Raw genomic sequence first — 288,358 nt, forward strand, 5'->3', positions numbered from 1 at the left:
GCCCCTGAGCTCAGCTGATGAGGTTTGATTAAAGCGGCTGTAACCCCAAACCTGCTCCGTGTGTGTTCGCTTTCAATCACTCGGGCTTGTGCACAAAAGGTCAGATAGTACACCAGTTTACATACACATGTACTACATTGTCTCTCCTGTGTGTGTCGTCTCTAAATCATCTCTGCAAAACAAGGGAGCATCTTTGACCTTGTGACCTTTCCGATTTACCAGCCTGAGCCAAGCACACAGGATGAAGCTTAACATTAGGACGCACTTGTAACATCTGGAAAACCTTAACATTAACTTAGTGAATGGGTGGAAGTAGATGCTTGGTTTCTGTAGTCATTTTGTCATCATGTGACACTTGAAAACGTGACAGAGCCACAATACATATTTTGTGGACTGATGTCAAATTAACAAGACAACGTCACAGACACTATACATTAAAGATGGATGACATATTCTCCAACCTTGCTTCAGGATTTGTTTAACAGATGGAGCTCAGTTTGTTAATGTTAACGATGAATCCTCGAGGCACGCTAAAGTTAGCCATGGTGTTCCACAAGGCTCAGTGCTTGGACCAATTCTATTCACCTTATATCTGTTTTCTCTAGGCAATATTATAAGGAAACACACATTAAAGTTCTCTGTTATGCAGATGATACCCAATTATACCTATCAATCAAGCCAGATGAAACCAGTCAGTTAATTAAACTTTAAGGATGCATTAAGGACATAAATTCATGGATGACCTACAATTTCCTGATGTTAAACTCAGACAAAACCAAGGTTATTGTGCTGGGCCCTAAACACCTCCGAACCTCATTATCCAACGCTATAGCTACTCTGGATGGCATTGCCTTGGCCTCCAGCATTACTGTCATCTTGGAGTTATTTTTGATCAGGATATATCCTTTAACGCCCTCTTAAAGCAAAAAAACTTTTAGGCACATCCTGTCTCAAAATGATGCTGAAAAACTAGTCCATGCATTTGTTACTTTAAGGCTGGACTATTTTAATTCCTTACTATCAGGTTGCTCAATAAGTCCCTTAATACTCTCCAGCTGATACAGAATGCTGCAGCGTGTGTGCTGACCAGAACTAAGAAAAGTACTGTACTGTATTAGCTTCTCTGCATTCGCTTCCTGTAAAATCCAGTATTGAATTTAAAATCCTTCTCCTGACCTACAAAGCTCGTCAGGCACTATCATATCTTAAAGAGCTCATAGTACCTTATTGTCCCACTAGAACACTGTGCTCCCAGAATGCAGAGTTACTTGTGGTTCCTAGAGTCTCTAAAAGTAGTATGGGAGCCAAAGCCTTTAGCTATCAGGCTCCTCTCCTGTGGAACCAGCTCCCAGTCATTTAAGAGTAAACTTAAAACTCTCCTCTTTGATAAAGCTTATAGTTAGGGAGTGAGGAGTTGCAGTGTTCACCTTGACTGGCGGGGGACGGTGTATAGCCACAGACACGGCACCCCTTCTCTTCTCTGCTTCTCTTCATAGGCGTCAGATTCATCTACCAACCCTTATAGAGCTGGCTCAGGTTTGCCTTGGACCAGCTCTTAGTTATATTGTTATAGTTTTAGACTGCCGGGGGACTTCCTTTGACACACTGAGCTCCTCTCTCCTCTCTCTTTCCATCTGTGTGCATCCATGTCCCAGAAATGCTAGGCACTGCTACACCCTGCAGTGCCCTGCTACGTCCTGCTATGCAATGCAGTAACCTGCTATGCCCTGCTACACCCTGCAGTGCCCTGCTATGCCCTGCTACACCCTGTAACACCCTGCATTGCCCTGCTATGCCATGAACTACTACAACTACTATTTCTAGTCATAGTTCCATTATCTTTATTGTAACTATAATTGGCACTGTTTATCACACCCCCAACTGGCACCGTCAGACACCGCCTACCAAGAGCCTGGGTCTGTCCGAGGTTTTTCCCTAAAAGGAAGTTTTCCTCACCACTCGGGTTTCTGCCTAAAAGGGGGTTTTAAGTCTCTTGAGATAACTCTTGTTAGGATTTGATACTATAAATAAAATTGAATTGAATTTTCTAATCTCTAATTGGTTTCTGTGAGTCAGGTTGCGTGACATGCCAGACATTCAGTTCTCTATGTTTAATTTCTTAATCGCAGTTTCACAGCCTTTTTATAAGCTCTGCTCAGGTGTGAAAATTACCCGGTGGCTTGTGTGTTATTCCTCAACCTTGACAGTATGGCAAGCAGAATAACTTTGTGTTTAGCTGAGAACAGAGACGCCCTGTTGTGTCAACAAAGCCTGATTTATGATAGGATTCATTATTTGGCTTCATTGTGGTATGTGTGGGAAATGTGGCTTTCTATAACTGCAGATATGCTACAAGCAAACCTGTTTTATCTGTATTGTATTGGATGTAATGCATTAAATGTGATAAGGTTTTTGATAGCATTCAATCTACTAGTAACCGTCACAGTGTGCATCACACATGTGCAATGGACAAAGAGTGACACCTGGTGACTAAAGCAAAAAACGCATGAAAACTGTTTGTGGGTAACTATATCTTGTTAGCCAGGGGTTTCCCAAACTTTTTGGCTTTTGACTCTCTAAAAAGCAAAGCTGAGTAAATAAAATGATCCAGTAATTAAAAAGAAAAAAAAAAGCAAAGATCAAAAGAGAGTGTGAAACATAAGTAAAGGTTTAATGCCGCAGAAATTTTTTTTTCTTTTCTTTTTCTGTTTTCAACACTGTCCAGAAAGTCTATTAAATGTAAATATGAAAACACTTTTAAAATGTCTTGATTTATGTCTGGAATCATTTCTTCAATTATCTGATCAATCAAACTGGCATTTTCTTTTCAGTCTCACGTTTGTTCCATGTAATGTATAATCCATGGGATACATATTACAATATATACATTAGTAAGAAGCAAGAACATTCAGGCTCTCTGAGAAATGAATTGTAAGAAAGTGATTGTAACTTGACATTATTGAAGGGTCAGTTTAAGTGCTAATTTATAAAGATTGGAGATCAGAGAGAGATGATGTTAATGCTTCTCTGTATAGATGCTGGTTTATCTTGTGTTGACCCACAGCGACACCTGCTGGTCAAACTCCAGGTGTGCACAATATTTTCGGCAATATAAATCTATGGATTACATTGCTAATCAGAAATCACATAAATAAACCTTATAGACCTACATTATATAATAGTAGGCATACACTACTTTTTATGTTTTTAAATCTCGAATATAAAGTATAATGTCTCACAAATGTGCACTAATATGCTTATAATGACATACTCTAATAATAGCAATCTCTCCCTGATGAAAAATTAATTTTTCTTTCAAAGAAAACAAACTAAACTGTTGTTTTCCCCAATATTATCAGCTAAAATATACTATGTTACTTGTTGTTAAAATTACATAGGCTATACATGTGTGCTCCATGTACAAAGTGTTTCATCAGATGTGCGATATGCCACATGTGTAGTAAATAGTCCTTCCAAAACAAAGGCATGTGATCTCATTACAATCCTACTATCTTTAATTACGGTGTCCTCAATCGTATTCGGTGTTAATAAATTCCTATTATGGTCCCAATTGCACATAATAGAGAAACATCAGAGACAGCTAGGGGAGACACAGACACATAACACAGAAACTTCAAGAACAGGAGATAATTGAACAGCTTTGTCCAAATGTTTTTTTTTTCTCCAGATGGTGTTCAGCACATCCAGAAAACAAGCCCAGATCCAAACTGTAAACGTGACGGATTGCATGGATTACATTACCGTAATTATCCTAAAAGATGGAATTGTAGCCTACTCACAGATTGTACTGTATATGCACAAATGCTTTCGAATGTCCTCTTACCATTCTTTTGTTTTCTGAATTCTATTTCTTCAGAATTGTGTTGCTATGGTCTTTGTCAGTCCATAAATACTTTTGGAGCCTGAATGATGATTGGCCTACCTACCTTATATACAAGTTTAAAAAGTTCCCTATATATCAGAGGGAAATATGTTTTACCTTTTACTCCACTATTTATGTGACAGCTTTATTTACTAGCTCTTTTGCAGGTGCAAAACTGCAAAACAAATCAAATAGTGTGCATTTTAATATAATGAACTGCCCAATAGTATACTAAGTAGTTCAAATTAGCCCCACCACAACCAGGTAAAACATTAAAAATAATCCAGTAATATATGTAATATAGCCTTACACTCTGAAAGGGGTAATTCTGTGTAATGAGTACTTTTACTTTTGATTCTACTTCCAATAGCTTGATGCTGTAGTCCTACTGTTGCTTAAGTAACATTTTGAATGCAGGACTTGAAATGGATTTTTACACTGTGGCATTTTTAAAGGTTGCGAGTAGCCTACTTCTTTCACCACTGGCTTGTAAAACCGTAACGGGTCTGGTATCCTGTTGTTGTGAATTCTTAATTACAGCATAGCGCAAACCTAATTGAACTTTAACCCCCTACTTTGTAAAAAAAAAGAAGCTTAGAAATCAGATTTTACGAGGCGTTCGTGAGGGCAACGCAATAGCACTCGAAGAAGAATGTCCCTGCGCGTCTAATCGCAGTATTAAGGTCAACCCCTCCAGGAGGTTCTGTACGTGGCAGGGGCTCTCTGTAGCTACCCCTCACTGTATGTACTACTCATAACCCCGGGGTGCCAAGTGAAATTGCGTCCACATACCAAAGAAGTGTGACGTTACTCTTTTAAGACCTTAGAGAATAAAGGTAAGATAACGTTAAATATTGTATCTTAGCCCTTCTTTACATCATTGGAATTGGGCTGATCGTTTAACTCGCGTGCCTACCGAACATGCTGGGATGGTTGTCAATAACTGGGTCCAACAGGTTTTTTCGTGATACCAGACACTTCAGACCTTGTGGTACCGACAAGGTAAAGTAACAACGGCTCGTTCGTTTCTTTAGGTCTGTGTTTATTCCCGACATGTTTGTTACATTGTAACGACGAGTCGTGTTACAATGTTAACAAGGAAAAGGGGAGAACGTTTTGAAACTTTGCGCGTACTTTGTGGCGGAGCATCTCGTTGTTTGTTACGCACACTTTAAAGCAGACAGCAGACACGAGGTTTTGAACGTTGGCGCAGTAAACATGAATGTCTGCACATGTAGCCTACTTCACAGGCTGCAAGGACATTCACGGACCCGAAAGAGCTCAAGTATTGGGAATTTCTAGAAACAACTGGTTGACGTCACATGGACGGCTAGCATCCAGTTGAAGATGATGAGCAGACCCGGGGTCTGAAGGCGAGATGCAGCTGGAAAAAGTCATTTTCGACAACTAGAACCCAACTACAATTCACAAAAAGTCAGGTGTAGTCTGTATTCTTTTTCCTAAAGAGTCGGTTCACTCATAGCAAAAATAAAAATTAGTATTTTTTTTTTTTATTGGAACTACTTTCTACAAAATAAATAGTCCCAATTAAAAAGGGTGTCAACAGTGAGAACTGTGTATTATCCATAGTTAATGGGGGTCTTTGGAAAGAGATGTTGCTGATGATATTGAGTACACTAAGATAAGTATGTGGATTAAAAAAAAATGCTCCAAAAGGAAAGACATTGGCTGAGAGGCCTTGTCCACCCTTGGCCGCAAAGTACCACTGTTCAAAGTCCCAGGATAAAGGGTTATATATGTTCCACGTTGATGATGCGGATGATGCCCTGTAGTGCTTTATTTATAGCCTAGTACAATGGCAAAACTTGGATGTTGCAGCCATTAGATTTGGTATAAATGGAAGGCAACAAATGGAAGGAGGCCATTCATCTGTCAGCAGTAATTGGGCTGAAAGCCAAGGTTGGAAAGGCAGGTGACATGTACATGTATGATGATGTCTTGCTAGATACAGCTGAAACAAGAGAACTGTTTTATTAAGTTATTTGAGTCTCGGTCTGATGGTCTCCCCTTTTCTAGTATGTCTGTTTTCTTTTACTTAAGTAAGCAGCATACAGTGTCCAAGTCTGGTTGTGTCTTTGTAAGTACTGAAGCAATGCTTATCTAAATGCCTGGGTGATTTATATTTATTACAACATTGGTGTCTTTGTTTATTAAACATTAGTTATATGAGCGTTCAGTGTTTTCATACCAGAAAAAGCTTTTAAAGGTGAACAGTGTTTTAGTGTACTCTTGCACATAAAAAAAATGTGTGTGTTGCTTATGTAAACTGACATATTCCATATGCTAATATGTGACTCTGTAAACCGTAAACAACACAGCATCTGGAAATAGATTACTGGTGCTGCACCATCTAGCTGCCACGTTGGGGTGTTTAGTCACATTCCGGCGCGCGGAAGAACATTATGAAATGGTTGTCCCTTTAAAGTAAAATAGATCTAGCCTGTTTTTAGTTGCAATATGGCTGCAGATGTTGTTTTTGTCAGCTCTCATTGCATCTGAAACAAATTTGCTTTAAAGTAAACCACATATGGTTAGCAGCAGTCTTGGACATGCATGAGGAAAACCTTTTAACCCTTTGCTTTATTCAGAGATTGTCTACATTCCCCTGATATTGCATTACATTACATTCATTTGGCAGATGCTTTGATGCTTTTTTCCAAATCGAAAATAGATGTCAACTAAACTATGTTGGAAATGCTCACTTCCATCGTCTCTGAGACTAAAATGCCAATGTAAGCAGCCTTTCTTTTGGCTGGCTGTGTAAAGTTGCGAAATTGCTATTTAGTGGGAGTTGTGCACTTAGTTTGACTCTGCCTAATAGAATGCATCTGGTGGTTAATACTGATACTCAGCAGAGACCAACCAACCATTCATGACAACTGTTGTCTTATCAAATTACATTACATTACATGTCATTTAGCTGACACTTTTATCCAAAGCGACTTACAATTGCTATATATGTCTGAGCAACTAGGGGTGTCTTGCTCAGGGACACGTTGGTTGATGCATCGCAGTGGGAATTGAACCCGGATCTCCCAAGGCATGTGTCATATCCACTGCGCCATCAACCCCTGATAAATAAGATCTTGAATATCACATTATCTGTAACAGATTTATGTTCATCTAAGTTAAGTATAGTCTAATTGAAGAGGCGCTATTCTTGTTCTACCCACTGTATATTGAAATGCCCGGAGCAACACCAATGACAAGCAAGTTAAATCTCCCTGAGTCTGACAGGCAAGGATTGTTTGAGCATGTTCACAGCCTGTGGATACTGTGTGTGCACATGTATGTGGCATATTATATAATATGCATCTTTCAGTAGTCTGCACGTGTGCTAGCATGCCCGTCTTTTGTCTATGCCTTTGAGTGCCAGTTCTGTTTACTGATTAACAACAGTCAGAAAAATGCCTGTTTAGCATCTACCATTTGCTGTTTATCTCAGTACACCATTTTCAGCCTACATGGTGGGGAGAGTTGGCAAGCATCTTGTCTAGCCAGCAGTTTTCCGGCATGCAACTCCCATTCTTTAGTCACATAGATGACTGCTCCCGACTAGTTTTATCAAAATACTGGAATTTGGTCTTCACTGCCAAAATGTAATGTAGTGAAGATGGGAACTGCTGTGATACCTCTGCAAGCAAATATATTCTGTAGATATGACTTTGAAAGCCAAGTAATGTTTGTAGAACACATTTCCTACAATTATTCAAGGCTTTAAAAAGTCGTAAATAGGTATTTTGCAACCATATTCAACAATGTTCCTCAGTTGTCATGACAACACTCTCTCACTCACATCAGCCCCAGTACTTTCTGCTTTTTGGCTTCGCTTTTGTTTGCATTTGTTATGAAATTATATGTTTTATACTCTTATATGTTTGAGACCTCTTGACCTATGTAATGCTTTAATGTGCTTCCCCTCAAAACGGAATAAGAGTATTTTTATAACTTCCTCAGTTGGCACTTGTGTGACCCAAGACAGCTGCTGCTCGTACCAGCCAGGTTTTTTCTCCGTGGATTTGATGTCAAGTAAGAAATGAAGCAGGAAAGAAGAACAGAACAACTACAGCTGTTGGGAGTGTTACTGTCTACTAGAAACATTTCCTCCTAAGTAACCCCTGCCCCGTTGCAGACCTTGAATCCTCCTGCCTGCTTTGCCAGAGAAAGTGTAACTGTGGTTTCTTATCTCTCCTCTGGAGCCACACCTCCTTGTAAAAACAGCAGAAGTTTGATTTCCTGCGTGTCATTACGCACCAGGATTGGCGATTGAATGAGCAAGAGCACAGTTTTTCATCCAGCAGTTTGTGTTATCTTAAATTTTGACACTTTTTGCTGACCATTGTTTTATTTTTAGGAAAGGGTCGATGGATTATTGTAGCCTGTCATCTTTATACAATACATAGAACACAGGTCTGCAGCAGAGCAAGACATGGTGCACTGTGGGTCTATATTCAAAACACAGCGCCTGGTCCTGTCCTCTCATGACCTGTCGTATCATATCCTGTCCTGTCCTCAGTGCTAGTCCCTACATTTGCCAGAAATGCCAGGCGAGGGGTAATGAATCTAACAGGCCTCTTTCCAGGAATGTGACATGGGTGTTACAGCCTGCAACAACAGGCAAGGCTGTGTTTGGACTGAGCAATGGCACAGGCTGTAGATTACAAGGAGAGAGATTTTGTCCTTTTCATTTGTAGTTTAGGTCTGTAGTAATAAGCATCACTCATCACGCATACAGGTGAAGGCTGAAAACAGTGTTTTTGCAGCCCAAATAATTAGGGCAATGCTTCTGCACTGATGTTGGTGTGTGTTTTATGGTCCAGGACCGTGCATTCACCATGTGCACCCAAGCAGTGGTGGAAGAAGTATTCTGATCTTTTACTTAAGTAAAAGTACTAATACCACACTGTAAAAATACTCTGTTACAAGTAAAAGTCCTGCATTGAAAATGTGACTTAAGTAAAAGAATGTATCACCAGGAAAATGTACTTAAAGTATTAAAAGTAAAAGTACTCAATGCATAAAAATCCTCACATTTTAGAAACTGGAAACGATCCAAACAGTTGTGTGTTTAACCGGCTAATCATTTAAGCTGCACTTGTAGGCCGTTATATTGTTGGGTAGTTTAATTTATAATAAAACCTTGTATTTTATAAACTACATGTTTTTTGTGTGCAAAAATCTTAATGTGTAAAGTAACTAGTAACTAAAGCTGTCCGATTATTGTAGTGGAGTAAAAAGTACAATATTTCTCTCTGAAATGTAGCGGAGTAGAAGTAGAAAGTGGCATGAAAAGAAAATACTCAAGTCAAGTACGAGTACCTCAAATGTGTAGTTAAGTACAGTACTTATACTTAGATTTTGCCTAATGTATTAACTTTGTCATGACTTTATTTGGCAACAGTAGAAAGTCGACTTGCATTTTGTCAAAAGGTGTCATGTAAGTGAAATGATTTCTTTTTCACCTGGAGGAGATTTCTCTTCAAGTTATCCACATAATAACTATTAAGGTGCCATGCTTCAGAACCTTTGTCTCTCTAAGCCTTTGATTAGATAGTAGTGCAGGCAGAAATGTGTGTGTGTGTGTGTGTGTGTGTGTGTGTGTGTGTGTGTGTGTGTGTGTGTGTGTGTGTGTGTGTGTGTGTGTGTGTGTGTTGTGTGTGTATGTGGTTTGTGCCTGGGCTATGTCATAGAAGTAGAAGTAGAAGTATGTGCATGTTTTACACAGACAACAGTAAACAGTCATCACTGAGAAGTGAAGTGGTAAAGCCGAATTAGACTAAATCCATGAGGAGAAAGTGGAGCAGTGTCACTTTTCACCTCAGATCGCAAACAAGCATCTCGGTGCTGGACTGTGAACAGAGACTTTCTGCTAGGCGTAGAGCTGTAACAATTCCATATTTTGCTGTACAATTAATTGTGTCAGAAATAATTGCGATCAACAACAATATAATCGTCTATTTCAGTCAAATTAAAAAAAATATTTATCTATGTATTACTTTTGCAAACACATTTTGAATGAATTCCAGGATACATCTTTTGGTTATATCATTGTTATGTGACCCAGATATTTTTTTTCTTAAATGAACATAAAACTGACAAATACCATCAGCAGTCATACCCCTTAGGACCTTAGCTAATGTAAGCAATTAATATAAGAAAATAAAAATAAAGAAACAACGATTATGTAAAAGAAATATTGATTAGACAAGTATTACATAATTGTTACAGGCCTAGCTAGGTGATACATCATTGTTTAGTTCTGCTTGTCAATTCAGCTCTGTTGTTGGCTCTACAGCAGCTGAAAGTCCACATAGCTCATGTTGCTTGCTTTGGCCCAAGATATCACTACTATATATTTTCAAATAATACTGAAGGAAATGTGGCAACTTCTGACAAGAAAACCATAATAAACCTTGAAACAATAGGCTTCACACAGCTGTTTGTACTGGAACTGTCTGCTTTCAAAAACAACAATCTAACTTAACCGTTAGTGTTGGCTTGGTATTTTACACTACCTGCCCAGCACCAAACAGCAGACAGACACAGTTAGTGACTACCTGGTTAACATAGTGGAGCACTTTAGCAGCTAAAGAGACAAATATTTCCCCCAGGAGTTTGTAGAGACCAAAAACAGAGCTAAAAGAAGAGTGAATATTGGACTTAGATTTGTCAGGTGGCCAGAAACACGACTCCAGTTAAACGATAATGTTGCCCCGTAAATACTGGATGTGTAAATAGGTAACTAACAGATTTGCTATATCAACTTAAAAAGTGACAATATGTCAGTGTTGTATTCCCACTTGTTTCCACTGCCCCATCATGTAGCCCAAAAAATATTTATTGGCAATTTATTCATTGTAGCAAAATAAATCTTAAAATTCCTGTTAAGCATGTGAAGGACATAACATGTTATACTTGATTTGATGTCACCATTTTGAAAGTGAGTTACTTGTGAGTTTCTGCAGTGCACGCTTTGGTTTATAATTCTATTACAAAGGACATTGTCTGAGCTTTATGTAATCATGGCCTTAGTCATCAACATTTTTCATTAGCCATCGGGTGGCCAATGGCCATGCTGAACAGACTAAAACATACACAAGACCTTACCTGGACTTTATATAATAGTAATTTAGTTCCTATGGTGTCTGCTTATTTTGTAGAAACAATGTTAGAACACTATTCGTTTTCCAAATTGTCCTTCCTTATTCTCTCCTAATGAGAACTGGGCATAGAGGCTATTATGTCATGATGCCTCCCAGCACGATTAGTGACTCATTTATAGGAAACATACTGGAAACTTTGAATATTGTTAGACCATCATCTAATTAAGTACGGAAACACACCATCACTGCATAAACTGTTGACTAAGGGTAATGCAAACTGCAAGGATATTTATATGTGTGGTTCAAGAATAACAAGGTCATTTTGTAATCAAAATACAGTTTGTCAGTTTTTCATGGCCAATATGAAAACAAAGCACATTGGCAATTATATGGATGGATGGAATATTAAAGAGTGGAACAGCTGGATTTTCCACAGCTTGTGTTAAATGGTGATGGAGAATCGTAGGATAACATGCAAAACTTTATCCATAGATTTATACAGACAGCAAAGGGTAAAAAAAAATGTTTTGCAGGCATTGCATGAAAATAGGCTTAGATTTTGTAAATCTAATGTGACATGATGTGATTCTGTTTGTCCTTGCAGGTTATTGAAAGAGACAGAATGAGGAAGATCCTGGCTTTCATCCTCTGGGCTCTGCTCTGCTGCTGCTGCTGCTGGAAAACACAGGCAGAGATCTTCACTTCCATAAGTAGGTTGAAAGAGCTAGGTGAACGTTTTTTCCATCAACGCGAAACTTGAGATCCCTTAGGGGTCGCTGTAATCAAGGTAGTCACATTTTGGCCTATAACTGAATGAATATAAATGGGGAATTTGCAATTGCAATTTACTGCAGACCTTGCAGCTCACGCGTTGCAGTATTTCCTGACGTTTGCCTCGATGCCGTCACGCTTCGGGTTCCACTTTCGCGGACTCCGCTGGTCGTCGGGCTACTAGTGGTCTTAAACTCCACAGGGTACCTTTAACTAGGCTTTCTAATATTCATAATCAGAAAATTAAAGATATTTTTACTGTTACAATCTGTGGTAATTCCCCTAAATAGGAACATCAGCGGAGTGCCACATATAGAAGGGAGCAGAGTTTGCGCTCAGGAATGCTTTTCTTTGCCATAAAAAAAGGTTTTAGATGGAGGAAGTGGTTAAATCAGGCCAGTTAAATCTGTTTTTTTTGAGGCAACTTTTTCCTTTGTGCAATTACCTTTCTTCATCTAATATGTGAGAAGAAGATCACTTGTTTACAGAACTTCTTTTGATACAGTATGCACTCGGGAGGAGTTAAACAGTCACTTAAATCCTCTCGATTTACTGCACTTGGCTGGTCAGTTGTGCTTATTGCACGCAGAAACAATGAAAGTGTTGTGATTATTCATCTTCCCTGGAAACCAGTGTGATTTGTATCATGGCTGAATGTTTCCATGGAATATTTTAAGATGCACACTACACCCCAACTATCCTCTCAAAGACTCATGGATGAACGCCACCCTGTAGTTTGCTGAGTAATTCTACACAATCAAAGCCCCACCGTTTGTGGCTGAGGACTCTTTTTACCTCAGTGTGAGTCTGAGCAGTGTTCTTTTATCGGTCCACCAGAAAATCACAACAGACCGAAAAGTTCTCAGTGGGATTGTTAGTAGAACCAACTCTCTCACATTACAAGACGTTTTTTGATTAAATGTTATTAAATGTTAAATGATATTAAATATTGCTTGATGGAGTTTTGAAATTAGAAATGGAGAACATTCCTCCAGGAAATACTAAATAAATACAATTAAATACATACATTTTTGACACTTTAACTTAGGAAATTAATAGGCGACACATCTTTTAAGGAAGAAAGGTGATGCTGATTTGATCTTTAAGGCTCTGACACACCAACCCGATTATCAGCCGTCGGACAGTCTGGCGAGGTCGGTGACTCGAGTCTGTTCGGTGTGTTCCGTGCCGTTGTCTGCCGGAGGAGCCATCGGCATCCATTTTGGCCGATTTGACATGTTGAATTGGCCAGTGGGCAGTCGGACTCAATGACCAATCTGATTGGTGGAGTGCTAGCACTTGACTAGCGAATCAGTGCTTCTTCCACAAGAAGAAGCCTGAGAGCTGACAACGCCAGTATCTTCTTATTACTAGCCATCCTATTTTCTTCTGTTCAGCGGGTAATGACAACAATGATCCTTCTTGACTACTATCAACACTCTCTGATGAAACAATGACTGACGACAGTGTGCGCTGTGTTTACTAGGTCTAGAGAGATGTTCTGTCATTTTCCATTTTCAATTTTTGGGCGACAATACAGATTAGTGCCGCTGCCTGTGTGTTCCGAGGCACTTTTTTGAGAGACGGGAGCCGACTGATCAGTCCGACTGCCTTTTCTGCCGACGGTCGGCCGTCTGGTTGGCGTGTCGGAGCCTTTAGAGACACCTCTCACTTATATTCAGCATCCATCTCTCTCTCTGCAGGCCAAATGACGGACCTGATCTACACAGAAAAAGAGTTGGTCCAGTCTCTGAGGGAATACATTCAAGCAGAAGAATCCAAGCTTGCTGCTGTCAAAAGGTACATTCCAACCTTGTGACTTAATAACAATCCAACTGTGTAATAAGTACTTCTACTTGTACTTTTTTTAAATTGTATTATCATTGTATGCTCTTTTATGCTTCTACATCACATTTCAGAGGGAAATATTGTACTTTTTACTGTACTACAGTTATCTTACGATACAATAACTAGTTACTTTTCATATTACGATTTCATGTAAAAAAAAATATGATAAACACAATACAATACTTTTCGTTTGTGACCCATTACAAAAAATTAGTTGTTAGCAGTTCCGCCAAAGAGACCTTTCCCTAGTAGACTTCTCAGATTGCTTAATTTAAAGCTATAGTGCACAACTATTTTATATTAATGAATGTTACATGTAAGCCATGTGAATTGATACAAAGCTAATTAAGCCTGTCAGCTCCACAAAACTCTCTCTGTATTTCTCAGTATGGCTAGGTTTACAAAATAGTGCCGTCCTTTGAGTTTTGCGCGCAGAAGCTGCATTTTATGTCACTGCTGAAAAAGGACAACAGCAGCGTTCATGTATGGAGACAAAGAGGACATACAAATTATATGATAATTACCTCTTCTGAAGAGTTTTTTAATCCTCCGTGTTAGCAACTGCGTGGAGTGCAATCACCGAAGGCTTGCATGGATGCTGCGACAGTGTTGTTGCCATTACTTACAATTCCCATTGGGGGCGACAGAAACTATGAAGGTAAATATGGTGCAAAACGTGAGAGCTTGTAGAATACAATGTGAGAACTTGCAGAACAAAAAAATTTAACTTGTATGTTAAAATGTGCACTTGTAAAATAAAAATTTGCACTTGTAAAATAAAATGTGCACTTGTAAAATAAAAATTTGCACTTGTAAAATAAAAATTTGCACTTGTAAAATTATTAACCCATTTGAAGTCACAAAAGAAAAAAAACATGAGAGCTTGTTAAAAAATCTGAACTTGTAAATTGAAATTTGCACTTGTAGAAAAATATATCACAAATGTGTAGATTGATATTTGCATGAACACAATGACAGCTGCAAACTTGTAATGCAACATTTACTCATGTACTTTTTTTTTACTCAGGTTGATTTTCCATCACAACCACAACTCAGTGATTACAACCTCTCGAATCTGTCACTGTATGCGCTCTCACCGATCACAAAGAGGCGAATCTGCGCCTCGACTTTGCAACACTTGTTGCGATACATTTGGTGCAAAACTAATTTGTACCTGTGGACTTAGGCTGTGGAGCTCTGATCCAACAGAACGGGGAAAGCAGGGTTTCTATCGCCAGATGAGGGACAACTCTGTCCGGCTTATTTAGCTATGTCGACGGAAGCCTGGTTGAATAGCAAGCTAAGCGTTAAGCTAATACCAACCAGCCTGATTCTAAATAAATACCTTTTAATTATCTTAACACTTTTTAACAGTCAAACTGAAACACTGGCGGTGAGCTCCAGGTCCTGCAGACGGACCGTCACCAGCGGGTATCGCCGAGCGGAGCAACATCGCTATTATTGCCAGAAAGCTTCGCTGCCGACCTCGACCTGCAGTCGAGCTCCAGCGGGACACAGAGAGCCCCGCACCCGGTAGCATCGGCGCATCCCCGGCCATGACCACAGCTTGCTTTGCTGATGTTGTGCCTCACTGCCAATCATTGCACCGGCAGGCAGCAACAATCTGTAGCTTTGCAGAATACATCCACCTCGCGGGCAGCAGCAATCATTTTTGCCGAATGCGTCATCTCTTAACCCTCGTTGCTGCCGGGATTTGCACCCAGGTAGCAAGGAAATGATAGTCTGATAAAACATTGATGTCTCTAAACGTTGTAAAATTATAATCATCATTGATGAACATGACAAAGGAATGTATATAGCCTACATTTTAATTAAACAGTAGCTACTTTGCCTTATAAAATCAATATTTCCCCTTATGGATGGAAGTCTTGGCAGGGATGCAGAACTGGCTTAGCGATGTTACCCGCTGATGACGGTCCGTCGCCGGCTGCAGGACCTGGAGCTCACCGCCAGTGTTTCAGTTTGACTGTTAAAGTGTTTAGATAACTAAAAGGTATTTATTTAGAAGCTGGTTAGTTAGCTAACGCTAGCTTGCTATTCCACCAACACTAGCGGTGAGCTGCTACCGGGTGCGGGGCTCTCTGTGTCCCGCTGGAGCTCCGACTGCAGGTCGAGTCGGCAGCGAAGCTTTCTGGCAATAATAGCGATGTTGCTCCGCTGGCCGATACCCGCTGGTGACGGTCCGTCTGCAGGACCTGGAGCTCACCGCCAGTGTTTCAGTTTGACTGTTAAAAAGTGTTAAGATAATAAAAAGGTATTTATTTAGAATCAGGCTGGTTGGTTAGTTAGCTAACGCTAGCTTGCTATTCAACCAGGCTTCCATGCCATCCATCCATCCATCCAGGCTTCCATGCGACATAGCTAAATAAGCCGGACAGAGTTGTCCCTCATCTGGCGATAGAAACCCTGCTTTCCCCGTTCTGTTGGATCAGAGCTCCACAGCCTAAGTCCACAGGTACAAATTAGTTTTGCACCAAATGTATCGCAACAAGTGTTGCAAAAGTCGAGGCGCAGATTCGCCTCTTTGTGATGCGAGAGAGCGCATACAGTGACAGATTCGTGAGGTTGTAATCACTGAGTTGTGGTTGTGATGGAAAATCAACCTGAGTAAAAAAAAAAGTACATGAGTAAATGTTGCATTACAAGTTTGCAGCTGTCATTGTGTTCATGCAAATATCAATCTACACATTTGTGAATATTTTTTCTACAAGTGCAAATTTCAATTTACAAGTTCAGATTTTTTTTTACAAGCTCTCATGTTTTTTTTCTTTTTGTGACTTCAAAAGTGCAAATTTTTATTTTACAAGTGCAAATTTTTATTTTACAAGTGCACATTTTTATTTTACAAGTGCAAATTTTTATTTTACAAGTGCAAATTTTTATTTTACAAGTGCAAATTTTAACATACAAGTTACATTTTTTTGTTCTGCAAGTTCTCACATTGTATTCTACAAGCTCTCACGTTTTGCACCATATTTACCTTCATAAGAAACTACGCACTATAGCTTGAAGTAACTGTTTGAAGCCCAAAGAGGTAAAAGTATAGCCTGGCTCCGCCCTCCTACGTACTTCCACTCAATTTTAATTTCCCTTCAGTACTCCGTCTGGGTTTGCGGTATATTCTTGGGTTTTCTCCGACCAAATATTTGGTGGTCCAATCAGTGAACAGAGGGAGTGGCTGAGAATGATGACGTTGAGGTCGTGACGTGCACTAGTTTGAGTTGTAGTTCCGTAATGGCAGCAGAGAAAGATGCGGTCCGTTGTGGCAACGCTGCAGAATATCCAGAAGTTTAAGCCCGAGCAAGAACAACCTTTGCTGAGTTTTGTTGGTGGCCATGATGTTGTGGCCCTCCTCCCCACGGAGTTCAGGAAAAGTTTGATTTTCCAGCTCGCTCCGTTAGTGGTGAAGGAGTTGGCTAAGGCGAACGCTAGCGATGATAAGCCGATAGTTGTCGTCGTCTCCCCTCTTGTTAGCCTGGTCCTACCAGACAATACGTAGGAGGGCGGAGCCAGGCTACCAGAGTGGCTCTGGGCAGATCCAATAGTTTTAAACTTCAACAAAGTACCCTCCTTCAAGGAAGTTAACACTTGTCAATGGAGAGAGGCCAGACTCTGTACACATGAAATGTACGAGAGTCTGGTAGGACCAGGCTAGTAAAAGTATCCATTATATCACAAAAAAGCAAAGATTAGAGAAAAGTCAGAAAAAGTCAAATGCAGCTAATAAGCTTCTTCTTTCTCAATCCATTACTTATCTACAGACCCCTCAGATTTGTCTTGTGTCCTTCAGGAGGGGCCTGACCCCACGATTGGGAACCACTGGACTAAACTACCCTACTGTGTGTAAATGTCAATTTAGACTTGGAATGAAGAACCTTTAGAATGGAGTATTTTTTTAATCCTGGAGGAACTGAGTACTTCTTCCACCACTGACCATAATAATGACTTGTTAGTGTCTCTGTGGCGTTGACGGACTGAGACTTGTGCTCCTCACTGCTGTCCATTTCAGGCTTCATTTGTGTTATGTCTTTAAACAGAGATACCATGGTAATGATCTTGAAAAATATCCCTCCTTGTGGATTAATGTGTCAAAATCATCTTAATAGCACTGACACATGTTATAAATATTAATAATATCTGTTTCATCAACCGTCAACAGCACTAAAAAGTAAAGAAAACATTTATATCTGTTCTATCAACAAAGAGATTTGTTAATATTAACAGTCCTTTAACCATGTAGTGGTTAGAACTGTGGAGGCTGTGCTCAGTGTTTTCTAGCACATATTACCCTACCGTGTTCATAATGTTTTTGTTTAATTTGTACAGTACATTGAAAACATAGTGTAACACAACTTTAGTCTTTTTTTGTCAATACATTTTCACCAGAGTTTTCCATGTGACTGAAAAAGAGCAACAGAACAGAAAAGAACATTGGCACTCGCTTTTGCAGGTTAAGTCAATATGAGATAATGTGTAGAATGAATACAATGTATTTTAAAATGTAGCTGTATTGGAGCTTTTAGAGAAGTAACACTTTGTCTGTCTGTCTGTCTGTCTCTCTCTTAGCTGGGCCAACAAACTTGATGCTCTGACCAAAGTGTCCACCTCTGACCCAGAGGGCTACCTGGCCCACCCAGTAAACGCCTACAAACTGATGAAGAGACTCAACACGGAGTGGACTGAACTGGAGACTCTGGTGCTTCAGAATCCCTCTGATGGTAAGGAAGGAAGATGGAAGAAAGGAAGGGAGGAGGAGTTGAGCTGGGCAAGTGTGGTGTGACTGTGGAGCATTGATGTTCTCTGTGCGATTGGTTATAAATACCATTCCATCTGGAGTCTGTTTTTTGGCCACACATAACTATGGGCCTGTTGCCTGACCACGAGTATACAGACATTCACTGCGATAACAAGCTGTTGTGCTGTGTGTGACAGCTCAGACCAAAACGTACCAAGAAAGTTATATTATTTGCATCCAGACAAGTTCCTGTTTCTCCTTTTTGTCTGCAATAACTAGTGATACATCTGGAAATGACTGTAGATTTTCTTTAAGTAAAAACTATTTTAAACAGATCAGAAATGTCTTTTATGCTGCCTTGGCCAAATCTGCATTTGTTCATTCCTGCCTTTTACATTGACATTATAGGCATTGCGTTCATACACGTATCTCTACCTGGAGGGCAGCATTTACCACTTTTCTATGGGGCTTCTCTCAGCACTTGCAGAGAGCAAGCAGCAAATATAAAATCAAGAGCGGATGTGAGCAGAGTGATTACAGCTTGGACTGCAGTGTGGAAATTTCTGCTTAACTGCTCTGGTCAACTACTCTGCTCCTCCAATGAACAGAGAGAGAGAGAGAGAGAGAGCAGAGACTGTCATGTTTTGCTATGTACAGCTGTTCCTCATCTCTGCGTATTTTGGCCATGTTCTCCCTTTGTGTGGGTGTGTGTCTGGACCTGAAAGTCTGTGCGTGTGTGAGGCAGATAGCAGGAGCATGAATTGTGTGTCATACTTGTGAATCTGTATATGTGGCCATTAGTCAGTAAGAGATAGAAGACATACAGTATTTTGATTTAGTTTTTAATGTTTGTACTTTTATTCTTTATGCTTTGGCAACACAGATGTATTCACATGCAATGCCAATAAAGCATGTTAAAAGAAATATTGACACTGAAAAAGAAAGAAATACCATAGATGATATACAGTATAGGCTCACAAATTTAGATTAGGGATGCACCGAATCCAGATGTTTGGGTTTCGGCCGAATACCGAATCCACTGGTTAAGATTCTGCCAAATCTGAAAACAAATACCGAATCCTGAAACACAGTAAACACATTAATGAAGTTAACAACATCCACAGCCTTTAAAATAAAACAACTTAATGTTGAATTCACACGCTCTTTTCACATTTTTCAATACATAGTACTTGTTAATAGTCGTCATTAGCCCCACACAAGACAGTGAAGACACTAAACTAAATTTGGTTGACTGGTATAGGCAGTATGCGAAGGATAATATTAGAGCTGCAACGATTAATCGAGAAAATAATCAACAGATTAATCGACTATGAAAATAATTGTTAGTTGCAGCCCTAGATAATATTGGGGAATCTGAGTGAAGACAGAGGCTCTGATTGACAGAAAGTATTTACAGAAAGTCAGGAATGTTTGAACTGACTGTGGATTATAAGCCTGAATACATCAAAGACATTGGCAATAGCCACTGTTACTTTTGTTTTCATTACTAACTTTTGCTGCTAACACATTGACTACGTTTACAAGCTGTCAATTTTCGGGTTATGGTCGGGTTAAGGGCACTATTCGGGTTTCTGAAACATTCGGAATAACCCGTTTACATGCGTGAGCAGAGAGAGTTACTCCTGTATACATGGCATTTGTAATCAATTGGCAATATCCCGACGTAAACGGCGACGCACGGATAGCGTCTGGACGTAGCCTACGGACAACCTTAAGACGCAATAACTTTTCGGTCCCCTTCTTATAAATCTCACTATCTCGGTACTTTCTGCCTTCAACAAAAGACATTATATTCATGGTTTTCACCACACTAATAAAGAAATTGGTTTCCTCCTCGCTCCCAAAAGTGTGGTGCTGTCGCGGTCTGCGCCATGTTTACCTCTACTTCTTGTTTACTTCCGGTATACTGCGCGCAGGTTTTCTGCATTGACATATATATAACTATATTATTATAGTATATAATTATTATTATAACTATGTTTTCTGGCGCATACAAGAAGTTCCTCTACTCAAAAGACCAAGATTCCTTGCGAATAGAACATGCGCAGAACACAAATCAATGTTCCTTTTGATTGGGATATGCCGATACGCGTTTACAAAATTTCGGGTTAGAAAAGGGGTAATCCAGGTAGCATATTCGGGTTTATAAAAACCGGAATATGAGCATATTCGGGTTTTTGCCGGTGTTTACATGGCCGTGCGCGACCGGGTTATTGCTAATATTCCGGTTTTGAATGGGTTATTGGCTGCTTGTAAATGTAGTCATTGAGACAGAAAGAGAGAGAGAGGGAGAGGAGGAAAAGAAAGATAAAAAAAACGCAAAAGCCGTTCAGAAGAAGGGGGTGATTTGCAGTTTTATTGTAAATCAATACTATTTATGTTTCACTTTTGACGTAAAAGGAAAATTAACTCAATTGACAGCTAACGGTTTTAAATAAAATCCGTCAAAGGAGTTTAATGTTGGTGTGCATGGTCGCACATCATGTTTCCATTAAGAACAATCACGCCTTCCAAGACCCTTTTGGGTGCGTGCATTATATTTAAACGTGTCTTTGGGTGCTTAACTCAAGATTGAACTGGCTGTGCATGTAATCACTGTTTTTTTGTATCAGTGGGTGATATAAAGTAGCAAAACTGACTTTTGATGATTTAAAAAGTATGAACATTTGAGTGTTTTGTATTTAGGGCCAATAGTTTACTATACTGTAAATAGTTTTAGCTTTACGTTGCTAAGGTATTGCAAAGTAGATCATTAACATTATGGGTGTCATCCTTGGATTCATTTGTTCATTAATTGACTTCCATCCTGACCTTCCCAACATAACTATTTCTTACTTTCTTTCCAGGATTCATTTCCAACATGTCCGTACACAGACAGTACTTCCCAGATGCAGAGGATGAGACGGGTGCAGCCAAGGCATTGATGCGTCTTCAGGACACGTACCAACTGGATTCCGAGGCCTTCTCCAAAGGAAAGCTGCCAGGTAAACAAGGAGTAAACATGAATATATTAAAGTGCTCATATTGGGCTATTTGGCTTTTTTTCCCCTTTCCTTTATTGTGCACATTATAGTTTTACAAAGTAAAAAAGACCAAAGTCCATCCCAAAGGGACTTACCATGTCCAACAGAAAACACTGTTCACTAACTGCTCCAAACAGCTCTATTGTAGTCCAGCCTTTACTTCAGTGACAAACGTGCGTCACTTTGTAACACGTTATAATGCTCGCCTAGCTGCTAGTGTGGCACGCCCTCATACTCTGCTTCTGACTAGCTAGCAGTGCTTACCTAGGTACTGCGCATCTGCGACTCCCAACAAAGATTGAACAGAAGCGCGATGCCTCACTCTGTAGCTCAAACCGAGAGCTCAACACACAGGGTGAATAAAACTATTCTGGTACAACCTCTAAATACAATTATGACCCTGAAAATGAGCATAATATGAGCATTTTAAGAGGGGTAGAGTATTATGTACCTTTTTACGAAAGAAAGAGAGGAAGGCAAAATGTACCCACCCAAAAGTTTGTGTGTGTTTATACTACTGTCTTTGTGAAAAGCAGTGTGAATTTTGGACCTACTGACAAGGTAAGTTTTTGTGAAATTAGGTCATGTTGACCAGCCCTCACTTCTTTAAGGGTTAGGGCTTTAGGTAAAGTTACTGTTAGTTAAAGGTGGGGTTTTGTTAAGTGTAAGGTTATTTTATCATTAATACATTGGTTCTGGGTCATGATTGGGTAAGGAAACGAATGACACAATCAAAGTTGCATCGATCATACACAGACAGATGATGAATCCCTTGTCCCGCAGATCAGCTTTGTTGGTTATAAAGCCCTTCATTACACTAACAATTCAAAGGACTTCCCAGTTGCATAGTCACCCAGACCTAGCATAATGCACTGCTGTCTGCACCATAATTCAGAATCAGAATACTTTATTGATCCCCTCAGGGAAATTATTTAGTTGCAGTTGCTCACAGTCAAATTCAAGGTCAAAAATAAGAGTAAGAAAAGTGTTTTATACAACTACCAGGAGTTGCAAAAAGTCAGAAATCCTCAAATTGTACACATATTTGCTTTTAAAATCTTAACTGATCATAAGTGTTTGCTTGAGATGCACTTGAAACTTAGTTGCTAGGTTTTGAACTGCAGTCTCATTTCACTGGCATTCTGGCCGCAATTTGGAAACAACTTGGGTATGAAAGGGTGTACTTGTGTGTACTTGTGCATACTTCTGCAGGTATGTATTGGTGTTTATTAAGAAGGCACACACCTTTTGAATGTGTATGTGCTAGTTGACTGCGTTTTATGCTGAGCAAGGATCCGGTAAACTTAGTTGACAGACTCTGCATATCTCAACCTGCCTGCCAGCAAACCACTTAAAACTAATTTATAATGGAAACGTGTCAAAAAAGTGATGAATCAAATGCCTACTAAGGTAGAAATAGTTTTGCATATTCACATTTTGTATGATGCTCAATTCTACAGAAACTTAAAAAGCTGAAGCAGGTGCAAAAAATGCACTTTGTTTCATACGTTGATCATAAAAAAACGAGAAGAATTTGCTATATTTCTTATCCCATGCAGGGAAAATGTAAGCGTAAACATACGTGTATATACAGATAGGTATATTAGGTAAATAACCTTAACTAAAATACTAAATATATTATTAGCATCCAAATTATATCCAGAACGAATCTTTAAAAAACAAGAATAAAAAGGTACATCATAAAAAAATAGTAACTACAAAGTGGATTGAGACCCAGAATACAGCAAATACGAAAAAACAAAACAAACACACTGCGTCCTCAAACATGATCCAGCAGTGATGAATCAAATGCCATAAATAATTGAAGAACATGTTTTTTTGTTGGTAAAGTCCCTGTACAATATGGTCAGTATTTACGTCTATTGAATCCTGCCCCAGGTATACACTCCAATGCCATACTGACGGTGGACGACTGCTTCGATATGGGAAAGACGGCTTACAATGATGCAGACTATTACCACGCTGTGCTGTGGATGCAGCAGTCCTTGAAGCAGCTGGATAGCGGGGAGGAAAGTGTGGTTTCCAAGGAGGATATTTTGGACTACCTCAGCTACTCAGTTTACCAAATGGGAGACCTACCTCGGGCCATTGAGCTTACACGCCGGCTGGTGGCTATTGGTAAGGTGCAATATACACAAGTGTACAGACAAAAGATATGAGCTCAAAGTACACTAATACACAGTACACAAACTCTCTCATTCATTTATCCTCGCCTGAGTCAGTCTTTCTTGCGAGCATAAAGGATAGGTGAATGGGTTCGTGGTCTAAAATTTTAGAAATCTAAAATAGCACTTCTGCTATGAGGTAATTGATGGGTTGTCTTGCTGTTTCACTAATCATCACAGTACACACCTCCTCTCTCACTGCAGTGGTGCTCTGTGCTTGCCAGAGCAGGGTGTTGTCCATCCAAAGTAAGAGCCTGTGGTTTCTAACTGTTATTTTAGTCTCTGCATCAAGGGCTGTGTTGACAGCTGCAGGCCATCTTTTTACAGCTGTGGTATGCTTGTTTACATGTCAAGTGAAAAGAATTGAGGTAGAGCAGATGTAGCATAGTTAGACCTACTTTATGCCATCAAGTGCAACAAAAGTAACAATGAACATTTAAAATGTACATATAATAGCTCATACACAAACCAAAAAAGAAAACTGTGAAGGATATAGAAAAGAAACAATATATATTCCAACATTACACAAATCAAATCTAACTTGAAATGCAGGACCAAGGAAGAGCAAAGCAAGCAATCAACTTATTCTGTTTTCATAGGGAAATGTGTTACATTGAATTGCATTTGTTTAAAAGAGCTACAATAGTAATAGTCAAATAAATAGCAACACAGAGCATACAAAGACAGAGGTAAAACAAATACATGTAAAAGGCATACGTATAAACACATCAATGGGACAGTACTGTACTTAGCAAAAAGCTAGGGTAGATGATGGCACTGTTGGAAAAGAGCATACGTACTCATTTATGTTTATTGTGACCCGTCTCAGCAGTCTGACCCCCTGTTAAGGAGTTTTAATCCCTCCAGCGAACTGCACATTTTCTCCCTGCAAGAAGAACCTTAACTAAGTCAATACTTAGGATACACTTTGTTTACTCTTGACGTTCCTGTAATCTTGGGACACGTGGCAGCTTTGCTCCCACATGAAAATGACCAAGAGGCCCGGCATGTTGCTGTAATGCCTCCGCTTACTGGGGATTCAGTGTATTGCCTCAAAACTCCACAAGGGTGTGTGCTCGTTCAACTATCTGCTTTGTAAAGCATGCTGCTGTAAATTAAAAAGATGAAATTGTACTGGTAGTGCAGAACTTAAGTAAATGTACTAAGTTACCACCACTGTGGAGTTATTTGAAGCGTTGAAGAGTTCAAAGGTGAAGTCCACAATGACCGTTTACTGTAATTGGCAGCTGCCATTGCAGTTAATGTTTTTTTCTTGAAATAAACCATACAGTTCTTGGTTAAAGTAAATATGTGACTTAAGCTTTGAAAAAAGGTAAGACACATCAAGATCACTGAAAAAAACTTTTCTTTTTCATTAATTTATGTTGACGAGGAGTAATGACTTCTTTGCACATGTGATGTCAACAGATATTAAAGGGACAAAACTTTTTTAAATGAAACCGTACTCGACAACTCTACAGGTTATTCCACTTCTCCACAAACAGTCATTATTTTCTTATACTGACAGACCCCAGCCACCAGAGGGCAGGCGGAAACCTGCGGTATTTTGAGCGGTTACTGCTCAAGCAGCTCAATGAGCTGAACCAGGACTACCAGCCTGCCTCTGAGGAGCCCATCAAGCTGGGAACCTACATCAGACCTAAAGACCATCTCCCAGAGAGAGAGGCCTATGAGGCTCTCTGCAGAGGGGAGGGGCTCCAAATGGTGAGACATGAAGGAGAAAAATAAAGGCATATTGACAAATCTTTTGGTATGTAATGTAAAGACCTGTAGCAGAAATGCAGTCAAAAAACTTTTAACTTTTTTAAACCTCTCTTTATATGATATTATTATTTTCTGTTTATCTTGTATGTTTAACCAGAACGACGTGAGGCGCAGCCGGTTGTTCTGTCGCTACCAGGATGGTAAGAGGAACCCTCGTCTCCTGCTGAAGCCCATGAAAGAGGAAGATGAATGGGACAGCCCCCACATTGTACGCTACCTGGACGTGCTGTCACACAAGGAGATTGAGAAGATTAAGGAGCTGGCTAAACCCAGGGTGAGACAAGCAGCAGTAAATAAGAAATAATACATCTAAAAATTCTGCACTCAACACAAAACCAAACAAAATCAGAGACAGTGACGATAGTGCTGATAAAGTTTATCATTACCGATACTATGCTTATTGATGACGTTTTTTTCTTTACAGTGATAACATAAAGGGTCATTATTAATCTGTAGTACTGCGACAAACCTACAAACCTAATAGTCTACCTTCAACAAGTGGACTTGACAGTTCAGTTACAAATGAATACTCTCTCTTCTTTTTTCACCATACATTTTGGGACTCTTTTACCTCTAGGTTTTCTGTGTTTGTGAAGGTGGCTGATTGGCTTTAAAATGTATCTTCTGGAATCTGCAAATAAAATAGGAAAACGATATTCACTATATAATATTTATAGTAAAATATATAATGGGTAAGACTAAATGAAAAGACTTTTGTGGCAATACATAGATATACTGTATGTGCATGTTAAACAGTGGAATAAGTGGACAAACTCTGATCTGTCATGTTTAAGATGGCAAACACTTATTTCTGTGTGTTGTTTTTTGCTTTTTAAGCTTGCCAGAGCTACTGTCCGTGACCCCAAAACGGGCGTCTTGACCACAGCCAACTACAGAGTATCAAAAAGGTAACTAGGATATGATGGGTGCCATCTTGTGGATTTCAGTCAATAATACATGGTTAGACCTCATTATTATAAGGTTTTATTATTTATTATTGACATAATTTGCAGTGTTAACCAAGGTACTCCAATCATTGTTTAAGGATTCAGCCTTTTCCTTGTTATCCAATTATTTCTAAACTCTTTCATACCAGAACCATTTTCTGAGCTGACACCCTGTTTACTGTAAACTGCTGTGTAACTTGTGTTGTTGGAGTAGAAAATGTTACCATTTTGTGTGTGCATTTTTGGTGTGTTTTCAGCTTATCTAGTTATTTCAAAAAAAGTATTTTTCGTTAAAAAATTGTCAACATTGGAAATGATGGGGCTTATGTAGCACATAGACCTCTTATCAAATTACAGTAGGACATTAACAGTAGGACATGAACAAGTTGGCTATGAGTGGCAACAGGCTTCTGACAATCAATTGCACCACTAAGACAGTAAAGCAAGGAGACAATCTGGCCAAAACATGTTATACTAGGACTGATTGCTGATGAGGAGCAGTTGAGGACTGACAGAAACTAGAAGGGTGTGTGTGTGTGTGTGTGTGTGTGTGTGTGTGTGTGTGTGTGTGTGTGTGTGTGTGTGTGTGTGTGTGTGTGTGTGTGTGTGTGTGTGTGTGTGCGTGCGTGCACTGTAATATGTGCTTATACATGTACACTTTTTTGTTTTTCCAGTGCATGGTTGGATAAAGAGGATGACTCTGTCATTGACATAGTCAACCAGAGAATAGAAGCCATCACAGGCCTTACAGTAGACACTGCAGAGTTACTACAGGTAATGTTATGCATACTACAGAATTACATTAATTACTACATCTTCATGTAATGTCATATCACACAGAAATCTGCTATCCGTTCTTCTATTTTTACTAAATATAATACTATTCACACTAGTAATGATTATATATAAGTGATATACAGTGGCAATCATAAGTTGATGAACCCATGCTAAATTTGACTAAAAAGAAAAAAAAATCATCTTTTGGAAATTGATATTAATGCCTTAATTAAAAAAATGAGGACAAATCCAACCTTTAATGTATCGTAAATAAATAAATAAATATTCTTCCTTAAAATACAGGGGGCATAAGTAAGTACACCTCTATGTTAAATTCCCATAGAGGCAGGCAGGTTTTTATTTTTAAAGATCAGTTTAATACCCTTCACCATACCTACAGATTGGCATGGGGTACTTTACATAAAATCATCTTTGAAAGCAAATCAAACTGGCTATTAGGCTAACTGAAATAAAACCATGCCAATCTCTAGGTATGTGATGATGTGGGGCTATTTTAATGCCAAAGGCCAAGGGAACTTTATCAGGATGCATGAAATGAAATAACCTCTAAAAATTAAAGGCCTTTAAAAATTAAAATCTGCCCGTCTCTATGGGAATTTAACATAGGGGTGTACTTACTTATGGCCCCTGTATTTTAAGGAAGAACATTTATTTTTCCTATTTTTTTTAATTAAGACATTAAGATACATTTTTAACTTTAGCTTATGAGTGCCACTGTATACAGTGTATCTAAGAACAGTGTGTTAAATACAGTAAACTATTGCTTAATTAAATTAACCACATGAAAAATATTATTATCTTAAAGGTAAACGATGCAGTTTTTAGCTTAATTTACCTTAACTGAACAGCTTCAGTGGAATGATTACATGACTTTTTTCGAGTTGAATGGTGGTCGTCTCGCTTCCCCCTAGCGCCAGTGAGCGGAAAAACCACCCTTGCAACTTTCGGCCGACAAGCCACCGTCAGCGTCAGGAAGTATCGCGTGATATCAGGTCTTGCAATGTAGCAAATTGCTTCACGGCACTGCACACATACACGCCCATTCAGGAACTGGCTGACAAGGTAGCGATGCAGTTTTTCACACTATCGTCATGGCTGAGCCGGCAAAAAAGAAGCAGAAAGCTAGGAAAGCATTGTCGGAAGAACAGAGAAAGAGGAAACGGCTGACTGACCAAGCGAGGACTCAGACACAAGTAAACATATACAAAGATCTATTCTGAAGCTGTACGGGGAGTGCTATAGAGAAACCTGCAAGAAAACAGCGAAGAAATGGCCAAAACTGCATAGCGCCCCTTTAACTAATTATTTTGCCTAATTTTGAGATCTATAAAAAAATATATTAAATATTCACATTATCAAAGATAGGCCTACATGCACATGCATTGTTTGCCAATGATTTTAAATAAATATAAATAACCTTTGTCAATGGCTCACCAGGTCGCTAACTATGGAGTTGGAGGACAGTACGAGCCACATTATGACTTCTCAAGGGTGAGTTGATTTGTGGTTGAAAATGAGTTTGTAAGTTGATGTGGAAATTTTAGGAGGTCATACATTGTCAATTTTATCAAGATCACTGTAAATGAATGCTAGCTTTTGTTTAAGTTCAAGTACAGTTTCTAGTACTCTTTACATTATGATTATTTAATCTCACTGTAACTCAAAATACATGCCCACTCTCTTTTAATTCTATAAAACCATCGCCTAGCTCCCAGTACTTCTGCCACCTTTGAATTAATCTGTGCTTGATAGACTCTTCATTTCTGTGTTACTAAAGTTAACGGTTATATATGTGTGGCTTTGTTTTTTTGTGTGGCTGCTTTTGAAAATGTATACGCTGAATAGTGTCCTTTGATTCTAATACTGCTGCTATCCATAGAAATATCATACTCGGTTCATTTGAATTCTGTAAAATGTCTGTTTTACAATACAATAATCACAATATCTGGTCTGCTTGCTGAACAGCTGTATCTCTTGCTTGCATTTCTCTGCTGTAAATCTCCCTGACCTTTATATTCTGGAGATGTGAGCTATGTTCCCTCTGTGTGTTAATCTCTGAATTTCACATGATCTCTAGCTGTATGTACTATGTTAATCTGTGCAGCTCTCTTTGCTACAGAATGACAGATTTGGTTATATACACAATACAAATGGTCATTGCAAACAAACAAATCTTTTGTTACTGCATGATGTTAAAGGGGCTGTACTCGTTAATAAGCACATTAATATAGCGGCAAACACAATTTTTATGATGTATGGTGGAATTGTTATAAACAAGCTCTACTTTGATGCTCTTTTTATGCACTCTGGCACCTTACTTACATACAAAGTACAAAACAAATTTCCCAGTGTGAATCAATTTTTTTTCATGGTGAATAAGAAAATGGTGTGCGGGCTACCCGGCACCCTATCATGGGCCAGATCTGGCCCAAAGCCATAAATTGAGTATCACTGATCCATGTTATTTATATATTCTTATGTGCATTATGTTCTTTTGAGCATATCATTTTAAAAAAAAAATGTTTTTACTAGTGCTGTCAATTAAACGCGTTATTAACGGCGTTAACGCAAACCCATTTTAACGGCGTAAATTTTTTTAATCGCGAGATTAACATTATTTTTGGCCCAGCAAACTTTGTAGTTTTTTTCACATGCTGTTGCAACAACTAGTAACGTTAGAAAAACTATAACACCACACCGGATCTAGCTAGACCGGAAACAAAACAACATGCATGCTGCACACACTTGTTTGCACTTGCTTGCGAGCCGGCCGAAGAGTAGTACATACCTGCAAACTAGTCGCTTTTCGACGAAAATCAACGTTTTGAATGGCGTCCGAGACCCGGTGCTAATACGGCACCGGTGCCTTAACAACCGTTATCTACCGGACCAAATAGCAACGCAGATTTCGGTGCCTTATTTAGGTGCCACTTAGATGCCTGCGCTTCTTACTGATGCTCCAAAAACGGACGTTAGAGGGAACTGAAACATTGCCGCACAGGAGGCCAGTCAACACTACACTTAGCAGCAGGTAACGTTAGCCTACCGTTAGCTAGCAGCTGGATTAAACAGGTTAAAATGTTTACAGCTAAACGGTGTAAAGTGTGTCTGTATTTCACTGGAGAGGACTCCAACACCGGACTGTAGCTGCCGTTGTCTGAAAAACACAGTCATGATGTTATGTTGCTCGCCTCGCCAGCCTTGTGGTGCATTCACTGTAATTGTAAAATACCCTTTTCCCATCCAGTGGTTGTTTTCCCCGTTTTTTTTTTTTAGATCAACTTTTTACTGTTTTATATTTTTGAACATACAGACAAATACAATTGAACAAGGTGCTCCTTTTTTAAATATATATATATCTTTCGGTTCAGGCACCATTTTAAAAGTATCGTATCATGTTGATAAAAGCATTAAAATGAGAAAAAATAATGGGACAAAAAGAAATCAAGGGACATTTAAAATAGATAAAAATGTGCGATTAATTGCGAGTTAACTATGACATTAATGCGATTAATCGCGATTAAATATTTTAATCATTTGACAGCACTAGTTTTTACCTTAGGTGAGAAATGTAATTCAGTTGTGATTCTGTTATGTTTGTGACAGATAATAGAGTAGATTGTATTTGATATGAGTGTAGTTAGTGCCCTTGGTGGCGGGGCTCCTACTGCGAGTCTGTTTGGTGATGGGTTAAATGTTCTAACAATCTGTTGCAGCGTCCTTTTGACAGCAACTACAATGGCGACGGAAATAGACTTGCCACCTTCCTAAACTACGTAAGTACACGTGCGTGCTAGTGAGCAGCGTTTTCATCATGTATTTTCACTCTTGAATTTTATCTTTGTAGAAAGATGAGCCTGATGCTTTCAAAAGATTAGGCACTGGAAATCGTGTGGCAACTTTTTTGAACTACGTAAGTATGTGCATTCAGTCGCTGGTAATTGAAGGGCGGTCGTGGCAGTCCCCTGAAATCTACATTCCGTCGTTTTGTTTTTAGCTTCATGAGCATATGCATAAGCTCTGGTTCAATCTTGGACTTGGAATTGATTGACTTTCACTTGGCCTGTAGTGTGGTATTACAGGGATATAGTTCAAAATCTAGAGTTACTTGATGTCATGGGGAAAGATTCTGTAATAGTTCTACAGATTCTGGGGATATAATACTAAAAATGGTGCTGGATAAATATCCTATCGCCGCGATGACTGAGAAACTTTGTAGACAAATATCTAAGAATCAAGTTTTTCTGTCAATCAGTTCCAGTACATATTGTGAGAGTTTTGTTGGCTATCCCCTATTAACACACTGATGTAGAAGCCACTCTTTATTTAACTCTTGCTAACACTGGGTTGCACAAAATACAATTATACCCAAAAATAGAAAAATATTTATTTTTTGAATGAGGTATGCATGTGAATTGTTTTTATTTTCTATATAACCAGTGACTGGTTGAAGTTCACTGTTCACCTTGATACATGATGTGGAAGTGCTTTTATTAATATATTATTATTGATCTATTATATCGTAAAATGTAACTTCTCTAAACATACATGTTGATTATAAGATATGGACAGAAAACAATGAAACAAATTGATGACTGCAGATTAAATTATAGCCAGGTATTGTAGCAGCAAATGCTACAGAAATAAAATAAAGTGGTTAAAGTCTTGTATCGAAGAATTAGAAACCAGTTCAATTGTTTTAACTGTTCACAAATGATCCAAAGAACATTTTGTATGACACTGAAACATATGGTACAAGGAGAGCATCTCACAAAGTTACAGTACATATTTTAGATAATAGATCAAGCATGTTTGACTCGTGAAGAAATAGATGCATTGTGGGACACTACTGATCATCACAGCTAGGTAGCATGATGTAGATTTTCTTATCAAACAATTGGATGAAATTAGTGATGAAACAGTTGGGTAGTTTACAGGAAGACCATATTCCCTTTCCTTTGCTCTGTAACAAGTATTTCTTTAGTCTTTCTACTCTTCCCTCACTGTAGTGCATATAACAACTCTCTTACACTCCACTGTTATGTAAAGATTTGTGACTTGTTATTTTGTGCACCTTATTTCTTGCAAGACCTTCGAAGGACCTTGTTTTTTTTATCACATACCATTCAAGCAATAATTTTTACATGTATTTCTAATGTGATGACATACAATAAAAACTTAACATTTCATTTGTCAGTTAATTATGATCCAGATTTCTGGACAGATACTCAAAAAGGATATTATTTGAATCATTATCAACTTTGTGTTACTGAAAAGCAAAATATAACTTAATAGCAACATGTGCTTAGTATGTTGACATGTTATAAGTTGCTCTGAAAAGTAAAACAAATGTTTGCAGTATTATTATTATCTAGTATTATTCTTTAAAGGGAGACACTACAGGCATAAATGTAATTTTTATATTTGAAGTGTTTTGGGCTACTTTGCGTCCATGACATGTCTACCTTTAGACTAGTGGGCAACAAAACAACATCCAAAATACACATTTACAGTAGGGGTTTAATATATTACACTTTGTGTATTAGCCCCTATAGATTTCTCATTTACATATTTAAAAAATAACAATTTCATGGTGATATCCATAGGTTGTTCTATAAATGTTAACCCTATTCACCTGTATTGTCTTGCAAAATGTATGGAATTTTACAATACATATCTTTAAAGGCTGTTTTCTCGAAATTAGTTGTTTTCTTGCACTTACTGTACATACACTGAATTTTCCAGTTTTATTCCAGTCCATTTTCTGAAGGTTTTTCCAGAGATGTCATTTGTGAGAGATTTGTTCATATGTCATTCATTGCCTGATTTATATTGGGGAAATTGATTGAGTTATGGCTGTTGACAGTATTTTCTTATTTATGGAGTGAGAAAAAGAGATATCCAAAGTTGACTCTGTAAAAACCTTGGACTCTAATCTGTCAACAAAATGAAACAATAATTTAGAATCCAGGCTTTATCCCATGTTTAGATTTCAGTTCTGCAAATAAGTGCATATTTAATGAGATAATGAATCATTTGCATATTAAAACCTACAAGTTTAGAATACTTGTAATACAAAACAACTGAGTGTCTTAATGTAAATAATCAAGTAAGTCTAAGTCTCAAAGTCTCAACTAAAGCTAGTCTCATGGTGATATCCATTAGTTCCATTGTTTTCACCCAATTCCCCCGTAGTGTCGTAGAGTAAAATACAGAGAACGTTTTGATTTGACGTTTGACGAGATTTTTGTCTTTTCTCAGATGAGTGACGTTGAGGCGGGAGGTGCCACGGTCTTCCCTGACTTTGGAGCAGCAATCTGGCCTAGAAAGGTGATGACAACAGACTCAGAGTGCGTTTCTGTGTGTGTTGAGTGTGTTTACTCTATACTGCTTGTGTCCCCAGTGGGAAACCGATCCAGTGTTTCTGTCAGTTTAATGATGGATGTGTCGAGACTCAGTCCCTGTAACTCCTAACTGAATGATTGAGGATCTCACAGGAGGGTCCCTGTATTATAGAGGCAATCAATTACATTGTCAAGCAACCAAAAGTCTGCTTGAGGAACCTTTTCATATATTGGTCAAATGAACCACACTCAGTAAAAAGCCACTTGTGTGGCAGGTCTTCTTTAAACCAAGCATCGGTCTTTTTACTTTTTTACAATTTCCTTCTCTCTTGTGCACATTGGATGTTACCATAATTTCTTCATTTGTTCTATTTCCTTACAGGGGACGGCAGTATTCTGGTACAACCTGTTCAAGAGCGGGGAGGGAGACTACAGGACCAGGCATGCAGCCTGTCCTGTCTTAGTAGGAAGTAAATGGGGTGAGTCAGATTTATCACAACCAAGTATTAATACATTGAATAGGATTAGAAAACATTCCGACTAAAATTGAATAATATAAAATGTGTTATTTGGTAAGTAGATGGCTGAAAAGTTATGATAATGTGTTCCACTGTTATCATGTGTTACATCAGACAAAGACGTCTGGTAATGTTTACACATGAATGAGTTCAGCTTAACTTGTTAGCTTGTTGCAGATATAAGAGAAAACATTTAAAACAGAATGGGGAGGCAAACTTCTGCTTAAGTTGCCGTCATTATCCGTCTTGCCAGCCCAGCCCAGACAGGACGTTGTTGTTTATCGGGGTTTTTCCCTGCGTTGCAAGATATAAATGCTCCCAGTAGAGCTGGGCAATATATCAATATTATATCGATATCGTGATATGAGACTAGATACGGTCTTAGATTTTAGATATTGTAATATCGTAATATGGAATAAGTGTTGTCTTTTCCTGGTTTTAAAGGCTGCATTACAGTAAAGTGATGTCATTTTCTGAACTTACCAGATTGTTGTAACTGTTCTATTATTTGCCTTTACCCAGTTAGTCATTATATCCACATTACTGATGATTATTTATCAAAAATCTCATTGTGTAAATATTTTGTGAATGCACCAATAGTCAACACTACAATATCTTCTCTGTATCGATATCGAGATATTTGGTCAAAAATATCATGATATTTGATTTTCTCCATATCGCCCAGCCCTAGCTCCCAGTATGATTAGGTTATGGTATGGAAATGGCGTCACATATCTGGTATCCATGGTGTCCCTCTTCATCTTTTGATCTTTGATGCAGAGAGGATATTTGAACAAAAATACATTTACACAAAGCAAAATGATCTTAGCACCTTTAGAATGACCTTAGATATATTTGGTTGTTACAAGGGACGATTAGCTCAAACTGCAGTTTGTGTGTGCATTTTGGTCAGCTTTCAGCATATCTAGTTGTTTCAAAAACAATGTTTTTTGTAAAAAATGTATAACAAAAAGTATGTTCAGCCCCTGAGATCCCGCCACCACAAAATACCTGTTAATCCCAGATACTGGGCCTACTAGTCTCGCTTTGCCAGACCTTCCTCCACAGCGCTGCGGAGGAGGATCTGGCTAGTCCACAGAATTCCGGGATGGGAGAAAAATGTGCTCTGGTTTATTGACATTTCTTTAAACCAATTACAATTGTAATGGGCGGTGAAAGTCCCTCACAGAGCAATTACAAAGGCATATTTTTGGTCCTCACATGTTTATTTTTTTCTGTTTTGTCAGTGTCAAACAAGTGGTTTCACGAGCGAGGACAAGAGTTCAGGAGACCCTGTGGTCTGACAGAAGTGGACTGAAGTTTGACCCTCACCTAAGGAACATGCAAAAGACACACACCTTCAGTAGTGCCTTCATTCTGGCAATGATGCAACTCGGAGACAAATTATTCAACACTTAGTCTCCCTCAGCATGATAATGAAATGTTTTAGGAGTAAATTGTGATACTGTTATGTGAGATTTGGCTAGATAATTTCTTTGCTCTTTCACCAGAAGATACAGAACTCAGTTCTCTATCATGCATCCACATACTGCCCCCACTTAATTAAGAAAAAAATTTGATAAAAATGTGTACTGTTTTTAGACATTAAACACACACACAAAGCTATATCAGTACAATATTGGTTTGGCAATGTACATCCATTTTACAGTCAACTCTATCTGTTTTTTCTCCAACTAATACCAGAAACTAAAACTTGTGTTTTTGTTCTCAGTCCCCCAGACTGCTCCACTAAGCTTTTTATCTGCACAGTTAGAAGCAACTTTTAACTTTTCAAAGTAAAGAATAGGCATCGGTGGTGATACAAAGAAGCCCTTATTCATTTTGTTTATATTTTAGCTGTTGAAAACACCAAAACGTACAGGAGGTGTCCAAAAACCTTGCAACCTTTTGTCAGAGCTGGTCATTCAGAGTTATTTTGATGTCATAGGCAGGTTTCTTAAAGAGAAAAAAACACACATTTAACATATTTCTGAATAAGACACATTTAACATCTTTCTGAATAAGAAACATTTAACATATTTCTGAATAAGAAGCAGCAAATAAGTTGGGAAAAGTTGTATCAGTTTTTGATAATGAAAAATTACTTTTGACTTTTCTTTTGGTACTGACTCAGACTTGTAGGCCCAACTGTAGACTCGGTATCACGTTCAGATATTACACATTACAAAAACACCTGGGATGCAAAGTTAAGACTATGGGCTTGTATTGGCTCTATTTAGAGGTTAATTTTGGAAAACCAACTTTATTCTGTTGGTTACCATCAGTCGTTTGACACAAATTGGCTTCAATGTATCTTCATTGTAAACACCTTTGCTTGATTAATCAATACTCCTGTCACTCCATGCTTTATCATTTGCACCCACAGGGTTTTATTTTCCTTCAAACCTAACAAAGAAATGTCCTTGATGTTTTTATTTATATCTAGTTTTTAAATTATTACACTGTTAACATGTTGTGCTCTTTCTACAAGACGGCAAACAAGCAAGTCAATAAACAGTGTCTTTTATTAAAATGTTTTGTGTCTTCACCAGTTTACATGGTTTCTTACAGTAAAACGGAGAAAATAGATTAACATTTCACTGGAATTGTACATGTACGATTGATTGATTGATTGATTAATTGATAGAGTATGGGTCTAGAATCTCCAGTGTGATTTGCTAGAAGCCATTACACACTCTTTAAGGATTATTTATGCGCTTGCTGGGGAGACCACCAGGGACTGACCCATCCAGACGTGTTATTTTTAACTTTGTCTGACACAACTAACTGAGCACGAGTTGTATAAACTGACCTGCTGTACAGCTGCAATAAAATAAACTTTGCGACCTGTCCAATTTCCCGCTAACCTGACCCATGCTATGGTGACACCTCTAATCTACTTTATTAAATGTATTACATCTTACTATCTTGTATACAGATGCATCATATGCAGTGGTGGAATGTATTTAAGTACATTTACCAAAGTACTGTACTTATGCTACTTTGTACTTCTACTCCACTCCACATTAGAGTGAAATATTGTACTTTGGACTCCACTACATTTATTTTACTATGCAGATCTACCAGCTGCAACATTAAAGTTATGTACACATTAATGCATCAATACTTTAACTTTACTTAACTCTAAAATGCATTTCATGAAGAAGGCCTATTAGGCTGTTGTCACACATTTTTTGAATAGCAGTCACTTGTGGCTCAACGGTGTTTTAAGCCCCCAACGTCGACTTCAAGGCAGTGCTGCGACTGTTGACTTCAAGGCACCTAACCCTAAGGTTTAAAACACCAAACACCTCTTGTGAATCGGTAAGGTCACGAATGATCCTGACATCTAAATGGAGAACTGGACTCTGAAATTTTAGAGGAACATGGGGGAGTCAGACCTGAAAATTGCAGGATTCTTAGAAGTCAACAGGGGTCTGAACATGCCTGTGATTACGCTGAGATCAGGAGATTACCTCTTGTTGTCGGGTTGCCCAAAATTCCTAGGGGCATTATACATCTTAACAAAATTCCCACAAATAGTTCTGATTCACATATTACGACTTGACACTTGAACTCTGTGATGCGCGGTTACAGTAAGTAAATCAGACTTGCATACTTGTAACTTAATATTAAGATGGGTTAGGGTATAATACAAAATATTACATGTATAATAAACTTTGTGCTGTTTGTGAGCTGTAAAACGCCTCTACACTTCACAAATATTTTTCTTTTTTGAGTGCTTCATGGCTACAAATCAGGAATAAACTGTGTAGCAAAATCTAAAAGATCAGCTGGGAAGAGTTTGCCAATTTGCTTGCTGGGAAACCGTATTTGCACTAACTAAGCCATTGTCAGTGTTGGCTCTCATCCTCACGTCCTCGGGCTGTTGAGCGATCACAACCTCCTCCTCCTGTCGTTCTATTTCCAAAGCACGCAGCTCCTCTTCTGAAAACTCTGGTTCGTAGAGGTATGCTTCTGGATCTTGACTGTCTGAGAAGTCATCCTCTTCGTCTCTCACAAAATCTGCCATGTTCATTGCCATTCACTGTCTACTGTAGGAAAAATAGCCAGCTAATATTCACGCCGGTACGTTGACAGAAGTTGGGGGTTTTCAGGTGATGCGTGATATCTCTGTGCCCGAGTAGCAGTGCTTCGGCTGTAGCCTACTTCCACCCAATATAGTCCCAAGTCAATATCTGCCTAGGAAATTGTCTAGTCTTAATCTGCATTGCTATTTGTACTTGTTGTGAATACGCAGGCCACAAGAAGTAATTAGGTTTTGTTTTTGTTGTTGTTGGGTCACTTTTACTCACGACGTGCTAACCGGCAACAAAGGATTCCATTCACTACGCTAAGCTAAGGTAGCGGCGGCGCCGGACTAAGACTAAGCGTGAATAACCCTATTTCAACAAACGGTGGCGTATTCCTTTAAAGATGAATTCACAAAGAAGGAGCTTGCCTTTTTAGAGACAGAGAGTGCTTCACAAACGTCCTTGTTTCTCACACTTGGGTGTCTTTGAGTAAACACAGTATTTCATCTGTCTAGGCTATCTCTATTTACTGTCCCACAGCTCCATTTTTAACAACATTTTGGCCTTACTCTTTCACCCAGAAGCTGAGGCAGTGTGTAAGGCCAAATGGTTCAAACCTGGTTGCATGAACCTTTTATGTGACACCTGATAATTTTCACCATCTGCCATCCCTTTTTATTTGTTTATCCCTAGTTTACATACAGAGGATAGCCTAGCCAAAATACATTATAACACTTGAAAAACAAATGACAAAGTACCAGGTTCCTGTGTAAATGTTGATGGATTATATATAATTATAAATGGCTAAACATGGGTTGAACCTGTGCTGTATATGTACAAAGCCACAGTTACAGTACTGTACATCAAGGTGAAATAACCTAAATATGTTGTCATAAAGCACTTACAGGTTATATAAAGATGTACATTTAGCACTGTATAGGGTGCATACATTCCATACATAATATTTAGTACAAATATAATGCCGCGCTACGCATGGTTGCAAATGTCACTGAGTGAATGCTTAAAATATGAGCAATTAAGGTTCTAAAACACAAATGGGCAAATGTACCAGTGCAGTACAATAAAACAGCATAATGCTATTTTCATTTTTTTTTGCTCATGCTACAAAAAACATAGAAAGACACGTGAGAGAGTGATGTTAGCATATGTGTACGCTTTAAATTGTGAATATACTGTATCCCCAGTTTACATTTAAGCTGTAAATCCTTACACAAACCAAGCCCATATTCATATTCTTTAGAAACAAATCCATCTTTACCAAATGAGACAGTAACATTATCACTGCAAAATTATATGTTTTATTAAAAGTTAAAGTGCCCATATTATGAAAAAATCACTTTTTCTGGGATTTGGGGTGTTCTTTTGTGTCTCTGGTGCTTCCACACACATACAAACTTTGAAAAAAATCCATCCATGCTGTTTTGAGTGAGATACAGTTTCTGAATGTGTCCTGCTTTCAGTCTCCTAGTGAGCTGTTCAAAATCGGCTCGGACTGGGACGTTACAGTCCGAAATGAGCTGGCTAACCACAACCGTTAGCTCGTTAGCATGCTAACCGTTAGCATTAGCATGCTAACCGTTAGCATTAGCATGCTAACGCTAGCATGCCACGTCGTTCTCAATAGCAAAGCACTGCAACAACACACACAAGTTCACCATAATCTACAAAAGAACTACTTACATGTGCGCCCTCATTTAGAAGTCTCCCAGCTAATCCTGCCTTGTAACTAACCAAAGTTGGAGAAACAGGCTTTCTTTTACTGTCTCTAGAGTTAGCTAGCTGACATGATCTACATCTGAACTACTGAGCATGTGCGAGTGCAATCAAAGATAGTACAGAAGAAGAAGATGAAAAGAGGTCTCACTCTGTAGCTAAAACAGAAACCAGGTGAAAAGAGGATCTGCAGCAGTGAGAGAGAGCTGTGCAGTACAACAAAAACATGGTGTTTTTTGAAAATTAAACCATGTAAACCTATTCTGGTACAACCTTAAAATACAGTTATGAACCTGAAAATGAGCATAATATGGGCGCTTTAAAGTGCCCATATTATGAAAACAAATCACTTTTTCTGGGATTTGGGGTGTTATTTTGTGTCTCTGGTGCTTCCACGCGCATACAAACTTTGAAAAAAAACCATCCATGCTGTTTTGAGTGAGATACAGTTTCTGAATGTGTCCTGCCTTCAGTCTCCGGGTGAGCTGGTCAAAATCTGCACAGCTTTCTACATCAGGAGCCGAGACGAGGTGGCTAACCGCTAGCATGCTACCTCGTTCTCAATGGCAAATCACTGCTACAACACACACAAGTTCACCATAATCTACAAAAGAACTACTTACATGTCCCTCGTCTGCAAGTATTCCACGCAAAGTTGGAAGTGCACCCTCATTTAGAAGAAGTCTCCCGGCTAATCCTGCCTTCTAACTGACCTGACTAGCTGATGTGATCCTTACCTAGCTACTGCACATGTGCGACTCCCAACAAAGATTGAACAGAAGTGTGATGCCTCACTCTGTAGCTAAAACAGAGACCTGAACACACAGGGGGAAAAGAGGAGCTGCAGCAATGTGCAGTACAAAAAAAATATGATGTTTTTTGAAAATTAAACCATGTAAACCTATTCTGGTACAACCTCTAAATACAATTATGAACCTGAAAATGAGCATAATATGGGCGCTTTAAAGTTAAACCAACAACTGTGTTGTGGTGATGAGGCCAGGACCCATAGCTATCGAGCTGCTTACAGTGACATTTTTGAGTAAAATAAAAGGAACTTATTCAACTTTACTCCTACTCTCAAACTTAAGAATTAAAGCTATTTGTCAAATGTATTCTGAAAAAGTTAGCCTGTAACCTATCACAGTCTTAGACGGCTACAGTACAGAAACAAAAGCAAGAACCCAACATCTGAGATATGTGTTGGAATGACTTCACCCACCCCATAAAAACTACAAATTGATGTTTTTACACTAAATTGTTTACAGATTAGATTTGGTAGGTGTATTTGTTGTTACTGTCAGACAGAGCCAGGCTAAGCTGTTTTTCCTGTGTCCAGTCTTTATTTTTAATCATTTGATTGACTTACTTTGTTAGTTTTTACTCACTTTTATACACTGCTTTCTCTGCTTTTATTCAATGTTAGATACAATGTTTTACCAGTATCTAAAGCATATTAAGTGTAACATAAATAATATGGTAGAAAACATCGAGGAAGTGTTTTGCTAACTGTCTGTCTACCTCAGAACACTGTACTGGGACTGTACCAACCTCAGTGACCAGGCCCAGGGAGAGACCCAGCAAACAGCAGGTAGTGAGAGGAATCTGAGCTCAGCCACAGAGCGGACAATCACTCGCAATGCTGTGACCGACCGTCGGGTGGCGCTGCCTCTCACTCGGTTTGTCCTGCATCAACCACACAGGTCACTGCTTTGTATGAAGCCCATATTAACAGTTGTTAATAGTTTTATTTTATTTTTTCAGATGAACTTTTTAAACAAATGGCATATAATCAATTCAATTAAACGGTTTTGTTATTATGTTGAAAATGATGTTGCAATAAGCAATGGGAAAAGATTTTAATTCCACAGAAGTATTTGAAATGGTGTGTATTTGGAGGTTTATCTCTGGAAGCTATTGATTACGTATACTGACTTTCCTACATAGTAGGCTACACAGCAAAATGGCATCACTTGAAATTGTTTTTTCTTTATCTAGCTCAAGGTTTGCGCTTTTACACATGGTAACAAACACTATAGACATTGTGATCAGGTATAGTCATTGAAACCAATTGTAAAAAATAAATAAATTAATTAAAAAAGGTATACTTTTGTAAGTTTTTTAATATACGCTGCAGAAACAGTTTGAGAATATTACAGTAACAATCCTCTACGTGTTGACAAATTTGCTTTATTGACATATGACCATAATATATTGGCAAAGCATAAGGGTTAGAGTGCCATTATAGCCATTAATAAAGGAACGACAAAATGAACATGCCCTTAATAGGTGATAACAAACTGTTGAATGGTTGTGTACGCCTGTGTGGAAAATAATTGTTGCAATCATATCATTAGAAAATTAAACGTTGCAGCACTGTATAAATGTTGACAACACAACATAGGCCTACAGCCTATACAACCCCCCCACACACACACACACACACACACTCGAAACCATCAGTTGCAAGCACCTCTGAGCCCAAAGTCTATCAGTTTTTAGTTTTTTTTGGTCCATATGCAGTTAGTGACCTGCATATTCCGCAAAGTAGAGGAAGAGAATACCATTGCAATATTGAATAATTTGCCGCAATTTTGTAATTTTCTAAATTTCTGATCCTCTGAATTAAAACAGAAAATTGGAAAAACAGGTTAAAGATCCAATTTTTTTATTTGTCAAGGTGGAAAAAAAATTAAAAATTGGATATTTGAACCCATTTTTCTGTTTTTCCAAATGTCCGTTTGTGCTTAGAAAATTGAACTGATAAGCGTTACACTGACCACGTTTCCCCAACCTTTGCAGAACTTCTAAGGGACGTTATGTGGACTGTTATGGACAGTTTAGGCCAAAAGAGCGTTTCCAGTGGGTCTGTGCTGTGTGCTGGCGGACTGCGGAGACACCGGAGCCGGTGGCTGAGCTGGAAACCAGTGAGCTCATTGTGGCTGCATGGGGAGGAGGGCGGGGCTCCCAGCATCATCACCACCGGCCATCTCTGCTTCATTGTACGGGCTGCTGCTGATGCTGAGACCATAGCAGACGGGGCGATTTCCCCCCACCCCCCCAAAAAAGTAGCATGTCCTGGGCACGGTTTCATGCAGATTAAGACTCCACGCATGATGTGAATCGATTACGAGGTAAGGTAAGGAAAGCTGTGTGTAAATACAGCCGTCGTTCGGTTTAACATCGTCTGAATGAGTTACTGGGACGGACTAGCGGGCCTGTTGGTTTGAGTCAGGTTGGTCATCTCAGCTGCGGTGCGAGATACATATTGGACTCGTTTTGATTGCACTGAAGCGAAGAGGTAACAATGCAGTAATAAATACCAGCATCGTGTAAAATAACAGGAAACACGGGAAACGTTTGAGCGTGTATAGCATCGGCTCAGCAGGCTGTCGGAAGTGGCAGAGCTTGGCCTACAGTAGCAAGCCCTTCGAAGATGACGAGAATAGGAGATGTGGGGATTTTCATCGCCATGCAGGGCCCTCTTACACACGACGGATGCTCACGCTGCATCGAACATCTTCTGTGTTGTGTGTGTGTGTGTGTGTGTGTGTGTGTGTGTGTGTGTGTGTGTGTGTGTTTCTGCGACTGGTAGGCTATTGGTAGCCGTACTTGTTGTGCAGTGAAGCTCCCAGCTGTTCGTGATTGTACCTCAAATAGCCAGCCAGATGCGCATTGGCTTCCATGGGCTACATAATTACACACACGGTTTGCAGTATGTGCATTTTTGTGCTTGACAGGTCATCACACGTTACTGGCTATGTTTTGGAAGGATGCTGCAGTGATGTTGCAAGAGGATGCTAGTCCACAGTGGGCTGGCAGGGCCTTCAGAGCGAGGCACAGGGTCTGCAGCCTGTAACTGCCTGAGGGAGTTACACTGGCCTGATTTAACACACATCACCCCTGCTGGGAAGGCATTTGTCACACTGTTGTTTTTAGGGTCAGCACAGATGTGTAGGCCAGTGCTAGTGACTGCCCCACAAGTTAATAGTTTATGGATTGACTTGCAAAAGAAGGGGCCGTTCGATAGCACACATTGATGAAGCAAAATGAAGCAAGAAGATAAAATAAAAATGAGCAAAATAAAGTTTGATGAATCCCTTTTTGAAGGAAATGTGAGCTCAGTTTTCACAATAATAAACTTGACAGCGTCAGGCAGTATGATTCATAAGTGGCAATGATGTTTCTCGGCCTTTTGGTTGGAGCTGTCATATTAATATTGCTCTACAAATTTGTCACAATCTGATTAGATTTCTGTATATTGTCACATTATTTCAGCGATATATTGCCCTCCACGTGTTACTGCTCATCTACCATTAGTGGTCAGTCTTATTCGTGTAACCAGCTGTTACATGATTTACATTTGATGCACTTTCCTGTATTCCCCCAGCATTATGAGAGCTCTGTTTATACACTGTGTTGGTATTTTGACCTCAGGCAGCTATATTAGAAGTCTGTTTTGGCTTGAACTAAGAAGCAGACCAACATATTTAAAAAACAAACAAGCAGGAGAGTGATGAATGACTCCAGCCGATGCATTGACACTTTGAACCAACTTACATCACAGCAGACCCCTGACTGATTAAACTAAAAGATTCTTATTGGCATTGGGGCAGTGCTGGTATCAGCCTGACTAACGTTTGCCATCTTGCATAACCTGGATTAGTAAAAAGTAAAATAGCCTGGAAATGTAAGATTTTCTTTTCATGTAATCTATCATCTAACATCATTTAAAGTCCTCTTCAAAAACAGTATAATGTATTATTTTGATGTATTATCTGTCAGTTTTCCGTTGTTATGTAATAAATCAAATGCATCAATCATAACCAGATTACATATTAAGGGAGGCTTTGCCTTTGGGCTTTTGTTTCCTCAACATTTGGAATTTGACCAGGTAGAAACCAATCCTCACTTTCCTAAAAATGTTTTGCACATTTGTTGAAGTCAAAATGACTTTAAATGAACAATAGATTGCCTTCGGTAAACATTATCTCAATATTAAGAAATCAGAGTCAGAATAGGATTCATTGCCACGTAAATAGCACTTACAAAGGATTGGCCTTGGTGATTGGTGCATACATAAACATATTTAAAGGAAATAAACAATAAAGTATTGTACTGCAACAGACAAGAACATTAATAACGAATAGAAATATTACAATACAAAAGTATGTAAAAGGCACAATAACCTACAATATTACTGGTTTAGAATAAGAAAAGAAGGCTGTATGTTTTTTTTGCAGGATGTGCAAAAATGTTGATCAGCAGTTTGCAAAAGTTCAGGATATATAATATGTGCAATGCCAAGTCAAAAATACTACATGGAAGATGCAGGTTTCCTTTATGTTTACCACCAGTAGCTGTAGCTCAATTCCGACCAGCATTTTGTCAACTGCTTCACTACAGAGCTCCTTAGGCTATGTCTTGCCTGGCTGGTATCCTCAACACACTAAGAAGGCTTATGGAAGCTCCAAATATGATCCCCTAAAGCAACCAAAGCTTATCTTATTATTTAGTACTAACAGTAACCCAAGGCAAACTATGGCTTGTACAATAGTTTGAGTGGAAGGGGATGACAGATGGTAGGTCCTGATATAGAAAATGTTGGCAAAAGGTAGAAAGATTTATTTTGGAAATGAAAAACTACACAACCCACAGCCTCTTGTTTATGAGCAGCAAGGAAGATGCCTATTTATGTCTAATCTCAGCTCTTACACGCTTAAGTGGTCATTTCTAAATGTTACTTGCCTAATATTGATGGACATTGCAACTTTGCACAACACTGGCTCTTTCATTGGCAAAACTGATTTAGCTAAATGCAGCATTAGCATGCAGGCCAAATTATCATGAAAATGATTAGAAGACTTAAAAAAAAAATCTGTCCTTAAAACCCAACATAAATGTCTACATGGCTTTTACCATAAGACCCCAGAGGGCCTTCAGACTCAAGCTGACAGGCAGCAGCAAGACTTGCGTTTCTGTGAGTATCCTGGTACACTCCGTCTGGAAAACCCAGCGCCAACACCCAAAATTGATGTCTGAGCAGTTAAAAGTGGGTCATGGTGCCAGTGTGCTTCATGTGAAAGAGAATTATTATTCGACTCTGCAGCTCCATTGTGCGTTTGAACATCTTTCTAGCTAATTGTTTTGATTTTACAGATCGCACTGTATGGTTCGGTCTCACTGCTCTAATCCACCTGCTTTCCAGCAGCAGGCGAATGTTTTCAGTGAAAACATTGTGATAAACCCACTGTACGCTACCTCCTCAGCACCAAGATGGACAGAGTTAGCGAGATCTTTTCCCCAGGAGTTGGTTGAAACTAGGGCTGCAACTAACGAGTACCTTTCATCATAGTTGATTAATCTATTCATGTTCATTTTCTCGATTATTCTTTTAGTTGTTTGGTCTATAAAATGTCAGAAAATGGTGAGAAATGTGGATCAGTGTTTCCCAAAAGCCCAAGATGACGTCCTCAAATGTCTTGTTTTGTCCACAACTCAAAGATATTCAGTTTACTGTCACAGAGGAGAGACAAAACTAGAAATTATTCACATTTAAGAAGCTGGAATCAAAGTACTTTTTACTTTTGTCTTAAAAAATTACTCAAACCGACTAACGGGTTATTAAAATAGTTGGCGATTCATTTAAGAGTTGACAACTAATCGATTAATCAATTAATCTTTGAAGCTCTCGTTGAAACCAAAACAGAACTCAAAGGCCTTGTTAATATTGGACTTTTATTTGGTGTACAGCAGTAACATAACTCCAAATGTATGCTAATGCTGCGACGTGTCTGAATTATGTACTATTTCTGACACATTTGTCAATCATAGCAGATTATAATATATCAACGTTGTGTTAAAAGCATGTTCCCAGTGACCACAGTAAAATAATAAATGTGGTTTAATTTTTTTTATAGATTTGATTTGATCCAGTGTTCTGTTCAGATAAAGTGGTGCTTGGAAAGTAAGCAGCATGTTTTGTACCGGTAAGCCCTTTGTTGGACTGCTTTTTCAGCATAACTGGAAAGACACATTTTTTTAACTGTATGTTTTTGACCACTTGTGTGACACAAAACAAATACCATTGAGCTCTGGCAGATGATAACAGGTATCTCCACGGCTCAGACTGCTTACTTAATAAGCTAAGTTCTACCAAGCAATAAAGCCACTGCTGCATAGATAACATTATAGGAAAATAAGTGTACACAAATACACCATGTGCACAGTCTGTTCTTTAGCCCTATAGTAAAATCATCCTGCTTTACCCTCTCTGTGTAGCCTACTTGTTGTAGGGATGATTACAGTTCATATCCAGTGTGTAAATCATAACAGTTACGCCACTACATGATTTCTGAAAATTACGTACTGTATGAATGCATTATTTAGCACATCTTTCCATTTTAGGGTAATTTAAATAATACTTTAAGGGATGACTGTGTGATGTATTGTCTGCTCGACCTGCACACTACATCTTATAGTGATATCCTAACCAGCTTTTGCAAGATCCAGTTCTTTAAACCCTTTCTGATATGACCATAGCGATTTCCTTGACTCGTGTCAGTCTCTGAGATTTCTGCAGAGTCCGTATAAATTGGTCTTCAGTTTTGTCAGTTGCCATTTCTTGTCTGAGAACCTAGTAATGCACATTAGCTGTTGCATATTCTCGTCTGTTATGACACCCATCGGGAGTAAAAGGTACTATGTTTCTTATTTCTTGAATCCTGCATTGATGTTGACTCATGATGTGTCTTTTGGAGAGATGCTTTATAAGGTGATTATTGTTGTGTCAACTGTTGAGTACTATAATGCCAGCCTGTCTTCATTGCTTAGTTGGGAATATGGCATTTTTTTCAAAAGTCATTGTCTTTTAGTCCAGATGTTTTCTGTTAAGGTGAAGTTGCTAAATGGTTTGCAACCACAAGTCTATTTCTAAACTTTAGAGGAAGATGATGTATATAAAAAATACTGAATATTATTGGGAGTTTGTATGAGAACCATGGTGTCTGCGAGATGAAGATTGAGATGCCTCTAAGGTTGATCAAGCTTAGTTGAAATGATGAGGATCCCTGCTGTTTGTTAAACTCAACAATGAAGGGACAACACAGTGAAACTAACTTTTATCCCGACCCCTTCAATCAGTCATGTCCACAGAGCAGAGTGATACACAGTGAAAGTAATACATTCAAAAATAAAAATAAGAGGTTAGACCGCTGAGGCAACATGCTGTGCATGGCCCAGTATTGCTGCCTGTCTGTGGCTGTGTTATGTTTATTTGACTAGCCAGCAGATTATTTCTCAGTGCAGTCTGAAAATGCAATATGACAGTAATCAGATTGACTTGATCTAGTCTCCCCCCAAACATTACCTGGCTGCTGTGGATGGTTTGTAGGTTAATACAGTATTAGTAATATGGTGAGTTGTGGGTTTTTTTTATCAAACAGTTAATCGACTGATCATTGCAGCTCTAAAATATATTGTACCATTTTTTTGATAAGGCACCAATGTAGTGGTTTAATACGTTGTAAGTATTGGCTTTATTAAAGCTTTATTAACAAGTACAACATTTGGGTTGCTTTGTCCTTCTGACTGATTGTATCTACCACAAACCCTCACGTAAAGTGCTGTAGAAAACCTCAAAGCCATTAGTTACATATTTTATACTCTTTATAAAAGGAGCCTTACATTAAAAAGTTGTACCAATATCATAATAATATGTAAAAACTAATCAGATGTATTTGTAGAATTAAAATTAGTATAATTAGTTAGTTTTGTGTATAAAAATGAGATACAATAGGAAGAACTAAAACATTTTGTTTATTGTATTATTATACTATATATTATACATTATTGTATATTGATTATGGTACTACATCAGCACCAGTAGGCTATATTGATTGGAACAATAACCTAACTGAAATAACTATCCTGTATAGGAAAGCCAGCAGTAGCAGGATCTTGACATATTTGATGAGTGCTGCCTATTGACAGTTTGATCGGAGCAGTGATTGACACTGCATCACAGACTCTTTGGCTCTGATTGGTTGTTTTCCTTCGGCCGTGGTGGAAGCTTGAAAATGCCTTTAGGAGCACCAGAAGGATGCAGAGGAACATTTTTTTTTTTTTTACCACGGATCATCTGGCTCATGTACTTCTGTCAGAATATGATAATTATATTTTGCTTACATAGTGACTGTTTCAGCAAATATGACAAAATGTTTTTATTTATTTCTAAAAGTTACCTACTGAACCTTTATTCAAGGACACCTATTATAATATCAACTGGTAAAAGCTGTTCAAACTCAAACTTTCTTGCTCTTTAATCTTTTTTTCGACGTTTAGCAAGTTTAGCCTAACACTTCACTTTGGGCTCTGGAAACTCACAGTCACTTATATGACTGACAGTTTATACAGTGGAGTAAGTATTATACAGTGGAGTAAGTAAGTAAGTAAGTAAGTAAGTAACATTTATTTGTATAGCACTTTTCACAGACAAAGTCACAAAGTGCTTCACAGGCCAAATAAATAAATACATTAAAATCAATAGTCATAGTCATAAAAGCACAATAAACCACAATAAATCTTAGTAAAACACAAAATCTTAAATACAAAATAATACAGGCTGCAATTTGGCTAGATAAATATATTTGGCCTGACTAAAAAGATGCGTCTTGAGCTTTTTTTTTTTAAGATTTCAACAGATGCAGTCATTCTTCAAAATATGTGGTAAAGTGGAGCGATTGTTTAAAAAGCTCTGTCACCTTTTGTTTCCAGCCTAGTACAGGGAACTGCCAGTAAGCCCTGATCAGAGGACCTCAAAGATCTGCTGACAGTATAAGTGTGCAGCAGGGTAGATCATTAATTAATTATTTGAAAGACTATAAATTATTGCCTGGAAAAACATCAAAAAATACATCATGATATATCTTGTCAAAATCCAAGATATATCATGCCTTGTTATGTTTTATATGTGAAAAAAATGGAAATTTTTAATGACACTAAATCAAGTTAACCTGAAGTTCCCTCAAAACATTGCATATTCATCATGTAGCTATGGATTACAAGCATAGGTTTTCGCCTGTTACATTACCAAAGTGTTTGAACCTCTTTCACAGTGTAAATCATGTCCGACAATGGTTGCTTTGTTTTTTTTCCGTCCAATGTGCTGACATATATATTAATCTGTGTGCAGTTACTTGTCCAGTGATTATCGTCAATGTTTCCTTGGTCAACGTCCGTAAGTGATACTTACAGTAAAAAGAGTAGCAGCACTTTTAAAAAGGCACCATAACCCTGCAGCGTGATGAGCCCATGTTGACCTAATGTGACGATCACGACTGCTTCATCTCTAATCTGCATCTCAAAATCTTCTAAGCGATGTTATGTCATCCCTCCTCTGATTATGACGGACACCATCCAACTCCTACTGAGTCATCATGGCTGTGCAGGATGGTGTGCACGTTCATTTGCACATGCACTTTTGTGGAAAGTCATTAAGAAGTGTACAGTAAGGAAACCCATCAACATACTTGAGATTCTGATAAAAGAACCAAATTTTGGCAAAACTCTATATACTACACTATGAGATAATCATGGGCAATCATTTCTGTACCGCAAAATAACATCTTATTTTAAATAATACAGCAGTTTTAAGTTGGGACTTAAGAAGGGCATATTATACAGACAATTAAGTAAGCAGCTTAAACAAAATGTTTCTGTAGATTCTTTAAACAAATGTGCTGAACTAGTGTTCTTTTCACAGTGCTTCAAGTGGTTGAATGTTGACAGTTTTACTACAAAAAAAGTAATTTAGAAATGACATAAGAGTCTGCCAGCCGCACTTACAGCATCACAGTCAATAATCCCTAAACTTAATGCATGTCATAATGTGCAAAATATGTGGTGTGCAATGGCCATATGCACAGTTTTATATTACAGTATTTCTTTAAGCAATATGATGTGCAGCCATGGTAATGTTTTTTTTAACCATTGAATTTGGGAGGTTATATACTGTAGAGACGGTGCACATAGTAAGTATCCACTCATTAATTTGAGTTTTTAAGAATTAATAAAGAAATATGTTATAGTAGTTCCATAGCTGGATAGAGTCCATAAGCAGTTGCTAATTTCCAGAAGAATTCCTCACTATTTGGGAAACACATTTTTCCAAATAGAAGGTATCAAATTACACAGTCCTTTCCAGGAATCCTTTCCTAGACATTACAGTTTCATATCAGTTCCTTTCTTGGAAACTTTGAAGGATACTATGCAACATGTAAAATAGTTTTACTATAAACACATTTATTGTAATAAGTTGTAAGTTGCTCCCGTGTATGTTCTGTAAATCTGTTCACAAACGGAGCCACAAGTTGTAATTCAGAGATGATTACAATTCATGCAGATATTAACAATGTGCTGATTGGTACCATACTGTAGGCTGTGGTAAAGCACAACTCTGATGCCAAGTATCAGTAGAGACTGATTCGTCATTTTGTAATTAATCAATAGTAATGTCACACTGTGTCTAACCACATTAGTTTAGCCAACCAGTAACTACAGGATATCTTGTTCGATCCATGACACTGATAGCAAAGTGTAGTACTGCAGTAGTGTATCTGCAATAACATCTATTTCTCTGTCAAGTGCCCTTGAGTGATTTCATATGTTTGTGTGTGCAGTACACACATTGTCTTTGGAAAAGCCAAAAGCCAAAGAAAAGCTTGTACTGCACATAGGGACTGCTCTGTGTATGTGTAGGTAGGGAGGACTATGCAAAAACAGACTCAGTTCAGTTCCCTGTGCACACACTTGATAAAGGTCTTAACCCTTCTTCCTATCAGCCTTTGTCATCTGAAGCAACAGGTCTGACAAATTGTGTGTTCTGTGTATTTCTGTGGCACACCACAATGTTCTTTCTGCCGATATTGCACATCTTAAATTCACATTTGAAGTATATAGAGGACACTAACCTGGTGAGTCATGTCATAATGTTGCAGTAATGCTTGCAATATACATTGAGAGATACAAACAACTTGTCATGATGTGTCACCACCAGCAAGTTCAAGTTTAACACACACACTGTGGGGATGCAGTCTTAATTTGAAAGCATGGCGGCAGGCACTTGCACTGACCTGCCCTTTTTCTTCCTGGAGAGAAAGTGCCCTTTTTTCTGAATGTATAATTATTTTTTAATAATAAATATACACTATATATATATTCCTGTTTGCACACTGTACTGTACTTAATGGAGACACTCCAGGTGAACAACTACAGTAAAATCTGTGTCTAATAAAGTCATCACAATCACTACATTGATATGCAAATTAGGCATTACCTAATTAAAATGTGCTAATTTGCATTCGTTTGACAAGGCGAACAAGACAAAAACTAAAACATATAAGCACAGAACTTCCCCAATTAATGAGTTAAGAGTCTTTCCCCCTTAAATGTAATGTTTAAATCTGTAGATTTATTTAGAAGAAATCTACAGATTCAGCCTAAAACAAATACCATCTAAATGTAATTTAAAAAAAGGAAAAGTTTTATTTCCATTATAGTAAAAGAAGACATGGAAGCAAAATAGACCAAAATCTCTAAATTGACCACAACATGAAAAACATGTCCTGCTTTAAACAGTAACTTCATCATTTTGAGCGTAGGCTCCTCATCTAATAATAACAATGTTTTTTCATTATTGGCGCTGTGTTTTTTCCTGTAAAAGGAAGATTTTTGCTGTCACTTATTCTTAATAAATACTTGAAACTAGTAGCATAGAAAACATGCACATTGTGGCAGTTTCCTTTGCTGTTTGTGATTAACTACTAATACTAAAACATCTCTGTTTTAACTGATTGTTGTGTTGAGTATTTATTCAATCTATCAAACAATTGCGTAAGGTAAATAAGAAAAATTGGTAAGGTAGGTCAGAGTTGTGTTACTATAGTTAACGTTTTGTTTAAATTTAAAATAGTTAATTATTTATTAACTGTTAGGCCTTCTTTCTTCCTTGAGCCCCTGCCCCCCACAATGTCTGTGCACGTCCCTGCATGGTGGAGAATGTGTTGGAAAATTAAAAGTTTCAGTGACCCCACCAAGGGCCCCTCACCCTTTCTCATCATGTGATTGTAGTTTAAGCCCTGCTGCTTTAGTATACGCCCTATAACCATGTCTGTCTGCGGGACTCAGCTGGTCATTGGCTGTCAGCTGACCTCAAACAGTGCAGAAAGAAAAGGCAAATAGTAGGGCAGGAAGGATTACCGCAGACTCTGCGTACCCAGACAACCGTTTCTTCTGGTATGTGAAGAACAGCCTTCCGGAGCCAGCTCTTTGTTTTGTTTACATATAAATATGAAAATGAGAACCAGCCATCCTCTTGTCATTGGCCTGCATCTACAATCCTTCACTATCGCCACTTCTCAACTCACACTGCTCGCACAAACAAGCGCAGGCTAGTCCGCACAAACACAAAGTCTCAATTATGTCAATCTGCTACTATGTCTCATTCTCTCTGTCTTTGTCTCTCCTCCACACCCAAGCCCTTTTTCTGATAGGATAATGAGAAAGAGGAGGAACTGGAAACCTTCGGAGTGCCTTGGAAAGTTTCTGTGAAGTCTCAATGAATGCATTAGAAGAGCCTCTCTAGTATTTGACTCAATGGCCAAGAAAGGGCGTACGAAGAGCGAGAAGCCCGAAGCGCTCATCTCTGCCCTACAGGCAGCCAATGAAGAACTCAGGTCCAAGCTGACTGACATTCAGATAGAGCTACACCAAGAAAAATGCAAGGTACTGTAAAACATCAAAATATATGCATTTCCTCTGAATATTTCAAATATTGTAGCTGACATTCAAGGCATGCTTAGTAAATGTAGCGCGACAGTGTGAAAGCCCCTTTAGGCTGGATCCAAATATTTGGACCTGGCGGCACTGGGAAGTCTGCGAGTGCTCAGAGGCCCCAAGCGAACTTCCTGCAGAACTTCCTACAGCCTTCTAGAGAGACCCCTTGGAGTGCAGACTTTACTAGACCTTGCTTGGAAGATTAGCCATAGTTCCTACCAGTATGTATGTCACGATGCAAAAGAGAGGAATAATAACATTAATAATTTATACTGTGCATCAATAGCAACAATTGATTTCTGAAGTCCTGTCTTAGCCCAATGCTGTCACAGACTTAACGTGACGCCGGTAAGATATTACGGTGCGTATACTGTACAGAAGTCTGGATGGTTGACATTTGGATTCAGCCTCACTTGTGAAGGTTGTTGAATCACTACACAGCCTGAGAGGAAAACAGCAGAATGTGTTTTGTGTAAAAAAAAAATCATTTGGTCTGTGTTTTAGTTGCAGTCAATGTCCTAAAAATTACAATTACAATTGAACATCACTCAAAGATATGGTAGTAAAGGGCAGTGCTCTTTGTAGTAAAGGTACCATATACCCATATAACCTTTTAACCTTAACAAAATCCACTAAAATTGAATCAAGTAAGATACAAAATAAACCAGAGAGTCAAATGTTAAGAAACAATGACTGGTGCCCACTTGGAGTATAACAGTAGGAATGCCCGCTATGTAAAATAACCTAATTTCTCTCTCCTCTTCTTCTCACAGGTGAGCAAACTGGAGCGCGACAAGCTTCAGGAGGTGAAGCGGGTGCGAGAGCAGGAGCAGCACCGTCACACTGCCATGTTGACGGAACAGCGGGCCAAGTGGCACGAGGAAAAGCAAAAGGAGCTCCAGGCTCTAAGGGAAAACCTGACACGGCAGCATGAGCAGGAGCTGGCCCGCCACGCCAAAATCAAAGACCAGGAGAACCAGAGGCTCAAAGCGGCACTGAGCGCCATGCGCGACGGCAGCGGAGAGAAGGTGAGGTCAAGCAAGGGCAGTGAAGCTATTGTGTGATTTTGCAGTTGTGAAACAGATAAAAACAGATACATTTCACCCAAAACAAAAATCCACAAAGCAGCGGCGGTGGAACTAAACCAGGACAGAGGGGCTTGGCACAGGACAATCACTTTCACTTCTGAGAAATATGCTCCAGATGCGGGAAGCACTCGAAATAAATACTCATTACTCACTTTCGTTTTCCCCAGATAATCTAAAAAAAAACTCCCGATAAGTGTTCTGTGTAAATCCTGCCAAGCCACATCAAAACCCTCCCTCTTCCTCCCCCTGCTTCTTCAGGTGCGCACGGCACTGACCCTGGAAGCCAAGGAGGATGCACGTCGCTTCTTTGACCAGGAGAGAGTGAAGCTCCTGCAGGAGATAGTGGAGCTGAAGTCTGCTAAGAAGCAGACCGACGAGGCTCTCAGCAACATGATCCAGTCCGACAAGATGAAGGCTGGCGACCTGCGGGTGGAGCACCAGCAGCACCAGGAGCAGATCTCCAAGATCAAGTGGGACTGTGAGAAGGACATCCGCAGACTGGTAGGCACAGTCACTGCTACAAAACACTCAACAACCGACGTGATTAAGATATTATCTATGCAGCATGGGAAGAGGGACAAAGCATAGTGCAGTAGATCGTTGTTCCCATTACATCTGTTACATTTCTGTTTCATGTGAACTGTGTGAAAGGGTTTGTTGTAGAGCTACAGGATAACCTTTTCAAATGTAACATATTAAATGGCAGTGGTGACTTTGTTGGGTTCCTGAGGTATCATTTCGAAGCTCGAAATGTCTGCTTGTGAAGTACTTTACAATAACAAACAAAAAAACTGAAAAAGGCAGTGCAGGAACCAGAAAATGTTTCTTATTTTTACTGTCTTGAGTCACTTGATTTTCAACATAACTGTCCTTTTTTTTTTTACAAGGCGAATGACAAAAGTTAGCTACAGCAGGGTGACACTGGAAATAAATAGAAGCGTGTAATATCCTTTCAGCAATTTCTGAAAAACACTATTATTTCCTTCTCCTTCACTATAGGTGGATGAAATCAAATCTAAAGACCGGACCATCTTTGGTCTGGAGAAGGAACTGGAGTCAACGGTGGGTTTCTTACAGAAGCTGCAGCTTCAGAAGGACGCCCTGGACGAACAACTGTTCCTCGTCAAGGAGGCGGAGTGCGGCCTGGGAAGTCCGAAAAGAGAGATTCCAGGCAGGGCTGGAGATGGAGCAGAGCACTGTGGTAGCCCCGTAAGTAGAGAGGAATGGCAAGGAGAAGTCCCATGCTCCACTCATTCATATCAAACATAATATCAACTTATCCATGGGAGCCTTCCTGTCTCTTGAACCCCATTTGTTCCTCTTTGCTTTAGCCCTTCAATACCACTTTGTGGTGCCAATGTGCCATGCCCGGTTTTGTAACACATGATTTGAGCATGCACAAGGACTTGTGTAACTACATGTGAGCCAGCAATAGGGATTCTCATGCTCGTAATGATCAAAGTTGCTCGCGCTCACTTTTTACAGTCTTAAACTCAAACTGAGAGCATAGCGTCAACCGCTCCGTAGAGAGGAGCAATATATTTTTCCTTGTGCAGACTTTAACTTTAGGGTTACGATCTCAAGTGCTCAAACAGCTGGAGATAATGGAAAGAGGAGACTGCAGCGCACGCATGATCGGGATTGCACGCTCAAATCTGATTCTGCTGATCAAATGTTGTCTTGCAGGCCGAGTGGCGCTCAGAATTTTTGTGCACCCTCAAACTTGCCAGAAATTTTTCTGTCCCATGACCAGCTCAAAGTAACAAAAAAAAGCAGAAACCAATCAATCGTCATAATTCAAACGTGTCAACTCATGAGCTGACCCACTGTTAACATGTTAATGTGAATTCATGAGATTTACATTTAATGTCAATGAGATGCGAGCACATTAGAATTTAAAGTATAACAATTATAACCTCCTGGTGTTATACTAAAATAATTCAAAGTTTTTTCTCTACACCTGGCTAGTGATTGGATTAGTGCCATGATAGATTGTTGTTTTTTTTGTGTTTCAGGACTTGAGGAGAAACCAGAGGCGCATTGCTGACCTTAACTCGACTATCCGCAAATTAGAAGACCGGAACTCACTACTGGTCGATGAGAGGAATGAACTGGTAGGACCAAAATGATTTAGTTAAAGAAAAGCCCTGCTCTCTCTTCCGTCTTATCACTTATCTTCATGTTTTTGCCTTTCCTTCACATCTCCCAGCTTCTGTCTCTCACTGTACACCTTCCTCACAGTTGAATATATCCTTGTGTCACTTTCTCCCCACCAGCTGAAGCGAGTTCGAGAGTCAGAGAAGCAGTGTAAGCCACTGCTGGACAAGAACAAGCTGCTGAGTAAGAGGAATGATGATTTGACTCAGACTATCCAGAAGCTGGAGGAGAAACTCAAGATCCTGGCCAAGGAGAACCACGAGATGGTCAGCACAAAGTCACATTCGCATCAGATATACGCACATTTAGTACTTATTTGAAGAAGGGACAGACTGATTTACAGATGATAGTTTGACCCTAGATTAACCTAGATGAACTCTGTGTGTGCTGTGTGTCTGCAGAAGGAGAAGATCAGCTCTCATCCTCCGCTGAAGAAGCTGAAGTCTCTGAACGACCTGGACCAAGCACATGATGACCAGGAAATAGCCTTTCTCAAGCTTCAAGTCCTGGAGCAACAAACCATGATCGATGAGCTGACAAGAGTATGTCTTTTTCTATTTCTTAAGGGTGCAAATGAGCAGGATTTTGCTCTTCTCAGTAATTGTGCACAGTAGGCAATCGGGGTCATGGGGGTTGATCCTGTGCTCTGCATGTGGAAGCTGGATGCTCCCGTTATTCTAAAAAACCCTAGTAAAACATACACAGTATAGTGTACACCTTCCTTTTTGCATCTTTTGTGTTTGATAAATATATTAAAAAATTTAAGAATTTAAGATTTTCAGATCATTAATAGTCATATTATAATTAATGTCATTACAGTCATTCATGTGGTTATTTGCATAACAGCAATATTCTTCAGTCAAGGATACCTGCAGTATAAAGTTCCACCACTGTCGCTGCACCAACTTAATGTACATTGTATCTGTAACCAGGCACTCTGTGCAGCTTATTTTATAAAATTAATATAAGTGTGTCCTTAATAAGCAGACTGATCACCACAAGACAATTAACAAGTGAAACTCTATCAACATCCTATGATTCCTGACATCTTCGGTGAACTGTGTGAAAGAGCTGGTTTCAGTGTTGTGTTGTCAATAATTTTGTTTTCTTTTATTTAACTTGAAAAGAGAAGAAAGAAAAATGGATCATCTTACAATGGTGTGTTATTTTCTTTCCATTTGTCTGTTTTTTTTTTTCCAGGACCGGGAAAAACTATTACGAAAGAAAAGGCATAAAAGAAGTTCGAGGCCAATAAAGGTAGAGATAATTATGTTTTTTTCTAGCTATTTATCTTAACGTGTACTTGGTTTGGTTACTGGTATATAAAACCGGTAAACAGTTTTTAACAGTGTAAATAAATAAATATTTCATCACTTTTAACAAATTTGTATTATTGAAAAGCTAAGGGGCATCTTTTGTAAAAATCCTTTCCAACAATATTTTATAACTTAATTCCAAACTTTGTTAAATGTTGATGTGACGTCTAGGCTCTGTATATAGTAAAGTGAGTCTTGTGGAAGCAAAACCTTTAGAGAGTCATGTAATAACACAAAAATCTAAATTCAAACATTCAACTTCACCCTCTGATACTCAGGTATGTCAAAACTGCCAGATGGTTTAAACCTGCATTCACATTTGTTGCTGGCGTAAATGATACTACCATAGAGGCATATTTAGCTGAATGCAGCAATGTCAATGGAAAGGAAAAAGCTTTCAGGGACACAGATGAGTGGTGATTTTCATCTGAGGCCATGTTAAAAAGGCATATTAATTGTTAGAAATCAGAGTTTTTTAGGTCTGTACAGTAACTCTTTTTGTTGTCTTCCTCCTCTGCAGAGACACATCGTAGTAGACACGTATTTTGGGTACGATGAGGAGTCTATGGACTCTGAGACATCTTCAGTGGCTTCCTTCCGGATGGACAGAACTCCTGCTACTCCAGATGAAGACCTAGAGGAGGTGAGATCAGTCACAATGACTGCATTTACAATCACACCAATATCCTGAATTTATTCAGTTTTAGACCATTCTGTTTTAATTTGTCATTTGTCTATCAAATCCATTCAGTTACATCTGAAAAGAGATATACTGTAAGCCCAATTCAGCCAAAGACTTAAGCCTCTAACCTGTGTGTGTCAAACAAGGGTCTAGCCAACGAGGAGTCGGAGCTGCGTTTCCGGCAGCTGACCAGGGAGTATCAGGCCTTACAGCGAGCCTATGCCCTGCTGCAGGAACAGAAAGGAGGCATTCTGGACGCTGAGATGGAAGCCAAGGTAAATACACAGTGAGAAAATCACTGTTTATTTTATGTTAACCCTATTCAATCTCTTTGTGCACCCAAGTATTCTTACCTTGTGTTTTGTTCTTAGATATAGTTGTGAAATGATTAAGTAAACTTGATTGAAATTGGATCTATGGTTTTCCAATCTTCAGTTTCTTAAGAAACTGTTATGTTACCATCACAAACACATTCAAAATAGCCACTCACTGAGGCATTTGATCACATTCAGTAAAAGCAAATGTACAAAAAAGTACTTCTGTTTTTGGTAGGTTGATTCATGGTTGTGTCATGCCGCCAGAGTGGATTATTATATTAAAAAACATTACCAAGGGTCAATAGTACTGTAAGTTGTTCAGTGATTCTCAACCATTTTTGAGTACTGAACCCTTTGTGATTAACTGACATGCCTCAAGGACCCCCCTCACCAAGGGAAACTACTCGCAACCCCCTGCTGTTCATTTGGGGCTCCATCTGTACATCAAAAGTATATAATACAAAGCCTCATTCAAGTCAAGCCAGTTTTGGTTTTTCCTGTAAGAGAATGGAAGTGCTGAGAGAGGGAAGAGGATGCAAACTCTGTTCATTGACAAGCTACTTCCTAATCCTATTTACACATTCCACTAAATTCACACAATACTTTTTTGGATAGTCTATTATGCTCCTTAATAATGATACTAAAAGGGCAGTAGGATCCCATGACTCTGATGTGAATGATGTCTTTAAAAACGTTTTATACTTTTAGTTCAAGTTTTGTTGTAATTTTGCAACTGAGGGTCTTACAGGGCCTAGTTTAGAAGTAAATTATTGAAGAGAGAGAGATGCAGTTCAGTAAAAAGGTACATTTGTAGCCCAAAAATAATTATCAAAATACTACAAGAGCTGCAAGCTGACTGTGCACTTTGGGACCGTGAAGAGGCGTGACAGAGTTACGGCACAGCCCAAACATAATGTAGCTGCATACATGTATACAATGGTCAGGTAACGGCCCACACTTTACAAAGCATCCTTTCAGGCTTTGCAGAAGAGACAAATTATCACAGGTCCATTTTGAAGAAAATGATTTTTAGCAACAAGGCTGGATTGTAACAAAAGTTTGTGGGCTGGGCTAATCAAGGGGTTCTTGTGAAAAAAAGGTGAAGTGATAGGCTATTTAACAATACAAACTGATTGAATCTGCTGGTGGCCTATTTGGCTAGTCCCAGCGGCACCCAAGACAATGCAATATCTCTGTCTGCCTTAAAGCCTTTTTACAGTCGAGCTGACACGCGCCAATGTGACGTCAAAATGACATAGATCTCGCTGGCGCACCACTCTATTTTTTTCAGTGGCACGCAACAAAGAGGAAACAGGAAGCATGGACGAGTTCGAGGACAAGACAAACCAATGCAACCGAAAACATTACCTTCTAGGCAGAGGAAAAAAATCGTCCATGTACTCCCGGCAATACCAGCACAGACGCCCACTTGAAAAAACAGTGTTCTAATGGCTAATGCATGTCCGTTTTGCTCATGTTTCAGGCCCAGGAGCAGCTCCAAGCAGACGTTCTCAGGTATAAGGCCAAAATAGAGGACTTGGAGAAGGAAGTGACCCTGAAGGGACAGGTAGGACACACAAATTGTTTTTTTTTGCATAACAGGGGATACCTTTTGAAATGAAATGTGTTAAATCATATTTTTATTTACTTTAGCTTTGATTTAATGCATTAACCGTCTATGTCCTCTATTAGGACTCCAAATGGGTTGAGGAGAAGCAGCTCTTCCTACGAAGGAATCAGGAGCTCTATAATAAGGTTGGACTTCAACTTTGTTTTACAATAATTAAGAGGTTAAGGTGATTGTGTGGATTGCGCTGTTGAGTGTGTTTAGTGTTATTCAAGGAATCTGATTTGTCAAAACGTACGTTGTGCCGATAGTCAATGTTTTGTTGTGTGATTAAGTTACCTTCTTCTATGCACAGCACTGGTTTGATTTAAAAAATATGATTATAATTGTTTGAATCTTTTTAATTTTTTTTAAATCAGTTTGATGGCGCCTGTTACAGATGGTACATTTGGTAATTAGCTTTGTTTAAAGCCTTGAGGTCCTACAGTTATGACTTACCTACTTGCCACTTTATCTCCATCATATTACATAGCATATTGTAGCTCTAGTCGACATTATTGGACAATTACCTCTCCCTGTCTCCTTATTTATTCTAACTCTCTATGGTGTCTAGGTGGAAAAGTTGGATTCAGACTGCAGTCGGCTGCAGCAGGAGCTACAAGACTCCAAAGACCAAAATGAACTGTTAGAGTTTAGGATACTGGAGCTAGAGGTGAGTCACAAAGAATTTCCTACCATGAATATGCTATGTTGAAATCCTGTCAAGATAGCAATTCAGCCACGTGGACAAGCTGATAACTAGCTGACAGCGGCCTCTGTGTTCCTTCTGTGCTGCAGTGCAGACACTGACGGCAGCTTGTGAGGGCCTAAGCTGCCACCTAGTGAGCAGAGAGGAGAACAGATCGCTCAGACGTGCTTAGTACAGTGTTGCAATGAACTGATCACAGTGATTTAACCTTGATTTTAGTTAAAGGCTTATATAATTGCGATAAGGCGTTTTGTCTGATGCTTCTTCAGATGGAAGCGGCAGTAGCAGTTTGTCTCAAATATAGGTAGTCAGCATTTTCATGGCTAAACAAAGCAAAGAGCACCACCTACTGAAACTTAAACGTCATCATTGGAAATAAAAAGTCACATAAGGATTGATTCAGGGAATTTTGTTTGGCTCTGAATGTCAGCATCTGTGTTCTGTTTGAAACGGACAGTCTAAAACAAGCCAGTAAGATTGAAAATACTGTTTCATCCAGGTCTAATATGGACTCCTGATGAGAGTTTTGGTTACAGTAAATCCTCTCTATAATAATATGCATGTTCTCTTGTCGAAGGAGCGTGAGAGGAAGTCCCCTCCATTCAACCACCTGAGGATGCATCCCTTCTCTGAGGGAGTCAGTGCACTGCAGATCTACTGTATGAAGGAGGGGGTCAAGGTACGCAATGAGAAGGACTCCTCTGCTTTTATTATAGCAATTCATCATAAAGTATAAAAGCAGCAGATCCCAGTGACAGGAGCTGTGAAGATCAATGCTTTTGAATTCCCTTGTTGTAAGAGCATCTTTTAAGGACTGTTTTTAGTTTTACAAGCAAATATCAATTGACTGAACATTTTATAGTGTAAAGAAATCTTGATTTAAGGTTTTACAAAAACAATTAAAGGAAAATGCATTTGTTGTATGCTCCTTTGTGCTCGATTGAAGAAATTCTTAGTCAACTAACACTCATTCAATTGAATCGACTAATCGATTAGTTGATTTAATTGAAAGATCTGTAAATCTGAGTTTCTCCGCAAAGAGTCATGCAAAAGCACCACTTTAATTCTTGTGTTTACCAGAGATGTGCTCGTATGTTTCTTGGAAATAAGTCATTCAGCATGAAAAAAGCATAAAACATGACTAATCGACTAAAGAAAAGAGGGAGCAGCCCTAGAAAATACTTCAAACGTCAACAAGAAGTGCCGTCACCCAACATCGCTTAGAGCACCTTTAAAGAGAGATAATTAATTTTGCTACATGTATGTGTATGTGACAATAAAAGTACCTTTCTTCTTTTTTCCTTACAGGACGTGTGCATACCAGATCTCATCAAACTTTTAGATATCCTGGGAGACAACGGGGTAATTCATATGGAATTCAACACATCAGCATATGATGCTAAATGAAACACATTATTAATACAAGTTTTATTTTTCCTCCTGTACAGAACTTAAGAAATGAAGAGCAAGTGGCCATTATTCAGGCTAGCACTGTTTTGTCACTTGCAGAAAAGGTAAGTTTGGATACCACATCGTGGTCCCTTCTGATAACATGAAAAAAACAATGCACAGAATCGTTTGTGCTGTGCTGGCTCATGTTTTGCCGTTTGTTGCCCTCTAGTGGATTCAACAGATTGAGGGGACGGAGGCAGCGCTGCACCAGAAGATGGTGGACCTGGAGATAGAGATGGTGAGTCAAAGCAATCCTGTACAGGACAATCATTTGTATGTCTTTACCTCTCTGATTCCCTCAGTGACCTTCTGCTTGAATATACATGCTTTCTTACTTTTAATGGCTCACACAGCAGCTCTAGTCCTGTGTAATGTGATTGAAGCTGCCAGTAAGCCATAACACTTAGACCCTGGTCGCAAAATATTGGTTTAAATAAAGAATTATGTTATAATTGAGTTGCAAAAAAAATAAATTATAACCCCTAATTACTGTCTCTGACCTGCTTATTCTGTACAGGATATGTTCTGTAAACAGAAAGGATATCTAGAAGAGGAGCTGGACTACAGAAAACAAGCCTTGGACCAGGCTTACTTGGTACGTGTGTGTGTGTGTGTGTGTGTGTGTGTGTGTGTGTGTGTGTGTGTGTGTGTGTGTGTGTGTGTGTGTGTGTGTGTGTGTGTGTGTGTGTGTGTGTGTGTGTGTGTGTGTGTGTGTGTGTGTGTGTGTGTGTGTGTGTGTGTGCGTGCGTGCGTTCACAGTCTCAGACTCTTGGGACTCAATTCCCATATGGGGACAAATATTCAGGTCCCCACAAGGTTTATAATTTATTTTCCAGGTTAGGACTTGGCTTCAGGGTTAGCTAGAGGGTTGGGGTTATGCATGTAGTAGTTATGGTCAGGGTAAAGCCTGCAGTGAATGTAGGTACATTAATACAGCATTGTACACATTTTTGTGTGTATGACATCTAAAGTAACAACAGCCATGTTTTCTCCTCCCGACAGCAAATCCAAGAGTTGGAAGCAACATTATACAACGCCCTGCAGCAGGACAAGGTGCTTCATGTCTCAACATATTACAGACTTATTGTTATGACAATTACTGTACATTTCACCAAAAGAAAAATCAGTTGTTATAATATGTCAACCTCTTGTAAAACATCCGATACATTTATGTCATCTGAGATACTGGAGGGGCAAGGTTTATCAAATTAAAATGTCAAGAAATGCGTCACAAAAGATTATTATTGATGGGCTTTTGACATACATCCTTGTGATCCTGCACATCCCGCTAATCTGGAACATCTGTGCTATGAACATGGAGACCACATGACCAATTTACAAGGTTTATTGCAAATAAATTGACTAATGACTATGACTTCGGCAATTGTGAACACAACAATTAGGAAAACAGGGGCTTCCAGGAATCATAAGATTATATGTTATATGGCTTCTAGAAATCTTCCAGGAATCATATTTCCTTGAAGCATCTGATCTTGTTACAAGAATTATACACCCCAACATTTATACACTTACTCACTACATATACATACAAACTCCATTCTCACTCACCATTCTCTCTGCCTCTTACCACATCATTATAACTGTGGTATGCTGTATGTTATTGTCTTCACTGTTTTTCATTGTCTATACATATGTTTTAGGGGTGGGAATCACCAGAGGCCTCACGATACGATATCATCACGATACTTATGTCACGATACGATATTGTTGCGATTTTAAATATTCTGCGATATATTGCAATGTATTACCTTTTTTCCAACTTCAGATTTTTCCCAATTTCAAATGATGTTCCCAAATGACAATTTTGTCAACATCTGTTTTATCTAAAAAGATAAATTTCTCTGTCTGTTCATCTCACTTCCATTTTATTGCTGCAAAATGGGATTGTCAAGCAGACAAACTGACCAACACATATATCGTAAAAGATCGATACTTGGCGTCTGTGTATCGATACAGTATTGCCACGAAAAATATCGCGATACTATGCTGTATCGATTTTTTTCCCCACCCCTAATATGTTTATGTATTGTCTATGTATTGTATGTGTCATTTACCTTGTATGTCACTGTTGTTTCACTAATAATAATAAAAATCGATCATGGTATCCACTGTGCCTGATGCCTGTCTTCTTCCTCCAGGTGATAAAGTATGGCGAGCCTCTGGATGAGCATCAGAAGGACGAGCTGCGGACGGCGGTGGAGAAGCTGAGGAGGCAGATGCTGAGGAAGAGTCGAGAGTACGACTGCCAGATCCTCCAGGAGAGGATGGAGCTGCTGCACCAGGCACACCAGGTCCGTCTATGCTGTACCTGTGTGTGTGTCTGTGTCTGTCTGTGTCTCTGTGCATATCTGTGTGTGTGTGTGTGTGTGTGTGTGTGTGTGTGTGTCTTGTGTTGTGTTGTGTGTGTGTGTGTGTGTGTGTGTGTGTGTGTGTGTGTGTGTGTGTGTGTGTGTGTGTGTGTGTGTGTGTGTGTGTGTGTGTGTGTGTGTGTGTGTGTGTGTGATAATAGAGCCCTGTGTAGAAATAGGTTTTTATGTTTCATTTGTACGTTTGGAATCTCTCTTGGCTAGAGATAATTGACCGCTCACTACTGTTTTTTTCTCTGAATATTTGCAGAGAATTCGTGACCTTGAAGACAAGACAGAAATCCAGAGGAGGCAGATTAAAGACCTGGAGGAAAAGGTAGGCCATGTTTTATGTCTTTCTGTAAAAAAAGAAAAGAAAAAAAAGGCAATGCATACATTACAGGCAGACAAGATTATGGGATTTTTCGTCCTAAAGCTTGTGGAATCTAAAATAAATTGAATTTTCAGTGTATTTATATTCTCTCCCTTTTCACATTGAGACCACTTTCATGAAAGCTCAAAAAGATACAGTAAAATATCACATTAGATTCTTACATAAGTAATATTCAGAAGTGTGAATAGTTTTAATAAATGTTACGATCTAGTTTCCCTGTACAGTGAACCTCTGTCTCTGTCTCTGCTGTTACTAACATATCTTGAGTGTTCCTCTAATTCTCTCACTTTCTTTGTCCCTTCTTCATCTATTTCTTTCTTTCTTTCTTTCTTTCTTTCTTTCTTTCTTTCTTTCTTTCTTTCTTTCTTTCTTTCTTTCTTTCTTTCCCCAGTTTTTGTTTCTGTTCTTGTTCTTTTCTCTTGCCTTCATCCTTTGGCCTTGAAGTCTTTGGCGTGTCCTGTAGCAGAGGTGAGTCCTAAGGGCTTTGAGTAGAAAGTTCAGACCACGGCTGTCTTTCTTCTGGACCTCGGTCAAATACTTTTCCATTAAAGCAGAACCTGCACAGCAAGTGTCTTGGCTTTGTGTAGCCTCCAAAGTAAAAGCTGCGAATACTCGGGCCACAGAGCCGGAATTGGCCTTGACAAGCGCTCAGTCAAGATGCATTTCTGTATTATTATTGAAACTTCCTGATAGGGGCTTCTGACCTTCAGAATAAAAGCAGAGGATTTATTATTATTAAAAAAAAAGGTTTTTAAGTTATCTAAATTGGTATTTACCCATAACCCTATTAAATGAAATTGATAATTGAACTGCAGATACTGCAAATCAGCCAGTGAGATCAAAGTGTAAATTGTACAATCAAATCTACACAAATACTCTTGGCCTGTACATAATCTTCACGGTAGCATTTAATGTTTCAAAAAGAAAACTACAGACCAACTACAAACTGTACAGTGGTCACATTTTGAAACAGTATGTGTTTTCCCCCACAATGTGACCACTGGGAGGCTCAGTACTCTCCAGAAGCTAAACGTGTTTGACCGTGGTCTGCTCACTGTCCGTCTTACACATTTACTTGCTTCACCTTGCCTTCACACAGAAATATTCACTTTTTATTCCATCTTTCTCTTTGCACTCTTGACCTCTTTCCACTTAGCCATTTCAGTAACACTTAACTTGAAGTTTTCTACATAAAAGTGACATGACACTGTCATGACACAGTCATGACACATGAACCCTAACCATAAAGTTCCCTAACCATAACCATAACTTGTCATGACAACATTTTATGACACTTACTAAAAGAAGCGTTATGTCATAAACGTTTATGACTTGTTTATAATGTTTATGACACATTCATGACAGTGTCATGTCACTCTTCTGTAGATACCTTCAAGTAAAGTGTAACCGGCATTTCTAATGTACATGTTTACCCCCCCACACACACACACACACACAAACACACACACACACACACACACACACACACACACACAAATTACAACAGCATATCAGTTTTACTTATTGAAAGGTCTCAATAACTCAGAAAGCCAACAGTGCCATCTCTCCCTGTCATGTGTATTTATTTGTAACCTCTTGGCTTTTAACCTATGTTTCTATAAGTGTTTTAAAATTATGCAAACAGTTTTTGGGGTCTGTAAATGTAAAATAAAATAAAACGTGCAGTGTGTATCAAATCTGCTTGACACAGTGCTTTTGACTCCTCTAATTCCATGTTACTCCTCTCTCTCCCTGTCTGTCTCTCAGGTGGTGTCTCAGCTTGAAGATATTGTTTGTGACTACGGTGTTATTTATTTTCTGGACAAGTGTGGAACAATGTGCGCAGCAGTGGCTGCTAGTGTCATACCATCAGTAACTGCTGTCAGTATAGGTGAATGTGTTGTGTTGGCCATGGACACTTAAGATTTTCTTCTTCTTTTTTTTTTAAGTGGGGTAGGGTTCTCAGGATACTGCCCAGGAAGACGTTTTTTTTTGTGTTTTTTTTACAGCGGTGTTAAACGTCTCTCCAAACAGCTGGGATTACTGTAAAAGGCTGCAAGAATGACACACAATTAGGGAGACACTTACAGTAGAAGCAGACACACACACATACACCTATATACACACAGTTTACGGACACGCATGCATATACAGACGCATGCAGATGCAAACACGCGCATACACACACACACGTGCTTTGACAAATCCAAACCAAAGCCTGGGAAATGTTCTCTCTGCCATGCAGGGTAATAATATGTCTTTCATCAATATTTAGCCACAGTGGAAATATAAACAGATAGAGACACTCATAGACAATGAGGCAAACAAACCGCCGGACCACAACTTCTCTTCTTTTTCTCTTCTTTCCTTTCCTCTCCAAACCAGAAAGGACGTTCTTCACGAATGCAACCTCTTGGTGATATAGAAGCGAGCTAACTCAGGGCCCATGAGTGCAGAGGCCATTAACTGGTCTCAGGTCAGATTATATATAAGGAACACTATAGGACATGGTGCGACACTGGCTGGCATGTCCTCGGTTATACCTGGAAAAAAAGACAGAACTGCACTGCAGAGACTGGTGTGTACAGACACTAAAAGTGGGGATACAGGACACTAAGGTTGACACGTCTTCACCGGACACACACAACAGCAAAGAGATGTAAAAAGAGAAAGAAAAGCAGATCACAGCGGATATGACACTCTGATCCAGCTCCACTCAACCTGGATCTCCACAGAAACTGCTTCTTAATTTTTTTCCCCAAAAACCAGCAGACTGTAAGAGCTTTACTCTCTGGTTGTCTTTCTTTTTTACAGCTCCTACCACTCGGATACTGTGTCCCAAGATACCAACTGAGAAAACATCCTTATTCTGTACTGTAATATATACATTTGTTGATATGTACATGTGTCTGAATTATTTAATGTAGTATCCCCTTTTATTTCTGTGAATAGATGCACTTTTATTTTACTCTCTGAAGCAGCTTGAACAGTTGATGTAGTTTATAAATGACTCATAAGGGTATACGATGCTCTGTTTTATTGTGGTGACGGCTGCAAAGATGAACTTTATTGCCCTGAAAATTATAACTGAAAAATCGTTGGAATATGAATGTGGTATAATGAAATACTTGCCTCCCTTTTTAATTTTCCTCCCTCTGTCACACATACTGTATTTATTTATCTACTGTCTAAACATGAGTTGCTCTGGTTGACCAGCGGTGGGTGCTGGTTTCACCTGAGCAACGTTCAGTTCGCCCTTTAAAGTAACATCTTGATCTTTTAACAAACTTGTAAATATTTTCGGACTACTTTGCAAAATATCTTTATCAACTCTGGTCATAGGATTGGTCGGTTAAAATTCAAATCTAATAGTCATGTCATCAGTACTTCCTTCTTCTCTGTCCCAAGATCACTGCAGGTTCTCTCTCTACTGCTGTTTTTTACTAACAATAACGTCTTTGATACTAACAACCCTCTTTTAAGAAACAATTCTTGCCACTTCCCCAAATTGAAACAGGAGAAAGTGAATGCAACACGACACCTGCTCCACTTTTCTCCTGTCAAGTGAACTGCCCAGTCCCTGCAATATTTACTAGTTGACTGTGCTTGTTCCCTATGTACCTGAGCTAGTGTATCTGCCATCATATCGCCCCTCTGGCTCCATTCACAGGTGTAGGGTATCTTGGCATCTCATTACATAGCGGACATTAACTATGACCCCCCCCTCCATTCACTTTACCAAGGGGAATGACTGAGACTATTTTTGTGCAAACTCAGCTAACTAGCAGTTGCCTTAAATGCACTTTCCCCTTTCTTCCCCCCCGTGTATGTTCTTTTTAACTTTTTTTTTTATCAGGCGGTTGATATTATGTAATATGTATATATTTTGTCTTTATTTCACAGAGGATTTTTTTTAATCTTTACCCTGTCTGTCTTCCAACGAGAATTTAACCCCTCCTACTTGCGTCTAGATTATTACAGAAACCGAAAAAGGAGTAATGCTGTAAAAAATAAAAAAACATGGCCTTTGACCTTAAAGAATGAATTGTCTTCTTGTCACATCATTATTACAGGCATGTTGAAGGTGAGCATTGAAGCATTGCTGGGAAGAAACTCATTTTTAACATTCTGTTTGAAATGATTAGATTACAGTATGAAGATTTTTATTTTTTTATTTATACATGTACTTATGATCTGTGCCGTATTTGTTATCCACGTCTCAGTATATTACTTTTTGGCATTCATTAGTTAGCAAGTGGAATAATCATAATCTTGATTGACAAAACAGACTGACCGCAAAGTCCTTAGTAACTTTTCTGGAGCTTTCAATTGTATCACACAATCATCTGCCGCAAAAGATCCATTTAATAGGAGGCTTTGTATTGCTTTAATATGTTCAGAGACATGGATTTGTTTTGTCATCCACTGTATCAAAGGTCTAGGATGAATGTTCAACGCTCATCATTTATCAATCTTGATATTCTGTGGTATCATTGATTATTTATTGCTGACTCCAAGTCAGGAATTGGGAAATAGGCTATGAGCTGTGGATGGTTCTTCCATTTGATGTGCGCTGACAGAAATAGCAAACGGCATAGCTACTGCTAGTACATCCTTCGCTGATACAGGTCCACGCAAATGTCATTATTTTCTGTGATATTTGATATTCTATATTATATAAAGGTTTTTCTAAATTCATTCATAAAACAGCTCAAACATACAAGTGCTCAGTGTAATGAGACAGTTTTATGACTTGTGGTATATTATGAGAATCATAAAACCTTCCTACACTGAAGCAGTAAAGGATTCAGTAGTCTCACAAGCTCTGTTTTTTTTTTTTTTTTGTTGTGGTAATGCTGGATACAGAGCAGGGTCAATCCAGGATAACAGTCTGTCTTTTCACTTTAGTCCTGACTGTCCTTGCCAAGCCGGAAGAGAACAGAGGTCGAGCCAGTTTTTGCGTTGTTACACCAGTCATGCCAAGGGATGTCTGTCATAAAAGCACTTCTATCTGTCCTCCTTTCAGCACCCACACAGAGGTCACTCTCAGAAGTTATAGTATGCACTGACTGAATAACTGCCTTCTAAAACCGTTTTTTTTTTTTTATGAACATGAAGTCTTAAATGAAAAAAACGTCCAGTGAAAAGAGTTAGCGTGCCATTTGTTTCTGCGATCTATATTAAATCATGCATTTTCTCAGTTACTGAACACATTCGAAAAGACATTTTTTCCTTTGCAAATAAATGTGCTTCCTTGTCAGAACATCTACTGTAGATGCTGTTTCAGCACAGAGCTTCAGCTAAAACCATTTGACACAACTCTGAAAGGCGGGGGACGGTTTCAAACTTCGATTCTAATTACGAGCCATGATGTGAAACCCCCTGTGTCATTGTGTGTTAGAAAGCCCGCCTTGCTGTAAGAGATACAAGATTCAAATGCCTGGCAGTACATCCTTGGCGGCTCTTTAACCTCATTTCAGCAGCAGCTGGTCAGCAGCCAAACCATCCCAGGCGGATGCAGCTGCCCAGTCTGCTCTGTTCAGCTGCTTAGCAACACTGACTTCATGGCTCATACACCGATTAAACATGTGAGACTGGCGACTCGCTTGCTTTTTCATCTTATAGTGAGAGTAAGGATAAACTTCCAGCATTAGGTTATGAAGAACAAAGCAAAGTTGTGTTTTTTTCTCCCACAGCATTGACCTAAGTTTGCCATTTCTTTCTCATTTGGCTTCATCCAAGCATCCAAAATAAGAGTCTTGAGTGTAAGCCTTTGTCTTTGCTCTCTCCTGATCATCTTGTGCATGTTGCCAAAGGTTCACTGCTGCTGGTGACTGTGTGCTAATACGCTTCCACTGCTCTGTGCTGATTTGAAATATAAACGGAAAAGTGTACAGTTGCTGTTTCTCAGTTTCTAAAAAGTATACAGTGATAAATTAGTGTCATGCAGAGGCCAGAAAGAAAGTTCAAATGAAGATGAGCCAACCAAAGCCACCAAAGATACAGTGGGTGTGATGCATATACGTAGTTGTATGCTATAATTCAACTGGTAGACTGGCTTAGATGGCACATAACTCCTATTGACTTGCCTGTAGAACAGTGGCCCACTTACCCACTTCTCGAAAGGTCTCACTAGCCGTTAGGCCTTTTGTGCCAAATCCATGAAGACCACTAAGTGTGCATTTGCCAAACTCTGTCCTATCTACTGTCATTCCATCATGCCTGGATGAACATGCACTAAAGCTGGTGGCAATATTAGAGCTGTTTTCTTATGGGGGACATTCACTTTACTAGCTGACCTACCTTACATCAATTTTTAATATGAAGATGGGGGACAGTCTCCTGCTTTTTCCAGCATTGCTGCCGTCATTGTTTTAAAAGCATCATTAAGTCTAGGTAATATCCTTTTAGTGAGCTTCTTCACAGCAGCCTTGTCACAGGATGTCATTCAAAAGGTGCAATGCCAAATCTTTGGTCATTATTAGCTGGAAAATACCAGCCAACCCATTATGAACTCTGAATGAATGTCTTTCTTTACGATCAGAGGGGATTAACTTTAACAGTGAACCACAGAAAAATCCTCCCAAATGAAATAAACAACTGACTAATGTTTTGTTTTTATTGTTTGCAGCTATCATGACATCACCGACATTGAAAGCCAGACAGTGTGAGCTGATGGCTCCACTGCCTCCCAGTCAGCCTTCTCTGTCCAGACCACAGTCAAAAACAAGGGTGCAGTTTTAAAAACAAACATCTGCACTAGCCTTTAAGCACTGTCCTTGTTCTCTCACATCATATTCAATTATTTTAAAGTCATCTGAACTGGTCGGTGTTAGTGTGTGAATGTGTAGCCAGCCAAAACACAAAGAGACAGCATGGGTGAAAATTTAAAGAACGCTGTCAATTGTTTTGTTTCGTCCCCTTTCTTTCAGCATTATTTACTGTATAAACACACACACACACACACACACACACAGATACACAGACACACACACATGCTGTAGGAAAAGGGGACAGGACAGCCATGAAACAAAGACTCAGTAAGTCACCATAGAATTACAGAGGCCGGAAATTTTAGTGGGATCTTGGCATCTCCACAGACCTTGATGCTTTAATCACATTCATGTGAGGGAAGGTTTCTGCTGGCCTGGAAAGTTGCTGCGCTAGATGCCAACAGAGCCACAGGATCTGCGACAGTGATATTCAGCAAATAATTTGTGGAAATAGAGTTACTTATCATATTTTACTCAGCTTTAGTCCCCTGAAAAATACTCCACTAAGCCATCTTTTCAAAATATATATATATAGTTTCTCCCATGTATTTTAACTCATAGGCTTTCTATGAATGTCAGTGAAAGAAAATCTGTCAAACAGGTAATGCCAGCTGCTATGAAACAAAATAACAACACATGTAATGCACATGTTACTATCAGAAGAACAATGACATCTTGAGAGCAACAAGCATTTGAACTAGAGGGGAAATGTTGCCCGATACTATATTTATTTCTTGCAATAATTTCCTCACTGCAGCCAGACATTTTGCCAGTGAGATGTAGATGTTCTCCTCTGGCTTACAAATATACCAATACTTTTTTTTGAAAGTTCAAGTTTGGTTGCCATGTCTGAATGAGTTTGTTCTGCAGGAGCACCGTAGGAAATACTGAATGCTGGCTCGACTGCCGTACCCCATGAAGTGGCTCCCTGTCTGAAAAACATCCAAGGCTTCATGTCAGTTGATGACAACCTGTTAGGTGAGACCTGAGGATGTGGCCTCCTTGATTTCACTATAGCCGACTGACCTTGAAACTCTTTCACATCTCTGTGGACTCACACAGGCACACACACTTAGCACTTCAATGGGATCTGGGAGGCAGTGGGCTTGCTGTTTCTAATCCAGCTGATGAAAATGTCCACCAAGCCCCAACCTTCACCAGTGAAACCAAAGCCATCCTCATACTGCACCAGACAGAACTGCCATTATTCTTTCAACTTTCAATCCATTTCAACAGTTCTAAGTGGAATTTTAACAGTACAAAAGGCGATGAATTCGAAGTGTAATGTGATTCTGCTGACAGCAAATCAGTGTTCCTTTAGTAACATGAGGCACATAACATACAGTATATATGTATTATGTAGTTGTTTTTATTTTTAAGTGGTTAGTACAGGAGCAAAATCCTTGTTCTTAACTTTATAGGCTATTTGGAAAGAGTTTCTGGAGGGAAAATGACAAACAAAAAGACCCAGTGAGACTACTTTGACCCCACTCAAACTTGTGAAACTTGTGCTGATATACAGCCATTATATAATTGCATCCCTGGTAACTGAGTGACGGTGTTGACTCCTGTTGCCCTCTCGACTCAGCAGTCTCTCAGTTTGAGACCTGCTGCCTGAAAGATGCTTGTCTCTCTGCGCTGCTGACACGATCCTGCCTCATTTGTGCTGGCGTGAGTACTCACCACGGAGGTGTCGCCGTTGAAGGCCCAGAGACAAGCACTAGAAAGAAACACCAGCTCTAGCCTACTTTGAGTTGGTTCCTCTTTAACCAGGAGGTTTACACGGAGAGCGCAGGTGTAGCTATAGTTACATATCAAATGTCTTAAGTGGTGCTGAAAGGACAGCGACAAAGTGGAAAGCTCCGCCCGCACCTTGCACTCCAGAGTGCACACGTGTGTCCAATTAGTTCTTTTCGATATTTAAGCTCGCAGACTTTTGGAACGGCTGAACATTGGCGACCTACGAATATAATATGTTGACTCTTGTATACGGCTAAATTAAACTACATCAGATAAGAAAATTGGGTGCTATTTGTCTCGGTATTCGCAATAAAGGTAGGGTTCCAATACTATTCCAATAAACTCATTCTAAACTCTGACAGAAACCATGTACTAGCTATGCATTAGGGCCACCTCTGGCTTTAACTCAACTCCTGTGTGCCTGTCTGCTCAGGCTACCTCACAGCACCACCACACACACACACACACACACACACACACACACACACACACACACACACACACACACACACACACACACACACACACACACACACACACCCCACTTCAGCACTAGTTTATCCGTATTTCTTGGTCACTTGTGCAGGCTCCACCATGGCAGAGCGCAGGGGAAACTGGGACAAGGCAGAGGACGACCTGCCGGTTTATCTCGCCCGACCCGGCACGGCTGACCAGGTGCCCCGGCAGAAATCCGGCGGCTTGTTTAGCAGCGTCGAGGGCGCATTTGAGAGTAAATCCATAGACTTTGATGCCCTGAGCGTCGGCCAGAGGGGTTCCCGCACCCCGAGGACCGCCAAACGAGAGACCGGTCAGCAGGCGAAGAGCCCGGCGAGTGACAACAAGATGTCCCCCGGTGTGGAAAGTCCCGCAGCAAACAGGCGAGGAGGGAAAGACTCAGCTCGGGTTGAGATCACAACCAGCGGCGGTAAAGAAGTGTTGCAGAACCTGGAACATGAAAAGGTAAGAAGAAGACGGTAACTTTTGCGTGAATGGCAGCAGCATGTGGAAATGACAGGAGTGTTTTCTACAGTGTGTGTCACCGCTGACTGTTAGTTTGAGCTTTTCTCTTCTGGTAGCAACCTTTTTTTTCTTTTTTTTTAAAGAGTGATGTTTAATGATGCTTCAATGCTGAGCAAAATATCCCATTAGTATTATTAGACAATACTATGGAAGTGAATGAACTATGTAGAGGTACACTATACAGGCTTACAACCTTTGAAATTGCAAAAAACTAGCACGATTATCTGACTCACAAATTGACCCTGATGCTGTGAAGCTGTGGGCTACACCTAAATAATTTAAAATCTCTCCATCGTCCACCTATTCAAAGCATATAAACTTATGCCCAATGCATTTTTGAACTAAAATAGGGATGAGACCCTTAATTGTTGATTGGATGTGTCACACTGCCACATCACTATATGACATATCAAATTATTCACTAAAGAATATCAATCTACCAAAATAAATTATACAGATTATTTAACAGTATTGCAGAATAGATACAGCACATTAACATGTAATCAGTGTATAATGCATGTCATAGAACCCCATACAGCATGAAAGAAATGGTCAAACAGCCACAGAGTTGGAGTTGGAGTGGAGAACATATTGTATCTCAGCTAACAAAATTTGTTTTTAAGGTATATGTGTGGGGGGGATACATAGTGCTTGCCAAAATAACTGGGAAATGAGACAGACTTACCATCCACTGCCAACATTCATCAGCAGAATTCTGCAGGAAAATCCATCCAATGTGTCAAGACAATACAATTAAGAAGAAAAAAAGACTCAAGCAACCAAAGCCACACTGAGTATGACTGGAAAGCCTCAAGGCTGTACAAATGAAAATGTCTGTCATGGCTACAAGTCTGGTCCACTGCAGACATCAGTTCTGTTTTACTGAAACCATGGAGTTGGCGACCATGATGCAAAATATTATACTGGGGGGGGGGGGGGTAATGCAACAAGTGTTGCCCACACATGCTGACCTGCTATTTATTTGTGACACCTGTAGGTCCATTAGATCAATTACAATGTAAGCCAGTGACATAACAAGACATGGTACTGAGAGAAATCACATTAGTATGACAACTACATCCAGGTTTGTAGTTTTTTGCAACGTGCATGCATAGACAAGGTGATTCACACAGGTTAGAAATGTAACACCAAATGCAACTGAAAAATTTTAGCATGGTCCTTTCTACAGTACGTGTGCAGTAAAAAAAGAACAAAACCACTTCTATTGTATAGTGCGTGCATCTTATATTCACAGCTTATATTCACCTAGTGCATCCGGCTGCCGAATAATCTAATTAAACTTGACATATTGCATGTCATTAACACAGCAGATAGGCACACTAGATACAGGTTAAAACAATGAAGCTGCAGGATTGTTGTACTGACTGTGGAATCATTAAGTGTATTATTTACATTAGTTTCCTACTGTGACATGTCAAAATGTCGTCTTATAGAGGCAGGGTTTGGATTTTTCAGCACCATAGAGTGCAAGTCTAGGTCTGTCTTTTGCATTATTCCTGCAGAAAACATATTTTTCAATCCTTTCTTGATGACATCAAGAGTGCATTTGTTTTAAAAATGTTCAAGTTCAAAATGTTGTTGAAAGTACCACAAAACAATACCACATAACCTCATCATCATGCCACCTGTTTTGAAGAATTATATTTGTATCTGACTACAAAAGTATGTGCAGATATTTTTTTTTGGCAAAAAGGTGTATGGAAGAAAAAGAAGAATTGGCTGATAATATTTGCATGTGCCATCAAGCAGGCACACAAAAAAAAATGATGATTCATGTATCTCTCTTTCTCGCTGGCTCTGGCTCTGGCTCTGGCTCTCTCTCTCTCTCTCACACACACACACACACACACACACACACACACACACACACACACACACACACACACACACACACACACACACACACACACACTTACAATTTTGGCTCAGAGAGAGAAGATGGCATTAGACAAAGTGAGGATGATTACTAGTTAGTCATTGCAGGGCTGGCCACATACACATCATATAACCCATGAATGGGGCAAATTGATTTTTATAAGAAGCAGGAAAGAGTAGAATCTATTAAATGTAATTGTCTGCTTAAATGCATAAAGGTTTCATCAGCCTGACATCAACTCCGGTCTGAAATCATCATCATCCTCAGCAGCAGCTGCAGCAGCAGCAGTGATTGTGTTTGATGTAATCATGTTTAGAATGCCACTACAGTACATGGTGTGTATTGCTTTAGAGCAGGGCCACCAAATTATTGTTAATTTCTTAAAAGTCTTTTCAAAATTCAAAATGTCTTAATATGAATCCACCATATTATTAGCAAATGTATAAATCAGCTTATTTGTGAAAAAAATGATGATGATGATCTTACTGGCCTACAGTTAAGGTACTGTAGTCACTAATATAGCCATCCACAGATACAGTTAATCCTAAGGATTCACTGTGCCACATGTATTTTTAACATTAAAAGAGTATTTATAAAATCATGGCAACAAATATTTTAATAGCTTAGTGTTCTATGCACTAACAAGGTATGTATAAAGGCCTTAGGCCGCCCTACACGTTATTGTAGGCCCTGTTTAATATGCAACTTCATTTTATACAATATGTGTAGTAGGGGGGTCCCTGATCCGTCTTTCTCTCTCTCAGTTAAGGGGTCCTTGGCTTAAAAAGGGTTGAAGACCCTTGAGGATAACAATGACAACGCAGCGTTATGTATTTAAAGAGGCAATCCGTGAAGTGTTTGCACTATGTACTTTTCTAATTAGCAGACAGCATGTCCAGTACTGCAACTTCTTGTTCTTTTAATATTGTCTTTGGAAATCAACGCTACCTGTGTGCGAATTTCGCTACAGCAGAAATCTTCAACAGGAGGTCCGGGACCACTAGGGGGTCCTCAGAGTTGCTGCAGGGGGGCCTCCAAATTATTGTTTTTGAAAGATTTTTGTCAAAAAATTTAAATCTCTTAACATGAATCCAACATATTATTAGCAAATATAAATCCCCACTGATGATAGGCATACTGGCCTATAGGTCACTAAAATAGCCATCCACAGATACAGTTAATCCTAAAGATTCACTGTGCCACATGTATGTGTAACATTAAAAGATAAGTTATAAAATCATGCCAACAATTATTATTTTAAAAGCTTAGTATTCTATGCACTAAAAAGGTATGTATAAAGGTTATAAAAGTTTAATTTGCAACTTAATTTTATACAATATTAGTAGTAGGGGGTCCCTGATCCATCTCTCTTTCAGTTAAGGGGTCCTTGGTTTAAAAATTGTTGAAGACCCCTGCTCTAGAGAAACACCTAATCAGCGCTGATCATGTGGAGCATTTATGAATTTGGCAGCAGAATCCTGACAATTAGAAAAGCATTAGCACTTAAAGTCTACTTAATAACTTGTTGTGTCTGGCATTGTGTTGCCATTTCAAGCAAGTCCCACCTATTGTCTCTACAACGTCAATACTGCGTGATCCAAGTCTAACCACATTGTTAAAACAAGACTGCTGTTTCTGCCATGGTGGCAGATCTCTTATTGCCCTCTGTTGTCTCCCAACGTTGATTCATTGGAGACTCAGCAGCAAGCAGAAGAGTGACAGACCTGTTGTGAGACAACAAGACTAATGCTAGGGGACTGTTGCGGCTGTAAGCAGTCCAACAAAGTGCTGCCGCGAGGGACTAAACACTGAGAGATGCATAAACACTGTGACGCGCTCGAGATTGTATTGCAGTGATTTATTCCTCCACACGTAAAATACAACTAGCACTGCAGTTAGCCAGTTACCAAATGTAAAGTTACTTTGTGAGTCGAAATAAGTGCGTTAGTGCAGCGGTCAACAGAAAGTGTTCGCTCCCAGGCTCACCTCCTCTCTGTCAAAGCCCAAAAAAAAACAGGTGAAGCAAACAAATATGTTATCACTTCCGCTCAAACCGCGATGAAAACTCCCACCACCTACAATATAAGTGCACAATATAATAATCAATAAATAAAATATATATATATATATATATGCTCATAACATATGATTGTTGATTATTCTTTAAATGCTATAATTTGTGCTGGGAGCGTTTGTCTGTTTGTAGTACTTGTCTGTGTTAGTCTAAGTATGTCTAAGTCTGGTCTAAGTATCTGTATTTTGCTGATTTTGTATTGTCTATTTTGTGTCTATGGTACATTGAGTTTTTGGTTTGTATATTATCTGTTGTTGTTTATTGTTATCTGGCCCCCTCCGAAAAGCTTTTAGTAGTTTATTTGGGGTTCCCCATTTCACGCAGCTTATATATGATCATTGTACCTTATGAAATTGTGTTTAATGATACATTGATGACATGTGAAATAAGCATGTGTGTGTGTGTGTGTGTGTGTGTGTGTGTGTGTGTGTGTGTGTATGTGTGTGTGTGTGTGTGTGTGTGTGTGTGTGTGTGTGTGTGTGTGTGTGTGTGTGTGTGTAAACTTGCATCCATCACAAAATTTGCTCATTTGCTCAGACCATAAACAACATTTAATATGTGGCTCCTACAGGGACTGATTGAAGACACCAATATTGATAAACTATCGTAAGTAGATTTTTTTGCTTGAAAGGTTTATCCTTATCAATAATACCTCAGTGATTCCTGTGCTATTAATGATTCACAGCCTGACAGCAGACAGTTTGGGACTTGGCCGGTGCACACACCCTTACTTACCTTCTTGAATCTTCCCATTATCCTAATAATATATTTACTTACTCTCTCTCTCTCCTGAATTCTAAATGTAACTACAGAATTTACTACCACAGTACATCATGATGGATGATCATGTTCAAATACAATTATCTTTTTCCTTTAAGTGTTTATGTACAGTAGACATCCAACCCCTCCCCCCTCTCCTTGTGGCCTCATACTGAACTGCAGTATTGCACCTCCTGAGGGACAATATGATTCAGCAGAAATCAACAGACAGTGAGTAAGGCTGAGTGAATTTTTTTGCTTTGTTTGAGAACTGTTTTAGGACATCAGACTGACAACAGAGTCAGGACACGCTTACTCCTCTGACATCCTCAAGTACTGTCTGGCCTAACGTGAACATTTTCATGCAAACTAATGACAAGCAGAAATGACTGATCATGAGGTCTGACATCTTTTTTCAAGTGCATCAGTTTCACGTTGAAGTATAGTCACGTTATAGTCTGTTAATTGTTAGGGTTTGTGTGTGGTTATTTTTTTTGGCTTTGGTGAAATATTTTTGATATTTAATAATCTTGTATTGATGTTGTAGTAGTAAACAATAATGATCATAATTAGAGATTTGATTGGTTTTCTCCTGTCTGGTGAGCTAATTAATGCAATCAGCTGCAGTAATGGAGTGAATAATGGGGAGTGGTTGGCCAGATGTCCCCCACCCCCCTCATTGTTATCCTGCATGGTGGCAGTCAGACAGGAAGTAGCTCTTTATACATACATTCACTCTGACTCACGCACGCACGCACACACGCACGCACGCGCACACAGTAAACATACAGGCCCATATACACATTGAAACATTTGAAAACAAGTATAATTATTAAATTATGAAGACATCCTTTTGGGCTAGTTATTGAAGCTGCAGTATGTTAAAGATTTTCTTATAATCCTGATTCAAAGAAAGTCTGCAAAGAGAGCATCAGTGCCCAGTAGTTAAAGGGGTACTCCACCAATTTTACCATTAATGGTCAGAGTCATGGGGAGTACTACTCAGCCTGTAAAAGAGTTGTTATTATTATGTCTTCTGTAGTCTTGCTTTGCCAGACCCTCCTCCACAGCATTCCGGGATGGGAGAAAAACGTGCTCTGGTTTAGTTTTAGCAGTTTTGGCTAAGTGCTAAGTGCTTGTACTGTTTGTTCAGGTTGTTTTTTCTCCACAGGAGTAAAAACCTTTAATTGATTTGATTTCATTCCCGTTTGCTCGCTGTCCACAGTGAGTGGGGTTTAACTACCCCCCATCCCCCCCTCGTGCGTTCGTGCACATTGTATGGGGGAGGTGTGTTTTTTTGCTTTTTCTGTTACAATTAAAGCTGTTGACCTGTGAGCCCCGTTTTCCCTGTGGGTGCCTCGGGTCGACTTGTTTGAGTTTTTTCTTTCCCTGATTGTAAGATACATTGGGAATTAGAATTTATCATTTAATGAGACTGCTTAGTTAGCAGCTAGCCTACTTTAAAACATACTGTTTGTATTGCCCTTAGCCCTTGTTTGCAGTGTCTGGATACCTGATTTCCTCCCCCCTTTTTTGCCATTGAGTGTATACGGTGGGTGCTTTTCAAGTGTCTGCTATACTTAGCCGTTGGGCTTTGATTTGTTTGTTCGCAAAAACTACAAATAACAAAGTGATGGCGTTACACTCCGTTTTTGCGGAGTCATGGATACCCGCGATGGTCATCGTGAATGCCCCTCTTGTTTGGGTGTGGCACATTTATTGGAGGACATTGAGAATCTGTGTGCAGCTGCGCTGGAGCTGCCTGTGGAGGAGCGCATCCTGAGAGCCAGATGTGCGGGTACACAACATGTTGCCCTGACCTTCTCATAGCCCGGTTCAGTCCACAAGGGTTCTGGGACTCTCAGTCACGGATCCTGGCTGCCATACGTGGTTTGTCTGATAGGTTAGGTAAAATTGAGCCTCAGCGTTCTGTGGCAAGAACCGCGTCGGAGCCGGGACCCTCGAGGGATTCCTCCCCTGACTGGTTGCCTTCCTATCAGTGGGATGATGGTGATCACCCTGACGCCCTCTCCCTTTATGCCCCAGCCTCCCCTTTTGGGAGTGGCGGGCAGGCTGAGGATGCAGCTGAGTCTGATCAGTTTGACTCCTTGCGGTTTGGTGGGTTGTCCACTGTGACCAACATGGGTGACAGTGAGCCCTCACCCATGGATATTATCTCCAAGGTCATGAGTGCGGCAAAAATTGTGGGTCTTGATGTCCCGACCGTGCACCCTTCTCCGGTGGATGGAGTGTGGGCAGGCATCTCCCAGTCTCAGCAATCGGTGTCGGTTCCTGTGCGTGGAGCACCCCTAGTGGGGCTTCTCTATTCAATGCAGACTGCCAGAGATTGGCTAAAGTACAATAATAATAATAATAATAATAATAATAATAATAATAATAATAATAATGCATTTTATTTATAGGTGCCTTTCTAAACACTCATGGTCACCTTACAAAATCAGCAATAAAACACTCAATCCATTAAACAAGCAATCAGAGAAACAGGCAATAAAATATCATGATAATACTATTAATAAAAGAACAAGAAAAAGGGTGGGGTCATTACAGTCAAAGCAAAAAAAAGAAGAAAAAAAAGAAAAGGAATTAAAGAGAGTAAGCCTGTCTGAAAAGATGAGTTTTTAGGTGAGATTTGAAAGTGGTTATGGACGTGGAGTGTTGAATGTAGTGGGGCAGAGAGTTCCAGAGGTGGGGGGCTGAATGACTGAAAGCTCTAGACACCATGGTAACCAGACGAGCAGGTGGGAGGATGAGCTGGATGGAGGAAGATGACCTGAGAGAACGGGTGGGTGTCTTGATATGGAGGAGCTCGGTGAGATACTGAGGGGCAAGATTGTTGATAGCTTTAAATGTAAGGAGGAGGATCTTGTAAATGATGCGGTATTTCAAGACACCATAGAGGAGAGAGTTGCAATAGTCTAGTCGGGAGGTGACCAGGGTGTTAACCAGAATTTCAGCACTGTTGGGGGAGAGAGATGGGCGCAGCGAGAGATGTTACGTAAATGGAAATATGCTGACCGAGTGATGTTATTGATGTGGGACTGGAATGACAGAGTGCTATCTAGGATGACACCCAGACTCTTAACCAGGGGGGAGGGGGACACAGATGAATTGTCGATGGACAATATGCTCCCAGCACTGGTATGGGGGATATGCCTCCCGTTGAACGGGAAATGGCGGCTTTGATGTCTCTGGGTCCGGAGTGTGTGACGGCTACTCCGCACTGTCCGGTTAAAGAGTGCAATAAGACTGTGTGTCGGACCTACAATGCAGCCACATGAGCAGCTCGTTCTGGTAATGCGCTAGCCATTTTATTGGCGGCCCTTAGGAAGACTGCCAATCCCTGTGACAGGGATACCATGAATCTCATAGATTCCGCCCTTGTTACCCATTCTCAGCTAATGAGAGACATTGGGTCTACTATGTTGTCGGCCATGATATCACGGCGGCAGGTTTGGTTAGAGCAAACGTCTCTGCCGGAGAATATCCGGAAAAAGCTTGTGAATATGCCGATTGTTCCAGGGCAGGCTTTTCATACTGACTCCCAGGGTTTGTTGGATAGGGCTAAACCGTCTCGGCGAACTAGGGCTTGTGTCCAACGCACATTAGGCAGAGCTGCTGTTGCCAGATATAAGCTCAGGGGCTCCCAGCCTCCGCACCAACCCGCTTGGGGGTATGGCAGGCAGCAGAATGTGGCCTTCTCTCCCCCTGGTGGTGGTAACAGACAGCCATCCCAACGCTGGCAAGGGTTTCGGCCCCACCCCCGGCCAGAGGTACACCTCAGAGGAAACGTCCCCCCCCCCCAGAGGTTCAGGGCCTCATGTTGGTAACCCTTAGCGGTATGGGGGCGGCCGCCGGGAACTCATCCCCAGCAATGCGACCGCCGGAACTCATCCCCAGCTATGCCTGGACATCTGGGTGAGAAAAATTTCAGATCCGTGGGTACTGGCTACGGTATCAAACGGGAACAGAATTCAGTTTCGGCGCCGTCCCCCTCCTTTCTCGCGGGTCCGCATGACCATCGCCAGAGACCCGGTCCAGGCTTGGTTTTTAACAGAAGAGATTTTGAAGGATGCAATCATGAAAGTCGATCCCAGCAAACAGCTCGCTGGCTTTTATTCCACGTATTTCCTTTTTCCGAAGAATGATGGTGGATTGCGCCCCATCTGGGACATAAGGCGGTTAAACGCCTTCATAAAGGTTCTGCCTTTCAAAATGCTGAACACAAATCAGGTCTTGGAATCCATAGAAAAAGGAGAGTGGTTCAGCTCCATAGCTCTGAAAGATGCGTACTTTCACGTGCCCATCTGCCCAGACCACGGGCCTTTCCTTCGGTTTGCCTTCCAGGGACAAGCGTACCAGTTCAAGGTCCTGCCATTTGGCCTGTCCCTCTCACCAAGGGTGTTTACCCGGGTGGTAGGGGCCGCCTTGTCTTCTCTTCTACTGTCAGGGATGAAAGTCCTTCCTTATTTGGACAACTGGCTGATTTGTGTATGGATGCATGTATGGATCTATGAGACCGAACGATGACCGTCGCCATTTCTTGTCGCTCAGAACGAACTCAGGCGTTCCAGGCAAGAGGAAGAGGCGTGGCCACCTGGATGCTCTTATGGACGGCGGCCAAGCCTCCTAAGGTCAGTCACAGGACTTTGTTGACATAATGTCTCGAGGATAGGTTGAGGGATTGTATCATTCAAGGTAAGACCGTGGTGACGGTCATCGTTCGGTCTCATAGAACCATAGTTATAGTCATAACTTACATTAATGTGGTCTGCAGAGGTAGCAGGCCTGCAAACTGGAAGTGTGTTGTTAATGCGTTCTCCAAGGCCTGGGAATGCTGAGGTAATGCCTTACTGCCTCCCTGCCATGAAAGGACATGTCAGCATGTAGGCGCTGCATCCTCTTGCAGCCAAAGGCAGGAAGAAAACAATCAGTGGCTATTGATTTACTTGAAAAATTATATAAAATTTTAAAGCACATCTCCTCTCCTCTCTAATGCTTTTTCAATATAGCTCACACATTAAACAAAACTAAACCTTAAACTAAAACTGTATCTTTTATGTTGTAATAAACTATTTCTTAAAAACAAAGAAATTGAATTAAAAAATGTGTATACACGCACACACACACACACACACACACACACACACACACACACACACACACACACACACACACACACACACACACACACAGGCACGCCCTCAGTCATGTGCATGTCCCAGAACCTCTTTATGGGTGCAGTTGTGCTAAGAACGGGAGTGGTGGAGAAAATGACCGGTGGAGTGAAGGGGGATCCACTTTAGGTTCAAACAATAGAGAGACACATGGCTGGTGGGGGTTTTGTGTGTTTTTTTTTTGTGTGTGTGTGTGTGTGTGTGTGTGTGTGTGTGTTTTGTAAACACAAAGTGTAGGTAATTATTGGTAAAGATGTACATTCTTAACCTACTTCAATCTTATATACTGTTTAAGCATGTGCTCCTGAGTTTATTTATTAAAATTCCCTAAAAAAACATACATTTGGTCATATCCTATCCTTTTCTATCAACAGCCCAATTAATTAATTAATGTATTTGAATAGTCTATTAATTCAGTGTATGTCTATATAGTGAACAGTATTGCAAACGTGTTATAGGATTTTAAAGTAGCCACATCATTTTACTACCTAATGTTGATAGTGAGGACGACAAGTTTGAGTATGATAGTAATTTATACCCTGCAGGGATTATGTCCTGCTGTTGGTGCTTAACTATTATACAGTGCCACACATTCTCTTCTAATAAACCAACTAGTTCAGAATGATTTGCTGTTTTTGAGGCAAGAACAATCTCTCAGTAATCCATAATGACTAATGTCACATGTGTGCTGTGCAAGAAAAATGTGCGACAGGCAGCCCAGTAATGCGGACAACTGGATGCAGGCAGCTGCTCCACTGCGCCCTCCGGTGGGAAGATTATGACACCGCTTCTTTCCAATTGAGCCGATTGAGGGAGGGGCCGGGTGACTGAACCACAGGCGCTCCGCGAAGCACTTTACATCGCACTGACAGAGTGGCGACCATTCCCTGAAGCTCCCATCCAGGCGAGGGCCGCTGCAGCATCCGTAAAGAGGGAATACCGTATTTCAAAGCTTGCTTTTTAAAGGTGGAATCGAACGAAAAATGTCTTACCAAGGAAAAAAGAACATCCCAAAGATCACAGTAAGTAAAAGAGTTATTTATGCTTCATTGGCTGTGGTAACTTTGATGCCTGCTGTTGCAGATCACTGCGTTAGTGTGTCGCGCTGCCGTTTCACAGCGATGCATTATAAACATAAATGCGGCCAACCACCACGACTCGCGGCGTGCGAATGTTTCTTTTTATTGTCAGACTTAACCGCAGGAAGCCGCTGGAAAAAAAATACGAGCTATGAAATGGCATGACTGGCTGCCATAGTGACAGCCAGGCAGAGAGATGAGGCGTTTTCTTAAAGGTGTCCTGCATCTTCTTTGTTGAGGGTGTTTCTGCATGCTCGAGTGGCACTTATTAAATTTTATTAAAATTTTTTTTTAACATTTTAAAATGTTTATTGGTATTATACTATTATAAATATATACAGTATGGCATTAATGTGCTTTAGATGCTACCTATTCCCCCCTACACCCCCTTTACATTTTGCAAACAATGAATACATATTTTGTTTCCATGCGCATGAAGCGATTAAAATCACATTTTAGCCATTTTGACAAGAATGTGTCCGGCCCTTTCTCTCTTAATGAGATTATTTCGGCCTTAATTGATTATTTTCAATCAGTTTCTCTCGCCATTTTGATACACAGTGTTTTAAGTGACATAGGCCTACTTCAAAGTATCCTGATACCATAGCCTAATTATATTGTCCTTCTGTAGTTATGTGGTTGGCAATCATTGAACAAAAGTGAGTAGTGTAAAATAATTTGCAATCCTTGTGCATCAGCTCATTATTCCCACACAGGGGCTTTTTTATTTAAACTAATAAGAATTAAATGTGTCCCCTGCAGACTGCAGACATGATCTAGTACTGTTCATGTTGCAGGCTGGTGCAGAGGAGAGTGAGAGGAGGAAAAAAAGAGAGATGGGGGGGAAATACACGCCCATTTCTGATGAGCTGTGATAAGCTGGCCTTGAAATGGGGCACTTGTATTCCTGCATCATGGGAAGGAGAAAGAATCAGACTCCAGTCAAAGCATTGAGTGGTGGAGGTTGAATTCAGGGCAGGCTGGTGTTACACAGCCAGCTGGGTGCTGGTGTTTGTTACAACTGCAGAGAAAGCTCTCCGTGTGTGTGTGTGTGAGAAATGCCTGCCTTCCAGTTTTCATTGTTGCAGCTCAGGCTGCAGTCAGGGGTGTGTTGCTTGGCTGTGGGTGACAGCCTTTGTTTCGTCTCCTTAGCTGATATTACACCAAAGGGGGGTGGGGGGGGCTGGGGGTTAGGAAGACTGGAGTAGCTTTGGCCTGTATCCGTAGAGGTCTTGTATTCTGTATCTGAGCACATTCTCTTGATGTCATTACTCTTAAAGTAGGGCATGTCTTTAATGCTAAAGTGGGCTAGAATTTTCCATGGCATGTTTTACACAGTCATTATAGAGATGGAAATTTCAATGATACCAACCCCCCAAAGAGACATTGGGTGTGTTCCTTTCTTTAGCCTTTCTTTATGGTAAAATGTTGGTGTTTAACCTGAAAAAGGTGTACTTTTTATGTCAAAACACACACTTATCAAACCAGTAAGTGATGCTGCATCAAACCGTACAAGCTCACCAAGATAAGATCTGTCTCCTCTCTGCATAGTTTGGTACTGAGGCAAGAAATCACAGACTGGAAAGAATCGTAACATGAGTGTGTTTAGTGCAGTTTGATGGCCTCAAGATACATGCTATCTGGGTACTGAAGTTAAAGTTTTCACTTGGGAGATTGTTGTTATCCTCAAAGACAAGCTCCATTCAGTTATAACCAACATGTTAACTAGACTGACATTCAGCTTTTACAACGCAGTACAAAGTATCTCATTGATGTCTTTGACCAAGAGCAGAGATAATGTAGTTTCACACCATTTCAGTTCACAGGGGACTTATTCATTGGCTTTCTACCATGATGTATTAAAGAAGCACCGTTTTCACACTGCTTTACTGCTTAAATTAGTACTTGCTCTTATGGTAGTCCAGTCTTTTTCCATCAGATTGAAGTAATTCTCCTGTTTCCGTTGATCTTGTTGATTTGGTGACACCTGTGGTAACTGGTGGTAATGGCAAGTGTGTTTTTAATAATACAGGTCCCAGTATTCAGTTCAAAATGATACCTATATGAACCACCGGGGGCAGCAAACACACTTTGAGTGGCTACCTGGCTACTCAGGAATACAACAGAACAATGCATATAATGCACATATTTGTTTAAACTTACCCCCAGGATAAACAACAGCATCAGTCTTTTCAGAAAATGTCTCTGAACGAAATCTGTTTAGTGGTCGACCAATATAGGTTTTTCAATGGCCCGATGCTGATATTTAGACAGCAGGGCGACTGATGGCCGATATATAGCCTAATGCCAGCATAGTTTTTTTTTTGCATCCAACATGTTTATATCTGTCAGCAACTCAGACACACTGCTGTCCACGCTGACGTACCATCACCTGTTGGGACACAGATGTTGTCCGTACAGTCTCTGGTTCTGGCTCTGACCACGGGAACAGTGACGGGACAGTTTGCTTCAACGCAGCGTAATAACTCCTGAATTATAAAATCATGCCAAAAATGATTATTTTGATAGCTTAGTATTCCATGCAAAAAAAAAGGTATGTATAAAGGCCTTAGTCCACCCTTTACATTACTGTAGGCCCAGTTTAAAATGCAACATCATTTTATACCATATGTAGTAGGGGGTCCCTGCTCCATCTTACTCTGTTAAAGCTTTAGTGCGTAACTTTTTGATATTAATAAACCTCTGTTACATTCAAGCCATTGCCAAATGAGTTGCTACAAAGGTAATTAAGACTTTGACTCTGAATTAATCAGCTGTCTGTATTTCTCAGTATGACTATGTTCAGAAGATTGTGTCGTCCGGTGACTATCTCTTCTGAAGAGTCCATCATGCTTTTTTAATCCTCCTGTCCTCCTTAGCTGCTAGCAACTGCGTGGAGGAGGGGTGGGGGCGCATGCACAATCACGTAAGGCTTGTGTCATGTGGACACGCGGACAGTGTTATTGTCATTACTTAGAATTCCTCATGGGAGGCGCCCGTATAGCTCAGTCTGTGGATATATAGAGGTTTACTCCTTGACACAGTGGGCCCGGGTTCAACTCCGACCTGCGGCCCTTTGCTGCATGTCATTCCCCCTCTCTCCCCTTTCATGTCTTCAGCTTTCCTGTCAAAATAAAGGCTGAAAATGCCCCAAAAAATGATCTTAAAAAAAGAAGAAAAAAAAAGAATTCCTCATGGGGGCGACAGAAACTTTGCACTATAGCTTTAAGGGGTCCTTGGTTTAAAAAACGTTGAAGACCCCTGATCTATATCCCTCCCAGCACGTGCATTAAATGTTCATGTGATCCTTGTGCGTCAACTACTATATAAAGAGGCAATATCAGAATGGCAAAAAGGCTGGACATAATAATATCCAAAAATGGGGTTTGATATGAACATTTTAAAGTAATGGTTCGGAGTAATTTACCCTAGGGTCCTTTGCACCATGACCTCGAGCCAAACAGCCCCCCAGAAGCTTTTTTCACCTGGGTCGAACATTGGGAGAGTTAGCGTAGAGTAGCGTTATCAGCTGAATAGCTTAGCGCAGAAGCTAATGGACCCACGTTTGTATCTCGTAAATGACCCCACTAATAATGCCCGAAATGATACCAAACTTCTACAGTAGTACAAATAGAATATGTATATATAGACGATGGATTGAAAGTTTGTGAGTACACCAGAAAGTTATGAACACTTGCCTGCTCTCAGCTCTCTGTTGCTGCTGCGCTACCTGCAGTTAGATAAGAAACTTAGGGCCGCTCACAAATTACTAAACCGAAAAGAGATACAACAAAAATATTTATTAATTCAATGATTAAATAAGGTAATGCTCTCCAAACTTACCTCAATTATTAATTGTCTCCTGCTAGTTATACTACAGCACTTACTTAAAAAAAAAAGTTAAATAAAAAAATATTTTTGTTGCATGTCTTTTCGGTGTTGTAATTTGTAGACGGCCCTAAGCACTCGTCTTACAGCAGCAACAACAACAGCAGAGAGCAGAAGCCAGCAGGCAAGTGTTATTTACATAAACTTCTGGTGTACTTACAAACTTTCCAATCCATCGTTTTATGAGTGTGACGTTTGGTATCATTTTGGGCATTATTAGTGGGGTCATTTACGAGATACAAACGTGGGTCCATTAGCCCCTGCGCTAAGCTATTCAGCTGATAACGCTACTTTACGCTAACACTCCCAATGTTAGACCCAGGTGAAAAAAGCTTCTGGGGGGGTGTTTGGCTCGAGGTCATGGTGCAAAGGACCCTAGGGTGAAATTACTCCGAACCATCACTTTAAGTATTAGAACTTAAACTGATTAGTAACTGCAATCCTGAAAACATTACCACTGATGGTATAATATTGGTACATTGGCCTGAGATAAAACGATCATCAGTTAGAGCAGGTAATACTTTACTGGTCTTTTGACCATAAAATGCGCAACACATAAAAAATTAAAGGTGGTTCTGAAAAAGCTGCAGCTTGCTCCATCTCTGGACAGCAACTATAATATTTATTTAACTTAGTGAAAATCAACACTATACCAGTAAATTTAAAAAAATCCATACTCAATTAATTTAGGACAATATCAGCTCTGCGAGTGGACAAACAACTCCCCCAGTAAGTGCTGATGTCGTAAATCATTCAGAGTCTACGGGCACATAGTACCACCAACAACCTTATATCTGCTTAATGTATAACCCTCCTCGCGCCCAGACTTTCCTTCTGTATTTCCATGCCTGCCCATTCTATTCCAGCTGTTTCCTTGCGTCTGCTCTCAGCCACAGTGGCTCTGTCAGATTTCTAGGTGTGGTTCTTCCCTTCCTTCATACACAGCAGCCCCAGTGTTGTTCCAGGCTGGTGCATGTCATCAGTAATCCTCTCCAGCTGGAATGAGCATCTGTGGGCATGAAACAGGGGCCGCTACACGGCGTCTCTGCCCGGGGAACGAAACCCGTTCCCCCTGTTGACGCACCGCACCTAACAGGGCTCCGCCACACCAGAGTGTGCCATCACCACGCAGCCTGCAGCAAAGTGGGCTTGAGTGCAAAAAAAATACCCTGTGGCTGGCCAGGTGTTGCTGTGCGACTCACCATGGCGACCAATATACAGTTGTGATGGCAGGGAAATACAACCCCTGTTTGGTTTGTCGTGTGGAGATGTGATTTGACACACACTTCAGTCACACACTAACACTTCTCAGACTTCTTGACTAAGAGGGTTTATAATTCAACCTGTCTGGATTAATCAGATCCATGTTGAGTTTCTTTTTTATTTTTTTTTATTTATTTCTTTTGTCGCCATGGTTACAATACATTACACTACTCCAGCCTATCACAAAATCAACATTCCAGACGAGCAGGATCTTTCTATGATTGATATGTCTCATTGTTTTCACTTCTCCAGAATGTGAAAAAAATCCGGTGCAGTTTTGGGTAAAGAGTAAATATTTTTGCTTGCTAGGCAACAGGGCTGAAGCAGAGGAACTGGTGCACATTCAGGATGACTTCCCTCTTCCACTGGTCCCTGCCTGCCTCCCTGCTGCTCTCTCCGCCCACACAAGGGTCTTTGTCACAGCTAATGGAGGCCTCCTCAAATGTCCTCTCAGCCCCTTTGGCCTGTTTCGTATAGACATGGAGTTTTCCACGACCATTCCCACTTATTAAGCACGGAGAAGTGGCTACTAGTAATTTGCATCCCAGTTTATGAGCTTCTCCCTCCAGTCTGGTGGAAGTGGAAAAAAGCTGTCATTGCAAATCAGCGTAGTAGTACAAGAATAACATCCTGTCGTCTATTTTTGATTACTGCTGCTGACTTGTGGAGGAGAAAATGGCTTTTTCCTGTGCAGCGAGAGGTGCTTCATGTTTGGTTATTTGTTTCTCTTAAGAGTTAAATGACAAGATATTTCTTCCACCTGAACTTCACTCTATGTCGTTGCCAGACATTGAATAGATGAGCCTGTCAGCACTAGAGGGAGGATGCAGTTGTGTGAGGTAAAAATAGCTTAATTGTTTTTTTTCCCAATGACTTCAAATTTTAAAATGCAAGAGTAAAGCAGCTGGAAGCACACAGTTTCCCAAACCATGCAGATGTTTAGTTTCAGTTTAGATTAATGACAGACTTAGTATACATTTGTTTGATTTCAGCAACTTGGAACAGACCTTTTTGTTATGCACATTTCTGGTCGACCTCAGTTGTGATGATTGCGTGATGTGTGTGTTAAAGCTAATCCTCCTCCAACTCTCCGAATTTGTCGAAACACCAAAGCCTCTACTGTTTACCCAGCGCAGAGAGTAGGTCACAGTCACACACACACATAAACAAGTACACTTACACAAATAAAGATGAGTAAGAAACATTTGTGGTGGTTAGAGCAGTAAAAGTCTCTGCTAATAGTTATTTGTTTATATTGTTTGCCCTAAACACACATACTAGTCAGATTAGTATTTATTATCCATAAAACAATTCAAAAAACACCTTTCTAAACTGTCAAGCTTTCTCAACGCTCCATTTTCTGTCCATGTTTCCACCATTCAGGGTTTATGCTTCATTGGATATTTGGTGAAACATCACTTTATCTTGTTAAAATTAGATTCATTCTAATAGATTTATTCATTTCACTCTCCAGCAGTGTAGGTTGTGTAGTTTTAGCACCTCAATTTGTACTGCAGACTTTGTTCTGTTTTTTTATAGGCCAGTAACAGCTAAGCTTAGTGCACTAATCTTAGTGAACTCATCCTTGCTTTGTGTTATTTCAACAGGGGGCACAAGGTGAGGTTGCATTCAAAGTCAACGGAAAGATGCAAACAAAATGCTACATAAGCATACAGAGACTAGAAGAAAACTAGAAGAGAGAGATTGGAGGAAAATAAAATAAAGAACTGGAGTTCCTTGTGAGTTCTGAGAGTCTGCTATCACACAAACACCCAACAACACACTTCCACATGGTGGTGTGTACGTTGCTACTTAGCCACCCAGCTAGTTACCTACAGCTGATGTCTGTGTAGTCGGTATATTGGCAGTTTATGGCAAATAAAGACGGACTGAACAAACGACAATGACTACAGTGAGCAGCTCATCCAGTGAGATTATTTTTCCTTTCCAAAATCTGGGCGCTGGAACAGTGACATAATTGACAAACGAGGACATGGTCAGTGACCCTGGAAGGTCACAGCAAATTAAGATCAACATCGCAACATCAACACACCATCATTGTTGTCTTGTGTCAATATATTTTAACCCTTTAAGATAATATGAATATTTGTGATCTAAGATTAAATGTGAGACATGTTTAAAGTAGATTAAAAATGTCTCAAGAGACTCTGAGGAAACCCAGTTGGGTATAAAATAAGATGGGGAAAAAGGGGCGATTTAAGCATGTTTTTTTAACAGAATATAACCTTTGAACAAAACAAATTGTAGCAAATACTTTCTTTTGTTGGATTGTCATGTACATTTAGTCATAATGCCTGAAATTAAAGAATGCTACACAGTGTACAAGCTATTTAAATGAATCTCTTTAGAAAGAGACATGCTTTTTAGTCTGGTTGTACCTCGCCTTGCTCTGCGGCTGCTCTAGCTGCTTATTCTGGGATGCTCAGAACATCACTATTTTTGGTCAATGTCTGGTGAATGGGTTCATGCCAGTTTAAAAGTTGCCCCTTCCAGTCCAAACCAGAATGATTCAATCTCTGAATGCATCAAGATATTTTTCACAATCTCATCCTATTGCTCAGGTAGGTTAGGGCAGAGCTGTGTATTTTCACAGGATCGAATGCTCCAAAGTACAAGAACAGAGATGGATTGTTATCTAAAGTTCTATTCAAATATCCAACCAGTGATTGGCATAAGCTGGGCACCTTATGAAATTCTGATCAGTGGCATATGAAATACTATGTCTCGAACAGGCAGACAGTGACCAATGCATATCCCTTTTCCTGACTTTATTGTGGGAGTTTTAAAATAAGGTAGGTTATATGAACAGGTTAAAATCAATGTCCAACAAGGATTCAGGAGGGAAGTGTGGGCAAGAATCAACTGAATTCAATATCCATTACGGTGGAAACGGCATCGATAGAGAAAGCAGTGGTCATCTATAGTCAGATCATACGTTTGCCACAACATGCATGAATTTCATGCTTGCCATTTAACCATCCTTGCCAAAGTCAGGGCTGCAACAAAAATTCACAGCATTATGACTGCGGTATCCGTTCATTACGTTTGTGTTACAAATGATTAGGTTTAGTCCCATAACAACATAATGGAACAGATGGTTTAACTCCAGCAAAGTCACAAAAGTTTGAGTTCTGTTACACAGTGAAGACATTTACTGCAAATGGAAATCGTAAAACCGTAATTAACTAAGTTCCTTTTATTTATAGTTAAAATAATGCAGAAAAGCTGAGAAATAATTTTTTCGAAAAATGACAGAATCCTGGAAACATTCTGAAACAATAAACAGTCTTATGACACACATTAACCACATAATCGTGGCAACATTGGGAATCAGCATTCTGTCACTTTTTAGTAAAGTTTGTCATAGATTCCAGGAAAAAGCCACAATAAATGACCAGTCTGCATTTAGATTTATAATGTCAGATTAAAAAGTGTTAAAGACAAAAATCCCCATTAAAATAATGTGTCTTTGACAAAGCTATGGGTGAAAGTTTGGCCACCCGTATGGCCTTGCCAAACAGTCCTGCCATTTAGATTTATGTCTTCTTGAAATTGTTTGACTGTTAATATCTAGTTTTCCACTGACTGGATATAACTCAAGTCTTGTATCAAATACAGTCCACAGGCAGGCATGCATTATGTATGTCACAGGCAGCTGCACTAACTGAGGAATACTGAAATCAGCAGACTGATAGTTGCTGGGTTGTAATGGAAATGGAAAGCTATTGATTGTCAAATGATTGTAGTCTCTTGCATGCTGCTATAGGCCAGTGGGGAGAGTGGGCAAAAACCAACAAAGGGGTGGGTGTGTGTGTGTGTGTGTGTGTGTGTGTGTGTGTGTGTGTGTGTGTGTGTGTGCCTGCTGAAGCACTTGAGTAAAGCACCCATGCATGAGGACACACCCCTCGCTGCAGTATTATAAATCAGATAAAAAATCTTTACTCGTCTGATGCAGTCTTTTATAAGTGTTGTCAGTGCTGGCAGTTTATGGATTTTAAAGTGCTGACTTTGATTATATCTAAAGCATCCATTTTATCCTTATCAGACTTAGAATCATATTAGAGAATAAGATGAAATGAAGTCAGGAGTATGCACTCTTTCAAGTTCATAACTAGGAGAATGAAGGAATAGTCTCTGAGCTAATGAGCGACAGTGTTATTTTGCTCTACAGAATGATCTATGCCGGTGCTGTTCTCCAGCCACTGATGACTGTGTGTTGTAATAGGTTGCTTAGGGTGTGGTTTCCAGGGAAAGCTCTCTGGGCTCTGTTTTACACTACTCCATCACCATCTGCATCACATACACACAAAGACACAAAAAAACACACATTGCGTGTGATTATGAGCTCAGCAGAAAGAACTTGTATCATTTGAGCTACACTATACAAAACCATACTGTGCTTTTCCTCTTTTTTTTCTGTTGTGGGAGGGTGTGGCCGCAGTTCATTATAATGATGAAACACTGGGTCTAAAGTAAATCACTGCACACATGTGCTGTTGGGAAAATATGGAAGTATGTCCCTCTTAGCAGGGCGAAGAACTGAGTCCGGCCATAGAGTGCGAATGTATTACTGAATCTGCACTTGTTAAGGATACAACTATATTGTCGTTTTTCATAAGTCATAAAGGTTGACTTTAACTACAAACACACATTTGTTTCTCCAGAAATTCAAGAACTTTTTTCTTTTTCCCACACAGAAGATAAATACTCTTCATGATGGGCTGTAACTATTGATTATTCATTTACTATATTTGATATATATGTATTGGTTGTTTTGTCCCAACAGCCAGACCCCCAAAACATTCAACTTGAAATGCCGTAGCAGAGAACTGCTGCATATCAGACTATGTTTCATCCATTCGTCATCATGTGGCCAGTCGATTAACCACCATCTTAACCAGTTCGCCCAACCACCTGCACAGTTGCCCATTTACCAACTAGCAACTCCCCTCTTTCCATGTAGCCCACCACCGTGTTCGCCAGCCAGTTGTTCACTGAGGTAGCTATCCAACAAGTCAGCAAAACCAGGCGCCCAGTCTCCTCTCCTCTCTAGTCTGTCTCCCTGCAGTCAACGTGTCGCCATGGCAACGCCCTGCTAGAGTCAGTCCGTGGTGCAGCAGCAGATTTGATGTCTTACTGTGTGGCGTCTTGGCAACGCCCAGATCAGACCACATTACGGAATGCAAGGTTGAAGGGTTCCTCAGATGTGACAATCCTTTATAGTTTCATTTTAGAGCACCAATCACATTTAGTGATAGGGATTGCTGTTTTCTCATGCAGATTAAAAAATATCCTGCCTCGTGAATATTGCCGATGGTGTTCGGTCTTTTAGATAAATGGATTGTATTGAGAAAATAACATCTACAGTTGTTGCAAAACAAAATCTGGATAATGGGGTTAAGATGTTAATCCGTGATCAGTCAAAAGCAGCTTCAGTTCTGCTTTCAACAGCAAAATGTCATCCTCCCAAAGGTTATCACCATGCCCGGTCCAGGTTATCTTAATGCCAGGGGATATAAGTTACAGTGAAAGCTGAACGTCTATCTCTGTGAATACCTTCTTCTGAAATTAGAATTATTATTCATAATCGTATCATCATTACTTGAGAAATGTGAACCTCAGAAGTAGTTGCTGATTTTGTGAAGCATACATGTGATCAAACCGGCACTCCCAGATTTACCCGGTCAGTATTATGCCTTTTGCCGATACCATAATGCTGCTGACCGTGATGATGATTAGTCACTGTATTAGGTCAGATTTAAATGCGCAGACTGACCACAGAGCAGTCGAGCAATACAGAAAAGTAGCACATCAGTTTCAAATTCAAAAAATTCTTGTTGAGTGCTACAAGAACACCATCCTAACATTTGGTGTGGTCTCTCGGGGACACATGTATGACAAAAGCTAAACTGTATGTGGTGTGTTTACATGAAACAAGACCTAGTCATGAATGAATGAATAAATGAGACATTGTTCATCTCCTCTGGGTGAAAAAAGAAGGACATATTCTAACCACAGAGGAGTAAAAAAGCTCTAAATATACAACAGAAATGATCTGGCTCAGTAGATTGTCCTCGAATTAAGCTTGCTTACTTGACAGTGTTTCAAGCCAAAGTGGGTCTTTGTTGGGAGCAAATTACATTGAATCATAACATTTTTCTTGGCCCTCCCCTCTTCCCATCCCTTTCTCTACAGAGCGACAGGCTTCTGATCAAAGGCGGGAGGATTGTGAATGATGACCAGTCCTTCCATGCTGATATCTACATGGAGGATGGCCTCATTAAGTAAGTCCTCCGCTGTCCTTCTTTCTGCTCTGCTTTTATTCATTCCTGTTGGCTTTCATCCCCCCACTCGCTCTCAGGCTCATCATCCATTTGCTGTCTTTCAGTTGTTTGTATATCATCTGTTCCCACTCCCTCATGTTAAACTGCATCTTTCTTATGAGAGTGCAGATCCTGTTGCAGAAACTTACATATTTTTCATGATATGTGCAAAATGTTAAGTCAGACATCTTGATCATTCCATCAGATGGGTTGGCCAGGTGAATTGGTGTAAATGTTAATGGAAAATTTGGGTTCCTTATTATCATATGTTTATCCATTTGGACTTTTCGACCAATCGTTGTTGTAGAGATTTGGGACACCTGCAAGAATTACATCAATCGGGGCAAGGAGCACGAGCCTACAGCTTTCCATAAGCTTCAACGTCACAGAGATAATCTTAATCTGTCTGACTGAAAGTAAAATGAAATGCACAAAGTAGTCCCCTTGAAATTGCTACTGTATATAGTCCATGTTTCTCAAATAGGATTATTTTTATCATGACCAGTAGTTGCAATAGACAGAACTAGGAGACTAACACTTAGGTTAACAAATCTTAATGACCTCAAATGTGAAGATTCGATTTATTATTAATATATGCATGTATCTAATTCTGATAAGAATGTGTAGAAGAAGGGTCATGCGACAGGTTAAAGAAAACGTTTTGACTTGAGACAGGTGACACAAGCTTGGTTGCATCACTCTCAGTTACGCGGGGAAACTTTAAGTCAAATATTGCATAGTCTTTATTAAACCAAACTAAATATATCGGTCTAATTGACTCCCCCCAGAATGAGTGATATGGAAACTTCAATGAATAAATGCATAAGCACAAGCTGCTTGATCATGCACAGTTTGTCCTGCCAGCTGACCTGAGGCAAAAACAAATTAATTGTTCCATTGGGTCAAAGACAAGGTATGGTATGGTCTAGGCCCCAATTTAATGTGCCAGTATAAGCATGTCTTTGTCCCAACAGACAAGGTGAGGGTAGTTTGGGTGAGTTACTCTCTCTGTGTCTTCCTGAATCACTCTGTCTTCTCTGTCACTCTCTTTTCCCCCTGTTCTGTTCTCACTTGCTTTTCCAGTTATAGGCCCTTTGTCCCCACTGCCCCTTAGTGAGGCACTTCAGAGAGAGGCACCCATGAAAAGCCTGGTGTTGCATAATAAACACCCAGATGCCTGCTGGACCATTGGGCTGCTGGCAAACTCACAGAGACACTGGCTTCTGCCGGCCTTTCTGTCTGTCTGGCTGGCTTGTCTCCTCTATAAAGTCTGAACAACAGGATTTTGTTTCAGGGTTGAAATGTTGATGTGTTGGCATGGTGACATTGGGCTGCTTCAAGTGTGGCTGATGTTGATTTGGGCTCAGTCTAAAGTTAAAACCATTTGCTTATGATTTAAATGTATTAGAAAGATGTCTGCTGATATCAGATTGTGACAACCACATATATAGAAATCAGCAATGTTCTGCACATCAGTGTTTAGGAATTGCTTGCTTTAATCATTTGTTGTGATCTTAATTTACTTGAAATTATATCAGCGTATTTTGAATGTAGGGACATCCAAGATTCAGATTCAATTCATTGTCATTGCATAGCACAAATAGTAATACAATTTTCTTTTTTTCTGCTGTCCAAACATCTTTGTGGATGCAACATCACATCATCATACAATTATAACAATAACCTCTTCCCTCAACAGGCAGATCGGCGACAACCTGATCGTTCCCGGTGGGGTGAAGACCATCGAGGCCAACGGGAAGATGGTGATCCCCGGTGGCATTGACATCCACACCCACTTCCAGATGCCGTACCGTGGAACCACAACCGTGGACGACTTTGCTCAGGGATCAAAGGCTGCTCTTGCCGGAGGCACGACCATGATCGGTAAGGGCTGTAGGAAAGGTCGTCCACACAGTAAAGTTGAATTTCAGATGGAGACTGAAGCTAAAAAGAGAGGGGGGGGAGAGGAGGGGAAGGAGGGCTGAGACCCAAACAAAGGAAACGAGAAAGAGATGGGAAACGGTTTTGGTCTGTTTTGGGGCAGCTCTCCAAAAGAGGGCCATACAAAAGACTGAGTGTAAGGGGGGAGGATTGAAAGGGGTTGGGGGGGTGGGGGACGGGGGGGAGGCATAGCGTGAAACACTGCTCCCAGGGAAATAAAGCACCAGTGTCTGTCTTCATGCTCCTTGTCTATGTACAGCATGTGTGCTTCATGTAGCTGACAGACCAGGCCCTATCACAGCTAACAGCTGGTAGGCACCACAGTCTCATTAATACCATTTTTTAGGCTGGGTGCTGCTGTCTTGCACTGTGTTTAACCCGACACATTCACTAATAGATGTCCTACTGTAGTAAGCTCTATTCATGGGCTCCATTCATAGAGGGATTATATTCCAGTGGGTGATGAGTGAGAGAGAAAGTGAAAACATACTGTGTTTTGTATCTGCCTCTGTGTATGGTATACTATATGTCTGTCTTTGCTAACAGATGATGTTGTGTTTGTGTGGCGGTGGACAGAAAAGTAGTTCCGATGGTTGACATAGTAAACAACAGTGTTGTTTTTGGTGGCTGCCATTTTCAGCTCTATCCTATTAACATGCAGAGACCAGATAAGCAGATTGGCTCATCTTTAATGAGATAAAGATGCCTGTCAGCTGCTGCGCCAGCAGGCGGTCTTATTTTATTACAGCTGAGTAAGATAAAGCGGGATATTTTGTGCATGGTGATACTATTGTGTACTGTCTCTCCATGAATAATTTCAGTGAAAACAGAAACAAAAGATATTCCCAAAATATTCTTACAAGCATCCACAAATGCAAACACTGTTTTTTTTTTATTAAACAGTAAATGAATAATGCAAATTCATACATTAGAAACCTTGTCTATGTATTTTGTTATATTCATATTTTGATGTGCTTAAGCGTAATTGTTTTTTGCTTATTTTCATATTTGTTTGAGCTAATGGTGACCATAGTTTTTGGACAACTAAGTTCTTGGTCTATTAATTATATATTGAATATATTGAATTGATATATGTTTCAATTTACCTCAAATCTTGCTGGCAATACACTAAATGCTGTAATACAAGAACTTCCAATTGTTTCAGTCACTAAAAGTGTGGGTGATCCCATCAGAAACAATCCACTGACCTTGTGTGCCAAACTTTAATCCAAATAATTGATCGTGGTTACATAACCAAAAGCAAAAGTGACTCGGAAAATATCCACAGTTGAAGTGGCCCCATATTCATCACCGGCTCCTGGACAAAGATGTTCAAAATGTAATGTGACATCTGACAAGGTTGGTCCCCACTGGCTGAGCACTGCAGGCACTCAGACAGACAGCTGATCATGCAAGATAAACAATACAGGGAGAACACAGAAACACCAGCAGACAAATCCTGATATGACCCTGTCTTCTTCTCCCTACGTGTGACTATCCCCAAGCCACTCTGTCACTTCTTTGTCTGTCTATTTATTTCACCTGCCACCTTTCCTGTCTGCATCCATCACCTTCTTCCTCTCCTAAAACCCTTTTCTCCCTACAAACTTCTCTTCTCCTCCCCTCCTCCCTTCATGTCCCTTCATTGGCAGTGGTGGCCTAAGCCTAAAGGTTAGAGAAGAGAGCTTGTGACCGGGAGGTCGTCGGTTCAATCCCCAGACCCACAGGATAAAATCTGGGTGGGGAAAGTGAAAGAGTAGCGCTTGTCCCTCCCTCATTACCACCACTGAGCCCTTGAGCAAGGCCCTTAACCTCCAACCGCTCTAGTGGAGCTGCTCAGTGGCCAGCAGATCAGACTGTGGTTGTACTGGGCAGCTTCCAGGTATGAATGTGTGCAACTGTGTGAATGTGATCAGGGCGTTCCTGCAAAATAGAGGCTTCTTCTCAGTGAACTTTCCCTGAATAAATAAAGAAAATGTCTCTGTCCTCTCTCCTCTACCATCCATCTCCTCCAGTGGACCATGTGATCCCAGATCCCGGCTGCAGCCTGATGGCGGCCTATGACCAGTGGAGGCAGTGGGCCGATGAGAAGAGCTGCTGCGACTACTCCCTCCACGTGGACATTACCCACTGGAACGACAGCGTAAAGCAGGAGGTGGAAAACCTCATCAAGGAGAAAGGTAGGCTGTGATGGCGTAACATAGCATCTACTTACCATTTTTATATCCACTTTTGACCTTTTTAGGGGGGTTTAAGTAGCATTTTTCAAATGGTTTCTTCTGATTGTTGTATTTCTTTGTTACAGGTGTAAACTCTTTCCAGGTGTACATGGCTTACAAGGACTACTACCAGATGAGTAACAGTGAGGTACAATAACTTCAACTTGGTGTACACTTTAAAGGATGTCGTTTTTCTTTGTCTCCATACTGGCAGTAAATAGATGGAAGGCAAAATCCACAGTTCTCCCTTTGTGAATAAAGGCACAAGCTAATATGAGGTTTCTGCAGTCTAACTTTGTGTTCCCTTTTATCCTTCCACTGCAGCTCAGAAAGTAGAATTGTGTCACAAAGCCTGAATTTTTGTACTAAAACACTGTAACTTTGGATGATTTCTGCTTGATTTTGCTATGTCACACTAGTGAATACCTAATATTAGCTTTACATGGAACGAGCACTGGCATTTTACCCCCATCCCTTTAAATGTAATCTTTTTATCTACACCCTGTCCTCATGTAACTTGTAGCCTGTGATGCATAGTGTAATTCTTGCTTGTAAATGTAGAAAAGTGTAAGTCCAGACGGTGTGAGGCATGCCTTTGTGTTTCTCATGCAGCCATAGCTAATTTGGTTGCTCAGGGGAGCACATGAGGCAACTGAAATAGTCCAGCTTGAAAAACTGATGTCATGCAGCTCACCAAGGAACTGTGGTGCAGCAACATAACAGCAACTGCAGCTCATCCCACAAGAGTTTAACCTTTTCTGGAGACCACACACAATAATTGCAGCGTGTCATGGTAGACATCATGTAAATTGTGGGCTTATTTTAAATTGTGGCTTGAGGGTGACCCCCAGAATAAAGAGGAGTGTCTTGATTCTTGTGTCAACAGCCCGGCAGGGTTTTAAATATAAAAACAGTGCCACTGTAATTGTTCACTGTTTCTGTGCCTTTTTTTTTCTCCAGCTCTATGATATATTTACCTTCTTGGCGGAGAGGGGAGGCATCGCTGAGGTCCATGCTGAAAATGGCGAGATCATCGCTGAGGTAAAGATAAAGATAGATAAACTGACAGATACAGCTTTTCTTCCCATTTCTCCCCCACCTCATACCCTCTCTTTAATGACTTGTCTTGTGTCCAACTCTGTGATCTGTTTTGGTTTAATGTGATTTATGTCAGTTTAGTTCACCTTTCTGGTCGAGCCTTATCACAGTGCATCTCCACAACCTACAGACTATACACACTGTCACCGATGAGAGGGTGGATGTGTTTCCTGTAGGACACTAATGTGTGGGTGTAGTTTACCCAAATGAAAGTGAATGTGAACTGTAATAGTCGGTGGATTGAGAGGGTTGGTATTAATCAAAGCTCCAGACCATGCCTGGATCCTGTCACTGGGTGTGTATGTGCATTCGCAAATCCCAGCTCTCCTGTCTAGTCTTAAACTAGGACTTTGAGGGAGTCTGATTTCCATCAACTTTAAGACCAAAAACGTCTAAACCGCCAGATTATGTCATGCCCTTATTTTACTTTAGAGCTCCTGAGATAGAGAGTTCTTGTTTAGACCTGTTTGTGATACACATTGTTAGTGCTGGTACAGAGGACAACAAGTGACAAACCATGGCTATGCGCTGAAACCATTGCCAAAGTGTGTAAAGCTGCTGTAGCGCTTTTGACCACTAGATGCTTGCTTGAAGAAAATTCTGTCTTCAACTTTAATTTCCCTTTCAGAAATATAAATACAAAATTCAATAAATAGAATTTCGCCACAGAATTTAAATCTCATTAGTGGAAAAAAAAACAGTCAGTGGGGGCAAAGAGCGCAACCTCCTCAAGATTTTCAAATAAACGCTTGTCTCTAAGTCCAACCTAAAAGTAAACAGAAATGAACCCCATGGATTAACTACGGTAGCATAGGCATCTACTTGCGGGAAAACCTTCAGGCTAACATAACCAAAAAAGTTTTACTAAATGTTTCATAAATTGCACATGATTCATTTCAACAGAGGCCATCATAGGTAATACAAAATCTCCTTAAACGACCCTTAATGCTGCTTAAGTGTTGTAATTTATGTTGCTTACCATATGGAGAGCAGACTGTCCTGTCAAGCAGCAGTGGCCGCATGCACACCACCAGTTTCTTGAGTTACAAGTTGACATGACATACGCTAAGTCTATGTGTCTCCATGCATGGGTAACTTCCACCTACTATGACACAAAAGAGCAGCCAGATTTGGGAGATAGGTCTACACGTATACAAAGACCCTCAACATTCCGAACAGATTCCCACAGTCCTCTGTGTGTGGCCTGACCCAGAAGACAAAACTTCTGCTCATATACTCCGCACAGGCAGAGAGAAGCAGAAACAGAATATCATGTTGGAGTGTGACCAAAACTTTACATCAGCCCGAGCACTCAAACCACTGAACACTAAAAAATAGTCCCACATACAGTATACCTATGAGCTAAGCAGTCTGCTTTCCGCGTGTCTGTTCAACAGGAGCAGACCCGCATGCTACAGATGGGTATCACTGGACCGGAGGGACACGTGCTGAGCAGGCCAGAAGAGGTATAACACACACACACACACACCTATACAATATATTATATATAGCTATACTATGCACCTATACTCTAATCACATTCAATTATTATAAACATGTAGGTATGAACATTTTGAAGACTGAAATAGCCACGTCTATTTGTTTTGATACTTTTTATTGAGATATTGAGTGTTTTAATGTTTTTTGATACCTTTTATGTTTTTCCAAAGATCGTACGCACTCACATTGTCCGCGATGACGTTCTTGGACTGGTCTTCACACACATTGTTCTTGTTACACACATGTGGTTTCAGACACATTAGAGGCGTTTGGTAAAAATGCTCTGGTTCCCTCAATTGTTGCCGCTAATGTTCCTTCAACAAACATTGAAATGAAAGCCACGCTCTCAGCTCAGCATCTTGTCTGCCTTTAGCTTGACTGGAATTTTCCACTCTGTGGTTCAGCGGGGTGAACTTGTCCCACCAGTCTCATAGTGTCATGCAGTTATTGTAAGTGGAGTCTTAAGAATCAAAAGCCAGTAACATACTTTAATTGAGCAGAGACCTAGTTAGATTAGTGGTTTATTAGTGTCTGCTGTCCTGTTTGGTTTTAAGTTCTTGGTTATTCGACCCATGTTAGACTTGTGGACTACAACACAATAATCAAGTGTTTGTGCATAAAGCTGCAGACACACTGAACAGACGGCCGACCCTTGGCAGAAAAGGCAGTTGGAGTGATCAGAGTTGATCTCCCAGAGTTGGTCAAAAAAGTCCCTCGGAACACACCAAAGCGACTCCATAACAACAGATGGCGCTAATCTGTATTGTCGCCCAAAAATGAAAACCGGCAGCTGATTGGACGAACGCGTCACGCGGGTCTGGTTTCTCCGGAAATTCAAAGACAGACCGTCATGGCGGCTTGTTCAGAAAACGATCCCATATTGTACTAAAATAGTTCACCGAAACGTGTTTCTGAAGACATTTTAAGCGAGAAATAAAGTTTATTTTAACATTTGTTTGCTCTCATGAATTTTCATAAATTTACTCTCATGAATTAATCTCATGAATTTACTTTTAACTACTCAATATAACTGAATAAATCCCTAACCTTTCCAGTTTGTTATGTTAAAATTACAAGCTTCCACTTGTTATTTTGGATAAAAATGAATTATTCAAATAAGACGGCTCCATAAATACATAGTTTGCTGTGGTTAACATATTTGAAGTTTATTTGAGAAAATCCTAATGGGAAAAACATGTCCAAGTCAACCACAATGTGCTGTCCCTTCTGTAGCTGGAGGCAGAGGCAGTGTTTCGTGCCATCACCATCGCCAGCCAAACCAACTGTCCTCTCTATGTGACCCGGGTCATGAGCAAGAGTGCTGCTGATATCATCTCACAGGCCCGGAAAAAAGGTAAAAACCTGCATTTGGATTTCACTGCACAAGGCAGAATCTTTTAAAGGGGCGCTATGCAGTTTTGGCAATTTCTTCGCTGTTTTCTCTCTTTTTGCTCGCAGGTTTCTCTATAGAGCTCCCCCTACAGCTTAGGAATAGATATTTGGCAACTCTGTGTAAAAAAACCCACTCAGTCAGTCTGCCGTTTCCTCTTTCTCTGTTCTTCCGACAATGCTTTCCTAGCTTTCTGCTTCTTTTTTGCCAGCTCAGCCATGAAGATAGTGTGAAAAACTCTTTCACTACCATGTTCTTGCTAGCCGGTTTCTGGATGGAGGCGTGTATGTGTGCAGTGCCTAAAGCAATTCGTTACATCGCGAGACCTGATATCACCCAATACTTCCTAAGTCTGAAACTGCCGGCTCGAAAAAAGTCATGTAACCATTCCAATGACTCAGAAGCTGTTTAGTTAAGGTAAATGAAGCTAAAAAAAACATCCATCTTCGTCCGCTTATCCGGTGTCGGGTCGCGGGGAGCAGCTCCAGCAGGGGACCCCAAACTTCCCTTTCCCGAGCAACATTAACCAGCTCCGACTGGGGGATCCCGAGGCGTTCCCAGGCCAGGTTGGAGATATAATCCCTCCACCTAGTCCTGGGTCTTCCCCGAGGCCTCCTCCCAGCTGGACGTGCCTGGAACACCTCCCTAGGGAGGCGGCCAGGGGCATCCTCACCAGATGCCCGAACCACCTCAACTGGCTCCTTTTTTGGGGCAGCGAGCAGTGGCCTTACTCCGAGCTCCTCACGGATGACTGAGCTTCTCACCCTATCTCTAAGGGAGACGCCAGCCACCCTCCTGAGGAAACCCATTTCGCCGCTTGCACCCTGGATCTTCGTTCTTTCGGTCATGACCCAGCCTTCATGACCATAGGTGAGGGTAGGAACGAAACTGACCGGTAGATCGAGAGTTTTGCCTTCTGGCTCAGCTCTCTCTTTCGTCACAAAGGTGCGATAGATGGAATGTAATACCGCACTCCGCCGACGATTCTCCGACCAATCTCCCGCTCCATTGTCCCCTCACTTCGCGAACAAACCCCCAAGGTACTTGAACTCCTACACTTGGGGTAAGGACTCATTCCCTACCTGGAGAAGGCATTCCATCGGTTTCCTGCTGAGAACCATGGCCTCCGATTTAGAGGTGCTGATCCCCATCCCAACCGCTTCACACTTTTCGGCGCCGAACCGATCCAGTGAGTGCTGAAGGTCGCAGGCCGATGATGCCATCAGGACCACATCATCTGCAAAAAGCAGCGATGAGATCCCCAGCCCAACCGAACGCCCCTCCCCACCCGACTACGCGATATCCTGTCCATAAATATTACAAACAGGATTGGTGACAAAGCGCAGCCCTGGCGGAGGCCAACCCTCACCTGAAACGAATCCGACTTACTGCCGAGAACCCGGACACAGCTCTCACTTTGGTCGTCATAGATTGGATGGCCCTGAGTAGAGACCCCCTCACCCCATACTCCCGCAGCACCTCCCACAGTATCTCCCGGGGGACCCGGCCATACGCCTTCTCCAAATCCACAAAACACATGTGAGACCGGTTGGGCATACTCCCAGGCCCCTCCAGGATCCTTGCGAGAGTGAAGAGCTGGTCCGTTGTTCCACGCACCAGGACGGAATCCGCATTGTTCCTCCTCAACCTGAGGTTCGACTATCGGCTGAACCCTCCTTTCCAGCACCTTGGAGTAGACTTTACCAGGGAGGCTGAGAAGTGTGATACCCCTGTAATTGGCACACACCCTCTGGTCCCCTTTTTTAAAAGGGGAACCACCACCCCAGTCTGCCACTCCTTTGGCACTGTTCCAGACTTCCACGCAATGTTGAAGAGACGTGTCAACCAGGACAGCCCCTCCACACCCAGAGCCTTGAGCATTTCTGGACCGGATCTCATCAATCCCCGGGGCTTTGCCACTGTGGAGTTGTTTGACTACATCAGTGACTTCCCGCCGGAAATCGACGACAACACCCCGTCATCCTCCAGCTCTGCCCTCTAACATAGAGGGCGTATTAGTCGGATTCAGGAGTTCCTCAAAATGCTCCTTCCACCGCCCTATTACCTCCTCAGTTGAGGTCAACAGTGTCCCATCCTTACTGTACACAGCTTGGATGGTTCCCGCTTCCCCTCCTGAGGTGGCGAACAGTTTTCCAGAAGCACTTTGGTGCCGACCAAAGTCCTTCTCCATGTCTTCTAAAACTTCTCCCACACCCGCTGCTTTGCCTCTTTCACGGCAGAGGCTGCAGCCCTTCCGGCCCTTCGGTACCCTGCAACTGCCTCCGGAGTCCTCTGGGATAACATATCCCGGAAGACTCCTTCTTCAGTCGGACGGCTTCCCTGACCACCGGTGTCCACCACGGTGTTCGTGGGTTACCGCCCCTTGAGGCACCTAAGACCCTAAGACCACAGCTCCTGCGCGGCAGCTTCAGCAATGAAAACTTTGAACATTGTCCACTTCGGGTTCAATGCCCCCAGCCTCCACATGGATGCACAAAAGCTCCGCCCGGAGGTGTGAGTTGAAAATCTGTCGGACAGGGGCCTCCTCCAGACGTTCCCAATTTACCCCCTACGACGTTTGGGCTTACCAGGTCTGTCCAGAGTCTTCCCCCACCCCTGACCCAACTCACCACCAGATGGTGATCGGTTGACAGCTCTGCCCCTCTCTTCACCCGATGTGTCCAAAACATGCGGCCTCAGATCAGATGAAACGATTATAAAATCGATCATTGACCGTTCGCCGGTGCTCTGGTACCAGGTACACTTACGAGCATCCCTATGTTCGAACATGGTGTTCGTTATAGACAATCCATGACTAGCACAGAAGTCCAACAACAAACAACCACTCTGGTTTAGATCAGGAGGCCGTTCCTCCCAATCACGCCTCTCCAGGTGTCTCCATCATTGCCCGCGTGCGTTGAAGTCCCCCAGCAGAACAATGGAGTCCCCCACATGGCGCCCATGCAGGACTCCACTCAAGGTCTCCAAGAAGGCCGAATACTCCAACTCCTGTTTGGTGCATATGCACAAACAACAGTCAGGGTTTTCCCCCACAACCCGCGGCGTAGGAGGCGACCCTCTCGTCCACCGGGGTAAACTCCAACGCAGCGGCGCTCAGCCGGGGGGCTGTGTTAGTATCCCCCACACCCGCCCGGCCGCACACCCTGAGCAACTCCGGAGAGAAAAGAGTCCAACCCTTATCCAGGAGTACAGTTCCAGAACCGGACTGTGCGTGAGGTAAGCCCCACCAGATCTAAACCGGTAGCGCTCCACCTCCCGCACCAGTTCCGGCTCTTCCCCACCAGAGAGGTGACGTTCCACGTCCCCAGAGCAGCGTCTGCTGCCCGGGTCTGGTCCGTCGAGGCCCCTGACCTTCACTGCCACCCATGTGGCAGCACACGACCCAGCGGTTCCTCCCACAGGTGGTGGGCCCATGGGCTGGAGAGATGGGAGCCACGTAGCTTGTTCGGGCTGTGCCCGGCCGGGCTCCGTGGCAAACCCGGCCACCAGGCGCTCGCCGACGAGCCCGCCGTCTGGGCCTGGCTCCAGACGGGGGCCCCGGGCTTCCTCCGGGCAGGGTCACTCCATTTCTACCTTGTTTTTCCATTGGGGTTTTTGAACCAATCCAGCATTAAGTTCATTAAAAAAAAAAAACTGATTGTATGAAATGAAACTGCCTGCACACCTACAGGTACATGATGGTATGTTGTATATTCTACAGGTTTTTATTTTACATGATATTTACATAAAGGTCAGAAAGAAATTGGAAATTTGATTAAAAGACACACTAAAATAAGACAAAACATGGTGTTGATTTCATCTATTGTTTACAACATTTACATGTTCTTCTCGTTAAGCTTATTTTGTGAAATCATGGTGCTCAAATCATTACAAACAAGAAATGTGTCATTAAAACAATGTACTGTCTAGGAAAAGAACATGGTGATTCATTATGTCAATTTAAGAAATTTGCATTCCATTTTTTTCTCTGAATATTGTACTTTGGTATTTCCCTTCTACTCATTGGTTGCCATCTTTCTCTCGGATTTCGGGGGCATTTGGAATGCACATACCAGCATCACTGCACCTATGCCCTTATAAGATGATTTTACTGTCTTTCCTGAAGCTGCTGATGTACACAGACCTTGGCTGTGCTTGACATTATGAAAAAAGATGCTATTCTCAGAGGAATTTTAAGATTTGTCATTCGGCCCTTTTTCTGTGGTTTAGCTGTCACACAACCATTCCTCACAGTCCCAGGAAAGAGCAGAGGTGAACCGAGGGGCTGCCTGGCTGTTATGGATTGGGAAATATAAAATTTTTGAGAATGGAATAGGAAAATGGGTGAGGGCAGAGAAGAAGAATGTGTGTTTGGATGTCTTCGGCGAAAGGCCACATGAGATTTTAACATGCTTCTTGCAGTCATGTACACCTTTTAGGGGGCTTTTTGGACTTTACACATTTGTTTGGAACTATTCCCAAACTCTTACATTTAAACCAGACAGGACATTAAACAGTGATGTGTAAGAGCAAAGGAACATGCAGGAACACAAGAGCAGACAAGTGTTAGTGACAGGAATCAAATATTATCATGCATGAAAGAACAAGCTAAACTGCTATAAAGCCAAAGTGAAATTTGAAGGGTTTTGCCAAGGGTTTGGCTTTTCAGAGACTAGGCATGGTTCATTTTCTGCAAAGACTCAGATGAATTACAAAAGCTTTTAGTGAGATTAAACTGCTGACAAATTAATCAGGATTCATTGATCTGCAACTCGTGATTTTGAAATGGCCAAGAATCACTAAAATAAATCAGTTTGATACGCTGTACATTTTAGACTTTTTATTGTTATTTCTTTCGCAGGACATGTTGTGTTTGGGGAGCCAATCACGGCCAGCCTGGGGACTGATGGGACACATTACTGGAGCAAGAATTGGGCCAAGGCGGCTTCTTTTGTAACATCCCCTCCTCTTAGCCCAGATCCCACCACTCCCGATTATCTGAACACACTGCTGTCCAGGTATCTATCACAACACCTCCCTCTGGTTAGGTTGTTGGTCAATTTATCATCTCGGCTGAGATATGATGCGACCAATTTTTATTAAGTATTTCACATGATATGATATCATCTGGTATTAATATAGTGTGCATAGATAGCATAATATGAGGCAAAGCAGGATACAGTACATTTGAAGGGTGTACTGTAGCTACTTGTTTCATATTCACAAATTCCTATTCAGATCTCACACTGGTCGTTAGTGAACTACATTTAAACATTCAATTAGATAGAACACTGCTTAGCGCCATGGTTACCATATGTAGTGGTATAGCAGCAGATAAAGCAGGACACTTTCCAACCCTTCGCTTCTCAGAAGGCAGTTATTGTTGGGAATCTTAAGGAAGAAGAAAGAAGTCACAAATAAGCTCCCACACACTACGCACGCACTATGCACGCACTATGACTGATGACGTTGCTGGAATTGAAATGTAGCTTGTTAGAAATGGACCATAAATGTTGACAGTGTATAGGAGCACATTTTTGACTTTGTAACTATGCATGTGTCCTATGCACCTGTTGCCTAGTGTCTTATTTCCACTGCATGGTTTGGCTCAACTCAACTCGACTCAACTCACTTTTGGTACCTGTACTTTTCTCTATTTCGTTTTCCACTGCAGAGTACCCCTCAGTGTAGGCAGGATTTTCATCTTATCGCCATAGCAACACCGCGTGAAACTGCCGTGACTTCATATCTTCAATGCGACACTCGCTGTATCCGTTCAAGCAAACAGAGGAACGTCTGCACTTTGTCAGTTGTACAGCGTAGTGTGCAACATAGTGTGCAGCATAGTGTGCGGCGTATTGTGGTCGCTATTGACTTGGCTATTTAAAAAATGTTTTGGTTTGTGCAGTAAGTCCTGTTTTGCACCACCAATCAGTGGTCTGCAGTGTTTTATCTCCACCTTTTAGTATAGGTTTAGCTTGATTGGAACTTCGACCGAGGTGGTAGCAAAAAAGGTACTATCCACAACATTTGCTAATAGAAAACCAAAAAAGAAATGTTCCAAGTTCCAAGCGAGTCGAGTTGAGAAGAGCCCTGCCGTACCATGCAGTGAAAATGTGGCATATATATATAGGTGTGAAAAGTTTATCTTTGCTGAAAATAAGAATTCTGCATTTAGTATGAGTTAAATCAATCCATTCTGGCGGGCTTTGTCTGGCAAGTGAGCTAGAGCGTCATATGGAAACAGGAAACATTAGTAACGGTTTGTGCTCAAAGAACAAACTTTGGCACGAGGCATATTTGAATAACTCACCGTCCTTGTTCTGTTTTGTTGCGCCTTTCCAGCTAAAGTGAATAAACAGATGCAGTGAAAAAGATGCTGTGCTGGTATAATTCCATCTTAACTCTGTTTCTTTGTCCTGTAGTGGGGACCTGAGCGTGACTGGCAGTGCTCACTGTACCTTCAGTGTGGCCCAGAAGGCCATTGGCAAGGATGACTTTACTCAGATCCCAGAAGGTGTTAACGGAGTGGAGGAGAGGATGACCCTCATCTGGGATAAAGCTGTGGTGAGAACTAGTTTTCTTCAATAGCTTTTTTCGTTTTCCCTTTTAAACTTCAGAAAAAAAAAGAAAAAAAAAAAAAAAAAAAAAAAAAAAAAAACAAGTTTTTTTTTTTTTTTTTTTTTTTTTTTTTTTTTTTTTTTTTTTTTTTTTTTTTTTTTTTTTTTTTTTTTTTTTTTTTTTTTTTTTTTTTTTTTTTTTTTTTTTTTTTTTTTTATTTCACTGTATTGTTGTCACTTTCTCTGCCTTGCTTTATCATTTCCTTTTCTATCTCCACATCTGTCCTTTCCTTCACCCTTCCTTGCACCACACTGCCCTCATTTTTTCTCTTCCTTCTTCCTTATTTTTTTTTTTTTTTTTCTTAAAAAAAACATTTCTTGTTTTTTTTTTTTTTTTTGTGTTTTTTTTTTTTTTTTTTTTCCTTTTTTTTTTTTTTTTTTTTTTTTAAAATAGGAATAGGATTTTAAAATGTAAGACTGAACCTATTTCATGGATGTAGTAAAGCAACCTTTTGAGCTGCTGGTCGGCATGTTTAAAATGTACAGAGCCAGGGTAGCTATTTGCTATCTGTTTCCAGTCTTTATGCTAAGCTAAGCTAATTACCCCTGATGACAGCTCCATACATAACACAAAGACTATGAAAATGGTATGGATCTTCTTGGCAAGACACTAAAGATAAAATATTCCTTTAATATCTTGCTCATAGTATCTGTTTAGTTATTTACAGTTGAAAATTCTATCAATGGGATTACTGTAAGAAAACCTAAAGACAGCAACATGTTGAAAGGGAATGTAATCCAGCTAGAACTACATATATTCATATATCTAATCCATTTACATCTAGAAGCTAAATGCAATTTTACCCATGCAAGATAAAAGGGGTACCATTGTATCCAGTAACCAAATGATAAATGTTAACTATTCCCTGTTTTTGCTTGTTTCCCTCCCAGACTACAGGTAAGATGGACGAGAACATGTTTGTGGCAGTCACCAGCACCAACGCAGCTAAGATCCTGAACCTGTACCCTCGTAAGGGTCGGATTGCCGTGGGCTCTGATGCCGACCTGGTAATCTGGGACACAGACTCCATCCGCACCATCACTGCCAAGACACACAACTCGGTACGTACGGAGTGCACCGGTCAGAGGTCGTACTTTGTATTTATTTATTATTTTATTTATACTTTAACAGAAATCTCAGCATTTGAACTAGTGAAACTATGTGGTCTCACACCCTCTCAGTCAATCTTACTTGGCTAGAGTGGATGAATGCAGAGGGTAGTACACCAACATTGAGGGGACTTTTTATTGAGTAATGTCAATGCTGTTATTATTACAGCAACCCGGGTGGCATCAATAGCATATGTTCTCTAGTGCAGACATGTTATCGGCTATGTATGCATGGGTGGAAAAAAACATTATGAGACAGATGGGAAAAAAAAGGGCGAAATCAAAAAAATGCTGTTTGTGTGTGTGTGTGAGAGAGGTAGAGAGAGGTAGAGAGAGAGAGAGAGAGAGAGAGAGAGAGAGAGAGAGAGAGAGAGAGAGAGAGAGAGAGAGCGCACATTTTTGAACAGTTTCCAGAGAGCTCGCAGATCCTCTGAACGGAAATGAAGTCTCAGAGGATGTTCACTACTAATACAGCTCGCACTGCATTGCCACATGACCAGCTACCAATGTAAAGTTGAGCCTCACTAAATCCATAAACCCTCAGCAATGACCAAAGTAATGATTAGGAAAAAATATGGATTATTTAAATGCATGGGTTTATCCAAATATGACAAACATTATGTCAGTGATGCAAACATTGTCCAAAATGCCCTGTACAGTCTAACTCCAGTAAATCAACAGGGAATCTATGTGCTGTATAATCATGAGTTATTTCCTTCCTCTACATATCATTCGCTTGAACAGATCATCCAAAATATTTTCATGATTGGACAGCCATAGAGTGGGTTTAAAGAATGTCATTCATTGCAAAGGATTATGTAGGCCAACACTGATATTTCAAATACTGTTACAAACCACAGAGATTTGGAACATCTGTACACATTGCTCATAAGTAGAAATCAGCTCTGGTCATGAGAAATTTGATGTCATGGGAAATCTCTCATGCAGTCTGAATCAGAACTGGTAGTGTAGCGTGACCCCCCAATTACTCCATCCACCGCTTTTTCAATCCACTTTGCTTTTCTTTGACTCAGATTGGAGTCCTCCGGTGACATAGGCATTTAAGGTGCAGACTATGAATCACAGCTGAAAGACTACCTCATTTTTATATATTTTTTGGAAAAATATATTTACCTAGCAGCGATTTAACATTAGTAACAGACAATCTATTGCCTGATAGTGCTGCTTTCCTTTAACAAAATACATCATAAAATAAATGAATCCTCCTGTAGTGCAATTTCTGAAACGAGAGAAACTACATTAGAAACGTGAAACTGTATTATGCAGATATTGTTTGTACTCACTCTGAGGGTCTAAGACAAACCTTACAAAGACACACACACACACACACACACACACATACATTCTCTCTTACACACATTTTACACAATTACATAATGAGGTTTCAACCATTACAAAGACATCAGAGGATCCCAGACAGGCCACTCAGCAGCAGAGGAAGTGTCCGCACAGGAAATTAAGGCTTTGCCAGCCTAGCACAAATCCTGCTTTTACAGAAATACAGTGAGTGAGGAAAAGAGAGTGAGGAAAGAATGCACATATTAACAATGTGTGTGCGTTGGTTTTAGGAATGATGAAGTGAAGTTTGTAGATTTGCTTTGCTTAAAGGCCTGATGGCGGCTGTTTAGTAGGAGAGAAAGAACATTGTTCTGTCTCCAGATGGAGGAATTGAAAGAGAGAGAGAGAGAGAGAGAGAGAGAGAGAGAGAGAGAACTGGATTAATAATACGCCTTCTCCAAATGTGGAGTACATCCACTGAGGATCCGTGGGTTCTTACATAATGATGTCACTCTTTCATTTCCCGCTGGTCGTCCTTCCAGATAAGAAAGAAGAGAGCAGAAGAGCAGAGCACGGCAGCTCCCAGTTCCAATAAATCTACCTTAATGGATAGTCTGACGACAGGCCAAACAGGAGCGGCTCTGTTTACCAGCACACAGTGTTGGGGAATGCTTTGCCCTGTAGAGTAAATGTGACTTAGACTGTGCTGTGTCTTAGTTTGTTATCAGTAAGTCCATATTTGGTCTGGATTGGTTAAAGGTAAAAGGTAAAGGTACTTTATTTGTCACATACATATACATGTAGTGAAATTCATTCTCTGCATTTAACCCATCCCTCAAGGGAGCAGTTGTCATAAGAAGACATACTGTAGATGCATATAAGTATATTCTGACACATAGACAAGAACAGGCAGCAACACACACTCTGAGACACACTCTGCTCAGTCATGACATAATGTTTGGCATGCAGTAAGTCTTAGTTATGTCCTGTTCTGGCCTGAATTTGGACGGCAATAGAAAACAGGGCCGTGCGCAGAGGAAATAAGCAACAATGGAATCAGGGGAGTAGACCATCACAGATCACAAACATGTCGACAAAAGAAAGTTGGCACAAGGAAAATTGGACAAGGATGAATACTGCACAAGGTTTAAAAAACCCTAAATCAAGCAAAAATGGGTGAGGGAGAGAAAGACAACGGGTAAAAAAACAGACAGAAAGAGGGATAAATGAATAAGGGGGGACAGACAACTGGAAAGAGAGAAAGACAGAGGGTAAAAAACATACAGAGATAAATGAATAAGGGGGGGAATGACAACTGGAAAGAGAGTAGTGAGAGAATGAGGTAGAGAGTGAGAGGAAGGGAGAGAGAGTGAGGCATTAAACACCAGCTGGAAGATGGCAGCTGTTTTTACATGCCAAACAGACAAGTGTAAGATCAAGGTGATGAATGATAAAGAATGGGGGGGGGGAAGCGAGTGTGGGATTAAGAGAGAGTAGAGGAGAAAGATAGTTTACAGTATGCTTCCACTTCCTGTCTCTTCATCCATCCTGTCACAGCTCCCCCTGTTGTTGTCTTTCTCATCTCCTTAATCCCTTCATCAGTCCTTCAACAGAAGGTTACAGAAGGTTTTATTGTTTTGTTTTGTTTTCTTCTCAAAATTCAATTAGATTAGTGGAATTTAATTTGATTTCATTTTCAAAACTGAAATGATCCTAAAGCCCCATGACAGATTAATTGAAAACGCCTCCCTGTTTATTCTAACTATCAATGGAGTTATTTGTCTAAACTTCTCGTCCTGTTCATTTTAAACCGTATGTTGACCTTTTATTTTTTTTTAGATGACTGATGATAATTTGATTCAAAAAGTCAGGTTTGTTTGACAGAAGCTCTATTGAGGGCTTAACATGATTTGGTTTTTTTTTCGCTCTTCATCTTCCTCTTCTTCTTATCTTTATGTGTTTGTATGGATTTGTGAGGGCATACAGTGTATGAATATGTCTCTTACTAAATTATAAATATGGTTCACATTTACACAACATATATTTATTACTGTCAATGTATCTGCTTTTGTAGTTTTTGCATGATCATTTTACATATTTATATAACTGTAAATTTAGACATTATGTATAATATATTTTGCATAATTTCTCCTAAGTTACAGTGGGTACTGCTATGTGATTAATATATTTATTGACATCACACTTGTTTCTATTCTGTTTCATAGCTTTTGTTTCAAGTATCTCATACTTTTATATGTGTGCTTTAGGCTACTGAGTACAATGTCTTTGAGGGCATGGAGCTGCGTGGAGCCCCACAAGTGGTGATTTGCCAGGGGAAGATTGTTCTGGAAGATGGGAACCTGCATGTCACCTCCGGCGTGGGTCGCTTCATTCCCTGCTCTCCCTTCCCTGACTTTGCTTACAAGCGTATTAAAGCCAGGAAGCAGGTAAATCCAGGTTCACCTTCTGTCCAGCTGACTATTTACACGCGATACAGCAATCATTTTGTCACGGCAGTTGTCATACCACGGTATGTCCTTTGTGAAAGAAAACTCTGTAAATTGCACAATATGAACCGTACAATGTTTAGAGAAAGAATGTTTGTTGCACAAGGCAGTAAGAGGAGAGTCAAGATCGTATCGGATTGTAAGTGAGGAAGTATGGGAGTGTGGGCTGAAATATAAGTTACAATGGTGGAGAGAAAAAAAAAAAGGGCGGGAAGGATGAAGGAGGATGAAGGCAGTGAAGTGGGATGTGGGGGAGATACAGTAAGTCTGACATCAGCCTCCAAGGTTCAGCCACAGGACGCTGGCTGCGCTTTTACACCGTAGTGCAAAATGTCCATGCAGTGAGGGTGGTCGAGGCTTCGTCATCATGGTTTTAAAAAGGATACAGTGAGTTTGGATTTGGATGACCTTCCAGAGAGATCTCCCACATACAGTTAAGGTCTACAGTTAAAATAAGTCCCAGATTTACAATTTACTGTAGTCTCACAAGAATGATATGATTCAATAAAGCTATTTAGGAATGTTGCCTCTATAACAGGAAAAGCCACAATGTAGCCAAAGGGTTGAGAAAGACTCTCCTGCAGTAGAAAGGTATAGTAAGTTATATTATGAAAAGAGAAATAACATTGTAAATGTGACATGTGCCATTACAATATGAGTGTACATATTCATTGCACTCATATTCCTGTTAACCACAAACGCCTCTTTAAAACACTTTTTAGAGTACATACTGGTGGGCCGCCAACAAAGAGATCTAGACTCCAGTAGCTGTACCTGATCTGAATAAAGCAATACAAAATGACAATCCTATTCTCCTTCAAAGCATTAAGAGTTAACCAGATTTAACTTTTTGGTAACAACTGAAACTCAAAGCAGACTCTGCTGTCTGCTCTCTTGCCTTATCTTATGGGCCAAAAATCTCATTGTTTAACAATTTCCTAATTTGCAGCTGGCTGGTGATGAGAACATGGAGCTGTAGTAACAGTGTGCTGTTGATCTTGGTAGCAGTCACTGTTTTGCTTTCTCCATTTACAGATGTCTCTTTTTAACTCTTGACAGAGCTTTCAAGTTCCAACCTCTGAGTCACGCCACTAAAAGACAGACTGACAGACAATGGCTTGTTCACTACCAGCATAGAGTTTGAACTTGCTTTGAAAAGATACAAATACTGTATGCTGCGCTTACTTGTGTTTGTCTGTGTAAATCTGGAACTGGTTCTCGGCAGGAAGGGGGCTCTTTGAAAAATGCATATATAATTCAGACACAACTACACAAACAACCATATAATGCAAAACAGGTGTGGACTTGGTTACATTCAATCTTTCGTGATACCAAACACCATAATGTCTCTCTGTGTTCTTACCCGTCCCTGCCTTCTTATTTCTCTCCTCCATCTCTGCTCTTATTGTTTATCCTATAGCTGGCGGTCCTGAGGGCTGTACCAAGGGGAATGTACGACGGCCCGGTGTCTGAATTCTCCATGTCCCGTGGTGGCACCCCCTCGGCCTCTGCACGTAACTCTCCCACCAAACAGCCCGTCAGAAACCTGCACCAGTCTGCATTTAGTCTAGCAGGTAACCCTGCTCCATGTGGTGAGCCCAGCTTCTTATTACGAACCCCTCCCCTGTATCACCCAGTCCTTCCTTTCATCTGTTCATAGTCTGTGTTGATTCATGCTGTATGTAGAAACATCAAAGTGACATTCATGTGCATCAGTCGATCCACCATCACGCCGCACTATTATCTCAACTCAGCTACTACTTCATGCTGTGAAGTTAAGTCATGTGATTTTTAGCATGTTGTTGCTCTAAATGATGCATTCACATCCCTTGGTGATAAGCCACAAACCTACAGAGTAACCTCATAATTATTATCCTGTTTCATACTTTATGATGTGCAAAATATATCACCGTGGTTAGATGGCAATTTGTCTGTTAATGCATGATGTTAGGCTGCCCGCTTTAGCTCCTTTTAGTTTCAATGACTCATCTCTAAAAAAGGTGTCTCTTTAATCCCCTTCTCCCGCTGAATCCCTCTCTTACAGTATCTCACGCCTCTCAAATAGAATGCTTTTTTATTGCTCTTTAGGACAATGTGACCTCTAACTGCTGCCTTTTTGTAATGTCAAGCTACATTCAGAAATTAAGTGTTTTCTACAGTTATAATTCCTGTAAGTCATGCTGGATATGAATTTTGGCTCAAGGCCTAAAACAATATTTCATTCCAGACATCTGGACATGGTCTATTAAGAAAGCCTATCTAATGTGAGAGATCACAACACTATGTATTCACATTAAACATCTGTTCCATTATGCAGTATCAGGATCAGAGTTGACCGTCTGATTGTGCCCATATGTAAAGTCAGCATAGGATTAGCTCTGATTCAGAAAACAAATGGTGAGAAATTGTTTTTGTCAGACTATCAAACAGTGACATATTCTACACATGGCCAAATTGTGCACCACATCGTCAGTGTTTCCACTGTTTTATAATCAAACCGAGCAACCGTAGCTATTATTGTAGTCAGTCATTCTGTCCTCCCTGACAGACGGAATGTGCCCACGTACAGTAAATCAATGAGAGCAACCCCTTTTCACCTGGACAGAACACAGCTGGACTCACCGTGGTATTGGCTGTCTTTGGGAATGCATGTAGAATTTTTAATGGTGGATTACTCATTTTGAAAGTCCACATACTGATGTTTAGCCTTTGGCTGTATTGAGGAACCTTTACAAGCTATGTATGATACCTCATCGATGAAAAAAAGACGATGACCTCCGCTGGAAAGAATTTCCACATTTGAGTACATGAATTTAGAGGGGAGTAAGGCTGCTCCTGGTTTCCCAGGCTTTGTTTTCTTGTATGTGTGCATACGTGTGTGTCCTATTAGAATGAGCCAGTCTATTTTAGTTTTTCCAGGGCCACCACCTGCAGAGCTGATTTACTTGTCTGGAATGAGATTGGAAGGATTGTTGGCTTAAATACAATGTATCATAGTCTGACATCATTGTACTTTCCATCTATAGTATATACTTGCTGATAATTTGTTGCAGCAGACACCCTGGCTCATCCTTTGGAAACACCATGTTTTATGTCAAACTTTAGCTTCTTTTGTTAACGTTTCAGCAGTGCTCATCCAGACCATGGTCTGCTGAAATTTGAATTCCCCTGTCATCTCAGTGACACATACCATACATCATAGACAATAATAATGTGTCTTGAGAAACCTCTAGTGCCTGGAAAGTAATAATGTGAGTGTATGACAACAATTATTTGTGTGCGATGACAGCATAAAAGCTGTTCTGTGTAAAGTAAGTCTAAAAAGATTGACCGATGGGACAGATTCTGGTTTTAGGAGCAGGGATAACTTAAAGTAAAGTAAATGCCAAACCATGTTTTAAGCTCAACACTTTTATGCATGTGCTTCACACATTGTAATAAACATTACATTCACTTAATTTGTCCAGCGGAGGGTTCACACATGGAGTGTGCTGCACTGCACTATTAGCATTTATTTATTTGAATTTACTTGCATTTTAAATCATATTGTTACATCTGAGGACATTTTTTACAGATTTTCTTTGTGTTCATTTGTCCTCAGACCAGCGTGAGTATAAACCAGTCATTTAAACGTCTCTATAATTCTCTTTTTGCCCTGGTTTTCAATTTGCCCTTCTTTTCCTTTCCCCCCACTTGTTCTTTCTCCCTACTGCCTTACAGTACATGCTATTTGCTCTTTTTCATGTACCTTGCTTTATCGTTCTCGCCTTTTCTCTCTGTTCAGGTCCCCCCACCCCAGATGACATCCCCATCAGGCCTGCTGGCCGGCGTATTGTAGTGCCCCCTGGTGGTCGTTCCAACATCACAACCCTCAGTTAAACAGCAGGAAGACGAGGGGATGCGACCAGAAAACGACAGCAGCCAGAGTGCAGGATAGGGGGGGGGGAGGGAGGGAGGAGCAGATGCAGAGGACCATGATTAGTTAAAAGTTAAAAGAGCAAAACACTGAATCCTCATGCCTTACCTGTCACAATGCTACCTTGCTCAGATGAGAACAGTATCCATTTTCCTGTTGAAGTTGTATTGAAGTGGTTTGGAATTGCTACTAGAAGATAAAGTTACCACCCAAGCACAATACACATGACCAGTTTTTAGCCTCACTTCATCTCAGTATAGAATACACCACAAATACAGTGAAAACATGTTCACTTTGTGCTTTGGAGTAAAACGGCATACCATCACATTCACCCAAGAAAGTAAACAAACCGTGTTCTCAAAGGAAAATGGAGTCTGCTTTTCTCAGTATGATGCAGTGGTTCTTTCATCCTGTTTGGCTTTCAATGTCACCCCCTTTTCAGTAGCCTGCTTTCTCCATAGTCAGCAAAACATAACACTAGATCCCACACTAGCCACGTATTATCATGCAGTACCGTTGATTAGCTCTAGGTGGCATTGTATATAAGTTAGATGTAATGTAGCTTTGTGAATGATGTTGCAGCGTGTTTGGGTTTACTGGACCAAGTAAAAGGTATTCATCAAGTCTCCGAGCAGGAGTGCTGTTGGACATGGAGCTGCATGGGCCACAAGAACATGGGTGATGTGATCCATGATCCCCTTGCCCACCCTCCTCTAAAGTGCTTGATGAATACCATCCGTCGTGATGTATTGACTGGATAATTGCTGATGTTAAAAAAAACAGGAAGACTGACACACCTGCTTAAGAAACGTTTTTGCGAAGACAAAAGAATAAATCATTTTAATTTTAGAAAGGGTTTTTACAATTCTATCACCAAAAGGTTTATATGAGTTTTTATTTCCTGCACTCCATCTTGTCTGTATAAAAAAAAAAAAAAACATTTTAAAAGAAACCTTTGAAAAAATGTCCTTTGCATTTGCTTCTAGCTTATTGGCTGCTTCTGTCACCCTGAAATAATCTTGAAAAGGAAAAAGATTTAAAAAAAATGTAATCCTGTTCACAAGAAGTACTACAAATACACTTAACTGTCCCTTGTAGCTCAACCATAACTTGTAATGATGCTCTTTGCAATTGGGGGCAACAAAGAAAACCAGATGCAATTAAATGAATAAGTAACAAACACCTGCTTTCAGATAACAGCACTTCACCTCCTGCTTTACTTTTTCATTCCTGACAAACTACGCTCTCATTTTAGGACAAGAGGAATACCATCATTCTCTTGTCATTTTAACATAGCCCTCTAATGCAATCCTGACCAATACTAATTCAACATAAGCCTGAATATAACTATGGGCCTTAGTTAGTTTACCTGAGACACTCTGATAGAACTGATTGTGTTGGGGCACCTTTGAGCACTTTTTTTTATGTCTCTGCTGTTTTCTGATAAGGCAGAGGATTGTGGTGCAGTAAGGGAAGCTTTTATTTTGTCACTGTCCCACTGTGGGGGAGGATGGGAAGGAGATGTGTTTTTTTATTTGGCAGTGGTGGGGCAGACGCTGAGGCAGGCACAAGTGGTGGTTTGTTGTATTTATGTTACGGTAGTTTGACAACCTTTGGTATTGTTTTTATGTTGTTTCTTTTTTACTGTTGTATCAAAACCCAGAAATGGCAGGTCAAAAATAAGGTGTGTTGTGGAGGTATGATTTGTTTCCTGAATAAACATGAGTTGCAACTGACTGCCTGAGCTCTCTTATTTACATTATTCAATGTATGCACTCAGGGTGGACATAAGAAAAATACGGTTTATATGAATAGTCTGTATCAATGAATAGAAAGAGAACTAAACTTACGGGCATTAGCATTACATTTAAGAATTTGCACCGTAAACTAAAGTGCATACACCATGTATTTTTGACAACATTAACGTTGATGAACTTTACATGCTGAGTCTCCTATAATTTTTATAAAAATAATTACTACTGATTTCTCTATAGACCAAAATTACTTAAAACCATGGGGCACTATATACTGTATCTGTATCAGCATATTTTATGTTCTTATGAGCCTACATTTTTCACTTTATTGGGCACTATATCTCCTTTTATAGTGTATATGCTGCCATGACAGTGAGTAATGGCTGTGACTGAATGTGTGAACAATTCAAACAGCGTTAAGAGGTTTAAGTTAAATAAGGAACACGCATAATATAAGCAACATTGGATTTACGTTTGATTGCCACCAGCATCAACACTTTAACCTCCTGTCACAGCCACAAAGCACATTGTTTCCCAATTAGGGTGACTCCCTCAGACATATCAGATATCAGAACTGTAACAATTCTAATAGCCTAGTAGAAAATAAAATATGTCATGCTAAGACAAATATTGAGTCTTTAGGCCTATGGAAAATAAACAGTTTCTTATCACTGGATTAACAACTCAAGACCCATGACAAGTCGTGAATGCTCCTATTTTGATGCAATCCATACTGTGGCCACCAGGGGCAGCACTGAGCAGCCTAAACTGCTCTAGAGTGTAGAAGTAGAGCATCTGCACTCAAGTTACCGGCGAAAATGCTCCTAACTGATGCTGACATTTTCACCTTCCCGACTGTTTGTTCAATAAGCAACTTAATTAGCGCCATGGGGGCTTCTCCTAGGGTTAGTCCTCCAGGATTGTGATACATAGCCTAGGACAATCCTGATAAAAAGCTAACACATTAGCTTTTATTTTTTGTTGTTGCAAGTGTTAGCTAGCTAGCTAATATAATCATAGATATATACACATAATTAGTTATGGCAACATGGTGGCACCAGACTGTATGGGTGGCACCACTGACATTAAGCTAGCAGACACACCTGCTTATAAATGAACCAACGGAATTTTCCACCAATAGAAGAGTTCCATTTTAAGGTAATTTGTCATTCATATTGCGATATTATTATTGTTTTTAGTTGGCGATGGAAACATTCAATCAAACAATCATAGATATATGACTATATATCATATATTATATATGATTGACACATGCCTTTGGTGTGGGAGATCTGGGTTCAATTCCCACTGCATACTTCAACCAATGTGTCCCTGAGCAAGACACTTAACCCATATGCTCCAGAGGAGTGTTACCTCTGACATATAGCCATTGTAAGTCGCTTTGTATAAAAGCGTCAGCTAAATGACATGTAATAATAATAATGTAATAATAATAATAGAGACTGTCAGTATAGTAGCCTATATATGGCAAACAATGACGAAACCTTTAATAACTGCTTCATTAGTGGGCGACAGAGGGAGATAGTTTGGCTGGCTGCTGAAGTTAGTTTTAAGTTGGATATTCGACAGTCATTCACGGTTAATATGCTATAATATTTGATTGCTGTAGTTCTAACTAGCTGAACAGTAATTGTACATAATCAATGTTTTTTTTTAATCAACTCTAAATATCGAATTATAGCAGTTAAGTGTGTGGTTAATGCATGAACTGGCTTTGTAAGGCTTATTGTGAAGCAGCTAGCTTACTGTAGCCTTAGTTAACAACAGTATCATGCTAATTTCCTTGGGGCGTAAAAGTACAGTAGGTTTACATAAACATACTGACATTTAGGTGTTTTTGTCAATATTGCAGGGAGGAATTGTAAAAGAAGAAACTGTAAAAAGAAGTTACAGTGAACTTAACCTACAAGATGAGCCTGTGTTTGCCTCACATTCTGGGGCAACATTCTCTGATCATATTTGTAATTGGAAGCTATGATGTATCCAAACTGTGCACATCATGATGGACATGATTTAACAAAACCACACCATTATGACTCTCTCACTGTGTGGTCTAACTGACAGGATGACTAAAGTATCCACTCAGACCATTGTGTTTCCTAGTAGGGGTTACATAGGCCTGCACTCGCCATCACTGTGAGGTCAAGCAATAAAACTGCTTCAAACTCCCTCATGCATTGTTTAATGTTGAGTCAATGTCTCATGACATCATAGTAACATGTCAGATGACAGAGATGACGAGCATATAATGCAGAGGCCTGGAACAAGAGATGACTCAGCAACCTCAATCTAAACAGGGTTTGACTGTGTGGTGGTTGCTTGTTGGTGTTGTTGTAGCTTACAAAATGAGAAAGTGTATGACTGTAACACAAAGACATTTCTGGAGAGGATAATGTAGATAGTTGTTTTCCAGTCCTTTCCTTTTTTAAATAAGACAGAGTTAGTGTGTTTGTGTGTGTGTGTGTGGGTGTGTACAGCGAATAGGTAACAGTATATTTTCAACATTTATTTATTATACAGAGGTTCGCTGCTTCTATCTGTGGTGATTCCGAGCAGATTGGTGAAGCCTTTATCAACTGAAAATCCCTCTCAGATCAGCCTTTAGTGTGGGGATGTGCTGCCTCAGCTCAGCCCACTGTGGGGGAGAGAAGGAATGGTGCTTTCTAGATGACCTAAGAGAGTGGTCAACACAAATCTGTTAACTGTGGATGTGTGTGGGTGAGAGAGAGAATAGGGAAAGCAAATGGTGCATGTCTGATGATGATGGTGCATTATCAAGGAAAGCCGAGAGAGAGATAGAGAGAGAGAGAGAGAATTCTAACACTTTTCCAAATTAGACCCGGTTCATGTGAAGATAAACAGCAGCCACTGAAGTTAGAGATAAAGAATACTTTTTGTTTCCATTTCTTCTCTTGTATTTAAAATGTCTTCAATACTTGTCCTTGTGGCTCAGTTATATCTTTACATATTAAAGTCCCTCCACCCTTCCAGGTTAGTAACTGTACCACTCGTCAGTTAACATTGGGGGGCAGCATTACTGTATATTTAGAATAGTGGAGAGCAACCTACACACATATATCTACATCCAAAGACCTTTTAGCATGATTAACGCCATGTCCCCCTTTAAATCCCTTCACTATTCTTGATTTTGAAAAAAAAGCTTTTATTACCAATGTCATTCTCTGTCCCATTTTACTTACAGTCCTTATTCAATGAAATATGACAATTCAGAAAGACACAAAGTGAAATAAAGCACAAGGCATAGTCAGATTGGTTCAGAAAAAGAAAGTAATTTAAGGCACACCTTAATAGTTTGCAACTCCATCACATTTAAATACAATATACACACAGTGACTACTGAAGGACAACAAAACCTTAACATTAATGAAATTAACAGCTGTGGAACAAATCTGTTTCCAGACTACAGTGTTTCCTCTGTTGATTTGACTGTGGCGGCCCCCCACGGCAACATTTCTGCCCCCCACGGTATCGGAAATAGGGCTGTATTGTTAGAGTGCATGTCGGAGAATAGCGCGGTCACTCGGTAGTAAAGGGGGGTTGAGGGGGGTGTTCGGACCTGCCCCCACTGCTAAAAAAAATTCTAAAGGAAACACTGGACTAAATAATTTCTTTTAGGCAAGTAAGTTTTGTTGAAAAGTGGTGTTACCTGGGTCAAATATTATTCGTCAATTATTATTTTATGCTAACGTTTTGGAATGGTTGAATCTGCCACAACAGATAATTATCGCATTTAACCCAACCTATCTGGTGCTCCTATTGTATGAACAAAGTAAGATAATCATACACAACTATAATTCACCCTGGCTATACCCAGGATCACTCCATCTGTTTAACTATCCCACTATATCTTACAACTTATACAGGAAACCACTTTTGGATCTGTAAAATTACATCATAACAACAACAATAACAACAACAACACAAAGTTGAGTCAAAATATTGTACCAATTTTCAATAGAAAAGTGCTAACAGTAATGAATTGAATAGAGTGAAATCTGTTTTATATAATGTATAATAACAAGTATCATAGACTTGAAAGGATTGAGTCGTATTGCAGATACATAAGATCAAGGTCAATAGAATGACTACACATTTACTTAATGATTTTGAAAAAAAGCTTAGGTTTGTACTACCTACATTTATAGTTTAAATGAACCAGCTGTGTGCCATAATTATGGTGTAAGGCAGGGGTCGGCATACCTTTTTTATTATGAAGTGTCATTTTAAAATGTTCTTGTTAATCAGTGTGCCATATCAGCAATAAGCCTGCCGTCATTTACGGAGCTCGCTCAGGCATTTTTTTTTTTTTCTTTGTGCCGTATGGACCTTTTTCACAGTAGACATTTAGACTTTTCATAGTAGGAAAAGCACATCTGAAATTGATAACCTTAACGATGGCTCAATTCCATCAAGTGTCCCAGTAAGTTTCAGTGAGTCAGCATGCACAATACCAGGGCCTCTCCTAAGTGGAATGCAGCCATCAGTAATGGTTTTGAATACACCTGTGCTTTTCCTACTATGACATGTCAACATGTCTGCCATGAAAAAGGTCTAAGAAGGCGATGATTACTAGCCAATCAGAGGCAGAGTGGGGCGGGTCTTTGCGGAATGAGGATGGGGAAAACGTTAATTAAACTACTGTAAATACCAGGATGTGCTCCTGCATGCCAATGGCTGTGATGGTCATTTAGGATGTGGATTGGAACATTTCCAAAACACTCTCTTGCACACTTATTGCAAGTGTGCCATTGCGGTAGCTCGACCAATGGCACACTTGCAATAAGTGTGCCATTGGTTGAGCTGCCACATGCTAATGGTGGCATGTCTAAGGTTGCTGACCCCTGGTGTAAGGCATCCCTCTGCATCTTCAGAGGCAGGTGTGGTTTCTTACAGTAAATCTTAAATTGAATGAACAAGGAGTATTGCATGGCCTGTGGTTGTTTGTTTCTGTCATTGTTTTCTTGTTAACAACTTTGAATGTAAAAATCAATATTAATATTTTTTTCCCAATGTGTTATCCAGCTGGTGCCGAATTACTTTTGAATACCATCTGTACAAGATTTTTGTTGCAGAATGTATTCTTCTATGGGAGCAATTAATTGCGAATTGAAATTGACAGACTTATCTGGTGCCACATGTAATTGGTTGTATTCACCACAATAGAGGAAGGACATAACATATTTGACAAAAACAAGTTCCAATGCAGACAGTAACTGAAAAAGAAATCATATATAGGACTCAGCCTATTAATCCTTGTCTATTAAACCATCCCTAAGGGAATAAGTAGTCACTCACAGCTTTAGATTTTTTATGTCTCTCTGTGCATAAATGCTACAGTTGATGAAGAAGCATGTGCAAAGCAAGGTTCAGTGCAAAACATATAACATCTACCCTTTTCTAAGTTTTCATAGCTATAAACCTTTTTTTAAGATGCTGTAGGTCATTTGCAGATTCAGTGAAAGGTTAGTCCAAATCAGTGTCAGTGTTTTAAAGGAAAACTTGTTTGACAAAAAAACTTTCATCAGAAGGTCCACTTACTTGTTGTGCCCGGAGCTTTCAACCGCTCCCGTTGGCCTTAACTAAGCAACTTCATATAAGCTTCCACTGTCATGAATGGACATTAAAGGTTAACCTTAAAACAATTGTTTAAGTGCATTTCAAATTTTCAATAGTTTTTATATTCAATAGTAACTTAAAGCATACGCAAGTGAAGAAAACACGTTTTGCCTATATCTGCAGCTGATGGAGCTGGGGCATTGTACCAAATGTTGCAATCCTACCATCTTTGTAGCTTGTTGCAAAGCTAAGCATAATGACCACTACAACAATGTTTTTGCTGCTATGATAAAGGGACCCATTCACGGTCAAGCCTACAGTTCAGCTCTTCATATTCTATCTTAGAGGAATCTGTGGTTGCTGTCTTAAAAACAAAGGCCTCATTTAGCCTTACTAACCTCTCCATTTTAATGTGTTGTACTCTTAGTGTCATGCTCGAATCTCAAGCCGTCCACCCAAGTGTTTGTATTTCTATATGTGTCGCTAACCCAACTTCTTATGCCAATTCTTGTTAAGTCCATTCCCATGTAGCACTGTTGAACCATTGTTATATTTAAATAACTAATCAACCAGAAAATGCATCGCTGAGATTAAAAATCTGAGTGTCCTGCCCAAAACAGCAGCAGTACATAAAGCTTTGAGCCATAGCTGACCACGTCACTTTATTTCCTATTACAGCTGAGCAGGTGTGGCATTGTCTCCTTTTTGGCAGACTTCCTTTTCACTTCAGCATGCTGCCCAGAGTAGAGGTTGAGCAGACCTTAGAGCACCAGAGTGATGTAAGGGAGCACGATATGAATAACTCTCTGCTGAGAGTCCTTCTTCTTGTGACAAGAAAGCGAAAAGCCTCAGTCTGGCATGGCTGCTGCTCTCAGAGTCGATTTCACTCAGTGAAGCACAAGTGCATACTGCTTTTGTGTTTGTATAGGCGATGTAGTGGTGCAGGAACATTGAAGAACGGATCTGAGTGCCTGTGCTGATAGAACAATAGGTGTCTGGGTGTAAATTGCTGATCTACAAGCTGTGGGCAGGGGCAAGTGATAAGGGACTAGGTAAGGATCTGCGGTCATGAGACCTATCCTGATAAGTAGGCCGCCGGTTCAACATTGTTGTTCTGTCCATCCTCTATTGCCTTGTTCTTCTCACTCATGGACAGCTCAGAGGACTCCACCACTTCTTTCTTTGACCTGTTGAGTAAAGAACATCATCATTAGAACACGTTATTGACAATTTATCAGCTTACCTTAACCTTTGGCCTGTGATGATCAAAGATAGTGGCTAAAATTAAATTTTATTATTTTGCCTTTGCCATAGACTTGTGATGGCCAAAGTTAGCCATTTTTACTGACGTTTTATCAATTTACCATGACATTTAGCCTATCTGTGTATTGTTAAAAACGTATTTCACCGCTGGGGAGGGTCTTTTTTCATAAATCTGTGCTGTCTATGCAGTAGAATGGTGCAAACATTTAAAGAATTGAGAACAGAGAAAAGAAGATGTGATATCCCTTTTGCTCAAAAGGTAGAAAACCAACTACCAGAATGCACTGCGCCACAATGGACCAATGTCCGTTTTTAGATTTACTTCAAGAAACATCAAATTTTCATCATGGGGGACCCAACTGTCTACCAGTTGCTGTGTTTCTGATTCACACACCCACATACATGGGCCAGATCTTCTGCCACAATTAGCCTCATTATTGTACTTTTAGACCATTTAACATGCTTGAGCCAGCAAGCAAAACCTGTTTTTTGTCCTTTAAATCTAGGCCTGGCTACAGTCTAAAAACTACAGAACATTTATTAACCATACCAAACAAAGTATTCATTAAATATTTATTTTATATAGTCTGTAATTTGAAAAATAAACTTTATTTCTAGTTCTTTAAACAATGACAGTTGTGATGTTTCCTGAAAGTAATGGAGGTTCCTTACTTTTCTCGGTTAAAGACAATGAAGTCTCTCTGGACGTTATCCAGTCTCTGCTGCAACTGACCGTTCTGGAGGAGAGACAAACACAGAACATCAGCAACTCAATGATCACTGCTGCAATTCTGAAAAAGTATTAACTAAATCTGTGCCGATCATTAGTCATTATTGGTCCCAGCCACAGAGTCTGAATCTATTACATTGAATGCACATATATTTGTTTTGGTGGGACTGGTCAGAGACATAAACACATAGTTTTGTCGTACCTGCTGGCTCACACCCTAACACACAGTCTAGTTGAACAGGCAGTAGACTGTACACACTACTTTCCTCATATCAGTTTCTTGATTCTAAGACAGATTCTAAGATTCTAAGATACCAAAAGGGGAAATTGACTTTAGAGGACACTTGTACTCTGTTGTCCTCAACTGCTCCATGCACTTATACAAGTGTGGCCCACTTAATCATGCAAGAACATCCGGCTCTATCATGCCAGGCTCTCCTCACACTCCTGCACTGCCAAGACAAGTAGGCAGGTGCTTTCTCCCTCTCCCAAGGAGGCAGTGAGGAGAGAAATTATGTGTGCGTGTGTGTGTGTGTGTGTGTGTGTGTGTGTGTGTGTGTGTGAGACACAAAAACACGAGAGGGAAAATGAACAAATGCAGACAAGTTTTTTCATTTGATTTTCTAAGACCTACCAATATCACTTCTTTGTGTACATACCTTAACCTAACCTGAATGAAATACAAATTCCATTTGGGACATCCAAAATGTCTTCACTTTGGGGGGGGATTTCCTCAACCTTTTTAAGGTTCGTTATCCTCAAGAAAAAGATCACACGCAAAACTGATACACAAGTGTGATTACATGCTGCTTCCCTACATATCCATCCCGTCAGAGCGGCCCTTTAGAACTTCCAAATTCCTGGATACCTCTTCAGGAAAAAAAGCTGAGCAGTCAGTCACACAGTCAATGAGCCCAGCAGAGAGGCTCTATACAGGTGCTGTCACAGTGGGGAAGCAGCCACTGGCAGACCAAAAGTCATCAACTAAATTAGGGCAGGAAAATAGAGCGGAGAGGGAGCTGTGTACGTACGTAAGTGAAAGAAAAGAACAGGTGGTGTAGAGTATGCGTTGTGTAATACTTTTTCATGCGTGCCGTGACAGTCGGTGTCTTTTCCTGTGGGTTTCTGGTCAAGAGACCCTTTCCCAGCAGTATCTCAGAGGAAAATGGCAAATTCACGTGGCCACAGAACCCCCAAACATCCAGCCAGAGACAGGGTGTGCTTGTGTGCGGCTGACGCAGACAACAATGAAAAGGACAACGAAACAAATAGGCAGACAGAGGAGAAATACTGTATATAATTTGTCAAACATCAGTGATAGATGTGATACACAAGAGAGCGATATGACCGATGTGACGCAAGGTATGTTGTAGTGTCTCTCTGATGTGGTCACAATGACATATTCTTGGATCTAAAGGCATGACAGAACCTAACAATAAAACCACCACCTTTGTATAACCTTTCTCTGTATACCGGTTATTTTACAAAGCAGATCTCTGGTGTCTCTTGTCACTCTTTTTTTTTTTTTTACTTGAGTCAAATAACTAGGAAAATACTTTAGAGCTATTTACAGCAATGACAGTTGCAGGAGGAGGTTGAACACAAGCTGCACTGCTGAAATGCTTGCAATGGAGCTAGAGATTAAAACCCTCATGCAAGCTAAACTTTTGAGGTACTTTTGCTGTGATTTACTGGCATTTTTTGTAGTAAGGAAGGGCATAAGGAAGAAAATGAAGGAAGGAAGGAAAGAAGGAAAAAAGCCCTATGGCCTTGCAGAGAGAACAGTTAACTGAAGGCAATTTGCTGCTTGTTTCACTCTCTCAGTCTCTTCCTCTCTCTCTTTATTTATTTTTTATTTTTTTAAAAGGCAGTTCAGAAGCTAATTGCTTCATCTGCTAGATTAAACTTTCCATTTAATGAGACAAACCAACAGGGAGTGCTCTGCTGGACGAGAGCCTTAAAGTACATTTCTCAACGTCCTCATCTGGGCGTACTATATTTCTGTCTGAAGCTGGGGCCAGCGTTTGTTTGTAATGTGACTGCTAATATGCACTGTGAAGTAAGGATTATGTCTTGTTTAAACACTCTGTTATGCATTCATTTAATATCCCAATAATTTAAAGAATCCCTGATAAAAAGCTGAATGTGCATGCAAAATAATGGATTACTGTCAGTGATTTTCATTGAGTTAATTATATGCTACATTATGAGCGTAGCGGTGACAGGAAGGCAGGGAGAAAAAAAAAAGAGGCGTACTGAACTGTATGGGGGGGCAGGCATTAGGGAACTAGCTTACTTTATTCTATGTTGATCTGCTATGCTTCAGAAATGCTGCACAGACTACCCCCTCTCTCTTTCAAACAAATGCATACAGACACACGCACATTCACACACATTCACTCACTTCACTCATTCACACTCACTTTCCCTCTTCTCTCTGATTCAAAAAGCATTGCACAAATACAAACTGCCTACAAATTGCCAAACTGATGTTTAGACAGTAAAGCAAATATTCTCCCTGATTGACGACAGACTACACACTGCAAAATATGACTACTTGAAATTAATAATATGCATGTTAAACAAATAATTTAGAAAGAAAGGTGAGAAGTTTCAGTATTGCATTTTACACAGTAGAATATAATCGAGTTCATGGTCCCTCTTAAAAGCGAAGGGGTGGTATTTAGCTGATTAGCTGGGCGTCATTCACTGTTGTTAACAGTGATTCAATCAAGCATACCAATGCAGCAAATGTCTTAGCAAAACAGTGGGATACGAAAAGAACAACAAGATCAGAGAAACAATCCGAAGCTTTCTCCATTTTCATGTGAAATATCTGTCAAGCAAATACAGCTGAATGTTATTAACCCTGGTTTCAGTCGAGCTGTATAGTCAAATATTGCCTATATGATACCACAATGACTAAGGTGATTCAATTAGGAAATGCAAGCCACAAGAGTACAAAACCATTTCATTGACTTAATGTTGGATTCCCTTAGTCCGACCATACGCTATTACTTCATCTGTGTCCATAAACATAACAAATGTTTCCCTGTGAACGGCTACTATCATTATTTCGTTAGAATAGGAGACTTTCTCTTTGTCTGAATGGGCCAAGGGATAACGAATATTGCCCGGCTGCACAGTGAGATATCACTAATGTATACACATAGGCAGGTCTCCACAAGCAGCTGTCAGCTTTCATAAAACATGGCGCACTTTGGGCCAGTGCTGACTTCTCATTGCAAGCTGGCAAGGTATGTGCTCTAGAGCCTAGACCACACAAATTGCTTCGCTTCTATTAAAAAAACAGTCCCATAAACTGCTCTAATGTGCAAAAAGTGGGAGAGGGTCCAAACATATTGACTTTGTAATGACATTGTGTGTGTGTGTGTGTGTGTGTGTGAAGGCAAGTTTCAATGATGTCGCAAATGACATAAATTGTATGCGTGTGTGTGCATACTGAGTGTGAAGGCAAGTTTTATTGAGGTGGGAAATGACCCAACACACCTTACTGCACTATTACTGGTGAAATCACACAATGGAACCATGACCTATTCTTATTCTAGTTACTGCTGGATCTCTCTGAGCTTTTACTGTCTCAATGGAAAAAAAATCTAAAGATTAAAAATTGGACAAAAGCCTGGAATTCAGTGTGGCACTTCCCTATTGTACCAATCGATTGACTCCTGTACTGTAAATACATTTCTTTTGATAAACAGACCTGGCCATCTGTTTTAAAGGTGCATTGCTAAAATCTCTCTTGTGGCAGGGAAACTGGCTGGTGTTCAATGTAGGAATAGTAATGCTACCTTTTTAGTGTATCTCGTACACACTGATATGAATCAGTGGATAGGCCTGGGCGATAATTCAATATGATAGTTTATTCTCTTTCAGTGGAATCATATATGGAGATATCATGATATACATTTACGTCATCTAAATTGATATTAACAAGCACATACTAAGTCATTTTTTTGAGGAAAGCTGATGTGAAATATTTTGAGGGGAATATCATTTGAATATTGCTGTTTTGTTTTTACATCACACTCACACTTTACATTACCACTTAGTTCAGTGCAATTAACAAAATGGACTCCAACTGGCAACTTTCCAGTCACAAACTTCTCCAACCTTTAAGCTCCATTACCCCAGAATACAATAGTGCACACAGTTCAGAACTGGGTTCTCTCTGCATAGTAATGGTGTTGAATAAAGTGTAATGGTCCATTTGGAACCCAAATGTTGGTTAAAATAAATTGTGGCCGAATTTTCTTCATTAATTAATTCAGATTTACCAGAAAACATGCTATATCGTGATATATATTGTTATTGAGATATAAAATTACCTATTGAAGATTTTGGTATAGCCAAGCCCTATCAGTGGAGAATGACCATGGATACAGGACAGATAATGACACACCTCGTTGTACTAGTTCTTCGACCTCTAGGGGCACATATAGCAACATATTTATTGAATACTATGTGACAAAGTCATGTCCCATTAGAATACGTTCAAAAGTATATGCATAGAAGTTTTCCATTTTTCCAAATGATATCAACCTCAAACTAAGGCATACATTAAACATACACAAACATTACATTAAGTTGTGCAACTTAACTTTCAGAACTACAAGTTTCAACCTGATACTGATCTGTATATACAGTAGGCCTATATGTAAATATTAGTTATACTCAACCTATTTTCATTTATATATTTGATTATAATGTCACACAGCTGTTACACGTATGCTATTAGGTCGTTGATCAGCTGTTTCTCCGTATAGAGAGAGAGAAAGAGAGAGAGAGCAAGAGAGAGAGAGAGAGAGAGATGCACAACAATCAGCTGTTTTTCCAAAGGGATAGTCAACGCGTCAGCTCTTTAGATCAGATCGTGGTCACCACTATGTATTTTCTTGTCTTTGATTTTGGTAGTTGTTGTGTTTGGTGTAGTTTCATCGTCCATACGACTGTGATTTACTTTTGTCGGGTCCGCTTCATGGAATGGATGATTAAGTTAGACTCCATGTTTTCTGTTGAGATGCTAAAGCACTGACGTCATGCTATTATCGTGGTAAGCTAGTTTGATTTTGCAGTAGACATACTGTACAGAGTTTTAGTTTTAATTACGTTTGAACTGATTCCAAACTTTGGACACTTTCTGTCGTTTTCTCCAGCCTGTCTCTTCTCTTAGCCCCTCGCTATTTACGCTCTGGCATGTGTCGCCAGCATGGATGTATTAAGAGAACGGTCACCAGCAGCAGTCATCTGTGCGACAGTAATAATGCTCCGTGCAGAAACACGTGCGGTCAGCGATACAACGTTGGTAACATTGATTTAACGAAGCTTCGAGGCAAGTCATTTTGCATCGAGGATTTTTTGTAATTGAATTATTCGAGTTATTCGAGGATTCGTTTCAGCCCTACATCAGATATTGAAAGAAAATATTAACCACAAAATCTGCCAACTAAAAGGTTTCTTTTTAGAATACCGGTTTTGTATATAGCCCCAGAAGAAGCCCTTGCATAATAACATGTCAACCCGACATTTCTTGACACACACAACGTTTTTAGGGTATCCTCCAAGCTTTTCAACACTGTACTGTAGGTCCTATTCGGAATGTAAACACAAATGACTTGAGGTCTTTTAAGCTGCAGTTATCCTTGAAACAAAAAGTACAGCACTGATCAGGTCCCAATGCTGCACTAGGCCAAACAATGCAATAACTGCTGCCTAACCGCATTCACTAGCACAGTGTTTATGAGTGTGTGTGTGTATGTGTTCCTCCCACGTTTCACTTGACCGGGTGATCAAATTAACCTTTCAGTGATTTCCTCTCTGTTTTGTATAAACACCCAGAGGACAGCCACTGATTTATGTGGATGGAGTGAAAGACTAAAAGACTAGAGTGAAGTGATTGCATTCGTTGCCTTCCCCATACACACATCATGCAGGTGGCCCATTTATTCTGATAGAGGTGAGGGAGGACAAAGCTCTAAAATGGGTCGTCAACATTCTTAATAGCACTCCAGACACATTTAAAAGACAAACTAAGGAGCAACTTATCACCTGCTGTAACTGGGCCAAATGGAACCAGCGGTCAGCTTTCTTTAAAGAATAATGATGAGCACTGAGAGGCAGAGACACCTTTCAGAGGTATGTGTGATCCACGGAGGACAGGATAAACCAACCTAAAATTTAGTTTAAATTTATATTTAACTAGTGCAGTGCCCGTTGAAAATGTGCCTGTTTGGAACGGGCCGATTGCTTGGCCTGTGGTATTGCTGCATGTAGAATTCTTCAAAACCAAATTGTACTCCAAAATTACTTACAGAAGGACCCCAAATCACTTCATATGCAACTCCACTGTATAGCCTACTACTGACATACAGTGTAGGCTACTTCTACATCAGAGGAAGACATTGTACTTCTGTATTTACCTGACAGAATCAGAATGTAATCACAAAATATCACAATGACAATGTGGAGTAATCAGACCTTAGCCTCATGGACTCATGGCAATGCATTACCCACCTTGCCCGTTATGAGAGGTAATCAACACATATCTGTGTTCATCAACCACCAGAACCGGACCGTGTGTGTGTGTGTGTGTGTGTGTGTGGTTAGAGAGATATGCGCTACACACACACACACACACACACACACACACACACACACACACACACACACACACACACACACACACAGACAGACATTCCTGCAATTTATAGATAGATAGATAGATTACCTTATATAGGCTAAACAAAGTTTTTCGCTGTCTCTTGAACAGTATTTCTTTGCTAATGCTTTCAAGTGGTAGATGTCTCATTTTGGAACAAACTTTTTTCAGCTGTATTTCTATATTTAGTGTTTCTAGTTGAAAGCCTTACCTGTGGGGAGCCATCAGATCCCTGGTCCTTGGTTTTTCTAGCAAGCCTTTTCTTCTTCTTGTGAAGCGGTTTGGACTCCAGGATCATTTCCTCCAGCTCAAATGTAGGATCACAGTTTAGTCTCCGCCTCTATAGAGACACAGACACATGCAGCAGGCACACATTGAAAACAAACAAACCAAGAACAGATCCATGAGTTCAAATATTGAATCGTATTAATATTTAAACTCTTGAGACATAACCTAAATGCCAAATATAGTAATGTAGTTATAGCAGTTTGTGTGATTCTAATGGTTTGATTTTACTGACTGGTGTTTCTGCACTGTACTTGAGATTACTTGTAAATGAGACAGTATGGACTATAGGTTACAGTAATGTGTATTTCTGTTGAAGCAAGATGGTCTTTAGGTGTCACTTTTCTCTTTGATTATGTATTTATTTCAAACCAACTTTGTCATTGCTTCAGAAAATACAAACATTGAATATTGTGCTCCACAGAACTTTTGCCTATGACAACAGCAAATGCTTTCATGAACTGTGTATCGCTTCCTTTTGTCTTACAGTGGTAGTATGCTTAAGAATGTGTCTTTGCCAATAGTAGATCAAAACATAAAGAGGGGGGGAAAAAAATAAAAAATCCCCCAAAATAAGGTTAAATTTGATATGTTACAATACACATCAAATACAATATAATATTGTACCATGTGGATGTGATACAATACATAATAATGCAATGCACACTTCTACAGAAAAGATCAAGGCTCAAACAGCAGCAAGCCAATAAAGACAAAGCAGACTGAATGCTGGGAAGTTAGGATACAAAACAAGGGCTAAGTTCTCCCTTCCTGTTTGGACGTTAATAGTCTATAAGGGACTAAAGACAGAGGATAGGCCTATAATTAGATAGAGAGACACTATCAATTCCCCATCGATCCTCTGTGTTTTTCCTCTGGTGTTCCAGCCTGGCCTCTGGGAATACCTGCTGCTCTGCAGTCGCAACAGACTTAGAATTAGATAAAGTCATTTAGTCATCCATTCACTTGCAGCAGTCATTATTCTGCATGTATTCAGCACTGGCACTAAGGCCCGGCAGTTATTGTCACCTTACTGCTTCATTAAAACAATACAGGGTAGGTTTTGTATTACTTGATCATTGCATCGGTTTGGCTTAAGGAAATTGTGATTGGCACTTTTCACGGTTATTGGAGTTTAATTAATCAACAATCGGATTAGTCATAAATAATTAGCAGATTATAAGTACAACCTTCAGTTGAAGCCGTAATTATAGCTGTCACTAGTGTAGCTATATCTGTGCCCATTAAAACATAAAAACAGGTTAGCTCCGTGGTTATAGTATTTTCAAAGGAGTTTTAGATGCAGTTTGATTACAGTACTCCAGTGACAGCTATTGGTCTTTTTTTTTCTAATGGCAGTTGTATGAGACTGAGTCAAATAAAATGTACTCTTGACTGTTGTAGGCTCTCATTTAGATGTTGTGTCACACCGTCGGACCCTGCACAGTTACCAGCTTTGGAACTGGGCACAGTAAATCAGCGCAGCTTACTGCTAAAACCTGACAGAGAAAGCACAGCGTATTAGTTTGCCAGCCAAGCAGCTACACTTCTTGCCTACTGATAGAATAACATGCAAGCACTGTCTTCACCTAAGTTGTTTTAATGATCCGGAGACCAGCTGTAGACATGCGGAGCTTTTCTCTGAGGCATGTATACACTTGTGCTGCTTTGTCTTTGTCTCTGCGTCTGGGTGTCTAAACCATAGACTGTATATTATTAGTCTATGGTCTAAACACGCAGTGGGAGATCCAGCTCAGCCCAGCAGGGGGTGCTGTCTACAGCCCGACTAGAAAGGATTAGGTGAAGAGTGGGTAGTTCTGGCTACCGGTACATGTTTTTGTTCCCCTGCATCTCTGTCCCCTTCGGGAGAAATACTGGTGTGGGAATAGGTATGAGAGAACAGTAGAAGGAAGTGGATGGCATTTTCTTCTGAAATGTTAAAAAAAGTGCAAAATCATGCTATCATACTTAAAGAGAGAGAGTATAGTTTGGATTAAGGCATCCACAGATGGCATATTCCTCATATGGTATTTTTTCATTTTTTTGTGACTCGTTTTGAAAGCATTGGGCCATGCTGTATATTCCCATGTCAGAAAAACACTCTCTTCTACTTAGATGTGAGCATGTAGTTGTTTAGCATACTGAAGCAGCGCTCAGTTTATTTCTGATACTCACATTAGGAATAAAGCCTGGAGGAATCTGTTTGCTGAGTACAGCGTCCACGTTGACATCTGACATGTAGTCCAGATCCTGTAGCTCTGCTAGACAGGAAATGCGCTGCTTGACATCTATGCACAACAGCTGAGGGAGACAAACGGATTAAAATAAGAACGATTGTCCATGGGGAGGCATGGCTGAGAAGTTGGAGGCTTAGTCCCACTGAGACAAGAGCACATGTTTGCCCTTAAGGATGTGTCTCTGTGAATGAGGATATAGGGACAAAGGGGTTAGAGGGTGGAAGATATTGAGGAAAGGACAGGAGAAAATGGATAGAGTGGAAGGGGACCGAAAAAGGGAAAAAAAATTAGAGAGGCTACATATGAAGCAAATTGTAATGAGGAAGATTCAAAGGGTTGTTAAGGATCAAGGTAAAAAATATATTGAGCATGGAATTTCCCCCTTACATTCTTACTTTCTTTACATATCTTTCTCTCTCGCTCACACACACACACGCACACACACACACGCGCACACTCTCCCTTTCACTCCCACATACACACACATTTACACATGCGACTGGAATGCCAATGAAGTACGAGGATTCTGAGCACGAAGCAATGCAACAGTTTAACCGCAGTGGATTGCTGCCAAGACAAAACCCAAATGCTACAGCATCAATGTATCTGTTAGCTTCGCAAGTGGCTTAATTGCAACAAGAAGAATAGACTTTTGACAGCTAATTATGGGTAGACTGTTAAGATCCAGGAATATGCTAATTCAATTAAATTGATTGTAATTCCCCAATTGTAATTAGGGATTGACATAAATAGTCGTATTTTTCCAGTGCCAAGGTATGTGCTGCCCTGTGTGTTTGTGAGCTTGTGTTGACTTTGTGCTGTACCTTAGATTTATTACCTACAGTAAGTACTATGCACTTCAATGCTGTGAGTCACCGTTCTTCACCAGCAATTCCTGTTTTTGAATTTTGATTGATGATTGGAATTCTAAACCCACCCTGCACGCTGCAAGACTTGCATGTGCAAATAAACTGCTAGTATACAAAGTAGGGCTGCAACAATGAAAGATAATTAATTAATTAATTAATTAAGATTCTGTACATGCACCTTGTGTTCCCAAATTAAGTGCTGGTGTCAGGTATGGATAATAGTCTTCCCACAAGAAATGATGAATTCAGACCAAGGAGCAAGATCTCCTACAAAGTAGCAACGGGGCCACCCAGAAAAGCTACACTTAACATAAAATTTCTTCCCCTCTTGTCTGTTAAGTCTTTATGACAAGACCACACCAGTCAAATTGGTCATGTTTACAGTTTACTGGTCCTATCACTCTGTAGTATTGGAGTTTTGCCAACAGGCATCCTCAATGTAAGAAGTTGACAAGTGCAGGTTTAAATAAATGACCACAGTGGATTCTAGAGGTGTGGTGGACCTAATTTAAAGAACCATTTGTTGTACCTTGTGACACTCGGACCCACCCCATTTGAGAGAGGTTTGGCATACACTACAAGTTCACAGCAGTTACAGTACTGCAGGTCCTGATTCTCAGACGCAATGCACATATCACTGTACACCTTAGTCTCGCTTTGCCAGACCATCCTGGCAGCGCTGCGGAGGAGGGTCTGGCTAGTCCACACAGCATTCCGGGATGGGAGAAAAACGTGCTCTGGTTTATTGGCATTTCTTTAAACCAATTACAATTGTCTTGGGCGGCACTAAGCACCGGGGAGAGCCACGGTGCCGCTGCAAAATAGCCTCGGGAAGGAACTTGCTTCGGTGGAACGTGTGTACGTTCAAAAGTTGTTTTAGTCGTGCAACAGAAAACTCAGATTGGACAGATAGTCTAGCCAGCTGTCTCGAATTCACCCTGCACCCGGCATCTGAGGAGCAATTAACCATAGTCCTCATAAATCCACTGGAGTTTAAAATTCCAACACAAAGAAAGCGGAAGGTAACGGACATTGGGCCGAAAAGAGTGAAATCCGGCGGCAACGGAGCAATCCCAGAAGTGGAACGTTGTGGATATAGACTACTGTACACCGAAGATGCCGCGTTCATTATGGAATAGTGGCATAGAAGAAACATTCAGCATTTGCCATTGTTAGTTAACATGGGGAAAACATATTAACAACGGCACGAAAAGGCAGACGTGTTTACAGTCTTTTGGTTTGTTTTTTAACAGAGTAGTGGTGAGGGAGTTTCTAGTATCATGTTTACAGGTGAGATAAATGCATACCCTGTACACCTAGCTCCGCAGTATACTATGCATTATACATATGTGCCACTCATTTACCTTTCTGAGTAGAGACTTCATCTCCAGAGACCAGGCTGCTGGGTAGCTGGGATGGACCTTGTGGAAGGTCTGAAGGATCTCATTAGCCGGTGTACTGGATCTCATTACATATGGTCTCTGAAAGAGGAGAGGAGACAATCTGTTACAGACAACTTGTATTCATAGTCATGCACTGCCTGGAGGACTTTCTTTGATAAAGTATGTGTCTCAAAGTTTGTTCTGCACTTGGCTCTCTCTACACTCTCATCCTCTCCTCCTTGTTCTCACCTTCTGTGAACCCATTTCCTGCACTGATGAGAAGAGATTATAGAAGGAAACAGAGAATAAGGGGACTATTCTGAAAACACAACTGCAACTCTCTGCCTTTCAGTATGACAGGGCTTTCTGTGGGTCAGAAAACAAAGAAAAGCCTGTTGAGAGTTCTTCACACTAGTCCGTCTCCGCCTTCTGGTCTTCGTCTGGGACAGAGAGACTCCTTTCACTCGAGTTGGATGATGACAAGGTAACAAGACACACAGGCTCAAGCTAGATCAGGCTGGTTGGAGTTGGGACAATCCTTCCCCTTGGCCTGTGTCTCCCACAGTGTTAGTTTGTAAAAGAGCAAATGCACACACTTTTTTTTATGGCATTTTGACTTTGTCAGATGGTTCAGAGTGAAGAGAAATATTACAAATAAAAGAGAAATAGAAGCAACATGCAGACCAGCTGGATGCTTGGATATTCTTCATTTTATTACAGTCTCTTTTAGATTCATGATATCAGTTATATTCTAATTCTGCAGATGCCCCCTCCCCCCCCTCCATACAGGTCACACATAAGGTGCCAGAACCCCTGTAATATATTCTTTTAGAATCAGATGTTCAGATGTCAAAAGGTAAAGATTGGCTCATGTATTACAATATATTTGCATTCTTTTTGAAATGTACCATCTCTGTGTTCCCTATCTCTGGGGTTGATAAAACAAAAACAAGGCTGGAGGTGGAGAAACTAAGTGACAGTGATTGATTTGCTGTTCGGAAGAGATGCTGAGTTCCTTTTGATCAACCGGTGGTCAGGCCCAGCATGGGAGCCCGGTTAGAGAGAGAGCAGTGACATGGTCTGAGCGGAGCATGAATGAAGGAAGATGTGGTTGGAGAGAGATAAGATGCAGTCAAGGCTGAGAAGGGATCGAAAGGTGCCTGGAGCCGGATAAAAGTGAGCTAGCTCTCCATTTTCATCACCTAAATAATTCTGCACATCCAACAGGACGGTTTTTAACGCCCTGAGACTGATTTTCGCTTTATAGGTGTTGAAATGTGGCAGTCGAGAGAAAGGTGTCAAAGAAAGTTCCTTGGGATGAAGTGAAAATGAATTCTCTGGGAGAATGTGTGCAGAGAGAGGGGTGAAAAACGTTTTTGGAGAGGTGTTATGTTCTGTAGATGATGCAGATTATACAGACTTTCAAAAACGTCTAAGTCACTATGTAATTTCTGGGTGTGTAAGTGTGTGCCCAGCAATTCTCTTCTGAATAAGTGGCAGTTCAAATCACAGGACACAGCTTTGAGTTTAGAGAGAAGACCTGAGGTAAATGGAGCAGGTAAAATGTAGCTTTGAGGTCAGAAAGAGGACGGAACGTATTCTATCGGTAATCGGAAAGTTATTTGGTAAAATAACTGCCAATAGTTTAATGGAGAACGGTGAAAGGGAGAGCACTGAGATGTCTAAATGGAGGACTTGATTTCAGGAACACCTAATGACCGGTCCAGATCAGTTTCAGGTGTTCTGGCTCCTTGTCAGTGTGGACAGAGGTTACTGTAGTTTGTGTAATCATCACCCTGAAATATGAGAGAAAAACCTGCAGCTGCAGTCTGAGCCGAGTCCACAACGAACAGACTGCCGTCGGCTCTAAGACGCTGAGTGAAAGCATTATGTTCTGTGTTTATTTCCATGGTCACCATTCCATCAGAGCTAAACTTTGTCAGATGGGACCAGCATAAAATGAAATAAATAATATTTAAAAAAAATCAATTCCAATTATATGGCTCTTGAAATAACTCAAATTAAATTTTCTCATTCACCTGCTGCGATTCGCCTCACACCGTGACTAAAACATTTAAACATCGCCCTTAGTAAGGTCAGCTTAAATGTAAAATGAAATTATAACACACACACCCTCCCACACTTTTTGTTTTGTCAAGGCTGAGGACTCGCTGTATTTCTGCTTTCCCACTGCCAGGAATCTTCTAGCACACTCTTGTAAGTGTCAAATGTATTATTTACTGCAGTAAAAAATTGTGACAGGCCACACTGAAGTGAGTCGACATGGTGACGGTACTGTGTCTGTGTGTGTGTGTGTGTGTGTGTGTGTGTGTGTGTGTGTGTGTGTGTTTGTGTGTGTTTAACTTACCTGTCCTCTTAGTAGCTCATAGGCTGTGATGCCCAGCGACCACCAGTCGACCGAGAAGGAGTAGCCAGGGTGGAACCCCTCGAAGGTTTGGAACAGCTCAGGAGCTGATGGACAGAAAATGTTGTACAACAAAATTAAATGGAAGTATGGTGCGTGTGATGACAAAGGATCTTTCCTAGGTTAGAAATCAATTGTGTGTTTGTGTATTTTGATATTTTTTTGGAGATATTTTAGTCAGGGACAGTTTATTTTGACGATAGCCCTTTTTAGACATGGAATACATAACATAACTTGCTTCATCTAGCTATTAAAGTAATGTCTTTTTTTATGTAATTCAGACATAGGTCGTACATGTTCCATAACGACTTTATGGAGACATAGACAGCTGCAGAAAGAGCTGAATTGTGATGGATCTTAAATAAAACCCAATTTGCACTTAAAGCCTTAATTAATGACCATCGTCCCTGCACGGGACACTCGTTCCCTCTTCTCACAGAGAATCCCCTTATGAATTTTCTCATCATCTCATCTCACTTAATCAAAGCAAATGGCGTGGGTAAAAACTGAAATAATGGCGAGGCAGTACTGTGGATGTTGGAAGTGTTACAGAAATGTTACCAGGTCTGAGCCAGTCAGACTGCAGTCGCAACTTTTATATAAGAAGTTACTTGGGATGCTTATTCAGACAAGAGACCAACATGTAAAATTGCAGTCACATTTACGCAACAAGTTGCGTGTCTGAAAGGGAACAGCACATGCTGTACAGTAAAGGTTGCTTATACACGTAAGATTTGTTGTAACTTCTGAACTGCCAGAAACTGCCAGAAGAGAGAGTGTTATGACTCTGGTTATAGAACAGAAAACATCTGGCATGAAGAGCCACAAGCAAGCATTCATTATTGGGATCTAATTTGGCGCCAATATTGCATCACAATGTACTTGTACCGTAATGAACAAAAATGTTATAAACGTGCTTTCTGGGTGGGGACGAGCTTTCAACACCCTTAAATCGGTTAGTTAGGTTTTTTTCCCCCCCTCCTGCGGAAGTGAATCATCTATTCTAGGGAAAAGGTTGTTCAGCTGTAATCTTGTTTTCAAATGGTCAAGATGAATTTCCATCACTCATCACTTCTTTGTTCTTTATCTGAATTACACTGTCAAAATCTGGACTGTGAGAAACATACTGTACACACACACACACACACACACACACACACACGCGCGCGCGCGCGCCGTCATGGCAGGTTTTCTCTGCTCTCTTGCTGAAGAGGAGAAAGTGTAGTTTGTCTACTGAAGCCTGTGAAATAGACAAGATTTTCTTCTTTCCAGCGTACCCATGAATTATCTATTACACCACAGAGTATTCGCCTGAAATCACACATGGTTACAAGATCGGTCTCCATTATGAGCACACACTTTATTAAGGATAAACACAGGCGCACGCACACACACAAACGCGCTGTCTCGTCATTCATGTTCCCCAGAAATCCAGTTAAGCTCCTATCTGATCTCTCAGGAGCTGAATCCACCCCGGCCTGATCACTACTGTAGAGTCATGAGGAGGGCGATTGCAGCGGTGCTGAAAACGATACATGCTGGTTTCTAAAGGCAAAGGCTGGTTTCAAATGTTAACACTACTCCCAGGCTTTGGACTCACGCAACAAAATCAAACAAAGAAGAATAGGTTTTCTTTTTTATTCAGACACAAAAGTGGGGGGAATGTCTCCACATGTATGCTAACTATTTGTAACTTAACATGCTTCCTGAACTTAAATTATTCATTGAGCTCCCTATGCTTCACTATGTACCTCACAACAAAGTACTAACATTTATTGATCAAGAAAAGATGTAATGCTTAATTGTTCATCATTTGTTTGGTTTGTTTGGTTGGCCCTCGTCTCCTCACATCGAGTGATGACTCAACTAAAATGGAGAAGAGTCGAACTGCCTTCTAAACAGCAAAGGGAGGATGCTTCCTCTTCGTCCAAAATTGGTCTCTAACATCCCTTCGGTGTCATTGGGAATTTGGATTAGCATGCTCTGTGTTTAATAATATAAATAACATTCCATTATTTCTGTAGATTAAAGATCATAGTTTCAGTCTGTTTCCTTTAACTTCTGTTTGATGTACCTAGTTTCAACGTGATATCATGACTTCACGTTATCATACACGCCACTTTGGCGTGTTATCTGTATGTATTTTGAGCTATCCACGTATAGGTCTGCGCTCTATACAGCGGACGAAAGTCTGCAACGTCACAGAGTAAACATACACGCCACGTGGCACTTTCTAAAGCCACGTGGCGTGTTATCGTGAGCCTATGTGTTATCGCGAGCCTATGTGTTATCGCGAGCCTATGTGTTATCGCGAGCCTATGTGTTATCGCGAGCCTATGTGTTATCGCGAGCCTATGTGTTATCGCGAGCCTATGTGTTATCGCGAGCCTATGTGTTATCGCGAGCCTATGTGTTATCGCGAGCCTAAGTGTTATCGCGAGCCTATGTGTTATCGCGAGCCTATGTGTTATCGCGAGCTTATGTGTTATCGTGAGCCTACCTGTTATCGCGAGGCTACGGTTTAGGAAAAGAAGAAACGGTTGGGATTAGGAAAAGAAGAACTGGTTGGGATTAGGAAAACAAAAAACGTGGAAGGGAAACATCAAACGCGGGACACAAAGTCACACGCGGGACGCGATCGCGCTCTCCTGGGTGAAAGTCCTGTGTTTGACCCATCCTCCACCCTGACCATCCTCCCTATGCAGATTTTCGCCCTTTCATACTACTCGCTACGGCGTCAATTTAAACGCAATCGCAAGGTAATGCAAGTCAACGGAGGCCAAACGGCGCTGAAAAAACACACTACAAAAACAGTATGCGTCTTGACAACACGCCAATAATGGCATACAAATTGTCGTGTCATACATGCGCCACTTCATGAGATCACTCTGCTAGTTTTAAAAGTTCCCTTGTGAGGCATTGTTGATGAATGTGTTTTCTTACCCATGTACGGCTTGGTCCCAGCAATGGACGTTGCTTTAAGGTCTTCTTTTACAATGGCTGCGATGTTGAAGTCTGTTAGATGGACGTGCCCTGTAGAACAGAGGTTATTTTACTTCAAAGGGACAGAGAGCACGCTCAGTTGTGTGAACCTTTAAATCCTAAAGTGACACTAAGCTATAAGAGCACAGAGCATCAACTGTGTTTCCTCTTAACGTTTAAGCTTTATCTTTTGGAATTATCTTTAAATGTAACCACAGCTTACACATATCCCACGTAGTATGCTGCTTAATGTGAGTGTTAGATATGCAAAAAATGAGGATCAAAGGAATTCTAATACGCAACATAACATAAGAATCATAATGTTCTTAACATTGATATCATTAAAAGGCATCAAATGCAGCTTTATTGATGGAATAAATTATATTGCGACTGAGCTAAAAGAATGTCCAGAGTGTTTAAGCGGCAACCTCAGTGATTTTCAAAGTCAAATCATTGACCTATGTCTCACTGTGCTGCAAGATGGCCCAGAGTCTGACATGCACACACACTAATGAGCTGAATCTTGTGTGTGTGTGTGTGTGTGTGTGTGTGTGTGTGTGTCATACTGAGTGAGACAGAGCCACGGAGTTTTTGCCGCAGAGTGAATGTTCGGATGAATGGATGTCCCCAAATAACCCCACAAACACATACAGTAAGTCCACGCACAAAATCTGCATAGCCATACTGTTGCACTTTTCTTTTTTTTATGACAGAATATTTTGTCACACACAAATGAATAACTGTGTGGATATAATGCAGACACAAGCTGGCCAGCTATAGTGTTTATTTACACGAAGACCCTGAGCTTTAGAGATAAGAGAACTGCACATAAATCTCTTCTTGTCTTTTTCCCCCCTTTCATTCCCTCCTCCCTCAATCAATCTCCATCATCACACCTTTTCTTTCTGTGTACCTTTTTTATTTCATATGACCTCTTCAGTATTAGGTTTTCATTTTTTGTTCCTCTATAACCCCCCTTTTTTTCTTCTTTATGCTCATACTTCACCCCCTCTATGTCCTTTTATCGGTAGACTTATGCGTACATGCTGTATTTAAAGCTGGGGTGTGTGAGTGTAGCTGTGTAGTGATGCACAGAGGGCAGATGGGGTGGTGCTTTGCAGATAGAAAAGGACAAATGTTAATGCAGTCTGATGATTGTGACAAAGGTGCAGCAGGACCGAAACGTCAGACTTTTAAGTGGAGCTTGGGCAAGAGTAGAGCTTCTTTCATGTTTTCGTAATGATGTCTACTGTGTCTGTCCCATACGTATCTCCCTTTTATCCCTTTTTATGTTTTCATCTTTCTTAGTTTAGCAGAAGACTGATTTAGGACGGGAGTTTTACACAGTAGCCAGCGAGGAGAAATGGACAACCATAATAAAAATGTTGGGCTGCTTCGCCAAAAGTATCTAGTAGCAAAATATGTTGAAAGTTTTAAGTGTCATTCTAAAATCAGTCCTAACCTCTTTGTTCCAGGTACGTGTGGAGTCTTACAGCCTCCGGTGACCAATAACCGAGGCTTTTAGACTCATAGGTTTACTCTTGTATAATTTATTGTTCTTGTTTCAATATTAACATTAATATGGTGGTAAAACTAACCGGACACAAACATGGCATAGTAGAGCTTGGCAATATATTGATGTCGTGATATGAGACTAGATATCGTCATATCGTCATATCGTAATATGACATAAGTGTTGTCTTTTACTGGTTTTAAAGGCTGCATTACAGTAAATGTACTTTTCTGAACTGACCAAACTGTAACTGTTCTATGATTTGCCTTTACCCCACTTAGTCATTATATCCACATTACTGGTGATTATTTATCTCATTGTGTAAATATTTTGTGAATGCACCAATAGTCAACACTACAATATTGTTGCGTTATCGATATCGAGGTATTTGGTCAAAAATATTGTGATATTTGATTTTGTCCATATCGCCCAGCCCTATGGCATAGTCAGAGAGAAATTGCATTAGGAGGATAGATATTAAGAGATGAGCTATGACATAGTTTTCAAATCTGCATTATGGAAAATGTACAGTGTATTGCTTTTAGGTAACTGAGCTTCGTCTGTGGAATAGGCTACTTGCTGGGTACATTGGATGGATGTAATAGACAGTATTTCCTGACTGGTGGGGCCCATTGTCAGTGAATCAAAAGTGGATTCCAGGGAGAGAAAGAAGTGAACTTATTTCTGGCAGAGGGCTTTTATTTTAAAGTACCATCTTCTGCTGTAAAGTGACTAGCAGAGGTCTGCCTGTTGCAGACACATAGAGGAAGCTAATCAGCCTCTGTGACGTAATATATTAAATCTAAGGCTAGCTTGAAATTACTTTTTCCTTTTTTTTTTTTTTTTCTCAACAAAGTAATTGTTTTCATGCCCTGTTTCTGTTACGGTCTAGCACATTGACATGTTATGCTGGAGGTGGCCTGGATATGACTGAATTAACTATGCTTTTAATGTTATTGTTTTTAATCCTTAATTACAGTTCTTTGTTGCATTTTTTCCTTTGGATTTTAAGCCGCTATGCACTATTTCTAACTAGGCCAGTAGCATTCCCTTAAATAATAATAAAAAAAAAATCTTGCTCTAATATCTAGTCAGTATATGAGTTTAACCCCTGTTTGTCTCCAGTCAAACTGTTCCCTGCCTGTGAGTGTTGAACTGTGTGCTGGCTATGCCGGCAGGTTTATATAAGCAGGTGTCCTGGTGGCTTAGTTATCTAATGTCTTTTACTGGGATTACCTCCACAACTGTCGGGGTTTGATCCCTAGGTTATGTCACGCTGCTGCATGCAGCATGTTTCTTCTATTTTTAATAAATTTATAGCGCTACCTTAAAACACCCCCTCCACTGATGACAACTACGTAACATACACTGTTACACATAGAGCTTCATGTAACATGACTCAAATAGCCAGTTTTATGAATTTCCAATATGAATGTACTGATTTTGTTCCTGAAAACTTTACCTGGTATTTCTAATTAAGAAAGCTCATATACTGTTCTTTTCTTTAAAGTCCCAGCGGTGTTCATGTGGCTTCTTTGTATTCTTTAGGAGGAGAGAACTTAATGTAGAGTCTGCTTTTGAAGCCTGCGTACGTGCTCACAGTTGACAACCTAGACAACAGCCCTCTTGGAGCTTCTCTAAGCATCCTGGTGCTATGTCATGTACCAAAGCGACATTGCATGTGCGTGAGTAAATATTTTTTCTCTCTATGAAGCAGCTCCCAGGGAAACACATGAGGAACGGGTCGATTCCAGCTTGCAGAATTGACGTGGTGTGCAGAAGCAAACAGCCTGCCCCCCATTGTTTTAGATTTGCGTGCAGAAATAAACTGCACAGGAAAACAGAGTGTGGGTAGAATGCATGGGGAGCAGGGAAGTGCTTATTGAGTTTGAAAGGACACACACTCATACACAGAGAGAGCGAAAGCACAGGTGAACGCCTGTTGTCCCGTGGGAATCAGGATGAGGCTGACAAAGCTGCCTTTCTCTTTCATCTCCCTCGGTCTCTCATCTTCGCATATCTCCTCTCTTTGTCTTAACAGTTTTTTTTCTTCCTTTGACAAATCTTTCTTTCCAGAAATGTTTGCTCATCACTTTCCTCTTTCTTGTCGTATCCTTGCGGCTCCCTGTTTGTCTTGCTCCATCTTCCATCTCTCTCTCTCTCTTTCTCTCTCTCTCTCTCGCGCTCTCTGTCTGCTTCCAGTATGTAGTGACAGCAGGGCTGCCATCCCATATATCCATTGAGCAGCTGCCCAGTGCCCTCCAAGATCTGAGGACTTGTGTGGTTGTGTGCCTTTGTACAGTATGTGTGTACACTTATATGGCCAAAAGATTCTGAACACTTTTGGTCTCGGGCTGTTTTTCATGGTTAGGTCTAAAGTGCTTTGTTCCAACTGAATCTGAGTGAAAGTATAGTTATTTAGACAGTTAATTATTCATGGACCTAAATGTCACAGTGTTGTATATACATTACAATTTCATCAGCTCATAAATAATATTACTACACAACAATGATCATGTTCCAACATTTTCAGGAAAGTTTGCAACATAACCGAGTCTCTCTTGTCTGTGCCTGCAAATATAGATTTGTGATCATTTCCATTATGCTCATATTATACTCAAATCTCTTGAGTCTGAGGACAAAGTGTCTTTCATTCTAAATGCTAGTGCCATGAGGATACTGGTGTTGTTCAGGTGGTGTGGCATATCCTCCTAGTTCAATGTGCAACATGTATAGCAAATAAACAAATAACTTAATTTCTCAGATAATCTTTTGCAAAGGGTCCTGACTGTTTACAGCAGATGAACAGTTGATTGAGGGTTTGGGACACAATCGGACTGTATTACTGACTGTTATAATCTGTCATCTCCATCACTTGAACCAGGTGTGAGTTCATGACATGATTCTCATGTTCGGCAATTTGAGTACATAAACTGTGGGAGACAATGACTGAAATGTAAATTGCTGAATCACTGTTAAACCATCTGTTGAGTGACTCAAAGGGGGAATTGCTACCTTTTGACGTGAGAGAAGGTTTAGGCTGTCCAGTCGTAAAGCGAGAAGCCCTTGGGGTGTTTCAATTTCTTGAGATGCGTTTGTTGGCAACTGATTCTGGCTGGATTTTGGTGTGTGGAGAAGAAGACAAGATAGCTGAGCTATAGCTGATAGAAGAGCCATACACACTTCTCTTTTTGACCTTGGCAGAGTGGGTATAACAGAGCTATTGGTAGTGTTATACTTGATGTGCGATATTTTGATGTGTGGAGTCAGCTTCCTGGTGCCGGTACAGTACCTTCTTGCGATATAACTGAGACAGCCCAGAGTGTTTTTTTATTCATAACCCAATAGATTATCAGGCATGTAAAGGTGATGCTATGTAAGAACTTTTTGTTCTTAGTAGAGTATGTAGTTATGGGAATAGTTATGAAATACGGTTATTCGCTTTCTTGTAAGGTGAAAAGATTGTCACGACTCTCGCTCTGTCCAAAGGTAACAAAATCTGCCTACCAGCACCTAAAGCTCACTAATTCACATGTTATGTATTGTGCAAAAACTGACGGAATTGTGGTTTTATGGGTGGGGGGGGGGGGACTATTTCTTAGCCAGGCGCAGTGACTTTTCGTCTCTGTGAGGTTGCCAGGCAATCAACAACTCCTTTTAATTAACAGGTCAAGTTGTGTGTGGAGGTCCTCACTCCGAGCCATAGAAAGAGTTTTATACATACTTGTGGGTATACACATGCATACTGTATCTTCTCGTCTATGTCTAGGATGTGTTTCTCGAGGATGGATCATAACATGAAGTACTTTAATATTCCTCTTGATTAACATATTGATGAAGGAATTAACGGTCTCTCTTTATGCCGCCTTGATTTGATTGAATTGTACCCCTCCCTCTGACATGTGTACATACACACACACACACACACACACACACACATACACACACACACACACACTGCTCTATCTGTCTTTTTTGTCATAGTGTGTGTGTGTGTGTGTGTGTATTTCTCTGAAACTGACACTAAAGCCTATGATGAGACTTAATCAATCATTCAGAATGGGATTTTCTCTCACAGCAGACAAAGAGCCATCATTAATATTAGCCTGTTCTACGCACTTATATGACATCATTCCGTCTTATTTCATCCCATATTTCAGAGAAAAAGATGTACCATGTAAATGTCACAGTGCTTTAGCCAACAAAGACTGACAATGGGGACTTCATCTCTATGTTGCATTTGTGAAAATAAGGTTTTTGGTGAGGTGTTTTCCTTCTTTATGCTGCAAGGCCTATCTAAGCAAAGACTGTGAAACCTGCCTCTGAGCACTGCAACTCGTTTTGATAAGAAGTGATCCCAGAGGTTGGAGGTTTGGTAAACTCCTGAGTCAGAAGCTGTTCAGTCTTGAATTTGGGACGCTAAGTCAAGTCAGGTCACCATGTGAGTCACTCAAATGTGACCTCAGCCAAGGAGGTCAAGTTTTAGTTTGTTTGTCTGTTTGTCTGTCAGCAGTATTACAGACAAACTACTGGCCAGATTTACTTGAAACTTGGTGGAAGGGTGTAGCATGGGCCAAGGAAGAACCCATTACATTATGGAGTGTAATCATGGGGCAGATACACAAATTATGACATACTGTATAGGGCATTTGTGCTGCATTCATGTGGTGTCAGAATAATTGGTAAACATTTGCTTCCGACTGGGAAAATTCACACTGCATTAACATTGTAAGATAGGGCGTGCCTTGGCGGAGGTCTGCACTCTCCGAGTGCAAATCTTACTGTGCTTACCATTTTCATCCAGTAGTATGTTGTCAGGTTTGATGTCTCTGGAAGGGAAAACACAAACAGTACAGTGGGATTAGTATGTGTTCTTGTGTAGTGAGTAAAATCAGGATCAGATTGTATTTGCGTGTACATTTCTGTGCAAATATTTAAAATTGTAATTTGCAGTATTGTTTGGAGAATAAGCAGTAGTGGGATTTGCAAAATCTGGCTTTAAGGAGGATACAGTCAGTGCCAGAGTATTTAGACAACAATAGTTAAATCAAATATGTAAAGTAAGAATATGAAAAGGTCCGTTTATTTGTTTATACCTTAAACACCTAAGCGTTCCTGATATATATCCAGTTTTAACTTTGGTAATCCAAAGCGAAGAAGCCCAGTGTAATCTTTTATACATTTTTTTCATCACCCAAAAGAGATTATTGACTATTTAGTACGAGGCTACATTGCAGGGCCTGTGGGCATGAAATAATGAGATTGGTTATTTACAAAATTGTTTTGACATTGGAGACCATGCGTGGCAGCCCCAGGAGTTTTTTGAATACTTTGAATGCTCTGACAAACAACCTGCTTGGCTGCTTAGTTATGATAACGTATAGTGACCCAATTAGACCAGTCAGAGGAATTATTTAACACAGCAACAAAATGTATCAAAATCAGACCAGATTAGTCTCTGCAGTCTCATCACATCATCACACATTTGGTCCCATGATATACATTATTAAACATGTGCTTTAAAGTAGTAAGGTACAAGATCCTTGATTTTGGTTTATTGTAGTCTATATCCACGACGTTCCACTTCCGGGATTGTTCGGGTGTCGCCGGAAATTCCGCCAGATGGCTTTAATTTCGGCCGGATGTCTGATACCTTCCGCTTTCTTTGTGTTGCCACTTTAAACTCCGGTGGATTTATGAGGACTATGGTTAACTGCTCCTCAGATCTCTGCAGGGTAAATCCAGACAGCTAGCTGTCCAATCTGAGTTTTCTGTTGCACGGCTAAAACAACCTTTGAACGTACACATTGATTGGAATTGGTTTAAAGACATGCCAATAAACCGGGACACATTTTTCCCATCCCGGAATGCTGTGTGGACTCGTCAGACCCTTCTCCGCAGCGCCGTGGAGGAAGGTCTGGCAATGCAAGACTAGGTTTCTAAATACAAACGTGTGGGTGGTACTCTGTCCTATTGACTGCTGATTACGCTTTAGTTTCTGTAGGTGGCACTCTCCTCTTTGTCTGTCCTGCCAGGGAGGTTACATAGCTCATATCACGTACCCAGGTCTTCTTCTATTTATTCTAAACAAACCACTTATTTTTTTTCTGCTGCTAAAGTGTTAAAACAAAACACTTCCTTTGTGTCACAGTAACAGTACACAAAACTGAATGCACAGATCATCAAATATAAAAGCTTCCAGGAGGTGAAGTACTAGGCTGACTCACTATTGTGCTGAGCCATTTCACTTCAGTAAATGGCAAAAATTGACATATAATACCCCAGATCGAAACTTTAAAATGGCACTCCATTGCACCGCCGTGTACCAGGTGTGTGACGGAAACAGATGGAAAATAAGATTGAACAGCAGGCTAAGCTGTGGGAGTAGCTGAGACACCCGAGAAAGAGGAACAGGTGTAGACTGACGCTCGTACTAAAGTCACAGATTCTGCTTGTTTCTCATCAGCTTTTTTTTCTGTTTTTCTCCAATTTTCAAGCAGATGTTTCTTTCTCGGCACTTAACTTTCTTTTGTTGCTTTGACACCACATACATCACTGTAATACTGTGTACAGTGAATGCAGGCTATATTGTCCTGTGACTGCAATTTTATACTTTCATACACATGGCATTCATTTGCTTTCCTAGAAAAGAGTTTCTTACACTTGCCAAATCAGTGTCTTTTCAAGTCGTTTTAGCCAGGAGAATGAGCCATTCGTAAGCCCAGATTGTGTTTTGATGCACCGCATACCTGTATTTTTTTTGCATAACGTTTTACATATTGCTACTTGTGTCTTTTTTTTTTCGATGACTCATAATTGCTCTCCTTTCTGAATCACCCTTTCTTCTCATACTTAGATACTTTATTACACAACAGTGTTGGTGTTAATTGGTTTTAAATTGTATAAAAGAAATGTTCTAGCGACGGTTTATTAAATATTCTGCTTTGTACCGGATCCATAGAAAGGGAATTAAAAGAGAGAATACATTTTAACAACAGATGTCAGAGCAACACACACTGTGGATTCCCAAATTGTTACACAGTGACCTAAAGGCACCAGTAATAATACCAAGGTCCCTGATGACAATTAGCAACTTAAAAGAACAGTGAGAATGATATCCCTCCTGGGCATTTATGTTAATTCAAAGCAAACATATTATCTTCTTTCTTCTCATTGTCACTGACCTTTATCTATAACCTAACAGTGTCTTGCCACTCAGACTATTCCAAATAACATATATGTGCTTACATGTGCTTATATTGTTTTTGCATTGTTTTTGGTCCCATCCACTGCCCACTCACACACCCCTATTTTCCAACAGGCGCGTCTGCGCTGCGTTCCAGGCACGCCGCAACCCCCACGAGTCAATGCTTAATCATTTACCAGCCGCGTCCCAGAAGCGCGCGTGAAGCAGCTCTCCGCTCTGCTAAAGATATGCACCAGGTCTATTTTCACTTAAGCCGCGGGGGTGATCGGACAGCTGGGCAGGAAGTGAAACAGCGAAAGTATCCAGTCAATTTACAAAATGTCTCCTCTACAACACCACCACACATGACGAGACATTCATCTTGGAGGCGGAAAAACATGATAAGACATCACAGATCTTTTTATAAGTTTAATTGCAAGAGTGCTAGAGGTGAAGGTAGATACTACTAGCTTAATAAACGTGATTGTTCTGTAAAGTACTTGTAGAGACAATAAAATCTGTCAGTCAGGCAGCAAGACGGCCCGCTTCTGAGATGCTCCCGGTGTGGTATGGCGCGTGGCGGAGGACGGAACAAAACCGCGGTGCAGACGAACAAATCGGGGGAACAGCCGGAACGCAGCAGAGACCTGCCCGCTGGAAAAACGGGGTCACACACATGCATATACACACACACTTGAAGTATTGGACACTTTCAGATTCTGAAAATGACCATCCTCTCCTAAGATGCGTATGAGTTTCCTGATGCATGTGTGTAGCTGCAGACTGACTGACTGAGAGTGGAAGGGCACCGCGTGTTCTCAGCTGTTCTCTCGTCTGTGGAACGTGTCCCACAGCTCTAATGATGCTTTGAACTGGAAAGATGATATTCGATATTCAGCGCCCTTCTTAATTGTTGCCTCTGTGCATGATGGTCAATTGCAGTACTCATTTTGAGAATCACCACACATTGAAATTGACATCAACTTTACAGAATTTAGACATTTGAGAAGTACCTATTGTGAGTGCATTAGCAGGGATTGTCAAGTCAATGTGCTATTCTCAAGTTTGTGTTTTTAATATGACTTGATTCAAGGCAGATTTTAAAGGGAACAAAATGAGCAAAAGTAGCAGCAATAGGAACATTGGGACATTCAGGAGGACCTTCATAGTGAATCACAGCAGTACGGAGACGGTAGCACCGTCAACAGAGACACATCTTTTTGGCAGACTCATTGTGCATTCTTACTGTTAGACAGCGAGTGTCTCCTCTAATTGAGTCCACTGCCCTGTAGGAGCCCAGCAGTATTTAGCATATCAAAGGCCACGCTGACCTGAGTTCTGTGTGTTCCTATGTGTGTGCACGTGTGTGTGTTTCTGCGGCGCACTCCTGGAGACAACCTGTAGCGTGGAGCTCGGCTCTGGGCTGCTCTGGCAGATCAAGTGGCGTGGGCCCAGGTGGGGGCGAGAAAGGTCGACCATGTAACCCTTAATTAGCTGACATTTGCCTCATAGCTGGCGCGAGGGACGGGAGGAGGGGCACATGTCGCTGCTAAAGAAGCAGAACAAGGAAGCCTCTTTTATAACTAAAGGCCATGCTGCCATTGTGAAGCCGCAGGACAAGGAGGGGCTGAGACAACTGGCTCAAGAGATAAAGCAAAGCAGCAAGGCTCAGCAGGAAGTGGTAAAAGCCAAGCTGCTGAGGTAGAGGTGATGATGATGGCCATGGCCGGTTCTTCTAACTAGGGATCGACCTATACTGGTTTTTCAAGGCCGATACCGATTATTAGTAGCTAATGAAACCGATAACCCATATATGGAACCAATATGCATTTGCAGTGAAAATGAAAATCTTTAAGTCAAAATTAAGATTTTTGAGTGTTACAAACTCCAACACAAAACTTTGTTTTAAATGCTTTAAGCAATTATTTTTACAAACATAACACACAGTAAAAGAGAGTCAGATAGTGTTGTGGACGGGACATTAAGTCAGACTCAGTGGTGAGTGAAACCGAAGCAGAGGGACAGACGCAGAGCTGTAGCCGAGCTAAAGTAGCGCAATTCCTTTTTATTTCAACCTGGCTTATTTACCAAAAATGCGGATATTGTGGCTCTATAGCTTGTGCTAACTTTGCACATGTCATCTCCATTGGGATTCGGGTTTTAGGAAAATGAGGACTAGGCAAAACAACATATATCAGGACAAATTTCTAAATTGCTTTCTAAATAAACATGTTTTTTGACATGAATCATTCCACAAGTCTGACTGTGAGTAAACACAGAAATAAGCTGCCTAAAACGACCATCATTGCTATCTGCATAGGGATGCAGGATCTGTTACAAGATACAAAATAATTGAGATATATTTCAAACAAAACAGAACATCAACAGAAAAGTCTCAGACACACTCATTGTGCTCAGCCTTGTTTGAATAGTGGTTTTGCACTCAAATAGTCAATATTTTATAAACGTCCGATACTTATGAAGCCTGTCACAATCAATACTCCAATTGCACACTCTCAGTTGCATTCAGTTTAATGATCCATTAATTTAAATTCCATTTTCCTTTCATAGAAGCTGACATAAAAGAATTACCCATGAATTACTAAACGAATGTCTTTCTACTGTATCAAAACTTAAGTCCTAATGAAAAGTAGGTCAGACGGCTCTGTAATGATGCTGTCTAGGGTAAGAGCAGTGCTAATAGTCATGTGATATTTGTCGTGCCATGATATTGATAATAGTTAACCTGTTCCTAGTCCCATTGTGCATTTTCCCATTGATATAATTTCAATTGTGTCCCATGCAGACCCTATTGGACACAATACTACTGATTTGAATGTTTTTAAATTAAAGCACTTGAAGCTGTCACCTGCTCATTTCAGCTGGCAGTTTTGTCCTGTGTTTATTTGCCTGGATAACTGCTACGCAGCATCTATTAGTGCTGAGAAACAGATGGGTCTGTCGCAGCCCGGGTCACAACTGTGCTCTGTGCGAAGACGGGGCTGCCTCAAACATCTGCAAGCGTTTACCACTTTGATCGGGATGCTTTCAGAGGTGACACATCAAAAAGGCGTATGAAATGAAAGTGTTACAATGTTGTATCAGAGGAAATGTGATGAAAAAAATTAATTGGGGAAATACTTTAATTTAGCTTCTCAAACTGAGATCCTGCACCGTGTACTGACAATCTCCAAACTATGAGGTAGCAATTTCTAATCATCATTCTTTGTCACTGCAGTGAAACTCGAAATTGTCTGATTTTCTGTTTTCTGTTTCAGAATAACAAGAAAATATTAGGATAATCAAAAGCACTTCACATTTGAATTGACAGCTGTGTATGAATCACTGTGCCACAAATAAATAGAATAGAAACAGAAAGGAGGACAAGAAAGGAGATATAAAGTAGATGTATAAAATATATAAGGATACTGATAAACTGAGATAGGGGGAAAGGTAAAAAGGATGGAATGGGAGAAAATACTTTGTAACATACAGGGCAGAGTGAGAGTGAGTAGGTGGACTGAGTAAGTATGTCGGACAGCTATACGTGTAATGGGTGAGAGAGATAAAGAGCTGTAGGAATTCAGTGGGAGATAAAGGATGAATAGTGACGATTTGAGAGAAAACCGAATGTATAGTGCTCTTCTGTTTGGATAAATTGAAAGAATGAAGTGGAGAGGAAGAGAGACGACTTGTACTAGAAAGAGAGAGAGGGGTGGAGATATAGAGAGCTAAGGGTGAATTAAGAGAGAAAGGCAGAGAGTAGAAATTGAGCAAATTCGGTAAAAGGAATGAAGTGAAAAACAGAAAATGGGAATAACCGAGGTAGACACGTGGGGCTCTTCTGAGTGAGGAGTGAGGCGAAAGGCCAGAAGAGCTTGGTGCAAGCTGATCCCCTCGGCTGTGCTCTCGGATGACTGACCTTACAAGCTATTAGCAGGATCTAATGGCCTCATTACAGCCTTCTATCAGAGGTAGAGGGGAAAAGAGGGGGACCAAACTGTACCTGGTCATATAATTACAAACCTGAGAACCAGGCTAAACGACACACTGAAAACACACACACACACACACACACACAACACACACACACACACACACACACACACACACACACACACACACACACACACACACACACACACACACACACACACAGGTCATGCAACCACACCCTCTGATCATTCAAAGAGCTGACGAAGGCATGCACATGTCCACCCACTTATGCCGAGGCCAAATAAAAACACACACAAACACACAGAAAACACACACATACACCTGTAAAGTAGTCTCGCATTGCCAGACCTATCTCCACAGCGCTGCAGAGGAAGGTCTGGAGCTTCCACACAACATTCCCTGGATAGGAGAAATACGTGCTCTGGTTTATTGGCATTTCTTTTAAGCAATCACAATCATCTTGGGCGGCGCTAAGCTCCGGACGCAGCGAGCGTGGCTCTTCAAATTGGTCTTGGGAAGGAACTTTTTACATTTGCACCCCGCAAAAAAACCCAGCAACATACAATATTAGGTTAACTGTTCACACAATACAGTAACGTGAGCTATAAAAATTAGCTGTACATGGTGAAACGTAATTTGCTCATACCAGTGTATCGCCGTGTGTATTTTGTCCATAGCAAATCCCCGCCAATAGGACCCAAAATGTCCCAGTTAGAGAGTGAAAGCCGTAAACATATTCTTCCGGTGGCACCGGAATCCTCCTGTAATATCCTGAATATCCTGTAAATAAACCGTTCTCCATATAGACTACCTGTGAAGTATGTTCTCAAATGTCAGGAGCAATCTGATAAAAAAAAAAATATTCATACAAGATGAAAGAGTTTACCAGACATTTAATGCCAGCTTTTGGTTCGTGATTGTAGAGTCGCAATACTTATTTTCTTCATTGATTAATCTGCCTATTATTTTAAAATCCAAGGTTTCTTCAAATTTTTTAAGTCAGACAAAATCACCAAAAAGATTCATTTTACTAACAAAGATGACTGCATAAGCCAGCAAATATTCACATTTGCAGGCATTTCTGCTTATAAAATGACAAACAATTTATCAATTATCAAAATAGTTGCAATCACTATTAGTAATTATAATAATAATAATAATAATAATAATAATAATAGAGGTAAACTTTATTTGTATAGACCGAATCACCGGACGTCGCGCTGACACAAAAATCACGTCTGGGTAGACAACTGGCTGTTGTTGAACTGCGGAGATATGTGACATCAGCAAACTTGTTTATTTCTGTTGTCATTTCCAACTGTAACGTTTAAAGATATATAGTTAAACACAGTGGCCCGGCCTATCTGCATTTCTGCTGTGCTTATTTTCTGTACTGTGTTGCTTTGCTTGCATCTTTGATAAACCAAATCTAGTGTTACAAAGAGCAACATCTCACCCCGGTCGGTCTGACTGCTAGTGTGGGTGGTGTCATTTCCTTTAGTCTGTGGCCCGACAGGTAAGTAAGGTCTCCAGCCTAATTTTAGTGAAGTTGTTGAAATATGAAAGCATCAAACATATATTTTCGATTAATAAGATGAGCGTATATCATGTTGTTCTTGGACCCCGTTTGTAAACAAGCATTGTGATTGGGTCTATAGCACGTTTCAGTGCTTTATATAATAAGATATTAAAACAATAGATTGATTATTAGACAGACACCGCAAGGAATAATTAGGTTAAAATGAGTGGATGAAGGTGTTTTTTATGCTCTGTGCTACAGACCTAGGTAATTTATGTTTGGTATTCGTTTTTTTGTCTGAGCAAAATGACAAATTATTGAGACATATTGTTCTCTGCCATATCAAAAAATATTTTGTGGATTTTCACTTTAATTCCATTTTTGTCTTTTTTTAATCCATGGCTGCTGCGGTGTAATTGGTGTTAGTGGTTTTCTGGGCGTAGATTGCAGGCAGTTCAATCAGAGGCTCTTTCATGGCTCTGCTGCTTTAGAAGCTCTCTTCTACCCTTTCAGAATAAAAGCAGGGAGCTGCAGGATAGTGCCTCTCCCACTATTTTACAAAGGAGTGTGGAGGAGCTCTGGAAGCCCACAGCTTAGCTACGGTACATCACACACATTTAAAACAATACGCACATAAATACACAGGAACACAGTAATACACAGTTTGTGCATAGACATATGTACACACTCATAGATACACACAGTGCCAGAATCCCTCAGTTCTAAGTACCCACACACCCACCAGCCAGTCAGACAGCCGCTGCCTTTGAACGTGAATTGAAAGCCCAACCAGACCCACAGAGGCTACCAGCTCCAACCCAGCAAACTGCTGCGTCTCTCGCTCGGCCTTTCTTCTTTCTGTTAAAGTTAAGCAGCTCTGACAAGTGTGACAACGGCACAGGTGTGCATGCACGTGTGTCTGTTGCCGTGTTTACGCACATGGGTAAACATTGCATGTGTGCGTATGACGGAAGCAACTCTTGAGCTGAGAGATGTTCATTCCTTATTCAGTACCAGATACTAAGTGCATCTGGTTGACGAAAGTCGCGCTTGACAAGTCCCCCCGTCTAATTTGGAGCTGTTTTTTTGGGGGGGGACACTGAAAGCGCCGAGCAGATATTGAAATCAGCCAGTCGGTGCTAAAAAGCCAAGGCCGAAACTCCCATCACAATTACCAGTGATGAATAATTCACAGAGTCAGAAACATTCAGGGAGTGTTACAAAAAGTGTCAGGTCTCTCCACCCTCTTTGACTCTGTCTGTAGCTCTGTCTCCATGTCTGCCTTTCTGACTGCCAAAAATCTCTCTGCTTCTTTCTTCTGCAGGCAGACACGTGAGTAAGATGCACAAGCAGGCAATTTGTGATCTTTTTTTGGAGCAGACTAGCTAGTAAACATTCTATCATGTTCCGAGCGCAAACCTTTTCCCAATCGGCTAATCTGCTGTTGTGAGCCAGGTTGAGCTGAGGGAGATTTTTCGACAACGATAACGCTTAATTCAACATTTTGTGGTGAAAATTGGAGAGCTGGCACCAGCTGGCACCTTAATCTGCATTTATGAAATATGAGTGTATAATTTCTTTCCCTACCATCCCTCCTGGTTCTTTTTTGTTCCCCCTCTCTGCTGGGAAATGAAACATTAACACACTCCATGAATAAAGAATACTTCACTTGAAGACATGACAAACGCTCCCCATTTTGAGCAGCTGATGGAGAATAAGAGTAAGAGTAATGTCTTAGTATGCCTCTATGCAATCTGCAGTGCTGTATATTGTCTTTTAAGAACCATCCATGAAAGACCCACTGAGACTGTTTTTTTTTTTCTCCCTTTCACCTTCAATTAACCAGATAGGTGAATTAAGACCATATTCCCTTTTGGCAGCTGGGCAATAGGCCTCAGATGAGAAGTGGATAGAGGAGCAAATGATGAATGATGACTATTTGAAGCAGAGTTTTCTTTGTGCCACTCTCTCCGAGAGAAAAAAAAAGGGGCACAACTGGGACGAAGAAATGAGGATGAGAGAGAGAAGAGCATGGAAAAGAAATAAAAGTAGGTAGAGAAAATGGCACAATAGGGGGAAAAGGGGGAGTGATACTGGGAGAGATTAGCCGCTTTCCGACCGACGGGATTTTTGCAGTTCTTATGGTGCGTTCTATTATTCTCAACGAACCGACTCGGATATGACGTCATTTCCACACTTCAAGTGTTCTGGTATGTTTTGCGCGTCCAAGTCAGAGAAAAAACATGGACACCACCTGGAAAGCTGTTGCTATGGTAGCACTGGCCGAGTAGTAACGCTAGCCACGTTAGCAAACAAGGCTTCATTCAATATTGCACTCACAACAAGACCGATTCCCATACCAACAGGCAGAGAAACGGATGCAGTAAGGTATTGCAGTAATACGAGTGATTAAAATCTTTATTTAAACAGCCAAAGCGGTACAAAAACAATGACAACAATTCATACTACAGTCTTGCGAAAATTGATGCCGAATTGACAATTTGCTTAAAAGTTTTCGGTGTTGAGAAGCTCCATGAAGTGACGCGACAGCCAGCTAGCGCCTGCCGGGGCCGCTACCTCGTCACTTGGCCAGTCATGCTCAGAGACCCCGCTGTAAGCTGGAGGTGTCTCAGACCACTCTCGTAAATAAGAGGCTTTTATTTCGCCATTGACGGTTCGTTTGTTTAAATATCACAACGCATGTCCATCATAAGATTAACGGGAACCTGTGGTTAACTGCCTTTTTGGAGTTAAACTCCCTGCGGGCTTGACAACCTTGCTGCCCGACGTTCTCACACACTCACACACATACACAAACACACACACACACACACACAAACACACACGTCCACAGCGCAGCACGCAGAGGCGGGGGAGAGAGAGATACCCGTTTCTCTTTGGGAGACTTGTTTAAATTATGACAAATATGCTATATACATTAGATTTAGTATTTAGTTCATATTTTTTTTGGTGTATTTGTTTTCTGATTTTAACGTTATAGATAGACCATTGCCGTGCTTGCATCACTCCCTTACCCCTCCTATAGTCCCTATGGCCACTTGGCCAGTGCAAATGCAAATGGTAAAAAACATTTTGGGGGAGAGTAGTTAGTAGATCTGCTTAGAAGTGGACTTTTCCTATAACTACGTTCCTGTAACTACTTGGTCGGAAAGCGGCTATTATAGAGAGAGAAAGAAAAAGTGAGAGATGGGGGAAAAAGAGATCATTGCTTGCAAAAAACAATCTTCCTTGGCTGAGACCATTGCTGCTGTAACAGATGGGTCTCAGATGGCTTCAGGAATATGAATAAATAGATTGGGCAATTTCCATGGACCAACCAAAACCAACAATGTCTTAGTCCGTCTCTCAACACTTTGCAACTTCCAGTGGCGCTCAGCCCCAAGCCTATTTGTTCCTGCTACAGATACAAATATTTAAAAATGTGTCACAAGCATAGTCTTATCTTTAAGGGCCTAATAGATTCAGCTGGGACCTGTAGACTTTAGAAAACTTTACTCCAACAGGAGTAAACAGCACATTTGATGGGAACTGTTTTTTTTAGCTGTGGATTAATACAGATTTAGCACACTATTTAGTATTCACAGCAGCAAGACGGTGCATGTGGGATTAAGTCAAAATAAACTACATTGCCCATCATTATGGTCATGAAAGAACATGTCACCCAGGGCAAAGGTGTAGCTCATTGATGTATTTCTTTTTTTTTTGACACCAGTCGATGTTTCTGGGGACAAACAAAGTTCTAATTGACTATCGCACAGAGAAAAAAACTACTCTATATCAGGCTTTCGCTACACAGACAGTACTTTTATTACGGTTTCAGTCTTTTCATGGGATTTGTTGACAATCAGAGAAATGTGAAACATTGATGTTATTTTTTAGAATTCAACAAATACTTGAAATAGTCAAAGCCACCTATCCACACATTATGAAAAATAAAAGATCATTGTAAAAATGACTGCTACTCCCCTTTGAACCAATAAAACGGCAAATGCAAAATGCATGGCACAGACAAAGCTACTGTATAAAATAATTCATAAAAGAGCACACTTTGCAATAACAACCAAGTGTAATACCTAGCTTCATGAAGAATTATGACCAAAGAAGTCATAAAACATTAAGTCCAGGCACTCAAGGTTGGTTACAAAAGGTGATAAAAGGCCTTTAATAAATAGGTCAAGACATTAAAAATACACCAGCGCGTGTCGGCTTGATTCTTCCTCAGGGTATCGTCAAGACAGTTTAACCTTTATGTGACACGTTGATGTTTAAACCAGTGTACTACTATATCAATGTTTGTAGATATTTCACTGTGAGATTTACAAAATGAACTTTCATCTTTAACTGTCTACACTGAGGTCTGTCTGCAGGATCTCTATCCATCGCTGTCAGTTTGATAAGACCCATGGATACCGTCCACGGCATTAACCTAAAAAAAACAACTTAATGGGCGGTGTGTTTTAAATTGTTGGGGGGTTTTGGGTCTAGTGGCTGATATCACCCAAACAAAATAAACATTAGAAAATTTAAAAAAAAAAAAAAATCTTTCCATTATGAGCAATCCAGGAGGCAATAAAATGCACCTGAGGATTCAGCCTGAGATAGTTGTTGTTGATGTCAAAGAGGCGGGGGGGAAGACCCCCCCCCCCCCCCCCCCCCCCCCCCCCTACACACACACACACACACACACACACACACACACACACACACACACACACACACACACACACACACACACACACAGTACATCCCTTCCCCTGTCAAACACTTTCCATGTATCCTTTCCACTTGTTTGGAGAGTCTCATGAATGTCATCTAATGAGACTCGTTCTGTTGTAAATAATTCAAACTCCTCCGAGAGTTTAGGGTTAAAACCACTGATTAACCAACCCTGGTTTTAGCTCACCCTATGTATATATATATATGACAACCATGAGATTGATCATATTTTGGGCATGATGTCTCAAAAATGCAACCACATGTTTTCCATCAAAAAATTATTATGTAGACAAGAAGACTGTAGTATGACACATAAATTTGAATGAATGTGATTAATGTATGCATCTATAAAAAACAGGGTTCAGTTTTCAATTTATAGTAAGAAGTTTAACACTGAGTGAACTTTTTTTTCTTTCTTATTTAATCATGATGGGTTGGTTATTCCAACAGTTTTTTCCTTCATTTTAAATGCTTGATAATGAAAGTTTAATTTTCAGGATGAGTATTATAAAAGCTTCCAAGATTTCTCCTCCTTTTTAGGCTTCAAGTAAAATCTGTTTCCACTTAAAGGGATACTTCACCAATTAGCATTAAGCTTTGTATCAGTAGAAACCCGGTAGTATTTTCAAATGACCGTGCTTCCCTCCCTCAGAGCCTCTGTATTGTGGGTCTGGAAAAAAGCCTCCGATGATGCAAAAATCGTCATTTAGCGTCATCGGAGGCTTTTTTGCCCAGAGGCTGTGGACTACAAGCCAGTTAGTTCCGCATGTTTTCAACCCGGGCATAGGGGGAGGGACTGTCACTGGCCGATGCGAGCCGAGACGAGTGTCAGCCATCTTGGAGCTAAGCTACAGCTCTCTTTTCAGCAGCAAACTTTTACAACAATTATGTGCATTCAAACTACCGTACCATCAGGATGTGTACCATCAGGATACATTGTTACAGATCGGAGAATATGCAGGAAACTTTATTACAGACGGAATAATCGACACACTACTCAAGCTCCGCCTGCTACGGAGACCAGCACCTCAGCCTACGGTGTCGCTCGATGCCGCTAGCCGGGTAAAGGCACGTTGAAAGCAGTGTGCATGAAAGCAGAAGCGCAGGAGTTCCAGCTAGGTGGAAAGCTAACGCTAGACAGCCACCTGTCTGATCCATCCTGCTTGCAAGTGTCCACTAATTAGACAACAAACTGGACTACATCCAACTTCAACGAAACTCCCAACGCGAATTCAGAGACTGCTGTGTTTTTGTTTTTGTGGAAACATGGCTGAACAACAGTGTACCGGACTCCGCTATCTAGCTACCAGGCCTGCTAGCCTTCCGGGCACATGCTGCTGTCGGGTAAGACTCGTAAAGGTGGGCTGTGTTAACACGGACACTGACTGGTGCAGAAATGGGTTGCTTTTATCCAACTACTGCTAACCGCTGGTGGAGTTTGTGACTGTTAAATGCCGACCATTCTACATTCCACGCAAATTCACGGCTGTGTTTACAGCCCACCAAGTGCTAATGCTACCAATGTGTTAGCTGAACTTTACGGAGCCTATAATGTGTGTGCACTAAATGTAGCCTGTTTTGTATGTCGTTTTTATACAATGTCGTTTTTATATATTTGAAATGTGTAACACCACTTGAGCCATGGTGAAACGTTGTTTCGTGTATATGGTTGAAATGACAATAAAACACATTTGCTTTGTTTTCGTTAGGCGTCGCTTGGGAGTGAAGCGAAGCAAGTGCATTCTGGGAGTTGTTGTCTTTCATCCACATGAGTCAAAAATAAATTTTCTGGCTTTTCTCGGTCTGGAAGGCACCAACTTCTAAAAAAAAAATCACATTTTTACTACATAAATGACCCATTTTGATACATATTCATCTTTCCAGTGGTGAAATATCCCTTTAATAACACAGTGGAATTAAATTTCCAACCGTGCATCATACTTAATGCTCAGAGGCTCCTGTATGTCCCATGATGACGCTGACGTCTCTTTGATTTTCCATCCAGGCTCTGTCAAGATGAGCTGAATTGCTGTTGTTAACCTCATTGCTGCTTTGTCCCCTCTCTCTTGAGATTTGCCAGACAGTGGCATACAGTGCAGTAGCTTATTATTGAAAATAATTGGCAATACCTAACACAGAGATAGACAAAGAGCCTGTTGCTTTCACTGCTGAAGCAATCTCAGAACCCACCGGCTATCAGTCTGATGAGGATTTAGCCTCTGGGGGCAACGGAAATATTTTGGGGGTTCAGGTGTAGCCAGCGGATATCCGGGCCAAGACCTGTGCGCTGCGTCCGATTAGCAACTCGAGACGTGAGAATGAAGTTGGAGTTGTGAGAAAACGTCTCAATGAACATTCTTTTAATGTTCCTGGAAACCTAATCCTTGACCTCAATGGAAATCTAATCAATTCAGTACTGCATTATAAAACACTTATTTTGTAATGGTGCCGATTGTGCTACAAAGCTCAGGTTGAACAGCTTGCTAAAAAACCTAAAATTCAAATTTGATTCTTATACTGGAACCAAACTTTTCCAATTTAAAAAGAAGGACATTCTATAATCTATGCAATCTACCCTGGATTATGAAGATATTCTGTGTGCTCATGCTGCTGGCCCTCCCCTTAAACCACTGGATGCCATTTAATTTGTTCCTCAAGACAGCCATCACACTGAAAGTCGTCATCTAGAAGGCATTAGAATACCTGTGTTTAAATTTAAGACCATGCTATTTTAAGTTTCCAAGGATATTTAACAGTGACACAAATTTAAGTTGGATACACTCTCTGAGAGACTAACTACGTTTTCTGGGTTAGAGGTATTTACTGTTTGTGTGTGTGTGTGTGTGTGTGTGTGCGTGTGTGTGTGAGACACACTACTTGTGTAACGTTAATCCACGCAGCGGTCATGGAGCCGTTCGTAATTTGGTCATAAACAACCGAGGCTCTTGCCGTTCCTTGAATTTGTCCGAAGATATTGGTGTCGGCTCTTACCAAACAGAAATTTCTTGTTGTCTCTGCAGTTAAAGATTTACGTTAGCGTCTTTGTGCCGTCTTCTTCTTCGCCCTCATTGTTTGTTTACTTCCGGTACCGGCAGCCGCATGATAGAACGCCATTAACGCGCCATCTCACGGAGGCAGATAGCCGTGGTAGTGCCGTTATTTACTCTCTCATAATATTTTCGGATATACATTTTCATATTCGAATGTCTGTTTCTTTTTAGTATTCAAATATATATTTGAATTTAGAATATATGTTGACAGCCCTAGTCATGATCAAACTTGAAAATAACATAATTACTGTATCGTCATATTATTATATGATTATTGTCATTTTCATCATTACTCCCCTCATTATCATCAAAGACCAATGGAAGGAGGATTTGTACATCCTGCAATTACACAGATATACACAAGTGCACACACAAGTGCACACACAAGTGCACACACACACACACACACACACACACACACACACACACACACACACATTCTGAAGGCTTTAAGTGCATTCACTTGCCAAAGTCAGCACGTCCACATCTGAGGGAGGGAGTTATATATTCAATTTCCATGGAGATGAGCTGAAAGTTACTTTCAGCTCCTCTTCCTATTTGAAGCTAATGAATGCAGATTGAAAAGATATTGATTCCGTCTAAACAAATACGCCCCCAACACCTGCACATCAAGTCTGCCCTCTCCAGCACTAAAATAGAAAACATAATTTAAATATTCATATCCCTCAATGGACTCAATGAATAAGCAAATTAATAATCTGTCCCATTTATTTCTCTCTCCTTTTTTCCTGTGGAAGTTTAAGAGCGTGGACAAGAGCAAGTGGTCCGCATTACGTTATAAATGGCGTAATTTGTTATCTGGGGGTGTTGATAAATTAGTGTTCTCTGTTGCAGTGATGTTTCCTATTAGTCATGATCTGAGAAGGCGCCTCTCTCTCTATGTTTACCTCTTTGCTCAGTCCCCAGAGTGGAGGTGTAAGTCAAAGGAGTGGATGGAATACTGTATGGATGATGGTCACAGTGATTGTAGCAAAGCACTACTTGTGCGCTACTCAGGTCGTCGATTCTAAAAATGTATGCACTTACGATGCACGTAAGAGTCATTAAAAGGCAGAAAGTATACATTATGTTGTGCTTTGGTAACCTGCAGTAGTCTATGTATGTCAATTATTATGTACTTTTCCACTGCCAGAATTCCATCAGCATATTATACCAATAAATACAGTTATACTCATCAAATACTACCAATAAAAGGAGGTCTGAAAGACTTTTACTGTGAACAATCTGCAGAAATTGTCGACTTACGACTTGGAAGTTTTTCTCAATGTTAAGCTACTGTCAAGTAAAAAAACTTCCAAGTGGGAAGACTGAAATTAATGAGATCAACAAGGTGGTGAGAATGAAATAACTGAAAAAACAGCTGGAATTAGTTTTGTGGAATGTACATTATGCTGAATTCATAAAGGTAAACATGGAAATGGTTTTGAGTTTGCGTTAACAGAGGGACAGAGGAAATTAGGAATAAAAGACTCTGACAAAAGCCTGTTTCAAATAAAGACCTAGTTTTCTCCACTGCCATTGAGCTACATGAATCCACTGTAATCATCAGTCGACTAAGATTCTTTAAGTCAAATAGTCGTTTTTTTTTCTGTTGGAACATTTGCACCCCACAAAATAAAAGAAAACGCCACATAAAATATAAAAAAGAAGTTAACTGTTCACACAATACTGTAACGTGAGCTATTTAAATTAGCTGGATACATGATTAAGCGTAATTTGCTCTTATCGCCGTTTGTATTTTGTTCATAGCAAATCACCCAGTTAAATGTGAAATGCCATAAACATATTCTTTTTCAGTTTTTACAATCATTGCCCAAAAAATCATCAGGCCTGCCTTGTTTGCCTTGCCTTGTTGTTGTTTCCTGAAGAGAACGGAGTTAGACAATGCTCTGAGTGAATTTGAGATAGTCTTTTATTGTCCAGGGTAATAGCGGAAGACGTTTAGCTGCCGTTGTCAATATGGGAGTTTATAAAAGTCAGATTAAACTGACAAAATTCAAGAGAGTCGAAGAGTCGGGTACAGCTCTACTTTGTGCAACCACCTAAGTGTGCAATTTAACAATGACACCCAAAAAACAGCAGCAAACATGTTTCCTCGAAATAAAATTGCCAAAGCAAATTAAGAAAATGGTAGTATGAGACTGTTGCTGTAGTTTATTTTATTTTATTTTTTTAATCTTATCTGCATTGGGAAAGTTTCTAACTTTTCATTAATGTACTTAATAGAAGTATTTTGGCTGTAACAGGATATCCCAATCTCTTGAGTCACTTCAACAACTTAAGATAATAATATTGGGCTGTAGCCATGTCTTTCTTGGCCTTGCGAGTCGGTGGCTCTGCCATAGCAGCAGATATTTCTGCCTAAAAAGCACTTAACTTGCATTTTACAAATTAAATACGGCATTGACACAGCAGCAGGGACAGAACTGGTGCATTTCATGATGGGTATATAGTCTGCAGCTCAGGCTAAACTGTTGTGTCACACGTGACCTCCATGTCAAGACAGCTTGACCTTTCTGCACAGTGGTGGAGCAGTCATATCAGAAAATAATATGGAAGTGGACAGCCAGCGAGCTAAGAACACCAGGGTAGATAAGGCTCAAACTGGGTAGGGAAAAACAAGGGAGAGAGACAGAAGGGGGGCATGTACTGTAGCAGGAGGAGAAATAATGGGGCAACCAGTCAAAGACTAGTTCCCTAATGTTATTTGTATAGAGGGTGCAAACCGTTCTCTGCATTATTAAAGGTTATTGACTGAACTGCAATGTAAGAAACTACAAAAAAAAAGGAAATTAAGAGAAAACATCTCACCTGTGTATGATGCGCTTGGTACGGAGGTATCCCAGGGCCAGGGCCAGTTCACAGATGTAGAGTTTGACCGTGCTCTCTGAGAAGTGGACGTTCTGCTGGAGGTGATAGCGCAGGTCTCCTCCCAAGAGCAAGTCCACCACCATAAACATGTCCTCCTCATCCTGGAAGGAATACCTGCAGGGCAAGGCAGGCGGTCAGGTGTGGAAAAAAAAAAACCCAGAGGGACGCCATGTAGCGTCAAGAACAAGGGGTGGAGACAAGATTTGGAAAAGAGGATGAAATGGGAAGATGCATAGCAGGGTGGGTTAAAAGGAAGAGAGACATGCATTCAGAGGGGAAGTGAAAATAACAGTGGTGACAGAAATAATGGGAAATGAGGAAAGATATTGTCAGCAGAGAGAGGTTTGAAGGGAAGGTAAATATGGAGATGTTGCAGGGGGAAAGAGAAGGAGAGAAATAAGGGGTGGGAAGTGAAAAAAAATGGTGTCATATATTTACCTTAAAACTGCACAAGAAGTTTCCAAAAGATAAAAATAGCATAAACCCTTTTTACTTTTAGAAGGGGGAACCCATACTGGAAGAATGTCTAACTGAGCAGAAGGCTGACTTTCTGACTTTCTGTCATTGAAGATGCAACACTTATGCTCAGGCAGATCAACCTTTATTATTTAATATTAACCATTATTTTTACCTTTTAAGACAGTGTGTCAGACCTCAGCACAAAAGGTTTGACGGGGGGGATGAAGACTTTTTTTATTCTTCTTTGTCTTCTTTTTCTTCCCTCTCCTTTATTAATTCTAACTATAAATATTTGTATTATATGTTTATGTTATCATTTTTATTGTATTATATTTTGTAGTATTTAGGCCTGCTAAGACATTTTTTTAATTACTTACTGAAAGTAAGGTGTTGGGCTCACATTTATTGCCAGTAATATACCTGACATTCCTTTTTAACAATATTTATTTCAGCGATGCAAATTATTTAGGAAAGAAGATCAAAACTGCACTCCAAAAATATTCCACATAGCCTTAAACAGTAAGCAAAATTTATGAAAAATAAAATCCTATACATAATCTGCATAACTAAAAAAAATACATTCAAGAGACATTCATCATCAAAGTTGCATCCTCTGGTTTAGTTGCTTTCTGGTTTCTACAGCAAAAAGCAAATGAAGACAGTTAACATAGAGAAAACATAATCTCTGTTGTGATTACATTAGTGATCCGCAAACAGATTATCCTGGCTTTTTTTTTCTTCTCTCTTTTTTTTTTTTTTTACATGAAGTGATGTGCACAGTGTTATTGAGAATTTACTTCCTTTTCTATTCTATCAACATTGGCTGTATTGGAATTTTAAAGTTCATTTCTTCAGCAAAATTCTGCATCCACTCAGCAAAATTGTTTGCTCAAATGGCTCCCTGCCCTGCTTCTTTATCTATTTAGGGTTAACAGGCTTTTCGTCAGTGTCTTGCCATTTCATTAAAGCAGAACACTACATATTCCTTATGTCAGCTTGTGGTGTAAAAATTTGGCAGGGGAAACTGAACTGTCTGTTTAGACCGGGAAAGTGGCAAAGTGACACAAAATGTCACTTCCTTTATTCATGAATGAAATAACATCCAATTTAAATGGTACAATTCATTTTATGGGGTTACTTTCTCTCTGCTGAAACAGTTTTTTTTTTAAACATATTTTTAGTACATACTGTACGTAATAATTGCTTGCATATGCCTCAGTTCTCTACAGTATTAGTGTGTGAGGGATGTTCTCGATGGTAATGCTACTTGTGGTCATCCATCTATTCACCCATCCATCAAGCACTGTCATGCACAGCAAGCCTTTATCAGCATGCGGCCCATTCCCTCGTCATTTGAGAAGCTGTTGCACAAATCATCATTGATTTTTACATGCTGAGCGTCCCACTGGGGCCATACGTTTTTTTGTCCCCTCTAAACGACGAGCTAATTAGTTTCCTTTCCCCAAGAAACTAATCCATGCAAAAATAATATTTTGAATAAATTGCAGCAGCCAACATTTCCTGGCTGGCCTAAAGCGTTGTGTCTGTTTGCTACATCTGCAAAGTTCAGATCTTCCATAAGATACTACACTACCGCCCCTCTCGTGCTCTTCAACATGTTCCTAATCTGAAATAAATAGGCTACACTTTCACTGAAAACGTTCAACGTTGAGTAGGGCATTTTTTACCTCCCAGAATCAAGATTCTTTGCTGTAAGGGCCATCATCTTGGCTCAAACTCTTAGTGCTTAATGAGCGAGGGTAGTTTTTTTGCCATGTTGGTGAACTACCTTCCTCAGGGATCTTCTCCAATAAACTGGAGGTGGTGGTTTTCTCTACACTGGATGGATGGGGATTGATTGAGCTGACTCAAAACTGTCTGCTAAGGCTCAAATAATGCTGAGACCACTTAACATCTGATTGCCAATGGCCTCGGCGTGTGGAAAGACTATCTGTTAGATAGCCGACCTGAAAATACACACATTTGGCAAAGTGCGCACACACATACAGTACTGTCCTTCTCAACTCCGTTTCAGTTAAAACATGCATTAAATATTTGAATGATGTATTATAATATATAATATAATACTGTGCAATTCCATTACTGTTCAATATCTGTATACTGTTGTCCAGTATCTATTACTCATTGAATATGATCATCACTATTGGGCAATATTCAAATAATGTGCAATAACCCACACTGCATATCACACTGTATATAAAACTGTATATAAAACCATATATGTATATATATATATATATATATATATATATTTTTTTTTTTTTTTTTTTTTTTCTTTTTTATATACAGCACTGTGCACCTTACCCCCCTTTTTTGCACTACTTATTTTATTCAATGTTGTTATATTTATTTTACGTACATGTTGGCACTGGAAAAGGAGTTGCTTTTAATCTCATTGTACATGTGTATAGTGACAATAAAAGGCATTCTATTCTATTATTATAAAATAAACTGGCAAAAATCAACATGACATGTTGAATTTGAATGAGTCACTCCATCTGAAACGCACAAATGCACAATCAACAAACAGTTCTCTACTGATGAATATCAGTTTAAGGGCATTTATGATGTAGTACAGCTGAATGGATGGGACCAGCTACAATGCTATCAATCACGCAGACAAGCAGAAATGACTTAGCCACGCCTGTGAAAACCAACGTTCTCCAAACATTTTTAGTTTATGTGTGTGTGACAGAATAATGGGATGATACTTCTTTTTTTTATGGTGAGAATTTAAATAGTGTTCTGAGTATATTGAGGCTACAAAGTGTGTTATATAATCTGTAGTGCAAGATATGGAGGAATGCATACACAAACTCAAACAAACCCAGTATGCAACAGCTTATAACTTATCGGGCATTTCTGTTTTCAATTTTTATTCAATTTTATAAAATTTTTATTCAAAAGAACAAAGTCAATGTGAGATGGATGAGGAATCGTTTTGCTCTGTGGTGTGATTGGTTTTGAAGTTTTTGCATCCTAGATAGCAAAACTCATGTAAAGCCACATTTTCTTTAATTTATTTATTTTTTGTTCAAAATGACAGGCCCCTATTTTAAATGTAAGAAAATCCTATAAATCAGCAAAAAAGACACCTGCAGCCTTATAATTAAGGAGACAAAATTACTTAAAAGCGAATGGGGAGTCTACAAAGATTTGAATCTAAAAGAAAATCAGAGTTCCAGCTGCTGACTTTAGATTCAAGGAAGAGACAACTGAAGTGAAGCACAGACTGTGGATCAATGTGTGTGTGCATTGATATGAGAGAGAGTTTGTTGGAAAACGATGTGACACTGGAGTCTGGCACGCAGAGAGGAAGCACAGATATCAAGCCGGCCTCATATTAACATCACATTCTCTTAAATATCAAAGCAATGCTCCACTTTGATGCAGGATTTGTAGTTTTTGGGACTAACACAACTCTGACTCTGACTGAGTTCATAGATGCTCAAAACATTCCTTCCTGATTATCCACAGTGCCCCTGCTCTGGTTCATTCTCCCTCTTCTCTCTGACACAACCACACACACACACACACACACACACACACACACACACACACACACACACACACACACACACACACACACACACACACACACACACACACTGTAACCCAGCAAAGTAGTTAAGGTGGTAAGTAATTCAAGAAGCACTTGTCACAAGCATTTAGTGGACACAAAGTGGACTTTAATTGCTCTTTTCTTGGTAGATAAACACTGGCTTCTTCCAGGAAAACTGCTGTTTGTTTATTCAATTACTACAGTTTGTAATATGGGATACAATGAGACAATTTATGCTAGTGTAGTGAGTTCAGTGATCTTTAATTTTATCATGTTCAACCTAATCTTCCTAATCATTACTTACTTATTTTGATTAGTGAAATATTATGTTAATCATTAGTATTACCTATGTGTGTGTGTGTGTGTGTGTGTCTACAAAACTTTCTTCTTCCTCTTCAAACAAACTTCTTTTTGATCATTTTTATAATATATTGTGCCAGATGCTTATTGTTGCTCTGCACTGATGAATAATCACTTCCAAATGTAATGTAACAGCTTTTTATCAAATGCTTAGTGTGATATTCACTTACAGAAAAAGCCAAAATAGATATTAATCTAAAAATGCAATGTATTATTACTTTATCGTGCAGCCTACTGGGTAATTGGTTGGGTCAGTGTTATAGGAGGGACTGCAAGTCCATCAAGTCAATCGATAGCATACTTCATTCCTCCGTGAAACCAGTTTAATCGAGTAGAAAACCAGCTCTCATGCTTGGCTGAGGTTTCCGTGTTTTCTGTCCCACAAGACTTTCCATCGGGAAGCCAAGGTGGTAAAAACTGAAAGGGCTTCATTGTCGGGGGAAGTTGTTCTGTCTACTGAGCAAACAAGACTGACTGACTCACCGCAATCTCTCACACGGTTGCTCAGGAGCAGAGCTGCCATACAGAGGGTCAACAGCCTGGCATGGTGAGGCATGTACAGTATACTCTGATTAATGTTATGTGCACACACAGGAACGCAAGCATGTGTACCCAGACGTACTTACTGCTCTGCCATCCAACTGCCTGTTGTTTTAAGCCAGCTGCCTTTTTCTTAAGATCCGATAAAACTTAGTTTCAGAAGTCGTAAAAAGTCCCTAGGCCTACGCACATGCAAGCAGACATCTACACAAGTAGAACACACACACACACACACACACACACACACCACACACACAGCCCCCTTCCTCTAAAGTACAGTTGGAATTTGTCCCCGGTAGATACCTACACAAATCAACAATTCTTACGTGTTTTTTGTTACTACTTCAGCACTATCTGCATTATTGCACATTATTGCACATTTTAATCATTTATCGTGCAATACATACTGTTTTTTAGATATTATAGCTGCAAATCAACATCATCCTTCTGGGACCTACTGACCTGGTGCTAATTCAGCTTTCTATTCTATGCTATTTCAGCAATATCTCCACTCTACTTAGAGTGTAAATTGGTCTCCCATGACAATAAAAGCTCCATTTCTTCTCAAAACAAGTGTGCTCTCTATCTCTCCCTCTCTTTCTTTCTGACATGGCGACAGTATTTAGACGGTGTTTGAATATGAATGAAGTCTCCGTTGGCCTGCTGCCACTGCTGTCAAATTGATTTAGAAATCACATAAGTTACAGTACCTAAGTTACCATTAATATGACGTGTACGTGTATGGCTAATGTGATATGAAAGAGCCTGTTTCATGTTGAAGCTGTGCATTAACCTACACTCAATACTGTGCCTTAATGCATATTGTGTAGACACAGACAGAGCACTGAAGCTGCTGCTGCTCAGGCTACACGTCCTCTGTAGATGGTGGTGTTAAAACTAATAAGTTGACTGTCTTTATTTGTATTTTTGCAGCTGCAATGGGTTGAAAAAGACAGACAGCGACAGAACAAGTTCTCAAGCATCATTAACAGCTGATGCCTCAACGAGCGTTTTGGGTAGAGAGTAGAGAGCAGCAGTCAGACTGCAGATTAGCACCTGTACATTATGTTGAAATGGTGCAGACTTTTTATTAGCCTTGCTGGCATCTGGTTTCCCTTTAGCCGGCTTGTTCTCTTTTGTCCTTTCTCTCTGCCTCTCTCGTCCTCTACTTGTTCCCCTTTTTGTCCCCTTTCTCGCTCTGTCTCGTTCTGTCGTTCCTTCAGTGTGTGTATCTGCTGCGCCACACGTGCATTTCAATGTGACCTCTTGGTGGCCTCCAGGCAGTCAGTCTGATGGGAGAGCATCCTGTTTGGAGCTTTTAGAGGCAAAGGCACCCCAGGCCATTTCAGTAATGGAAGTCTCCAGAAACTACAGGGGGCTCAGAAAACATGCCCTTACAGAAAAACTGTCTCTCTTTCAAAGGTAAAAGTTGTGACATGTACAGTAAGGCCACAGTTAATTCAAATGAATTGCTGCAATTTCAAAGTATAAGAATTTATATAAAACATAAGGAGTTCCTCTTTTTCAGATACACAAATTATTCTATTTTGTCCATAAATCAGGAAAGAAATGTCTTCATACTATAAGCAGATTTTTCATTAAGTGTCTGAATAAAGAAGTTTCCCTTCTTTAAAAGTAATAGTACTATTGGCAATATTCCTAGACGTATCCCCTCTCTGAAAGGAGAATATTGCTTGCCCCCATTCATTAAACCTAAATACCTATATAAGGTAAATGAACTAAACCTCCTCAGTATAAGCTGTAGGTTTTTTTTGTTAATTACCATCGACCTATTGAGCAGAAACTCCACATCAGTAAATCTTAGTACGGTAATAAAACTAAACTAATCAAGACTTTGTTGTTCATCACAAGGTATTGCAATTACAGTGATAAGACATGCATACTATCCATACGTGCACACACACGTTTCCACACACATGCACGCGCGCGCGCACACACACACACACACACACACACACACACACACACACGCTCCGACCAAAGCCCCTTGCTGAAACGGACACAGCCTGCCAAGCGCTCAGACTATGACATGTTGGATCAATGCCGACAGCCTTCTGACCTTCCTCCCACCCCATCTTCCAACAACTCGCTTGACTGACAGCTCCCATCAGTCCGTGTCTAAAGCTCCTTGACAACACACACTCTCATCCAAAAATACATACACACATCCCTTACAGAAAAATTGGGAAATTAATGATCTTGCATGTGAAATACAATACTGTACATGAAAACTCCGCCTATAGTTAACAAGTGAGGCTTATTTTTGCTATGTTTTTACTTTAATCAAGGCAACATTTAGGCTTAGTAACAGTAATTAATCGGGAAGTTTTCTTATTATTTATACCACCACTGATTCTATGATCTTCCATTTCACCAGCAGCCGGTCACCTTGACATCAGGCCAAATACTTGACATGCTGACATTCTGCTTTCTAGTGTTCGGTAATGCCTGCAGCGTTTAATGTAAAATGAAGCTGTGATGTGCACATTTTGCAGGTACACACGGATACAGTTTGTACCTTAGGTACAAGCACATCTTACCATTGCTTGTAATATTGGAATCTGAAATTATCCTAGCTCACACCATTCATTCAAAATGTACCCTATACCTAAGTCGACTGTAGGGCCTGTATACCATACAACATATCTGGTGTACTAGACCTTTTATGTCAGGATGCTTGGAGGGATTCTTTTCTTAGTTGCTTTTGTTAGACATTATGTCATTTCTGTTTGGTTTTCTGAGGAAAAAATGCACATGAATGGGGAATAACTGAATGATGTCTTGCTATGCATAGAAATGAACATCATTAGTGCAATTGCATAATAACAAATGAGGGACTCCCTGAAGCAAGAGAAGCTTTTACTCCACAAGGTTTCAGACTTTTGTTAATGTACTTCTTTTTTTCCCTTTGACAGTTACGCAATTACTTTTTTTCTTTACAATAGCATGTTGCATCATAGCAGTATTTTTTACAGAGGGTTAGACGTGGAAGATGTCATGGAATGAAGTGTAGACTTTGTTAAAAGCATGTTTAGTTGTGAATTCTTAGCCATAAATTGACAAAAGTTGGCAGATAATATTATGCTGTGGCATAGTTTGTGGAAGAGAACAAAGATGATATTGAAGATCTAGCCAATCTTTTTGGTTGTTATTATGTTAGCATGAAATTATTCTAACATTAATCTGCCCTTTTGAACATTCACTGTTTTAAATCTCTACAGGTTTGGATAAATCCCATCTGTTTTTATTAAAACTAGCTTAACGGGCAAATTCATGGAAAGAGTAACAGTAAAAGTTCTTTATTTGTTAACAGTATGACAATGTATAAAACTGTAGTTGCTCTCAAGATTCAACAGTTTTACCAGATGGCATTTCTGGAATAGAAAAATAATTCAAGAACTTAACATAACTGTTAAATATTACTGCACTACTCTTTTCCTTCTCCTTGAAAACAAATGTGCTACTCGATAGAACACATTACACAGCCTGAGCTCAACACATCCATCACAACAAACAGCAAGCAGGTAGTTTCAAGAAGTTCCTCCTCCATGACATTTCCTCCATCAACAAAAAAAATGAACTGCAAAATCCGCAGTTAAAGAGGCAGCAAGACTGGAAGCTGAATACGGCAGCATCTGATGCTGGTTGGCATATCTCACTCTCTGTGTCCATCTCTGATATAGTGCGAGTGTATCTCTGGCAGTGCCCATAAGCGCTCCCCTTACACAGTGGGACTTAGTGCTGCGCAGGCACAAAGGGCTGCCCCACCACTGCTGGCACATCAATACATTGACCGTACCACACACTTAATGCTAGTATAGGGATCGACCGATACTGGTTTTTCAAGGCCGATACCAATTATTAGTAGTCAATGAAACCAATAACCGATTTTTTGGAACCAATATGCATTTACAGTGAAAATTAAAATCTTTAGGGTCAAAATTAAGATTGTGGAGTTTTACAAACTCCAACACAAAACTTAATACATTAGAAACTTTCAACCTAACACACAGTAAAAGAGAGTCAGATAGTGTTGTGGGCGGGACCTTAAGTCAGACTCAGTGGTGAGTGAAACCGAAGCAGAGGGACAGACGCAGTGCTGTAGCCGAGCCAAAGTAGCGCACTTTTTAATTCATTAGCTTTATCGGTTATCAGGCAAATAAAACGGCGATACAGATAATCTATGCCTATGCCAGAGGTTAAGATTCTTTAAAATCAGTATTCCATATCATACTTAATAGTTTGCATGGAGGGAAAATAACTTGTTTGGATCTTCTTAGGTTTGTGTTTTGGTCCTGTCTTTGAAGTGCACTGTTGCTTGGCTACACACAGTGCACAGACACCGAGGTCATGCCCAGTCGCAAGTGCAGTGACAGCAAGAGGAGAAAAAAGGAAGAGAAGCAGATGGCGAAGGAGGAAAATAGGAGAGGAGGAGGAAGGTGAGTGAAGAGAGGAAGAGGAGAAAGAAATAAGGACATAGAACAGAAGAGAAATAAAGATTTATTTATTTTTTGCATGTATCTGGCTCAGTGTGGTTCATACGCTGCCTGCAGGTAATCTCTCCCTGTCTCTGACCTTGAGCGCTTACCTCAGGCCAATCATAACGTACGCCAACTCAACACAGTGAGAGAGACAGGAAGAGAGGGAGAGAGAGAGTGGGCACAGCGCTGACCCAAGCACATCTCTGGAGGAAATCACCTCCACCCAGGGGGGTTTACGCTGCCAAAAGCATTAACTTCCAACAGTTTTTTTGTCCAACGCAGCATGCAATCAAGCAAGAAAGCAAGCCGTGGCAGTGTTTGTCTGATGAGTCTGTACACCACATATCTCTATCCTTTGTTCACCTCCTCTCTCTGCTCTGTGGCTAGTCTCCCTTTTCCTGCATCTTGTTGCTGTCTTTTCCTCCTCTTTTTACTGTGATTTTATAGTCTCTTCTCATTCATTCCTTCCGTGGGAGGGTTTAGTTTTTTTTCCCCCTCAAATTAATAATTAAAAGATAGCTATTTAATTCTGTCCGAGTAGCTTTTAAAAAAAGATATGGAATTAACATGGAAGAAAAGGCAAGTAGGTGAAGAGAGGATAGAAAAGTGGGACAGAGGACAAAGGGTAGACAGGGGGAGGGGGGGAATCTACTTGGAGAGCATTGGTGCCACAAGTCACTTTTTTAGTATTTTCATCATTTAATTGTTAACATTTCCAGAGTTTATTTTTAAAGGCAGCTGCCTATCCCCCAAAAGGGCAACTAGTGGACCTATAAATCAAAAGGAGGAAAGTATAAAATAATACTACAAATAAATAAGTTCTTAAAAACTGGACTGCATGGACTGCAAGGCAGATATTCATCATCCTTGCACATACATTCCCTCCTCTCTGCCTTGCTGCTTGACAGAAAGAAAACCAGTGTGGCTTCCTCTCAAAACATTACAGAGTGGGAGTGCTTATCAAGAATTAATGACGCCTTTCAAACAGAAACTTAACAAGCCATACTTATCAGGCATCGCAAAAGTACGATTCCTGGTGCTCAATGAGCACGGGGCTTTCAAATTATGATGAATAAGTTGCTGAAAGTACCTGATGAGTCATCTTAGATTAGCTTTCGCAGTTTGAGTGAGCTTTTACAGTGTTAAGGCAAACACTTCCTCGACCCCCAAATGTGGTGAGGCAAACGAGAAGCTGCCAAGAAACGAGAGTTGTGCCTATAAAAGTTGAGCTCGGATCAGTGAGCAAACTACGTTTTCCTTTTAACAACTTCAAAGGGGGAGATGATGCAGATGGAGGCTTGAGAGTGTTCTTCAGTAGGCAACACCCTTTCTGAATGCATCTACAGACTCAATCCAGACCGATCTTTAATGGCTCATGGTCCCTCTGTGTGTCTGTGCAGTCACTGATTTAATGGAGAGGATACAATCACCATAAAAATCAAATGGGTGACAAAGAGTGCACTGCAAAATCATTCAAATGACTGCTATGGCTGATGGTAATAACCAGTGTGAAACACAAGCCTTTGTGGAGACAATCTGCTGAAGTGGAAATAATTCATAGTGTGCTTAAAGTTTTAAAGAGCACCATTCTCTATACATATTTAAAGGATGGAGGAGTATATTCTGTCAAAGTCACTCAATGCTAAATTCATGGCAGTCAGAAGTCAGTTTGAATCCAAAAAGTAGCTACAGCAATTACATAAACAGTCTGTAAGAAGTGATCCAGGGTTATTTGCCATTCACAGGACGTAGGCCTAATTGATACACAATGACTGTACTATACTAATGACTGTGCACACATTTAAATACGTATTCACTAAAGCACATTTGCTTACCAGAAGTTGACCAGGAAAGGATGTTCAAGGTTCTGCATGATCTGCAGCTCTTTCAGGACATTCCTCACTTCGTTCCGCTCCACGCATTTCAGCTTGTTCATGTACTTCATGGCGTACATCTTCTTAGTGTCCTTCTTCTGTACAATGCAGACCTGGTGAAAAGATCACATAAAGGTTGATTATTTCGCTGAAGTGGAAAAAAAGAATGTTCTGAATACTTCATTGGTGTTCTGCTTGTACATCTCTGTCTTTTGCTTCAGCACTTTCAAGGCTGTTAAAAGTGACTCGTATATTGCTTTCTGCAAACTCTAAACAGCTAACATATTCATAGAAAATGATAATGCAGTCCTCACTGCCAATATGGTAACATGTTAAACATTGCCATTCCTCTTGGGCAAAATTATATTATTTAAAAAATGTAGCCACAAAGTAAAGCATCATTCCTCTGTTTTGTCAGTATATGATCAGTGGTTAGTTATGTTGCATGACACATAGAAAACAGTTTGCTATTCAGCATCCCTTTAAAATGCCTCAACAGATTTGTGAGATGTATCATTTCGCCAGATTTAATAAAATAAACATTATAAAATGCTGAAATTTCATTTAGCACATTGGAAAAAACGATGTACTTTTGAAGGATGTTGCAATACAATAGTGTGTTTTCCATCATTGCCCCATATTTGTCTAAAGCGTTATTGCTTGTGACACATGAAGCGTTATATAGTGCAATAACCAGAAATGTTGTCCATCCAACAGGGCTGGATGGAAACTTAAGGATTTCTCTATAATCTCTGTGATCATGCATTTAATCCTCACTTAAGACGTTACACTTTTCACACCAGCATGTTTTGCATTTCAGAGATGGGAAACTTAGCGTTGCCATTCATTAGAATTGCTGGGTGCGTGTCAGCTAGGAAGCTGGAAATTTCTTTCAAAATTGCATACAAATGCTTTCCAACAGCACTCAGTGCATTTATGTATCGGTGGAAATAAATAGCATGCCTTGGATGTGAGGCAGCAAAAAGCTGAATATATCACCTGGTGCAATCTGGGTAGCTGTCGTTGCATGTATATATATATATATATATCAAAATGTAGCCTACGTAATACACACTTTTGACAATGTGTCTGAGAATTGACACGATTTTCAATATGCAGAGGAGATAATACCCCGGCCCGTATGTATTTGTAGTGGTCCTTGTCTGTATCGAAGCATCAATAAGCCAGTGATTACTGCTATCTAAGAGAGTGATCTGTGGACCAGCTGGCACAGTTAATCAGCCAAACCCTGATCACATCACTCCTCCCATTGAACAGCTTGCCATCTACTGTGATTAGACCGCTTATCTGTTGTTGGACAGAGTGCTAGATAGATGCTTTGCGAGTCTGTATTCAGTATACATGTGCATGTGAGTGTGCATGTGCGTCGCTATATGTGCTCACACGTACTGTAAGTGCCGATGTGAATTACTCTGCACTATTAAGCCTAACAACAACAGGAAACATGGCTGCTATCACCTCAGATTTATGTCCGTACAAGCTGTTGGTTGGTTTCAAGCAAATTGAACCGTAAGGCTTTACGAGACAATGATAATATTGTACTGACAGAGAGGGTCATTATATATTGTTGGTAACGTTGCGCCTCATGTGCATATATTTGTTAGCATGTATTATGTGATATACATTTGATATATATATATTTTAAGGTTTTGTTTCATATTTATTGCATATTTGCATTTGTCTTGTTTTTAAGTGCATCTCTTGTAATGTTCCTTTTGTTATTGGATTAGTTGTGCATATAGTGTTTTGTGTTTTAATTTATTGGATAGGCAGGCTCCTGAGCAACACTAATGTCCTCCTGGAATGTGGGTTAGTTTCTTAGTGTCAGTGCTGTCTTTCATATGTCCTTTGGCTAGTTTGTTTGTACTTTTCTAAATTGTTTAGCATAGGATACTAAGCTATATTCCCATTTTGATATTAATAAACATATGTATCATTAAGCTGATTCCAACTAAACTCATTTCTGAGCAACATGGGTACACTTTGGCAAACGTGTACTTACTTTTCCGAAGCTTCCTTTTCCTATTGCCCTCAGGATCTGGAAGTGGTCGAAATTCACTGTGAGAAAGAAGAGTGGAACATATCTGTTAATTTATATTAAATACAAAACAGAATTTTTAATTTCTTTAAATCTTTAAATTACAGTATTATTTCTCCACTTTTACAATAAGTTGATACCACTTTGCAAGAACAACTCTAGATACACATATTTGCTGTAGTTTCAACTTTTGACTTTTGGATTTCAGCTTTAAATACAAAAACTGTGTATGCTAGCTGAAATTACACTTCAATCTCATTAAAATGAAAACTAGGTCATTTGATCACTATAAATGGAAATAGATGAATGTTAACAGTAGGTTCACTGTAAGGTTTGCTTTGAGCTCATTTCATTTCATTTCATTCAAACTGAAGCAGGTGGAGGTCTCCAGAGCAACCACAGGTCAATGACATCATAGCTGAGAATTAAAATAAGCTTCTGCACAAAGACGCCTTCAGGATGGTTGCATGTTTACCCACTGAACAAAAGACCGCTTTTTAGCTCTCTTTTTGCATAACTCGATATACTCTCAGTCTTTGCATTATTCTCTCCTCTGCACACTTATTTAAACATTATATCACTCACACACACAGACACACACAACCTAAACCAGAGCTTAACTCCCTCTCACTCTCCTCCATCTATCGGCATCATTTATCGCCAATTGAAACCGGATGGGGCTGTTTGTTTCATGCTTCCATGACAACCAGGACAGAAGGTTTTCCCTCCATGCCGTTTCCCAGAGGATGAAACAGCTGCTGCCCACTCTCTGCACTCATCTGATCACACACACACAGCACACACTTGTGTTCACAAACATTCCCAAAAACACACACTTATATTGGACATAAACATTGATGGCTAATATACACACACACACACACACACACACACACACACACTCATTCTGCCTGCAGTCACTCAATCTATTGGATGTGACAGTTAATGTTATGCTCTGTTAGTCACGTATCATTGGCACCTCCTCCTCTCACACTATCTGTGTTGAAGTGTTTACACAAGCAACTCTGCAATGGACCATATGAGGCCCGCTTTATAACATGCATAGACTTACATATGATGTATACCAAACACACACACATACATACTAGGGATGGTACGGTTCATGAAAAAACACCCGAACCGCTCGGTTCGGAGCATGTGTGTACCGCACGGTTCGTCAGTACACTGTTAATGTGCACTAACCTCTTACTGCCGTAGTGCCCACTTTATACAACTATGTTAAAACACTAACTGGAAATGACGAGCGGGATGGGCGTGACAAACGCAACCCATGGCAGCTGATTGGACGATCGCGTCACATGGGTCTGGCTGGTCCCTAATTTCAAAACAGAGATGGCGGCTCGTTCAGAGTACAGTCTCATATTGTAATAAAATAGTTCACCGAAACGTGTTTCTGAAAACATTTTAAGCGAGAAATAGGCCATGCAGTTGCTGAATCTGTCTTCATTTCAGATCGACAAAGGTCAGTTTAAAAGATTTTCGTCAGATTTTGAGAGACACCGAGCCGACCGCTCCTCAAGTGGAGTGGGGGTCCGCACGCCCGTCACCTGCAGAAATGTCCAGTGGGAGAGAGGCTGCCCAGAGCTGGAGGATGCGCCAGCGTCGTTTATAGTCTGGTGTGTGGGAACATTTTGGATTTCATGGTACCTATGATGAAATAAAACAATATATAGAACTGCCACTGTGTGCATGTTTTGTGCAACATGCATTCAATATGCTAATTTTAGCTATATATCATATGCTGAAGTATATTCTGGAGTGTTAAAGATTAAAAGAAAAAATAACAAGAACCGTACAGAACCGAAAACCGTGACCCTAAAACCGTGATACGAACCGAACCGTGGGTTTTGTGAACCGTACCACCCCTAATACATACAGACACACACTCCAGATAAGCATGGTCATTTTCCTGCTGAGCTACTTGGAGATTCTGCTCTGATGGGTTTTTCAGAGAGACAGCTGTGGTCGTGGATGAGAGGGCAGTGATCGCAGAGAGAGAGAGAGAGAGAAAGAAAAAGTGGGAGGCAGTGAGATGGAGACTGTCATATTTTACATGCAGAACTCTGAATGGTTTAATGTGCGGTATAGATGATGGACACATGAGTAACAGAGCGTGTAATGATTGAAATCTGCACATGAGTGGAATTGACACATTGACAGCCTTTCCATGGCCTAAACTAACTGAGGAAGCTATCTGACCGAGGAACTCATCTGCTAGTCAATTTATATTTGACTGACACGTGCTAATCAGTTTTGGATTGAAGTAATCACGCTTGTTCAGTTTGAGTCTAACACAGTCTCTCGCGCCCTCTGTATTACTGCGCTGTACAGTATGTCTATGCCTTTCTTTCTCTGTCTGTCAGCAGTCTCTGAATGTCCACGCTAAGCCAACAACGTTTAATAAATGCTGTTCGTTTTGGCTCTCCGTCCACACTAAAGGCTCTCAAAAACACTTAGGTGGTTTTCTTTATACTCATACTGCTCATTTTGAGGCGCATGTAAGTCTCTGCAGAGACATCCACACTGGTGCTTGTGTGCAAAATTGACGTCTACTCAGACACAACATTTCTAATTTGAGCTTAAGCCCGTGTTTTTGAAACCCGGAAATGGTCTGCAGAGTGGATGAATCAGAAAGTTGCAAGTTTTCATGTGGACAAGGAAAGCTGTTCTTTTGGAAAATGGTGGCTTGAGCCAGGTTTAGGTTTGTGTGGCAGTAAAGTTAAGAAGACAACTTTCTGTCACCTCTGACAGAAGTATGAGGCTGGTGTCATTCTTTATTTTTCTCACTGTCAACCAATGAAAAACAACAGCAATGTGTTCGCTCAACACTTTCCAACTTCCCTACACTGTTGCACTCAGCCCCAAGCACATTCACACCTACTGAGGGCAAAAAACATGCAGGGTGTATAGCATAAAAATAATATACTCCTGTACCAATGACATCTATTTTTGAAAAGGTCAGTAATTTCCTAAATGGCGGCACTTTAGTTTTTAGTAAACCTATCTCAAACAGGAGTAAATTGTTCTTTTGTTGGGGGACTATTTTCCTTGGTGGATTAACACACATTTGGTGCTCTTGGGAGTTTTTGCAGCAGCGGGATGGGGTATGTGGGATTGAATTTATATATATATTACAGTGTTTATCTTCATCATAATGAAGGAATGTGTCAGCCAGTGCAATACTGTGGCTCATTGGTGTGTTATTTTTCTGTCACAACCATAAAATAGTTATTTGATTGACGTCTCACTCAATGCAGCAATGTGTTCGCCTGCTCAACAGGTAGCATTTATGACCCTCTAATTACATGTTTATCATTCAGTTGTACATGAACAGAACAATAATGTAAATGAATGGGCAAATAAATCACAAGTTTGGTTGTATAAAAAGGTGATTACAGTAAGCAGACGGTATCTAAGCACAGTTTAACCATCTTCTGTTGAATAGAAAAAAGAAAAACAGATTTGTTTCTGTGTGGGAAAACCTTTTTGACATTTTCAAAATTAGCCGTCTCATTGTGGACGCACTGTCTCACTCTGTCTCCCTCTCTCTCGCCGCCTCTCACAGAAGCATGTAAATCAATTAAGGACCCACCAAGGTGGGAACATCCGAGCTCGGGCTGTTGCTCTGACAACTGAAACAGAACCCATGGGTCCATGTGCCACTGTGATATGATGAATAAAGCACGATCAGCAGTAAACAGGGTCTGTCCATTAACCAGAGTCTCCTGGCTACGCAAGGTGGAAAACACGTGACACATAAGGGAGCACATGTGGTGCGCACATCATTCTCAGAGGAGAAAAACATGTCTTGACAGAGTCCACCTTCATGCACACGCCTTTCTGTAAATCAACTAATATGTAGTATGTATGTAGTATGAGTTACAAAATATGCTTCTGTCTCTGCATTGACGCCACCAAGGAAAGCAGTCTAAATTTGTTTAGAAAATAGATAAATGCAACATTTAAGTTTAATTACAGGAATATCTTTTTTTGCTGCTGCTTTTAATGTGAAATAATGTATTTATGTCTAGGTTGTTTTGTATATATGGGTGAATTTGCCTTTTTTTTAACATGCATTTACAATAAAGACTACAAAAATAAACAGTGAGGTCTAAAAATGGAAACTAAAATGTAGCTATAACTATACAAAATCAGTCTTTGACACAGCAAATTACAATATGCCACAAGAGTGGCATTAAATATTTAGGGGCATCCCCAATCTTACATTCATTTGTGTCTAAATATGTTCTAATATTAATATTTTGTGTGTAAAATATGGGAGAGACACATTTTGCAAAAATTTTTGCCTGATGGTGGTGCTACTCTGTGCAACGACGATCTAAACCGAAAAGGGTTCGAACATTTATTTATAATAACCTGTTCTTCATAACTGTATTCACAGTTTTCAGCTGCACAGGAACTATAGATAAAAATCACCATTAGCTAACCTCAGAGCATTTAGGCCGTTTTATGGTTGTGCGTAAAATCGCCGGCGTACCCCCGCAGACCCCAATGCGTCTACGCGGGACCCTACCCCGTAGCCTGACGTGCACATCTCGAATGTAAAAAATGTAACTACGCTTGGTAGCGTTGCATTTCCCCCGAATCATTTCATGGTTCTCCTTCTCCATAAACAACATGAAATCAAGGAGAGGGTTAACTCTTCCTGCTAAAGATGTCTCACTTTGTTTCTCTCACTAGGACTCTAGAGTCAGTACTCGCTCCGAAGCTAATCACCGTCACTCTCTCACTTCTCCCTCTACCACCCCCCCCCCACACACACACACACACACACACACACACACACACACATGCCGGCTCGATGCACACACCAGCGCACAAGTATAAACACCAGGCCACTTACGTAGGCTACGGCGAATGCTCTGCGTGGAGCCGCGGCAGAAGCATAAAAAGGCCTACTAATAATATATATTTTTAAATGTCAGCATTTATTAATGTTTACCGTTGAATTAACAGACAAACACGAATTCCACCTCTGTGGCCAATATCACCTTGAAGCAACCTTTAACGTTTCTGAAGTGTAAAGTGAAAACTCAATTTGCATCATTATTGCTACGACTCCGACGGGAGAGTGCACGGTGTATACTCTGCATGCAGTGACCCGCCTGGTTCCTCCGACCTCAACAGGAGAACCCTGCCTGTGTCTGACGGGAGTCTCATCAGTGAGGGGATTACTTTGTTTCCAGTGAGCGGGTCTTTTTCTAATTCCGAACGATGTGTGTCTCTGTTTATTATTCTCCTGCCCTCGGTGAACTCGCCCACGCTGTTTGCGAGAGAGGAGTCAGGACGGCGCACTGTTGCATTAACTCAGAGTTCAGAGACTCTCTGTTATGAGTGACATTTCCAGAACAGCACGCTAGATGACTAAGCAGCAAGGTTAACTGTGAATACTGATTTCCTCTTTGATAGAGGTCGCCTCCAGTGAAAAAGAGAAAGCCACAGATTTCATTAGGGTGCGATGCAGTCATTTGACAGCCTTAGGGTGAAAAGAAAAAAAAAAGTTGATTCGTCGCACAATAATGAAATATGTATTTCAGCAGACAAACAAATTAATGGAAATATGAACCCGTCAAAGGGGTTAAACTGAAAACAGATATTACAGTTTACAACTTTATAAAAAACAAACCCACGTATCATCATTTTCATCTAGGATACGACACAGAAAAAAAAAACTACAGTAAGGAAACACCTGGGGAAGCCACCTCACTTCTGACTAAATCACTGACTCATGGAACACTGACTTATCTGAGTTCCTTGGAGTGAAGCCAGAATGGAATTCATTTCAGAGACTGCTTTAAACCGATACATTCACATTGTATTATCTACTCGGGTCACAAAGAAAAAGGAAATAAATTTGAAAACCAAGAGCTTTGCCGATCCAAGTTATAACTCCTTTTTGATGGCGAAGAAATTTACGACAATAGCCTGGCCAGACTCAAGCAATTTTGAATAATCATGAATATGAAGACATCCAAACCAAAGGCAACATTAGAGAAAAATGTCCAAGAGTTGCATGGACATCTTTAACAACCTTTTATTCTATTCTATGTGCGCTATATGTATATTTGCATAAATGTACAATGCTGTGACCATATAAAGGCAAATCAAACTACAGCAACAAGGGGTAATCACTCTTTTCCGTTTGCTGAGGAAGACTAGTGTGGCAGACCTAATCAGCAGTACATCCGTCACAACCATTTACTATAAGTGCACTTAATTTTGTTAGCTAATAGGAATAGCTTAACACATTGATAAGGCTGCAGAAAAGATGGACACCCTGGGATAAGGCACACAGTGAGTCCTACTCACAACCTTTGTCATTTTGTTTACCCACCTTCCCTTTTTATCGTCACTCTAATTGAGCCCACAAAAGTAGAGAAACTAAAAGGGGAAAAGTCATATAAGAAGGTTGGATGTTTTATTACTCACCCTCGTCTGTGTCCTCGGTGACTGGAGCCTTGCTGGACTGTCCGAGCCCCATGGCTGCTCCTCTTACAGATTCTCCTGTTCTGCTCCCTTAGCTCGACTCAGCATCAAACAGCCTCTCCCTCTGAGACGCACTCATAGCCTGGTCAACCCTAGCCCCTCACACAAATACACACACACACACACACACACACTGTCTCACGTGCTGGACTGCTCAACCCTAACACACACACATACGCAGCAGCTGGCTTGGTTTTGCGGACTTGAACAGGTCCTGTTTTCCTCTTAACTCTCCACCTTGACACAACCACACATCATTGCACACACACAGAGTGGAGGGCTTGGGGAACACTAAAGGCACTGAAGTGCGCGCACACACACACACACACACACACACACACACACACACACTCAAGGCAGTACTGTACTACTACAGTGTAAGTTTGCTGTCAGTCTTCACTTCTGTTTAGATGAATGCAGGCAGCAGACGTACGACTTTCGCCAGGCAGGAGGAAGAGGGTGGGTGATGTGTTTGTAGCTGTGACCCTCTGTTGACTGAGAGTCTAACCTGTGAGGGGAGGCAGAAAAACATGACACCGCCAGCATGATGAGGAAGGAAGGGAGGGAGGGAGGAAAAAAGTAAAGGTAGAGCCTCTGAGACATGAACGGCTCGACACAGCATCTAATGATGAATGGAAAGACTGACACTGGATTTTCTTAGATCTTAAGATACAAAAAGAAAAAACCTTGCTGAAAAAAGTTAAATATGTCCTATCATAGCAGGTCAGCAGTAACATTAATGTTAAGGACTTGATTAGAAATTAACTTGATTGGCGGACAGTGAAACAGGGAAAATGACTTTCAATGCTATTTGCGGGTCTCCTTCGTAGTTCCTTTCCTCCTTCTTTCCTTCATCCGTCATTTATCAATTATTTCATTTTTATATTTTACTCAGAAACTCATCTCAGTGGAGCACCATCTGCAGTGCATGCGTGATGAATGGTATGATCGTTTTTCGCATTAAGTGCACAAAATTGGAGGCTTTTGATTTATAGTTTGCTGGTGTTGTGAGCTGTAAATGGAATCGCTCAGGCTGCCCTCTTCAGGACAGGAGATTTTATGAGTTACTACATTTTGTTCCACAAGTAGACAAAAAAAAAACTCTGCTGCCTCATGAAACATGTAGGCTAAGCTGAGAAATGAACTCATGAAATAAATTCACATCAAAAAATAAATAAATCATGTGTGCATCTTACAATGTTCTATTCCTGTAGCCTCATCCTTTAAGGAGTTGGACTGCCATTAAGTAAGTTTATTTTTAATGTTTTAATGGCTTTAGAATCTCCTGTGATATTAATATAGGCTACAACATTCTTATCACAGCTGCATTATGTGGTTTGCTATGGTATTATTATGACAGCTTGTCCCATTACAGTATATCAAAGGAAAATGTATAAGTAACCTGAGTAACTGAGATGCATTTTAGGGTTAAATAGACAAACTTCAAGTCATCGTGGCAACATTCAACCCGCTAGGGGAAACCCTTTCATGAATGTCATTCCCACACTATGACAGTGCCACCACAGCATATCTGAGTATCTCTTTTGGGTTGAATGAAATATAAAAAATAAAAAAACTAGTGCGGAGAGCTGCAGTGCTAAACTCCCCGCAGAGGACATTGTGCTCAGAGCTCCTTATCTGATCAAATGGGCCAAACATGCGCTGAATAGAAAGTACCCCCCGCATCCATGCAGGGCAGCTGTGGGCACCTACCTCTGAACGCCGCCGGTTAGTTGAGCTTGGGACCATTTCCAGCCCGGTTTGCTGCAGAGATGTGAGGCGACAGGGGAGCAACAGTACAGCTCAGAGCATCACTTGTCCGGTGTTAGGACGTCGACGCACCGGGACACCTGCCACCCAAAGAATGGAATCGCACAGCGAGACAGAGACGTGACTTGCGGGAATGAGCCGACCGAGTGCAATGCGAAATCCCTTGTTTCTGCAGGACAGAAGAGGACAAAGGCAGGAGAGATGTGGTTTAGGGGGGGGGAACTGCTCGGTGCGTTGCACTGATGAGAGACTGACCTCCACATCGCCGCCTGTGTAATGCGCTGGCCACCACCGTGCGTCTGGAGAGGCACGTTTCATACGCTGGTCAGGCTGATCTGCTGTAGCTGCGGGACTGAGGTTTCCCCTGTCGTTAACATTCACTCATTAATCTCGCTTTATAAATAAATAAAAAAAAGTTGTATACACTGATGCATTTCTTAGAAATATACCAAATAGATTACAATTATATTTTCAAAAATATTACAAAGAAACCATTGTGCCTGTCATAGTTACAAACTACATTTTACAGGCTAAAAATAGACTACAATCATCAATCATTATTCATCGCAGAGTCACCATAGCCCCTGTAGTGATTTTCTTCTGGATTGTATCTTCTTAGGATGTGATTGTCAGAATATCAACAGCCAATCACATTAGTTTCCTATTCCTATGCGAATGTATGTGTCTAAATAAAAAAATAATAATAATAATAAAACTAAAACAAAACAAAAAATATATATATATATATCAGTATCACGTTAAATTTCGCATTGCCTCATAAAACTGTACTTTATTTACATATGCAGGGGATTATTGTGTCTCATGTTGCCACCATGGAGCCAGATGTCATGATCAGCTTTAACACAGCGCCCCCAAGAGCTGATACTGCTCTGCTTGGCACTTGAGCAAGGCAGATTGTCGACAATGCTGTTTCAACCTCGTGCCCCCCCAGGCGAGAGGCAGTCTCTTTATAGAGGAGCTGAGATTGCTGTCTCATAATAGCCTTTAAACTCATATGGAAATAGTAATTATACAAGGGGAACAACGGACACTAATGTCTCTCTGGTGTTCGATTGGGAGTCTGTACTGACCTTATTGTGCGTTATGGTATTTCTTTTTTTTGTATGTCCTTTGGCTTCAATGTAATATTATGTATACTCTGTTTAGGCCTGTGAGCACAGATATATAGTGACTGTTACTTCCCTTATCTTGTCATAAAGGTCTGGAGTATATCATTATGACCTTCACTTCTATAAAGTTGTTTTTACAGTGGCCTTCACATTATTCACATTATGTGTGCCAGCTCTATGATTCATATGCAATGAATATCCAGGGCTTTAAAACCAGAATATGTGATTGCCGCATTGGAATTTGCTGTCTTTTTGGCAGATTTCTGTGGTCCAATTTCGCATCATGCATTAACTTCTGTGGTCATTAACTACAAACTGTAAAACACATCCGTCCATTTTAAGGACTATCACCAGTGGTTCCTGTTGATTGAGCAGGCCAAGGTCGAGAGGAGAATGGCTGAGTGATGGGGCTGTGGGAACAGAGATATAGCGCACACTGCAGTTTTTCTTTATGCCTCTTCGTCATGCCAAGACACACACTCAGTGTGGGCCATCCATCTTCATACAGAGGTATAGGGGACAGCTTTCAACACAGGCTATGAGAGATGGCAAGGATAACTCAAAAGCAGGCCATTCCCTTATCGGCTGTTTGACGGCATCAGGAGGTCTAATTTTTTTTCTTTTTTTTTCTTTTTTGATGAGATGAGTGATGACAGTGTCATATCACACCTGGACAGAAACGGAGTGCAGCTACTGAACATGCAGGAGGCCTCAGCATGTGCCAATGTTAGTCCTAGTTTTGTCAGTGAGGATATTTATTTATTTGCTTATAAAGAGAATCAGTCATAGTCCTGGTTATATTTGATTCAGATTTTAATGAATGAATGAAAATGTTTTGCTATACTTCAACATGATGCATAAGGACGCTGGACTTTAAGACTGCTCAGGAAGATGTAAGGAGTTTAAATGTGTGAAATTAGGCCCATCTAGTGGATACGAAAGACATGATATGACAGCGGCTGATGTTAATAGAGCTGGGGTCTTATGGAGATATAATTTACAACATAAATCACTTTCATGATCAATACAGTCAAGTTCAATCAACACCACCATCTTCCCTAATGCAGAAATGCTTCATTATGGAAACACGTTATCAGGGTACAGGCTATTAAAGCTTTTCTATTTATGATCTGGTCATTTTTTGGTCTTAGGGATTTCCATGGATTCATCCAGGCAAGGCAAGACATTTCATTACAAGGAAAAACTCAATGTGCTTTAAATTAGAATGCACACAGCAGCAAATAACATGTACAGAAGAATATAAAACATATGGTACACTTAAAAACATGCAGCAATTTCATTCCAAAGGTGCTATATACTGTATTGAGTTGGGACCCTGAGACAAAACAAAAGCCATTGTTGTGTTTTGTAAGTCACTGTGCAGCATGCACATAAGCTTTCAGACAATACCCAATTGATTCTAGGAGATAAAATGTATGGGAACAAATCTTGAGTGGTGGAAAGTAGCAAAGAACATTTACTCTTTTACTTAATATTGTACTTGATTACACTTTCTAGGTACTTTACTTTAGTATTTCCATTTTTTGGGGGGCTATAACTCTGCTTCACTACAATTCAGAGACAAATATTACACTTTTTACTCCACTACATTTATTTGAAAACTTACTTCAGTACTATCTTTGCATCTTTAGTTGAATAATGCCTAATGCATTCAACAAATAAATGATCATGTATTATTATAGGTTAAAATAAGATAAGACTATTTTATCCCTTGGGGGAAATTCATAAAGCTACTCAGCAGTAGGTAAAGTAATTAAAATTAGCACCACTTTCACCAACATTAAAATGATGTACATATGTTCTAATATTATGATATACATTATTCTGAAAGGGTCCATTCTGCATAAGTAGTACTTGTACTTTTGATGCTTTAAATATTTGTTGTACGTTTACTCGACAAGTAAAAGCACTTTTACTTGTGTAGTTTACTTGTAGCAGAGTATTTCTACATTGTGGTATTGCTACTTTCACCTAAGTAAAAGTTCTGGCCACCATCACTGCAAAACTGATTTAAGAAATACCATCCTGAATATTCCTCCTTTTCTCAGGCAAATTACTAATTAATGTCTTCCCAGTATTTGAATGTTTGGACAAAAATCAAAGCTCACTATCTTCTCGAGCAGGTGACACGGTGCCTTGCAAAAGTGTTAAACCCCCTGCTAAATCAGTAATTTCATTAGCCGATAATCTTTGAGCTAGCTAACATTTTTTGACACTATTAACACTATGATGGAACTAAACCTGAGACTTTATAAGTCACAGTAATAACCACCAATTTGACACAATGTTCTAACACTCAGCAATTTTAGTTTCTTACGTTTCAATTTGGGTTCTAATCTGCGCTGTGAAATTACCAATTTCTTCTCTGGGGACTACCAACATTAAACTTCACAACCTCACTCCTGCTCTCCCTCTGACAGATTAGATAGAGACTCCGCCAAAGGCGGGAGTCTGGCACAACCACCTCCGATTGGCCAAAACTACGTTTCTGTTAACCCTTTCCTTGACTGGGGAACAGGTGCATAGCATTGGTGACAATGACACAGGATATTAAACCTGTTTCAAGCCCTTTGAACCTGTAATAGTTTGTCCTCTGTCACTAACAGACATGTTCGCAAACTCTAATTTGAAGCACTAAAATTGATTAAAAAAATTAAATGAAATATTTTTTTTTATTAGTATTATTATAATGTTTAGGGGGGCTGAGATGAAATTTAGTGGGCCCTAGTAGGGTCTAAAATCGCCAATGTTCTCGAGCCTGCTTTGATTCCTCCTTAAAGATCAGTGCTGTCTTATCTGACACAGTGGGTTGTCGCCTGTCATTCTTCTGGAGTTGCATAATTATTTTGGAGTAAACAGAGGGTGTGTTAAATTCGGTCCACATGCATACGTGGCTGCATGTGTACATCAGTGACACAGACAAAGGTTCAGTTAGTGCAGTAGGTGTAAGTGAGTCATGTTCATCTTTAACCACTTGTTGCTTGTTTCGTCTTTGGTGCCGCTGGCACTGAGCTACCCTTTCTACCCACCAACATGCTACACCAAGGTGCTGAGCATGGCACGAGAGCTCACCCAGTGGGCTGCAGATTTGAAGAGGGACCCTGAAACTGTAAGTTAGCTGCTGTGTTGCAACACTAAAGTTGTATTTTGCATATATTCTTAAATGGTCTTGTTGACATATAGTATGTGTACTTGTTTGTTGTTTATCTAGTATGTTTTTATATATTGTACTAAGGACCACATTAGAGATAATAGTTATTTTATTCCTTCATGTATTATCTAGATACAGATATGCAGCAATTTAGTTTCATCCCATCAAATCAAAACATTGTGGGTTAAATTTAAACACATTTTAGTAAGGTTCAATTTAGTAATGTGAGACACCTGGGATTTCTCAGAGAAGGGATGGGTGTTAAAACATTAGATTGTCCTGCCAATGTTGCATTTTTAAAACTTCATTTTGTTTTTTGCATCCAGAGTTACTGCATGGCACACATGCCAGATCTCTACCTTGATGTCCATGTAAGTATGACTCCAAATTCCCCACGATTGTAACAAAAAAGCTACTTAACTTACACTAGATTGGATTTGTTATTATTGGACATAATTGGCATATGGGAATTTACATATTTGAAAAGTAACCAGGGTTTAAATTCCAGTTACTTTTCTTCAATGTTTATCTTTCACACTCTATTTTCTTACACTAACATCTGTGGAATTTCGACTGAAAACCTCAGCTGTAAATCAAGCACAGGCACACTAATTGCTACTCACGCCGAATGCAGAATGCCTGTGTGATGTCCAAAATGAGGACCTACATCTCCCTGGTGGAAGGCCTGCGAGATCGCCGCTGCTCTTACACCAGAGAAGTGAGAAAGCTGGGTGTCACTCTGAGACAGCTCTTCATCATCATGTCAGAGAAATGTCACGGGGTAAGACAAGACCCAAGGTCTAGATAAATGTAACACAGTGAGACTCAAATAGTGCCTACCAAATCTGGTAGGACACCAAGTAAAGCCCAGTGAAACATCTGGTGGAAAATACAGGGATTTGTCTTTTGTCATTGGGAGTGTACCATTCTTGCAGTGGCTGCAGACGTTAAAGGCCCTTATAGGCATTGCCTCATTTGTGCATTGGAAAGTATGCTAATGTCGCAAAATGAATATGTTAAAGATTAATTTATATTAAAAAAAAACACCTGTAGGCTTACATTAAATCAGTTTGCACAGAAATTATTTTTAGTACATTATATAAACTTTTAATGGAGTACAAAATGTGCTTTTTCTGTGAATAGAAAAAGTAAAAGTTGTAGTAGTTCCTCTAAGATGCCCAGTTGTTATTCCTTTGTTCCCCATCTTGTTTTCTTCCACTGTACCTACATTTAAGTACCAGTAACCGGTATTTATTTTATTGGTATTTCAGATAAATGAAAGAACTGTCCATTAATGCATATTTTTAAGTCACGTATTACTGATCACCTATCTATATCTACTGTATGAAAGCTGATGAGATGCGTTCAACGTGACTGTCGGTTAATGGGTCAGTTCCACAGGATTAAACATGGTTTATGATGCAGATTATAAAAAAAACATTCAGTTCTCTGTGGATGCTTGAGCCTTCTCTGTTACTGCTCAGGAGAGTAGGAGAACTGTTACTGTAAGTCAGAACGGTGTTGGTCTGCGCTTGGTTTTCCATAACAGACTGACATGACCTGTCTGTGAAGACCAGGCCACAAAGTCTCGACAAAGGGTTAGGGTTAAATCATTTTAATTACGGTCATTTCGGTTATTTTTTACCTCTAACCTCTAGACAGTTATACTGGAAATACAGTATAAGTGTAAGAATAGGCATGTCATGTGATGATTTTCTTTTGAGGATTTTTATTTGTACCTGCAGTTTCAATTCAGATAACAATGCATTTAATATGAATGCACATGAAACTGAGCTGCTAACAACATGGGAACTATCAATCCTGAATAAAGGTCTCATTCAATCACATGCTTCACCTAAAAACGTCCATATTATCTTCATTTTTTTATAGGACTTGGTGTTCACAATCTATGACTGTGCTGCGCTGGAGCGCTATCCTGGATTCTGAGATGACATATATATATATATATTTATATATATATAACTGTCTGATGGCAATACAGTCCTTCTATGTGCATTCTTCAAACATGTGCAATGACTGAAAGAAACAAGACTGATGTAAAGTTGAAATCTATGGTAACTATGGCTTGTGTTACTAAAAATGTACTCTGTTTTCTGACTATAATGAGATTTATTGCCACTAATTATCACATCTTATGGAATCTGATTGAGTAAACATTTCATGTAATAAACTTTATTAAAACGCCTTTGTTATTCTCCTTTAATAGGATGTGTACAAGTGTACTTCAAGATCTTTGCTCATTAACTACCCATAATAAACAATATTTTGGGCACAAGTATGGCTCTACAAAACAACAAATGTAATTCATTCAACACACAATGTATATTAAGGGTGTGTAAAAAAATCGATTCACATTCGTATCGCGATTTAAGCTCTACTGATTCAAAATTGAGTCATAGAATTCCATTATTTTTTTATTTAATTGTATGTCTATGTCTACTGCAATCACATGGGAAAAGTAACTACATTTACATACTGTGACGCGCGTATCTGTGAATTTAATCGGAAATCGTTTTTGAATTGAAAATCGATTTTCAATCGAATCTTCAGCCTAAAAATCAATATGGAATCAAATCGTGACATTTTATGAATCGTGCACCCCTAATGTATATCTTAGCAAATGTATTATTTCCACCTGGGATTTTCCTCCTGTGACACGTTAAAAGGTTTGCAGTGACAAAAGATATATTGTTGTGAAATTCTGGGTTGTGAAATTTCTTAATCGTCATCATCCATCTTTTATTGTTGTGTGAATGGATCAAAATGACTTAAAGTCAACAGGCACTTCAGTGATCTCAGAGGGAGAGAAAGTGTACCAATGGAGCTTAATTAAGTTGGACAGTTTTATAGTCATAAGAACTGTACAAAGTACACACATATACAGTACAGTGGGGACAAGTCATTAGTGTGAGTGTTAGTAGGAACCTCTGTGGGCTTGTATGGACTTGCATGAGCCCGTTCTCTTCACTGTAGGATCTTTAGGGATTTACAGGAGTTGTGATGAAGTCTCTCTTTCACTTTGTGTCTTGAATCCAAAGTAACATAACAGAACGTTTAACAAAGTTATTGGTTTTGCAATAAGTTGGAACTTAGATAACATGACATATTTGCCTAAAATCGATACATATGAAATCAAATCACCTCTAATTAAAGTGAAAAATATCCTGAAACTGCTGTGTTTTCCAACTCATTTAAACAGCTCACTGCCACCAATGGTCTTTTCCATAATTTGTTATTTGGCAGTTAATTGTTTGGCTAATCTAGCCATAGAACTGAGAGAAAATTACTCGTGCAAATTAGTAGGTGAATGAAGGTCAGTGAGTTTCATTCTAGAGAGCTTTATGCACTCTGAAGGAAAATCCTATCTGAAGTTTATTGACAAATATGACATCCTCCTTAAATTTCAGTATTGATTTGAGTTTCATTTTAATGACAACAATCATTTATACAGAGTACAATGGATCAGTCGCTCTTCTGAAAGTGACTTCTCAGACTTCCCGCTCACACACATTTTCCTCCTCCACCTGAGGTTTATAACATGAAAATTGTACATCAGACATGTTGTCAAAAAATATCTTAACCTTCTCCTTTTGTCCCCAATTCTATAACTGTTCTTGTGCTATTAAAACCCTGAGGTTTTTAAGGCCAACCTGAGTGACGGAGACTCAGTTGAAATAGTGAAAGCAGGTTCTAGTTGATTAGAGTGTAAGTGAGAGATGAATGTGAATATACAAAAACAGCACAAAAGAAGAGACAATCCCTCACACTGATTATTTAGACTCCATGTTCAGATGCCGTTGCTGAGTTGTAGTTGTAGTTGAAGTTTCTCAGATGGTCAGCCTAATGGCCAAAAGGTTATAAAAACATCAGACATAAAATAACTGTTAAAGGTCACAGCAGCACAGAGCACAACTTTTAATACCCAATACACTAAATGAAAGTGGATAAATCATACACCCCATGATCATATTTAGCCTAGTTATCTGCGCTTGTTAATCCTTCATTTAAACAGGTCATGCTACGCGTAGTTTAAAAGCATTAGACCAACAAACACAATTTTAGGACATAATGAACAGTCAGTACGCCACTGTCATCACATAGGGCCGCAAGTTATTATTTTCAAAATTGATTAATATGCTTTTTCATTAATTCAAAATGTTTCTATTTTCCCACAGCCCAAGGTGATGTCTTCAAATTGCTTGTTTTTCTTCTTCTGCCAAACAGTATATTACCCAATCATATTTCATTTTAAATGATATCAACCATGGAAGCAGCAAAACATCACATCTAAGAAGTTAAGAACGAAGAATGTTTGTCATTTTTTTTTTGCTTGATTAATCACTTAAACGATTACTCCGTTATGTCTGTCAACTCATTTCCTGTCGATCATTTCAGCACAAATAATGCATTCATCGTCTGACTGCCTTGTCTCACTCATGTGGTTTTGTGGTTCCAGTTTACTGAGCAGAATGTGCCACCAGAGGGCGATATAACCCTGCCTGTACAGGCGAAGAGCAGGTTAGTTGAACCAGCATGTAGTTTAAATGAAAAGAGAATAACAGTGCAGGAAAAGTAACATTTTTGATACTACTGATTAAGGCATTTTAAATTTTTCAGAAAACTAAACTTTAATAAAGTATCACCCAAAGTCTGAGTCTCTTGTTTGCGGTTTAATAAAAAAAAGCAAACCCATAACCAATATTATTATACACTACGCAGTATGATGTAAAAGCTCAGTAAGCTGGGATCACAATGCGTTCATAACTGCATTCCACAGAGCTCGACTAGAAGTTTAGTTAGTGGCACAGCTGTTTAAATTGTCAGAGGACACGCCCAGCACCGACCCGGACATGAAGTCCTTAATGCCTCAACAATGCGAAAGTGACGACGACTTGTTCTTTGAAAGAAACTACATTTCCATGACGGCAGTGGGAGGGTTGTTGAGAAACAAGGTGGGGCGTTTTACGCAACTAGTTGCCCAGGCGGCAGGCTGTCAGACAGACAGACAGGCGTTTACTCCATCGCGTTTCCAGCAGCAGGTGGTCACCGCGCGTCCAGCATATATAGCCTAACCGCGGTTTGTGAATGGGATTATGAGCGCAGAGCCTTCAGAGCACCTGGTTGTGATGGACGGAGTACAATAACTTCTTTGAACTTGCTCGGCTCTCTTTTGATTTTCTCTTGAACGCGGAAAGTAAAGATTGACAATTTGGTATTGTGTTTTTGACGGGCTGCGCGTCTCCGCGTGCGTAGAGTCTTCTGATTTTTTTAATTATTTTTTTTCCAAGCTGAATGTTGTTGCGTTATAAATAATGGCCTTCGCTAGATTCAGCAGAATACTCCGTCTGCCCACTATTGAGATCAAAAAGAAAGTGAAGCAGTACGAGCACGTTCATCGGGACATCAATCCTAATGACTTATGGGAAATTATTGGCGAGCTGGGCGACGGTGCGTTTGGAAAGGTCTACAAGGTGAGTGATTTTAAAGACACGAGGCACCTGGCAAACTGGCCATACAAGTGTAGTGATACACCCTGTTTGTAGTTCTTAAACTGTATTCATAAGTTGCCCACCTGTCGCCAACTTCAGTAACACTCTGTTGTGTTAGAAAAGTTTACTGAGTAGTTAAAGTGCTCTGCCATGTCTTCCAAAAGTCACTTTCGTGTTCCTTCAGAAAGATTATCAGTTTGTGTGTGAAATATTGTAAATTATAAACTGCAGTTCATACATCACTTTGCTTTTTAAGTTTTGTGCATCACGATAGAAACAACACTATATGTCCCATAGCCCACATTCTTAGAATATAGCCTTAGCCTACAGGCTATAGGTGTGAACATCTTCCGATCTGCTGTGGGTGCTTCACCTTCCCAGCATTGCTGAGACTATGATAAATATGTCAACTATGTGGTTGATCCACTCAGGCAGTCACCATACTGTAGCTTTGTGTTTTGTGGGTGAAAGGTTTTACCTGTTTAGACAAATAATCATTTTTTATACTGATGTTAGTCAAGGATTCACGTTCTCCTCCTGAGATCCATTTCGTCTTCAGTTGTATTCCTTTTGTGAGTGCCTTGTTGAAGTTAATTGTTTTCTCTCTTAAAATCGTCATAGTTTTCGTAAAAGAGACCACTGACTTATCTTGTGATTTCCTGCAAATTACCTCTGCGGTACAGAAGGTTTATAGAAAAATCTTCACACACCCACCCGACTCCCCCACTCCTCGCTGAGAATCCAGTGTCAAACAGTCACGGTGACAGTGAAAGCACTCTTCATTAGTTCTGTCCACTCCTCTCCAACTTTAGCAGCAGCAGTAGCACTTTTGGCTCAAAGGCGTTATTTAATCAGGATCTGTTGGCTGGTCAGTCCCCTCTGTGAAGCATGGCACAGGCGCTCTGTGTGTGCACTGCCCAGAGGAGCACAGTGAAAGTCTTTGACACAGCAGGGGCCTCAGTGGAAGAAGTGATGCCTTACCAGAGGTCTGCGTGGAACAGAAAATGTAGTCTTTTTAAAGGACTCCACCTTATTTAGGTATTTTGTTTTTACTGGACAGTATAGGCCTACATGCAGGGCGTTGGGGAATGAAAGAAGACATTGGAAGATGAGTCTCAGTTGAAAGGTGACTTGTACTGTTTGTTGCACTGAAATAAACTTGTTCATTCTTGCTTATGTAGCCACAGGTGAATTAAACGTTATGTAAGTTGTCCTATAATGTATCTTTTGATCAGAGCGAGCATGTGAGGAGTCATGTGGCTATAGCCTTTTGACGACGCAGAGAAAATAACACAAAAACACAAAGTGAAGCGATCAGTATACCATGAACACAAACAATGCTTTCAGTTTGCTTCGAACAAGCTGAGGGGCTGACATAATGAACAGTCAGTACTGAACAGATTCCTTGAATTTTACTGTGCAGAGGCATACACTGTTCAAACCAAGGACAAACTAAAAGGACCGATGATTTGCAGCTTATCGTCGTGTTGAATAACGTTCCACTTGAATAATTGGCAAGCTTTCTGACATGTTATGTGTCTCCCCACTATGTTTTCCCTTTCTTATACAAATGTCCTCTCCTTGAGTGGGCTGGAGGAGGACAGCTCCACACCTGCATCTGTCAGATGGAGGGAAGGGAGGCAGAGTGGGAGCAGATAATGGCCATGAGAGGAAATTGTGGGACTGCATCAGGGGACGATTTCCTCTAACAGCTCCCGAACCTCCAAAATCAGATTGTCTGTGGGAGGGAGAGCTTCAAGTGGTGTATCGCACATGTTTTCCGTTGTTAAAGTCTTTGATAGAGCAGGCCTGAGAGAGAGGAGGGAGGGGGGTGGCTCAATATCTCCGTCACAAGTGAAATCAGCAGAAGAGCAATACTGATTATCTCTTCCATAAAAAGAGAGTTTTAGTTTGTCATTTGCACCTGGCCAGGAGCCCTGCTCGTTTCCGACATGTGTCTTTAAGATTAAGCACAGGCCTCTTTAATTGTACAGTGTTGGTTGAGAGCACAGAGTACTCCTGTCAAACTGACTCTCTAAAGGTTAATGTCACCATTGGGAGAACAACAACTCACTTTGTTGCGTAAGGGGAGTGTTGAGGACAAATCGAGCCGTGTGCGTGTTTATATCACAATAACACTGTGACTTTGCCCTTTTATCTCCTCCGACTTCTAAAAGATATACACAATGAAAAATTGCTCTAAAACTGCTGGACATTGTTTTGATTTTTAAATGGTCACATGCCAGAAAGCTTAACAACCGCTGGTTTACTGTGTGACTAGTTCACATCCTGAAACTCAAAGACTTCTAAGTCTTTATTTGTATGAATGAGTGACAACAAATGAAAATTATTTTTATTGCGCATGCTTTTTGATTAAATAGTTTTTTGGAGCATAATTCACTAAGAATTTCAAATGAAAACTTAAAAGTGGCTATATGTAACTTTCAGTTTGTGTTGATTCTAGCGGCCGCTTTAGACAAAAGCGGTAGTGTTTTTTACCACACCTGCTGTCGCAAAGGTCTTTACGGTGCTGTATTGCCCACTGTATATTACTGAGTTAGCATTACTGGGAGGTCATATAGTCATGATGAATGTTTTGCTCAACCAGAAAATCATTAATTTACAATAAGAGAATACGTTTCAGATGCATCGTTGCATTTCAAGTGTTGCATACGGTAACTTAGCCTACTTTGGATGTATCGTGAGCTAAACCAGATAACGTTGGCACTGTGTCACGAGCCAAAGCATTTAGAGTTTGTTGTAGCAACCAACTTAATAGTAACTTTGATTTATATAGGGCATTTCATTAAACCCAAGGACGCTTTACACAAGTACAGGGGGACAAGGGAAAAGAAAATAGTAAGCCAACACAAACACGGACTAAAGGCTCTGACACACCAACCCGACGGCTGACCTTCGGCAGAAAAGGCAGTCGGACTGACTGCCTCCCCGAGTTGGTCAAAAAAGTGCGTCGGAACACACCGAAGCGACGCCGACTTGAACGTACTTTCTGCGAGTGCACGAGACGTAATACGTCTCCATAACAGCAGGTGGCAGCTGATTGGACGAACGCGTCACATGGGTCTGGCATCTCCCGACTTTCAAAGCCAGACCATAATGGCGGCTCGTTCGGAATACAGTCTCATATTTTCCGAAAATATTTCACCGAAACGTGTTTCTGGAAACATTTTTAAGCGAAAAATAGGCCATGCAGTTGCTGAATCTGTCTTTATTTCAGATCGACAAAGGTCAGTTTAAAAGATTTTCGTCAGATTTTGAGAGCCGTTAGTCAGGCTCATCCCGCTCGTCATTTCCAGGTTAGCACGCCACCAATCAGATTGGTCATTGAGTCCGACTTCCCGCCTTCCGATACAACATGTCAAATCGGCCCAAATGAAGGCCGATGGCCAATCCGACTGACGATGGCACAGAACACACCAAACAGACTCGAGTCGCTGACCTCGCCAGACTGTCCGACGGCCGACAATTGGGTTGGTGTGTCAGGGGCTTAAAAGGAATAAAATGTCCGCGCTAAATTGAAGGGGAATGTAATTTAATGTCTGCTACTGACGTACAACCACATTGCGCAGACTAAAGTTATTTTATGAATGAAATCGACATATTGCATACCTGAGGGCCTGTAGAATCATCTACAATCCCATAATTGTAATCTGTTGAAAGACCGACCAAGTGTGACTCTGGGTTTTGCCCGTTGTCTTTCACTTTCCCTTTTAGCTTTTAGTTGTTCTTCGTTTAAATTCCTTTGTGTCTATGATGGCCCTCCTTCAGTATCAGCCATAACTACAACATATATGTAACTTCTAAATACAATTAAAATACAGTTAGGCCTATATGAAGAAATCTCCTGCTACCCTTTACCTGGCTGGATACAATAAACACAGGCTTGTCCGGTGTTTCGCTAAAATCTGTGACCTGTCAGAATGTGTGCTCTGTAGTGCTGTCTACCTGCTGTAAATCATTTTGTGACTTTGCGGGAAAAATCGCACCTGGGCAAAGGAATTAATAAAAACCATATAAAACTAGCCTTCTTTTCACTGTTTTTTTTTTTTTAGAATCTAATACATAGAACAAATTAAGAATTACAAAGACAAAACAAGCTTCAAACACCCCCACCCACCCCTACCACCCTCCCATGTATTCACACCACAATCACCACCACATTCAACTCACACATTCGTAGTGTTTTAACAAAAAAAAAAACAAAAAAAAACACTATAAAAAAAAAAAGCACAAAGAAAACAAAATAAAAAAACGACAAAAGAAAAAAAATTAATATAAATCAATCCTCTAATTCAAGTAAACAAACATTCCATTTCTTTTCATGTTCAATTATTCTGTTGTTATTCGTTGCTATGATTGTTTCCAGCATATGCTGATGATAAACTCTATTCTTAAAGTGTTTTATACATACATTTGATGTAGTTTTAGCTTTAAAAATAAACATTTTACCTATCAAAACAATCATATTCAAAAAGTGATTACATTTACCCTCATATACACATAACAAAACATTCTGAGGTGTGATTCGCAAAACAATATCCATAGACCTTAACCATATCTGTATCTTTGTCCAAAATTTAGCCACATGCGGGCAAAATCCCCACAGAACCTGCAACAAGGGTCTTTTTCTATCTGCCACTTAACCAGAGACTTTTTTGTTGCAATAATTTTATAAAAGATTTTAAGTTGAAATATTCTGGAATATGAATCAATTGTAGTTCTATAAATTGTTTTAAAGTAATCTTTCCACAAAATTGGTTCATTAAATTCGTCTTCCCAAAACAAGCAGGTTCTGTGTGGAAAAAGTGCAGTGCCTGTGATATTTACTTTCCAAATATATATTATTTTATTTATCTTTGCACCAGATAACCATTTTAAACATCTTATTCTTTTCACTGTTAGTCTCGTTTGCTGTTGCAGGTCATTTATGATCATCAGATGGAACTCACAGTTTCAGAAGCATTTAAAAGTTACAGATAGTCACTGTAATATATGTTCACTCAAAAAAACAACAACCTTGGTACAAATGATTTTCCCTAAATGCCGTAGGACATAATTTGACAAAATAAACCAACCAAATTTGTATTCATATTCATTTTTAAATGCCGGAACATGGTGTAAGAGCCTCACAGAAGAAAAAGCATGTAAACAAGCTGTCACCGGGTTACCGTATCACTGTCAACCATTGGTGTGGTGGTTACACGCAGTACAGGAAAAAAAACAAGAATGCAGTGTTGTTAATTGTACATTGTTTGCAATTTTGGCTACAAGCTGACATTCTATGATTGCTTCAGCCCAGGACCTACATTTGAGAAGTGCAGCATCCGCCTTGGGTCCTTGACATACTGCTTAAAATGTTGCGCCACGTTGTGCAGACCCCACCCACAATACTGTGGTGAACCATTCTCCCTGTAGGGTCTTCATTGCCATCATAACTACTTAAGTCTCTCTCATACTTAAAGTCATAACAAGAGAATGTCTCATTTCCTGTTCACCCAGTGTGTCAAAGGATGTTTTTTATCTGTCTATGCATGCTTGCACTTGTTGGAAAGAGCGTGAATGTGTGTGGAGTTTGGCTGCAACTGAAGCATGTAAACAGAGGAGTTGCATTGTTCCCCTCACTAATTAATGGGCCACGTGCCGCTTAGCACATTGCCCTGCTGCCGACGGTTATGGCTAAGGTTTCCATAGATGCAAGCAGGTTGTAAGTTTATGCTCTGTCAAATTGCCATTGAAGGATTAAACCATGGTGCATTTTATCTCTGTTGGTCTGTGATGTAAAAAGAGAGTGGACTTAAACTGCGGCAGAGGACTTGTTTGTGTAGTAAGCCACGTACTGTAAAAGTAGTGCATTACTCTTGATCAAGATGAACAACAATTATGTATATAATCAGATTCATCCCTTGCTCCGTTATGGACAGGCAACTGTGTCTGTGAAAAGCGCTATATAAATTAAATTTTATTTTGAAACCCAAATTGTTTTTTGTTTTTTTTTAAATAATTCATACACATTCGGTTTGAATAATGGGTCATTTCAGAACCGGCCCAGTTTCTCGGGCCTCTGAAGATATTTACTACCAGGCCAGATGTTGTTGTCAACCTGGATTGCTTAATAACTAGTTGACTTGCAATGACAGATGGTGGAATGAGCGAAAGGCTACAGGACTTCTAACATGATTACCCTCTTCAGACAAGTGAAAGAGAACACACACTTGGGTGTCATCAGTGAGGGGGAGGGGCACAGGTTGTAACATCCTCTTTGTAAAGGAAATGTTTATGTGAAATACCACAGACTTACTTTAGAATATGGCAGTGCCACGAAGAAGACGTATGTTGAAGTGCCTTTAGTGTGATCATCGTCAGACTGGGTCTAATCTCAGCGACCAGCTGGGCCCACAGCGCCTGATAGCAGCCCTGTTGAGTGGGCGTGGGCTCAACATGCTGGGAGTCATTGTGATGACTTATTATTGGCTCATAGTCATGGGCCTGTGACAAACTGCTGGTTGAGGACTTTTGTGAGCATTGTAACCGTGTCATTCACTTGGAAGTTGTGTTTTTTTGGATCACATCTAGACCGTTGCACTGAATAATCTGGCATCTTGCAATACCTGTCTGAGCATGGTTTTAGCAGCACACTCTAACCAGGAGCGTGCAAACCCTCCAATCTGTTGTTACTTGTTTTGTATACTGTAAACTGTAGTCAGGATGTGGATCTCCTCTGTACTGATATTCATGCTTTGGAAATATTGTGCAAGGCCTTGCATGAGTGATTAAAGAAAGTAGTGTAAAAGGGGGTTATTTTCTTTCAAGGCTCTTTGTGGCATATCATGATTTACTACCTCACTGACCTGCTTTGTACTTGGGACCTTCAGTTCAAGGTTTTGAATATGGGACATTTTGCAGTGCTGATCAGAACTTTCACATCCTAAAAAGACTCATTGCTCTGTCTTGGGGATAGAGCAATGAGTCACAGACACCAGAGACGGATGCAATGCTTTCTTTGTCTCTTTTTAAGGTTGGGGTTACTGTTGGCCATAAGATCAGGTGTGAAGTTCACATTTCTACGCAAATCTCTATGAAGTATTTAGTTTTAGTCCCTTTATTGCACAGTAGGTTGAAAGTAAACCAAGATTAATAACTGAACTATTTTAGTTCGTTTTTTAGGTAGTTAGTAGCACTGACAAATTCAACCCTTACCCTCAAAAACAGACCCCTGATTAGGCATTATACAAATTGATATAATATAGCAAATAATAAACCATGATTAAACAGGTTATCAAGCTTTCCATAGTCATGGTAGTATTCAAAGAGTCACATCAATTGCTGCATTATAATACACTATCCGAGTAATCCCTTCTAATTTCCTTTTATAGAGACTTGATATCTTTTGATAAGTATTCTTATTATGTCATTTAAAAAATGTCTATCGACCTTTAAACTCATGTTTTTTTTTTGTTTGTTTTTTTACTGCATTATATTTGATTGATGATCAGTTCTAGGGTCTTTTTTATGAGAATTATTAAACTAATTTAATTCACAAATGTTTGTCTACAGATGTCCCTCTCAAGCTGCATACATCCCCAACAATCTCCACCAAGAAGTCGATTTAGTGAATGAATCAAACTGAAACTGTAGAAGTGATGGAGACCTTTCCCCTCCCACCCACATTGGAAATTTCTCTCGTGGTTATTACTACAGAAACTTGACAAATATTTACTCCTTCTATTTGTGTTCACAGCATGTCACTTCTCTGACACAATGTAATATAACAAGACAAAAAAAAAAAATCCTACTTTGTCCAACAAATCAGTAGCCTACATGTAGCTGTTTAGCATACTTGACTTGACTTGTGCACCTTGTTGATCTGAATGAGAGATCATCACTTCCACGGGCGTCTGCTGTCAGAGGTGAGGTTTTATTAGCTGCTGTCATTATGAGGAGCTGAGAACCGCATTCCTGTTAGCAGACACACAGGGAGAGCCTACAGGGGAGGGGCGGTTCACAGGTTTATGATGGGGCAAAGGTCTAACATATACACACATTCCCCTGAAGGGGCTTGTGAGTGTGTGTTGGGAGAAACTATAACACCGTATACAAGCCGAAAATACACGTCAGCATGTGGTATGCTTATTCAACCTGGAGGTGACTGACCCCTGGAGGGGACTGACCCCAGAGTAAGGTCTGCGTTATTGGTTACAAGAGGTCATCTGGTCCATTCATTCTTATGGTTAACTATTCATTATTCTTTTCAGGCTACAGTCTAAATAGGTAAGGATTCATTAAAAATAGATGTTGAGAATATATTGTATTTTAATTTTTTTTAGGTTGCCATTTTCAAACTGGCTGAGCTAAATCTGGCTCATTTACAGTTGCTTTGCTGTTCATTAATGAGCGTTGTCCCTGTTAAAAGAATAAATAAATGAAACGAGAAGCTGGTGGTAATTATTTTTATATATATATTTTTTTTTTATATTTCCGGTTATTTTTAGGTTTGAAGTCATAACTCGCCATAGGCTTCTTTTTCCATTTTGAGTGTGATCCAAAGCAGTTCTTTTAGGCCAACACACCTGCAATAATCATTAATGCCTCACCCTCAGTCAACACAGATACAGTATTAAACATTATTATTCACAGCTTGATTCATTTTGAAAAGACTGTCTGAATACCGAATCACACACACACACACACACACACACACACACACACACACACACACACACACACACACACACACACACACACACACACACACACACGGCTGGAAGCGTGCGCTTTTATGCGCGTGTGTTTGCTTATCTGACACAGCAGCCAGTGTGCTTATTGGTTACGGATTGTGGCCTTCAGACAGACTGTTACTGAAAACAGATGGATAAATATACATGACAGATGGGGGGGGGGGGGAGATATACAGGCAGGGATGACAGACAAATTTAGTGAGGGAGACAAAAGATGTGCAGTGTGGTAGACGATGAATGATGAGGCAGGATGGGAGAGAGGTGTGCTGTACGTATGCCAAAATAAGAGGATTAAAAACAGAAAAAACTATGTAAGATGTTAAAAAAGGTTAGATTATACTCTGGGAGATGGATACAAATGCATGCAGATCAACTGATGGATGATTGATAGAAAAACATAAGGAAACTAGAGAAAACAGATGTCCAAACATGTAGGTTTTGTCCTTTTCTATTTAAATTGCAATGAAATGCAAATTGTGTTTTTATAATGGGATTTGGTAGGCGTCGATGAGCACTTGAGCTATAATCTTCATTTGTGTTTCCATTGTATTTATTTAGATAGTTAAATATGTCCTTTCACACTGCAATATAAAATATTGTATTTTAGGTGTTAGTCAGTTGATACGTACTTGTACTTTTCAGTTTTTAAAGTCTCTAGCATTTTGCTGTGTCAGTCTCTACGGCTTTTATTTAGTTCCCGGTGGTCTGTGCCACAGCTTATATGTGGTAAAATAATACTATGTGGAGTCATTTACTAAATTAGAAGAGGACTTGCAGATGCTTGAAATGTACAATGGCACTACATTTTGGTCTTTTTTTAGGCAATGTGTTGAAGAGTGTGCCTGTTCTTCTGCCAGGTTGGGTCCTCGAAGTAATCCTTTTGCACTTAACCTACATGAAAGCCAAGTCACTAATGAACAGGAAAATGGCCAGGCAGGGAGCGAGCGAGACAAGCTGCATGACTGAGCAGAAACAAGTCCTCCTCATCTCCATGGAAACCAGACCCCAAACAAAGCTGAAGACTGTTGTTGTCCTCCTGGAGGAGAGTTAGAGAGAGTGAAGAGTCAGTGGGTTAGAAGCAGTGAAGCGTTGTTTTCTCTTGGGATGGCTACAGAAGCTACAGTGTGTAGTGGACTGTATTCCTACTTCTTCAGTGGTGAGGTTGTGAACAGTTATTAGGTAATAATTCAGTGATTTTCTGTATAACTTGCTGACATCTGCCATTTCTGCGTTCTTTTTAGTTTTCTTGTCACATTATTTTGTCACGTGTAGACAAACTGAGAATAGGTGCCTTGTGTGCCAACTGGTAATCATCCCTATAAAGCTGAAAAAATTAAGGGTGGCATGTAGGCAGTTGTGGCGCTCTGAGACCTTTTGTTTTGTACAACTTGTATGACTTTGACTTGTGTTTTGTTGTCATTTTTAACCCCCCCCCCCACACTGGTGTTGAACCAATCAACATGGCGTTGACATTTTGAAGGTGTAACACCCTTATACGTGTAGGTTTGCAGAGACGTTTATGTGCATCTTCGGAAAAGCATAATGTTAGCTTTATTCAGACCTCTTGCGTGCCAATAATAGTTGTGAAAAGTGGGAACATTGTTGCTTTTGCGTCCTAGTATTAAAAGCACAAAAAACGCATTCTCTCTCCAACGTGTTGTTAATATCTGACTGTTGTATGATATATCATGTTTACTTTAAAACTTTATTTTAGTACTCTTATAATTTAAAACTGTATTTTACTACTCCTATGATCGCTCAAAGGCGGTGAAAAGATGCATCATCATCATCAGTCCAGGTTTGAAAGTCGGGCAAGAATGCTTATATGCATTTGGGTATCCAGTGTTCTTTGGATCATTGGCTTTTTAAGAAATGAATCGTACATATCGGCAAAATGCTATAAGCTCCTGAAAGGTGAAGATACTATGTCAGGATGTGAAGTACGGTCGGCAGACTTTAAACAAACGAAGTGTACATTTTGACAAAATTAACCTTACATAAGACTGATCTGACGCGTTCCTCATAGACGAGATTTTGTGTTTGTTGGGAGAAGCTGCTGCTGGTAGTTGTCAAGGTTGTTCAGATTTAAAGGGCGGTAAGAAGGATGATTGCTCCTCCTGCATTTATTTTTCTCTTGTGTACATAACGAAGCACGCACAAACATACACTTGTGCTTTGATGTCACGCTAACTCGTAGGAAGTGAGGAGGCCCCATGTGAGACCCAATGAGGCGTTTCAGTGTAATTTCCTCTCTGCGCAGTGTATGCACTTGGTAAGGTGCACACATAAACATACACGCATGTTTGCATACTATACTTGAGGACCATTGACTTCTTTTCTCAGTCTACCCTCTTTGTGTGTGTGTGTGTGTGTGTGTGTGTGTGTGTGTGTGTGTGTGTGTGTGTGTGTGTGTGTGTGTGTGTGTGTGTGTGTGTGTGTGTGTGTGTGTGTGTTACAATACTCCTACTTGTTCAGATGTACAGTAAGTCAACCATCATTATGTTGGTCTGAATCTGACACACGATGAGGAATAAAGGAAAGAATGAGGATGGCATTTGCTTTGTGGACAGACAGTAGATATAGTTCTATGACGGATTGCATGACATAAAACATGGCTTTAATATAGCTAGTCTTGTTACAATAAATGTTGTAGTTTACATTGTGTGCATTTCTGAAACTGTGACTTAAACATAGCAATATATTAAATGTCTTCTAAAGATGCATTTAAAGTATGTAGGGCTTTTTCTTTTACAGAGAGGTGGCAGAACAAACCATAAACGTACCCTAGGCTAGAGCTGGGCAATATATCAATATTATATCGATATGATATGAGACTAGATATCGTCTTAGATTTTGGATATCGTAATATCGTGATATGGCATAAGTGTTGTCTTTTCCTGGTTTTACAGTAAAGTTATGTAATTTTCTGGACTTACCAGACTGTTGTAACTGTTCTATTATTTGCCTTTACCCACTTAGAAATTATATCCACATTACTGATGATTATTTATCAAAAGTCTCATTGTAAAATATTTTGTGAAAGCACACAATATCGTTGCGATATCGAGGTATTTGGACAAAAATATCGTGATAATTGATTTTCTCCATATCGCCAAGCCCTACCCTAGGCGCATATACAATACCAGTATGTCTGGAGCCACTTCTACTGGAAATCAGTAAGTAAGGCAGTAAGTTTGTCAAGGCTGACAGTGTTGGTGCAGGAGGGGAGCAAATAGCAGAGAGCTGAGATGTTAGCAGAGGAGTGAAAGTGTCTGGTGTCTCCGTGTTTACTTGTTAACTGACTGATGGTGGAGGAGACATCCTGGTGACTCGCACTGTGGGTTGCCCTGGTGTGGGGCCAGTCTGGCTTCTCTGGAACTCTGTTTGACAAACACACACACACACACACACACACACACACACACACACACACACACAGACACAGACACAGACACAGACACACAGACACAGACACACAGACACAGTCATGGCGAGAGAGTGTGTGTTGCTGCATGCCTGTTCTGTTTACTCAGATGTTTTCCCACAGCCCCTGTAAAAGCGTGGATGCATGAGACCCCCACTAGGCTGTTTAGTCTGTCATGTTTCTACAGGTCACTGGGTGGACACGTGCACATGTACATGCATCCTCCATTTCTCACCATGATATATCACTGTCCCGACATATTTTGTCATTCATGCACCAACTTACACAGTCAGTAGTGTTCCTCTTGATCACTCACAGCCTGCAGTTTTATCCTTCAGGTGTTTCTAGCTAGAGATGTTCAAGTGTGTAATTGTCTAAAAAATTACAGTATAGATCTTTTGTGGAATTGTCTTCAATCACATTTGACAGTGTTTGAGGTTCCTAACTGTGGTGCAGCATGGATCACCACCTCCTGTTTTCGACTCTTATTTTCAGTCTTGGATCGTCCCCGGTCGTGCTCTTGCAATTACGACACTGAACATGTGGTTCTGTCGGCAGGCAAACATTAATGTCGCGTTTAGCCACAAAGTCCCATCAGTCAGCATTCACAACAATCTGGATGAACGTCATGTGTTTGGTGCCTTGTGCCTCACTCTGAGTCACCCTGTTTTGATGCTTTCCAGAAAGGTGAACAATCTACTCATGTTTACGTTCGCTTCCCGCTCCATTACTCAGAATTACTTGGAATTCAATGTCTATGTGTGCATCTTAGTTAAGCCACACTGACACTTGACAGCTTTTTTGTTCCTCTCCCCCCCCCCCCCAGTTGCTCAAGGAGGGTGTGGAGTTTCCTTTCCTGTTTTATCTCTGAATGGTAGTTAGTCAACATTCGGCCCAGTTGAAGCCAAAGGAAATCCAAAACGTCAATTGCAGGACAGCAATTACTGCTGTCCTGCAATTGACATTTTGGATTTCCTTTGGCTTCAACTGGGGTAGAAGACTCTGGCTGGCAGAGTGATAGGCACATGCAAGAAGCTGGTTGTCTGTCTGTATTTTCTTTTTTAGTAGTATAGTATAGGGGTGTGCAAAAAAAACAATTTCACATTCGAATCGCGATTCAAGCTCTACCGATTCAAAATTGATTCCTAGAATTCCAAAAATCTATTAATTTATTTTTTTTAAATTGTAGGTCTACGCAATCACATGGGAAAAGTGACTACATTTACATACTGTGAATCGTTTTTTTAATCGAGAATCGTTTTTTGAATCGAAAGTCGATTTTTGAATTGAATCTTGAGCCTAAAAATCAATATCGAATCGTGACATTTTCTGAATCTTGCACCCCTAGTATAGTAGTATTGCTTAAAATAATGCAGGCAGAAATGTTTGGCAACAATGTGACCTATTTTCTTCACACCCCCTACATATCACACAGTCACACCCTGTATTTCCACCACTATTAATATTTTCTGGGGAAGTGTGTGATTAAAAAAAATGCTCTCTCTGGAGAAGTGAAACTTCAGTTCATAGGATTATTTACACTTAAAACCATTACACATGTATTCACATTTGCTGTATAAAGAGTTTTAGCCCTAAAAGAGAGGAAGTAAAATGTTCAATGTCCTGTTTCTCTGTCCCTTCAGGCCAAGAACAAGGAGACAGGAGTTCTGGCTGCAGCCAAAGTGATCGAGACTAAATGTGAGGAGGAGCTGGAGGACTACATCGTTGAGATTGACATCCTGGCTAAATGTGACCACCGCTACATTGTCAAGCTGCTTGACGCATTTTACCATGACAACAAACTCTGGGTAGGTAACGGAGGAATCTGGTTGAGACTTCCAGCTTGACGTAACCCTCTCTCTTTTTTGGTTTTACCTTTCCTTTACTGACACACATGTTCCTAGTCAAAAAATACGAATCATCGATATTATTGTGTTTGCACATTTAAGCACTTAAACTGAACAAAGAAAAAATGGACTGAGTTTGGAAGAAATTGTACTTGAACAGACAGTGTTGTGCTGCTGTGCGAGAACACTGTGGTCAAAGCTGCTGTTGTATTCAACTGGTGCATGATGTACCAAAGGGACCTTATCTTCTGTCTGCACTGTTACCTTTCTCACAAGACGTATTCTTTTTTGAGGAGTTTCTGTTGCCTTTCCAAACAGAGCCACAGCACAGAAAGCTGAATGATCAGCAGGGAAGTGGAAAAACAGACATTTTTAACCTTGTATGTTAGCAGGCTCATGGGATGCTTCATTTCAATCTGTGACTGCCTTGTTGTTTTATTGCAACACTATCTCATCCAGAGTATATTTCTTCTGCATATGAAAGCTCTGCTGAATAATAAAGATAAGAAAAGTGGATTGCCTAAATGGGGATGACAGAAGACCCCCCCCCCAAGGGTGACATAATGCATCAGAAATGACCCAATCCTCACCCTGATGTTAAAGCAAGAATGAAGATGGATTTCAGTTCAGTGTTTTCTGCTCTCGAGTTATTTTCACTCTCCACACTCGCTCACTGGGTCAAGTGTTCAACTCCCCCTGTAATCTCCCAGTGTATCTGGCCAAGAAAATAATAGTGACCTCATGCTGGGGCACAGCCTTGAATATCTGAGGAATTACAAGGCAGTCTTAAGACTAAAGATAGTTATTTATTTTTTTACCCCTCTACTTGTGGTATTATTGTTATTATTATGAATGTAAGATTTAGAGTTTAGATTTAACTGTTCTTTCCTAAAGCTCCCTTCTTAAGTTAATAAAACAATAGTAATTGTTAAGTACAAGATTTTAGTCCTTTTGGATTGGGCAACACCCGTGGTTACTGTGGTAACAGCAAGTGCGGTTTGCTACTACCGCAAGTAGTACTCCCTTTCGAGAATGAAAAGTGATCCGCTGATGGAAAATGCCAAGAATGACCATTTTCTTGTTTTGTAGATGCATTTTTGATGAACAATCAGTAGTTTCCTGTGGCTGCTTCAAAATAAAAGCAACCGCCATATTCACCAGTTGAGCACTTTTAATGTGAAGTGGCGGCAGTATGATGTTCAGTTTGTTCACTCCACCACTGCCAAAGAGAACTACTATATAGAGAGATAGTTACTGAATGTAAATACATCACACATTGGCTATTGCAGAGAAAAATGTTGACCATAACTAGTATCAACAATGTGGTTTGATTTCATGAAAATATTAAGGATTATATAACTTTAAGTTAGCAAAAATGACCAACACTGACAAACTCCAGGATTGATCAAATCTTTTTTAGTACAACGCAAATATTACACACCTCAAACCTGACGAACCATCTCGATATGAACGGTCTCTGCCTCTACATAGCCCCAGAGCAGAGCTAGTCATGGTTGTTTTGTCCTCAGCAGGAATTCCAGAGTGTGTAAGGTGAACGTCCTCAATCAGTCAAAGCTACACTGTGAGACTGGGTTAGTTTGTGCTAATAATTCACATGTAAAAAGATCTCTTCCTGCAGCATTCAGACCACATGCTTCCTGTCTGTTTGTTGCTTCAGTGTCACATTTTGCTTTACTATCTCACTTCCAAGCTGTGCTCAGATACAGTTTTCTATTCTTTTAGATGTTCTCTAATGTCTTCACAATCTCTTATTCTACTTGTGTTTTAAGAGCAACTAACTTTTCTGGGTTGGTGTACATACTCACCACCAAAATGCACATACAAGCATCTGACCGGCAGTAGAATAATTATATACAACATGACAAAGTGAACAAGCTAGCCTCAGGATCTCAACAATTTGACCAGTGGTTGGCGGTCAGGCCTCAGTAACCTCCGGCTGGTTGGACTGAGCAGGGGTGAGATGACCCACCCGTTCTGCTTTCTGAGTAAGAGGAATAGAGAAAGAAAGACAGCGAGAGAGAGATGGTGAGAGAAGGGCTGTTTGTTCCAGTTCAGGAACAATCTGGTCTTGAGGCTGGAGGGGCAGCCAGGCCCACGGCGTGAGAAAAAGAGGGCCTTTAACATGGGGACGGGACTGCTGACATCAGCACACTGAAAAGAACGAACGAGGGAGAAAAGGGAGGTTAAACGGATGACAAAGAGAGACGATAAACACAGAAAATAACTTTCATATGTTGTTTAGAAGCATAGTTAAGTGTTCCTGCTTAAATGGTTTGTTCACCCAAGCGACAAAAAAAAACACATTGCCTCGCTTACCTCGGTTTTATTTTGAGATACCTCCCTGAGATTTACGCCGCCACCCAAATACTAATGGAATCCAGAGGGACTATTTCTCTTAAAATAAAAACTCTTGCTGCATAATCCAGTGTAATGGGGACACGGTTTCTAATAGAAATGGTCCGATATCGGTATTGGCTCCGATACTGCCTAAAACGCTGGTATCTGTATCGAGTTTATGCACCGATCCGATACCACGTAATAAAGCCCTAAAGAAAATCTATGTTAAAGTAGTTTATTTATTTTCTTTTTCCGTTGTAACTGTCAAACTGGATAATAAAAAAAAGTTCTGGGGCATTCATTGTTTGTGTTTGTTCATGTTTTACAAAGAGCCTGAGCCAGACCGACAAAGATATAAATCATATCACATCCATACAGGGATAGTAGTATACGGTTGTTAAAACATAATAAAATATATGACACACTGGTATCGGATAAGTACTCGGTATTAGCCGATACGCAAGTTCAGGTATCGGAATCTGTATCCGGAAGCAAAAAATGGTATCGGGCCATCTCTAGTTTCTAAAGAGACGATTTTGCATCTCGACTTTTTAAAATCTGTATTTCCCATGCTTTGAGCACCATAAACAAAATTCCATGCCATGTTCCATTCCTGCCTATATTGTATTGGGTGAAAGCAGAAATCTGAGAGACTTGTATCTCATTATCTGGGCAAAACTTGCATGTCTCCATGCTTAGATACCACTAGACTGCCCTGTAAAAGGCAGTAACTTCGTTTTTGGTCAAAAATTAGTTACTGATATTTTTGGGACATTCAAGACATCCTTTATAATGTGGATACGTAGCTTGAGTCTGTTTCGTTGTTTTTTCAAGAAAATAATGGGTTGTCTTAACAGTAACTTCTAAAAGCCCAGGAGAAACCAAGGCAGAACACCATAACACCACTAACTGCTCTTTGACTTTGTTTTGGAATGCTCAATTTGAGTTACGGTACAGGATAGCAATACGTACAGTAAATGTAATTGTAAATCATCAGACATATAGGCCATGATCACCATGTTATAGACATGTTACTATAATGATTTTGTAAATGGTGATCAGCAATAAAATATTGATAATTTGGAAGTTACTGCCTTTTGCCATGGCGTGACCTTTCACTTTTTGCAGACAAGACAAAGGCAGAGAACGGTAACTTCAAAATAGAGGTCAAAAGTCAAATTTGAGCTCAAGATTTATGTAGATACATTGCATCTAATTGCCAGATTTCCAGTGTCCTACCTATAATTAATTTGGCTGGACAACTAAAAAACTTTAAAGTCATGTTTCTCAGTTCCACACTCTGGCGAGTTAAGGTCTTTTTACCTTTTGTAGGGCAGTAGAGGTAAGTGACAATGTTTTATTTGTTATCATTTTGGGGAATCGGGGTAGAAATCCAGCAGAAATGTCTAATGAAGGATGTACAGTATCACAATAGGAGCTTTTAGCAAAGTTTCAAATTAGAGATGGCCCGATACCATTTTTGCTTCCTGATTCTGATACCTGAACTTGCGTATCGGCCGATACCGAGTACCGATCCGATACCAGTGTATCATATTTTATTATGTTTTAACAACTGTATACTACTATCCCTTTATGGATGTGATATTATTTCTATCTTTGTCGGTCTGGCTCAGGTTAAACTCCTTGTAAAACACAAACAATGAATGCCCCAGAACTTTTTTTTATTATCCAGTTTGACAGTCAGTTATAACAGAAAAAGAACATAAATAAACTACTTTAACATAGATTTTCTTTAGGGCTTTATTACGTGGTATTGGATCGGTGCATAAACTCCAGTACTTCCTGATACCAGCGTTTTAGGCAGTATTGGAGCCGATACTGGTATCGGTATCGGACCATCTCTATTTCAAATCAGAGTTTTGATAGCCCAATATCTATTCATCTGAAACTACCATAAATATAGTATGATAGGAGCAGCTTGAGAATATAGACAGTTTCTAGATTGAATATCTCATGGTTTAACCAATGGGTTTAACCCATTTAATGCACTGTGAACATGTTCGAAAGTGTTTAACATGTTTGAGTTTTGTGTGTGTGTGTGTGTGTGTGTGTGTGTGTGTGTGTGTGTGTGTGTGTGTGTGTGTGTGTGTGTGTGTGTGTGTGTGTGTGTGTGTGTGTGTGTGTGTGTGTGTGTGTGTGTGTGTGTGTGTGTGTGTGTGTGTGTGTGTGTGTGTGTGTGTGTGTGTGTGTGTGTGTGTGTGTGTGTGGTGGTCCCAATTATTTTCAAGTGCCTTCACTTTGACAAAGAAGGCAGAGACGATTGGGCTCTCGCTGTAAAATAATGGTGTTTGGAGACAAGGACATATTTTTTTTTAAATATTATATATTTGCATACAGTGAGGTCTACATAATGTTACCTGCTGTGGTTGTTAGATTTGTGATGACACTGGAAAGTGAATCGGTAGAAGTCCGTATGCTGTCTTTTTTTGGCACCACCTCATATGCACACATCACTGAAGCATTAGTCATGTTCACAGTGTGACAAAGTATAACAGTGTGTCTGTGATTCAGGTTTTTTTATGCTCATATTTCTTTCTTTATTTGACATTGCAGTTTCTAAGCAGGTCATTGTTGGCAACTAGCCTTTTACATCTTTTAGACTTACGACAAAATGAGGTGGGACTCAAAAGACAAAAAAGTGATTGACTTTTGGGTGTTCCCGTGTGCATTTGTAAGTGAGAAGGATAGGTAAAGCTTGTGTCTGCGTGTGTTCAGCCATTTAGTAGGTATGCGTTTCATGTACAGTAGCTTGACCAGTCGGGGCACATTTTTCACCGCATCACAACACGTCATCCAGAATCGTTTCAGGCAGGGAGAGCAAATGTGGTTGCAGAGACCCTGACGGAAACCCAAACCAGTTGCTTGTGACGCAGTAGTGTAATTTACAGCTGTTTAGGTTGGGCAGTACAGTGTGTTACTACTGCGTGTTACTACTGAAGGGCAGCTCATTTAATTCAGGTGGTTGGTTTTTAAACCGAGGAGAAATAGGAATAATGTGTGTTTTGGTTTGCGGTGAGCAGGAATAGGGAAATGGTTCGTATTGAAATGTGTAATAAACATCCCTCTGGGGAGCGCTTTAAAACTAATTATTTTTATCAGCATTTACTCAACACTACATGGACATATAGTTAAAAACACATTTTAAAAATCTAATTTTATAAATTGCGGTCTGTAAGAATCCAAAGTACAAAGTAAATTGGACCCGGAAATGTTAATTTTAAAATGCCTCAGAAATGTTCTTCTTACTGTAAGTGATGGGGTACCATGTGAAGTATAGCCTGACCAATAATGGATTTTTAGGTCAATAATGATATTAATATTTGTTCAAATATAAAAATATGACCATGATCTATCAGACAATAGTATTTTTTTAAAAACATAAACAAATAATTATCTTATTTGTTTAGGTTTACCAACAATCTTGAACAACTTTGATTTGTGTTTTTTTTTTTCTGTGCTGGTTCGAGGTGGGCGTGGCTAATCTGGAAAAGGGTGATGTCACCTTCTGCATTTCTAGCCCAATCCAAACTTAACAACATAAGAAAGCAGAATCTTGAACCAAACGCAAACAATAACCAGATAAAGCAGATCAGCAGAGTTTTGAGTGTTAAATGTTGATTCATTTGCAAATTACAATGTATTTATTTTATGTCTATAACTTCAATTGTTTCTGATTCAGAAGGTCAATTCTTTGTGATGCAGTAAGAGATATAAAAGATGGAAGCAGCAGAGCATGTAACACGCAGGCCAGACTGTCTCTTTGCTGTCTGTCATTTAAAGAGACCTCGACGGAGTGAAAGATCCTGATAACGCGTAAACTCAAACTAATGGGGCTTGTCCAAACCTGGCTTGACATTCCTCATCTTTGAGTTTTCCTCAAAGCGTGTGTGTCTTCATGCAACTGCGTGTGCACGGAGGTATGCATTGTTTCCTGCATTCATCTGTACCTGGGGTGTTTGCTTTTTTTTTTGTACTTTGATTCTTTGTGCTCTGGACTGAAACTCCACTCCCTGTCAAATACCAGGTTGATGCTTTGACAGTGTTGTCAGAGCAAGCAGGACTCAATGATTAAATAAGTGACATCACACAACACAAGGTATGCTGCACACCACCTGGGGTTGATCTTTCACCATTTTGAATCAATAGATCAAGATCTACTGCTCTGCATAGGATTATTATTAAATCTTGTGGTGTTTTTATTTTTTTGGTCCTGCTTTACTTGAACAAAATATTTAGTGGTTTTCTGACAGGCATGTGTGCTGTGTTTGTAAGACTATGTAAGGAGAGGAAATTAAATGGTTGGAAGTTGCTGTTGGCCAACAAGGCACCATTTAGGGAATGTGTACACAGAATCTTTTTTTTCTCTCTCTCTCTGTCTCTGTCTCTCTCTCTGTCTCTCTGTGTTTTTACTTCCCCTCTGAACTGGTATTATACGTTTGGCAGTCCCAGGAAGTGTGTGTCCCGGGAAGTGTGTATAGTTGGCCTGACACTTCATCACACACTTCAGTCTGAATCCAGCTGTCAACTTTGCGAAGTGTGTGTATTCTAGTACTTTGCCCACAGATGTCAAAGAGCGTTTGACTGATGTAGAGCAGGGGGAGCTCTCCAGGTAGTGATGACATAACATTAACATCTCTTCTTCTTTCCTTTCCACACTTTGCTTTGGTTTGCTTTACCAAAAATAACACAAAAAATATGCATATATTTTTTTTCACCCTTCTTTTGGCCGATGACAAAGTAATGTGAATCAGAATGGCTGGGAATGTTGCACTACCAATTTGTTGTGGTTTTCATTATCATTGGTGGACTGTTATTCTTATGTTATTAATTATCTTAGCTCATTTTACTGCCACACTTAATTTCTGGTTTTCCTAAATTATTCTCAAGTTGAAGTGCCAAACCCTTATGGACCGTCAGTGCTGAATGTTTCTCAGCCAGAGAACCAAAAACAATTCATCACCCAGTATTTCAAAAAATGCACTAGTTTACACGCTAGTGAAAGTGATGAGTTGAGATGTATTACAATATTACAAGAACCAATTTACAAGATAGCCATGTGATTGTTGTAAAAATACTAGTTGTGCATGTGCTTCTGATGAAAAGTAATCTGTACTTCCAGTTGCTACATATAAATCGCTGAAAAAGGAACAGCTGTCAATTGGATGTTTAGTCTGTATATTCATAAAGCTCTGTCAAGTTTAACCTCACCCATTCTCCCCTCCCCTTCATTCACCAGATCATGATCGAGTTCTGTCCCGGAGGTGCCGTGGATGCCACAATGCTAGGTAGGCTTCTCTCTCTTGGCACTCTGTGTGTTATAATAAGCACTCCACCTTCCTCCTTGTCACGAGAGTCGAATTCCAAACCTGTGGTGCTGTGACTACACCTGTCCCTTCAGCACTGACTTTTAACAGGGTTTCCGCGGGGTCTTAAAAAGTCTAACATTTCAAAATCAAAATTTTAGGCCTTAAAAAGTCTTAAATTCGCAAAAGTATTGTGTTCTAGGTCTTAAATCATTTTAAACGGGTGTTAAATTTCCTTACGTCACCTCTAATGCTCATTGAAATGTTTTTTTAGTGTTTTTTTCCCGTGGTTCTTTCTTTTGCTAGTCCAAATATAATTTGCTCTATACTGTATGTACCGATTTGTATTACTCCGTATCACTTTTATTCAATTTTAATAATTTGATTTACTTTTGTGACTCTGCATTTTGTTGTAATTTTGTTGTGATAAAGTTCTTAAATTTTATTCTTAAAGGTCTTAAAGACTTAAATTTGACTTGTTGAAACATGCAGAAACCCTGTTTTAAGGAAGTGTAGAAACATGATAAAATGTCAAATATGTGCTTTCAATCCACACTATTGTCTTAAAGCCTCCAGTCTATACTATTGAAGAATCGCGGCATGTTTATTTTCTATAGGAGAAGTCTAGAACACCAGCATTTATCACAATACGGTTGATTTGCTCCGGACTTTTGCTGATCATGTACTGCAGCTTTGCCAATATGGCCTTGAATGCTTTAATAAGCAGTCAGACATGGTGGAATCCTCCTGTGTGGGAAAATCCCCTGCTCTGTTTTTTCTGGGTAATCCACATCCTCATATCTGTCTGTACTCCCACTGCAGCTAACCAAACAGACACAGCAGAATAAAGTCTGCAGGGCAGGACTAGCTTGGATGTGTGAAAGCTTTTCTGATCTGGGATTACTTATCCAGCAACTTTATCTGAGAGACTTCCACTGATATCATCGCAGGTTTACCTTTTTCTCTTTTCTCTAGTGGCGTTCACACACGACATCAGTCTACAAGACTTTGTTTTGCCATGATTGTATGTACACTGAATCTGCGAGGTGTGCATAATGGCTTTTGAACCCTCTCAGCTAGTTTTTTCAACTCTCACTTCGATTCGGCTCTTGTTGTCAACCCTCTCCCCTACCGTGGCAGTTAACCCCTCCATCTCTTGTGTCCTGTCTCCACCTCTCTTGCCTTCATCAGAGTTGGATCGGGGGCTGACGGAGCCGCAGATTAAGGTGGTTTGTCGCCAGATGCTGGAAGCTCTGAGCTACCTCCACAGCATGAAGATCATCCACAGAGACCTGAAGGCCGGTAACATCCTCCTCATGCTGGATGGGGACATCAAACTGGGTGAGGGGTTTATATATTTATATTTTAGAATATTGCTAGTTGTAGGTGCTTGTACAAAGTTGACATTTAACTCTAGCATTCCTAGAAAGCAAGGTTTATTGCATTTACCATTAGTCATTGATTAGGCATCATGGTGTCCATTTTGTTCAAGCTCACGCAAGTAGGTGTACAAAGTTTGAAAAATGCAATACGGTATGTTCAGAGAGTAACAGCATGAAGTGTTGAAAAACATAATTGAAATTTCTGAGTTGGATTTTGGTCAAATTTGTAAGGCCAGTAGTGATCTATCTCTCTTTACGCCCCATCATTCACAGAGAAAACCTTGTCACTACTAAAATGCCATAAGTGGTACTAATTCTCAGATTGATCCCGTGTTACAATTGCATATTACAGGTTATCTCTGGAACTATGGTCCATTATGCTGTCGTATGGGCTGAACACACACATGCACAACACAGTTAGGGGCCCTCCTGTGGTGCTTTAACTTCTGCATTCTCAGAAGTTTTGCATATTTTCATTTATTGGCTTTTTGAGGAGTTCTCCACATTCTTCACATTGCACAGCTGAAGCTGTGGATCCAACCCATTCGCCAGCATGTTTTGGATTAAAGTGTAGTTCCCAGAAAAGGAAAAAGAAAGTCTATGTGCTTTATGTACAGTAAGTGCAAGTTAAGGAAGTGCAGATTTTCTTTCTAAATGGCTGCATGACATTTGGATCCTCAAACATACAACTTTGAACAAAAATATCTGGGTGTGTTTTTTATGCATGATGTTTTACTTTCTGTACTCTTTGACTAACTCTTTGTTGTTTTACACTCAGACCAACAAACCAAAACACTCAGTAGAGAGTAACTATAAGCTGCATAGGGCTTCAAAGTCTGGTGCTGATTCGGTAACACTTTACTTGAAGTTTTCTACATAAGAGTGACATGACACTGTCATGAACACATGACACAGTCATGACACGTGAACCCTAACCATAACCATAACTTTTCATGACAAAAGCGAATTACACTTACTAAAAAAGCGTTATGTCATAAATGTTTATGACTTGTTTATAATGTTTTATGACACATTCATGACCGTGTCATGTCACTCTTATGTAGATACCTTCAAGTAAAGTGTAACCGCTGATTCTTTGCGGAACTTGCTGCACTTTTTTCTAACTTTAATTTGATTCCAAACGGTTTATTGGTCCATAGTATCATTACAATTTATTTAGCTCTCTCTCTTTTTGTGATTTCAAATGACACATTGCTCACTGGGCTGGACTTGGACTTCTTTTTAAAGTCATTTTCCATTGCCTTACATTTCCTCCCTAAGACACCACAGTTAGATATAATCACTGGGAGTTGCCTCTTTAAACTCATTAAGTCATGACACTGACTCCTTTACAGTCTCCAAACGTATCTAACTACGTGTTAATTCAAACAAGGCAGCAATTATCTGTCTCTGAGGTCATGCAAATGCATTATATCCACCTGTGACACATGGGATTAAACATTATGTATGTAACATTATGTAACAACACAATATTGTTATTTATACTACCAATTTAATACATTATCTGACATTTTTCACTTAGAATTCTTAAGATCAAATCACTAAATCTAAATCAACCCTTGTGTTGTCCTTGGGTCAAATTTAGTTTTTTTTTTTATATCAGAAATATAGGTTTCTTTTAACCACATTGACCAAAAACAACATGGATGCATGTATGTATTTTGTATGGAACCCATACGTATATGGTTTATGGTTTTAAAACTGTATCCTGTTCAAACTTTGACATATACCAGTCTGTGATTCACTCAACATCTTCTTATCTTAACTATTAGTCAAAATGATTTAATATTTTTTTTTTTCTTTTTTTTTTTTTTAACTAAATAATTAGGTTAAATTAGGTTTATTGACCGTGAATGAAAGAAAAAGCGAATAAAACGTCAGAAAAAGTGCAAGAAAAAGTTCATTTTCAATTTTGACCCGGAAGGACAACAAGTTCATGGTGGACGGGAAGACAATACAAGGCTTAGATCTAACTATTCTATTTTTGGAGTTTGATGGGATTCCCCACTGAAACACCTGTTACTGTGCCCTCTAACCCTAACCTTTAGGTGTGTAGGGTAGAAATATTTGCGAATAATCATCATAATGGTTCTTAAGAGACACACCCTTGGTGATTATTTAAGAGAACATATTGTAGGTTAAACCCAGTGAGCACATTCTACAAATGCTTTGCCAGAATGTACTGAAGTGTATTTGGCCTCTAGGTTTATGAGGTTAATAATGTTACCATGTTAATGTGTAAACTTTTATTCCATGTACAGTAAAAGCAGAGGTACTATGTATTGTCTTTGTATGAGGTAAACATTCTTTCTGCAAAAGTTTAGACCGCAAGAGTCTAAAATTATATATTTCACTGGAAGGTCAAATATATTTGAATTGTAGTCTACAAAACCAAGACATTCATTTAAGTCCCCGTAATAGAACATGCGCGATTTGTAATTGAAACAGCCAGCCTACTGCCTTGTGAGTAAATGGCCTCTGCCAAGTGCTCAACCCTGGTCATGCCACACGTAATATTCCTACTTGCAGAGGAAAAAAACCTGTTCCAAGTGAAAACAACACCCCTGTAATCTGAGGGCCATGTCAGGAAATGGGGGCAGCTTGTTTGGGAAACTGAACTGCTATAAATTTACTGATTCTGGCTTTGTGCTCAGTGTCATGACAGTTTTACAACCTACAAACTATTTGTCTACTACATGTACAAGGGGGAAAAAAGGATGAAGTTTTTAAACTGGCATAACTCACTCTTAAATGCTTCTGAGGAACTTCTTTTAACTATTGTTTGTATTGTTGTTGTCTCTTCATTCTTGTAGCTGATTTTGGCGTGTCTGCAAAAAACACCAAAACCTTACAAAGAAGAGATTCTTTCATTGGAACGCCATACTGGTGAGTAAGATATTACTCTACATCGGCGCACTATTAAGGAAAAGAGCTATGCATGAGCTTAGGATGGCTAAAAGTTTTTTTTTCTTTTGTAGAAAAAGAAATTCAATTGAGAAACCATTAAAAAATTAGAAATGCGGTCTCTTTTGCTTAATACAGTGAATTAAATGCCTGGCAAATCAATATATTTTATCACACTGATGCAACATCCATTAAATCCAATACATATTACTGTTATCTACAGTAATCCTCAGTTAGTCATTGCTGCGTTGCTCAGACAACAGTGATGTAAATACTGCAGGTGTATCTTTATGATATCAGAAACTATTAAATCACGCTGGGACTGATCAGAATCAGATTTTTACGACATGATGGTTACCATCTTTACAAGTTTAGTTACTTATTAGCTCTGTCACTTGACGCTTAGCAACTACTGTATGTATGTAAGACCTGTGAACTGCCTCTAAAGTTCAGTAATCCCACATAGTCATGTGATGGTGATATTGGCACAATTTCTTTCTTTTTTTTACTTAAAACAAATATGTGTGCTTCACTTTTTAATACCTTATTCTCGTAAACACATTTGCTACACATGATCATGTCCATTTTAACCAGACAGTTTCCCGCCATATGTCATGGTAACGAATATTCAACCTTTTGTTTACTCTGTCTCAGGATGGCCCCAGAAGTGGTAATGTGTGAGACAATGAAGGATGCTCCGTACGACTACAAGGCCGATGTCTGGTCTCTGGGAATCACTCTGATTGAGCTCGCCCAGATTGAACCCCCGCACCATGAGCTCAACCCCATGAGGGTGCTGTTGAAGATCGCCAAGTCAGAGCCTCCCACCCTGGAGCAGCCGCACAAATGGTGAGAATGCATTAGAGATTACTCTAAATTCAAGAGAAAGCAGTGATATGTTAGCCAGAATATTACAACAAAACCCTAGTATTTACCACTATTTTGCACAGTCCATGATTCATTAGTTTGGACACAGAATATGATAGGAGGACAGGGGCTTATATCTTCCTGTCTAGATTTCACTGGGTCATCTAATTTCATTCTATTACCAGATTTTTGCACACTCAGTGTCCTGGAATTTACTGTAGACTCTCAATGTATCACATTGTCCTCCCCCTCTCTGCCCGCAGCCCATTTTCCCCTTATCAATAAACTATAGCAACAACTCAGGACTTTAGCAAGTGCCAAACTATAACTTTTTCCCTATCAATTTTATGAGTCTGAATGTTCCATAGCAGCACATCTAGTTCTGCAAAAGGGAAGTTATCAGGTGCTGAAAGGGCATTTGGGATGGAGAGGCCACTCATCATTCCTGTTGAAAGCTTTATTTTACAAAGCACAGCTGTACAAAGATGACCCACGTGTGCCAACATCACATATCTGGAACTGTTGCGTTCAAATGTTTTTTTTATGTTGGTTAACTATTCCTTTAACCTTTCCCTCGCTCCCCCATATCTTCATACCTATGGTTTTTGATTAATGCTGTTTTCTTGTGTTCCCTCAAGGTCACAAGAGTTTAAAGATTTCCTGAAGAAAGCTTTGGACAAAAATCCAGAGACTCGTCCGACTGTAGCCCAACTCATCGAGGTAGGCCCTGATGCAATGTGCAATTATAACCTTGCAGATGTTACACAATGCTGCACTTTGATACATGATGGAACATTATCCTCACTCTGTCCTTATCTTGCACCAACACACATATACAGTACAGGGCCATTTGCCGTTTATTCTTCTATTTTAAGACCTGAATGGAGTGATCAATGCCAGGAAAGTGAGCCGTGCCCCTGTAGAAGGTACTAGCATGTCAGTGGGAGAGGACTAGAATGTGAACAAGAGAGGGCAAGAAATGGAGCAGGCAGAGGAGTAGGACAGCGTCAAAAGTGAAAAAGTTAAGTGAAAGAACAAAGCTTAAAAATAAAGGTGAAGAAAGGCAAATAAACATTTAGGAATTTCAGAATTGTTCACTTTTGAGGCACCCTCTGAGGGCTTTTAAAACATTTAAATCTCAAGGACAATGGAAGTTTTTAGAAATAATTTAGAATGATCACAAATGGGTATCACAAATCCCCTTTGTTTTCCAACAACCGTAAATGCATATAAGACACTTCCAGTGACACTAAGGCCACTTTGGCACAGCTGAAATAAAACCCTAATATCTGAGGATGAACTTAAAGCTGTTTCTCAAAGTCCCGAGCAAAAGAAAATGAGAGAAAAAGTAACAGGGTGTGGATTAAAAGCACAAGCGCAGCGTCTATTAAAATTCAGAGCCACAGTTTCCTGTCTGTATCCCACAGCTGAGGGAATTCCAGCTATTTACATTCCCACCCTAAGCCAATGGTATATCTGGATTACCCTGAGCTCGCCACCTCTGTCCAATTAGAGAGAAAGGGAGGGAGGAAAATCCTAGACCCGGGCCCGCTGGGATTTCTGCATGTGCTCCCCAGTGGGGGGGGAAAGAGACGGGCGCGGTCTGGTTTTTGGTGCCGTGCTGGAGGTTTTAGATGTTTATCATGCCTGCTGCTCCTATACGGCTGTCAGATAGTATTTACTGTAGATAGTTGTGCAATGATGGCATTACATTCTGCTCTGCAATGGATGTTGAATGAAGTGAGGAAGTTACCATCAGTGTAAGTTCTAGGTCAGCCTTGCAGTTATTCATTGGAGCGTATGGATTTGGAAAACAGATGTAGCACAGGAAGTGAACATGAAGATTATAATGAATCATAGATAAGCGTGTCTGGAGTGTAGGTGCTAAACTATATGATGTGTGTGTGTGTGTGTGTGTGTGTGACTATTTCAAAAGAAGAAATAAATGGACAAATCATATGGTCTTTGTCATCATGCAATTCTAGTTTTAAACCGATTTGAACCTCTTGCCCTGTGTTTGTGCCATATGTGTGCTTGTGAAGAATGTATACAAAACAACATGACACCGTATCAGTCACTGTGGCTGTGTGGCTGGTGGGAGACCATCTGGATGACTTGTACTCATTACACTGAATATAGTTCTCCTCCCACATAGTTTCTCATGGTCAGGATTTTCTACAGTGTTTTGGGTGTAGCTTCCATTCATGTAACATAGCGTTAATTTTTCTGTTTCTGATCATGTGGTCAGGTAATTTTACCATGGGGGTATTTGGCTATTTGATCTCTGAGCCAGGGCTTTGTAGTGGTTCTCAACATTGACATGTGCAGACACAAACACACACATGCAGTATTTATACTTCTTTATTTGTGAGAGCCCTCATTGACATCATGCATTCCTTAGCCCTGAACCATAAGGCTATCAACTATAGGCCTAAGCCGAACTATTACCCTGACTTTACTCAAAACCTAATTCTGACATTAAAGAGTCAGTTCACCCTTAATTCCAAGATTATTTTTTCTCGCCGATTGTTCTAGTTCAGAGGCTGGGAAGCAAGCTTTCCAGTGGGGTGCAGGAAAGTTGTAGGGGGTCATGGAGGGTCTGAGGCAAAGAGACCAGTGAATAACAGTGTTTCAAAAATGGACATCCATGGTTACATTGCAAACAGGAACTGCTAATGGCTAATTTGGCATACTTTTAATGGCACAGGCTTTGTTTTTGTCACACTTTAAGACCCCTGTTGTGGTTTAATTTGTCCTTCTGAGATATTTATCCCTACCATTTCTGCGACCACCCAAATGTCATGGAGGGAAATTATATTTTTGCCTTTGGTGCCCAAAGCCATGGAACAAATTTTTAAAAAAGTCCAATTATTTTGTTGAAAATATGTCCCTGCTTCTCTGGATGAACCTCAAAAGAAGCTATCAACAGGAACTATTTGTCTGTGTATATATTCAGACCTCCCAGCAACTGCTTTATACTGAGTAAGGGATTTGTCTCAGACTGATATTTCAAACTTTGGACACATAAAAGTCAAGTCAATTGCATTTATATAGACCAAAACTACTACTTGCCTAACACCAACCATTACCCCAAATGTAACCTTAACCTCCGAACCACCCATAGAAGAAGTGACAATGCCTTCACTTTCCCAAAAAATGTGCTTACTCAAGGTCTAAAACTCAAATGTACCCTCAAGCACAAATACGCACACTCCACTGTCACTGCTACAGAAGTAACTCTGCCCTCACACGATGCACCTCCCTCCTCCAGTCCCCTATTGGGCCATGTTGTTCACATTTAACCTTTTCACGCCCAGCCATGCATGTAAGACCCAAAATCACCAGCCTCTTTGGGTCTAAAGCAACGTGAAACCTAGGACATAAGCGCCACTGATCCACATCTTGATCCATAATGGCAGTACAAAGAAACCTAGCCAGAGTTAACAGAGCAACAATACTACACTATTTGCCTTTTCTCTCCTTTGATGTGCCTCAAGGAAACTGGGTTTAGGTTGAGCATGGGAGGTCTGAGTTGTTACAACAAGCAGTTGGAAGCTGAAATCTCAGATGTTACTACTGTAGGATTTCTAATGGTGACTGAGGGGAAAGGAAAAGAGATGAAAAGATAATATTTTGTCTCAGTAATTGTACTAAGCAGTGTAGGCTTAGATCAGTAGTGACAACTGGACAAAAATGTTTCCTAATATGGGTGATATATTACTATTCTAGGCATTTATATTGAATAAAGGTAGAACTAAAGCTGCAACGATTAATCGATTAGTAGTATTAGTAGCTCAGTGTGTAGTGACCCGCATCACTAACTTTGATTCTGACGTCTGCTGTATAATGATGTTGCTCTTCTAAAATGAGTTATGGTAGACTACCTCATTTTATTTTTTAACTGCATCACTCATTCGATAGATCTTGTTCTCATCTAATGGTTCTGCTTGCTTCTTGTTAAACTTTGGAGAAAATCTTTCTGAATTTCAAGCTTTAAAGTCCTTAAAGACACCATTTTACTGTTGGTATAGTTGAAGAGTAGACTGCCTACACATTTTTAATTTACTTTGCCCTTAGATGCATGTACCTACAGCAACACTAGCTAAACTTTCTCACCGTCTTCCAAGCATCTCAAGCTTGTAAAGATTTTTTCCAAGTATTACTGGAGCATTCAGTGTAGCTGCACATGTTGAAGTCCCAGCATTTGTTCATCTCGCTCCGTACCACCGCAGGTTTGTATGGCTTTAAGAGTTGGATGGCTGATCTCTCAGCATGTTGGTGCACACACAGGAAGTGGTAGTGTGGTTGTTGAAGTCAGAATCAGTTGAATTGTGTGTCTTGAATGAAGTGTCAGTTGCTAAGCTTGTGTTGAAATACTCTATCATAATGTTACTCTGCTGTATGAAATAAATTAGGCTGAGTGGATATCATAACGTTACTCTGCTGTATGAAATAAATTAGGCTGAGTGGATATCTATCTATCTATCTATCTATCTCTTATGTCAAGATCTTGAATTTCAATTGGTGTGTGTATATGTTATATTAAATATTTTTCATACTCTTATGCATGCATTCTTATTTCCACTGTGGTATAATAAAAAGTTAGATGGCACTTTACACTACCTCACTCATCAGACAAGAGCTCACTGTTAGTCATTTTGTGACGTTAAAAGCTGAAGCCTAATGCAGTCCCCGAGGACAAGCCTCTTGCACACAAACAACTGTGATCAACAAATGTGCGCGCACACTTAATTCTCCAGCACCACTTGTAGCCTTTTCCTCTTTGTCAGCTGTTCCAATTAAATTACAAGGTAGTGCAAAGCATCTGAATAATAGATGCACTCAGATGCACTCAACTTTTAATTTAGCTTTTAATTCGCCTTGCACTCAACTTTTTACTGCCCTGTTTGCACTATGGCAAAACACATTTTCCTTTTAGCAGCTGTAGAACTAAAGATGGGCTTGCAATTTTAGGGACATGATGTTGGATTGAATATCGCTACATCAGTGTGCCATTAAAGGTAGAGTTGTATTGAAGAGCCACTATTGTTGTAGCTGTTCAGGAACTGGCAGGGGGCAGATAGAGTTTCCCCTGCAGTGAAAGTCTCCTGTAGCCTTGCCTCTTATGTCAAGTTGCTTCTTGCATCCCCATGGGAAAGTTAATGTATTTAACTGCAATTACTTTATTTTCCACAGAATTTGATTTATTTCATTGCCTTCATCTATTCCTTGTCTAATTCCTATCTTTTCATTGTCAGTCTAGTACTTGCAGCAACCCCTTTAGCAGTAGTCTCATGGTCCAATGATACTCAGATCCATGGATAATGTGTTCTGTTGCCCTTGTTTTATGGTTGTAAGGGTGTTTATCCTGTGGTCGAGTCAAGCCTTTTAGCTTCTCTCCCTCTTTGTGGTGTTTACCATCTCTTTTATGCTTAGAATATGATGCCTGAAATGAAATAAAAGGACAAAAAAAACTAGACTAGAAGTTGTAAGACTATTTAAGCATCAGTCCCTCTATGTATTTTAACTGATAATTAATTAACCATCTCTCCTCTGCCCCATCTGTCCACAGCACCCTTTTGTGAGATCAGTAACGTCTAACCGCCCGCTGCGGGAGCTGGTGGCCGAGGCCAAGGCTGAAGTCATGGAGGAAATAGAGGACAATAGAGAGGAAGGAGAGGAGGACGACGTTATGGAGCTCACTGTGGTACCAACCCCTTTTTTTTTTCTTTTCTATCCCTTCTTTTTCTTCTCTGTCATTGTTTGTTTCCAAAAGGAGACTGGGCAGTCCATGGATTGGGTTCTAAGTACATGTGATTGGGATTTGCAACGTCAATAATGGGACGGTAACTGTCGAGACGAGTTACAATTAGAAAAGGGCCTTCGTTTTAGTGTCACCGCAACTCATGCACATAATCATACAAAGTCATGCACTTACTTGCACACACACCTCTACCCCGAAAAGCACACTTTTTCTGCCTTAACTGTACACTTCCCCTGCTTTTGAAGTCTCTGCTTGTTGACCCCTTTGAACTGCAGTTTTGGTAAACATGGCCTTCCTGCCAGAGGACTGAAGGTCCATTCTGCAGAAGCCAAATGCATCCACTGTAGGCATAAGATTAGAAAGTGACATACAGTATGAGGGTGCAGTTTACCTCCTGCCCTCAGCACAAACAAAGGAACAGAAACTGGAATACTGGCATTCACTTGCACCCACACATGGTTAAATATAGGTGCTGCCTTCATCCTCGCTCCTGTATAGAAACGCTGTCACCTCGCAACCCCTGATGGAGTAAATTATTTAAGGTAGCACATTGTTCTGTTGCTATACTGTGACTCTTAACTAAAGACATTCTGTTTACTGAACACCAGGGACTCATAGTGATAGAAGACACTAAAAATACCCTTGCCAACAGGAAGCTGTGACCAGACCGTGGATGTTTTTCTCTCTACGAAAATGAATGTTTGTCCACGTAGCTCTTCCTCCCCTAATGTGAACAGTTAGTGTGATGACATTCACATTTATTTAGGGGAATAACTTGGCACAATTGTAGTGACATTAGAAAATGTCTCTTTCCAGACATCTTACAAATCAAACCGTATAGGTGTTTGGATAAAGTTTGAGTTTCTATAGGTGGTGCTTTATCCCGTTCTGCTTGGTCCTGCTCTGTTTACTGAAAAGAAGACTTGAAACTCCTCATTTAGTGTGTGTGTTAAGTTAGTTTCCACCTGATAGATCAGGAGGGTTGTAAACACAAAATGTTAGATTTATCACAAATTGTGTTAATTGCTGAGCTATTTTAGTACTGTAGTAACTGGATTTATTAATAGGAAAATATTAAAATGAATGTTAATGTCAAAACATGTATACCAGTACAGTACATAACTGAGACCAAACATATTTATCATCCCTGTGTTTAGTTAACTATGATATCATTCACGTTGTTTCCTTATCTCTTCCAGCAAGGACACTTTTGTACACACACAGCAACATTTTGACACATACGGTTACAAGGCCCTGAAAAGCCAGCCAAGCAGTTATCTCTTCCTTTATATCACACACCGCCAGACAGAGATGTTTGCTGAGACATTAGAAATGCTGAAGCAGATCATAAAGATGTCCAATGGCATTGTTTACCTCTAGTGGAAGAAAGCGGAGAGGTATTTCGAGAAGCCAAATTGCTCAGTTTGACAGATGGCTGTGCACATAATTCTGAAAATACATTTTCAGTGGTCTTTTAAAATTATAGACCATAGAATTCCCATGTCTAACGCACATCTGTAACCTTCTGTAATTAGATTTTAAATTGTGAAAATTGTATCTTTCTGAGAATTTATATAATTGCTGCAGAAACTCTATACTTTTACTTCTGGTTACTGATGTTTTTGGGCATATTAGTCAATCATTTAGTGAGTGTTAGTTATTCATTTTTTGATATTTTAAGATTATTTTTATTCGTAGTGATGGTTTTAGAGTGCTTTTATTTAAGCTGCTTCTAGGATATTAGTTTTTTATTTGCATTTTTCTTCAGGATTTTACAATTTACAAGAGGACTACCCACTGCTTTATTTAGCTGTGTGATTGTCAAGAATCAAATATAATTCCTGGTAATAAATTAAATTAAACACTCTTTCCCTGGTTGCCAGCCATGATAAGCCTATGTAATTATTATTGTACGTATTACAGATTAGATAGCCATCTCAGCCATAGTAAGAAGTAGCAGGCTTTAAGCAGGAATGACTGCATTCCTACTGAAGCAAAGGTAAAGGTTACTTCACTAAAGGTGGGATGTTTGAAGGACTTTAGCATTCAGTCCAACTGAAATGAAATTGTCTGCTACAGCATACATATCTGCTCTGAAAGTCACTTGTCCTTTGGTTCCCTTTTGAGAAAACAATTGAAAACAAAAATGGGGAAATTCGTATTTGAAATGTTTTTGTTTCATGATGGCGCCCCACGGTTTTGCATTTATTTAAGTAGTCGGTCACACTGCCCGCAGCCTGCTACCCAACACAAGGGCCAACAACTCCCTTTCCTGCTAAGGAAAGGAGCGTTTCTGATATTTCCCCAAAGACCCTTTTCTTCCTTTTTAATAAAAACTATTAACAATACGTTCAAAAACATGTTGACATTATTTTTGAGAATACAGAAAGGGATGACAAAATGTGATTTCTGTTGTACTTCAACAGTTGGGAGACCGCTAATGACTTAAAGCATTGAAACATCAAATGTTTTGTCTCATCAGTGCATAACAACAATTCTCCCTCCCCATTATTCCTTAAGTCTCCAGGAAAGGAGCCATGTAAGACCAGTCAGACCAGTTTGGAAGCAGACCAGTCTCCGGACACCCCGAGCCCCACCACACCCTCCCCACCCACATGTATACCTCCACCCAGGAAGGAGGTCGAGCCAGGTACACCAACAGAGGAGCAGCCGGGCGTCGTCACGGTGGCCCCTGTTCCTCTACCACGGCAGAATCTCCCTCCAAAGGGTCCAGAGGGGTTGGATGACAAACTGGCCGATGAAGTCGTTCTTGAGTCTGAGAAGTCTGAAAGTGAGGCCTCAACTAGGACCTCAAGCTCAGATTCGGGCATTGAGGATGGGAAGAGTACCCCCACATCGGAGGAAAAGGTGCTCTTTGAAGTTTTAGATTGAGAAAATGAAATGGTATTGACTGTGATGTGTTTAGTAATAATAACTAAAATGAATTTCCAGGTTGCTGTGGAGACCCCAGAGACGGAACAGCCACCATCTCCCACTCAGCCCGAGGCATCTGCGCAACGTGTTGACATCATCATAGAGTCAACAGACCCAGAGGTGCCCAAGGTCCAGGTGACCGAGAAGAAGAGCAACGTTGAGGCTAATGGAGACCTTCCAACTCCGAGCCAAAGTCCCCCTGTCACTCCTACACCCACTCCCGCTCCCTCTTCTGCTCCTACCCCAGTACCTACACCCCGTTCTGAGCTGAATGGTAGCCTACCCAAGGGTACCCCAGAGCAGACATCGACAGGAGGAAACGCAGATGCCGTCTCACCTTATATCAATGGAGGGATTATCAACAAACGGTACTCTTATTCAGGCAGCATGGCGTCAGAGAGCATGGACATGTCGATCCACAAGGAGAACATCTCAATGTCTGCAAGGGTGAGTCAGCATGAAGCAAAACTCTCTCTACTTGAAGCAGCCTGATCTGCCATGTATGAATAATTCTTCAGTCTCCTTATTTAAATGCAAAGATGAATGAACCGGGGATATATGTATATCCTTTATTAACTACAGTGTTTCAGCAGAGAGCATGTCTTTGACGTGAAATGTAGGATGAAAAAAACTCCTTGGAAAAACGATTTCTCGGTACCCACAGAGGAACTGAAACCGCATTGTGTTGTGTTTTGGGGTGTGGGTGTTAACCATCTGAAACAAAGGATAGCCTGTCTTCCATTAGGCTTGCACTACACATTGCATTTAGGGAGGATATGGAGAATGATACTAGTTAATGCTCTTAAAGCTTATGTTTTTCTTTTTAAATTGGTTGTGATTCATGGTGAATATGGACATATACTATTAGTATATTAAAAGACCTCTGGCATTGTTAACATAAACTTTCTTATATCATTACAATGCATTTTTTTTAAACCTCATCCGATACAAAAGGAGAATTCCCGTAATCCATAGAGGACTTTACAAACACCAGATTTGTGTTTAGATTGACAGTGAGGGAGGGTAGTTAGGAAGCTGAAGGGAGAGAAGAGAGAGACCATTTTATCATTTATCACCAAGCCTTTCTGAAGCAAAATATGCAACATTTCCCATTCATCGGGGCAAATAGTGCCCTTTGTGTGGGAACAGTTCAGTATTCACCAGTGTCAATTGGAAGTTTCTATGCAGCTCATTGTTACTCTGCTGCTTCTGGAGGCTTATGGACCGACCATGATTGAAATCCTATTGACTGCGCGCGGAGTCGTGTCTGTTTGTGGCATGTCAAGTTTTTCCAGAACAGATTATTCAGCAGCAGAAGCCTGCAGTGAGAGTGAATGGGTTATCTTTGTTTTTTTGGACAGGAGGACACTAGCATTTGTGCGAGTGTGTGTGTTTCTGTACGGAGTGTGTATGATTGTGAGCATCACTGTGTGCATGTGCTCATTAAATCATTTGTTTGCACAGTAGAGCTGCGTGTGTTTTTGTGAATGACGAGTGATAGGAAGTTAGAACTTCAAACGCAAACAATGCAGCTGAGCGACAGCATGACCCACATGTCCTCTGATTTTAGTGCCAGTGTGTTCTTAATAACGCACTCAAACACACAATCACATAGCTGTATTGCTATTGTAAATGTGTTGGTTATGTAGAAAGGGAATCAACAGTATTAGACATCTAGTAGCTGTCAGCAATGGCAATAGCCTATTATGTAGTCTATTTGTTCAGCTGTTGAGGGTTAATAAGGAAGCTTTGTCAGAGTGGACAGCAGTTTGCACAAACCAAATTAATTCCCACTTTTTGGTTCAGTTTAGTCCTCTCCTCTCCTCTCCTCTCTACTTATACAAACTATTTATAAACCAGGAAATGACGACATCCAGGGTTTGATCTACCCAGTGTTTGCAAGGTAAACCCTCCCCTATCAGTCTTGTAAATATTATCCGTGGAGGCTGATTTAGATAGGGGACACGTGCTTTGCTAGCCACAACAATTGTTTCTGTTCAGTTATAAGGTGAGGTCACGCTCTGACTCATATTAAAGATTTAATGTATTATGTATCATGACTTCCCTGGACATTGTCTAATTTATGAGGTATGAGTGAGACAGCGCAGGTCAATCCAACAGAGTTTGTTCAACTTTGGGAGCAAAGAAAAAAGGTCACAGACCTGTTCTTGGTAGGCCCATGACAGAAATAGACTGTTTTGTGTTTGTTTTAAACCATGACAAAACCGAAATTAACATATGAAGAGTTAAAGAAGCCAAGTCACATTGTGTCATATTAACTATGCAAACGAGGTTACTTCCGGCTTGGCGCACCCCATTACAATAACCGATGGAGCACCATGCTGCTTGTAGAACCAGATTAACAGGAATATTAATGCCTTTGTCACACGTACACACACACCAGCCTCTCTTTTTGCCAGATGAAAACATTGGGAGTCCCAAACACACATATTTAAAGGGAAACTCTACAGATTTTACACATCAAAGTCTCTTTACAGGTCTTGCGGAGTACTACTATGAAAAATGTGTATAAATGCTTTTTGTGGCTCTAGAGGGAGCTGCTTGAAATTTGATAAATTGCTTCAGGTGATGTCATTTAAGTCAACATCGGTATATCTCAATCGCATATAGTGATGCATGTTACTCAAGTGCAAGGGAATATTTGTCTGTACTTAATGGTCAGATTTAATCCAATGTTCTACTTTTTGTGTTTTGACCTTTGTTCCTCCTTGTCGGCCTTTCAGGACTTCTCGAGTAAGACTCTGAAGCGAACCAGGAAGTTTATTATTGACGGGGTGGAGGTGAGCGTGACCACCTCCAAGATCATCAGGGATGATGAGAAGAAAGATGAAGAGATGAGATTCCTGAGGTATGTGAATGACTTGATCTTTCAACACAACACACGTTCTGTTTCTGTTTTCATTCTCTGATGATGAGAGCCATGAACTCAGCGGCCTGTTTATTCCTCAGCTCACAGTGAAGTCTGTACAGTGATAAGTGGCCTGTTGGATGTTTCTTTTACTACACATACTATTTCAGGCGTCCTGCGCTCTTGGGCTTTAGCCCCTTGCTTGTTCAGATAGAATGATTGATACAGTTTTATATTTGTTGTCCAATGTTTTTTTTAAATGAACAATTTGTACAGTTACAGTCTTAAACACTTTGCATGGCCCTCTGCTACCATCTAGTGGTAGGAATATGACATTGCATGTGTGACTACAGTAATACCAAAAAACTTTGGTCGTATTTTTACAAGAACACAACACAGACATGCCCCTTCAGAGGCTGAGAGCAAAAGGAATATTTCTGATATTACCCCATATAGCGCTTTTAAAATAATTAGTAACTGCATTAACTTAAATATTAACTATGCATGTCTGCGACAATATTAAACTCATAAATTAAAGTTGTGTACATGTTGTAAATAAATGATTGTGTGTGTTTGTGTGTGTTTTTAGACGTCAAGAGCTGCGTGAGCTCCGTTTGATGCAGAAGGAAGAGCACCGCGCTCAGGCTGGCCTAAACGCCAAACTGGAAACACAGAAAGAACAAATGCAGAGACGTTTTGACCAGGAGCTGAATGTGAGTCACAGTTTATCTTATTATATATGTTTTTGTTCACAGGAAGATTGGCAGGAGTAGGGCAGACTTGTAATAATTTTTTGGGGGAATTTTTCGAATACAGGTGGAGGTCAGTCAGTAGTCTATATTCACGACGTTCCACTTCTGGGATTGCACGAATGTCCCTCTTTCGGCTGGACATTCGTTACCTTCTGCTTTCTTTTTGTTGGAATTTTAAACTCCAGTGGATTTATGAGGACTATGGATTTACCCTGCAGAGATCTGAGGAGCAGTTAACCAGACAGCTGGCTAGACTATCTGTCCAATCTGAGTTTTCTGTTGCACGACTAAAACAACTTTTGAAGGTAGAAGTTCCACCAACACAACTTCCTTCCCGAGGCTATTTTGCAGCAGAACCGTGGCTCTGTCCAGCGCTTAGTGCTGCCCAAGACAATTGTGATTGTTTTAAAGAAATGCCAATAAACCGGAGCATGTTTTTCTCTCAGCCCGGAATGCTGTGTGGACTAGCCAGATTCTCCTCCGCAGCGCTGTGGAGGAAGGTCTGGCAATGCAAGACTAGTCAGTCAGTCCAGTCAGTCAGTCAGGGGGTCATTGAGCGTGCTAATAATTGTCCCTTTCAGATGATGTAAAATCTAGTACTATAAATAAATTATACAAAATCGCATAACACGTCTACACAGTGCAAACATTTAATACTCACTAAGACCTAGCGGACACCATGTAATGTGATTGCTAAACTTTAGTGGTGTGATACACAACGCTGTAGGGCTGTTTTTATTTTCACCGAAGCTTATACAGTAGTGTGCTTGTTTACCTTGTTACCCAGGCCAAGAAGAAGCACTACGATGTGGAGCTGGAGAACCTAGAGAAGCACCAGAAGCAGACTATTGAGAAGATGGAGGGAGACCACCATGTTAAACTCAAGGAAGAGACCAAACGCATCAAAGCGGAGCAGGACCGCGACTACAACAGGTTCCAGGATCAGATAAAACACAAGAAAAAGGAGGTACATTGAAGATAAGGATGTGGAGAAGGAAATGCATTTCATTTTTCAAACACGTTGCTGAAATGTGCTTTCTTTATATATATATATTTAGGTAAAACAATCTGTCGATAAACTGCCCAGAAGTCAGCGTAAAGAATCCATGAAACAGATGATAAATTCCTTCCAAGAAACTAAGATAAGAGAGGTGAGTTGTTTGGTCAACAGTCATTTGGGCTCACTGTATTTTCATGCATACTTAACTGGACTGGTTTTGAAAAATGTTAAGTACTAAAAAAAAATCATGAAACGTTGCTGAAAAAGTCACAATAAACGCACATAATAAATCAACCTCTTAGTCCAATCAAACATTTTTTTTCTTCTCTTGAGTAAATATTTGACTACCTCAGTCTTAGAGCCTTTTTAGCAATTTATTTCCTTCCCTCCATCCATGTCTTTGTCTTTTCTGTGTTTTAGGAGGAGAAATTCTTGGCCGCTCAGAAGAACCACCTGGACACAACGCTGAAGAGAATCATCTCCAACAACAAGCGAGAGATTGCAGAGATGGAGAGGGAATGCCTTAACAAGAAACACCAACTAATCCGAGGTACACTTTCTGTTAGGCATAGGGTCTTACTGTTCTTTAGCCACTTCTGGTATAGTAGGATGTTACAGTATTGACATTTCAATAACTCTTGGTAATTTTGTGTGTCCCCTCCTCGCTTTGATTAGAGCGTGAAGCTACGATATGGGACATCGAGGAGAAGAACCTTTACGAGAGGCACCAGTTACTCAAGCAGCAGCTGAAAGACCAGTACTTCCTGCAGAGGCATCAGCTTCTCAAAAAACACGAGAAGGTAAATCAGTGGATTTACAACTCCTCTCGCCACAATATGTTTGCACCCACCATTCTACACCCGTTTAAATTTGGGTAGCAAGTACATGTCAAAATCAAGTCTCGAATCAGGAATTAACTTTCCATTTTATGTTTAGCAGTCGAGCTGAATGTTATTCAGAGCTTCCACTTGTTTCAGTTGTGCTTTTGCACGTGGCCTTCAGCACATACACATGAAATCAATGTGACAATGTGTCTATTTCCTGTGTCACTACAGGAACAGGAACAGATGCAATGCTACAATCAGCGAATGATTGAGATTCTGAAAGGTCGGCAGCAGCAGGAGAAGAACCGGCTGCCTAAGATCCAGCGTAGCGAGGCAAAGACCCGCATGGCCATGTTCAAGAAGAGTCTCCGTATCAACTCAACGGGCAGCTCCTCAGAGGACAGAGAGAAGATCAAACAGGTAGGGGCTAGCGAGGGTTTTCTCAATCCCATGCTTAACTCTAGAACAGCCAACATTCCATTTCCCCCTAGACACACACACACACACACACACACATGCACAATATATTTTGTGACCTAGTGCGTGCTCCAGGTTGTAGACAGTTCCGTCCCGTAATGGTTGAGCCAACATTAAATACTATAAAAATGTATAAATAGTTTAGCCAGTGCAGTTAAACTAGAAACTGCTACATGAGTTAGGTCTATCTAGAAGGGTGTGGATCTCTTGACTAACTGTAGGCACCTGTCACAGCAACTGAGGCCAGCTGCGCTGCGGCGATACGGGTGAGGTGGGTGCTCCTCGTCCTCAAAGATTCCTCATCCGATGAAAATGACAGGTCATTGATCTCTCCCCCATCCGAGTCTCCCTCACTCATGTCAAGTCGATTCAATTCAGTTTTTTTATAGTATCAAATCATAACAAGAGTTATCTCAAGACACTTTACAGATAGTCGGTCTAGACCACGCTCTATAATTTACAAAGACCCAACGATTCCAGTAATTTCCCCAAGAGCAAGCATTTAGTGCGACAGTGGCGAGGAAAAACTTCCTTTTAGGGAGAAACCTCGGACAGACCAAGGCTCTTGGTAGGCGGTGTCTGACGGAGCCGGTTGGGGGTGTGATGAACGTGGCAATAATAGTCACAATAAAGATAATGGAACTATGACTAGAAATAGTAGTTGTAGTAGTTCATGGCGTAGCAGGGCGTTACAGGGTGTAGCAGGACGTAGCAGGGCACTGCAGAGCGTAGCAGGACGTAGCAGGGCACTGCAGGGCATAACAGGGCATAGCAGGGCGCGGGGCAGGACTACAGCGACAGCTGCAACCATGATTTAGGTGCCACCCTAATCCAAGGAAAACTGCGAAAAAACAAAAGGACTCCAGGGAATAAGCTCCCCAGAGCTAAGTTAGTATAAGCATTTCTGGGACATGGATGCACACAGATGGAAAGAGGAGAGAGGAGCTCAGTGTATCAAAGGAAGTCCCCCCGGCCTGAAACTATAACTGCATAATTAAGAGCTGGTGCAAGGCAAACCTGAGCCAGCTCTATAAGGGTTGGTAGATGAATCTGACGACTATGAAGAGAAGCAGAGAAGAGAAGAGGTGCCGTGTCTGTAGCAATACACCCTCCCCCGCCGGTCTAGTCCAAATCTAGCTTGCTCTAGCTTGTGATCTGGCAGCCACCTTGTCAAAAGATGTGTAAACAGTAAGCGTAATTGCTAGGCCCCTGGCGTGGTGTGAATGCTGAGAGCAGTAATATACAGCGATTTTTATAAGGGGCGTAAAATGGACCCCTTGGCGTTATGAGGTATAAATAAATCTGTTTATATCACACCCCCATAACTTACTAGATGATTGATAAAGCCATTTTAGAAAATCAGGAACTGAGAGATAAAGAGGTTTTATAATAGTTACATGCATTTAAAAATGCCAGGCGGGTAAAAATGATGAAATGTGGTTCTAGTGTTAAGCATTAAGTTGATTATTTAGTAACTCACTCCCCTTTGTCTCTCTGTAGTTTTCTCAGCAGGAGGATAAGCGGCAGAAGGCAGAGAGGCTGCATCAGCAGCAGAAACACGAGAACCAGATGAGGGAGATGATTGGCCAGTGTGACAGCAATATCAGAGAGCTGCAGCAGCTACAGGTGAACTTTTACACTCACTTTTCTATGCCACTCCAGTTGAGTTTTTGTCCAGTCTAAAGGATGTGCTGCTCTAGATGAGCACAATAAATGGCCTCCAATTATTAACAAGAGCTTGTTTTCTGCCTCAGAATGAAAAATGTCACCTGTTGGTTGAGAATGAGACTCAGAGGCTCAAGCAGTTGGATGAACAACACAACCAGCTGCTGAAGGACTGGAGGGATCAGCTAAAGCCCAGAAAAAAGGTAAGTTTCCTGTCATAATTTTATCATAATGAATTCAATGCATGCTTCTAACACAAAACAACTACACTCATTGGGCCCTATACGCATGTATCATTCCTATTTTGCAGCCGACGCACAGCGGACTTTTCCCTCCACAGACGCACATCGGTAAATTAGGGAATGTATTTGCGCTCCCGGGGGCGGTTCAGCGAAAAAAGGAGGCGTGTTCAGGCTCAAACGTTCCCCTGTGCTATTTTGCAGTTTCGGAAAACAATTCCGCCACGGCAGTGGCGCTAGTCTAAAGTCAGTGGTGTGTTATTCAGATGCTATTTTAGGGGCGCATGCTTGGCCATAATGTAGCGTGTGCACAACTCGCATACCCTTTGCTTCTCTCATCTACACGGACGCAGCAGTTCCCATTTTTGCAAACCATACATAATTACAAGGAAAGATATTACTGAAAATGTGCTTGGATAGATCAGGAGGCACTTTACAGTACAGTCCTCAAAGTGTGTGTGGCTTGTTGTGTTTTACACTACATTTCCATGAATCATGAGGAAATATTAGAGGACTTAAGGAGACGTGATGTTGAACTACGGCGGGATCGGACACTTGAGGGTCCGGGAGTGGCAATGCGCGATGCGCTCCTGGTGGAGCAGGTGGACGGAGATGGCGTTGGGAGAGGAGGAAGGGGCACAACAGGAGCAGGCGGTGCGTTTGGAGGCCCACGCTCCATGGCTGCAGCAATCCTCTCAAGACTTGAGGAGATGCGCCCGAGAAGCCGCAGCAACATCGCCACCTGGTCAAGACAGGCATTTATTACTTTTCCGCATCCCGGACAGCTCAACAAACCCGCCGTCATAATAGCAATCCGCCATGGAACAAGCGCGCCTGCTCTTAAAGGGAATGTGAGATGACGCTCTGATTGGTTTATTGCACGTTACGCCCAAACCACACCTAGCTACTTCAGACCAACCCATTTTAGATTTGCATCGGGCGCAAGAGTGATTTACCCCGCTGGTATAATAGCAACAGTGGCCGAGATCCGCCCACAAAGCTACTTGCTTTCACGTTTGATACTTGCGTTTCAGATCGTTAAAATAGGGCCCATTAGGTTTATGGTTCACATACCATATAAATGTACATCATACATGTACTGGAATTATTCAAATGCTTATGACAGGCGAGAACATGGTAGGACATTTTATATACGCATGTATATCTAAAAAACACCGCTCATCTTAAAACAAAACGGCTAAGGAGTTAGACGAGTAGGTCAACATTTTAAGAAACATGCTCACGTGTTCTATAGCTGAAACTGGGTTGAGAAGATCGATACCAGTGATACCTGTGAGTGGTATCGATCACCTCATCCTTTTGGCAAGAAAGACAATAAAGCATATTTTCAAAAATGTCAAACTATTCCTTTAATTTGAAAAAGGACTTAAGCACAAAGGATCTAAACAAAACATTTTTGAACTGCATGCATTATGTTTTCCATAAAACAACTCATAACCTGAGTATAAATAGTCTACCTAGTTACCAAATTTTAAGACTGCAGAACACACTATGATAGTTTTTATCTTGGTATAGGAATATTTCACACATACAGCATAAGAAAAGTGTATTTAAATATATCACTCTATGTAAGCTTGGTTAGGTAATCTTATACATATTTTGGTTTCCATCCCTCCTAGGCCCTTGAAGAGGAGCTAAACCTCAAGAAAAGGGAGCAGGAGGCTTTCTTCAGGATGAGTGAGAGTTCTGATTGCCCAAACCCAAGTTCTCCGAACAAACTCTCCAAGTTTGTGCCTTACCAAGACTCTTCAACCACATAAAAACAGCCGTTGTGACGTTGGAATATCTTCTGCCAACTGTTAGCACCAACACACACTCACCCGCACACCCACAGGCATTACAATAGCCTACTGCCTCAGTTTTAATTTGCTTTGCCTGTGATGGCAGCATACTTATCCCTCTTTTTAGGTTCCTTTAATGTTTTACTGAATATTTATGTTTTAACTAATGTTCTAAGATTTTTTTTTTTTAAAAGTGCTGTAGTATTTGATGGATGTAAAAGTCACCATGTGCTTCACATGAATCGATTACATAGCATCTGCTTGTATACAGTGTTTTAACATTTTTCTTTTCAAGTCTGCTTCGTATTGCTCACCGATAAACACGAGGGTAATATGATACGTGGCTGTGAGCAGAACATGCAGTACCAAACTTAATGAGTAAAAATATTGAATAAAAAATACTATTTGGCTGAGAGGAATTTAATTTTGCATGAGGGGAAGAATGTGTTTCTATGAAAGCTGGGTGAGCCAGTACATAAGCATTTTTGTTAAATTATAAGTGCCGTCTTCCAAATATCATGACCAAAAAGCACACCCAAAATGTAATTGACTTACCTTTTTCTGATGTTTTCCATTTCTGTATGCCTTGACTCATTGACCGGTTTTGTCCATAAATCGGATGCATGTCATATAGCAGCTAAAGTCTGCTGTTATTTATTTTTACTGACAAAAAATGACCTTATCCAGAATAATCACTGTAAATGCTAATTTAAATATTTAATCTTTTTTTTTAACACCCCTGGTATGAAGGATGTGCTTATTATTTTGTATCTTGTTTGAAATGAGGGATGATGCTTATCCAGATCAGAATGTAATTGTTTTTTTTAAATGATTACTTAGGAATGAGATTTTAACAGACAAGGCAAGGCTCATTGTTATTCACATAGTGTTGCTATTATGACCTTTGTTTGTTTTTTCTGTTGTATTTTTACTGTAAATTCAGTCACTGGATGGGAACTAACGAAGCCAAAGCGAAATACTGTTCTTTGAAGGACGTTAGATAGGGGATTTAAGAAAATGTATCAATGTATAATTGTTATACCGTGTGCAGTAAATGCACTGCCTGCTAACCAAAGTGCAATATTACATGTATGTTTTTGCTAAGCTTAAAGAGGTTTTATTTTTCTTAATATTTGCCTTCCTTTGCACTGAGAGGGGAAATAATATATAGAGTTTAACTCCAAAAATAGATATAACATGCTTTTTGAAAGAAACCGCATTGCTTAAAAATGCCATCTTCATAATTTTAAGTACTTGGGAAGCAATAATTTAATTTTTCAAATGCTGATTTTTGGAACATAACTTTTCATATTATTTTTAAGGGAGTGCAACAATTCAGCATGCTGTTAGATGCCTCTAGATGTTTAATCTTAAAACCTGGAACCGAAGGTGTGCAGCTGAGGAACTGTTGCCTCTTTGAGTGAGAAAGTGTTTTTAGAGCAGTTTGGCCAACAGATTTACATTGAACTAGGCCAGCAATCAGGTACGGCTCTCTCCCTCTCACTCAATCTCTCAAAAGTATTTCCATTTGTTGTAAAACTGATCTTTTCTGTCATGTTTGTCTCCGTGTCTTTCCTTCCTCTCTGCCTCAGTTTACATGATATTGTTTGTATGGAGGGTTTGTGAGTGTGAATGAAACTATTAGAAGGAACCACTGTTGTAAATAACTCTTAATAAAGCCAGATTTTCTAATTAGTGGATTGTGGTGTAGGCTCTTTCTTATAGCGGTGGCAGTAACGCCATCAGCATGGTCCTTCTGAAAGTGAAGGACTGCACAGAGAGAGCAGGACATTGAACAAAAGGCAAGAGGAGGATCATCTGTAAGGGTATATGCAGGAATCTTAAAGATAAATGTATAATCTTTTTCAAGACACTTTCCAAGACCTTATCAGCACTTTGAGTTCGAACTGGTTACGTCACCAATACACTTTATCTTACAATCAATGTATAGAAAGTGTAAGTTAAACTATACTAACCCAACTCGACGGTCTTAGTTTTATTGGACCACTGTAATAAAAATACCATGAAGTAATAGTACGGTATATCACAAAAAAAGTCATAGTATAGTATGTCACAAAAATCCTAATCTAGGGAGTCATGAAACTCTATAGCATGGCATAAAAATCTCATAAAAAGTCATACTATGTCATAAGATGTCATAAAAATGCCATAATACAGCATGTCAAAAAAGGTCATAGTATGTCATGAAACATGCCATAAAATAGTCTAACTATAGTATACTTAAAAAAATGTCATGAAAAAAGTCAAAGTATAGTTTGCCACAAATAGGCCATAAAAAGTTAAAGTATAGTGTGTCATAAACAGTCAAACTATAAAATGGCATACAAAATTCATAGTATAGTATGTCATATAAAGGTCATGAAAATAATGTGATAAAGAAGTCATGGTTTCATGTATCGAAAAAAATCAGAAATAAGTCATAGTATAGTATGTCATAAAAATGTCATGAAAAAAATACTATAGTGTAGTATGCCATAAAAAGTCTTAGTATAGTTTATCATAAAAAAGTCCAAAAAGTCATTGTATAGTATATCGAAAAAAAAGTCATAAAAAAGGGCCAACCCGGACTGGGAATTGAACCTGGGTCAGAGTCTACAGAGACAGTGAAAGATTTTTTTGGGGGGCATTTCCGCCTTTAATACAGTTTAGACATGAAAGGAGAGCGAGAGAGACGGGGAAGTCATGCAGAAAATTGATGCAGGTCAGGTTTGAACCCTAGACCTCTGCAACAAGGAATGGACCCTCAATATAAGAGCATATACTCTACCAACTATGCTATCAAACAGTCCTAGCATGATAATGTTGAAAAAAGCCATAGTATGGCATGTCGAAAAAGTGATACCAAAGTCATAGTATTGTATGTCGAAAAAACGTCACGAAAAGGGCCAGTGACCTTTTTTTTTACAGGTTAATTTTTGGGCATTTCCGCCTTTAATACAGCTTAGACATGAAAGGGGGAGAGAGAGAGAGAGAGAGAGAGAGAGAGAGAGAGAGAGGGGGAAGACATGCAGAAAATTACTGAAGGTTGGAGTTGAACCTTTGACCTCTGCGCCACATAATGAACCTCATCACCTTGGCATGCACTCTACCAACTAAACTACCAAACAATCATAGCATTGTCATAGTAGAGTATGTCGAAAAATGAATAAAAAACTCATGGTATAGTATGTTGAAAAAAAGTCATAAAAGGTTATAGTATGTAGTTTATTGAAAAAGTCATAGTATAGTATGTTGAAAAAGGTCATAGAATAGTATGTTGAAAAAAGTGATAAAAAAAGTCATGGTATAGTATGTTGAAAAAAGTGATAAAAAAGTCATGGTATAGTATGTAGAAAAAAGTGATAAAAAAGTCATGGTATAGTATGTTGAAAAAAGTGATAAGTCATAGTATAGCATATCAAAAAAGTGATATAAAAGTAATTGTATAGTATGTCGAAAAAAACGTCCAACCTGGACTGGGAATTGAACCTAGGTCAAAGTACAGTGACTTTCATTTATTTTTTTAAGATTATTTTTTGGGAATTTCCACCTTTAATATAGCTTAGACATGAAAGGAGAGAGAGAAAGAGAGAGAGGGGGAAGACATGCAAAACATTGCTCCAGGTCAGAGTTGAACCATCGACCTCTGCACCACATAATGAACCTCATCACCTTGGTATGCATAATATAGTATGTCGAATTTCTTTTTTAAAAGTCAGGGTATAGTATATCAAAAAAAGTAATATAAAAGTCATAGTATGTAGTATATCGAAAAAGTCATAGCATAGTATTTTGAAAAAAGTGATAAAAAAGTCATGGTATAGTATGCCAAAAAAAGCAGAGAATTGCTGCTGATCAGAGTTGAACCCTGGACCTCTGCTTCAAGGAACGAAACGCAACATACGAGCATACACTCTACCAAATGGGCTACCAAACAGTCAAAGCATAGTATGTTGAATAAACCATAGTATAGTATGTTGAAAAAAGTCATAAAAAGTTATAGTATGTAGTTTATTGAAAAAGTCATAGTATAGTAGGTCAAAAATAGTCATAGTATAATATTAAAAAGTGATAAAAAAGGTCATATATAGTATGTCGAAAAAACAGTGAACTGCTGCAGGTCAGAGCTGAACCCTGGACCTCTGCAATGGGGAATGAACCTTAACATATGGGCATTCACACTACCATCTAAGCTACCAAACAGGTATTGCATAGTATATATATTGAAAAAATTATTTAAAAAAATCATTGTATAATATGTCGAAAAAAGTGATAAAAAGGCATAGTATGGTAGTTTATCAAAAAAGTCATAGTATAGTATGTCAAAAATAGTCATAGAATAGTATGTTGAAAAATGTGATACCAAAGTGATGGTATAGTATGTCGAAAAAAGTGATAAAAAAACTCATAGTATGTAGTATTTTGAAAAAAGTGATAAAAAGTCATGGTATACTGTATGTCAAAAAAACTCATAGTGTTATATGTTGAAAAAAAAGGACCAACTTTGACTGAGAATTGAACTTGGGTCAGAGTCTACAGTGCATACTTACTTGTTGGCACAGTGTTAACCACCGAGCTACTGAGCTACCAAAAACATATGTTGAAAAGAGTAAGGCATAGTATGTCGGAAAAAGCCATTAGAAAAGTCACAGTATGTCGAAATAAATGATAAAAAAAAGTCATAGTATGTAGTATAATGAAAAAGTCATAGCATAGTACGTCAAAAATAGTCATAGTATATGTATATATTGTATAGTATAAAAAAACATCATGAATAGGGCCAATCAGGACTGGGAATCTAACGTGGGTCAGAGTCTGCAGTACTTGCCTGTTGGAGCAGTGCTACCACCAAGCCACTGTGTCACCAAAGACTACATACACAATAAGGTTCTAGCATGGTATGTTGAAAGAGCCATTAAAAAGCCATGGTATGTTGAAAAAAGACCTAGTATGTCGAAAATAGTATAGTATGTCAAAATAGTCATAGTATAGTACGCTATAAAAAAAAAAATCATAAAAAGTCAAAGTATAGTAAGTTATAAAATGACATAGTATAGTATGCCAATAAAAAAGTCATGAGAAAAATCATAAACAAGTATAGTAGTATATTTGTAATGAAAAATTCCAAAAAGACAGATAATAGTATGCCATAAAAATGTCATAAAAACTTGTGGTATAGTTAAAATAAGATTCACATCTCAAAGGCACTGGCCAGGTAAGTAGCTCTATAGTGCTACTAGTGGTCAAAAACTCTACAAGGTACCTTTTAATATAACAATATTGATTAATGCAACAATAAACAATATTTAACCAGCTTTTCACTTCTTCAAAAAACAGTAATAGATAAATAACCCCAAAACATTACAGCAGTGAACATTTGTCCAGGGATCTTTGAAATACCAATTCAGACAGAGTATGACAGCTGAACTGAAAAATCAGAAACTTTTATTGACTTAAGTAAAAGGAGATTCAATGTAATGAAAAATACATAGCAAAAAAGTAAATAAGATTACAATACTGAAATGATGACACCATCAACCCATACATTTGCCTTACACTGTACTGTACCTTCCTGCCTTTTGTCCTCATAAAATAAACCCCAACAATACAATTTCTTCTTTCTAGTTGGTAACATACCGTCTTTTTTTCTATAAAACATGGGTGGAAGGTGGAATAATATTGTAGCGACTAGAAGCAGTGTTAGCTTGTAGCCTTGTCGGATTGTTTAGAGAACCACACACCATTTTTTATTCTAACTTTGCTTATTTATTAAGTAAACCTAACACTTCAATGACAAATGTATAGCAGACAATAATTTGTGGACCGCTTGGCGTGAAATTAGCAGCCACTTGTTTTAAATACTTTTCTTAAGGGACTTTTTTGTTATCTTTTGACAGAAAAACATAACAAAAACAGCAACCCTCTGTATTTTCTCTAGATAATCCCATAAATCAACCAGCCTTACTCCCTCTAATCCCTATTATCAGCACAGAGTAAAATACCTGACAGATGGACCATCAAAGAAAAAGTGACAACAGCTAAGATATGCCTCTCATTTCTGTACAATAAAAAATAATTAGCTATACTGACCATGCTTGAAACCAGTCAAGCATTAATGTCAAAGATTATGTTTATACAATGGTCATACTTTGCTGTTATTTGAGCACCAAACCTTGGTTAAGAACAGACTGTACACTTCCAATACTGTAAATCATTGCACAATTCACTGTAGATTACCAATTTCTTAGGTCAGACATCTGGTACAGATATGCAGATGTGCTCTGCAAGTCACATTACACACTTCTTATTTTAGGGTGTGAGATAACAAGATTATGTTAAAAATACTTTGACAGAGAGCTTCTTTTCAACTTGTCAGTTTCGATGTTCTAGCCTCATCTTTACATTGGTGGATAGTTGTTACAGTGAGTATAAAAAAAAAAAAAATCATAGATAATGAAACTAAGAAATTAAAAGCACTGTGGCATTCTTTTACTTCCTTCAGCGTGCGCAAACCTTCAAATTATTTAATATAAAATGACTGAAAATGTGCACATCTGTTACAAGTCACTGCAACAATAATTATGCAGTCGACGAAGAAAAGCATTACAAGAGCACAAAGACGAATTTGCATGTTTCCCGTATAACAAACAGCACTTCTACTTGGCAAAGAACTCTGTTTTAGTAATTTCTAATAGCACTTAAAAGCCCAGATGTAGACATTGAACTCCCCTGGTGAGTTAATGTGCAGACTTTGTCTACTGTTGGATTTGAACATCAAGTGTTTTCTCCTTTAATGTTGAGTTTTGATTTTTAGTCAACGTTTTTTTTTTAAGGTTCCAACAAGTACTATGTCTACAGTTGCATACAGTATATTAATCACTGAAGCACTTTGCATATAATATAGAGGCACCATATCATAGAAGGCATGGGTGGAGATACATTTACTACTGTTCTAGCGTCTACCCCAAGTAATGGCAGGACTGACACAGGCTGCAACTACTGTAACATATGGCAATGAAAGCAAAGAACTTCTTTCATGTAAAATTAAGAGAAAAAGACAAAAACGTAAACATCACAAGACCCAACAAGGTCATGTGTTATTGCTGGTTCAGTTTAGGTAGAACATATTATGCAACATAACAAAAATGTGTCACTTAAAAAAAAAAAAAAAAAAGGTACCTATAAATAAACAAAAAAAATGCTAATTAGCTACAAAGTACATATGTTTTGCTCATTTAAATCATTACTTTCATTACATTACTAGTTTCTTTATTCATATGGCGACGGCACTGAGAGCACATTCACACTAAGGTTTCTTGCTCAGGTAATTTGAGGGGATCCAGCTCTCAACTTCTTGTCCTGCCTTCTTACAGAACCACCAGCCGCTGCTGTTTTTTTCCATCACCTCAAACACCGTGCCCACCTTAAAGCTGGATGTTTGGTCATCCCCTTCAAAGTCCGCCACAGCTAGATACAGCTCATCCTTACTGGGCTCCATGAGTAAAGGTGGAAGCTTGTCCTTGGGCGGGCCGGGCTTCTCACTCTTCAACTGGGGCTTGGGAGGAACCGGGACTTTATTAACTTTGGGCTCTTCTTTCTCTTTGTTTGGAGGTGCCTGAACAAACCCTTTGGGTTTAGGGGGAGGGGGTCTGCTGAGTTGGGTTGGGGGGCTCTTGGGAATGTCCTGGATTTCTCTGAGAACAGGTGGAGGTTTGAGCTCAGTGGGGCTGGATGGGTCGGTCTTCTTTGGAGGAGGAGGTCTCCTTGGAGCCATGGTGGGGGGTCTCTGTGGGGGTTCCTTGTGGGGAGGCACTGCTGGTTTTGCAGGGGGTGATGAGCTCTCCTGGCTATGACCATTAATGTGTTTTGGGGGGAGTTTTGGCTCGTCGCAGTGCTTACCATTGTTGAGAGTAGGGATATGGATGGGGGGAGAGCTAGGAGGTAGACTGGGACAGGAACTATTTACTGCTGCCGAGGTGTCATTCTGATGGCTCACCTCAGCTGATGCAGAGCCGGGATCCGCAGGTTTTGACGGCCTCAGCTTGCTTCTCAGGTTGGTGATGTCTAGTTTGTTCTCTGCCGGAGGATCTGGCTTGGCAGCAGGAACAGGTTTAGGTCGGAGCACTGGCTTAGGCTTCATAAACACAGCTGGGCCAGCTGCCTCCGGTTTCTCCTCCTGCACTTCTGATTTGGGTTTTGGTGGCTGTTTGGGTACAGGTTTCAGATTAAACTTCTTCACCTCTTTGGCAGAGATCTTGTGGCCACATTCAAGACCCATCTCGTTCCTAAGGTGAAGAGCTTTGCTCTTATCTTCCTTCTTGGGCTCTGGTGGTTTGTCCTGTTTGAATGGGGCTGCTTTTGGTGGAACCAACGGCATGATGACCCCAGGAGCCGGGGGTTTTGGAGGCAAAGGTTTGGAATGATCAGCCCTTGGTTTTTCTGATACTTCCAATTCAAAGCTCTTATTAATGGACTCCCTTCGAGGTGGCAGAGCTGGTTTCTCTTCGACTGGAGGGGTGGCTGGGGCTGGAGGTAAAGGTCCACTGAAGGGAAGGGCCCCCTTGCTGGCACTGGACTTCCAATCTCTCAGCTTGGGCCGAGCAATGGAGTCAGGGGCTGTGGTTGGCTCATCTGGTAAAGGCTTGGACCAGCTGTCATCTGCGCCTGAGACATTTGAAGAACCACCATCTTCCAGTCTCAGCTTCTCCATCTCATTGGGCAGAGGTGCAAGGAAATTAGGTCGCACGGCATTACTGGTCTTCTTGTACTTGTCAATATAGGTGGCAGGGGCCCAGCCCTCTTTGTCATCTATCTGGATGTACCACCAACCACCATTATTCTTCTCAATCACCTGGTAGGTAAAAAAGGAGTCATTTTATTTTACTATATCATTTTAAAATTTATGACGGAAATAAATGAAAAGACAAAACGTGTCAAATGTTTCACTATATTATTACCTATCTTAATACAACTTTAGGATGTGCCTGACCCACCTCAACTTTGACTCCGGCTTGGAAGCTAATACCATCAGGGATGATGGTCTGGAAGTCTGCTATGGTGTAGAACTCTTCCTCAACCTGAGGAGGAATGGGTGGCTTGGGTAGGTTTGTACCACGTGGCTGTGGAATGTGAGACACACACATAAAAGATTAACTCGATTAAAAACCTTTTGTTAAGAAAAACTAAGCTATTCTCCATTACAATAGGAATCCCCACTGTGTCAAACAGAGATTTGAACTGGATCTCTTACAAGGGTCAGATCTCTGCGTGGAGGAGGTCTGTGTCTTGCTCCCACTTCTGTGGAGTGGAAAGACATTAAGAAATCAATCATTTTTGCTGAGTTGTACATTTGCAAAGCAGTTGTAACATCTTAGACATATTTTTTAATTTAATTTTATTATTTTTGTTTATTCATTTCACGCAGGTTTTCATTTGGATTTGGTGTAGACTGACTCAGCTGACTATGGCTGGGCAATTAGACTGTAGCCTAACACAAATCACTACATTATCAAATGATAGAGGCTTTATCACTACATCCACAATTCCAATTATTTACTTTTAGAGCGTGTTGAGTAGATTGGCATTATGTACATTTTTTGACTGTTAAAAGACTTGGAATTCACTTACTACTTTTGTCAGAAAAAAACGAGAGTCGGTTTTCTTTTTGGCCGTTGTCTCGGTTCTCTTTGGCTGCATTGTTTTGCTGGTTCTGTTTAGAAAACCCATCTAGGTCATTGGTGCTGGCATGAGCAGCAGCGCCCGTTGACTGCTTCTGGCCTTGGATGTCAGTCTTCTTCAGGTAGGAGGCTGGGGCCCAGCCCTCACGCCCCTGGTACCTGAGTGGAGAAGAAATGTACAATCAGTGGCTTCAGGTGAGAACGCTGGAAAACACAGAGTCCGTACAATGACATGAGTCTCATTATTAAATAGAATCTGATGTCAATTTATGTTTTGTTTTTTTTAAACACATTTACTTGTCTCTTTAGTAAATACAGATTTTTTTACTCTTCCAGAGTAAATGTCATTGATATTATTACCTGATCTTCCACCAGCCCTCCAGGTTCTTCTGAATCACCTCAACAATCATGCCTCTCTCCAGGTCGATCTCATCCTGGTCCCTGGCCGAGTACGGGTAAATCACTGAATACTTCTCCTCTGGCGTCATAAAAAGACAATATTGTTAAATATAAGAACAAATTGTCTGTTTTGAAGTTTACTGTTTACTGGTTCACAAATAGGGGAACACAAATAAACTAACTGTGTGTAGCGTAGTGTTTGCATTTATGAAATCGCTTAAACTTGTTTATTGCTATGCAGTGAAAATATCTGCAGCCTTTTAATGAAAAGGTTCAAAATCCTTTCTCCGTCACACAACTCTCCCTATGTAATTCAGGATATAATGTTATGGGTACATAAGTGCACTGGTTTTACACATTAGCTAACTGATTTGTACGGAGCAAGGCTTGAGCAGCATCTTGTGGAGTGAGAAGATGTGAGATACACACATGTGAAACACACAAAACACACATACATCCTCCACAAATGTTGACCACAAACAGGACAAACGTGTTACTGTACTAGAAAGGCAGCCATTTCTACCATTCTTATTGTTTTTTTTTTAAATTTATATCAGATAAAAAAAAATATATATATATATATACACAATCCACTTCTCATGCAAGGACTTAATTCACATGCTTGGATCTCTCATGCAACAAACATGTCATGCATACGCATGGACAAACACACATGCACACATTTGTGTATGCATGTGCACACACACAAATAGAATAGGGGGAGAAGAAAGGCGTGCGCTCCACCTTGCCCAAAACCTGTGCTGAATAGATCCCCTAAAGTTCTGCGACGACTCACGTGCCTTGGCAGTGACCAGAATCTCCGAGGCACTGACATCCCAGCACAGTAAGTGGGGCAAAATAGGAAGAGAATATTACATGTGCCGATCCTAAATGAAAGCATTTTCAGTATTGGTAGGCCTAGCACAAATCAAAGCTCTACTCCTGGTAGGTCTGATACTGTTTTACCTATTTGCTGACAAATAATCCCTCAACGTCTGTGCACGTTTATGCTTTTTTTTTTTTTTAAATCATAGTGTAACAGATTCAATCCATGCTAGATGGAATATTTATTTCCATTTGGATCCCCATTCCAGTCTTAAACCCCATGTGCTGACATTAACAGGATGTTGTTGATACTACTGTACCATGCAACTGCCACAGAGGGCAGCTAAATTTATAACTCATTCTTTTAATAGTAGGTTATAGACACTATAGTTCACGGTTAATTATGATCTGTGGGGTGATGTTGGCCCTGAGCATTGTCTTGGGAATATGTAATTAAATCTTTCTCATGGAAGACCTGCAGACCTGATGCTGACTAGCATAGGGACAACTTGACCATGCTTTATTATGTACATGTTTAATTGGTCATTTATTTGCTTCTGTTTGTATTATCTTTCTATATGTCTGTGATAATGTCAATGAATCTCTACTTCCACGGCTCGGAGGGGTGAACTGCCCAAAAAAAGACAGGGCAGCCAGCTCAATGTCCACTGTTAAACCATATACTTCTTAGGCTTGCCAAGACTTGAAATATGGTCTGTAATTTGCATATAGGCTGGGTACCCTTCTTACTTCATAGGGCTCCTGTATCATTACAGTGTCATTCTTTTAACTCTACTTTTTTTTTTTTTGGCATCCGTAAATGCCAAATTGCCTCTTTGCATTTAAAATTTTCCTTTAGGGAAATCTGAAACAACACTCAAGATAGAAAGCTTTATGTACCTTCTTCCCCTGGAAGACTGAAGTCATCAGGGTCATCCTGTGCTTCAAGGCAGGTGGCAGGGACCCAGCCCTGGGCATCGTCTGAGCTAACAAACCACCACCCTAAACGAGAAGAATATAAACACATTGACATATTGACACATAATGCATGGATATCTAGAGAGAGTTCTATTAGGTTTAAGTATGTCATTGTTCATTGAGAATCCATTGTTGATAGGCATGAGGAATGTGTATTATTTCAATTTCATATTGCATTTAACAGGGAAGCTGAACAATGAAATTGTACCCACATACAGTCAAATTTCCATCAAAATGTAGCTCAAATTTTTAAACGACTTTCCAGCAAAAGAAAATGGTTACCAAATCACCTTTCCATCCACTAATGTTGTGCAAATATTAGATGTTGGGCACATAGAGAAACAGTTGGTGGTGCTAATTCTCTAGTCTGGTGCCATTAAACCATTGCAGAAGAAGAGGGCACAACAAGATGGCATAATTTAAAGAGTGGCAGTCAAATTTCGCACAACGGAGGACTGTGTGGAAAACATGATGGAATTCATTTCATGTATTAATTTGAGGAACGTTACAATTTCCTTATCGGTCAACGCCATAGAGTTTAGCATCTTAGCCAAGGGCACCACATCTGTCAACTGAAGCTACTGATGTCTCTCCACCGTACAAACTATCCCAAGCTGTCTTTTGATCTTTTTCGAGCAATCTTTGCACAATCTGAAAGACTTTGAAAATAATGAAAAAGTAAACTGGATATAAAGAACTTACCAGACTCATTTTTCTCAATGACTTCCACCACCTGACCCACATGCAAGCTGACCTCGGAGCTCTCCTGCTTCTCATAGTCTGTAACTGCCACATACTGGTCGAGGAGGAGAGGGTCTGCTGAGGTGGAATCCCCTATTAAGAGGAACGAATCAAAAAGGCTCATTTAGCTCTTTTTCCCCCCCTTTCTGCTCATTGTTAAGCAGGCTTAGGATGAAATCTCAATAATATAAAATATAAGCCTCCACTCATTACCCTCTGCTTTTCAGTGAGGATATTTGTTAATATGTGTTAATGTGATATTAAATAAATGTCCATGAACTTGAAATCGCAAGATTGCGTCTGTGTGGATTCGAGAAACTGACCTTTAAAATGTCAGATTTTACACACACTTGAAGGAACTTTACTGAAAAAAGCCAATAAAAGCAGCGTCTTTACAAAAGAGCCCAAACGCATATAATAAGTGAACTACTAATTTTTGATGAAATGCAATGAATAATTCAAAGGTCAAAATGTGTGCAAAGCTTTTGAGATAAAAAGGTTTAAGTGAGAGGAGGCTTATTTAGAGTATGGAGATTCACCCAGACATGAAGCAGAGGAGGTAGCGGATGTGATTGGAGAGATGGCGTTAGGGAAACTGACAGAGGAATAATGGGAGATTTAAAGAATGGGAGTGAAAGGTAGGGGTTTAGTGTATAGGGTTAAGTCAATCATCAACATGGCTGTGACTTCCAAACAGAAACAAACCAGCACCACTTAGACCTGCCACCAATGTTAGCAACAAGGAAGCCTGAGAAAATCCACTTTACCCCACGTGACGGCTCACAATACAACCAGTAGCACAAGTTTATATCACTATGGCTCATTTCTCTTGGTTTAAGATCTTTAAAAACGTGTACACAACCAACCCTGATAGATGCAATTTACTTTTACATGTAAAAATGAAATGAAAACAAATTACCTTTTGGTTGATACATAGTGTGGCCAACTTTAATGGCCTTTGCAAGTGCAGGAATGGTTAAGGGACATTAAACTCTGCCTCAGCATGCAAATCACTGAAGGTGCTAATTGGACACATATTAAACAAACGTGTTTGTGTCACACAGGCAGACAGAAAATCTGAAAAAGTACAGATGTGGTCAAATTCTAATTGTATGGTTCTTAAAAAAACGGCATAAAAAAAAAAAAACACAGCTCGTCTTTCCATGCACATCATTCAGTGAGCAGCTGCAAGCTAGGCAAATGGGTTTAATTAAACAGCCATATTTATTTTTTAATTCACCTGCAACAGTTTCTTAAATTTGAGAAATTTTAAGATTAGTATTGCAATTTCAGGTCGAGTTTCATTTTAAGCAAATAACCACAGTTAGCTCAAATATCAGCAAACTGTATATATGCATTTGAATTCACAAATGGGATGACACTTAAGTCATGAAAATAATTCTTGCCAAAAGCAGATGGATGTAGAGCTGGGCAATATATCGATATTATATTGATATCGTGATATGAGACTAGATATCGTCTTAGATTTTGGATATAGTAATATCGTGATATGGCATAAGTGTTGTCTTTTCCTGGTTTTAAAGGCTGCATTACAGTAAAGTGATGTCATTTTCTGAACTACCCAGACTGTTGTAACTGTTCTATTATTTGCCTTTACCCACTTAGACATTATATCCACATTACTGATGATTATTTATCAAAAATCTCTGTAAATATTTTGTGAAAGCACCAATAGTCAACCCTACAATATTGTTGTGGTATCGATATCGAGGTATTTGGTCAACAATATCGTGATAATTGATTTTCTCCATATCACCCAGCCCTAGATGGATGCGATAGTTTACTGAGGCGAGTTTGAACTTGGAAGATTGGCTGGACTAACAAACTAACCCAAGTTACTCAGGTTAACTTTTGAAGAACTGGTTAACTTTCCTAATACACAAAAGGGCTCTTTAGTTTCAACTATTTACATCTAACTCCGTGACAATACTTTTGCCTATAGGGCTTTGTACTGAAGACTATTTCACATGACCTCAATCTGCCTACTTTTGCCTGATGCTGAATTGCAACAATACACGGTAAATCCCGCTCATGTAGGCGCACAGTTAAAATGCCATTATCTTCAGTCTTTTCTACTGTGTCCCAATGCAACATACTTAAATACAACCAATAAATGAGCCACACAGGGTCTGAAGATCTCCAACTACTGTATATAGTATGCTTCCTTTATGAAACAATTCAAGCCCCATGCCTTCAACAGAGCCACATCCCACCTGCCCAGGCCAGGGGAGGAGAGGGGGGGGGACAGGCCACTAGCAACCCGCTGGGTCACACACACAGCATCACGACCAAGTGTTTACTACCTCGCTTTAGGAAAGTAGTCGCTCTCTCCACAATCCCTAATGGAAAGGAAAATGAATGGAAAAGAAAACTGAAAAAAAAATGGATGACATGGATGCAACTCAAGAATATTAGATGAATGGAGAGAAGAGAGAATATAAAAAGAAACAGTCAAAAAATGGCAATGGTGGTTTCTATAACAGTCAACTCCAGGAAAATATCTGAGTATAGACAGAATGTGTCTTTGTTCATGAAATACAAAAGGCTGGTGGATTTATTATTATTATTTTTTTAACCTGTGTAAAACTATGTGGCCACTAGATGGCGATAATGTCATATTATATAGTATAGATGAATTGCAGAAGTCTTTTGTGTTCTTTTTATTTACCAAAATGTTGTCTTGCTATTGTGTGAACCCACTGTTTAGCTCTCTGTTGTCTTATTGACCTCTGGATATCCTGCTTTTGCCTTGTCAGTAAAGCCCTTTGTAAACCCTGTCTTTAAAAGGTGGTATATAAAGTTATTATTATTATTATTATTATTATTATATTATTATTATTATTATTATTAGCATTAAAACTGATTCTAATCCCCCCTGCCCCCTTTTTTCCAATGACAAAAAACACCAACTTTTGAGCCCGCTTAACCCCATATTCATTTCAAATACACAAATAAAGCCTCGTCTTACCTGATTTCTTCTTTCCAATGGGTTCCCTGTTAAAAAGAGCAAATCATCACATTACTACCAGGAAATATCAAATCAGTTTGCAGAGCTGAAGAGATATTTTTATGATTATCAATATGCAGAAAAATTCACATCATCTCATGGATGTCACGTCTAACAACTTGAAAAAAGATAAGACAGCGGCCCTAATTATCAAATCAAATTCATTACTTTCAGTGATTCTGTATCTTTTAACATTGCGTTGTAGGATGAACGGCCCTCTTAAAAGAGAGAAAAGATTCAGTCTTGTGTTCCAAGATGTTTGGTTATTGTATTTATGCATTTACTAAATTATACTACTGCTATTGCTACCAGTACCATCTCTGCTACTATTGAGGTTTTTGGTTATCAATTTTGCATGCCAAACTCATTAGGCGATTTTAATAATCTTTGAATTGTTTTAATTTAATCAGATTTTGAATAGTTTCATTGGATTTTTTTAATTTGTCATGGTGCCAAAGCACAACACTTACACAGATTACTCCAGCAAAGCTTAAACAATACTAGATAACATTATTGTTACCTTGCCTCTCTCTCCAATGCAGGACTTTGTGAATAAAGAGCCTCTCGATAGTTGATCTCTGAAATTTAGTCTTATGTTAAATTCAATGCAGCATCTGCTGTGTCTGCTTTAGACATTAGCCGGAGAAATAGACCATTACTCCACAGCAGCAGTCAGGATTCAATGTCCAGATGCCCTGAAAGTCAATGGCGGGTAATGCTTAGCCTTTTACTCTCTTACTCACTGTCTCCCTCTCTCCCTCGCTCTTTATCTAAATATTACTCTCTTACTCTCAGGGTCAGATGTACTAACGCTTTTGCGCCCACTTCAGGCGTATTTGTTTCGCAACGTGCATGTCGCGTGGACTGACAATGGCAAATTGCGCTTTTCCGTGTCATGCATATGCAGTCATGTGAGGGTGAAGGGGAAAGTGGGAGTTTCCCATAAAGAGATGGGAGGAGAAGCGTAAAGTGCGCCTAATTATGTATTCCGCGGTATGTACAAAAACCACCTGTGAAGCGCGCCTCTATTTTGCGGTAAAAGCAGTGTAAACCAGCCGCAAGCAGGATTCCTCGCATATGCCTCCTGGTGAAATGGCAGCAGTAATCCGAGCAAGATGAAGATAGGCCAAGGAGGAGATGGGCTGAAAAGATTTTTGCCACAAGGATCACACTTTTTCAGTTGAGTGAACACGAAATCATTAAGCGTTACAGATTAAGCAGCCATGCAATTTTACAGTTACTGGAAGAATCTCCGACTCAGTGTTCACATTCCATTCCAGCAGTTGTTAAACTCCTCGCTACATTACAAATATTGGCATCATGATCATTTCAAACAGTCATAGCATCAGCAGTGGGAATATCGCAGTCTGCACTCAGCCGTATCATAGCACCTGTACTTAAAGGTCCAAGGTTTAGGAATTTCTCCCATCTAGTGTTGAGATCATATATCGCAATCAACTTTCTCGCACCACGCAGTTGAAATTATGTATTACAGCTACGGTAGCCTTCACGCTTCAAAAAGCCGGTCTTTTGCTTTTTTCAATATCCTTTTTCTTTTTCTGGGCGAAGAAGAGGACTCCTGTTCCTGAAACTTGGATTTTGAATATGTGCATGAGGCGGAGTGGCAATCGGGAGAGTCGGGAATTTTCCCGGTGGGCCGGTTGTGTTTCGAGGTGCTCCGGCCAGTCTGATCGCCTGCTCCGGCCGCCGCTGCCCGCTGGTCAAACTAACCTGTATGGCGGGCCACAGCAGCCTCTTATTTCCGAACATTCATCTCTCCACCGCCGTCTACGAAATTTCCCGGTAGATTTTTTGCCGGGAAGCTACCATACCCATTAGCAGCATTAGCAGCACCTGTGAGTTTATCATGTGACAGCGAAAACGCGAAAAGCGGAGCAGTATGTCCTGTATGTCCCTTACTGGCTAACATATTTCAAGATGGCGCACGATTATGGAGCATCTACCCCATGGTCTACCCCAGTTCATGTGAATGCAAATGTAAAATTTGTCACTGTCTCTCTCTCTCTAAATATAACTCTCTTACTTAATGGCCTTCCATCGCCTCCCTTTTTCCATCTCACATCTTCCATGTCTACTTAACTCCCTCCTTCATATCCCTTGATCATTTTCCTTGGCAACTACTGCCTCTTCATTTCCCTGCGTCAACATGAATGCTCTCAGCCACATAAAGCATTGTTCGATCAGCAGAGCCGTTAATTGCGGAGGCTTAAGTCTTAATGAATCTATACCCATAAGCATGTCCATTAAGGCACTATAAAAAGAAATCCCTGTTCGGGCCAACCAAATCAGTAGCAATGATCTGGATTATAATGAAGCAAGAATGTATTTGTACAGCATGTGTGAGCTTTGCTTGCTTATTTTGAACCGAGGTGAAACCAGGGTCACATAATGCACCGGACATAGCCACTGACCTGGATCCTTGGCCTAATATGATTATTTTATGACTGTATTATGACTGTAACTAGTTTAGAGTCTCAAATCAAATCTCCCACTCATACGTTTTCATGTTACTCTGAAGCTAGTTATAGAAAAAACAAAAACATGGGCCCAACTTCAATTTCAACTTTCATGTGAACATTCACATCAGGTAGCCATGATTGAGTCATGGCGGCCACATGAAGAATGGGAAAACAAATTCGAACTACAGGGGACTCGTGAGAACACACTTTACAGGATTGCTGTTACAGAAATGAGGCGATGTGACGTATTGACTCGGATTCTTGCAGACACATTAAAATAAAAGCTATACAGTTCTACACCTAGAGCCAAACCTCAATACAGTAAATTGGTGGCACTCATACAAGATTGATTTAAATGGTGAATGAAACCCCTCCTCTCATAGTCCCTCTCCCTTCATCCCTACCCTTCCTTGCTTGCTTCACCTCAACCAGTCCCTTCTTCTCCTGCTGTCCTTGTTATATATGACCTCCTCTTCATTCTTTCCATCCAGCTCTTATTCCATCTTGATCCACCATCTAGTTCTATTCTCTCCCCCTATGATTTTCCCTACTTTCCCTAGTGACAACACTTCCTTTTTTCTACAGACTCTTTGCCTTCTGATCCATTGTATCAAGTTCTCTGACCCTCTACTTCCTCTTTACATTTAAGCACTCCTTTTCCTCTCCTCTCCAGCTTCTCCTCTTCTCTTACTTTGCTGCTCAGAAAGTCTAAGATGTTCCTCTCAGTGCAGTAGATTTATAGGTCATGATAAATCTTCTCCCACAGTGGCGGCTGTGTCTGTACACCAGCCCTGTTGTCAGTCAGCCAAACAACAGGCTGCACCAGCAGAACGCAGTAATCCAATTCAATGAAGACAAACCAAGGTCTTTCTTATATTCATCCGCCTCAAGCAAATGCCTCCCCTCTTCCAACACATGCTTGGGGTTTTGTAGGAGGAGTAAGGATTGGAATCATTAAACTGGTAGACAGCTACTAAAGAGTGAAAAGTTTCTTTCATAAAAAGAGATATATGTCTTTTTTGCTGTGCACTGACTGGAAGACATGGAAATAAAATTGTCTTTGCGATGTTTTATAATACAGGGGTGGAAGAGGAATTCAGATTCTTTAATGAAGTAGCACAAACCATAATGTAAAACAACTCAATTAGACATAAAGGTCAGAGCAATACATCAAACTCAGTTACCCACCTGTATGCAACAGACAACACACTTCAAAGTGTCATTAAATCCATTCACATTATAGATGAAAATATGGCAGGCTGGTGCATGCACCAATCTCATATCCGATCCCCATAACAGCAATGTGTCCTATTTAATGGTCCTTGAGCAAAAACCCCAGCTGCTTGCTCAGTGTATGTCACTCCTGATAGACATTACCTAATTACTAACAACATTAATGGAAATATTGTGCCGCCTTCCACAAGATGTGTTAATAATTACATTACATAATGCCATTCGCTATCTAAATAAAATGTGAAGCCACAATGTATAGAATTGCTAAATTCTCGCTGTGTAGTATCAAAAGGATACAGTGGCATTCAGAAAATTTGAAAGATGCTATAATCACAGAAATTCTATACACTTTTGGGTCAAATGCACCAGGAGCTACAGTATTAAAAATAAATCCAAAAGTGGAGCAACATTTTGCAATTTCACCGGCACAGCAGTTTTACATGTTAGTCTTAAATGTCAAGGTGACTGTAAGGGACAATTGGTATATTATTATATTACTGTAGTATACTGAAGTCACTAGATTTTTTTTGAATGTGGTTTTAATGGACACTATTTTCCCACAATGCACACTAGGGCTGCCCCTTCTAAGTCAATTAGTCGACTATTCGGTCGTTTTGGTCTAAGTCGACTAAGATGACTCAGACTCAGGCTGAATGATTTATTTCCAAGAAACTTATGAGCACATTTATGGTAATCACAACATTTAAAGTGGTGCTTCTGCATGATTCTTTGTAAGAGAAACTGAGTTTTACTGCAATTATACTGCGCTTTTCTAGTCTTAAGGACCAATCAAAGTGCACAGATCTGACGATTAAATCAACTAATCGATTAGTCGACAAAATCATCGAGCGTTAGTCAACTAAGACTTTCTTTAGTCGAGGACAGCCATAATGCAAACATAATATTGATGCGACAGCTCAAGGGACATCTCCGAAAACAGTAAATTAAGAAATAGATACGTTGAAACATTTTCCTACTAGTGGTACAAAATTATTAAGTTAATTCATTTCTCTATCTTAACCGAAAATAGTGCACAATTATGTTCAAGTTTTCAGTGCAGTATAGTTGTATAGTATTAGGTAAGGGAGTCGGACGCAGGGATAGTCTTTCACTTCAACGACCCAGATTTTCTGAAGTCTTGCAAATTGAAAACCCCCACTCTCTTTACGTACCAGCTACTGCTGGCCCTACATGCAATCCCAACATATATCACAGGACTTATTAACTCAATTTCCTGCTGACTGAGGCAACTTCTCAACGCCCGGTGCCACCCATGAGTATGTGATGACAGAGAGGTTAAAACTAATAACTGAGCAGACAGCTGTTGGTGTAAAAACCATCTCCAGGGTCAAAATGTGAACCCGGCATTATGGTCTATATGAAACCAGCCCCCCCGTAACCCCGCTGCCCTGTGCTGGTTACCTTACTAACACAACATTTGTAACTGAGGCCCGTGTGTGAAGTAACGTGCATGTCAACATGGCTTGTGTGTGTCGGACGCTGGCATTCATTGACCACTGATGTTTTAGTTTTGGCACATAGTAACTGTCAGTGCTGGATATGACACTAATGTGTTGAGTGAAATTTACAAGACACAACAGAGCAGGTCTGCACGCCTTCACAGCAACCATGCAGCATCAGCTGTCTCGAGCCAGATGGCTGAACTGAGCTGCAGCTACATGCTTAAATGCTAACTCAGCATTTAAAAAAAAGGACCCATTAAGTTTGTTTCTGCTTGAAAAAAATCAAACAGGAAGTAGTGCAACAGTATGAAATCACATCCATTAGAGGGTGTAATGATTGCTCATTACCGGCAGGCTGAGAATAAATGCTGGCATGATGTGACATGACATGACATCAGTCAGGGAAACAACGACGGGTGTTTTCCATTGTATGTGAGCCTGAGGGTTTCCAATAGTTGAGGAGATGTGTGTGTTTATGTGTGCCCATGTGTGGTACTTACTGAAGATGGATGCCAGATGCCAGACGTAGACACGTCTCTGACAAACTTTTGATAAACTTTTGATTTATTGAGTATCCCAAACGAAAATACTGCAAACAAACCAGGGTTACTTCTAATTCGTCACTTGGGAGAAGATACATTGTTGAACAAAAGTCTCAAATGGCCATAAAAACAATACAAACGCGCAACCGAGCGCTGGATAAAGAGGAGGACAAAGAAACAGATTACTACTGAAAGAGACTTACTCCTTGGGTGGGTTAAGGTCTTCAGGTCTGGTCTCAAAAAACACTCTGACCTCCTCGCACTGGGAGATGTAGACTGGCAGCTGAATGAGGGCCTGCAGGCACAAAAGATAGCAAGAGACTTAGATAATCACATACTCTTCAGTACCCCAACCAGAAATCAACCAGAGGTTAAATATAGTGTGAATTTGGTGTCTGGCCTCCATAAAGTCACAGAGCAAGCGATTACTACAAACCGTATTTAAGGGCATTTTTAGATGAGGGACACATGGTACAATGTACAAAAGACATGGAGCAACTTGTTTTATCTACCGTTCATTTGTCATAAGTCTGTCAAACAAATATACCGGCCTGTCCCCACAAGTACCTCTGTACAATCTTCTTTCACTTTCACAGAAATGTTATACATTTAAAAATGGTCTTCTCTTCATAGGAAGATTATGTTATTTGTTTCTTTGACAGTTAATGTAACCTTTTAATAAACATTTTTGCTTTCATGCTCTTATCTCAAAACAGCGATGCATTAAATTAAAAGTTTGTTTTTTTAAAGTACAGAGCAAAAAGCAAAACTTCAGTATAGGCCTCGGCCATTTCTGCCTCAACAAATATTCTTGTTTCAGCACTGTGCATTTAATCCAATCCTCTCCATATTTGATATATGACATATTTGGATGACCTAAATCTTTTTTTGTTTTGTGTGGCCTATATAAACAATTTCAGAATAAAAGTGCACCAATAATAAGTAAAACTAGTCATTTTCAGTTGTTTTTTTGCAGTCTTTCAATTACACCAGCTGGTTCCAGTTCATTGATCTGTCTCGCCTGCCTTCCTCTCTCATCGTATGCCTCTGTGGAGGATCACTGGCAGTAGAGAGATGGGCCCTGGCAACAAGGCTAGAGATGAAGGACAAACAGCCACATTCAGTTTCCTCTTAATTGGTGTGATCTCTCTCTTGCACACGTCTGTTCATGTTATTGCATAGTCTCTGTTTTATAGCCTTTTCTTTTTTGTTCTCTCCTTAGTCTGTGTTTTATCTGCTTCTCCTACTCTTTCGCTCTCTTACAACGAAACCACTAAAGGGCAGCAGTGAAACAAATAATCACCCCAACAGCTTCAGTGCCCTAAACCAGAAAACAGAATAACTGCCACCAATGATGACTATTTCTCTTACAGCTAAGGGAGCTATGCCTATACTTCTCCTTTTGCTGGCAGGCAAAGCTCAATGCTATCCATCAAGCTTCCTCTGCCGGCCTATACCTCAGATTTTAATACTCCTAAGTGTTTCAGTTCTGTCCTTTAAAAGGGAGCAGAGTCTCTGTCTACCTCTCACACTCTCTGATACACTCTAATATAAACGTCAGGGCTAACAAAGCCAAAGACCCACCCAAGGTGCCCTTGTCCCATGTGCCACATTTGCCTTGTCATACTTTAGGACCATAAGTCCATGCCAACAGTTTGTGTTGAAGGAAAGGAGTGGGACTACTGCCATGGACAAAGCATAACTAGTGTTTTCCATTAGCCGCAAAGTCATAAAGAGTGTGCTAACGTTTGTTGATTCATGGTTCATACAATATTACTGGATTATTATGCACCAACATGACCTCAAAAGCTCCTTTTTTACAGTAGTTTAATCCATATGTTGAGACTCCGAAGCTATGTAGCCAATACACAAGTTTTTTACTGGTGACCTCAAGCCCCCCCTCACCAATCTCTAGTCCTGCAGCCCAGAACGCTACACTGTGCCTAAAATCAGAGTTCACGCTGAACAGGCTATACTCTCCTTAGATTTATTCCTCTCCTCGTGTCAGCCTGTGGCCTGTCCACTCATTACAATTCTCCCCAGAGAGGAGATGGGAGGGAGGCTTAGGGTACATTACAGCAAATGGACTTTATGGGTGTTCTTTACAGCAGGCAGCATTAAGGTAATTGTGTGTGCCTGCATGTGGGTGTGTGCGCATGTCTGTTTTCTTCAAGGAAATGGATGGGTAATGGAAATGAAAAATCTACTTATGCACTTCCATAAAAAAAAAGGTACAGTTTTCATATGCAGGCAAATACAGCATATGATTATCCTCAATCTTGACACACACCAACAACGGAGGTTTACAGTGTTCCATTTTTATTTAAACCCATAAAAAAAGAGAAAAGGACATTTTGAGGTATTATTTAAGCAAACATAATGTTTCTTTTACTTACAAAACACATTCCTTTTTTTTCAAATATTTTGAAAACTGACAAATGAAAGTTGAGTGGAAATTGCTTCATTACTATAAAGATTTTTTGACGTGATGCATTTTATCAACCTTTTTGAACTTGCTAGTAATCCTAGCTCAGCAGTCTTACTCTTGGTTTATGCAAACAATCCCTGATTCCATGTTTTTTTTTTTCCTTCTTTCTTTTCTCCGACAGCGTTTCCTGACTTGAATAAAAAACATAAGACTTTACAACTGGGGAAATTCCATATGAGTCAGGTTAAAGCCTCAGCTGTACACCAGAAGTGCTGACTCTGCTCTTCCCTATGAAAAACATGAAGTTTCACTTTGTCATCCTGGGTGCATGTGGGAGTGGATGAAAATGCCATTTCTGTGCTTACAGTCAAGTTCAGATTTGTTTCAAAAGTTACTGGAATACCCAGAATGTACTGCTAACAATGCATTATGAGAACCGACTAGGGCTGGGCGATATGGAGAAAATCAAATATCACGATATTTTGGACCAAATACCTCAATATCGATACCGCAACGATATTGTAGTGTTGACTATTTGTGCTTTCACAAAATATTTACATAATGAGATTTTTGATAAATAATCATCAGTAATGTGGATCTAATAACTAAGTGGGTAAAGGCAAATAATAGAACAGTTACAACAGTCTGGTAAGTTGAGAAAATGACATCACTTTACTGTAATGCAGCCTTTAAAACCAGGATAAGACAACACTTATGCCATATTACGATATCCAAAATCTAAGATGATATCTAGTCTCATATCACGATCGATATAATATCAATATATTGCCCAGCTCTAGAACCGACCTGCCATGATGCCATCATAGGGCTGAATATTAGAGTGTGGGTTAGATGTGTGAGATAGCATTTGGCTCAAAGGCTGGCGAGTTGGGACTTCCCAGTGCTGGATTTAAAAATCAGGGTGACAGGATTATATTAATTTACCACCTGAAATAATGCTCTCACATACTCTGTGAAAGTAATATTTGAGGACAGACTACCTTAACATTCTTGCACACCATAAAATATTAAAAGACAAGTGCTTCTGTCCAAAAATTGAGAAATAATCAGAAATCCTGCACACTGTTGGTCACAATGTTTCACCCACGGATTCATGACTCAAGTTTCAAGAATCCGATTCATCCATCTTGATCTATTTTTTTAAATTATTTTTTACTATTCAGTAAAATCATGATATCAACATCACTCAGCCCTAAACCCTAAATACTTTAGACAAAATGTGGATGTCAAATCAAGCTCATTCAACTCCAAAACTAAACAAACCATCTTCAAAATGCAATGCAAATAGAATCTTTATAACTTTTTTAGACATTTCCACAATTAGAACTTTGACTACGACAACACCACTGGTGTAAAGGTTTCTCAGCTATTTCCATAAACATCCACACCCATAGACATGAACCAGCAACTTCGCCCATTCCTCCCCCAAACTCTTATTTTGCACAGAAGTGTTTAAAGATGTTACCTACACCAGCTGTACATTCCTTTAACCCCAGACGACACTTGGTGGAGTTGAGCTGTATTTTCACCAGCCCCTCCAGTCCTTAACATTTTTTATCATATATACAACTTTTCTCTTCACTCTAAGGTCTTGCGAATTGTTATTTTCTATTCAAAAATGGATGATTCACTGTACAACTGATTTGTACAGTTAATGAGGCTCTTTGTGGAGATGAGAATACAGTTGAAAATACAAGAAGGCATGAGTAAGAGCTAAGTCAGAACCAACTTGTAAAAACATCCTCAAATTTCCTCTCTCAGACAAACAGAAAGAGGTGTGTATGGTTTGGAGGCCCTAAGGCAAGCCTGTAAAATCTAACAAAAGCACAACCTATGGGTTGTGGATGTGCTGACTGGAGCAAGCTCAGCACCACAAGCTGTTAGCTGATAGTTACCACAACAACATGGCATACAGCTCATCCTCCCTGAATACTAGAGCAACTGTTTCACACCTCAATCACGTGACTTTGTGGCGAAGATATCCATTTGGAGATGTCGGATCATAAACAAAAGTAATGGCAAAGCAGACTCATTCCTTAGTTACTGCAGACAAACAGTTGGCAACCTAATTTAAAAAATGGAAATTTTTAAACGATTGCTTTGACTTTATTTCAAGGGCACAAAACTTTGTCTTGTTGCTAAGAAGCTGAACATCAATCCTAGTGTATTCATTTAGGTTGCTATGGTTACATTTCTGTCAAATTGTAGCAATTAGTTGCACGCTATTGGCAGTTTTATGGCTGTAGTTCTGCTACAGTGGAGCAGGAGAATGTACAGTTGCATTGTGTTTCTCATGAGGCCAAGTGATTAATCTCTTTGGTAAAAAGCATGTTATGGGCTGGATAATGCACATGTTTTACATGATCTCTGTTTTAACTGTTGAAAAGAGCTGCAGTATTTTAAATGGTAAAACAGACACCCCTAACACATTACAATACACTTCTATACTCTATAAAAGTAGAGTTCATCATGTCTTTCCCCTATCCCTGACAGCAACCTAACAGCATAAACATATACATATGTACATTTATAAATATATTGTCCAGAGGGATCATGAGGGTTTACTGTACATTCGGAAGGTACAAGGACATCTTATTCACATTTTGCTACACAGTAACAGATTTTTGCCCATACACTATCGATCCCTTGGGAGAAATTCTCCTTTAGTTCATCTCCTTTAGTAGGGAGGTCAGAGTCAGCTACAGAGCACCTGTGGAGCTTTTAGGACACCTCAGCAGTGTGGACACCTGCTGTCACAAAAGCTTGCCCCAGGGAGTTTAACAGGGCACGCACACCACAGAGTTCCAATTTTCAAGGCAAGGGTAAGGACATTATTCATACAGCAGTTCTTGGGACAATGTAATCCTTTTAGGGCTGTCAAAATGAATGGGTTAAAGGACAAATACGGCACATAATGAACCTAGGGGTTAATAACAAATGGGTACCGAGTCGACCGTTCTCTGGTATATGTTTTCATGCATGCTAATCGAATGTGACCAATTTTAGCGCAAACCGCTAATTAGCTTACAATGCTAATCATCGGGACACGCAAAAGCAAAAAGAAATCGCCATTTCTAAACCACTACCAAGGCTCAAAATAGCACCACACTTCCACGGTAGCATAATGAGGGTCCCTACCGAAGCATTGAGAAGGTTGTAAAGTTTATTAAAAAGATAGTTAATAAAGACTGTACCGTTCAGTATACAGGCAGGTGCCATCTTTGGAAAACAGTCACAATCAGTCGAACGACGCTGTGCAACCAATAACGTAGCTCAAGCACAGCATTCGTCATTCGACTATTTTTTAAATGCACGATTAATGCACGCATGTTCTGGGATTTCGCTCCATAGTTTGGGAAATCAGGAAGCTGCAGCAGTAACGTTGTGGACGTTTTGAATGGCATGTTGAGTTTCAAAGCTTTTCCAGGTGGTTCTCTCCACAAGACTAAAGTTATTTCCATGTACAGTACTGTCAATGTGAATTGAGTAACCAATGGAGAAGTACGTCTCAAATACCACTTGAGAATTAAAAACTTGAAAAAATATCCATTTTAAAGTACATTTAGAACAGATAAAAAAAATGTGTGATTAATTTGCGATTAATTGTGAGTTAACTAGGATACTGATGTGATTAATCACAATTTTAATTGATTGACAGCTCTAAATCCTATAAATCTGGTTGTTATGCAAATCTTGCAGTATGGCTATGAGCTTAACTTTAATGAATATAACCAGGGATTTGAAGTGGAATATCTGACAGACGAAGGTAAGGGTTTGTGATTTTGTGATTTCAAAGTCCCAGAAATTGTAATCCAAGACATGTATTAAACCATAGAAAAGCTCTACTGAAATCAGACAGTCAGCTTGCTCAGTGTAACCCTGAATGTGCTGAAATAAACTGTGACTGGCGTTTCTCATATATTCACAAATATATTCATGACTAAGATGACACAAAGTGTTGGATACTATTATTTTTTTCCCCTGACCACTGTGCTTTCGACCTTGATTTTAGTACGTTGTGCTGATAATGAAATGCCCACTGGTCAGTAAAGCTTTCATGACCTACAACAAAATATGACCATCCCAGATTTCTAGGTTAAAGTCAACGATTGATTAATATACTCACCCTGCAGTACTCGTTGATGGGCCTTAGCCTTTTCATGGCCACATCTCTTATATGGCTCCTCCTAAACAGGATCTTTCCTGTAACAAAGCAAAACAAACAGATTTAGGATTTAGAAAGGCCACATTTATAATCCAATATCAGTGTTGCTACTGGTATTCCACAGCAAAATTATACAACTAATCATTATTCTTTACAATTAGCATGCACAGTAACATTAATAAAAAATAATATTGCCAAATGATATTTTGGAGTTTGCATGATGCTCTTGTCAAGAGCAACTTTAAAAAGTTCGGAATCCACTAAAGGGACAATAACAAAACAGTGGATTTCACAAAACATGGTTAGTGAATTAGCATGCAGACACAATACACTGGTGTCGTCAATAACACTGACAGCACAATGAGGTGGGTAAGGAGCTAGGTGAATAGCTGGCCTTTCCAAGTCATGATGAATAAATAATTTTGGGAAAGCAAATCATGTGAGCATGCCAGCTTAAATGCTATTCCCCTGCTCTTATCTCCAGGCCAAAATAACCGCAGGCACAGACGAGTGGGGTCCCCATAACAAAACAAGAAATGGCTACAAACAGGCCTTTTAAAAACACTCTTCTAGCTTAACGTTATGCAGGAAATTTCAGAGCCAGCATCTATTTTCTCCCTGTTTGAGCTGCTGATGTTTATCCAATAAATTCACTGAGACAGCTCTAATGCAAACATATAAACTTGGCAGGAAGTCAAGGCTGTAACAAGACCCGAAACACAAAAAGGGAAATGTTTTGAGAAGTTACTGTATCACCATCGTCAAGGGGTTATGGTATTCGTTTTGAGAATACTTAAAGCAGACTTGCTGAAACATGAATCTGTCTCACATAAGATCGCCGCTGAGCAGTAAACCGGCATTCAGCTTCACTGTTTAACCCATGTTACTAAAATAGCCTTTGGGCTTCCTTGAGCAGTTCAAAACCATGCTTGTTTTGTTTGTGTGTGTGAGTAAGTGAATGGCATATTGAGGAAAAATGGGAACACTGATTTACTGCTTGTGAATCAAGACTAAAGAAAATAGAGACACGTGAAGGGAAATACTTAAGAAAAAAAGAGAGAATGTGTAATGAGTTTAGACTTCTGAGTGGATGGATGGATGTGTGGTGACTTCCTCAAAAGTACTCAGAACACACACATTTTACACAAAAACAAAACACCAAACTTTCAAAACCCCACCTCTTTACTTTATCCAACCACCCATCTCTGACTGCAACCTACTAGTTGGCTCAGGTGTGTGACAAAAAACAAAGGCAAAAGCCACAGGAAATCAGATTCATACACTTACTTACATACTTAATATGTGTTGAGGGCAGCTTACTACAATATCAAAGAACCAGACTGTTAATGCTGTCAGTGAGTTAAATAACCTGATTGGTTTGGGGATTAATGCTGGCTGCTATGAATAAGTGGGTTGATTTTGTGAAGAAAGTCAGATCTTCAAAATATTGGGTGTTCCTGTCGCTCCTGTTCTTGTGGCTTTTGTTTAGGAACTTCCGTTTTGTCACAGTAAATATCTCGGATTTAGCACGGACCAACATGGTCCCCTGAGGATGAATCCTACCAACTTACAGTATGTGAACCCCTGACTTCTCCACTCGCGCCACCATGAGGTTGACCATTTTTTATTTCAGTGAACTATTATATGGATTGTCATGAAACTTGGTACAGGTATTCAATGTCCCCAGACTACGGATCCTAATGACTTTCTTTATCGGTTAGGTCAAAGTTTCCACTCATACAGTGAAATATCCTGACATCTACTTGGATTGGCATGACATTTGTGGTTCCTACACAATGCGTCATAATGACTTGAGTGATTCCCTGCACCATTAGCAGGTTGAAATTTTTGTGTGCATTTGAGAAATGTCGACAATTATTGGATGGACTACTCACTGGCCAATTTCTACACTTTAACACTCACATTAAGGATCCAAAACAAACAGTGGACCTCAACATTTATCCACTTTACAATGTGGTACATGACAAGCATTACAGCCTCCACAGAGCCGCCATCATGGCTGTACACTATTTAATAGTCTATGTTCTTGATAACATGGTCTGCATGGTTTAACCAGCCTAATTTCTCACTGCATTTGTACAGAGGAGAATGGTTTAGTACTACATGAGGGAGACTATTAAAAAATAGATTAACTAGATAAAGAATTAGAAAATACATTCCAGAAAACTAAGGTGTTGGTACTCCTCTCTCTCTAAAGGCCCTGACACACCAACCCGACGGCCGGCCGTCGGCAGAAAAGGCAGTCGGACAGATCAGTCGGCTCTCCGAGGTCAAAAAAAGTGCCTCGGAACACACCGAAGCAACGCCAACTTGAGCGTACGTTCTGCACGTGCGCGAGACGTAATACGTCTCCGTAACGGTAGTCGGCGCTAATCTATATTGTCGCCCCAAAAAATTTAAACCGGAAATGACGAACATGTGACGTGGGTCTGGCTTTTTCAATTTTCAAAGCCGACCATTAATGGCGGCTCGTTCAGAATACAATCTCGTATTTTACGAAAATACTTCCATTGAAACGTGTTTCTGAAAACATTTTAAGCGAGAAATAGGCCATACAGTTACTGAATCTGTCTGTTTTTTTGATCAACAAAAGGTCAGTTTAAAAGATTTGTCAGACTTTGAAAGGCGTTCATCGCGCTTTCATAAGTGCACTGATACGCTAGTCAAGGGCTAGAACTCCACCAATCAGATTGGTCATTGAGTCCGTCCGCCCGTCCTCCAATTCAACATGTCAAATCGGCCAAAATGTAGGCCGACGGCCCCTCCGACGGACGACGGCACGGAACACACCGAACAGACTCGAGTCACTGACCTCGCCAGACTGTCCGACGGCCGATTATTGGGTTGGTGTGTCAGGGCCTTTACTGTCTCTTTCTTCTTCTCCTCCCCTCACTCCTCAGACAGAAAGCTTTCTTGACAGTTTTCCAAAACTCTCAGGGGTCAGGAGGGAAGCATTGACTCAACACTGCCTACTCTGTATGCAGGGCAGCTCATGGGTGCAGCAGAGAAAAGGGCTTGTTTAGGGAGGGATGAGGGAGAGGGAAAGGAAAGCTGCTGCCTTGGAGCCATGGCTGAGGTTGGGTAGATTTTTATGGAAAATCTCAGAGCAAGCAGTGACCAAGGGAACCAACTTTTGTTTCCTGGGGAGAGTGAGGGAGTTAGATGGAGAGAAGAGACAGACAGAGATGGGAACACAGAGAGGGTCTTTGTTACACACCTTGCATACAAAAAGCTGTTCTCAGCACTCACTTCTTAATCAGTGGATTTACCACACATGAATTCCTCCTGTTTATTCACCCCATATTAGCTATTCAGAGGAATTTTAGGCAGCTAAAACCTTTACATAACACCAAAGCCGTGGACTTAAAACATGATCTGTAGTCAGACTTAAGTCACGACTACAGATCAGAACTGAGGAGCTATATTGTGTTTGACTTTGCTGCTCTGATACTTGATTTCCTAAATACTTCACTTGAGACCTGAAGACCTTGTAATGTCACATCATAAAGATAAAACTTGTCTCAAATAAGATGAGACGACTTGAAACCTGCCATTACGAAACTTGAGGATTTGATTTGGAGTCAATGCCAAGCTTTGTACCAGCAAGTCTCAAATCAACTCTCAAGTAATTTGAGACAAGACCTGAGACATTACTTGAGGCTTGCTGTAACAAAATTTTACATTTGACTGACTTGCTAGTATAGCAGTTGAAACTTGACTCAAAACTTGTTATAAGAAATAACTTGGGCTTGTCTCAAGTGCTCCAAAAGGCTCTGCAGAACACTGCAACAAGGCATGTGTGGAGTTTCCAAGAATGAGCCGTGTGTGTGTGTGTGTGTGTGTGTGTGTGTGTGTGTGTGTGTTGTAATTATCGTGTTCTTAGGAACAGTTGCTGACTAAGGGCATACACAACTCCATAAGCTGCTGTAAAAGACAAGTCTGCTACTGGTACACCACATTCGAGTAGACAAGAGCAGTGATTGCTTTCCCCTGCAGAGACGAGAGATAAACGTGATATGGATGAGGCATAAGCAATCGGGTCATTGTAACCGTTCGGTTATTTTCTGCCTTCCATCGAGGACCGACTGTGGAATCGGTTATTCAGATCCACAGAAACATATCTGGCCTAACCAACATACTGTGCCTCCTACTGTGGCAGGCAGAGAGATCCCCAGCCAAACAAGAGCAGCTGAAAAAAGTATGTACCATAGATCTTTAAGAGGAAAGGGGGGGAGGGGGGGGCAACCCAAATAACAAATTCATAGTATACATGTGGGATCAGAGTTCATGAAAGAATATAACCTCTTTTATCATGCAGGGGCCCTAAAAAAAACAGATCCACATTCCATCTTGGGTTTTGACTCATAATTTAACAACCCCAACTTTAGATAATTGGTATCAGCTCTTTTTCAAAGGCTGACCTGCTGACACTGCTTTAAAGAGCATCGCTCAGGGCTCTTGGGTAAATGAATCAAATGTATCACTTTTATCTAAATGTCATGTATGAACCTATCAAAGGAGTTTAGCACCATGAGAGGTATTCCGATTGCAAATGGCCTCGGATAAGATACTCTGGACATATCATGCAATCTTAAGATAACACAAAGAGTCAACCTTCTCTATGACAACAATAATAAGTTATGTGTTTCAATGGCCAAGTTTACTTTTTATTTTTTTCTTACTTCCCCTTAGAGGTAAATGATACAATGCCCTGATACTGCTATTAAAATGTTATCTTGATAGGGTTTTTTTTCCAGTGTAGTTTCGACAGCAAAGGATGAAAATGGAGCAACCTAGTTTTTGGTGTGTACACCTGGCACTAAACGCAGCAGAATTTCTGCACTATCCACACATGCAGAAAAGCCACTCTGCTGATGTGGAGATACCAAAGGAGTAAAAACAGCTCAGGGCTTTGAACAAACCAAACCGAGAAGGGAATAACCACTTCCGTCCCTTGTAAGTAAGTAAAGGATTTTCTTGGCTGTACTGGAAAACTATTTTGCAAATCAGGCAAATGTTAGTTTGAGATCCATCTCAAGAGAGCTGTATGACCTGATCTAGGATCTAGTTCTTAAACTTAATTTATGTGCCACTGGGCATAAATAATGTTTGTCAGTATATTTTTAAACAAAAGCAAACAATTCACAGTGACATTCCTAGAGGGTGCCATGGAAAGTTTTTAACATTTGATGTCTGAGTAGCTCCAAAAGAGCAGTTGGGGATTTGGTGCCTTTTTGGGGGGCACTTCAACGGTCATTTTAATCCACAGAAAACAGGCGAAGTGAAAGCCTCTACCAACAACTCAGAGCTTCAATGGAAGTAGACAGAAACTTTGGAGAAAATCTAGAATTTCACGGTCTAAAAAAGGTAATAGCAGGACAGAAGTAGACAGAGTTTAATGTAGATGATAACTTATAATAGTACCCATCAGTGTCCTTTACCTGACTGTATAAGGGGATAGCAGGGGATGTTATGAAAAGCAGTGTTTTTCTATCTCTATTTCCTCTTCCCCTCCTCCTACTTAGAGTTCAATGAACAGTCTCTGTGTGTGTGTGTGTGTGTGTGTGTGTGTGTGTGTGTGTGTGTGTGTGTGTGTGTGTGTGTGTGTGTGTGTGTGTGTGTGTGTGTGTGTGTGTGTGTGTGTATTCTTTCAATGATTTCCAGACCTGCATGGCCACAAAAAAAAATCCTATCCCCCACTAGCCTGGTAGGGGAGATGTGGGTGGGGTCTTTGGGTAAGGCTTTCTTCCAAAATCTCATAAAGGATTACTTTCAGCAGCATCTAAATCTCAAACTATTTCAAAAGTTGCTCGTGCACACCAAAATTATTAAAAATTATAAAAAAAAAAAAAAAACTTAATTGCCACTTGTACCTGTAATAGAGTAATGGAAACTAAACAGAAAAAAAACATTATTTTGGCCAGTCAGGTTTTACACAAGATGAGGATTCAGCCAGGATAAGGGTGCAGCTAAGCTAAGAAAACAGCTCATAATGAATGTTATGCATTGTAACCATTTAGTTTCATGATGACACGTATAGTGTTCTTATGTGAAAATGGCAGATATTTAATGTTTCACCCAAAGGCTCCAACACTACTCTATTCAATTGTCTAGTATGTCTATGGGCTATGTGGTTAGAGATCAGCTGAGTCAGCTGAATGTTTAAAGAGTTCTTGATTTGCAAAACAGTGAGGTTATGACCAATTATGGTTGCAGCAGATTCTGGTTGGTTCTTTTGTGTGCAAAATATTCTGCTTCTCTCAGGTTCATTCACAGCCTATCAGTGAGTCATTGTATTTCACATATCAAGCCAATGCGTGCAAGTGTGTGCAATGGACAAGTTAAAAGGGAGCAAGAATGAGGCAAAGGCTAATCCAGGAGTACACGGTTCTTTGAGTATTGTCATGTGCATATTTTGGCAACATGTTATCATAAGTACTGCTGCCACAAACAATTATTCCATTATACATTATCTAGATTAGTTATGAATCTCTTAATCTTTGTCCAACCAACAGTCCAAAACCCCGAAAGTACTGATATAAATAGGAGAAAGCAGCAAATCCTCAAATTTTAAAAGCTGGAATGTTTGGCATTTTTCTTGATTTAATATCAAAATAGTTCTTCCTCTATTTACTCCAAACAAGCCACAGTTGTGTGCGTGCTATGTATATGTGTGTGTGAAAGGGCCTTGGGGGAAACTGTGTTTAACTCTTACCTGGTAGAAATGGAATGATCCTGCGCTTAGGGTCTTTCTGGCCTCCTTCCACCGGGAATTTGTCCAGCAATTCCATCTGAAACACCACAATTAATTAGGACTTATTAGCACACAAAGCATTTACACTCACACGTACTGTAAACATAAACATGCCCTTTACATTACACACCACAGGATAGCTGAGGCTGGAGAGAAAGGCTTCACATTTTTACAAATCAGCAGTTCCTACAAGGAATTCGGCCAATAAAGGAAGGTCTGCCAATGATTAGGAATGTCCTGAGCAGATGGTATTGTTTTTCCCCTCTACTTCATATGTTGTTGCAGCAATGGGGCTGTTAGCAGCAAGGCACAACTGACATAGTGGAACATTTCTGTTTCCATACTTTTCAAAAGGCCAGAGAGCAGTTGTTCCTTAGATCTGCTGATCACCACTTCTCTTTATCATCCTTCTCTTGCAGCGCAAAGCCCAATGCAGCTGTCTTTGCTAGTTTAAGACCGACGCAGTTGTCAATTTCCCGTCCAGCGCCCGCGTCGTTTAAATAGCAAATGCACCTGCGCCCATCTTTGCGCCCATCGGCGTGCTGGTCTTACAGGGAGGTGTGTTCAGGTGAATTCTTGCCGTATTGCTATCTTGAGGCAGCGGGAAGTGATCGCGCCGTTGACCAACAAACACCTGGTCTAAAGTCAATAGCGCAGCATTTCTTATTTGTTATTTTTAACAGCAAAGTAGTAAAATGCGCCTAGGCTCGTGCACAGCGCACCCACACTATGCTTGTTACACACACAGGGAAGCGCAGCAGCACACAAATATGCAAAAGATTACAAATAAAAATATTAGGGTGCAAATCCGCCATCATAATAGCAATGCGCCAAGGTACAAACGCGCCTGGCTTTTAAAGGGAATGGGAGATGACACTGACTGGTTTATTGCATGTTAGGCCCAAAACACACCTATGAATTAATGAAGACACTAAGTACAACCCTTTTGAACCATGTGCCCGGCACACAGACCTTTATCGCCGTCAAACTAGCAAAAGTGGATTTGGACACACCCTAAACGCACCTGCGCCATACGCTTCACGCCATGCACTTAGATCATTAAAATAGGGCCCTCTGGGCACCCGGATAGCTCAGTCGGTAGAGCGGGCGCCCATATATAGAGGTTTACTCCTCGACGCAGCGGGCCTGGGTTCGACTCTGACCTGCATCCCTTTGCTGCACGTCATTCCCCCTCTCTCTCCCCTTTCCTTTCTTCAGCTGTCCTGTCAATAAAGGCTTAAACATGCCCAAAAAATAATCTTAAAAGATAATAGGGCCCTCTGTCTTTAAGCGTCAATCTTTTGCTTTTACTTCTACTAATAGTTTGTGCCTTTCTCCCTCTGTCACATTGAACTATGAACTTATGGCCCATCACTTTGGCCACTAATGTCTCCTTTGTTTATGACTCTTAAAGAAATCTGTGTGATAGATAGATAGATAGATAGATAGATAGATAGATAGATAGATAGATAGATAGATAGATAGATAGATAGATAGATAGATAGATAGATAGATAGATAGATAGATAGATAGATAGATAGATAGATAGATAGATAGATAGATAGATAGATAGATAGATAGATAGATAGATAGATAGATAGATGACACCTGGACATATAGCCCAATGAACTCAAAGTACACTTTCTCTTTCTCTTATACACTTTTTTTGATGGTGGATCTGCATATTGTCTTCACTTATGGATCATTGTATGGAGGAACAAAAAAAAAAAAAAAAAAAATCACATGATAAAAAAAAAATACTTTGTTTGGACATTTCTTGGATATTGCACCCAGACTAAAGAATACTCTCCTATTCCAAGGGAAATTTTATTTGACTACAGAAAAACATTGTTAAGGGGAAAAACATTGTTAAGGGGTTTAAAGTAAGCATTTCATCTTGAATTATTAATCAAAACAATGGGCTAAAAAGAGTCTGCAATGTTTTGTTCAAACAAATGACACCACCAGGGCATTCTCAAAACTAATCAGGCCACACTGTAATGATTTTTTTTGCTGTATAGTTTCCTATTAGCCTGACGTGGTCCTACTCAGATTCTAGTCAAAATGTGACCTCGAATTTTGTGGGCAGGGCTAAGTTCGGCTGGCATCCAGGCTAGTTTCCCATCATGAAACCACATCCTTATCAAAACAGGTCATACAGTTACTTCTATCCAGCATTTTGGTACCAGGTTTTCCTTTGACACAAAACTGGTCTCATACGCTTTAAAAATACTGACTATTCACCAATGGAGGAGCAACAAGTTCTCATTTTCTCACTTTTGAGCTAATGCTTCTGAACTAAAATATTAGCATGGAGTACTGGGTCAAATTACTTACTGTGAACACACAGAAGACTTCAGTGTCAATGTTGCCATTATTAGCAAATTAGTGACATATGGGTAATTGTATATGTAGACTTCCTCAGTTGAGGTCGGTCAAAGCTTTAACTGAAATCAGGGTGTTACCACAATGTATGATCTTCTTCTCCAAACTAAGAAAAACAACATTGTTAAGGTTGAAGAAGGTCTGCAGATGTAGTTAGAGCTGGCCCACGTGTAGGCTACTATGGCAAGGCTAATCACATAATGAGATTTATACCATGTCTGACTGTGGTCTGTTCAATGTCAACCTGATAAAATGTTATCTATCAAGGCTGTGCTCTATAGAGGCATTTAAGGGTCAAAACAATTTAGCTTTCCAGATATCTAAACCAGGGATGCTTTTCATTCCCCCCCTACTATCCCTGTACCTTGACTAGTATGAGACTCATTTGTAGAATATGCAGCAATACCCAACAGGAATGTTCTAGATCTGGTGCTTTGGTACGTTTACCCTCAATGGCTAAATTTCAGATCCCACAGCGAGTGTATATGTCTATGTATTCACAATTTGTCTTTTCTGGGCTATGTTTTTTTCAACAAAAATATAGACTTCTGATGTGTTATGTATGGCAGATTTTGTATTTGGTTTGGTGATCCCACTCATCCCATCTTTGGCAATAAGAAACACCCAGCTTGCTATCAAGAATCTAATTTTACACATGTGGGTGTAATCTAAACCGTGCGCATCACTGGGTAAAGGATGCAAGTTGTAGAGTGCTGCATTTTATCTACTCACCTGACATTATTTTTGATATGGGCTTTGGTTATTCATTAAAATTCATCGTTGGAACTTCTGTGATACAATATTTCCCTGATACTAATTTGATATTACCGTGGTTTCTACAAGAAGTTTTCTAGCAATATAAATAAGTAAAGCTGTCACCAAATGTTTTCTGGTAAAGGAACAATAAGTCACATTGTGCCAAAACTAACTCAGAGACAGGGGGAGGTAGAATATACTGTAAGGGTGAGGTGACGGAGAGGTTTTGGGAAAGGCAGAGACCTGTGCCAAATAGTATTTTCTATTACTTTTTATGGACGGTCACAGTCTGGTCAGGTGCCAAAAAGGTGTTGTTGCCATATAACAATGAGTGGCATAAACATAAAACAGCCTCAAATCACTTAAGTAGTTAGGGCTTCATACTGTTCTATTTTGAGGACAGATGGAATAGAGAGCCAGAAGAATAGATTAAATGAAGTGAATGCAAAACTGCATTAGATGATCCCATGTATCACGGTAGTCTCACATTGCCTGACCTATCTCCACAGCGCTGTAGAGTAAGGTCTGGCCACTCCACACAGATTCTATTCTGGGATTGGAGGGATTGGGTGGCGCTAAGCTCTGGACGCAGGGACGGTGGCTCTGGCTTGTCATGGTGGAACATTTGCAACCCACAAAAGAAAACGCCACATACAATATTAAATGAAACTGAAAGTGTTCACACAATACACTAACGTGAGCTATTTAAATTAATGGTAAAATATAATTTGCTCTTACCAGTGTATCGCCATTTGTGTAACACTAATTCTTTCACAGCATTCCCCACCAATCAGTCCCAAAACGTCCCAGATAAGATAGTAAATGCCGTAAACATGTTTTTTGTAAAGCCTTACAATCATTCCCCGAAAGAACCAAGCAGGCCTGCCTAGTTGCACGATCCAAATTTTCTTAAAAACTTGCCATTTTCAGCGTTTAGCTTGTTAGCTCGAAGTTAGTCGTTTCCCGTAGCGAACAGAGTTTGAGAAAGCAAAACACGGAGAGTGGAAGGCAGCAACCAGCCTCCAGGCTTGAATATCAAGCCATGTACGGTTGCACTTGAAGTACTACTCTTTGGCTATGACTGTTAAAGCAAAGAGCTATAAAGTTAAACCTATAATTTCCCCTTTTAGACGAAAAAGAAATTAAAAGAAATGGGGCAGAAAAGTGACCCATGCACCCTCTTTGTCTACAAAAGCAAGACAAGTAAAGAGGTGAGTCAGTCTACTTTGATTTTTTGTCTTGTTGTTTCTTAAGATACAGCAGAAGGAAACGAGGAATTCGGAGGACAAAAAACAGCAACCAACTCTCAAAGCAACAATCTACTTGGCTTATGAGTCAGATGCTTCATCATTGACACAGTACACCTTAAGAGACACAGCATAAG

The 288,358-nt window shown here is 40.1% G+C and overlaps 7 protein-coding genes across 21 annotated transcripts in view; 5 read left to right on the top strand and 2 right to left on the bottom strand.

The window, feature by feature from the left end:
- The first annotated feature begins 4,566 nt into the window (after positions 1–4,566).
- Positions 4,567–36,854, top strand: LOC120544236 (prolyl 4-hydroxylase subunit alpha-2-like). 5 transcript variants are annotated; one of them, XM_039777865.1, is made up of 16 exons: positions 4,567–4,719; positions 11,612–11,717; positions 13,482–13,578; positions 18,214–18,365; positions 21,250–21,387; positions 23,326–23,565; positions 25,141–25,337; positions 25,495–25,671; positions 26,235–26,305; positions 27,019–27,118; positions 28,580–28,633; positions 30,859–30,918; positions 30,990–31,055; positions 33,404–33,472; positions 33,869–33,965; positions 35,252–36,854. In XM_039777865.1, exons 2-16 carry the CDS (start codon positions 11,630–11,632, stop codon positions 35,320–35,322), a joined length of 1,677 nt encoding a protein of 558 aa, XP_039633799.1. In that variant the 5' UTR covers positions 4,567–4,719; positions 11,612–11,629; the 3' UTR covers positions 35,323–36,854. The 5 variants fall into 5 exon arrangements, with proteins under 5 accessions (XP_039633799.1, XP_039633796.1, XP_039633798.1 ...); XM_039777862.1 differs by lacking the exon at positions 4,567–4,719 and adding an exon at positions 4,729–4,885; XM_039777867.1 differs by lacking the exon at positions 4,567–4,719 and adding an exon at positions 5,080–5,317.
- Positions 36,855–42,747: 5,893 nt separating this feature from the next.
- jakmip2 (janus kinase and microtubule interacting protein 2) lies at positions 42,748–69,737 on the top strand. 3 transcript variants are annotated; one of them, XM_039778058.1, is made up of 24 exons: positions 42,748–42,906; positions 53,308–53,554; positions 54,379–54,633; positions 54,952–55,194; positions 55,693–55,902; positions 56,709–56,807; positions 56,970–57,116; positions 57,252–57,392; positions 58,051–58,107; positions 58,687–58,809; positions 58,995–59,123; positions 60,649–60,732; positions 60,858–60,920; positions 61,346–61,444; positions 62,058–62,159; positions 62,789–62,842; positions 62,929–62,994; positions 63,102–63,170; positions 63,450–63,527; positions 63,935–63,985; positions 65,092–65,244; positions 65,570–65,635; positions 66,084–66,160; positions 67,460–67,596. In XM_039778058.1, exons 2-23 carry the CDS (start codon positions 53,426–53,428, stop codon positions 66,132–66,134), a joined length of 2,469 nt encoding a protein of 822 aa, XP_039633992.1. In that variant the 5' UTR covers positions 42,748–42,906; positions 53,308–53,425; the 3' UTR covers positions 66,135–66,160; positions 67,460–67,596. The 3 variants fall into 3 exon arrangements, with proteins under 3 accessions (XP_039633992.1, XP_039633991.1, XP_039633990.1); XM_039778057.1 differs by lacking the exon at positions 66,084–66,160 and having other exon boundaries at positions 42,748–42,911; positions 67,460–69,737; XM_039778056.1 differs by lacking the exon at positions 66,084–66,160 and having other exon boundaries at positions 67,460–69,737.
- Positions 69,738–74,784: 5,047 nt separating this feature from the next.
- Positions 74,785–123,061, top strand: dpysl3 (dihydropyrimidinase like 3). Of its 3 annotated transcripts, none has more exons than XM_039777302.1 (14): positions 74,785–75,165; positions 97,597–97,685; positions 99,424–99,608; positions 101,681–101,845; positions 101,971–102,032; positions 102,845–102,925; positions 104,380–104,448; positions 105,716–105,836; positions 110,734–110,890; positions 112,298–112,439; positions 113,384–113,554; positions 117,169–117,348; positions 118,829–119,000; positions 121,193–123,061. In XM_039777302.1, exons 1-14 carry the CDS (start codon positions 74,800–74,802, stop codon positions 121,285–121,287), a joined length of 2,055 nt encoding a protein of 684 aa, XP_039633236.1. In that variant the 5' UTR covers positions 74,785–74,799; the 3' UTR covers positions 121,288–123,061. The 3 variants fall into 3 exon arrangements, with proteins under 3 accessions (XP_039633236.1, XP_039633237.1, XP_039633239.1); XM_039777303.1 differs by having other exon boundaries at positions 74,792–75,165; positions 118,829–118,982; XM_039777305.1 differs by lacking the exon at positions 74,785–75,165 and adding an exon at positions 85,993–86,172.
- A 4,551-nt stretch (positions 123,062–127,612) lies between these two features.
- Positions 127,613–194,394, bottom strand: stk32a (serine/threonine kinase 32A). 2 transcript variants are annotated; one of them, XM_039778298.1, is made up of 14 exons: positions 194,313–194,392; positions 194,001–194,226; positions 192,231–192,795; positions 185,724–185,779; positions 183,662–183,813; positions 172,323–172,496; positions 153,833–153,870; positions 147,490–147,579; positions 144,490–144,593; positions 142,104–142,220; positions 139,809–139,934; positions 137,560–137,688; positions 130,612–130,676; positions 127,613–129,863 (listed from the first exon to the last, which is right to left on the bottom strand). In XM_039778298.1, the coding sequence occupies exons 3-14, from the start codon at positions 192,280–192,282 to the stop codon at positions 129,752–129,754; spliced, it is 1,215 nt and encodes a 404-aa protein (XP_039634232.1). In that variant the 5' UTR covers positions 192,283–192,795; positions 194,001–194,226; positions 194,313–194,392; the 3' UTR covers positions 127,613–129,751. The 2 variants fall into 2 exon arrangements, with proteins under 2 accessions (XP_039634232.1, XP_039634231.1); XM_039778297.1 differs by having other exon boundaries at positions 194,001–194,394.
- Positions 194,395–198,164: 3,770 nt separating this feature from the next.
- On the top strand, positions 198,165–200,306 carry zmp:0000001268 (CYTL1 domain-containing protein). Its single transcript, XM_039777964.1, has 4 exons — positions 198,165–198,317; positions 198,686–198,730; positions 198,994–199,140; positions 200,250–200,306. The coding sequence occupies exons 1-4, from the start codon at positions 198,165–198,167 to the stop codon at positions 200,304–200,306; spliced, it is 402 nt and encodes a 133-aa protein (XP_039633898.1).
- Positions 200,307–203,363: 3,057 nt separating this feature from the next.
- Positions 203,364–250,773, top strand: stk10 (serine/threonine kinase 10). 2 transcript variants are annotated; one of them, XM_039777701.1, is made up of 20 exons: positions 203,364–203,851; positions 217,693–217,857; positions 225,512–225,560; positions 226,770–226,919; positions 229,795–229,867; positions 230,540–230,734; positions 231,391–231,472; positions 236,325–236,459; positions 239,037–239,384; positions 239,469–239,897; positions 242,195–242,319; positions 242,909–243,032; positions 243,859–244,038; positions 244,130–244,222; positions 244,492–244,621; positions 244,747–244,871; positions 245,127–245,315; positions 246,873–246,998; positions 247,127–247,240; positions 248,917–250,773. In XM_039777701.1, exons 1-20 carry the CDS (start codon positions 203,693–203,695, stop codon positions 249,055–249,057), a joined length of 3,132 nt encoding a protein of 1,043 aa, XP_039633635.1. In that variant the 5' UTR covers positions 203,364–203,692; the 3' UTR covers positions 249,058–250,773. The 2 variants fall into 2 exon arrangements, with proteins under 2 accessions (XP_039633635.1, XP_039633636.1); XM_039777702.1 differs by lacking the exons at positions 203,364–203,851; positions 217,693–217,857; positions 225,512–225,560 and adding an exon at positions 226,385–226,528.
- A 3,728-nt stretch (positions 250,774–254,501) lies between these two features.
- Positions 254,502–288,358, bottom strand: part of sh3pxd2b (SH3 and PX domains 2B) — a 43,203-nt gene continuing 9,346 nt past the window's right edge. Inside the window, exons 3-15 of one of the 5 annotated variants that reach the window (XM_039777306.1) lie at positions 283,795–283,870; positions 277,020–277,096; positions 270,648–270,739; positions 264,688–264,713; positions 264,023–264,058; positions 261,660–261,791; positions 260,880–260,981; positions 259,899–259,982; positions 259,116–259,233; positions 258,706–258,914; positions 258,329–258,375; positions 258,072–258,197; positions 254,502–257,929 (exon numbers count right to left, since the gene is read on the bottom strand). In XM_039777306.1, the coding sequence (XP_039633240.1) occupies positions 256,385–257,929; positions 258,072–258,197; positions 258,329–258,375; positions 258,706–258,914; positions 259,116–259,233; positions 259,899–259,982; positions 260,880–260,981; positions 261,660–261,791; positions 264,023–264,058; positions 264,688–264,713; positions 270,648–270,739; positions 277,020–277,096; positions 283,795–283,870 (2,670 nt within the window). In that variant the 3' untranslated portion in view covers positions 254,502–256,384. Of the gene's footprint in view, positions 257,930–258,071; positions 258,198–258,328; positions 258,376–258,705; positions 258,915–259,115; positions 259,234–259,898; positions 259,997–260,879; positions 260,982–261,659; positions 261,792–264,022; positions 264,059–264,687; positions 264,714–270,647; positions 270,740–277,019; positions 277,097–283,794; positions 283,871–288,358 lie in introns of all 5 variants that reach the window. The other 4 variants (XM_039777308.1, XM_039777307.1, XM_039777309.1 and 1 more) reach the window with 4 other exon arrangements.

Source organism: Perca fluviatilis, chromosome 16, assembly GCF_010015445.1.
Source record: "Perca fluviatilis chromosome 16, GENO_Pfluv_1.0, whole genome shotgun sequence".
In the NCBI taxonomy this organism is placed as follows: Eukaryota; Metazoa; Chordata; class Actinopteri; order Perciformes; family Percidae; genus Perca; species Perca fluviatilis.

What these genes read in the sequence shown, in the direction of transcription:
- LOC120544236 (XM_039777862.1), top strand. Translation starts at nt 4,805, where the DNA reads ATGCTGGGATGGTTGTCAATAACTGGGTCCAACAGGTTTTTTCGTGAT. An exon ending in GAGGGGAGGGGCTCCAAATG is followed by an intron (nt 25,338 to 25,494) that starts GTGAGACATGAA and finishes ATGTTTAACCAG; the next exon opens with AACGACGTGAGGCGCAGCCG. An exon ending in ACACTGCAGAGTTACTACAG is followed by an intron (nt 27,119 to 28,579) that starts GTAATGTTATGC and finishes ATGGCTCACCAG; the next exon opens with GTCGCTAACTATGGAGTTGG.
- jakmip2 (XM_039778057.1), top strand. Translation starts at nt 53,426, where the DNA reads ATGGCCAAGAAAGGGCGTACGAAGAGCGAGAAGCCCGAAGCGCTCATC. An exon ending in TTTTGTCACTTGCAGAAAAG is followed by an intron (nt 62,995 to 63,101) that starts GTAAGTTTGGAT and finishes GTTGCCCTCTAG; the next exon opens with TGGATTCAACAGATTGAGGG. An exon ending in CCTTGGACCAGGCTTACTTG is followed by an intron (nt 63,528 to 63,934) that starts GTACGTGTGTGT and finishes TCCTCCCGACAG; the next exon opens with CAAATCCAAGAGTTGGAAGC.
- dpysl3 (XM_039777302.1), top strand. Translation starts at nt 74,800, where the DNA reads ATGGCAGAGCGCAGGGGAAACTGGGACAAGGCAGAGGACGACCTGCCG. An exon ending in ACCAGATGAGTAACAGTGAG is followed by an intron (nt 102,033 to 102,844) that starts GTACAATAACTT and finishes TTTTTTCTCCAG; the next exon opens with CTCTATGATATATTTACCTT. An exon ending in CTGAACACACTGCTGTCCAG is followed by an intron (nt 110,891 to 112,297) that starts GTATCTATCACA and finishes TTTGTCCTGTAG; the next exon opens with TGGGGACCTGAGCGTGACTG.
- stk32a (XM_039778297.1), bottom strand. Translation starts at nt 192,282, where the DNA reads ATGGGGCTCGGACAGTCCAGCAAGGCTCCAGTCACCGAGGACACAGAC. An exon ending in CATACTACTGGATGAAAATG is followed by an intron (nt 147,580 to 153,832) that starts GTAAGCACAGTA and finishes TCTGTTCTACAG; the next exon opens with GGCACGTCCATCTAACAGAC. An exon ending in ATGAGCTACTAAGAGGACAG is followed by an intron (nt 142,221 to 144,489) that starts GTAAGTTAAACA and finishes CTCCTCTTTCAG; the next exon opens with AGACCATATGTAATGAGATC.
- zmp:0000001268 (XM_039777964.1), top strand. Translation starts at nt 198,165, where the DNA reads ATGTTCATCTTTAACCACTTGTTGCTTGTTTCGTCTTTGGTGCCGCTG. An exon ending in ATCTCTACCTTGATGTCCAT is followed by an intron (nt 198,731 to 198,993) that starts GTAAGTATGACT and finishes CGCCGAATGCAG; the next exon opens with AATGCCTGTGTGATGTCCAA. An exon ending in TGTCAGAGAAATGTCACGGG is followed by an intron (nt 199,141 to 200,249) that starts GTAAGACAAGAC and finishes ATTTTTTTATAG; the next exon opens with GACTTGGTGTTCACAATCTA.
- stk10 (XM_039777701.1), top strand. Translation starts at nt 203,693, where the DNA reads ATGGCCTTCGCTAGATTCAGCAGAATACTCCGTCTGCCCACTATTGAG. An exon ending in ACCATGACAACAAACTCTGG is followed by an intron (nt 217,858 to 225,511) that starts GTAGGTAACGGA and finishes TTCATTCACCAG; the next exon opens with ATCATGATCGAGTTCTGTCC. An exon ending in AAGAAACTAAGATAAGAGAG is followed by an intron (nt 244,223 to 244,491) that starts GTGAGTTGTTTG and finishes TCTGTGTTTTAG; the next exon opens with GAGGAGAAATTCTTGGCCGC.